Genomic DNA, 285,736 nt, shown 5'->3' with positions numbered 1-285,736 from the left:
CCAGTGGATCTAGCACCTTCTTCTGTCTACTACTGGTATTGCACACATAGTGCACATAAACTCACACAGGCTCACACCATACACATAAATGTTAAGAAAAAAATTTTAAAAAACACTCAAGATTATACTTTGTTTGGCTATGGAATCTAAAATAGGTTTTCCCCCATTGAGAGTGGAAGTGCATGCCTTTAATCCCAGGATTCAGGAGACAGGTGCCGGTAGATCTCTGTGTGTTTGAGGCCAGCCTGGTCCACATAGTAAGTTCCAGACCAGACCAAAGCTTACACAGTGAGAATTTGTCAAAAAACAAAATAACAACAAAAACAGAAACAAAAACAAAACAAAAAACCTTTTTTTTGCCAAGTTAACTAGAATAAATTGATACTTGACACATCTCAACTTGTATTTGTTTTGTTTTGTTTTTTCTTGGAGAGTAGTAAGAGGATGAAACTTGGTAAGGTGCTGTTGATACACAGGTGAAGTAAAATGACTTTGGAAGACCTGTATCCTAGTGTGGAGGATACAAGGTATCAAAGCAAAGCTAAAGTAATTCATCAGTGAAACAAACTGAATCATAGAGATATACTCTTTCTGGTTTATCACCACCAAGGGACACTGCAGAGTAGTGGAGGAAAGACAGTCATTTCCAAGAGCTCTGATGGGTCAGCTCTCAAAATTCTCTTGGCTTGACTTTACAATGTACCCTACAATCTATCTGCATTAGCTTCTCATACTGCAACACCCGAGAACCAACTTATAAAGTATTTGTTTATTTTACAAATGTTTTGATTAGCATACAAAACAATAGGTGAAGTGAGAATTTCTAGTTTTGTTGGAGACTAAATTGTGTCATGTGATGTTTCCTGGAAAGTGATGTTTCCCTGGAAACTAGAGGATGTTTTGCTGAGAACTGACACGTGGTGTTCTTCTGGAAGTTGCCTCGTGAAAGGACATGAGATGCTTTGCTAGAGTGGATGCTTCAGAGGTCCATGATGTTTGGAAAGAGTGTAAGTATAACTCAACAGACAGTGGGCGACACTCTGCCATTTGTTCACCTTGCCACTCTTTGGTGGCCATTGTTGGGCTTCGCTGATGACAATGTGGCATTGGTTCGCCTTGCTTTCTTCATCGATCTTTGCTTGTAGTTACTTCACTGAGAGAAAAACACCGAAGAACTTCTGGTGGTGCTCTGGCTGGGCTTCCGCAGACTCGTGCTGATCAGTGGTTTCTTTTGGATCAAACCACTGCTACTGATTTGTGTTTGATGTTTGCCAAGTGGACTGGACTGCTCACAACAAAGATTTGAATCTCTCCAAAACAAACAAACAAACAAACAAACAAACAAACACTATTTCTAAACAGGTCCACGACCCCCATTCCCTATTAACCTTTGTTTTTCACTACCCCTGGTGGATGTTAGGATAGAAAGGAGGTTAAAAACAAACCCATAAAGTTTTGAAAAATCTAAGCTTACAAATGGGTCTCATGATAATTTTTATATGCATTATCTATTATTGTATCTTGTATATATTCAGACTTTAACTACCCTTTCTCATCCCTCCTACACACCTCTCTCTGGTCCCTGTTCTTTCCTCAAGTAGATCTCTCTCTATTTTATGTTAGAAATACATACATACATACATACATACATAAATACATACATACATTGTCATAGGTAGATACATATATGTAGATACAGATTCTCCATATAAAAGAAAAGGTGATATTTGTTCTTCTGAATCTGGCTTATTTCCTTTAATATAATAATCTCCATTTCCATCCATTTTCTTGCAAGTGACATAATTTTATTCTTTTTAACAACTGAATTAAATTCCACTTTAGACCACACATCCTTCATCTATTCATTGCAAATTGGCGTCTGGGCAGCTTTTATATTTTGGTTTATAATAGAACAGCAATAAACATGGATGTGCCCGTACTTCTGTGGCGTGTTGACAGAGTCCTTTGGTGTCCAGCATTGAGATACCTGGATCATAGAGTAGTTCTATTTTTGGCTCTCAGAGGAATCTGTAGAGATCTCCACAGTGTCTTCATCTGTTCACAGTCACATCAGCAGTGAGCAGCATCTCTTGCTCTGCCTTGCATCTTTTGTCAGCCATTGTCTTGGTGATGGCCACCCTGACCGGGGTGAGATGGGATCTCGAGGCAGCTTTAATTTACGTTTTCCTGGTGGCTGTGGATGTTTAACATTTTTCCCTTTCAAAATTTACGACCATTTGTATTTACTCTCCTGAGAAGCATTTGCTCAACCCATTGGCTCATCTGTCAGTGAGATTGTTTGGGGTTTTCGTGTTTGATTTTTGTCTCATTCTTTGTCTGATATAGAGTTAGCAAAGATTTTTTTCTCCCATTCTATAGGTTGACTATTATATCCTTTTCTGTGCAGAAACTTTTTAAAGCCCATGCAACCCCACTGGCCAACTCTCGGCATCACTTTCTGGGCAATCGGGGTTCTGGTAAGAAGTCCTTGTCTTTGCCTGTTCCTTGAAGTGTTTTTTTCCTATTAAGTTTAGAGTTGTGAGTCTTTGATCTGTTTTTGGATTGATTTTTTTGTGTAGGGTGAAAAATGCATGTTTTTATTCTTCTATTATGGGTGCATTACTTTTCTGGTGCTGTGATTTCAACAACAACAACAACAACAACAACAACAAACTCCACCGAAAGCAACTTAAGGAAGAGAGAATTTATTTTGACCTATGTGTCAGAGGGATAAGAGTCAGTCATGGCAGAGAAGCCTGGCAGCAAGCAGAGGGCATGGATGCCAAACAGGAATCTGAGCTCATAGCTCAACCACAAGCACAGAGCACAGAGCAAACTGGAAGCAGCTTGAGGATTCAATCTCAAAGTCCACCCCAGTGGTGTACTTGCCCCAGCAAGGCCACAATGCTTAACCCTGAGCCCACAGCATCATCGACCAGGTGAATGTATGTATGTATGTATGTATGTATGTATGTATGTATGTATGTATAAGTCTGTTCTTGATCTATAGGAGAATTGCTAATGTTTGCATATTTATTTTGTATTGTGCTACTTTGTGGAAAATGTTTATCAGGTCTTGGAGTTTTCTGGTGGAGTTTTGGGGTCTTTTAAGTATAGGGTTATACCATCTGGATGGGATAGTCTCACTTTTAAGAATAGGGTCATACATTCTGGGATATACCCATGGAAGAGTCCCACTTGGAAGGATAGGGTCATGCCATCTGGATGGGATAGTCTCACTTGTAAGGATAGGGTCATACATTCTGGGATATACCCATGGGATGGTCTAACTTGTAAGGATAGGGTCAGACCGACTGGATGGGATAGTCCCTCTTTGTCCTGCTATATTAACAGATCTCTCATCTCTTCTCCTTGGCTTATTACTCTGGCAGAGACTTAAAGCACTGTGCTTATCCTGTTCATGACTTTCAACTTGTCCCAATTTAGTATAAAGTCATCTATAGGTTTATTATATGCAGTATTTAATATGTTGAGGTATGTCTCTTCTATTCCTATTTTCTTCAGGACTTTTATCATGAGGAGATGTTGAACTTCATCAAAGGTCTTTTCTGCAAGAAAGAAACATCTATTTAGCAGTTAGTTTTGGAGGTTCTGGTTCATAATGAATTGACCCATGGCCTTTGGGCCTATACTTAGGCAGCATGTCTTATTGAAGACTATAGGGTGAAGCCAAGCTATTATCATTTGGTGACTGGGAAGGAGGGAAACAAAGGACTTAAATCAAAAATAAAATGTCTTTTTAAACTGTCTGGGGGCCTAGAGAGACAGCTCAGCAGTTAAGAGTGCTGGCTACTCTTGAAAAAGACTCAGGTTAGATTCCCAGCATCCATACGAGGGTCTCACAACCTTCCGCAACTCCAGTTCCAGGGGGCTCTGTCGCCCTCTCTGGCCTTCACAGGTACTGTATGCACGTAGTCCACAGACATACACGCAGGCAAAACTCCTAAACACATAAAATGAAAATTTAAAAACCCTGATTCTGTCAGCTTTAGCTAAGTGTTGTAGAGCAGGTAAGTGTTAAACCACCATTTGTTCCAAAGGACTGTTGCAAGCAACCTTGTGTGTGTTCAGTAACTACGCATTACGAGAGGAAAGCCAGTGGAGGCAGGGTGGCTAAAAAGACAGTCGATATTTTGTCCCCTGACTCAGATCAGCTTGGTCCCAGGGAATCGAAGGATGACAGGGTGCCTCTGGGAGACTTAAACTTCGGGTAAGTCTCCTGTCCTATGGATTTAAAAGGCCAGGGACATTCACAACTGGATGGTGTGGATCATATATGCACCTCCAACTACTTTCTCCAAGGAGGAGAGCCAATGTCCTCACTGCTTCCAAAGGAAGTCACATGACAAGACAGACGGATCCACCTCACCAGATAGCCCAACCAGAAGAAAAGAACTAAAGGGGTAAAGGGGTGCTTCAAGGAAGTCCCCAGTAATAACCCTATGGTGGTTAAGGTTGTCAGCTAATCGGGAGCTAGAATTGATAAGGAGACAGGCCTCGGGGCACGAATGTGAAGAAGTTTCTAGATAGGGTTAACTGAGATGAGGAGACTCAACATAAGCTTGTAGTTGGAGCTGGTCCATGGCTGAAGTGCTGGACAGAGTAAAAGGTATCTCCCCATTCACTTTTGTCTCCTTCTCAAGTGTGGGTGTGACCAGCCGCCTCCCACTCCCGCTGCCTCTACTTCTGGTCCAGGAAGGTCTGAAACTCAACCTGGGAGCCAGAATAAACCCTTACTCCCTCAAATTGGTTTTGGTGAGTGCTTTATCATAACAGAGAAGCAAAGTAGGACACTGATCTATTCATGCAAATGTATCACATACTTGAACTCTGGTATGCCCACTCAAGCATACAAACCCCTCTTACACACATACACTCTCACACAAATCTCACCCAGTCACTGGCACACTTGGGTACACACTTGCCAGGCTTTACCCAGCATCCTCATTCTACCAGGCGCTTTTGCACACACTTCTTCCACATTTCACCTTTGCCCCACTAGCTATTCAAACTCGAACACATTCTGACACTGAAATTTAGAAAAACAATTGCGCAGATACCGGAGACATTCCCCCTCGGCGGTGGGAGTGGACCTTCTGGTCTGAGCACAACACACTGTGTGGTCCAATTCCACATCTGTTGGTGCTTCTAAAACAATCAGAGGATGCCACTCCCAGACCTTTGGAGTGGTCAAATGCCCCAAGGCACCAACTTCCTCCTGTGACTGGGACTAACTTCGTTTGGGTTTTATTACTGTGAAGAGACACCATGACCAAAGCAACTCTCATAAAGGACACATTTAATTGGGGCTGGCTTACAGATTCAGAGAGTCAGTCCATTATCATCATGGCAGAAAGCATGGCAGCATCCAGGCAGGCATGGTGCTGGAGAGGGAGCCGAGAGGTCTGTATCTGCATCCGAAGGCACCAGGAGGAGACTGTCTTCAGCAGGCGATCAAAAGGAGGCTCTCTCTTCTGCACTGGGAGGAACTTGAGCACAAGGAGACCTCAAAGCCCACCTACACAGTGGCACACTTCCTCTGACAAGGCCACATCTATTCTAGCAAGTTCACACCTCCTAATAGTGCCACTTCCCATGGGCTAAGCATATTCAAACCAGCAGAAGGACCCAGAACCCAGTCCCCATGCCCAGAGCTCTGACGACTAACCCTTCACCATACATCCTTTCAGCTCATACACCTCACACCCTCCCCTTGACGTGGACAGCAGCAGCTTTGTTCCTGTTGCTCTTGAGGGGCACACTTAGTCCCCTCCCCCATCCCAAGCCATCCTGGCCCAATGCTCCCAGAAGACCCCTTCCCCAGCACACACACACACACACACACACACAGAGTGAGGTTTGACAGCAGACCATTTACATCTCCAAAGGAAAAGATTTTGAAAATAAAAGAAGGCACTATTAACAATCAACAATTAATCTAGGGCACAGGTATGAGGTAGGGTACCAACATAAGCTAGGTATGTGGTCATGCTATCATCATCATCCTCATCTGGTGATACAGGGTCTCACTATGTAGCCCTGACTTGCCTGGAACTCTATGTAGACCAGGCAGACATCAGACTCACAGAGATCTGCCTGTTTCTGCTGCTCAAGTGCTGGTACTAAAGACCACACCCAGCCTGGTCACTCTTTTTTTTCCAGCTGCCATCTGCTCTCACTCAGCTAGTGATTCAGGGGACTGGCTTCTCCGGAGGCCTTCTGAAGTCCTCAGAGTGAATGATGCCCAAACTGTGCCCACGTTGCCCCGTCCTTGATATTCAAAGGTTGCCCTTACTCTTGGATGTGTAGCAGGTTCCCAAAGAAATATTTGACCCAGGAATCCTCTCCACCCTTGCACTGCCTGTCTTGTAACCAGATGAGTCCTTAGCATCTGGAGTCCTTGTTCCGTGTGAGGGAGCATGTGGTCTCTCTGAGCATTCCAGGTGCCAATCAGTGAACCTGTTCCTTGCTCCCAGGCTCTGGAGGTCCAGGGATTCCTGGTCGGAGGAAGGAAATGGGGGTGGGGGTTGACCTCACCTCGAATCTTCCGCTCTGTGCAGCCCACAGTGGGGTCACTGTGAGTCACAGGGATCAGTAGGGAACACCGGTAAAATGGATTTGGGGTTTCTGTTCTGAAATCTGTAGCTCTTTTCTCTCTAAGTGATCCTGGCTTGGATTAAACCAGACCACGTTCCTGGGCTGGGAGTCGGGGTGGGGTCCTCTCTCTAGGGACCTAAAAGGTCTTGTCTTTCATTCAAAGACAACTTCCATCCCAAATGCAGACACTAGAGGGCAGCCTGACTCTCACACTTCACGGCTTGACCTTCCAGCTTCTGAGAGTTTAAGGGATATGGATTTGGTAGGGGATTCAGGAGGGCAGGCTGAGCTCCGTAGCGCCATGCCCCAGCCTCTCCCAAGACCCCCAGAGGCAGTGAAAGCCATTCTGCAGCTCCCCAGACACCTTCATGCTGAAGCCCCAGTGGGGTTTGCCTCCTGGCCTGGAAGGTACAGAGGAGGGGCCGTGGGTGATGGCCTGGGTTAGGAAACTCATAGTGAAACCTGAGTAATCTGGTATGAGATTCATTCCGTGCAGCGCACCTGCCCTAAGGCAGGCCTGGGAGGGACTAGGAAGCCATATGGTAGTGCTGGCTGCGGGGGCTGCCCCAGTCTTATCTGATGGGTCTGGGCCTTTCTCACAGCTTAGTGGAACAGCCCCACCAGATCCACCATGGAGGTCTGACAGGGGCTCTGCAGGCCCCCGGGTTCAGATCCCCACCTACCAGAAGCATGGGAAAGGCGCGGGTGGCCCAATTGGGCCTCTGTGGCAGAGCGATGGGCGCCATAGGGCTGGGAGCCAAGCAGGCTTCTCTGACACTCAAAGAAAGGTCAAACTCGGCTGCAGAATGTTTCTAGTGCAAAAAGCGAAAGGCAGAGGCTGTGCTAGATGTAAGACTATCCTGGTTGGAGTCTGGCACCACAGTCGGTGCCAATAAAGCCAGGTGGAGAGATGGGGAAATCTAAGGCTAGCCTGTGCTACCAATCAAGACTCAATCTCAAAAACCAAAACACAGACAGACAGAACATGTGGGTTTATAGGGTCCCAAGGCAGGCAGACTCTTCTAGACATAACCTGAGGTTGTCCTGGGAGTTGGGGGTGCCCTTAGTTTTGTTGGGGGGCTTAAGGACTGTGATTGAACGGTCCGTGGGTTCTACACAGAAAGTCTGATCATAAGGCTCTCGGAGGTATCTTTCTGCCTACATCTATAATCTGCCTCTAGTGGGGAGAGAGGAGAATCTGTCTTCTCCAGGATGACGTGTGTGAAAGCAGAAGCCCATTGTGAACACCTCCAAGTCCCAGGTGGGTTCTGGGTGTTCTGGGTGCTGTCAGATCTCAGGTCTGACAAGTAAACCCCACCCTGGTCTCTCCGCTCTGAGCAAAGGCACCCCAGAGGACTGGTTTGAGATCTCTGCTGGGAAAAAGTCCGAGTCTGGCCGCTCTCTGAGAGTCACAGCGAGCTTGCGGCTCCATGGCCAAGTGTGCCTGGGAGCAACATCTGCCTAAAGCTTCCCCCACGATGACACCGGTCTAAAGCCATTTCACCCAGGAGGAATGTGAAAGGTGGGGCCCAGGCCAACTGGCCAAGCCTGAATCCTGCCAGGAAGGAGGGCAAGGCTTAGCCCTATCAGGGTGTTCTGTGAGGGATGGGACATTGGACCTCTTATCTTCTCATTTCAGAGGGGAAAAGGAAGAGATGGGGAGGGGAGATAAGGAGGCCAAGGTCAAATGGCTGCTGAGTGGTGAGTTGGAACACCAGACAGTAAACCCATAGTCCCTGGAAGGCACTGTCACTCGGCCCTGGGGTCCTTCGCCTTATCCTCCCTGAGTCCAGACACTCACCATGGCCCTGCAGGTTTGTTGGGCAGGCCTGCCTGTGGCTGGGTGTGGAGCCTAGTGGCTTCTTGGCAGGGTGGCACTTAGTCTCAGGGAGAAGCCTCCACATGGGTCAGAGGGCATCCGGGCCCTACAATGTTCCCACCACCCCAGAAGCACTTGATCCATTAGGGAGCAATGCCCAGTCCTTGCAGCCCAAGACACCCTGGGCCTGACCCTGCTCTCAGTAAGGACACCCAAAGCATGCTCTTGTCCTCCACCTACCTCTGCATGGCCTTCCGGGGCTCTCTGCCTTTTGCTCAGGGTTCACTCCAGTCTAGCTCTACTTCAGACCCTTTCAGATCTCAGTTGCTTGGGCCCAGCTATGTTCAAACCAATGGCCTGGTGGGCAGTGGTCAATCATGGTTGCTTTCATATTTAGCCCCCCCCCCTTCCTTATGTAGGCAGGGAACACCTCTATCTACTGCCCATAGTTTCACAGGCAAGAACCCAAGAAGAGGGTGGTGTGGCTCATTGGTGCCACACTTGATGCTTGCCAAATGTGCACAAGGCCCTGAGTTCCGCGCCCAGTGCTGCAAAGGAAAACAAGCAAGCAAAGCCCTCAGGACCAATATTATCTCTGCGGAACACTGTCCCCACAAGCACCATCAGACGCACCACTCCCTCTCTCTCTTTCTCTCTCTCTCTCCCTCCCTCCCTCCCTCCCTCTCTCTCTCTTAAAAAAAGGAAAATGTGACTGTGTGTGTGTGCGCACGGTCACATGCACGAGATAGTCCAAGCATGTGGAGATTGGGGACAACCTCGGGCATTGTCCTCTCCTTCCTCCTTGTTTGAAACAGGGTCTCTTGTTTGCCAATAGCTGGCCTGCTGAGGTTCTCGCCTCTGCCCCAGTCTCAAAGGAAGAGCACAGGGGTTGGGTGCGTGTTGCTGCGACCACTTGTCATGATCTCTGGGGTTGCAAACTCAGGTCCTCACACTCGTGTGGCAAGCATTTTGCCAACTAGGCCATCTCCCAAGCCCTGGTTTTCTTTATTAGTTTTTTATGCAGGGTCTTACTGTGTATCCCAAGTGTATCCCAAGTTCCTGAAATAACGACTCTGAGGCTGAATTATTTATGAATAAATGTCCAGGCGAAAAGCTTTGGCTTGTTCTCGCCAGCTCGTAACTCAGTTATTCCGCTTACTCTATGAAGTCCGGCCTTGTGTCCAGTTACCTCTCCTCAGGTTCATGCGATCAGTTCCATCAATGAGGCAAGTCTCTTCCTGCACCTGACTATCCCAGAATCCTCTCTCCCTGCCAGAACTCCCACCTCCTATTTCTTGCCTACGTTAATGGCCAATGACTCTTTTATTGACAAGTAATTCTTTTTATACAGTAGAAGGGATTCTCTTTACCCCCAGGCTAGCCTTAAACACCTGATCTGCTTACTGGGGCCTCCAGAGTGCTGGGATTTCAGATGTGTATCAATACTACACTTGGTGATGAACAGGCTATGGCTGGAATGGCTTGGTTATAAGAATGTGGTCTCTCTGACTCCATATGTGGCCTTCTGCCACACTATGATGTAGTAGGACACTTCGCCAGCCCTCCAGCCTTGGGTACTTTTCTATACAATGGGAAAGAAAAAAAGCAGAGTCCAAGACTACAATCAGCATGCTCTTTGTCAGGTTTCCAAGGCACTCAGTGGGAGAAGCACCCCGTGGTTTAGAGTCCCTGGATTCATTTGTTTTCCTAATTTGCGGATTAAGGGGGGCAGCAAAGCCACCATTATACCACCACCACCCCTCATCCAAGCAGGGACTCCTTCTGTTCCATTTGTGTCCCCTTCCTAAACCACACCCCACACTTCCAGCCACCTTTGGCTTTGGGTGGCATGTCCACACTAAGACCCTTTTGGACTGATGCCCTTCCCTGGGGAGCCCTCCTGAGCTGCCCTTTCCCCAGCTCTGGCTTCCCCCTGCTCCTTAGCATCTCCCATCACACACTTCTCCTCCATGCCCCAGCTAGGGCCTCCCTCTCCTCTCCGCAGCCTGGTCCTGGCTCAGTCTGGCTTCTGAAAGGGATTGTAAGTGTTAGTAGCAAAGTTGAGACCATGACTCGTTTCGATTCTATCTTCTTTCTTGGGGGTTTCTCATGCTCTCAACTTCCCCAGAGCTGGGTGCAGACCTGGAGAGGCAGTGGGGTGGCAGCAGACAAGGGTAGGTCTCAGGGATCCTTTCAAGGAGCCACTTGGAATCTTGCATCCCTGCCCAAAGCTTCGGTCTCCTCTACAAGATTTGGGGGGAAGCCTACCAGGTGCCTCAGCTGGTGGGGTTCTGAGCGCCTTTGCCTATCCAGGCCTCCCCCGTAGTTCTTCAGGTAGATTATGGTTGTGGGATCTCTCTATCTGAAAATACCCAACAGGAAACAGCAGCCTTAATCCAAATATGTGGAGGGGTAAGAAAAGGCTGTGACTGCCCTCCACATTGGCAGGCCTGGCTGTGCAGTGCTGAGGGTTGCCTGGGTCCATGGAAGGTACAGGAAGTAGAATTTCCCCTCACAAGCTGAGATGCAGGACCCACTCCCTCACCTCGGCTGCAGCATGCGGCTGCAGGCTCCGGCTTTGATGCTTCCATCTGAGAGAGGGACCACGTGACAGGCACCTTCTTCTTTGGGTGTCATGTCTACATGAGACCCTTTAGGTCAGCTGGACTTGAAGCTTTGGGCCCCTGGCATGGCCCCATGCAACTTGGCCATGCATGCCCCATACTTCAGTTGGCAGGGCTCTGGGCACTGTTGCCTACCCGGGCCTTTCCCCCAGTTCCTCCGCTCCTCTCAGTGACGCAGACAACCTGGCTGGGGCTCAGAAGGAGGCTGAGTCTTGGCTAATGTGGACCTGTGGCTTCTGAGCCTGATCTGAGTTAGGAAAGGGGCTGTCAGCTCTGCAGCCTGCTCTGGGGCTGAGTCCTTCTAAGCTTCTGGTCAGCTGGCAGCCTCTTCCCTACCTGGCCTTGAGTATCTTCTTGGCCTTGTCTTGTCCCTACTGTGGGTTTGGTTTTACCAGCAGGAGAGCCCCGGTTGGGAGGATATGGGACCAGAGTCCAAGATAGCCATGGGTCCTTTCTAGGCCAACCTCTCTAGATGCACTAGAGAGTTACAAAGAGTGCCCCTGGGCAGGCACACCTGACTGGGAGTGGAGGGGGTCTGCTAGCTCGGTTGGGTGCCGGGAAAGACCTTCTGCCCAGAGGGCCTGTGGACACCCTGCTGTGGGCCCCATGAGCTGTCAGTGAGTGTGTGTGTGTGTGGGGGGGGGGGGATGGGGATGAACCATGAGCGGGTGTGAGAGTGAGCACGTGGAAGCAGATGCCCCAGAGACCGAGTGCGGGAGGAGGGGGGCCGTGAGAACAAGTCTGTGGGTGGAGACCTTGGGCAGGAGCGAAAAGCAAGTTTGGGAAACGGCGGTAGACGATTCTGAAAATACTAGCCACTAGGTGTCACCAGGAGCCCACGGGAGTACAAAAGTTCCGCCCGCCCCCCCACCCCCTTCCGCCAAATATCGAGAGCCACTTATCCCTCAGTCATTCCCACTCTCACAGGTAGAGGGCACTTCTGAGTCTGTCCCAGTGTCTAGGACACTGTTAAGATGGGCTGTTGGCGTCTTATCCACAAGGACACAATATAGAAGCTACCCTGCTCCTGCCCACACAAACCCTGGCTGAGGCTCCTGGGGTCCTGCCTCAGACGTGGGGCAGAAGGGCTTCTGCAGCACCTCTGGATGAGCACCCCATCCTGTGCACCCCCACCTGCCGACCTCAATGAAGGGGGAAGATTATGTACTTACACCCCACCCTTGTCCCCACACAGGTCTACATTGACAATCAGATTCCCAGACCCCACCCAGGCTCCAGCGGGACTTGGTAGCTGCGTTCGGTGGCTAGGAAGACAGAGCTTTGAGCCACATTGCTTTCTTCTCACTAGGTCCCCCTCGGGAGGCAGCCCCTCTACAAAAAAGCTGGAACATTCTGGCTGGTGTGCCGGTCGTGCCTAGAACTGGGAGAGACTGCAAAGCGAGGATGCCACGGCCCGAGGGTCACACGGGACCCAGCCCTAATACCTCTGCAGGCTGAGAAGTGACTGAAACCCTAGACAGATACCTCGGTTATATGGCGGGGTCTCCCCTAGGCAGGACAGGGGTGGCCTGTCTCAGCTCTCAAACCTCTGCTGCGTGCAATTTAATAAGCCCAGAGACTCAACTATATCAGTGACCCAGAAACCTCACTGTCACCCCTTCACCCACTTGGCACCAGCCACACCACTCCTTAAGTCGCTCCATCCTGTCTCAGGATCTCTATCCTTGCTGTTCTCTTGGTCTTCTCTCATAAATTCCCAGAGCCCATCCTCTCCCTCTCTTAAGAATGAGACTTGCTCCGACCTTTCCTTTGAACAGCGCACCCCCATCTCAGCTCTTTCTCCTCAGCCTGTCTTGCATCTCCCTTTGATTGGCATTGGAAACTCTAGATATTTTGCTTAATTATATTTTATTTTATTCTTTTAGCACTGAAGTATTGAACTGGAGACCTACATCCGTGCTAGGCAAGTGCTCTACCACCAGGCTACATTGTACCAGGCTACATTACAGCTCTTTGCTATTGGATCCTGAGAAAGCACTCTACCGGTGAGCCACAACCCAACCCCTTTTGTACTTTTTGTTTCGTGACACAAGGTCTCACCAGACTGTCGAGGGTGGCCTTGAACTCACTCTATAGTCTACACTATCCTAAAGCTCGTGACCCTCCCGTTTCAGCCTCTCAAGTAGATGGGATTACAGGCTTGTGCCACCAGGCCTGATTCTTACCTATTTGTATTGCTCATCTCTCCCATTGCCCACACCATCCCATGAGCTGAACACCCTGCTTTCTTCACTGAGGCAGAGCCTAGCTCGTACAATCTAGTTCAGTGTTAGTGCATAGTAACAGATGAATGAATGAGGGAACGAGCTAACGAATGAATGAATGAATTGAGTAGGGTATTTTGTACAAGGCTGACTCTCTCCTTCCTGAGCTCATCTGGCCATGGCAGGACAAAGGTTTGGGCCTTAGCTTAGCTTTCACCCATTCCCTGTAGAAAATTTCATGGGCAAACTTCTTATGGCCTGTCTGGGCTAGAATTTGGAGACAGCCTGAGGCCCGAGCTGCAAAGCCACAGACCACTGCAAAGCTGCCTCGCTTTATGGCCCCGTTACTTGTGGTTTACCTTCAGCAAGTTGTATTTAGTGATTTCAGGCACACACCGCAACTTGGCAGGCACTGGTCAGTATCCCTTAGCTCCACTACCTATGACTCTGGGGACATGCAGGAGTCAGAAAACTTCATGATAAAGAAAAGGAGATGCCTCACTCAAGGAGCACCAGATCTTCAAGGTGCTGTCCCATCTAGGAGAGGAGCTAGTTGGCAGTTGGGATATCTTGCTATTAGGACCCCATCCCCACCCCTTGCTAGGCAACACTGCTACTGGGAGATTCCCAAGTTTGGGCCGTGGAAATCATTCAGCTTAGGGGTGATCTGGACTCTCCTAGGCTCTTTTGATCTCCACGAGATATTTATATCAGCTCTCCCCTGCATTGGGCATATGTGACATCCTTTAAGTGACTTCATAAACATTTTAAGGGACAGCAGACTTGTAAACGCATTAAACTCCATCTCATCATTCAGACGGAGAGGTTTTATGGAGACGTGCACAGCTAAAGCTAGCCAAGAGATTTTAAGACACTTTTAGAGAAATGTCTTTGAAAAGCATTAAACCAATGCCCCGCTTTAAAGGAGAGAGGTTAAGGAGCCGTACGCCTCTAGTGTGTGTTTGGGTGGGGGTGGGGGGCTCCAAAAGGACCTGAAGGAACCCCAGAGGCTTCTGGGAGCACCACCAGACAAACTTCAACTCTTGTACACTGAAGGGTGGGACCGTGTTCCCGTAAAGGGAGTTCAGTCCGCAGTACCTGACATGCCCGGTAGGTGTCACTGCCAGGAGGAAATCCTAGCCAGGCACTGGTTATATTGAAGCTGCAGACCCAAGAGGACTCACGTGTGCTTTTGCCTTAGTGTTGGTGACCTCCAGCCTGGGTCTGCTTTGAGCCAGGGGCTACCACATGTCTTCCCAAGGGACAGAGCTGCCCTCTGACCATGTTGCCAGCTGGCAAACACTGGTCAGTAGCCCTTAGCTCTAGAAGCGCTGGCCAAGGCCAGGACTACAGGGACTGGTAAGTTCCTAAGTTGGGGCCAAGCCATTGCAAGGAACAACTACAGTGTTTCTTCTAGTCAGAGCCTCGAAGGGGGCCATTCCAAACTTGGAAAGGACCCAAACACATGCCAGTACAAGTAAATGCACCCGTATGCATATGCGCACACAAATACATATGTGAGCATACAAATATATATGCACACACATGCATTGATGCACACTAACACACACACATGCATAAATAACACACACACACACTCACATACACACACAAAGAACACATGCACACATTCACTCATATACATTCACATTCTCTCTTCCTAGGCTCTTGTAGGTAGGTGGAGAAAGACCCTCCAGGTGAATTTATCTGGGGAGGGAGGCTCTTCCTACCTGTCTCTTCTGCCCCCTCTGGACTGGCGGGAGGACTGAGGGGCAGCTACAGTGTCCAGCCGTGACTGGGCCTGTCAGAGCAGGGTGTATTCTCCAGGTTTGCCTTCTGCAGCTGTCTGGGGTTGAGGAGCAGAAATTCCTCCTGCAGTCTAGAGAAGTGAACTGGACTGAGAACCGAGGTGGATGCTACGGTCACTGTGAGGGTTGGGAGAGCCACGGAGGCAGCCTGAAGCTGAGCAACTCAACCCTCAGCTTGCTGCTGCCTTAAAGACACCTTGGTCCCTGCTGGAGTCCTCCTCCTCCTCCTCCTCCTCCTCCTCCTCCTCCTCCTCCTCCTCCTCCTCCTCCTCCTTTTCCTTTTTTTTTTTTTTGGACAGGGTCTCTCCATGTAACCCTTAGCTGGTCTGGAACTCACTACGTAGAACATGCTGGCTTCGAACTCATAAACATCGACTTGCCTCTTCCTCTCAGGTGCTCAGATTAAAGGCATGTGCCAACAGGCCCAGCAAGGCAGGGCTTCTCAGTTCCTTCGATTCTTCAGTTGTCTCAAACCTGTGAGAGCTTGAGAAGCTAGAGCACATGACCTCTGGTCCCTGCTGTCCCCTGGCCCGCATGCTGGTACATCAGTTCAAGGGTGACAATGAAATCATTTGTATCACCGTCTTTTGTGCCTGCTGTTGAGAGACATGGGGCCATGGGAGGCTGCGTGGAATCCAGCTTGCTGACCACCAGCCTTGCCCACAGTCCTTGGCAGGGGTCAGAGGTCTGTCACCTCCCCCCTGTAGATCAATATCTTCCAGTCTACTGTCAGCAGATCTTTGACCTGTGACCTGGCCACACATGGTGACCCCTGAACCTATTGGTCTTTCCACCAATCCTTGCCCTGGTCTCTGGGGTGGGTGAGGGACTGTTCCCTGGCTCTGGACCAGGCTTTGAGAAGAAGGGAGGGTGGGAGGCTATCTGTCCCTGTACTCCCAGTCTCTTTCCTTTCCTCCAAACTAGGGGCTGACACATACAGTGGAGGCTCTGCATGCAGGCCCCTTGGAGCTCCAGGGCCCAGGGATGCTATGCATGAAAGATTTAAAAGGCCTTTCAAGAGGCTGAGACTGGGGCTTTGGGGGCTCCAGCCTCAGGGTGCTTTCTGCTTTGTCTCCAATGTCCCCAAAGCCACCTAGTAGTGCCAAACTTTTGTGCTTGGACTCTGGGGCTCACAGCCTCATTCTCAGCATGGTCTGGTTGAAATAGGGTGTAGTGGGAGATGTCATACAGCCAACATTAGGGCCAGGCCTCAAGCCCCCAGGATGGGGAGGCACTTTCTCATCCAGAGGCTCCTTCCTGCTGCAAGTCCTCCCCACAACCACCAACCTGAGACCCAGCAGCTTGGACTGGGAATGAGAGAGGGGGGACTTAGAGGTCTCCAGTGTGCTCCCTGGATTGTACCCCCTGTGACTCAGCTAGGGGGCCACAGATGTGTCCACTCCTGCCCTGCACACTCGTCCTGTTCTACTTGGGGGACTCCTGCACACTGTCTGCTGGTAGATCTACTGGGGATACCAGGAACCCATTCTTCTGACCCACTCAGGTGGCAACTTAAGAACTCTAGAGACCTGAGACTGTGGGACAACACACGCCATGTGACCCTTACCTGACTCCTGAGAGGAGATGCCCTCTGCTCCCTGGAAAATTCTGAAGCTCCTAGCTGGGCTCAGCCACTTTTTGTCTCAAGTCCATGGTCATCTACTACAGGGAGGGACAACGGCTCAGGCTCCAGCAAAGAGAAACTTCCCCTTCCAGGAGAGGAAGAAGAGAGGCAGAGGAGGAAGAGCCAGGGAGAGGAACAGGGGAGAGGTGTGAGGGACTGTCTGCTAATATGGAAGATGTGGGTGAGCATTTGGTGAGGAACACACGGCAAGTGGGGACACAGGTTTAGAGAGGGGCATAAACAGGAAAGACGAGAGCGGGTGTTCACATGGGCCTGACTCCAGAGCCCTGTGACGATGCTCTCTCTCATAATCCCGATAGCTTTGAGCTTCATCCCTAGGCATATTGGTCCTGGGCAAAGTTCTGACCCATTGCAGAGACCCCTTTGCCCTGTCTAGATTTTGCCTTCCCTCCCCAAGGGAAACTATCAGGGGCAAAGAGACAGCAAGTCAGACTGAGTGAAAGATTACACAGACAACTGTGTGAACAGCAGGCCCGGAGGTCAATGGGTAGTGCAGAAGGTCCGACTGCAGCAACTCGTGGTTTTTTTGTTTCTTTGTTTTGTTTTACTGTCCTGGGATTGAACTTAATGTATCATATATGCTAAGCAAGTATTCTACCTCTGAGGGATTCTAGGCTGGTACTCTACCACTGAGCCACATCCCAGCCCCTCACTGGGGGATTCTAGGCTGGTACTCTACCACTGAACCACAGCCCAGCCCCTCACTAAAGGATCCTAGGCAGGGGCTCTACCACTGAGTGATGCCCCCAGCCCCTCACTGGGGGATTCTAGGCTGGGCTCTATCACTGAGCCACACCCCCTAGCTCCCCTTTTACTTTTTTGAGTAAGATTGAGGCAAGATTTCACTAAACTGCCCAAACAGGCCCTGGGTATGTAATCTTCCTCAGTTCCAGATTAGCTGGGATCACAGGCATATACCACCATGTCTGGCTATTAATTCTGAAGCCAGCATCCCACACCCTGGCCTTGGCCATGGCTTTGGCCATCCCTCTTGCAGTCTTCTGGCTTCTTTAAGAATGTGGGTTGCTTCTGTAGCCAGGACTGGGGTCAGCCAGGTAGGAATAACCTAAGCCACATTGCCATGGGGCTCTGGCTTAGAGTGCCGTGTGCATAGCATGCCACTGGACCCACTCTGGCATCCGGGACACAGTCTACCTCGTGGGAAACCAGGATAGAGAAGGGAGTTGACTCCTGTGGCTCAGGGGCTGGGGATGGACGTGGAGCCTGGGTGGACTCCTTGGGCTCTGAGTTAACATCTGGTTTAAGTCATCCTCCAGGGCAAGTTGAGAAGTGTGGGCTCGGCCATGGTGGGTCTGCAGTCAGCCTCTCCATCCCTCCCTGTGTGCACCCAGATTCCCAGCTGGCCACAAGAAAAGGGATCATATCCCTACTTTTCTCTGCCCTGAGTCTATTACACATCTGCAGGGAAGGAGAATGTGGGGATCAGGGTCCTGAGATGGCCCCTCACAAGGCCTTGGAGACTAGTCATCCACGAAAGGGAACCCAGGTTCTCTCTGTTTCTCATAGTTACGGAGGCCTGAAGCTCCTTGTGCAGCCCAGACTCAGCACAGCTCAGTACTCACGGGGCCTCTGATGAGACAGCTGCTCCTACAAGGTCACGGACATGCCTTGCACACAAAACCCCTCAAGTGTACTGCAGCTACATCATATAGTCACGGTCCAGAGACATCACACAGCATAGAGTAACGCATGCCACAAGTGCCATACAACACATCACATGCACAAAATACACATACCACACAGATACGACCCATGTGTCACACCACACACTGATACATGCTACGCACACATGGAGCACACAACCACACAGACATAGCTCAGATAATTACAATACTCACCCAAACATGTGTTCCCACCCGCCAGAGCATATGTACCACACAGACATAGCCCATGGATGTCACACAGACACTTAACCGTATCCCCGCACAGAACTTATATATGTCATACTGACATAGGCCACAGGTGTCACACACACCATACATGCACAGAACATATACACACCACCCCCATACACCCCACAGACATCAAATAATGCACAGACAGATGTCACTCTGACCTCACCTACAGACACGCAGTGTGCCCTGGCTCACCCTGCCCCCATCCTGTTGCACACAGACCGCAGAGTCAGTAGAGCAGACTGACAGAAGCCCTGGAGCCACATGGCCCCTTCTAATTCCCAGACCTTCTCAAACTTCCACTTGGCCACACTGGCGCTTCAGAGGGCCAGGACTGAGGAAGAAATGGAAGGGGTGGTGGAGAACTTGCGAGACCAGAGCCAGCAGGCAGGGGTCAGGGTGCAGCTCCCGGTAGAGAGCTGGAAGCTTTGGGCTAGGGGACAGCCTCAAGTGCCTCGGGAGAGCCAGGTGTCCCTCCCTATACCCTGGAGTCTGAGTATACATAGAACCCCACTTAGTTCTTCTTGGTTGTCTGATAGGACTCCCTCCCTGCTATCCCTTGGCTTGGCACACAGAACTTCAGATGGGAGTCGGGGTCCCTATACCTGTGCCTATAACAAATGGCCTTTCCTACAGGAGACAACTATGGTCTGAGCAAAGAAACACCTTCTGCCTCAGGCCACAGGAAGGCCTGCCCCAGACTTTGGATTTTTGAACAGTGAGCTGACAGGGGCAAAAGGGCCATCTTAGAGATCAAGGCCTTCGGGGCTTCTGACTCAATGTTTGGCATTCCACCCTGGAGCTAGACCCTGCTAATCCAAAGAGCCCCAGGCTCCACTAAAATGTGAACCAAACCAACTGGTGGCCATTTGGGAATTAGTTGGAAAGGGTGGGTCAGGGAAAGCAGGTGAGGTTTTTATGTGGGCTCCTGAGAACAGCTGGCTTTTCATTGGCCTGAGGGCTTTCCCAAGAGGTCAGAGGCACTGGGCAGTGGGATTCCGAGCAGCCCACGCCTTGCTCAGGGCGGGCCAGCTCTGCAGCAGCAGGATGCAAAGGGTGAGGCGCAGCCAGGTGTGGTGGTGATGCACGGCTAGGGGAGTGCTGGGAGGGAGCTTTCAAATTAGAAGCTAGCTTGGGCTATAGAGTGGGGCTCTGGCCACTGCTCACTAGGCTTCCCTGCCTGAAAAACATCAGTGGTAGCCGAGGTAGAAGCCACTGGAGTCATAACCTAGAGATCCATTAGAAAGGACAGCATAACAGATACCTTCTCTCTGGAGACTTCCATGCAATGTCTGTCTTAGACATCCTGCCTAAATTGGCTCTGCCGGGACCCTGCAAATTCTAACCTCCATCTCCAGCTCTGACCCCTCAGAGGCTGGTGAGCCAGCCGACTTGGGCAGGAGTCATGCTCCCAGCAAGGACAAGATGAAACTAGGAAGTGGCCCCAGTGCTATTCAAGTGTCCGCCTGCCATTCTTTCCGGGTGTGGGGGCGGCTGCTCCTAAATAGGGCCTTAGTCACCCTCTGTCAGGAACCCTAGACTGAATCTCTGGGAAATGCCACAGGCCGTCACAGCTGGAGTCCTTGGGGCTGACCCAAAGGCCCACACTCAAGCTGCATGCTGGGGACCGGCCAGGCTCCCAGCCTGTGATAGCTCTGCTGCCCGTTGGTCCATGGACAGCCAGCCTGTGAACTAGACCACTCTGTCTCTCTGCCAGCCCCTTGCTTTCTCATGCAGAGGTGAGACAGAAAGATTCACCCTGAGTTTCTTTTCTCAGGGACTTTCTGGGTTCCCAGTCCATTCAGGAAAAGCTGACATCTGGAACCTTTGAGGACTTCTATATACTGACAACCTCTGAATGTACCTTCTGCTGGATCCCAACCCAGCAGGACATCTTCCCTCTGTCCCATATCAAGACCTTCACAGAGCCAGGTGCTAGCTCTTTTTCCCCTCCATACAGCAGGCTTTGAGCCTGGGTCCTGTGGATGCCCTGGGGTGCTTCCATCACTGGAATGGCTAGTTTGATGTCAATTAGACACAAGCTGGAGTCATCAAAGGGGAGGGAACCTCAATTGAGAAAATGCCTGCAGAAGACCTAGCTGTGGGCAAGCCTGCTGGGCACATTCTTAATTAGTGACTGATAGGGGAGGGCCCAGCCCATTGTAGGTGGTGCCATCTCTGGGCTGGTGGTCCTGGGGGTCTAGAAAGAAAGCAGGCTGAGCAACCTATTGTTGAGTAAGCCAGTAAGCAGCACCCCTCCATGGCTTCTGCATCAGCTCCTGCCTCCAGGTCCCTTCCCTTTTTGCATTCTTGTCTTGCCTTCCTTTGGTGATGAACAGTGGTGTGGAAGTATGGGCCAAATAAACCCCTTCCTCCCCAAGCTGCTTTGGTCATGGTGCTTCAGCACAGCAACAGTAACCCTGAGTAAAGCTATCACAGACTGGTGAGGGTGCAGCTTTCCCATTGCCAGCAGGGTTGGAAGCCTCTCCTGGGAGTTTCTATGCAAAGTGGGCCAGAAGGACCCCGGTTAACCTCAGGAGCTCAGCAAGTATATGCAGTCCCAAATTGACAACTTGATGCACTTTTGTTGTTGTTTTTCTTTATGGTGTTGAGAAAGGGAAATGCATTCAATAGAAGTCAAACTTCACATTTTCGATGTGGCTCTTGTCTCAGGCATGTGGCATTTGTGATGATGGGCAGTGGACAGCTGCAGCAAATCAGAGCTCCTGGGCAGCCCCGGGATCACAAAGAGAGAATTGATGTTCTCCACCGTTCTGGGTTCTCATGCTCTGATGCCTGGCACTGCAGATGTACTCGGGGAATTCTTCACTCTGTCTAGTTTGTACCACTATGTCAAAAAAAGACCCGAGATTGGGTCCTTTAGAACTTAAAGACTTTACAGAGTTTAAGCTGGGTGCAGTACTATACTCCTGCGATTTCAGCTGTGTGAGGGGCTGAAGCAAGAGGCCAGCCTGGGGAGCCCAGGGGGACCCTATCATCAAAGCTACCAAGCAAACATTTTAGTTTGGCATCCAGTTTTGGAGTCTTGGGAATACAGAGTACAGGGTCAACCTCTGATTAGCATGTGATGAGGGCTTTCTTGGTCCACCATAACATGGCGGAGGATATCACACGCTAGGACAAAGCAAGTCTGCCGCCTCTGGTCTTTCTTCCTATCGTGGGGAATTGTTCTCATGTAACCCCAATAACATTCCAAAGTCTCAACCTCAAATACCATTCACACAGGTATTAGGTTTCTGACACAGAAATGTTTGGAAGACCCAGGGCAGATATTTTTCAACTTATAACAGGTTCACCAGGCTGGGCATAGAGGTCACACCTCTAAACCTCACACTCAGGAGGCAGAGGCAAATGGATCTGTGAGCTTGAGGCCAGCCTGGTCTACATAGTGAGCTACAGGATGCAATGCCATCGTAAGTCAAGATGCAACTACATTGGATTGGATCTTATTATCACTGTTATCTAGCCCGGTACCCATTGCTAATCTTCCCTGCCTATATCTATGGCTAGAAGAGCTACCAATGCATACCAGCTTCCACATGTGGAAACAGACATCAAATGCTAATATGGTTCAAATAAATGTCTATTGAGGCTTATGTGTTTGAACACTAAGTCCCCAAGTGACCAAGGCAAGTGGCACTGTTTGGGATACGGTATGCCCTTGGAGGTGAGGCCCAGCTGGCAGAAGGAGGTCCCTGGAGGTAAGCCTTGAAGGTGGTATCTGACTCTGGCTCTGAACTGAACTCTGCCTCTTGATCCCACAAGAGCAAGCCACACTGCAAGCTCCTGCCACCAGAGTCAGTCACTATAACTGCCATGCTGCCTTTGCCTTGAGGGGCTAAAATCCCATAAACTGTGAGCCAAGGGAACTCCCTCTTGCCTTCAGTGGCTCCTGTTGTGTATTTATTTGGTCACAGCAACAAGGAACATCACTAATCCAGGTGCCCTCAGTAAGGGCATTTCCACCCGAGGATTCTGACTGCTGTCCTGGGCAGGCTCAGGCCCTGTTCCCTCTCCCAGGTGCCCTCGCTGTGGCACAGATCTAGGGAATAACAGAGTCCGAGGTACTTCATAGGGGAGACAATTGCATTAGGTGAAGGGCCAGGGAAGGCTCATGAATAAGGCAATATCTGAATAGAATGCAAAGAAAGATCATATGAGATGCCGGCAAGGGTTGACCGCACTCAGGAGACAGAGGGTTATCCTTGGACCATGCCTGACCTTTGACCTTACCTGCAGGACAGGATTCTCTAGCTATTTTATCCCTCAGGCACTTGTCTCAGGGTTGTTTTGCTTTGTTTGTCTCCCCCCAACCCCTCCCACCCCACCCCAGTCAGGGTTTTTCTATGTAGCCCCACCTGTCCTGGGAACTCTATTGTAGACTAAGCTGGCCTTGAACTCATAGAGACCTACCTGCCTCTGCCTCTGCCTCTGCCTCTGCCTCTGCCTCTGCCTCTGCCTCTGCCTCTGCCTCTGCCTCTGCCTCTGCCTCTGCCTCTGCCTCTGCCTCTGCCTCTGCCTCTGCCTCTGCCTCTGCCTCTGCCTCTGCCTCTGCCTCTGCCTCTGCCTCTGCCTCTGCCTCTGCCTCTGCCTCTGCCTCTGCCTCTGCCTCTGCCTCTGCCTCTGCCTCTGCCTCTGCCTCTGCCTCTGCCTCTGCCTCTGCCTCTGCCTCTGCCTCTGCCTCTGCCTCTGCCTCTGCCTCTGCCTCTGCCTCTGCCTCTGCCTCTGCCTCTGCCTCTGCCTCTGCCTCTGCCTCTGCCTCTGCCTCTGCCTCTGCCTCTGCCTCTGCCTCTGCCTCTGCCTCTGCCTCTGCCTCTGCCTCTGCCTCTGCCTCTGCCTCTGCCTCTGCCTCTGCCTCTGCCTCTGCCTCTGCCTCTGCCTCTGCCTCTGCCTCTGCCTCTGCCTCTGCCTCTGCCTCTGCCTCTGCCTCTGCCTCTGCCTCTGCCTCTGCCTCTGCCTCTGCCTCTGCCTCTGCCTCTGCCTCTGCCTCTGCCTCTGCCTCTGCCTCTGCCTCTGCCTCTGCCTCTGCCTCTGCCTCTGCCTCTGCCTCTGCCTCTGCCTCTGCCTCTGCCTCTGCCTCTGCCTCTGCCTCTGCCTCTGCCTCTGCCTCTGCCTCTGCCTCTGCCTCTGCCTCTGCCTCTGCCTCTGCCTCTGCCTCTGCCTCTGCCTCTGCCTCTGCCTCTGCCTCTGCCTCTGCCTCTGCCTCTGCCTCTGCCTCTGCCTCTGCCTCTGCCTCTGCCTCTGCCTCTGCCTCTGCCTCTGCCTCTGCCTCTGCCTCTGCCTCTGCCTCTGCCTCTGCCTCTGCCTCTGCCTCTGCCTCTGCCTCTGCCTCTGCCTCTGCCTCTGCCTCTGCCTCTGCCTCTGCCTCTGCCTCTGCCTCTGCCTCTGCCTCTGCCTCTGCCTCTGCCTCTGCCTCTGCCTCTGCCTCTGCCTCTGCCTCTGCCTCTGCCTCTGCCTCTGCCTCTGCCTCTGCCTCTGCCTCTGCCTCTGCCTCTGCCTCTGCCTCTGCCTCTGCCTCTGCCTGTCTCCCAAGTGCTGGGATTAAAGGTGTGTGTCACTACAGCCCGGCTGGCTTTCATCACTTTTAAGCAGAAAGCACCCATCCTCCAACAGGCCAACCTGGATCTCTGCCCGCAGACCCCCACCAGTCTTGACTTACTCACTTTCTCATCAAGGTCCTGCCTGAAGTGCCGCATTGTGCATCCTGATTGCGTGTCTATACTTTGGTTCACTGGGTGTAAGATTGCTTTCCCCAGCTCTCCACCAACATGCCATCCTCTAAACTTCTGAGAGCCATTGACAAAGAAAAAGCCCTTTAGCCCCATTGTTTTTCCTTTGTGGTCTTCATTTCTCCATGTTATTTTTTTAAAATATTTTTGTCTTTAATGTTCTTAGCTTTAGTGTTATATGAAGTGTTTTGTTTTGTTTTGTTTTGTTTTATTTTTTCGAGACAGGGTTTCTCTGTGTAGCCCTGGCTGTCCTGGAACTCACCTTGTAGACCAGGCTGGCCTTGAACTCAGAAATCCACCTGCCTCTGCCTCCCAAGTGCTGGGATTAAAGGAGTGCACCACCACCGCCCAGCGAAGTGTTTTTTTAAAACAAATTTTTTAGTTATTTTATTTTTGAGACAGGATCTCACCATATAGGCTAGTCTTGATCCTGTGGCCTCAGGCTCCTGAGTGCTAGAATTATAGGCACATGGCAGCATGCATTGATCCTTCTTAGTGCAAATCTTCAATGTGAAGATTTTCCCGACTTCTGAACATTTCTTAGTGATTATGTCTTGGATATTTTTCTACCCCAGTTTCTACCTCACAGAGTCCATGTTATATGCACGTTGGCCCTTCTTATTCTAAAACAAGCCTTACCTTCTCATGTCTTCCTACCTCTGTGCTGTATCTCATGAAATTTCCCCTGATGTGTTTTCCAGTTTCCTAACTCTACTTTGAACCCCTATTCATTTTCTATATAACCCAACCCAGTGAGCTTTTCTTTAGTATTGTGGTGTGGGTGTTTTTGAAGGATTATGTACTAGATAGATTTTAATCATTGTGACAAACACATGCCCAGAAAACAAGTTGAGGGAAGGAGAATTTCTTTTAACTCCTAGTTTCAGAGGTTTCTACCCACTAAGGCTGGGGCAGGGGCAATGCAGGGCCTGAGGAATAGGGGTGAGGAACAGAACTGCTCACAAATGTCCTGAGGGAGCACTTCCTTTGTTTCTCCTAACTCCACCCAAATCTCCATCCTCCTGAGTAATGACAACCACATCCAGGGTAGGTCTTCTGCCTTATTTAGATCTCTCTAGAAATACCTTCAGATTATACCAAGAGATGTTTTACAAACCTTCGAGGTGCCTCTCAATCCAGTCAAGTTGACAGTCATGGTTCAACCCATACAAACTGATTTCTTTTGGAATTTACCTGCTGTTTTATTTATCTGTTTGTTTTTTGAGACAGGCTCTTACTATATCTCTAACTCTTAGGTGGTACATGCCTACAATCCCAGAACCAGGAGGTGGAGGCAGGAAGATCAGAAGTTCAAGGTTATGCTTGGCTACAAAGCAAGTTTGAGGTCAGGTAAGACTTACACAAGACTCTATCTCAAAAAATAACAGGCAAAAGGGAGGAGGAAGAGGAGGAGAGGAGTGGGGGGAGGGGAGGGGAGGAGAAGATGAAGATGAAGAAAAAGGAGACAGATAAAGAGAAGAAGAGGAGGAGGGAGGAGGAGGAGCAGAAGAGGAAGATGAGGAAGAGGAAGAGGAGGAGGAAGAGGAGGGAAGAGAAGATGAAGAAAAGGAGGAGGAGGAAGAGGAGGGAATAGGAGGAGAAGGGGAAGAAGAGGCGAGGAGAAGGAGGAGGAAACTGTAGGGTTAGAACTGATGGGCTGTATAACCCTGAACTCCACACCTGCTCATGGCGAAGTTACAGTTGTAGAAAAGCACTCCCCCCACACACACACCATCCCAGGTCAGCTTTATAGGTCTCCTTGTACTGCAGCCCTCCAGTCCAGCTTGAGGGAGAAGTCAGTTCCAGCACCCACCCTCGGGGAGTCCAGGACACACCCTGTCCCTCTGTTCTGGCTCAAGTTCCTGCTCCTTGTGGCTCAAGACCCTGCATGCCATGTGTCCCCAGTGTGACCCCATTTTTACTCCACAGTACATCTCCCCAATCTTCCCTCAAATGAAACCTCCCCCATTTCACAACAGCCCTTTCTGGTTCCGGGCTCCATGCCACAGTTACATCTAGAACCCCAGAGGGGTCCCTACAGACAGAGTCTTCAGACAAAAACAAAACAAAACAAAACAAAAAAACCCAAAAAACCAAAAAACCAAAAAACCAAAACCAGACTGGCTAGGTAGTCACTTCCATCCAGGACTTTAAAACACAAAACTGTAAAAGAAAATAAAATATAAAAACAAGGTCTCTTGGTGCTCCTGGGTTAATGGCTCTTGACTTGGGACAATATTGCATTTCCAGGGGACATTTGGCAATGTCTAAAGACAGCTGGGATTATCATGATTGACGGCTAGTGGTGGAAAAGTATTACTGGCACTGAGTAAGTCCTGGCTAGGAATGTACATGATGTCCCGGAGAACAGAGCCGTTTAGCTCATTTGTTGAGGGTGCTCCTGTTGAGGATACTGATGGCTGATCCTCCCATTCCTCACTGAGTCCCCTGGAATAGAGCCACATATCCATTCTGAGCACATGTCCCAACCCCAAGGGATTCCCTGTCAGGAGAGGGTCTACGTGGAAGGTGCTTTCCATGGGACCCAAAGGTTACCAGATGTCTCAACAGCCCCCAGCCACACAGAGAGCCTCGCTCAAGCCCATTGGTCCCAGGTCCCACCATACCTGCCCACCAGACCTCCTGCTCTGCCCACCCCCACAATGCAGCCCCGCTGGCACGTGCCAGCCACACCCCTCTATGTGATGTGGTGAGCAGGCCCCGTGTGATGTGGGGAACAGGAGTGTGGTCGTTGGAGCAGGTCAGGCCCTCCTGGGCGGGGTGAGGACATATCTCTGGTGCCATCTTTCCTGTTCTGATAAATAACTGATGTGTGGTTGTGGCAAGAAGGTCACCTCTACCCAGGAACAAACCACTTGTGACCGGTGGGAAGAGCCCAGGGTGGAGGCAGCGGGAAGTCTGCCTTCCCTGGCCACCAGGCTGCTGGGGGCAGATTTCAGAAACGGGAAGTACTGAGCTAGGGCAGCACTTCCTGTGGTCGCCGGTAGTCAGGGCATGGGGCGGGCATGAATGGCAAATCAGGGGGTGGGCATGGCAAAATCAGAGGGGTGGCATCCCTGAGCCAGGAGGGAAAGAGGAGAGCTTTCTCTGGTCCCTGGCCCAAGGCATAAGTCCCCTTTGCCAGACACAGGCAGCTGCTATCCTTTGTGGCCAGAGAAGACAGAGAGGACTTACTAAAGTGCCACACTTCACCCTCTTGGGGCTGAAATTGCCCTGAGCCTTATGATTCTTTGACTGGTACTTTTTTTTTTTTTGGCGTCTGCTCATCCCATTTCCTCTAAAAACTGCCCACTCCTCTTGCCCAGACTTGAGCACGGAAGGTGTGCAAACTCAGAAGTCCTTGGCATCTTTCCCTTTGGGGAGCCTGGAACTCCTAACCTGGCTGTCTTGGGACCCTCCCCTTTTATCTCATCAGGAGCCCTGGGGTGTCCTCTTAGCTCTTGGTGTCCCTCAGACCAGCAACTGTTTGCCTTCCCTTCTACATTAGGAAGGGGGGCTGGTATTAAGAGTCCTGAGGCTAGGATGGTGGCTAGGAGGCTCCCTTCTCCTCACTCCTAAGTGCTAAGCATCACTAAGAACCATCAGGCCTCTGTGGACAGAGGGAAGGGCCAGGGAGGAAAAGAGCAGGAAGCTGGCTACCCTCCCTTCCCTGCTTTCAGCAGAGCCTGGAATGGAGTTCCTACCTCTCCTGGTAGCCTGGTCCTTCCACTGTACATTGAAGCCTACACTACTTTGTTGGCTTCAGGACAGACCTCATGGCTGGATGGTTCAGCCCCACCAGACTTTGCTAAGATTCCCAAACAGACTATTAGGTACCCTTTCCCCTAGCCAAACCCTGCTTCTGGTAGGCCCAGTGGACAGACAGCCTTGGTCAGCTTCCTCCAGCCTCAAACAACCTCCAGCTCCATCCTGGGCTATGTGAGGTGGTAAGGGTCTGGCTTCCTGAGTCAGGGAGAGGTCTGCAGGGGAGGGTTACAGGAGTATGTCCCTGACTCCTTGGCCCCAGCCACTGTCTGTGACTGCAGAGGTGAGGTGAATAAGGCTACTCCTCTGTTGTGTCCCAGCTGCACAGACTGTCACCTCATTTTGGTCTCTATGCATGCCTCTGCCTCTCTCATTGTTAGCAGATTTCATTTACAACAGGGTGACATTTCATACAGTCTCCACCTCCCTGGACCTTCCCTGCTTCACCTGTCTCCTCCATAAGTCCCCAGACCCAACCACCCTGAGACATTTTGCTCTTATACATCAGTCACCTTGTCTCTTTCTCTTGCCCATCACCTGACCCTTATTTCTTTGTCTCTGCCTCCTGTCTGCCCTGTTTCTCGTTTGTTTCTCTCTGTCTCTCTGTCTTTCTGTCTCTCTCTCTCTCTCTCTCTCTCTCTCTCTCTCTCTCTCTCTCTCTCTCATCTCTCCCTATTCCCCACTATTCTTTTCTATTTTGTCTCTCTATATTTGGTCTCTGCCTCCCTTTTCTTCTCTCTCCTGGTTCTCCCTTCCTCTCCCTCTTCACCTCTCTCCACCTCTCTCCACCTCCCTTTTGTCTCTCTGACTCCCCCCTCTCCGTCTATTTGCCTCTCCTACCTTGCTCATCTCTTTCCTCTCCCTTCCTCCACCCTTGCATTTTTCTCCTTCCCCTCCTCCCTCTTGTGGCCTCATCCCTCTCTCTAGTCTCTTCTCTCAACTTACCCAGCAGCCCGCCCTCCTCCCTCGAATCCTTTTTCTGTCCCTCCCTCTCCATTCAGTTCAGCCTTCCTGGTCTCTGGTGGCCAGTACCCTGCAGGCAGCTGGCTTCAGCCTGGTGGGGACCTGTTTGGGTATTTTATGTCTTAGTCACCTTGGCCCTCATCCTGTTATCAGTTGGAAATGAATCAGAGATTAGGAAGTGGGGGGAGGGGCGAGGTGGGGGCGTTATCGCCCAGTGCACCCGGAGCTCTTGCTAATCTTTGGCGGACCTGGATTCGAGAGGAAACACAGTTGCGACACGGGGGTCTGTCTTACCGTCACTGTCATGTCCGTGGTGAGGCTGTGGGATTCGGGGCCCAAGGTTGGTGAGGGATGAGAGAAGGCTGAGGGCCAAGCTGGATGGAGTGCGTAGCCATACCTGCTTATGAACACATGTGGCAACCACGTGCATACATGTAGGCATAGACACGGGGAAGGCCTGCATGTCACCTGTCACTAAGCTCCATTGCCTGTGCATTCCTGCACCTCTCAAGTCCCCAGCCAGTGTCACTGCGCACTGTATGGCTGTGCTGGTGTTATCCAGGATTCCTACAGCCCAGCTCCTCTGAGCATCTATCTATCCAATAGCCACAAGATTGGACGGCTGTCAGCACATGACCTTCCTGTGGTCCTCAGTGTTATTCCACCCTCTTCCTTCTGGCCTCTAGGCTCTAGGCCTATGGTCCAGCTTGCCCCCTGCCTCTACCCACACTTCTATACCCATAGTTCCCTTAACTCCTGCCACCTGGCCCCCTTCTGCTCTTGTATCTCACTCTACACATGGTTTTAACAGCCAGCTACCTGATCATCCCCCACATCTCCTAGGTCACTCAGCCATCCAGAATCTTCCTCAGAACGACCAAGGCCCCAAAGGCCATGCTACATAGGTCCCCTGTGCTCTGCTTTCAAAGCATAGGTGTGCTGTTGGAGAATGCTTTCTTGTCTCCCCGTGACTGTGGGTGAGGTGATATGCTTTCTGTCTGTCTGGTGTCTGGCCTAGGGCCTGCTTGCATTAGGCAGGGCCTGAACACACAGGAAAATAAACTCATTGAGACACAGACGAGTCTAGGCCCTTGAAAAGCCATACACGGTTCACCCAGTTTATCCACAGACACTACTATGCAGATTGGCCGATGTGGGCGTACAAACCCAAGTCCCCTGGGAGGTGCGCAGAGCTGAGACTCACACAGTACACCCTTTTCCTCTGCTGTTTCCCAGGACCATTGCACCTCTTTAGCTGGTGGGTTCCTCAACCTGTCCTCAGGGGGCCTCCCTCATTTTTGTGGGCTTCCCGGACTCTGTGGGAAGTAGGACTTATCCACTAACCTTCTCTTCAGGGGATAAGTCCTAGGCAGGATCCTCTGAGCCTCAGCAATGCTGCTGCTCTGTTCTACTTGCAGCAAGTGGCTTTTGTGCCCACCACAGTGTTTCTCAGCACTGCGGTTAACACGAAGAACGGTTATTAATCCCCTCAGACATGACAGGATAAAACTCGGTCTAGTACTTGGAGAGATGTTGCACAGTCAAAAGCTTAATAAGGTTTTGTTTGTAGACTCATCCCTGAAATTAATACAAGTCAGAGCATCTGTCTGTCCCTGCCAAAGGAGACTGCAGCTAGAAAGAGGATCTGGACGGACGGCCATTGGTGAGAGCAGGGCTTTTGGGATGTGGTGGTTGAGGCAGGATGCAGGGTGCAGAAACAGCATAGGAGTCTAATCAGCTTTATCTGGGGGTCAGGGGCTGGATGGGACATCTTCTAGAAGGAAGCAGAAGTGAGTGACTGTAGAGACAGATCTCCAAGGAGAGCCTTGCCTGCTCTGTCAAATGGCGTATCTTCCGGGGACAGAGGCTGGTGACTGCAGAGACAGGTCCTTAAGGAGGGCCTCCTTGCCTGCTCTGTTGATGGAGCGGAGCTTTGATGATTCCCCACTTTTTGTTACCCAGGAGACCCAGAAGCAGCGTCTGTCTTCTGGAGATGGTGTTAGCTCTCACTCACAATGGTTCCAGAAAAGCCAGGAGCCAATTGGAGAGTTTGCTCTGAAGGAGCCCTAATGGCTTCAAGATCTTTCTGTTCGGATCTCCAGATTTCTCCAGAAGTGCCCAGCAGGCCTTGCCCTTTCTCCGGGCCCCACGTCGGTAAAGAGGCTGGTGGGAACAGCTTGCCAGTGTGGAAGGGGCTTCCACAGAACCATGGCTCTGCACCTTTGGAATTTTCTTGTTCCCCCCAGGGCAGGTGGCTGGCCTGGCTTATTTTTTCGGATGGAAATAATAAAGACTCCTTGGCTGATCTGAGAAATGTGAACAGAGCTGGGAAAATCGGCCGTTTTTGTGGTTTGGGGGTTTGAAGCAAGTTTCACAACTGATCTCCCGAGCACAGGGTCCGGTCAAATGAGCTACCTCAGGCCAAGCCGTTTCCCAGCTGACTTTGGGGGTGACCGCCCTAGGCAGAGGTGGGGGCTTTTCTCACCTGCCCACTCCATTCCCTCTGTTCCTCCTCTAGGAAACAGTTGTGGGGGGTTGGGATGGTGAAGCCCTTTAGGGTGGATGTGCTATGGCTTCTGCCTTATCCTTCAGTCTGGGGAGGGGATGTGGTCTTCCTGGGTCATCTATCCAGACCACCTCACTCTCATACTGAAAATCTTTCCCAGGTGCCCCTGGAGCGTCGCAACTCTTAAAGGCTTCATTCTGGGAGCTCAGAGGGCCAAAAAAGTATCTTATTGCCATAATCTTGGGTTGACTAACAGGAAGTCCTGGAAGGTTGCTCTAAGGGCTCAAGAAGAGAAGAGGCAAGCAGGTACCCTATGGAGGCAGCCCAGAACTTTTCACACCTCCCCTGTTGACAATTAGGGTACAGAGGGGGACTCAAGAGTGTGTTCTGCCTCCAGGTGGCCTGGCCCCCCAGCCTGTCCTTCCACCCTGGGAAGTCCCAAACTGCTTCAGGCCAGCCGGGGCAGAACTGAAATTGGTGACATATGTCTCTGTCCTCCAGGCTCCGGCCCCCGCCCACCCGCCTCAAGAGTCTTCCCGCAGGAACCTCCAAACCCAAGGAGGAGGAGCAGCCAATGGCTTCCCCGAATGAGAGCTGTCCTTCTGCCTCCACACAGCCCAGCCAGAAAAAAGGGCCTGGCCGAGGATGGGCCTGGCCCAGGATAGTGTGAGACAGTGGTGCCCATGGGGCAGATTCCCAGTTCTGGCCTGCAGCGACTGCACCACAACAATCCTGAGTATAGTTGCCCAGTAAGGGTAAAGACTAGGTTCCTGCCACATTGTACAGGGCAGCTGAGAGGAGCTATTCAGTAGTCCATGGAAGATTCCAAAAGGAATGGCCAGGACGAGGGAGTTGGCATTTCTCAGGAGATGGGCTGAGTGGTGACATAAACACAGTGGGCTGAGGACAACTCTGTGTGGGATCCCACGGGGCAACAGCAAGGAGCCCGCAGCCTGACGGTCAGATGATACACAGACATGTGGGTGGACAGCAGAGGTCCATTCATCTCTCCGTGGGACAGATCAGCCTGGGTAATTGAACACAGCCCAATAGCCAGGCATCCAGCTTTAGAGGGACCCTTAGCCCTACCCTCACATGGCACGTCCAGATGCACAGAGGACCATAGATAGCATCGGGATTTGGTGTAGATGCTAACTCCTGCCTGCTAATGTGGGGCCAGGGGAGGCTGGGGTGTTCTGGCTGCATCTGCTGGGTGTGTGCCCCCTTCCCGTTCCCTATCCATATCCCCCTCCCAGGTTCCTGTTTCTGTTTTGGGGCCACAGGACTTCCTCTTCTCATCACGGATCAAAATGGCTTCCTGGTCTGAAGTGGAGGCATGGTGTGTGTGTGTGTGTGTGTGTGTGTGTGTGTGTGTGTGTGTATGCTGGGACAAGTGACCCAACCAAGGGACAGCTACAGAAGGAAGCAGGATCTGCACCTCTGTTGGGTCATCACTGAGAGCTGAGCCACGGTCCTTATTAATGAGGTCCCTGAAGCTCCTGCAATGGGGCCTTCAGTGAAAACACTTGCCTAATGTCATAGGGTGTCCTGCCCAAGTGACCTTAGATGGTCACCTCCTCTCTCACTTTTCCTCCCCATCCCCGGAGATGCAGACTACTCCTAAGCAGCACTTCACTGGCTAGTGTGTGTGTGTGTGTGTGTGTGTGTGTGTGTGTGTGTGCGCACACACACCTGTGAGCATTCTCCTAGAGGCAGTGGAAGGACTGACCTGACAAACTTGCAGTATATATGCATGATGTATGTGTGTGAAACTAGGTATAGCATGCATCTGTGTCGGACTGGGATGGGGCCACCATTTCCTCCCATTCCTAACTCTGAACCGAGCTTCTTCCCAAATGAAACTTAGCTGTGTCATGCTGGGTACCAGGCCTGGGGCAGCATAGGGATAAACTGATTTTTTTTGTACTGGAGACTTTATATGGGTAGCTACTTAGGGTGTAAGGGACTCAGAACTGGTTATGAACCAAACCAGAAAACACTGGGCATCTCTCAACCTGCCTCCTCATTGGAACCTTGATCCACTGGGGTCATTTCCCCTCCCCCAGGAAGGTACAGCGCAGAGGCCTGGGTGGCCCTTGACCATCACATGGCTTAGTGGTAGCTGTGGGTAAACACGGTAGGGCTATTGACTGGCCAAAGCCTTGTCCTCTTCCCTGTCATCCAGCTGGCCAGAAAAGCTATGGGAACAGATGCTTCCTCCTAGACGGCTGAGGCCCCTGTGGAGGTCAGGCCAGCCTGGGAAACTCCCTATCCCCTCCATGTCGCTAGGCAGCATTTACGGAGCCCTTGTCTGGTGCCTTCGTGAGAGATGATTACGGCCATCACAGATAAGCTTCTTGTGACTAAATGGTCAGGAGATTGTCATGGCAGGACCCAGACCCCTGGCCAGCACCACAGAAACACACTGCCCCTGGTTTCCTCCTTTCCTAGGAAAGGCTGGGGTCACCGGGTCCTCTGCCCTGGCACCTGGGCTGCGTTCCCTATTCACACGGAACAGGGAGGGGAAAGCAAACACTCCACAGATGTTTACATCATGGTCTCGGGGCCATAATTAAGTCTCTTCAAATCGTACCCTTATCAGCCGCGTATCTCAAGCAGCCTGGAAGGGGAAACATCTTGGAGCATCTAATGAAGGAAAGTTGGACAGGCTCGGAGACACTTTAAACCCTGAAGAATAGGCCTTTGTTGCCAGTTTTCCCCCACCTCACCTGTGGCAGCCTGCCTCCACTCTGGACTCCATCAACTGCCCGGGGCCAGGGGCAGGACCAGGCGGCCCGAGTTCTGGCAGCAGCCCCCATTAAGTTCCTCCCACCAGCAGCCAGTTCCTCCAACTCCAATAGCACTGCCAGCTGGGTGCAGAGGCCCAGGAAGGGGGACGTGAGGGTGTCTCTCCCCTGAATCCAATACTCTATGCCTTCTCCCACCAGATTCTGGCATCTGTGCTCCGCAGGTATTTCAGCCGACCTAGAACGAAACCTAGGTGAGAGGGCAGCCATGCTACTACCCCCATCAGACCTAGGTCTGCTTGCTCTCTCAGCCTCTGTTTTCTTGCTCATTAAAATGGCTATTTCCCACCACCAAGCACACTAATGGCCTGGTATTTCACCTAGCAAACTATTATGCATATTTCATTTCTATTTTTAAACATTTGTATGTGTGTGTACCTACTTACTATGTGTACTGCGTGTGTGCAGTGCCAGAAGAGAGGTCAGAAAAGAGCTTGACTCCCTTAGACCTGGAGTTACAGGTGGCTCTGAGTTGCCCTGTGAGGAGCGCTGGGAACCAAGTGCAGGCCCTCTGCAGGAGGATCACTGCCCTTCACTCCGGAGACATCTCTCTAGCCCCACTATGCCTATTTCAAAACTAAGCTTGTGTATCATTACTTTGGGGGAACTAGTGAAAGTCCCAGGTCAGGTTCCCTGACCCTAGTCAGTGTCCTTCTAATTAAATGTTCCCCATGTCCTTGGATGTGTAACTCTTAAAATCAAGCCTTGGGTATGAGGCCAACTTCTGCCTGGCATGGACTAAGTGCTTCTTATGTACTGGTGTGAAGGAAGGGTAGAACACTGCCTGCCACTCAGCAACACCCCACCTATACACTCCTTGTCATACTCTCAAAGGACATGCTGTTTGTCTCCACCAAGGACACTAAGCTGGGCCTGGCTGCTCAGGATCAGGCCAAAGATCACCAACAACTAGTCCAACCCCTGGCTGGACTACAGAGCCTGGGCAACTTAGGGAGTGCCTGTCTCAAAATAAGAAATACAAAGAGGACTGGGGATGTCGTTAAGAAATGCCAGGCTCCCTGGCACCCATCAACCAGCAGTATCGTGCAATGTAGACAGTGAGGTGTGAGCTTCTACCGTTTTCATGTATCGGTAAAAATATCCTTCTGATTTTTTTTCTTTAAAAACGATTCTATTTTATTTCGTGCGTGTGATTGTTCTACTCCATGCGTGTCTGCATCGCATGCATGTATGGCACGGCCAGAAGCATGAGGAGGGCACCAGATGCCCTGGACCTGGACTTACTGATGCTTGTGAGCTGCCATGTGGACGCTGGAGAGCAAACCTGGATCATCCTAACCAGGGATCTTAACCACTAAGCCATCTAGTCAGCCCCTTGATTATTGTTTTCCAAGTAAAGTGGCAGAGTTTGACTGAAGCTTTGACTAGATGATCCCTGGTCCAGGATGAGAACCAAGTAAAATTTCCCCCAGCTTTGTTGGAGACCAGGCTTGCCCATTATCCTGTAAGGACCCAGAGGATGCTGCACAGAGAGGGACCCAGACACAGCACACATGCCACAAGTGAAAGACATTGACATGCTAATGAACCAGCCAACTCACTATTGAATGACCAACCAGCGATGAGGCCCTTAGCTCCTGGGTTTGAAGTTAACAGTCTGCATCTTTGAGCTTCCTTAGGCCTGACTGATCTCTTTTCTTCCTATCTACTTCACAGATCTGTAGGCAGGGGCCTCCCCACCTCCTTCTGACACCTGCCTAAGGCTGTAGGGACCATGAGAGAAGCCCAGGAAGTAAATGGAAGCTGTACCCCACCTCCTTAACCTCCCCCACCCCAGTTCCCGATGGGCTCCTCAGTACAGCCCTGCCTTCAGCCTGGGCAAGCTGACAGGAGGTAGATGCAGCTTCCGGCTGGGTATGGTAGGGAGGGGCTTTGGAGCAAAGAGAAGGAGGGCTCTGACTATGCACCCTGGTAGGGAAGGACTGGCCAGGTAAACAGAGGAGACATTTTAGATGGGGAAACTTATATCCAAGACATAGGTGTGGAGGCAGGAGCTGGCAGAAGGCAAGGTCTCTATGAGTTCAGGAGAGCGACTACAAGAAAGTTTTCACTAGGTAGGACAAGGAGCAGCCAGAGAGACACATAACCCTGGTAGGAGAGAAGGATAGGGGTCCTATCCTCATTTTAGCCAGGACCCACTCATCAGAGCCTGCCCGGATGTCAAGAGTTGGGTCTCCATCAACCTCCATGGAGGTCTGCACACCCTGGCATGGCCGCCTCTTCTATTTTATACTTAGGCTAAGCTTTGTCCCCTCTTGGTCAACCGGTCTTTCACACATTCATTTATTCATTCATTCATTTATTCAACAAATGTCATAGAGAGCTGAGGATATGGCTATGTGCTACATACGGTGCTAACCTCTCATGGTCAAGGCCCTGGGTTTGAGTGAGGTCTCCAGCACTGAAATACAAGACAACAGAAAAGTAAAAACAAAAGCCTTGACAGGATGTCAACACTCTGTCAGAGATTCCCTTTTCAGATCAAGCCTTGGGACAGACGTGACCCTTGACCTCATGGGACTGACAACCCTGTGTGGAAGAGAGGTGAACAGCCAGCCATGTGCATGAGGCTGACAACCCAGCCATTTCAGAAATCAAGAGGGATGGGTAACTCAATGTGACCTGGTGGTGCCCATGAGACATTTGGGGAGGGCTTTTTCCATGTGGTGACATATAAACCAAAGCCTGAAGACAAGCTGAGCCTGCTGTTGAAAGTCTGTTATTTCCAGCCACCTGAGGCCTGAGACAAATTTTAAGTCCTATTAGCCTGGACAACTTAGCAAGCTGGAAGAAGTCTGGAGATACCAGTGGCAGAATTCTTGCCCAGAATCCTTCAGCAAGGGCCTGGGTAGCCAGGCCTACAGGATGTGAAGAGCTTAGCACCCAGCTAAGGCTCTGGAGAGCCTCTGTGGGCTGGGCCTGGAATGTGATCTGATTGACCTTTGCAAAGGTCCCAAGACTACCTGTGAGTGGCAGCCTCCGGAGGACTGGCAGGGTGAGAGGCCTGTCCTTCCCAGTGGCTGGTATGTGGCCAAGAGTCTGGATCCTGCCAGGTTTTCCCCTCAGACAGAGGAGCAGGCGTGTTAGGTTGGGCAGGACGTGGGTGGTGGGCAGGCCCTGAGACTGCGACTCTTGGCCTGCTTCTGGCGTGGGCTTGGCGTGAGGCCGCGGGGGAGCTGTGTGTGGGCACGTCCTGGGGCTGCCTGCCTGCCACCCCCAGACACAGGAGCTCCGGGCAGACTGGCTCACCTGGGTCCTGCTCTCACAGGGTGGACATATGCCAGAAGACAAGGAAGGCAGCAGGGGAGAACAGACCTCCTGGGGCCCTGAAGCTAGCCCAAGGGACAGAGCCCGCTTCTGCTAGGACTTTGCTCGTTTATCATACCACTCTGTAATCAGAGGCCTACTGTGTGCCAAGCAAAATTCCCATACACCATCACACTGGCCAGAAGACTAACAGGGTACAAGCAACTGTGTCTGGTCCTAGAACAAACCTTGAAATAAGGGCCCCTCCCACAGCAAAGCCAGCATCCCCTGCAGCCCCCTCTCCGAGGCATGTCAGATGCTGCACCTCTCTCTGTGGGCCCCACTTTTTTCGTGGCACCTGGGCATTCCAGATAGCTCTTGACCACAAAGGCAGAGAGCAAGATGACGAGCTTTAAGAGACAGACTCCCTTAGTGGGCAGAGAACTAGGTTCTTGAGTACCGGGTGGTTGGTATCTGCATAGAAGGCCAGTGAATGTTGTGACGGTCCCTGGGGCGAGCAAGCTGAGCTGTGTGAGAGCTTCTGTGCGGGTGAGCATGGCCCGTGCCAGGCGGGGTTTTATGATGGCTGCTGGAAGAAGCCATCATGTATGCATGAATGCTTTTCTGTATGCTTGTGCCTGTTTCTGTATGCATGTGCCTCTTTATGTTGTATGCATGTGCCTGTGCAGTATGAGTCCCTGGGTGTTGCTACACAAGCATACAGACATGCTCACACACCAGTGTGCTTGTGTGCGTGTGTATAAGGGACTCTGCATGTACCCAGCATGTCCGGCAAGGGTCTGTGCACACGCATATGGATGTCTGGATGTAAGGAGGTCTTACTGGCCTCGCAGCACCTTTGGGTCTGGTGTGGCTGGACTGGGTCCGTCCTATAGGCTGCGTGTCTGTCCCCCTCCTTCTTCCTGACAAGTGTTGACTCAGGGCTGGGCAGCCTCGCTTCAGGATTTCCTGGTCAGGCAGAAGTGGTGCATGAAAACGGAACAATTATGTCCTAAGTGGACCCTGAGGGTCTGGACTGGGCAGTGCTCTTTGGGGCCCAAGCCAACAAGCCTTGTACACATTCTGAACCTGGACTGGGTCATCACAGGCAGCCAGAAGAGGCCCTTGTCCCCAAACAAGGACCACGGGACACGTCCTTTTCTTACGGTTCTCTGGCTGCACAGGGTTGCAAACATAGTACCTGCCCTTAATACCGTGAAGGCAGGGGTAGCTTCATAGAAGCAAAGAGGAGTTATGCACACCCCCAGACCCCTTACCCACTAGGCAGCTATACCCGTCACTGGTCCCATTCCCGGAAGCTTTAGTTAACAAACACAAAACTCTGAGGAGGGTGATCTTACATGCATCCAGAGGGGAATTAAAGGTTCTCAAAGAACTCTACCATACTGGGGAGTGTGGATCATTTGGAAGTTCTGCCTCACCCCATGAGGGAATTTATGGGAAATGCAGAGTTCCAGGTTGTGGCCCACCTGCTTAGTCAGCATTAGAGTCATAACCAGACTCCCTCCAGGTACCACTGCTGTCCAGTGAGGGATGCTGGGTGGACATGGGCTCCCAGAAAGCAACCACCCACTGTGCTAAGGCTGAGCATCCCTGTACCATCCTGCTCCTTCTGGTGTGGCCCCAGGTCAGATTAGAAGGAGGCTATGTTCACTCGAGCTGGGAGCCTGGGACAGGGACAGAATCCAACTCTTTGTCACTTCCTCTTGGCTGTTTCTTTCCGGGCCAGGCACAAGAGCAAGGTTTTGTCCTGACCCAGCTGCTGATGCCTGTTGCTCCTCTGCCAGCCCCTGCTCCCTGGAGAGAGCAGGTCCTTCTCCCTGATAGGCTCTGCACAAGCAAGAACCTCATGGCCAGCCCAGACCCTGGTGAGGTAGGCCTAGGGTACTGATACTCCACAGGCTTCCCTCTGACCCCTGGTCTTGGTATAACCCTCTCCTGACCAAGGTCTAAGGGGGTGAAGCTCCAGAGAATGATCGGTGGAGAACAAATGACATTTGCTTCTGTGTCCCAGAACCTTGCTACAGGCCTCTCAGAAGCTTAGGGTGTTTCAGAAAGTCAGTGTCTCCAAAGCACACCAGTACTGCCCCTGCCCGCCCCCACCCCCATACACACAGCGTGGCAGTGGGGCAGTACCTGTGTACTGGGGCCTGGTCCAGACCACACTAGGCAGCCACGAGCAGGGTGAGCCATTAATGATTAACTCCAGGCCTGGGCCTTGACCTCCCAGGCCTCTCAGTAAACAGGCCTTTCTGGCCAAGTGTCCACAGCCTGCTGGAGCCTGCTGACACCCTCTGGCCTTTCTGCCCCTTGACCTCCCTTGTGCTCTCTCATGGCTCAGGCTCCCCCCCCCCCACTGTCTAGCAGAAGCAGGTGCCCCTATGGTATGAACACTGGGGGTCCTCCTCCCTTGTACCCCAGGTCGGCCTACCCCATGTTCCAACTCTAACCCCAGTCATAGTCTGTGGTACCTCTGAACTTGGGTTTTCCAGTTAGGGAAGCCCTGACTGACCCCTGTGATTCCTTACGGCAGGTCCTGCAGACACGCTCACATGTGGGATTTGCAAGTCAGACGATGGGGCTGGCCAGGCAGAGCTGTGACACAGCCATGATTGCATTATCCCCACCTTGGGTGGACAACCGCATTCTAGGCCACTTCTAGCTCTGGCTAAACTGGCTGTGTAAACTCCAACTGGAAATCTGGCTCTCTGGGTCCTCAGTTTACCATCTGTGCCATAAGAAATGGGGTGCCAGGATTCTAGACTCCAACTCTGATTGGGAATAAAACCAAGGACAGGCATCCTGCACGGGGGTTACCAGTATGGACCCCCAAGGTTCTGGCTACCAAGTGTTAATTCCTTCTTCAGGGGCAGCCTTGGCTTTGGAAAGCCAGCTTCCTCCTCCACTCCCCCATTTCAGCCCACGTGGTTTGCCCAAACCCTGGACAACAGATGATGTGTCCTGGCTCTGACCAATGGGTGTTACCTTGAGACATCTGTTGGCCATGCTGAGGCTTTATTTTTATTTTTCTTGGGTGGCAAATCAGAAGGAGACCCTAGAGGCTTTTTTCTTTTTTTTCCTTTTCTTTTTTTTTTTTTTTTTTTTTTTTTTTGGAGACAGGGTTTCTCTGTGTGTAGCCCTGGCTGTCCTAGAACTCACTCTGTAGACCAGGCTGGCCTCGAACTCAGAAATCCACCTGCCTCTGCCTCCCAAGTGCTGGGATCAAAGGCATGTGCCACCACCACCCGGCTCCTAGAGGGGTTCTTGATGGGTGCTAGTCCAGAGGTTAAGGAAGGTGAAGGCAGCCAAGAGAGATGAGTGGGGGTTCTTAAAATTTTGACCTAGAGCTGTGCCTGGGCCAACACCCGTCTGGATTTTTCCACGGCGAGAACACTTTTTATTCGTTATCTGCTCAAACCAATGCAAGTCAGGATTCTTCTCCGACACACCCTCTCACCCAATTCAGACACCCCTACTGAGGCTGATGCACAAATGCAGAGCAGCCCCAGGTGCAAATGACTGAACATCTGCAGAGAAAGTGTGCTCGAAAATAGTGCCCTAGGGGAGACCTGCCTGGCTGAGCTGGGCTGTGTGAAGGGGCTGGGGAAGGGCTGGGTGGAGCCTGGGAGTGACCGGCAGAGAACTCAGGCTGGTCGCCTGTGCAGTTGGGAGCCTTGGAGATTTCTGGATGGGAGGATGCTGAGCACATGGATAAAGTCATGGGCCAGAGCATGAGTGTGAGTGTTGAATGTTATACATGTATGTAACACACACACACACACACACACAGAGAGAGAGAGAGAGAGAGAGAGAGAGAGAGAGAGAGAGACAGATGGACAGATGGACAAACAGACAGACAGACAGAGGGGGCAGGGTTGGAGGCATGAAACATTCTGTGGTTCCAGGAGCACTTTGGACACAGGCTGGATGCTGGTTCTGCAAGGCGTCAGGCCCAGTCGGTTCTCTCTCCACCCAGTGCCATGTGATTCCCAGATGGAATGGCCTTCTCTTCCAGCATGGGCTAGGAGGTTCTCTGGGGCCTGTGTGAGAGCAGAGAATCAGTCTCATAGCAATTCTGGCTTCCGAACAGGGCTGGCCTCGAGAGAATCTTTGTTCTAACGGGTGCCCTGGGCAGTAGGGGGTCCCAGACACACAAGACTTCAGACAGGGAGCACAGACACTTACAATGTAGCAACAACTTTCCTGTGAGACTTGAGGATGGGGAAGGTGGTGGTTTCCATGTAGGCAGAGGTCAAGGGTAATAAACAGGGAAGGTCAAAGGCAGCCCTTGGCCCTCTTAGGAATGAGGAATGTATCACTCCATAGGCCCAGCCTGGCTGCTGCCAGACTCCTGAGACTCTGGCCCAGCTTGGGATTTTTGGAGACTTCTCTGAATCCCTACTGTGTCTGCCCTATCCTCTCCATGAACCGTCCTCCCCCCCGCACCTGGCCTTTTGCCAAGACCACTTGGAGCCATATCCCTCTTCTGACACATTCCTCTCATCTTTGTTGATCCCGTTTTTCTGCCTCTCTGATGGACTCAGGCCTCCCGCTTGATTAGCCATTGAGCCCAACCTCCATCTTCACACTGGCCCCTGCCCTGCTTCCTCTGGCCGGAGCCAACCTGCCCTTTGCTCTGGAGCTGCCAGCAAGCACCCAGGGGGGGCTGCTTGCTGGCTTGGCCTCCTTCCTGGGCTTCAAAAACCCCTTCTGCTCTTCCCTGGAGTCTGGCCACCAAGTTGGGCCTTAGGGGAGAGCATCCAACCAAGACATGTGTCTTAAGTTCTAAGCAGAGTCCTCACTGCGGCCTCTGCCAGCAGAACCCCACTGGCCAGGCGTGAGCTGTCCTCTGAAATGCCCAGAGGCCAAAATGTTCTTTGGAGGTAGGTGGAATGGAGGTGCCGGTCCCAGCAGAATCCAAGGCAAACCAGTAATGAATGGGCCAGGAAGAGGGTCCTGCACCTGGTCACCTCCTCTCCACCTCCTGGGAGGAGGATGCCTTGGAGAAAGGCCTGCCTAAGAACCCGGGGACCTGCTGACAGCTGGCGATCTTGCCTGGTGGCAGTAAATGAGGGTGGGGGAGGAGCACCTTCCCACCCAGGGAACCTCTGCCTGAGGCCAGAGCTTCCCACACCTTGCTCCCACTACCCAGGCCAGAACCTGCTACTCAGCCTCCAGGGTCCCACCTGGGCTGGTCCAGGAAAGGGAGGGGCTGGAAGCAGCCAGCCTTCTGCTCCATCAGGTGTCTGCATCAGGGTTTGTCCTCACCATACTTGTTAGGCTAGAAGTAGAGGCCCTGCCTCTACTCTCTTGGAAGACCCTGCCAGCTACCCAGTCTGCCTGGGGCCCAGCACTACACTAAAGATGGCCCAACTTTATACCTCTGTACATCCCCTAAACCAGGGAAAGCTCAGTTGTTGTTGTTATTTGTTTTTTTAAAGTGGTGGGGGTTGAACTCAGGATCTCAAGCATACTAGGCAAGCCACTCTACTGAGCCCTATCTTCAGCCCTCTTTGTTACTGTTTTATTTTGAGACAGGATCTTATTCAGCTGAACTGCAATGCTGTCTCCACCTCCCTAGCTGCTGGGATTATACAGGCGTGGGCCACCACATCTGGCTTCAATGTTGTCAGCCCTGGGTGGCGTCAGGGATGCCAGGAACAGGAGAACCAGAAGGTAGGGTGGCTGCGATGCTGTTAGGCTACCTGGGTGTGTGTCTGGCTGAATGTTGACTGGTATTTTCCTCTCTTAGAGCCTTAGCTGATAGGTAGGTTCCCAAGGCTGGGCACATGTGCCCAGCCTGCTGCCTGGCACACAGTGAAACTTCAGTGTAGCTATTAGCTCTCATGGCAGGGTTGTGAGGGTGGCATATATAGGTCATTCTGCAGACCTGGACAGAGCTTACCACTGACCAAAGGAATGATCATGGCTGCCTTCCTTCCTGGCCTCCAAGGTGACAAATGCTCACACGGTATGCACCCATGTATTCACATACACACCTGGCTTGACGGCCCTGAGACCCAGCCACCTGCTGGAAAACCAAGAGCTGCCTCTTCAAAATAATGATTAAGAATCAGCATTGACTATTCAAACCGAAACTCTCCAAACCCTCTTTGGAGGACTCTGATCTTCTAGAGCCCGTGGGTGAGAAAGCTCTTACCATAGTGGAAAATGCATTCTGCTGAAACGGAAGTCTTCCTCAATTTAGCTGAATCACTTTCTGGTGGTTAGGGAAGTCCTGGTCGCCTCTTGCCTGTCCCCTGATGCCTGTGGGTTAGCCCAGCTGGAAGACCCCCCAGTCCACATCCCCTCCTGCTGAAGCCATGTCTGTCCTAGATCCAGCCCTTAACTCTGAGACTCCCCACTGCTCAGGCAGCCTTGGACAACTGCTTCCTGCTTCCAAGTGACAATCCAGTGTTCTGCACAGCCAGACCAGGGGCATCTCTAGAGATGAGCCCAGGCAGGAGTCAAGGGGGGTGGAGAGAGACCTGAGCATACCTGACAGTTCCCATGGACCCACAATCTCCTCCTGGGTCCCTTCATCTTCTTGTGAAGCCTCTGGAACATGGCAGGGATCATGACCTCAATCCTGCAGAGCTCAGCAGCTTAGAGGCCTCAGAAGGGGCTCGTTGCTCCGGCGAACTCCCAAACAGTAGGTCTCGAGTTGGTTCCCAGAGGCTCATCTTATGCCACAAGAGCACAAGTCTACGGGCTGAGGCTTGACCAAGATGTCTGCTTAGCTGGCCCCCAGTTGGTTAGAGGATGGGCACTTCTGGGGGGCTCCTGCACCCCCTCATCCTGGGAAACCCTTAGGAACAGAGATGTAGCCAACCGGACACTATGTGGAGGGTCTTGAATGTGGCAAGCTGAAGGTTAGGGGGGCTTTGTGGGGAGTGGGCAACTCACAGGCTCCTAAACCCTAACACCAAACTGATGCGCAGGGATGATGAGCTTGCTTGCTGCATCCTTGGCTTCCCACCTGGGCTCTGCCCCTCAGCAGGAGCTGTGAAGTGGTCCCCTTACCTGAGCAAGATCTCTTTCAGCAGTCTGTGGGACATGTGCCCTGGGGTACTGCTTCCTGATGAGAACTGGGGATGCTGGTACCCATGACCTATGATAGCTGAGAAAATGAAGGCAATGGATGAGTCTCCGGGAACCAGGGGGCACATGAACACAGTGCAGGGGATTGAGATCTAAGAACACCCAAGTTCACTTTGGCGAGCTTAAGGATGGTGAGCCTTTGCTGCTGTCTAGCACCGAGGGCTGGGGGCATGTCCCTGCTCAATGAATGAGACTGCCCTGTGGTACTCTTTGTAGCTTAGGGGTTGCCCAAAAAAGCAACCGGTTTGATGTGGCCTTTGTCCCTCATGTCCCCCAAGGAGAGTGCCAAGCTAGAAGCTAGTGACATCACTGCCTAAGACCCCAAACCGGCAGGCTCAGGGACACCCCCACCCCCACCCTGGAGCTCTGGCCTGTCTCAATGCCCAGCAGGCATCAACTTGCCCTGCCCTGGGGCTATGAGGCCCAGTGCTCCCCAAGTCATCCCACACCCACTTGGACTGGATCCTCCACAGCCGCTGGCAGCCAGCATTTGAGAAATTAGGTGAGGGGGGCCTGGGACGAGGGTGAAGGGAACCATTTATGTCTAAAAGTCATCCTAAAATCTTCAACATACTTTTTTTATTTTTCAAAACAAAAGCTGTAAACGTTTTTTTGGGGGGGTGAACCTAGCTTTGTGGGAAATGAGTCAGACAGCCATAAAATGTGTTTTTCTGAGCCTAGGGGATTATTTTACATCTTGTGGCATGAAGACACCAAGAGGAAGCCGGTCTCTAGATCCCTGGTGGGGCTGCACACTCTGCTGGGCTGGAACTCAGTGTTGCCTCCCTCCTGAGCCAGAGACTCTTGTCCCAGAATAGATGAGTTCCATGGCTTGCTCTCACCTCCTTGTTCCTCTCCTCTCTGCCTCCCCAAACTCACTTCTTATACTTCCAAGCCAAAGTGAGGCTTTGATATTTGTAGTCTGACAACTGGAGTATACTCTGGTGATACTTTGGGGATTTCTTACCTCCCAATGTTCATCTTATGCAGTTTGGGTGGGGTTGGCCCCCACCCCTAATGTAGGAAGGGCAAGAACATGACTCAGTGTTGGCCAATCAACACTTTCCATTCTCCTGGATACAGTATCTGTTTCAGCTAATGGTAAGATCAACTTCCAACATGGCCGACAGCTTGAAGGAAGAGTTTTGATCGTTGTAATGAAGCCTACTGTTGTGTAGCTGATTTTGTGAGAATGATTTAAAAAGGCAATAAGAGGTTTGAGAACGTGTATGTGTGCCATTGGTGCTCAAGAAAGGGATTTCTTTTCCTTCTAGTTTGGTTTTCTGTTGCTGTGATAAAACACTCTAACCAAAAGCAACTCAGAGGGAGAGAGGGTTTATTTGGTTTCTACTTCCAGGTCACAGTCTGTCACTGAAGGAAGTCAGAGCAGGAACTGATACAGAAACCAGAGAGGGACAGCACTCACTGTGGTCTCTCTGGCTTGCTCCCAGCTCCCTTCTTATAAAAGCCAGGACCACTTGCCAAGGAGTGGCACCACCCACAGAGGGCGGGGCCCTCCTCCATCAATTAGCATTCAAGATAGTGTCTGATAAATATTCTCACAGGTCAATGTAGAGGAGGAAATTCTTCACTTGAGGTTGCCTCTCACCAGATGACTCTAGGTTAAATCCAGTTGACAATAAAAACTAACCAGGATACTACCTTCTTTGCTATCGGGGAGTATTCTTAAATGCTGGTTGTAAGGGACCAAGATACAACCTGTTTCCTGGGAAGAGGACAAGGTCTTTCTAATGCTTATCACAGCCCATGTCCTTACCCTGAATTGCCCCCATCGCCCGGTGTCCTCTTAGAGCTACTAATCACTGTCATGTGTCTCCCCTGCATCCCACTCATAACTGAAGCCTCGTGCTGGGTTGTATTACCCATGGGAAGAGACTGAGGCAGGGCTCAGGAAGACAGGAAGTTGTCTAGGACCATAACACAATAGCTGGTTCCAGCAATGCACCGGGGTAGTGGATTGACTTACTTTCTCTTTTGTGTCAATGTTAAGGGAGTCACACCGAGTCAGCTCACTCTCTACTGGCTCCTGTTTTCCTCCAGGAACGTGGGCAGGCGCAGGGGTCACCATTTGTTCTCCTGCCTCAGCAATCTGTTTCTAGATCTTCAACTCTCACCCATTCTGGGTAATTGGAGAGGAGCTGACCTATCCAAACAAAGGGAAGGGATGGGGATAACTTAGGGTTGGCCAATCAGCATCTTCCTTTCTCCCAGATACAGGGGCCCACTCGTTCAGTGATGAATCTAAGGTCCAGTAGAACTCAGTTCCAGGAAGTCTTTCTTTCTTTGAGTCACCACACACAACCCCAGGACTTCAGGTGGAATTGTTCAGAAGTTAATTACTCCAAAGTGTCTGTTTTGAGACCCTGAGTTATTGTAACTCTGAACCAGATGGAGACCGAAGCCAATAGGAAGGCTGGAAAAAAGAAGGAATGAGAGGGAACTCCGGACAACATGGTACCTGAAGACACACCTTACTGTGTATTATATTTCTTCTTGGGCCAGGTCCTTTGTCTGAGTCCTCAGCACAGCTCGGTGAGAGAGGTTTTACTGGGAGTATCAATACCATGTGTCCATTCCTCTCTTCCTTCTTTTCTTTTTTCATTTCTTTTTCTTTTTCTCTTCCCTCCTTGCTTCCTTCCTTTCTTTGCTTTTTCAACACAGGGTTTCTCTGTGTAGCCCTGGTTGTCCTGAAACTCATTCTGCAGACCAGGCTGATCTCGAACTCAGAGATCCCCCTGCCTCTGCCTCCCGAGTACTAGCATTAAAGGCGTGCCCCTCTACAGCCTAGCTTCCATGTGTTCATTTCTGCTTCAGCCACTCAAGCTAGGATTTCAGGAACCTTATTATTTCCTTAGTTGTTATTTTGAGACAGTCTTACTGTGTAGTTGGCTTCTAACTCATGGCTCCCTCTGCCTCCACCTCTTAAGTAGCTGGGATTACAGGTGTGCGTCAGCATTCTGGGCTTCAGTGAGCATTTGTAAGCCAGCTATTGGGCCTGTGGCTGAGAGTGAAGCTCTGGGACAACTCATACTGCCTGTGGTCCCTAGAAAGACCTCCGTTTGAGGTGAATTTGGGCGTGGGCTTTCTGATGTCTTGATTGTTACATTTAAACAAAAGATTCAGTGCAACATTCTTGTCTCTTTATCTTCCCATCTGTCCAAAGAGGCTGTTGACATGCTCAGGGAGAGAGCAAGAACTGGTTAAAGCCTCAGACACCAGCCTGTCTGACCACAGAGCCTAAGATGCGTGAAGACAGAGATTCGATCAAATGTGGCTTCCAGCTGTATCCGCAGGTCTCAAGACTGACACCCTGTGAATACTAGCGAAAGAAACAGATACCTGGATGCCACCACTCTTTGGCTCAGTGACTGTCAGTGTCTCCCGGCTGTAGTCAAGGTATTAAACCTAGGCTTCTTGCTCTGCCCTGGGAGGGAAGTGACTGTCACTCACAGAACAAGCAGGGACACATTATGCAGGTCAAAGGGGATGCTGCAAACCAGTATCTTAGAACAACAAGAACACAACAGACTTTTCTTTTTCAAACAGGGAGGCATAGCTGCCACACTTGTCCGAAGCCCAGGGAACGGTGTCTGTCTTTCTCTCTGGCTTCCTTCTCCGACCCACTCCCTCTCTGAGCCATCTGCAGTTTCGCCCTTCAACCCAGAGAAGTCCTTTGAGTAGCTGGAGCTAGCTCGTTATTGTGGCCCCACATTGAACACTACCTGCCCAAGAGCCCTTCCCTGACCACACATTCCCACTCAAACCACCTCCATCTCAAAGTTGTGACTTGTGCCCCACCCCGCCCCCGCCCCCTTGCTCTCAGCTCTGTGTCTGAGATCCCTTCTTTGGCGCTGGCAGGCAGGATGCATTGAATTCCCCCAGGCACCTGTCAGCTTCTAGGGAGGTGTTTCTGAGGGTAAACTGACTCTATCTGGGGAGGTACAGGGAGCAGGGAAGGAAAGACGACTGACTGTGCCTACGAAGTCACCCCAGAAATCAGAATTACTTTCTCCTCAGTCCCCCAGTTGTTTCATCTGAGAGGACTCTGGGGGCCGAGTCTGAATAAAGATTACAAACCACCTTCCCCACCCATCTCCAGCCTGGAATTCCCAACAGACAGGCAGGGTTCGCACAGACAAAAGGCATCACTACATGCATTTATGATTTGCCTAATTATCTCTGTCCTCCCCGATACTACAGCTCCATAAACTTGTCACAGTTGTGTTTGTCCTTTGGCACTAGGTTGCTATGCGCACACATGTGGATGTTTGTTTACAGAATGTGGCCAGCAGCAGGGCCTTCATGTGGGCTGACAACACCCCGTTTGGCTGCCCCAGGGGACTGGCCCCCCGCCAGGATTCCCAGACAGATTACTGATCTCAATTCTCTATTCCTCCCTGCCCCCCAAGCACTAGGGATGAAGCCCAAGACCCTGAACAAGCTAGACCAGCACTCTACCACTGAGCCACATCCCCAGCCCCTCACTGGGGGATTCTAGGCAGGTGCTCTACCACTAAGCTACATTTCAAGTCATGGGAGTCTTTAAGGCAAACAAACAGATATATAAACAAAACAGAAACCCAACCAACCAATGAAACAACAATCATAACAACAATAACAACAAAACCTCAGAGTACTGGACACTGATCGCTCAGGATCCTGGATAAAAATCAAAGTCACCTCATCTCATCCAGCAAAGAACTGTTAACAATAGGATTCAGTAGTGAGGCATGAGAGGGGTTGAGAAAGCGCTCTCAGAAGCTAGCTATGGCAACCGTCGTGTCTCCCTGTACGACTGAAGCAATCAGGGAAGGAGCCAGTGCTCAGGGGCCCGGTAAGTACAGGGGTTGTGGAGGACAGGGCAGAGACCCTGCTGGACAGACGTTATGATTTTAGGGAGATGTGAGACCCTGAAACAGTAAATAGGCATCCCAGCCCCTTTCCTCTTGATCTCACAGATATCTTGCTGCTGCTTGACACAGGCAAAGCCCAGCAGCAATCTACAGGGCAAGGAGATGTTCAATGCCAGGAACAGGGTGTGTACGGGACCCAGGAGTCACTGAAGAAGAGTGGGTGTGAGTGAGTGAGATTTTGTGGGGTAATTCTATATCTTCTGATCCTATCCCTTAAGTATCTCTTGAACCCACTCACCTCTGAGCCACAGAGACACATCAGTCCTGACCTGACTGACACCCACATCGCCCACCATGACCCATCCTCCACACATCAGTAGATGGAGCTTGTTATGAGGAATTATCTCACTAAGCAGCCCAGGCTAGCCTCAAACTTATAGTCTTCCTGCCTCAGCCTTTCAAGGGCTGGGATTAAAGATGACACAACCATGCCCAGCAGAGCCATCATCTTTATAAGCAACTGTGGCCTCAATATGCTCCATGGCTCTTTTTGTATCTGGGAGGCTGATTGAATCTTAAACTTAAACGTGTGTGAGCATGGTAGTCTACCCAAGCCAGCCGATTGTCTGGCCCGTCTCTTCTCCCCAGCATGGGCTGTACACACACACAGACACACACACACAGACACACACAGAGACACACACAGACACACACAGACACACACACACACACACCCAGAGACACACACACAGACACACAGCCACACAGACACACACACAGACACACAGAGACACACATACACACACACAGACACACAGACATACACACACACAGACACACACACACAGACACACAGACACACACACACACACAGACACACTCTTTTTCAGTCCTTTGCCATGTCTGAATTTTGTATGTGCTCTTCACTCTGCCTGTGTTCTCACATCCCAACTCTGGTGGCTTGCCCGTGCACCCTCTTCTTCAGATCTCAGCTTGAAATCCCATCGCTAAAGATGACTTTCACAAAGCAGGGAGGACTCCCAGTCAGTGAGTGACTCTCACCACCCTTGAGTTTCCTTCCTTCACTATGTGTCATGGCAGCAATTAACTAATCAATTGTGCAACATTGTTTATTTTCTGTCTCTACAGAGAAGACTGTGCACACTCCATAAGAGCTTGCTCTATAGGTCAGGGGTACTATTGGGGCCACAGTATAGTACCTGGAACATAGTAGATGCTCAGAAAATACTTGTTGAATGAATGAATGAATGAATGAATGAATGGGCTTGGAGTTCCTAGTACACCACACTAGCCTACTTGGGTCCAGCAAACTGAAAATGGCTGAAACGGTTGGATAAGAGTTTTATAATATAGTAAAAGAAATGAAGGGGATAGCTGGGCAGAAACTGAGGAGAAAAGAATCCTAGTGGGTAAATTTGAGGAAAGGCTATTGTCATCCTTGGAGCTTTTCTGATCTTGACAAATCTGAATTTTACTTTGTTAACCTTGTGGAATGAGAGACAGTGATCAAACCTTAGGGCTGACACGAGGTGGGGCAAATAATAAATAAATACCCATCCCACATTGCCGTGGGACTCCCAAAGGCTACACCCTCGGTTAAAAGGTGAACCAGAAGTAAAACAGCCCTCACATGAGCTTGCTATCTGTCCTTCCATCTCCTGGATAGATCTCAGGACCTTCAAGTTGGATCAAGGGAGTCCTGAACTGGCAATATTCCAAGAGGTTTGGCTAGAGTCAATGAGCATGCTCCCCCACAGGCAGGTGGGAGGGGAGATGTTGGGGGGCATCTGAGGGAGGTCGGAGGGTGGAGTTGTGGGGTGGATAAGATCAAGGTATAGTATATACATGTATGTAATTGTCAAAGAATAAATTAAAAAATGGTCTAAAAGCTGCTCCCCTAAATCTCAAGGCTTTCTTATGAACAGTGACTAATGACAAGTCAAACATAAGCAGACACATAAGAAAGCAAGGGACTGTGGCCTAACACTGGGAGCAAACACAAAGCAGACAGAGACCTTCAAAGGATTCAAATTGTTGGCTATAACTATGCACATTCTGCTTAAAGTAATAAAGCACACTTAAAAACAACTGTAGGGGCGGGAGTCTGAGAAAAGCAGAAATGTCAGGTATGATACTGTACACCTGGGATCTCAGAACACTGGAGGCTGGAGCAGGAGGATTTCAAATTTGACACTAGTATGGTCAACTTTGGGAGATCTGTCTCAGAAAACAACAACAACAGCCGAAATAGATTTGAAAAGGAATGAAGAAATTTCTTCTCTAAAACCAGGTTAAAAACATTCAATGATCGGTCATGTTGATTAAAAATCTCTCAAGGGGTAGAGAAAAGGCTCAGGAGTCAAGGGCACCGACTTCTCCCCCAGAGGACCCTGACTGTATTTCCAGAACCTATGCGGCAGCTCACAACCATCTGAAATGCTAGTCTGAGGGACTTCTGACACCTCCTTCTGGCCTCTGTGGGTACTGCACACACATGGTACACAGACGCACCAGTAGGCAAACACTCACATACACAAAATAAAAATAAATAAATTAAATTTAAACAATACGCTGAGAAGAAGAGAATCAGCAAAGCAGAGAAGCGGTCAGAAGGAACGTGCCGTGAAAGCGTCAGATACCAACAAAAGGAAAACATGGAAGACACAATGTGAGTTAAGAGGAGAACATATTTTTAACAATATCTGTTAAGGAGATAAGGGAGAAAACACAAGGTCTTTTTATGTTTAAGATTTATCATGTTATGTGTATGAGTGCTTTGCTTGTGTGTCTGTAAGTGCACTGTGTGTGTGTCTGGTGCCCATGGAAGTCAGAAGAGAGCATGGGATCCTCTGGGACCTGAGTTTCAGGTGGCTGTGAGCTTCCACATGGGTGCCGGGAACTGAACCTGGGTCCTCCGCAAGAGCAGCCAGTGCTCTTAACTGCTGAGCCACCTCCCCCGTCAGCTTTTTTTTTTTTTTTAAAGGACTGATAGGAACTTTCTGGAACTGATGAACCTGAAGGGAAGTGCTGGTTAATGATACTTCAGTGAATCTATCTATATCCATGTTTCACGGGACCCAGAACTTAAAAAAAAAAAAAACAACAACCCACAATACTAGTGGGAGATTCTGGGAGATGTCTGCTCTTGGCCGAAAGCCATGGTGTTGTACAACAGCGAGAGAAATAAATGTAGCAAAGGACACATGAAAACAACATCAAAGACTGGAGAACTAACTTGCTTGCCTTCCACCCAGCTATGTGGGCAGCCTGACCTCAGCGTCCTCTCCCGTGGGCCCTGGGGACTACACAGAGACAGCTCTGGGTCTGGGGGTGCTGAAGGTACAGCTCCCACCCCCCACCCCCCACCCCCCGGGCCCTAAGGATCCTCATCTTGGATCCTGCTCCTCTTCTGTTCTCTAGTTTCTCAGTTCTGGGCTGTGGTGGGACGTGTTGTGGGTGAATGGTTAGAAACACCGTGATTGGACTACTGCTGTGGACTGGCTGTAGCTCGAACGAGTATCTGGGGAAGCGATGCTAATGTATGTACTCCCTACAACCCAAGAAGGTATGAGCCATCTGAGGGTTCTGGCCCCCAGCCCCAGTGCTGGCTGAAACGAGTAATGCCATTTATTAATCTAGCACAATAGCATCACCTAGGACCTGGCTGGCAAGAAGCCAGGATCTGGGCTCCAGAAGCAGGCAGGGAATTACTCAACCCGGGTCCTGCAGCCCTCTCACTCCCAACCCTTCACTCTCTTGGAGAGGTGAACAATCTAGCTGGCAGGTGGCTTGTTTGTTTCTGACTCACCGCACCCCCCCCCCAACCTTAGTGGCCAGGTGGCCCGTTCCCTGTTCTCACTGTGACTTGTCCTGGGATCAGCCTCTTGTGGTTGTGTTTTCGAACACACCACTCATCATCTTGCCTCTGGGAATCCCGGCACACCTTTTAGACATGCTCGAACAGAGAGGCTGCCAAACCAGCGTATGGTCACACAGCAGGTGTGTGTGGGGGCCAGGGTATACACGGTCTCACGCTCCCAGTGGGTGGGAAGGCAGGTTCAGGCCTTGTGTAACCAGCACCATGGCCTGGGCACTGTGAGCAACATCTCATGGAGTCTCATGGATGCCCTGTTGCCACTACACACTGGTTCGTAGGGAGGCAGAAAGAGATGGTCAGCTGGCAGCCTGTGGTGACCGAAGACAGAGATGTCACCTGGACCACCCAAACCTGGTGGTCTTAATGGTGACTTAGCTATGCTGTTCCAACCTAAAAATTCTCCAAGATGCTCTAAACAATCTTCTGTTGATTTAATCATTTAAATGCAAAACTAGAGCCAGTGAGATGACGCCGCACCTGCTACGGAGTCTGACACACCTGAGCTTGATCCTTGGGACCCACGACCTGGAAGGAGAGAACCAACACGCATGCACGCGAAGGAAAGAACTAAAGTAAATTAAGTTCAGCCTCAGAGAAGGAGGCTAGCCAGTGGAGGTAATGTGACATGGAGCCAATTTCTCAAGTGTTAAGAAAAAAACCGAATGTCTTCCTTCTCCAGGGTGGATCTGGGGGTGCTGTGGATTAAACCACTTTACTAAGTGGGCAGAAGCCCAGGAGTTACTGCTGATCCTGAACCCAGTCCTAGCCCATTGGTCCTACAAAGACATGATCTGGGTACACTCGGACTCTGTGACTGTGGGCAGCTGGCCGGGCCAGCTGTGGGGATGCTGGGCTGTTAGGTCAGTATAGCCCAGGGAGGCAGAGGACATGCAGCAGACGATTCTCCTTCCTAGCATGGCTCTCACACACCCGAGCAGTGTGCTGCCCCACATAATTACATAAACTTCGCGTCCCTCAAGATGCTCATCTGGCCTCTGACACATTTCTGGCTCGGAGCCATCGTCCCCACCTCCCCACGGCACAGGGGCCTGGCCTGTGACTCACCTGACTCCACCTTCCTCACATGAGATTTCTCCTCGAGCAGAGGGAATCAGCCATTGCTGGGCCTGAGGAATTGCTCATGTGGGGGACCCCCTCACACACACCCTGGGGCTTGGATGCTTCCCCCAAAGCCTCAGATTCAGTCCCCCGTGCAACTGCATGTGGTGTGCTCCTGCCCCCACGCCAGCACCCACACAGTGACACTCTCCCCGGGCTGCTCTGGGACTCGCCCACACCTGGAGCTTGTCCCCTGTCCTTTCTGCTGCCCTGTGCTGACAGCCGGGCTGTCCTGGGTGTGGAGGAGCTAAGGATGTCAGGCCTGCAGTCCCACTCAATACCTGCTGTCATCCCTACACCGGGCAAGTGGAATCCAGTCGCTTCCTGTGCTTGACAGTGAGGCCCAAGAGCTGCCTTCCTGCCTTGTCTGAGGAGTTTGCTCATTAACTGAAACTGCTCTCATGGTGACATTCCTGGCAGTGACAGGGAAAGAGGAGGGTAGATTTCCAAAGTTCTTTCTTGTTAGCTCCCTCCGTTCTAGGGAAGTTTGGTTAAGAACTCCTTTTATCTGCTATGTGCCTATTCTCCAGGACCCCAAGAGCTTCCCTGGTTGTCTGAGGACCAGCCTGACCAACTCTTCCACAGGGTGAGAGACATTCTGCATCACTCTTCCTGGCTCAGGATCATTTAGGGGAGAACAGAGGGAGGGAGACAGTAGGAATGGTCCCCACACCCCTCACACACAGTGTATGGCTCCTGCTCTCCTCCCAGTGATGAAGGGAATTCAAAGCCTCCCAACTCTTTCAGGGAACAGCTTTCTGAATGAAAAGGTATGTATTTACCTTTTCACGAAGCCAGGTATGTATCTAAAGTTAGAGACTGTCCCGAAAGAGGGGGGAAAAAAGCACTAAGAAAGAGAAGTGGGAGCAGAGAAAAGGAGGCAGGAGGAGGGGAAGGAAGAAAGAGTCCAAAGGGAACTCCAAGGGACTGAATGTTCTGTGGAGATTGGGGTGTCACCCCAGCAAGGATACTTGTCCTTATTAATCTGCAGTCACCACTTAGAGACACAGCAGCCCTGCATCCAGAAGCTGGGGGATGCCTTCGAAGGAATTAAGAAGAATCCTTTTTGGGAGGGGGAGATTTTTTTTTCTTTATTTTTTAAAGCAAGGTTAACATGACTGCATGTCCTTGGATATCTGAGGACAAGGTTTTTGCCCTAAATTATTCACAGTTTTTCAGGGACAGAGGTGTGTCGCACTCCTCCCACACAGGGATGGCTCACTTGGGCCAAGTGTCTCACAAGCCTGGCCTGTTTACCTTTCACAACTCCATGATGATGAGGTACTGGTTTTGCATACGATTTGCATAAAAGGAAACTGAACGGCAGAGGCACGGAGAGGCTTGGAGAGTGCCACCCAGCCAGCCAGAGGCAAAGCCAGAATTTAGTTTGAAGCCAGGACTGTATGGTCCAGCTTCACAGCTCATCCCCACAATGGTATGAGAGGAACAGGAAACTTCCACTTATCAGGGGAACAAATTACTTCCGTCCATGTGCACTCCTGAATGAATACACATTAGTGTGTACCGATTCAGGATGTCTGGGCTGGATTTGTGCAGTTCTGTGTGTACCACCAAAGTGCCAGGTCCCTCTCTACCTGAGCAGAGCAACCTTAACACTCATTGTCCTGCCCCCAGGGAATCAGAACTTGTGAGGCTAAATTAGGCTATATTTAAAACATTAAGACATGAGTGCCTTCAAATTGTTCTGGGATAAATGCTCTGTCCTGTGGACTCCTGGGCCAAAGCCAATTACAGTGCCGCCAGGTAGGGCTTATTCCCTATAAATCAGTGGGAATGTGGTCACACGAATTTTAAATATCAGATTAAAATCAAATTAGTGGGAAAATTTGGAACAAATTGCCTTCGCGTACAGTGAGCGAGTCTATTTTTAAAATGTTGCCGCACCAGGCAAAACAGTGAGGCAAACACATTTCTTAACAGCGAGCAGACACTGTGCTGAGAGTGATTTGTCATGCTTAGTCACTGTAATTGCCCCGGCAGAACTCGGGAATCAAATAAAACATGTTTGCAAATTGTAAATCACTCAAGGAGGCCACTTCTGACGGGTCCTAACCTGATGGTGAAGGTCATGGCAGCTCCCCAAAGAGCTGGTACCCAGTCCCTGACACCCCCTTGCCACCTGTTGTCTGGGCTTGGCAACTAAGTCCAGCTGAGGCTTGGTTGCCCAACACGTGCACAGGAAAGCCACTAGAAGTTGACCACAGTTCCTTATCGGCAAGAGGGATCCAGTATTCTTAGGGGGTGGAAGTGGGGGGTGGGCAGCTCTGGGAGGGTGCTCTTGGTGGGCTTCAAGGGCAATAGAGTGGTGTGGGGCTCTATGACTTCTGTAGCTTTGGATCAGGACAGGGGTTCCTCTTATATTTCAAGAGTAGAAATAGCTTCAGGTCAAGGAGGGCTTGGGACAGGCTGTGGTGGCTCTCTGGGTCACCCAGCAATGTGTTTTGAAACTAGACTGTTAACATTTGACCACTGCTAGCCCTGCTCTTGGGCTCTCATTCCTCTAGGAAGACCTTTCCAGGCATCCTAGAGTGGAGATAAGAAAAGAGGCATGGAGGTCTGAAATTATCTTTTAACTCCGAACTGTTGCTTCTAGTGCGTCCGGGCCGTACAGTGAGTGGGCCTTCACCTCAGCAGTTCATGGCATATATCAGATAGCTTGGGCTTCCTCCTCACTCTCTTCTTTAGAGTTCCAGCTCTCCCCCACCCAGTGTCCCTATAAAGCATAGCCTTCTGCAGAGGCCTGGCCACTCTGAGTCTGATGATAAACTATTCCCACATTGCCACTGAATGCTCTCAAGGACTAGGCAGACCACCTCGCTAGAGTCTTGTTCTTTAAAAGTCATTTTCTAGAAGCAAGAACTCATCTATTGAAGGCCATCGGGTGGAAGTCTGTGATCCATCCTTTGGGCTGCTCCTGACAATGACACCCTCAGCCCATACTCGGTGGACCTTAAGCCAACCCTGGAGCCCCTTGGCTGGAAAGAAGAGGGCAAGGGTGTTCCAAAAAGGAGAGAGATAAGCTGGAAAGAGATACTAGCATTCAGACACATGTGCAATGACCTGCCCTGGGCTAGATACTAAATGTCTGCTGGAGCCAAGGTCGGCAAAGACGCCAAGCAAGGACCCAGGGGAGTTCTAAGAACTAGCGGTGACCTTGAGGGAGGGTAGCAGTGGAGGATGGAGACCAAGAGACAGCAAAGACAAAGGTCAGAAAAATAGATCTCTTGGTCTTGGTCTGTAGGAATCAAATGATGCTGTCCTGCTTCTCTCTCTCTCTCTCTCTCTCTCTCTCTCTCTCTCTCTCTCTCTCTCTCTCTCTCTCTCTCTCCTGCACTCCTGCTCTGTATGCGTGTATATTCAGGTCCATGTGTGAGGGATGCAGGGAGGTAGCCAGCAGTACACAACCTCTGGTATTGTTCCTCAGGTGCAGAGATGGAAGGAGGGAAGAAGGGAAGGAGGGAGGGTGGGAGGGAAGGAGGGAGAATGTGTGTCTTCCACTGGCTTGGAGCTCTCAAAACAGTCTGGGTGAGCTGGTCAATCTACCTCTCCCTGCTTCTCCAGCACAACTACTTACCATTATATCCAGCCTGTCCTTCCTTCCTTCCTTCCTTCCTTCCTTCCTTCCTTCCTTCCTTCCTTCCTACCATTCTCTCTGCTTGCTTGCCTTATGCATGTATGTATGTATGTATGTATGTATGTATGTATGTCTGACTTTCCGTTTTTTCTTTTTCTTTTTTCTTTTTGAAAATGTGGGTTCTGACGATCAAATTCAGGTCCTCAAGCCAGGCAAGCACTTGCCTGAGCCAGCCCCCCAAACCCTCCAAAAGGAGACTTGTCAAAAACAAGTAAATTTCTACCCAACCTGATAGCTATAAGAAAACACCACTTTTTCCAGGTAAGGTGCAGCTTGCTTGGCCATCCTGAGCACACAAAAGGCTGAGGCAGAGAGATTACAAGTTTGGGCCCAGCCTGGGCTGCATAGGGAGTCCCTGTTTCAAACTAACTGGATGGACAATGACGAAGGCTGGGTGTAGCTCAGTGTAGAGTACTTGTGTAGTGTGCAGGAGGCTCTAAGTTCAATTCCCAGCACGGGGTGGGGGGGGAGGGAGGGAGGGAGAGAAAGAGAGAGAGAGAGAGAGAGAGAGGGAGAGAGAGAGAGAGAGAGAGAGAGAGAGAGAGAGAGAGAGAGAGAGAGAGAGAGCTTTTTTCAGTGTACTTCAGTGGGCCCCTGCTGACAGTAGTCACTAAAAGAGGAACTACTCAGGAAGAGTTGAGCTTCTTAGCTCTACCTAGAGCAGGCTTGAAAACGACAGAAGTGGGCCCTGTGGTTCACGCCCAGCCCTTTCCAGGCCAGCAAGGCAGCTGAACAACGTGGACCCTGGACTTTTCATTTCTGTGGGGAGCTCCAGGGGCTTGGGCCAGCTTCTGCTATTATCCACACGGGGAGTGGATGTGGGCACAGCAAAGGAAGAGAAAAGGGCTTCCATACGCCCCGGGGAGGCCTGTTCTTAATGGGTGGGGCCAGAAAGCTAGAAAAATAATAAATAAAAACAAAAGTGAAGAGAAGAGCAGAGCTCGGGTGCCAGAATGGGGCTGGCTGTGGCTGTGGCTGGCTGAGTAATGGGTTCCATATTTGTCTGGCTCTGTTTGCAGCCACCAGGATCCAGGGCGTACAGTGGGCCTTGCAAGGGCCAGAGGGGACAGCACAGACTTAGCATACCCTTGGGATGGTCCTGTCCCTTTCTGGGCACCACATGGGCAAGATGGAGCTAGAAGCATACACCCCAGCATCCCCAGCCTTCCTCTGCCCACTTCCACTCCCAAACCCCACCCCTGCTCCAGGCTCCTGGGCTCCTGCCTGGCCTGCACAGATTGTTCGCGTTATTAATGCGTTTTCCCAGAGATTCCATCTGGCTGTTTAATTGTTCTGGGATGGGGCTAGGATGCTTTGATAGTGAATTGGTTTCTTTCCTAGCTTACAGCTTTCGTTAAAGGCTCTGTCCACTGGGGAAGGATGAGAGTGGGGATGGGTGGGGTTGAGAAAGAAGAGGTGGTGTTAGAGAAGCAAGGAAGAGATGGCAGGTTAGGGGAAGGAGGGGAGGGCATGCGAAGGGAGAAAAGAAAGGAAAAAAAAAAAGAAATGAAAGAAAAGAAAAGGGTTTCCTCTATCCATTAGCACAGCTAAGCAACAGCTAGAACATTAACATCATACTTCATGTCTGCAGAAGACCCATGGGTGCTCTGGAAGATGTTACCACTTGGTTAAGGAAGATCAGAATTTCTGCTCCCCTTGACCTTCAAGATGAGGGGTCCCCTCCCCTCTTGTGAAATCAGCAGCTTGTGGAGGCCAGGCAGGTTCCACCTGGGCTGGGAAGGAGGGGGCGGGAAGCCTGGGAGGGGTGGACACTCCTCACCCTTCCCAGTGGCTCATGGCAGGTGTCAGGGCCAAACCCCGTGTTCACAGATTCCCAGGAGATCCGAGAGATAAGGGTGACATCCGTGACAGCGTTAAGCTATCTGGTGGCAAAGAAGTCACCTCCCTCTCTCACTCCCGCCCTTGTTTCTCTCCTGGATGTTGCCAGGGGGCCCGGGGCTCAGGAGCGGTCCTGCAGCCAGGCAGTGTCCTGGGCAGGGTTCATGCCCGGCAGAAGTTTGCAAGCATTTGAGGACAGGGTCTGTGGGGGTGGGGGACTGGCCTCATTAGATGCTGGGCTTACGTAGGCTGCAGTTTCCACATCAGAAAAAGCCCTTAGTGTATCTGTTACCCTTGACTGGTGACATGGCTTGGGGCCACAGGGTTGTCAGCTCCCCAAGACGAGACCTGAGTCTGTTCTCAGTGGTGCCTTAATCCTGGGTACAGGCCCTGGCATAAGAAGGCATTCATTGAATTTTTAGGGGTTCATTCAGTTACTCATGAAGTATGAATTCCCCCAGAAGACCACTCCCAGCTAAGCATAGAGCACACACTGGACAGGGCCACCCCAAACTGCATCCCCCCTCCCAACACAGACCACACTGGAGGCGTCCCTGATTGGGCCCTTTTTGTTCCCATTTCGGCCTACGTGGAAACTTGGGTTGGGTGTGCAGGAAGGGTGCCCTTCCATGAGCCCTTAGAAAGATGACCACCCCCACATCAGGTGGTTAGGAAAGGAGAGCAGGAGGGCCCCCTCCCCCGTTCAGCCTAAGCCCTGTTCTGGGAGCAAAGGGGGAATTCAAGGATCATTCCCTGTAAACAAGAAAAACTGGAATCCACACTGAACTCAGAGAGGGTTTGCTGGGGCCTGCAAGCCACGGCCTGCCCCAGCCTCTAGGCAGGCGATGGGGCTCTGCCTCCCTAGTTCCCAGGCTGACAGGGCAAGCCACCGCCTCCTCACTGGGCTTTGGCCTTTCCTCTGCCAAGGGCAGCCATGGGTGAGGAGGTGGCAAGGCATAAGACAGAGAGGGCAGTGGGGGAAGGGGTTGGTGGGACATCTTAACCACAAAGCCTGGTCACACTGTAGTTTGCAGAATTTAAAAGAGCTTGTCACTTCTCGCCAGTATATGCTGTAAGCTGCTGAGCAGCCACACTCCAGGTGAAGAGCCCAGTGGCCTCTGGGCTCCAGCAGGGATGGTGATGCAGGCTACCCTTTCCTTACCCGCCTGTTACTACAGCCAACTGGATGTCTGCACCTCATGGGCAGTTGTAGCAGTGGATACGTAATCATTAGGAGCTAATCCCCTGTTTGCCAAGATAGAGAAAGTGGGGCAGATGTATCCTCACAGATGATCTATGGGTTGCTGCCCCCCTCCCTAGGTGGGCTAAGGTAAGGCAGGTGCAAAGGGGGCTCAGCATGCAAGCTGCCGTCTTGAGAGACTGGGTAGTGGGCAGAGAGTGGTGACGTCCTGTTTTCCAGGCCTCCACTGAAAGGCTGGGCAAAGGTGGTGTGAGCCTTGTTCTATAGAGCTGGAGCTGAGTGATTTGGGAATGTGGCCAAAGGGTCCCTTAAGCAGAGAGCTTCTAAGTGGGCTTTCCCATTAGGCAGAGGTGTTCTCTTCTGACTCCCTCCTATTCTAGGATGCAAAGAGAGACCATGACCCTAAGACAACACGACCCCTCCACCCCCAAATTCCAAGGGACTCAGTCTTTAAACTCAGGGTGTTCTCAGCTTAGTCCTTACCCCTTCCTTGACTGCCATGGCACATCACCAAGGTAAAGAGAGACTCCAGAGATGCAAATTTAGGACCCCAGACACAGACAATGCTGTTTCAAACGGAACCCAGCCCAGAGCAAACCTTACAAGTGGCTTCTCTCTGGTTTTAAAAAGACACCAAAATTGAGTTTGATATGTTTATATTATAGATATAATACATACGACATCTAGCATGAAACTTTGTGTCCCCCCCCCCCAAAAAAAAGAAGAGAAGGAAGCGGTCCAGCCCTGCTCCCAGCCACAGGGGTGTGTGTATGAACTGGCTGGAGGTGGCCTTCTTTCCAGACCCAGAGCCAGGGCCGTTGGGGATGGGGTTGGGTGGGTGGGGAAGCCTAAGTCTTAGCCGGAGGAAGCTAAGACCCACTACTACATACACCCTTGGACAACTAGGGGAGAGGGGGAAGCCCACTTCATTTCATTGGTCCTCTGGGAGGCAGACGAAAAAACCCAAACATCCCTAAACCAAAAAGAATGAGAGCCTCACTCAGCTCCTTCCCCCAGCCGTTAGTGAAGAGTCTCAGTTTGGCAAGAATCAGAGCAAAACCAAAACAAAACAAAAGACCAAATAAAATGGTGGTTTAGCATAGACGTGCACACTGCCATTGCACAAGGCACCGCTGGGACACAGAGACCAGATACAAGTGTTGATATCGGATGATAAAGCAAAATATTTGGGAAGCTTGTCATAACTCCAGTCCCTCTGGGATGGATCGATTGTGCTTCAAGTTCCTTCAGCAACAGCGGCTGGCGACATACAGTACACACAAGGCTAATGGTCCCCGTGTCCTCCTATCCCCCACCCCACAAAGCCCAGAAACCTAGGTCTCTGTCTCCTACCACATGGCTAACTCACAACTCAGCTTTCTGGTCTGACTGGGGGTGGTGCCCCCATTCTCCATGAACTCACCCAGGAAACCTGGCCTGTTGTAAGCTGAGTGGGGGGGGGGGGATGTAGGTGGAGGTGCAAAAAGCAAGGGATTAGGAGCCCTCCACCTCCCTGTAGCTGGGGGTGAGGACACAGACTCAAATCCCCAACACCTAAGTCCCTCCCCTCTAAAGACAGGGACTGAGGGGCAGCTCAGGGCACTGCCGGGATCTCAGCTTCCTGTATCTTCCTCCTGCCCTGGGCCTGCACCCTTCATTTTTCTCACGGGGCCAGCTGAGGCCCGAGAGGAAGCAGGAATCCTCCAAATAAAATATCAAGGCACATTTTTGCTCCCCCTACTCGGTAGGAAAAGGAGCGAGTTTTGAGTATCCAAGGCACAAGGTTACTTCCTTAATACTAGTACTGCCGGGCCCCCAGCTCAGCTCCGCGGAAAGTCTCTCGGTCTCAAGGAGAAACCACCACGGCCTGACTCCCTCATCTTAGACGCACCGAGTCCGGCTCAGAGGAAGGGAGGGGACACGCGGAGCAGGCCAGGCTTTCAGGCCACACCGGAATCTCCTAGTCCTGGCTTGCGCGGCCCGGGCAGCCTAGAGATCCAGCGACCCGAAACCATCCTCTGGGTCTCCAGCCAGGGGGCCGGCCCAAGGCGGTCCCGCAGCCGCGCGCCTCACGCGCAGTTGCCCATGGCCTTGACCAAGGAGCTCTCAGGCAGCTGGCGGAAGATGCCCCGCAGCGTGTCCAGTTCACGGCTCAGCTGTTCCACCCGCTTGCGCAGGCGGTCATTGTCACTGGTCAACTCCAGCACCTTCTGTTGCGTCTCCACGTTGCGTTGTTTGGCTTTATCTCGGCTCTTGCGCACCGCGATGTTGTTGCGTTCCCGCCGTACCCGGTACTCGTTGCTGTTCTTGTCCACCGACTTCTTGGCTTTGCCCGCACCGGCACCGCTGCCACCGCCGCCGCCTCCCGTGCGGAGGTCGGGGTGCGCACCGGCCAAGCCCTTGAGCGCGCTCCCGGGGCCAGGCAGGCCCGCAGCACCCAAGGCGGGCGCAGCGTGCGGGCTGGGCACGGGCGTGGGCGGCGGTGTGGGGTGGCCAGGCTGCAGGTGCATGGTGGTCTGGCCGCAGTGCGCGATCTGGAACTGCAAGTGGGGGGCGGCCAGGTGCGCGGGAGACGCGTGCGGGTGCGGCGGTGGCGGTGGCGGCGGTGGCTGGTAGGGGAAGAGGCCGGCCAGCGCCAGCTGCTTCGCCTCGTCCTCCTCGCGGGGCTCTTGTTTGATCACCAGCGGCCGTAGCGCGGGCGCCCCGACGCGCTCGTACAGGGGCTCCAGCCTGCCGTCCAGGTAGCCGGCCGCCGCACAGCCGTAGCCGGGAGGGGGCCCGTGCGCCCCCGCGGACATGACCGCGCCGCCGGGGCCCGCCGGGGCTCCCGGGTAGTCAAAGTCACCGCCGCCACCCGCGGGGCCCGCCGCCGCCTTGGCCTTCTCCTGCTGTCGGCTGTGCTGGAAGAGGTCGGCCAGGAACTCGTCGTTGAAGGCGGCCGGGTCGATGTAGGCGCTGATGTCTATAGACGTCTCGTGCTCGCAGATGCCGCCCAGCGGCTCCGGGGCGGCAGGTGGGGCTGGGGGCGGCGCGGGGCCCGCGCCCCGGGGAAAGCCAAAGGCGGCGTTGCTGGGCGCGTGCGGGGGGCTCTGGAGGTGACTGCTCATCGGGGGCCGCGGCTCCACCTCGTAGAAGTCGGCCGACTCCATGGGGGAGTTAGAGTTCTCCCGGCATGGCGAGCCTCGGCGGCCTCCAGCCTGCGCGTGGCGCCGCTGTCGCCGCCGCCCACCCAGTGCCCCAACTGGCTCGCGCCCGCGCAGCTTCGGGTCGCGAATGGCCAGGCCCGCGCGGGGACCGCTTTTATAGAGGGTCGGGCATCGCCCCCTGGTGTCCAAACGGGTCTCGGATCGAAGGCGCCAGTAGGATGGTGCCTGCTGGGTCTTAGAGCCCGCCTTCTCCTGTGACTTTCCAAGGCGGTGAGTGGGGAGCATAGTGCTAGTGGAGAGAGATCGTGGCGCAACGCCCACTGACTCCTGCGCTGCAAGGCGAACCCGGCTTGCAGCGCTCAGCCCCACCCCGGCGGCGCTGTCGCCCCCGCACACACGTGGTCCGTGGTTAGGCGCCCCTCCTTTAAGCCTCTAAGTCACCCACTTCCAGCCAACACTAGGGAGCCCGGGAGCATCTAGAGGCCGAGCGAGGGGAGGTGGAGGTTGGGGAGCGTTTGGAGAGAGAATGTTGGTTTTGAGCTACCGTAGTGCAGACTTGTGTTAAAAGCTGGGACTAGGCCTGTCTCCCACCCGGATTTCTAAAAGGCTGTGGCGGAGAGCCGCGGCGCGGGAGGTTGGAGACTGCTTTGGACCAGCAACCTAGCGCGCACCGCCGAGTGGCGAGGCCGGGAGCGCAGAGATTGTGCGTCTTTTTCTCTGAACTCCACGCGACCCCACGGCTTCCAGGCAGAGCACCTCTCTTTCGCCCAGCTTCTCTAGAACTACAGGGTCCCACGGGCTCTTCAGAGTAGTAGGGCGCTAGGACCCGGCGGGGAGCGGAGGCGGCCGCTAACCCCGGAGCCTGGTGGACCTGGCTCGTCCACTCGCCTAGGCTGGAAAACTTTCTTTTTCATTGCGTCTCCAGGCCAGAGCGATAGGATTGCTAGGCTTACCAGGCAGACGTTGCTACCCAGCGTGGAGCACTCTAGTCAAGTGTTCGGGACACCACCACCCCACGCCCGGGACCAGCCGGTGGGTCCTCTGAGCCTCGCGGAAAAGGACCCTAAGGAGAGCGCACAGGGGCCGCGAGAGGGCAGGGTGTTGGAGAGGAGTGAACTTGAATCGGGGACTGTGATCCCCAGGCGGGGCCCATAGCCAGGGGCCTGAAGACACAGTTTTCTTTCCCTACTGTCATTCATGGGGGCACTAATCTCGGTAGCTCGGGTGTCCAATTCCTAGCTACGAAGCCTTTCGAGCACCCACTTGGGAGCCCTCCGCGCCGCGCCGCCTACAGGCTCGCGGCTGTGGGTAGGAGTTTGCGTGCATCGGCTCCCAGCCACGTGGCGTCTCGTTCACCCTCCACCTGGATCGCGGCCGCGGAGGTCCGGGGGCAGAAGGGGCCTGGTGAGCACCCACGTCTCTCGTTTTTGCACCCCGAAGACCGCGGCTTCTTGAGCTGAGGCCTTTCGTCCTCTCGAACTCCATTTGTCCGTGTTCCGTGACCTGCTGCGCTCTAGGGTCGCAGGTCAAGACCCCCAGTGCAATGGCCTTTTTAGGCCAGGAAAGGCCCTGCGATCCGCCCAGGAGGCTCCAAGAGGAGCGGCTAAAAACTGTTAGGGAGGTCTGCTGTGCTTCCACTGCGGTTACAGTAAAGAACCGACTTCGTCTGAAGGACGCATCCTGTACTTTAATCAAATTCTCATTCAACATATTCTCAGTGATTAATGGCTCAACTGCTTCATTTTCGGTGCAGAGCGCATAAAAAAGATATTTTTAGCTTGATGCTTTTGAACAGAGTGAATAAAAAGCAGATACACTAAATAAACAACCTGGTGTGAGCAGAGGATCGCTCTCTGGGCCAGATGCACGCGACTCTACCTGTGGAGTGTCCCCTGGGGAAAAATCCTTAAAAGCCGAGAGGAATCTTCAGTCTTTCTGCTGAGTTAAATATAATGTTTATTTGTTTGCTTGTTTGGTTCCCCCTGAGGGGAAAGGGAACACTGTAAGAAAGTTCCTAGCTAAGAGAGACATTAGCAGGAGGCTGACATCCTCGCTTATGCAAGCAGAGGGACTTGGGGTTGAAGGAAGCTGGAACACACTACAGTCATCAACAAAGAAAGTGGGATAAGTGCTTGAGGTGAGGGGCGGGGACTGGGAGTCCCGCCCCAAAGCCTGCAGGTCTCCAGTCGCTGACAGAATCCTTTTTACTGCTCTAAACACCCAGGGGTTCGTGAGAAATGTCCCTGCATGTGACACAAGTAGTGGGACAGATATGTCATATGCAGTCAGCTGGTTAAGAAAAGTGTCATCATAGAGGGGGACACCAAAGGAGCAGGGGTAAACCATCACCCATGAAATGGTCTCATGGGTTAGAGGTGGAACCGGTCATTATGGCTGTATTCACACCCAGCCCCAGGAACACTGGGCTCTGGAGAAGGCAGCCACTGATTTCCGGATTTCACTGGCTCTGATTTCCAGCCTCCCGTGTGATGGTCAAACATGTATCTTTACACAACTCAGTTAGTGGAATCCCACTGCGGCTGACTGAAACGGGCCTTGGGAGAGGTCTTCATGTGAGCCTCTGAGATATTTCCTGAAGTAGGCAGGAAGTCTCTGGAAGGATAAGGAAGAAAAGCCTTTCCCCACCCCCACCCCTTTGGAGGAGGGAACAGCAGGTGCAAAGGTGGAGAGGCTGCTGGGAGCATGGCCTGTTCTGGTAACAAAGGACAAGGGTGTTTGACAGGTTGGAGTGTGGGGAGAGCTAGGGAGGGGCCTAGATAAGGCTGGATCTACAGACAGGGTTGGGTTGATGGCCAAGGCCATCCCAGGTAAACAAACCTGCTTTATCTCACGGAGCATTTATCCTCTGGTGGCTGGTCTGGGAGGGTTTAAAAAAATTTTTTTTTTAATTTTGTCCCATTTGGGTTTAAGCCTACTCCAGCTAGAATGGAGAGGAGCTTTTGGCTAGATGAGAAACATGAGGTCCCCAAAAAGGTATGGTGGTACATACCTGTATCTTCAACAGTCTAGAGGCTGAGGCAGGAGGATTACAGGTTCACCAGCAGTCTAGGCCACACCAAAAGGACTTGTTTCAACCCCACTTCCTCTTCCAGGAGCGGCTACAGAGGCGACCTAGGACCTTTAAATACAAGATGCCAGGCTCCCGGCTGGAGCTGACATCTTTCAGCATGTATGTCTTCCTCCAAGCCCCTGGAGCAGGGAGCACAGGGGACTCAGTTGCCAGACACCGCTGGCCTGATTGGTAAAGTGTTTCTTATCCATAGTTTATTAATTATTGGAGAAGCTCCTGGAATCACCCAGTAGATTACACATCTTATCAGGAGGCCCTGAGTAGGTGAGGGGCTCCAAAGACCCATGAAAATGCCTACCTCATCATTTACAAGCCGGATGACCTCGAACAAGTTACTGAATTTCTCAGTAATTCATTGTAGGGCATCGGGAGGATTAGGAAGCACATATGCTGAGCTCAGTTCCGGGGAAGCTGTTGATACTGATAAATAAGACCATCCTGAGCTGTTCTCACACTATCTGTTTCTAGTAGCATACACTGTTGGGGTTCTGGTTTTCTCTAGACATTTGTCACACTAAGGAACTCATTCCAGTGTGATCAGAGGATGCCTGGTGTGGTACTATACTAGGGTTCACAGCCTGGTATTAGGTAAAGTTGTGTGATATAGTTTCCTACCAAACCCTCCAGAAGTGATTTACCTGATGGAAAATGTAGCTGTGGATGCCGTGTGTGTGTGTGTGTGTGTGTGTGTGTGTGTGTGTGTGTATGTATTATGAAGATATATATATATATGTGTATATATATATATATCCTGAGTTCCTAAGAATCAGCTCTTCCCAGTTTTTCCCTATTCACCAACTGTGGCACATGTGTGATTTCTTTTGTTGTTTGTATTATGTTTTCCATTTGCCAGAAGCTATTAGCTGATAAGCAAAAGCAGAGATACTAGAAGAAAAATCAAATCAAACTTCAGAATATTAAAAAAATTCATGTTAGTCTTATTTAGCAAATTGGGGAAAGTTCTTTATGGCATTTTGGTGTCGACTCCTTCATGAACCCCAGGACTGCCACCCAGCAAAGAGGCACCAAGTAAAGCAAATGCTGAACATGAGCATGCCTTCTCCATGTGCCTGCGGGGCCAAGAGCAGTGCTACAAATGGCAGCCCCCATTTCATGTTTTATTAAATATACCAAATTACCATGGAGCCAGCAATTTGGTATTAAATAAATGCATGACCGCAATCTAAGCACTGGAAGGTTTAAGGCAGGAGAATCACAGGTTCTCTAATGTCACTGAGAGTTCAAGACCAACTGAGGCTACGTAGTGAGTTTCAGGCCAGCTAGAAAGAAAGAGAGAAAGAAAGAAAGAAAGAAAGAAAGAAAGAAAGAAAGAAAGGAAGGAAGGAAGGAAGGAAGGAAGGAAGAAAGGAAGAAAGAAAGTGAAGAAAAGAGCCAAACCCAAACACCATCCTTCAAAAATTTGCAAAACCAAGAAACTGTTAGATAAAATATATTCTAGATTTCCTGTCTTAAATAACATTACTTCAAAGCTGGGGATATAGTTTAAGTGATAGTGTTCAACCAGAATCTCCCAGTGAGGAGCGGGGGGTGTGGCTCAGTGGAAGAGCACCTGCCTTGACTTTATTAGTAAGAGGTTGAAGGCACAGCTCTCTAGGAGAGCCTTGTACAGAATTTCCATTCCCAGGACAGCAAAACAAGCAAAAACAAACAAAAAACAAAACAAAACAAAACAAAACAAAACAAAAACAGATTTCAGGGTGTGCTAGAGGACCAGATTTTGACTTAGAACTTAGCTTTAGAAAAACAGTAATAGGGGAGAGGGTGGCACACATATTTAGTCCATTTGATAGAAGAGGCAGGTGGATTTCTGTGAGTTTGAGCCAGTCTGGTTTATAAAGAGAATTTCACGCCAGTCAGGGCCACACAGTGAGTCTCTCTCTCTCTCTCTCACTCTCTCTCTCTCCATACACACACACATACACATATATGTATGTATATATATATATGTACACACACACACATATATGTATGTCAAAGACGCCAATTATGTGATTATGTCCCTTCTCTTCCCTGTCCTAGAGCCTCCCAGGTGGGTCTTTAGGTCCTACCTAGGGCAGGCCATTGTTTTGTAGCCCAGGGCTGAAATGCTGCCTATGTTTTGTTCTGCCTGGGCCTGGGGATATACACACAGGCTAACACCTGGTAGAGAAGCCCATGGGAGTCTAGGTAACTGGCTCTGAGCGTTTGGACAGGAAACTCCCAAGTCCAAGAAAGGGACAAGGGGGTCCCCACCGGAGGGCATGAGGGGTCAGCTACTGTGGAAACCCTGATTGCTTGAGGCTGCATGTGGGGCCAGACATATGCCAGGCAGAGTCGCTGTGTCCTGGGTTAGCCAGCAGCTTGTCAGCGCAAGCAAAGGAGCAGTGACCCTATCTATGTGGATGTCCTTGCCCCAGTTTAGAGACACAGCAGTTGGCAGGAACCCCACATCTGAGGGCCTGGAATTCCAGCTACTTCGGTGGATGTAAATTCAAAGTCAGCCTGGGTAGCTTAGTAAGACCCTGGTCTCAAAATAAGAAGTCAAATCAGAGCCGAGGGTGTAGCTCAGTGGCAGCACACATGGGAAACCCTAGGTTCACCCCTAGCAACATAGACACATGCATAGTCCCAAACCTGCAACCCCTAACTCGTCCCTCCTTACAGGTTTGCAGCCCACCCTGCCCCACACTGAGCCTCCATTCTGCCACTGACAGTTTTTCCTCTTGGCTTGTTTGCCTCCGCCTCTCTCCAGCAAGAGAGCCCCCAGTGCCTTCAAAACAACACACTTCAGCTCCGTGAACCCTCCTTAACACCTTGTGTATGAGGAAGAAAGGTTCTGGAAGAGCATAGAGCACAAATCCACTGTTGCCTACCCTCATACAAGCTTGCCTGCACTTTGTTCTTGTTCCCTGAAGTGCTCTTCCTAAGTTGGCACAGCCCCCTCCTTCCGGTCACTTGAGTGCCACCTTCTCAGAAAGGTGTGAGCCGTACCCTCCCCCACAGGCTCTTGGGCCACCACACCATTTTATTTTCCTTGTAGCTCACTCAGAGAATGGTCTTGTTTACTTATTTTGCCCGTCCCAGCTCCACAAGAGGCAGCGACCTTGTCTGTCCTGTTCTGCATACCCCTCCTCCCCTGGACTGGGACAGGCCTTGGCTGAGAAGAGAGCCTCAAATACTTGTTAAATGAACACAGAATGAACTATGTGGCAGAAAGCAGCTACCCAGAGGTCCTCCTAGAACTCAGCCGGAGAGGACGCCACTCCCGGTTCCCCAAAGCAGACCCAATCCAGAACCCCTTGAAGCGGTTCCCGAAATACCAGACTGAATGCAGCGGTGCCTAGGGCTGACTGGAAAGAGGCCCCCCCTCAGGCAGATGTGGTCCCCAGGGGCTTGGCTGAACAAAAAAGTGCCTTGGAAGGAGGAGAAAGAGCCTATTTTCTTGGGAAAAATCCGGGCAGGACAAAATGTCTTTGCCAGTGAAGGTCCCCAGAGCTGGGCCCAAAAGCTACCCTGGCTCTGCTGTGTGTCTAGTCTGTAAGGGCACTGGTACAAAGAGGGTCCCAGCTGGGCCAGGCATAGAACCTGGACATGGCTGGTCCTTAGCTCCTGGGGGCACAGGTCTGCCTCCCTGCAGGTTCATGTGATAGGAAGGAACTGCTGCAGACTTCAGACTGGCCAGGCCAGCCTGCTGAGCATGGTCCTGCTCCTCTGACCTCACTATCCGGACCTTATCCTGACTTCCTGCAGATTCCAACAATCTGTGCCCTTGGTTCATTTAACAAATCTGAACGAGCTAAGAGCCCAAACTTGGTACAAAATCAAGAGATGAAAGGTGGCAGCCCCAGTGTAAGCATTTGGTCTTATTTTTTGGTTTTTCGAGACAGGGTTGCTCTGTATAGCCCTGGCTGTCCTGGAACTCACTTTGTAGACCAGGCTGGCCTTGAACTCAGAAATCCGCCTGCCTCTGCCTCCCGAGTGCTGGGATTAAAGGCGTGCTCCACCACACCCGGCACATTTGATCTTATGAGTAGACCATCTCCTTGAAGACTAAGCCCTGCAACATTGAGTAAATGTCCTCCACGTGTGACATTCAGGCTGCGAGGCAAATGAGATGCACACCATGGGCTACTTGATTTCAGCCTCAGACTCCCCTAGAGGAAGCCAGAGTCAGTGTTCTAGGGCCTGTAGCAATGTACGGTCGGTTTACAGATGCGAAGGGGCAGTCTTTAAAGGTCTCCATGCTTTGAATCCTTCAGCTTATTGTGGGACTGTGTGCTGCTTCCACTTAGCTAGGAAAAGATTAATGGGGTGCATAGTTTTCAGCCAAGCCTAGTGACATAGACTTGTCTGTCATCCCAGCTACTGGAGAGGTTAAAAGGCAGTAGGATTACAAACCTAAGGCCTGCTGGCACAACTGAGTGAAACTTTGCCTCAGAAGAAAAGGTAAAGAGAGGGCTGTGAATGGAGCAGAGCAGTAGAGCTGAGATGGGGCTCAGTGAGAGAACACCTGCCTAGAATCCCCCAGTGAGGAGCTGGGGGCGTGGCTCAGTGGTAGCGCTCCTGCCTAGAATCCCCCAATGACGGGATGGGGGTGTGGCTTAGTGGAGAGCCCCTGCCTGGATCAATGGGAGAGCACCTGCCTAAAATCACAAGTGAAGGTTTGGGGGTTTGGCTCAGCGGTAAAGCATTTGTCTAGTATGTATGCAGAAGGCCAAAATTCAATCATTCATGTACCAGCGAGGCAAAAACTCAAGCTGGGCGTGGTGCCACACAGCTTTAATCCCAGTGCTTGGGAAACAAAAGCAGGGGTTCTCTACGAGCTCAAGAGATCCCTGCCTACATCGGGAGTCCCAGGACAGCCAGGACTATGCAGAGAAGCTGAGTGCCAACATACCACCACCACCAAAATCCTGTAGGAAAAAACAAAAAACAAAAAACAAAAAACCCTTGAAAACATATGTGTAAAGGAAGAAATGAGGACCACACACCTGTTAGAGTTTCTGACGATGTGGAAAAGCGCTGAGCTTGAAGTCTGAAGCCTGTAATTTAAGTACTCCGCTCCACTGGCCATTTTGGACAAGTATGTATTTATTATCCTTATGGTTTTATAAACTATAAAACACCTTAAGTCACTTTAATAGTTTTATTAATTTTATAGTTTTACGTACTATAAAATATTTTAAGTTGTCTTAATTTACTCTACAGATATAAAAGGCCGCAGTGAAGACTGCCTGGCTTTGCAGGGCATGCTGAATGCGTCCCAAGGACCATGTTTCCAACAAGAAGAGCTAAGCGGTGCTTTGAGAATGTTATTCTTCCCCTCTGCTTGGTGAACTTTCCCAGATGAGGCGCTTATGTGGTTGTGGATAAGCAATCATGTTCATTTCCGCTGGTGACATGACATTCTTCCTGCTTTTTGAGAGACAGGGTTTCTCTGTGTAGCCCTGGCAGTTCTGAGACTAGTTGTGTAGACCAGACTAACTTTAAACTCACGGAGATCTGGCTGGCTTTGCCTCCTATGCACTGGAATTGAAGATCTAATCTACCTCCACTGGGCTGGACTGATGGGCTATTCTTATCCTAAAGAGCAAAGGCTCATTTATGTATGTATAAAATCCTCCAAATCAGAATGAAGGGGAATCAAATCTAAAGAAAAATGAGAACACAGAGACTTTATTTTTAAAACAGCTAATGTTGGCCCAGTGGTGGTGGCGCACACCTTTAATTCCAGTTTTTGGGAGGCAGAGGCAGGCAGATTTCTAGGAGTTCGAGGCCAGCCTATTTTATAAAGTCAGTTCCAGGACAACCAGAGCTACACAGAGAAACCATGCTTCCAAAATAAATAAATAAATAAATAAATAAACAAATAAATAAATACAGAACAAAAAACAAAAACCTAGAAACAATGACTAGTTGAACAACTGTTGGAATAGCTGGTTAATAATAACCTATACCTCTATTTAAACAGAGGTATAAGAGGTTGGTGAGATGGCTCAGTGGGTAAAGGCTTTTGTTTTGCAAGCCTTGAAGCCTGAGTTCAATTCCAGCAAACTCATGCTGAGGCCACAAAAGCTTTGTCTGATCTACTCATGCCGCTCTCGCTCTCGCTCTCGCTCTCGCTCTCTCTCTCTCTCTCTCTCTCTCTCTCTCTCTTACACACACACACACACACACACACACACACACATACACACACACCTTTAAAAAGGAGGGACTGGAAAGATGGATCAATGGTTAAGAGCACTGGCTGTGCTTCCAGAGGTCCTGAGTTCAATTCCCAGCACCCACATGGTGGCTCACAATCAATCATCTGTAATGGGATCTGATGTTCTCTTCTGGAATGCAGGTATATATGCAGATAGAGTACTCAGATACGTACAATAAATAAACAATTTTTTAAAAAATGTTAGAGGAATATGGAAAGATTTCTGACCTACTTCTTCATATATATTTATTAAACCTAAATGTGTATGGACGGGGGTGGGGGGGGTGGGGTGGGGGATAGGAAACATGTTCTTTCTTTTCTTTTTTTTTTTTTTTTTTGGTATTTCAAGACAGGGTTTCTCTGTGTAGCCCCGACTGTCCTGGAACTCACTCTGTGGACCAGGCTGGCCTCGAACTCAGAAATCCACCTGCCTCTGCCTCCTAAATCCTGAGATTAAAGGCATGCTCCCAGCCCAGGAAACATGTTCTAATAGCAGACTGTTTATTGATGGAGCTAGCCTGGGGGAATGTTTCAATCTCAGAAGAAAATGTTACACAACAATTTGTCATCCCTGCACTATACTTAAGAGGCAATGGAGGGAGGAGAGGGATTATAGATTTGAGGCCAAACTGCTACATAGCAAATTCCAGATTATTTGGACTACAAAGAAAAACCTTGCAAGAAAGGAATGAACCTCCACAGATCACTACAAAGGAATTACCATTTTAAAGGAAATAGAATACATAGGTACACAATGTGTGTGTGTGCATGTGTGTGTGTACATATATGGATTAAAGTACTACAGAAAACACTTGTTATATATTCCATGTATACAAAGAGGAAGGGAAGGCTGACCCATGTGTACATTTACGTCTGGGACCTTTTACCTACAAGGACTGGGGCTTGCAAGTGGATGAACATTTCTTCACTGTATGTTAAAGACATATGGAAGAATTAAACAATACATAGGCAATAACTAACTGCCCCTCAGTTCCAAATCGTTTCTCTATCTACTTGAAACACACCGTCCTTTGGGCATGAGAAAGATTTGCTTCCATTTTGCCAGAGCTGAAGAGCCAAATGGGCGAAATATAAATGGACCTCCACAGGACTTTTATCTTCATCAGCAGCCCCAGGAAAATCCATAGAGCTGTCAGCTTCAATAGAGCACTTTTACGGAATGAATACAAACCTGTTCCCCAGCGTGGAGCTGGGTTTTCCCATCTGTACTGATTAGCAGTTTATGCAGCATGGGCAGGGCACACTGGCCTAGCCCACTTCTCCCGCTGGTCTCCATTTGAGCGCTTTCAGTCAAAAACCCAAAGGTCAACTGAAAAGCACATAACCCACTCTCGTGACACTTCCTGTTGCCTGTTGGCCAGATAACTTCCAAGGCCTAAATCCCTGTGCACCATCATGGGCACCAAGCAAACACCAAGTTAGAACTCCCATCTGACACTGTCAACAGGTAGGGGTGACATTGGAAAAACTGAATTTCAACAAGCATGTTTTAGCATCCAGGTAAAAATATATCTGATTAGAAAATCCACCTTGCATTCGTTCCAAATGCAATCTTTTCTTTTCTTTCTTTTTCTTTTTCTTTCTTTTTTTTTTAAATAGTTTTTAATCTCACCCAGATTAACACATATGCACACACACACATTGTGTACCAGTAACAGTTAAGGAAAACCAGAGTGTGTCAGATTCCCCATAAAACAGTGTGCTTCTGGAATTCAGTGTTTCTTGGAGTGAGAGACTCTTGAGGGTGATCCTCATAGGATGAGGTTGTTCCAGCTTTCTTGGTCTTCTGGGAGGAATTACTAGAAGGTTAATAGGTCACTGGAATCTGCCTAGTGGCTTAGTGACAGGGACCTTGCCCTGAGTGGATGCCGACTGCATTCTTGAGCTGCCTGACAACACTAGCTTCTGTACTTCCAATGTCTGGGAATGTTTTCATCCTGAGAGCCTCACCTCCCAACATGGAAAGTGTCCCTCAAAGGAGTCACGGGAGTGTAAGATTGACAACCCTCACCTAGTGAGAACCACTCAAGGGGAAGAACAAAAGACTCAGCCAGTCTCCCACGCTGTGGCTGTTGTAACTGGACACAGGGACCAGATCCTCTGTCCTCCTTCCTAAAGCTGTGGTCAATACTTGGCATCCTGTAGTATTTGTCTCTGCTTTGATATGGATGCTGTTGTTTCTGTTTTGGGCTGAATATTCCCCTCCCCTTTTTTCCCTTCCCCACCCCCAGCCTCTGCCAGCCAGAACTCTGTTCGCACTCAGGGATAAGCCTCTGGTTTGGATGACTAATGAGGTCCTGGCCAAGTTCAAAGTCACAGATGACTCCTGCACTTCCTGCCCTGAGCTACCACCTTGATCCCGACACCTGGCCCTTTTTATGAGCCACTTCTCAGAACCAGGTTTAGGAAGAAGAGAGAGCTGTGTAGACTGTGGCTGGCCGGTTTAAATGCCACTTGTGCACAGTGATCTTGGCAGGCCGTCTGTCTGCCTCTCTTGCTTCATTTCCTCATCTTTCAAATGGGGATAACGCACCTCCTTCTGCAGAGAGCTGCAAGGATTAAATAAATAAGCCGTTCATAGCTCTTACATAAATACTGAAGATTAGCTTTGTCAGCAAGGAAAATGAAACGGCTAGTGTGGGAAGTTTTTAAGTTCTTTCTTACCTGGTGTGATGGTATATGCCTGGAATCCCAGCTCTTAGAACATAAGAAGAGTCACAGTGATGGTGAGTTCAAGGTTAGCTTGAGCTACATCATAACACTTGTGTGTCTTGACAGCTAGATGAGTGAATGAGATTGATTGTTAAGTGGAATCAGAATCAAAATCCTCTGACGAGCTAGAGCAGAAAATTTTAATTGTCACGTATATGCACACACATGCACATCTATACATGTGCATACACATGTACACACAATGAAACACACATACATACAGACATGCACACATACACACACTGAAACACATACACACATGCACACCCTCCCCTCACACACACTCAGACATAGACACACATGCAACACATCCTTGGGCACAGACTCTTTCAGAACCAGTTATTCAAAAATCCACAGATATCCTAGGCTCTAGACTCTGGACAAATAACTACAAATCAACTACACAAAGACAGTGGAGAGTTTATAAAAGCAGGCAGCTGCAGACGGGGAGTTGACATCTGGAAGAAGGAGACATGGCAATGTGAGTTTCCTTCTTTTTAAATCGTGTTTTGCCTAAAGATGAGCCCCGCCTGCACCGGATGAGGAAGCTAAAATTGTGATAGAAGAATGTACTGTGCTATGTGCTCGATGAAAAAGGTTAGTTTACAGTGACCTCAGTCACCAAAAATAGAGAGGAGGGAGATCCTGAAAATGGATGCAAATGGACCAAGAAGTCAGCTCTGTGGAGGAATGAACTAGCCACGCCTCTGCTGGACTTGGGAAGTCCATAGGCCTAAGACAGATACCTTGTAGCCAGCGAAGTCTGAAGGAATTGTCTGAATTGCTATCTGCAACACTTTGAATTTAGTCAAATTAACTGAACTCTACAAAGGAAATGCCCTTCTTCAGGAGAACATAGTAGCATCTATGGTGTCTCACTCATAAGATCTGGGATGTGACATCACCATCCTAAAAAACCATGGAATACTAGCCATTCTTAGGGAAGGCAAACGAGCAGAGACTAACTCCAATGTGACGGACACAGCTGGGGTTGACAGTGTGATGGAATGGTTGACTTAAATAAAAGAACAGAAAATATTCAGTGAAAAAGAACTTTTAAAAAGACCAATTCTACAGATAAAATGCCAAAATAAGAAAAAAATTAAAATCACTAGAGGGCCTTAAAAACAGAAGAAAAGGCTCAAGGCTCAGTGGTAGAACCCCTTCTTAGAAATCCCTAGTGAGGGGCTAGGGGCATCACTCAGTGGTAGAGCCCCTCTGCCTAGAAACCCCCAGTGAGGGGCTGGGGGCATGGCTCAGTGGTAGAGCCCCTCTGCCTAGAAACCCCCAGTGAGGGGCTGGGGGCATGGCTCAGTGGTAGAGCCCCTCTGCCTAGAAACCCCCAGTGAGGGGCTGGGGGTGTGGCTCAGTGGTAGAGCCCCTGCCTAGAATCCCCCAGTGAGGGGCTGGGGGTGTGGCTCAGTGGTTGAGCCCCTGCCTAGAATCCCCCAGTGAGGGACTGAGGGCGTGGCTCAGTGGTAGAGCCCCTGCCTAGCATGCATAAACTCTGTGTTCAATCTCCAGCATGCAACAGACAAACAAACAAATTTCCCCAAAACTAAAATAAATATGAACAATAAAGCTCGTCTTATTTTGAGTCATTCTTTATTTTGTGTGTTGGGGATTGCTCCCAGGGCCTCAGGCATGCTTGTGGTCTACCAGAGCAACAAGCCCAGCCTTTTTAATTTTTAAAGTTTATAGCTTACATGTGTATTTTGTTTTAAATACATTCAAAGTAAAGCCTGAAGAGATATTTCGACAGTTAAGAAGATATAGTACGGCAGAGGACCTCAGGTTCAGTTCACAGTGCCCACACGACTCACAGCTGCACTGGAACTCCAACTGTAGAGAATCCAGCATCCTCTTCTGGCCTCTAAGGACCCCTGCAAGCGCAAGGCACACACAAGCATGCAAACTAATAGATAAACAACTAACTAAATACATATTTTTGAAGAAAGACATTCAAAGTGTACTAGCATATAGAAGACAAATTATTATATAAATATTATAAAATATTATATCTATTTATTTCTTTATCCCAAACTTCCATCCTACTGGAGTACTAAGAGACAGCCACTGTCATAAGTGTAGCGTGAACCTTTCATGTGTGCATGTGTGTGTGTCTGTAAACAAGATGTGGACATATGGTGTAACTTTCTATCTTTTAAAAAAAAAATCCAAAGGAGGTCCTGCCATATGTATTGGTCTCTGCTTGCATTTTTTCAGTGCTATTTTATGTTTTGATCATCCTTCATATCATTATGTAGAGACTGTCTTGGTTATTCGTTTACTTATTTATTAAGCTTGTATGCAAAGTAAAGGGTTTCATTGTCACATTTCAACACATGTCTCCTTCTACTTTGTTTTAATTCATCCCCCCGTGCCACCTCTGCCCTCCCCTGTGTCTCTATCCCTTACTCTGACTAATTTATTTAAAAAAAAAATGTACTGCATAGAAACCAGGCAAGGTACTATGTGCCTGTAGTCCCAGCACTTGGAAGGTAAATGCAAGAAGATTGGACTTTCAAGATTATCCTCAGCTACATAGTGAGTTCAAGGACAGCCTGGGCCTCAAGGAAGCAGACAAACACTGCACTGAAGATGGGAAGTGTAGCTCAGGAGTGCTACATTTTCCCAGCATGTGCAATTCTGGGTTCCAGTTCTAAGTCTGCAAAAACAAAACAAATCAAAACAAAACAGCAGCAGCAGCAACAGCAACACCAGCAGCAGCAACAACACCACCACCAACAACAGCAACAGCAGCAGCAACACCACCAGCAGTAGCAGTAGCAGCAACAGCAACACCAACAGTAACAGTAGCAGCATCAGGAGAAGCAACAGCAACAACAGCAGCAGCAACAGCAACACCAGCAGCAGCAACAACACCACCACCAACAACAGCAACAGCAGCAGCAACACCACCAGCAGTAGCAGTAGCAGCAACAGCAACACCAACAGTAACAGTAGCAGCATCAGGAGAAGCAACAGCAACAACAGCAGCAGCAACAGCAACACCAGCAGCAGCAACAACACCACCACCAACAACAGCAACAGCAGCAGCAACACCACCAGCAGTAGCAGTAGCAGCAACAGCAACACCAACAGTAACAGTAGCAGCATCAGGAGAAGCAACAGCAACAACAGCAGCAGCAGCAGCAGCAGCAGCAGCAGCAGCAGCAGCAACAACACCACCACCAACAACAGCAACAGCAGCAGCAACACCACCAGCAGTAGCAGTAGCAGCAACAGCAACACCAACAGTAACAGTAGCAGCATCAGGAGAAGCAACAGCAACAACAGCAGCAGCAGCAGCAGCAGCAGCAGCAGCAGCAGCAGCAGCAGCAGCAGCAGCAGCAGCAGCAACCAGGAAAATAAAGAAAAGAAAGAGAATCCACTTTCTTCCAGACCCCAGACAGTATTGAATAGCAGAGAGTCATGACTTGACTAGTTACTAGTGAAGTTGTTGGGTCAAAGGGTAAGGGGTTAAAATTTAATGGAGACCGCAGTTATCCTCCATAAGGCAATATAATGCCACACACCTGCCAAATGATATGGTATGCACGCGCCACCTATGGTGAAGACCTATACTTTCCTGTCTCCCGTGCAAACAACAATACAGTCAGGGTCCTTCAAGTATTTATTTGTTTTGTTATTGCCTTAGAACTCCTTTTTCCTGGTTACCTATAAGATTAATAAATATGAGATTACCTAATGTTTTCACCCTGCATTATCTTTCTCACAGTGTCTGGTATATTTTTGTATCCTTTTATTTCAAAGATCTTATTTGTATTTTGTCCTGCAAGTATGAGTGTTTTACCTGGATTTATGTGCAGGGTGATGCAGGGCTTGAGGAGGCCAGAAGGGGGCATCCAGTCTCCTGAACTGGAGTGAGAGCCGTGTGCTGCCATGTGGGTGCTGGGAATCAAAGCAGGGTCCTCTAGAAGAGTAGACAGAGCTCTTAACCACCCAGGCATCTCTCCAGCCCCCTGCTTCTTTGAAAGAGCAAGTAGTTGACCTTCTTGGCTATCTGCCTGTCTTTCTTCCTTCCATTCTTTCTTTCTTTTTAAAGATTTACTTATTTATTGTATGTATATGAGTACACTGTAGCTGTACAGATGGTTATGAGCCATCATGTTGTTGCTGGGAATTGAACTCAGGACCTCTGCTCTCTCCAGGCTGGCTCACTCTGGTCCAAAGATTTGTTTATTGTTTTATGTAAGCACACTGTAGCTGTCTTCAGACACCAAAAGAGGACATCATATCTCTTCACGGATGGTTGTGAGCCACCATGTGGCTGCTGGGATTTGAACTCAGGACCTTCGGAAGAGCAGTCAGTGTTCTTAACCAATGAGCCATCTCTCCAGCACCTTGGTTGTGTTTCTAATAGAGCTGGAATGGAAGAAAGTTGTGAGACTTATTAAAGGATTTTTAATGACGAATAATGCTTGGTGATGCTTTCAAGCCAGTTGGCTTGGTGCAGGTGCCACATGCTTAGATCTTAGCTCTTGAGGGAAGCAGAGGTAGCAATGCTCTGTCTGGGGGGAATAAAAACCACCAAGAGCTGGAAGAGAATATAGGCTTAGCATTGCAAGATCCTAGGCTTAGTCTCCACAGAATGAAAAAACAAAAACCCTATTGTTTTATATGGTGGTTTGAAAGAAAATGGCCTTGCCAGGCAGTGGTGGCACACGCCTTTAATCCCAGCACTTGGGAGGCAGAGGCAGGTGGATTTCTGAGTTCGAGGTCAGTCTGGTCTACAGAGTGAGTTCCAGGACAGCCAGGGCTACACAGAGAAACCCTGTCACGAAAAAATTAAAATTAAAATTAAAAAAAAAGAAAGAGAGAGAGAGGGAGGGAGGGAGGGAGGGAGGAAGGAAGGAAGGAAGGAAGGAATAAAGGAAGGAAGGAAGGAAGAAAGAAGGGAGGGAGGGAGGGAGGGGGAGAGAGAGAGAGAGAGAAAGAAAGAAAGAAAGAAAGAAAGAAAGAAAGAAAGAAAGAAAGAAAGAAAGAAAGAAAGAGAAAAATGGCCTCCATAGGCTGAGGCAATGGCAGATTAGGAGTTGTGGTCTTTGTTGGAATTGGTATGGTGTTGGAGGAAATGTGGTACTTCACGTCCTGCTGCCTGCTGATCCAGATGAACTCACCTTCTCCAGCACCATGTCTGCCTGCAGGCTGCCACATCTCCCACCATAGCAATAACGGGACTAAACCTCCGAACCTGTAAGCCAGCCCCAGTGAAATGTGTTCTTTTATAAGAGTTGCCTTGGTCATGGAGTCTGCACAGCAATAAAACCCAAACTATGACTCTGTTTGTCATCACTGTTTAGCATACCACTTAATTAATCTATTTATGTTTGAGGCTATGTGACTGATGGCTCTTTTTCTTCTGGAATGTGTGCCCTAGGAACTCAGCTGCCATGTTGTGAGGAAGCCCAGGAGATATCCAGAGAGCCAGCATCAGTCTTCCTTGGTATGAATGAGACTCCCATCCAAGCATTAACCAGTCCTGACCCTGCTTAGCTTTGAGATCAGACAAGATTGGGTGCAATCAGGGTAATATGGGCTGGAAAGAAGGTTTAGAGGCTAAGAGCACTCACTGGCTGCTCTTGCAGAGGACCCAAATTCACTCACATTATGAGACTCACAGCTGCCTATAACTCTAGCATCAAGTGATCAGCCACCCTCTTCCAGCCTCTCGGGGCACCAGGTACATACATGATGTATATAAATTCATTCAGGACTCCGCACATGTATAAAATAAAAACAAATCTTTAGCAATAACAACAAAAATACCTTCCAGTTAATAGGCAGAAAAAAAAAAAAACACTACCTGGCCAAATCATTTAATTTACTACCAACTCACACTTCTTTCTATTCTTCTCAGTGAGATATGCTTGAGTTTCTTTATGCTATCTTATACTGTTTCTATTTTTATTTCTAGCTCACACTCTTTTTACTTAACTCATGGTTTTGTTTGTGACAGGATCCCATCCCTAGAACTCACTGTGACAGGCAGGCTGGCTTCCAGCTCTCCACAGTGCTCCCGTGTCAGCCTCCCAAGGACTAGCGTTGCAGGTGTGAGCCCCTCACCTTCCTTGCTATTCCCTCACAACTAGGATCGTGACAGAAACCTAACATCTTGTTCACTCACTACGGATATTTGCATCTTAGTCCAACAGCAGCTCTTGGTGAGAGGATCGTGGTGTTTACAGATCCGCTAGCTTCCTCCCAGGCTCCACCTCCTTTTCCTCCAGGCAACATTGAGGCTCTTCATTATGGACCCTCTTTCTTCACTCTTTCTTCTCTTTCCTTCAACCCATTGCTTCTCAGCCCCGTTATCAGACCCTCCTCTCTTAAATTCTAATCCTGGTTAGCTTCTCTATTTCATATCTGTTTTCCATTCCTGTGACAAAATACCTGAGGCTGGATACTTTATAAAGTAAAGAGGTTTTTTTTTCTTTCTTTCTTCCTTTCTTCCTTCCTTCCTTCCTTCCTTCCTTTCTTTCTTTCTTTCTTTCTTTCTTTCTTCCTTTCTTTCTTTCTCTCTTTCTCACACACACAGTTTTGTAGACTGGAAGTTCAAATCTTGACAACCCCATATATTTGGCCTGTAATGAGGACTTCGTGTGGAATAATATAACAGTGGTGATGGTAATAATGGTGATGGTGGTGGTGGTTGTTTCTTGGTGGTAGTAATGGTAGTGGGGGTTATTTGTTGGTAGTGGTGATGGTGGTGATGATGGTGGTGGTGATGGTGGTGGCGATGGTGGTTTGTTGTTGTGTATATATTTGTTTCTTCCCACAGTGAAGAAACATTCAGAATTTTGTTTTTTTAAACAACTTAAGCTTTGGGAGAACTGATATTCTTTGAAATGTCATTAATCTCTACCAGGGCTGACACCCTCTTAAAAATGAGTTGACCACCTTCCACTAGGTACCATCTCCCAATATCTCCATACAAGAAGCAAGCTCCTGGGCATGAGCTTTTGGGGACACACTCAAACAGTATCCAGACCACAGCATCTTTCATATGGCTTTCGTGTCTGTCTCTGTCTCTGTCTCTCTCCAATTCACTAGGCAGACCAGGCTGGACCTTGAACTCATAGAGATCTGCTTGTCCCTGCCTCTTGAGTCCTGGGAATAAGGGTATATGTGCCCACTCTCTCCCCCAGGGTTTTACATGGTAATCCCTTTGCTGATGAATCCTACACTTGTTTCTTGTGCCCCGGTGCCCCAGTGCCTCACGGAACGCCATTTTTCAGCAGGCAACCTCACCAGCTGTTCGTTCCCCAGGCGGTACCTCACAGTGACACCTATAAGCCTGGAGCGTGTCTGCATTCCAATCTGCTCCTTTCCAATTAGCTAATAAAACCAGCCTCTACATCTGCTCCCACTCGGTGGCCCATGTCTTACTTCTCAGTTCGCCGCAACTGGCAGACTTTAGGCAGGTTCCATAACCTCCTAACAAGGGCATTAAATTATGAATGGATCCACTGCTTAATTCAGTCAGTCAGTCAGTCAGTCAGTCAGTCAGTCAGTCAGTCAGTCAGAGTCCTTGCATGGGCCAGTCAGTGGCCAACCAAGCCCTCGGTGCCCATGGAGGACACTTCACATTTAAACCATCTTAGAAAGGGGAAGGAGGTGGGCTTGTTTCCAGGCACACTGAGCTTCAGTCACTGAAATAAATGGGGAACTAGAAAATATGTGGCCTACCTGAAATATATGTGTATGTATATATATATTCATTCAGTACTGGGGATGAGTCAGACCCTTGTTGTTCATGCAAAGCAAACATTTGCACGTTGAGCTGAGTGGTGCTTAGCCCTATAGTTTTTCTTTTCGTTTTGACACAGGGTCTCGCTAAGTTCCTTAAGAACTTACACTGTTGCTCAGGTAGACCTCAAACTTGTGATTCTCCTGCCTTACCTACCAAGAAGCTGAAACAACAGGCCCACACCGTTACATCTAACACCCTACACACACACACACACACACACACACACACACACACACACACACACACACGAAGACAGAGTCTGAGTTTCTTGCTGCTACTCAATGGATCTGTAGAGAGAATGACCTTTCCTCCAATAAGGCAAACTACTTTCAGTGCAGAGGGGTCCAAAAATAGCACTTCCTGGGCTTCAGGTCTAGCTGGTCCTCATCGTATATTGTCTGGTATTGATGGTTGGGTCTAGTATTGAACCCAGACTTCTCTTCCAAGGAGATTTTGCTGGGTGCCTAGTCTATTTTGTTCAAGACACCATCACATTCCCTTGTGGGCTTGGCCCATGATGCATCAGTATAGAGAGGGAAACAGATGACCCTAGCCATCCCTAGGAGCTTGACTCCGAGCTAATTCCTCCGTTCTTTTAATAGCGCTGGTTCCTCTTTGTGCTCTGCCAGCCTTTTCTCTACATTCCTGTGGTAGAAAGCAGCAGCAAAGCACAGTTGGCTTTTTTTTTTTTTTTTTCGGGTGTGTCCTACCATACTTCCCTCATCTTGGTAGCTGTAGCTTGCTGCTGGCTCCTTTGGGTTAGTGGCTGCTAACTGGCATGTGACCTTCTCCTGCAAAGGCCTTTGCAATGTCTCTGTGTGGTTGTGATTCCACCAAATATGGCACCTTCAGCACCCTCTGCACTGACATTTCCCCTCTGAGACAGGGTCTCATTATGTATTCCAGACTAGCTCAGAACTCACTGTTCAACCACACTGGGCTTGAACTTGTGTTCCTACCATCTGTGCCTTCTGAATGCTTCGAGTTTTTAGGCATGTGCCACCAAATTTGGCTTACACTGCATACTATGAATTTACACTTTGCAAATCACCAGCAAGCCTTGAACCGTCCTGGTCCACATAACCAGGATAGCCATAGGATGGTTTCTTTTTTTAGAGAAGGAAGTGTTGGCCAGAGCGTAGAGAGTTGGGGGCATTCATGCAGTATTGGTGAGAATGTAAAACAATGCCCCCAGCCTGGGAAAAGCTACAATAGTTCCTCAAAAGTTAAAAATAGAATTCCCAGGGGCTGAGGAGATGGCTTAGTGGGTAAGAGCATGCACTCATACACACACACACACACACACACACACACACACACACACATACCCTTCCAAGGACCCAGGTCTGGTTCCAGGCAGGTATGTTGGATGGCTTACAACTGATTCGGTTGGAACTGTAACCCCAAGAGATCAAACATCTCCTTCTGCTCTCCACAGGCATGCACATACATGCATTCACACACACACACACACACACACACACACACACACACACACAAATGAAATATTTTAAAAAATTTTTATTGATTCTTTGTCAGTTTCACATCATACACCCCAGTCCCACTCATCTCCCCATCCCTTCATATCTGCCCTTGCAACCCCCAACACACAAATAAAAAACACACAAACAGATAAAACAAACATAGAAAACATCTCATGGAAGGTGTAGTGTGTCACAGTGTGTCCCACACTATACCCCTCTGTCCACACAACTTCATTTGCAAATGCCCATTGCGATGAGTCATTGGTCTAGTTTGATGTCACTGGCTTCTGTGACATCATCAATATTAGGTCCTCATCTTTATATAATCTAGCAACTGTGATTCAGGGTATATATCCAAGAGAATTGGAAGCAAAGTCTCAAAAATTCTTTTGTACACGCTTGTTCAAAGCAACATTATTTACAGAAGTCAGATATTGTAAGCAACTCAAGTGTTCACTGACAACGGATAAACTAAAAAATGGAGGAGTTACTATATCATGCTAATAAGCTTCAAAAAGGGATGCTTTTATTTGTTTGTCTGTGATTTGGTTTCACCCAACCTTCCAACCTTCAATCCTCCTGCCTCAGCCTCCTGAGTGTTGGAATTATAGGCATGTACTACCACCCAGCAGAAAGAAAAGTCTGGTGTTGCTGTCGTGGAGGAAATCTGAGGATACTGTGCTAGTGAAATGAGCGAGCCCCAACAAGGCCATGCTTCCATCTGGGAGGGCCCTAAAGGGGTCACGTTCATAGAAACAGTGAGTAGAGGGATGCATACTGGGGTGGGAGGGAGGGGAGAGCTGTGTTCACTAGGTCCGGTTTCCGTTTTAAAACAGGGGGGAAAAAAGCTACAAAATCATCCTGTACATTGAATGTCGTGAATGTGCTTAACAGTGTTGAACAGTATGTTTAAAGTGGTTTCCATGGTATCTATTTTATCATAAAAAATTTATCTTCCTTTTAAGTTTTGTTGTAAAGACTTATTATTTAATTAGGTATACCTACCTGTGTGTGCGCATGTGCATGTCCCAGGAAGTCACAAGAGGGTGCCAAATCTCCCGGCGGTGGAGTTCCACACAGTTGTGAACTATTTGACATGGGTACTGGGAACCAAACTCAGAGCCTCTGCAGATCCTCTTAAGAGCTGAGCCATTTCTCCAGCCTCCCATTTTTTATTTTAAAGAGTAGAGCATGGATCCAAGTCCTGTCCTTCCTCCTCTCTTCCCCCTCCTCCTTATCCTTCCTCCTCGGCTCTTTCTCCTCCTCCTCCCTTTTTCTTTGCTATGGTTTTGAAACAACGTGACACCTCATAGCCCAGAATATCCTTGAACTCATGATCCTCCTGCCAGATACTCGGATTACAAGTGTGTGTCACCATGCCTGGGTCATTCATTCAATTTCTTTCTTTCTTTTTTTCTTTCTTTCTTTCTTTCTTTCTTTCTTTCTTTCTTTCTTTCTTTCTTTCTTTCTTTAAAATTATTTTTATTTTATTGTATGTGTATGGTTGTTTAGCCCCACATGTGTCTATGGTGGTTAGTTTTATGTGAACTATGTGAAGAAGCTATAGTCATTAGAGAGGAGGGAACATCATTTGAGAAACTGCCTTCATGAGCTCAGGCTATAGGGAAGCCTGTAGGGCATTTTCTTAATTAGTGAATAATGGGGGAGGACTCAGCCCATTGCGGGTGGTGCTATCACTGGGCTGGTGGTCCTGGGTTCTATAAGAAAACAGACTGAGCAAGCCATGAGGAGCAAGCCAGTAAGCAGCACTCCTCCATGGTTTCTACATCAGCTCCTGTCTCCAGGTTCCTGCCCTACTTGAGTTCCTGTCCTGAGTTCCTTCAGTGATGAACAGGGACATGGAAGTATAAGGCAAAGAATCATTTCCTCCCTAAGTTGCTTTTGGCCATTTCAGCAACAGTAGCTCTAACCAAGACAAAGTCTAGGACCACATGAGTGCCTGGTGCTTAACCTCTAGAGCTTGAGTTACAGTCACGAACTGCTGTGTAGGTGCTGGGAATTCAAACTCAGTCTCTGAAATAGCAGCCAGTGCTCTTAGTCACTAAACCATCACTCCAGGCCTCCCATTCAATGTCATCATAGGTGACATTGTAGCGGATTCCATTTGTACAAGGCCTGCCCAGATGGCCTTCCTGAGGTCCCTCCATCTCATCCTGCCAAGGAACAACTTAGCTGGGCCCTAGTGCATATTGGTATCTTACTTGCTGGCCTTACTGACTTACAAGAAACAGAAACTGTGTAGTTAAAGTAAATCTGAAGAAAGCTGTAGATTCCACGGAAGTACAGAGCAGCCTTTTAGAGGGCAGTAAATAGCTCCCTTTGCTATGTGGGTTTTTGATCTCATGTCACTGTCGATTCTGGCTGTTATTTCCTGGGCCACTCAAGTCCTATGCAGAAAGCCTATGCCTGTGTGTCTTGAAGTACGCCCTCTGGGATGGCCTTTGAAATCGTTGTGTTTAACACTCCTGCCTTTGATTCATCCTGAGTTGGGTTTTCTGCTGAGCAAGAGTCAAGGATCCGACTTTTCCAGCACCGTGTGAGCAGAAGCTGTCCTTTCTCCAATGCATGCTCTGGGCATCTTCGCTGAGCTTCAGATGCACACAGCTATGTGGCTTTATCTCTGCCTGGCCCATTGGTCCACCCGGCTGTGCACGTGCCAGCATCCGGCTGTTTGTGTCACTGTGGCTCTGTAGAACGACGTGAAATCAGATATTGTGACTTATGCTTAAGACTGCTTTGGCTATTTTGTATTTCCAAGATAATTTTAGGATTTTTTTTTCTATGTCTGGCCTCACATATTTTTAGAGAAAGAAGATAGAGAGAGCTGAATTAAAGAGTAACTTGTAAAATACTGCCCTTTCTTACAGCATTACTATACTTGATCTTACTTTTTCAAGTTTTATAACAGTCTTACAGTCAATCATTTACAGACTGTATTAACTATACACTAGCTATTATGATATATATGCATTTTCCATAGGCAATTAAAAGTAGGTTAGTCCCAGCAACTCCAGGTTGTTGGGAGAATCTGTTCTCCCTCCTTCTGTCTTCTCCCTTCCTCTCTCTGTACCCTCTCTCCCCTCTCCTCCTCTCCTCTCCTCTCCTCTCCTCTCCTCTCCTCTCCTCTCCTCTCCTCTCCTCCCCTCCCCTCTTCCCCCTCTCCCCTCCCCTCTCCTCCCTCTCCCCCCTCCCCTCTCCTTTTTCCTCTTTCTGTAAATCCCTCTCCCTTCCCTGCCGCTCTCTCTGCCCTCCTCTCTTCTACCTTTCCCTCTCTGTACCCCTCTTCCTCTCTAGCACCTTTATCCCGTGCTCACAGATAACTTTTAAAGTGAGGTGAGCTCTTTACCATCCTCCTAATAGTGAGCTTAACAGATGTTGACAACCTCAGGATGAATTCAGGTGTCATGCCTGAAGCCATAAGAATGTTTCCAACCACATGTGGATTCCTCAGCCATAGACACGGAGACAATAATAAATATTTTCATGTAAGCTGTGAAGTTTGGATGAATTTATTACGTAGAAATAGAAAACGAATATGTCACACACAATTCTGTTTGACCAACAAATACAAATAGAAGCAAAACTGTGTGCAGTGTCCGAAGCCAGGGCATAGCATGTTTACTGAGGCGCAGTTTAGACACTCAGCAACACGGAAGCAGAGAAACTCTGAGAAACAAAGCCAAGTATGCATGCGAGACAGTTTTATTCAGCTACAAAGAATGAAAGTACTGGGGATAGAGAGCCTGCTTACCAGTTAAGGGTGCTTGTCACTCTTCCAGAGGACCCAAGTTCAGTTCCCAGCACCCATGTGGGGTGGCTTACAACATCCTATAACTCCAGCTGCAGGAAATGGCGTCCTCTTCTGTCCTTGGCAGGCACTGCATTTATGGGCACCTACAGACATAGCACACACACAATTTAAACATAAAGATAAAATTTAAACTGTGTTAAATAATGAAGTTATGTGGGCTGGAGAGATGGCTCGGTGGTTAAAAGCACTGACTACTCTTCCGAAGGTCCTGAGTTCAGTTCCCAGCAACCACATGGTGGCTCACAACCATCCATAAAGAGATCTGACACCCTTTTCTGGTGTGTGTGAAGACAGCTACAGTATACTTAGATATAATAATAAATAAATCTTTTTTTAAATGAAGTTATGCAAATGACAGGGAAGTGGTTATGTCTAAGGTAGGCACTGGCCTCCTGCCTTTAGACAGGAACCCAAACTAAAACTTATACCATGAACCCTTCTAAATCTGGGCCTCTTAGGCACCATTGTCACGTGAGCTGCTTCCTTATAATTAATCTATTTATACACACATGTGTGCACACACATTATACTAGGTTCTATATTTTTTAGAACTCTGGTGCAGTATAATATAACAAACATTTTAATTTTTTTGTTTTGTTGGAGACCGGGTCTCGATACGCAGCCCAGACTGGCCTAGAACTCACTAAGTAAACCAGGCTGGCCTTGAACTCACAGAGAACCACCTGCCTCTGCCTCCCGACTGCTGGGATTAAAGGCGTGTACCACCACACCTGGTTTAATAAACAACTGTTAAATTGATTGACTTCAAAAAATAGCTGAAAGGATAATTTCACCAGTAAACAGGGAGAAATCTCAGAAGGATTAGGAGGAAAAGCAAACTGTCTTCAAAAGCGGTAATAAGATTGACAGCTGAGTCTATCCCCGGAGTAAACAGAAACATGAAGAAAGAATACAGGATGCTGTGTAAGAACAGATGTCAGAACCCTCCTGGTACCTGAGGCAGCCCCTCCCTTCTTACACACTGACAGGCGCCTTGCTAAGACACTGAGTCTGTAGTTAACAGACTCCCGGATGTTGGCATCTGTCTCCTGGGAAGTGAGCTCACCTCAGAGTATGGCTGGCCAGTCAGTGGTCCTGCTCCCTATCCCTTCCCAGGCATCTGCCAGGGTATCAGAGAGCCCAGCTGCAGGCATGCACTGTGAAACAAACCTCAGAGTTCTGTAAGGACTGTGCCCTGTGAGCCTGATTCCTCTCTTCCAACCTTTCTCTGTATTGCTGGGGTCTGAACTCCCCTTAGGGGCCCCACCATGCTATCTAGATCTGATGGGGGGGGGTCTGAACTCTGTTGAGAATTCCTGCCATGCTCTTTGTCATCTGTCTGTCCGTCTGTCCATCCATCTGTCTGCCTGCCCATCTGTCTGTGACCTTAATAACTCCTCTAATAAACTTCTTATCCCCAGTATCCCCTTGAAGTTCATATCCAAGGCCTTCCTATATCTTCTTTGCCCTGGGGCAGGGACAGGGTTTCACTATGTAAACCAGGGGAGCCTTGAAATGGTGTGTGTCACCACCTCTGGAAGATAACATCCTCAAATGAGCTAAAAGCAACTGGTTGCCAACCTACAGCTCCTCATCCAGTGAAAGGAAGCTGCAGAGATGGGGGTGGAGAAAGATGGGCGTGGTAGCACACACTTGTGATCCCAGCACTCGGGAGGCAGGGATGGAGAGATGGAGAGCTTGAGGCCAGCCTGGACTACAAAAGAGGAAGAGGAGGAGCAGGAGGAAGAGGAGGAGGGAGGGGGAGGAAGAGGATGAAGAGGAGGGGTGGGAAGAGGAGGAGGGGGAAGGGGAGGGGGGGGAAGAAGAGGAGGCGGGGGAGTGGAATATTTAGATAACATTGAGACAGCCAGTTACTGGGGGAGTTACTCATGCACTGCTCATAGAAGGCAGAAGCAATGTTTAAAGCAGTTATTCAAGTAGGAGAAAAATGATACCAGAGTTAAGGAATAAACTACTGGGCATGGTGGTGCACACCTTTAGTCCCAGCACTCAGGAGGCTGAGGCAAATGGATCTCTGTGAGCTTGAAGTCAGCCTGGTCTCTAGAGTCTCTAAGCAAATGCTGACGGTATAAAACTAAGATATATTCTCACAAAGTGGGTTAGAGAACTTGGCAGAGAAGCAAACCCGGAGCTGAAGCTGTGAGCTCTTGAAGCTAACTCTGACAGATCATTCTGAGGTTGAAGCTAACTCTGATGGTTCATTCTGAAGGAGCGAGGTGAGGAAGGGAATAAATAGGTCAGTGTTGGGTCCGCAAAAACAAACAAAAACGTTTTACTGTGAGTCCACAGAGCTTCTCCCTGCCCAGAAACTCAGGGAGCCAGCATAGAGCATCCTGCTCAGAGTTAATCCCCCAGGAAGAGAACAGAAACTGTGATATGTGCCCGGCAACTATGGTCACCAATAGATGGGCCACAACTCTGGGAAGTTTTTAATTCCCCAGCTCTTCCAGTCTGCTAAGTGCTCCTGGCTCAGCGTCCAAAGAAGCCTCCAGGAGTAGTTGAGTCACAGACAGAGGGAGCTGTAAATTGAGCCAACTTAGAAGGGAGCTGGCAAGCGCCTAGGGGCCTCAGCGGAGTGTGGAATGGGGATAAAATACTCAAATCTATTTAAATCTATTTTTAATCATCTTGGGAGAGCTCACTCAATTAATTATAAATGAATCATAGTATGACCTTAAAATTCTAAGACACATCTTTAGGTTGGTTTGTTTGTGTATTCGTTTGTTCATTTGTATGTATGTGGGTGTGAGGGTGTGTGCGTGAGAGAGAGGGGGAGAGAGAGCATTTTGTTTATGTGCACCACAGGAGCTCCTAGAAGGCAGAAGAGGGTTTTGGATTCCCCCAGGAACTGGAGTTACTGGTAATTGTGATCTAACAATGTGGGTGCTAAGAACTGAATCTGGGTGTTCAGAAAGAGCGATCTTAATGGGTGAGCAATTACATTAGTGGATGAAAATGTTTGAGCCAGGAGGGAAGCTCGGGCCTTTAATCTCAGTACTTGAAAGGCAGAGGCACATGGACCTCAGTGAACTCTAGGCCAGCCTGGTCTACATAGTGAGCTCCAAACCAGCCAGGACTAGTAAGGTCCTATCTGAAAAATAGAAAACTACATACATACACACACACATTCTCACACACACTCTCTCTCTCTCTCTTACACATACTCACACTCACACACACGCTGACACACTCACACGTACGCTCATTCACATGCACACATTCACACACATAGTCATACACACACATACACACAGAGACATACGTGAGAAGGGAGATGTCATAAACACGGAGTCTTGAATATTTTTATGCTTATAAATTGGAGGATTAGATTACAATCTAGTAAAAAAAAAAAAACAAAAAGCAAAAAAAAACAAACCCTACAATCTATTAAAAGCAAGCAAAGCCTGAATAATGTCACATCTAGTGAATACATTCAGTGTATGATTGCATCTCTTCCTAGAAACGATACACCCAGTCCCAGTGATAGTTACCACTTAACAGTCAAGGACAGTAAATATTTGTTTTTCCAGGAACTGCTAACAGGGGAAACACTTCCAGACTGGTATAGGAAGACGGAATGACCTTTATCCCCTAAAAGGGTTACCTCGGTTTCATAGTCTTTTTTTGTTTGTTTTATTTTGAGACAGGGTCATATGATGTGTCCTAGGCTGGCCTTGAACTTTCAGCCGTCTTCCTGCCTACGGCTTCTCAAGTATTGAGATTCAAGGCATGTGCCACCATTCATTGGTATTTTAAACAAATGATCAGTCCCCAGAATAACATAATACAGGGGAAATCATGTGGTTAATCAATAGATGCAGCTGAGGTGTGTAAAATAAAAACTACAGCAATCATTTCTATCATTGGCTTCAGCCATCAGTTTGACAGACCTGGGAAGAGGGGACTTCATTTGAGGAAATGGTTCCCTTAGAATGGACTGTAAGCACATCCGGGGCGATTTTCTTGATTGCTAATTAGCATAGGAGGGTCCAGCCCACTATGAGCGGTGCCATTCCCAGGCAGGTGAGCCTGGCCTATATAACATAGATGAGCCGTGGACAGCAAGTCAGTAAGCAGTGTTCCTCCATGGCTTCTACTTCAGTCTCTGCCTCCAGGTTCCTGCCGTGAGTTCTTGCCTTGGTGTCCCCTGATGATGAACTGGGACCTGGAAGCCAAATAAACTTCAAGTTCATTTTGGTCAGTGTTTTCTCAGTGCCAGTGAGAAGCAAACGGGAAAATTTTTCTCCCAAAGTAAAAACGAATGTAAGCTTGTAGGATACCTAAAATACCTACAAATAAGAGGAGAAGGAGGAGGAGGAGGAGGAGGAGGAGGAGGAGGAGGAGGAGGAGGAGGAGGAGGAGGAAAGAGGAAATTTGCATTGGCAACCTGGAAAAAAATGTATAAGAAAAGTATGAGGCTACAACTCCTTTGATTCACTGTTGCACCAATGTATCTTTAGGCAATGATGAGGAAAGAAAAGGGTAGTGCATGCCTGTGGTTCTGGCAGGGAGGAAGCGGAGGCAGGAGGATTACTGCAAGCCAAAGGCCAACCTGAGCTACCTGGCAAGACCTTGTCTCTAAAAGGCAGGGGGTCATAGGTGACAGTTCAGTTGGTAAATACTTTTGGGCAAGCATTAGGACTTCATTTCAATCTCCAGAACTGGTATTTAAAATAAACAAAAACATGTGGTTGCTCGTGCTTGTAACCACGGGGCTGTGGAGGTGGCTGCAGGTGGGCTCCTGAAGCTCTCTGGTAAGTTCCAGGCCAATGAGAAACTCTCTCAGAAAACAAACAAACAAACAAACAAACAAACAAAAACCTGGGTGGATTGCACCTGAGGAATACCACTCATAATCAACCTTTGCCCTCCGCATGTACACACACACACACACCTGCATACATATGAACACACAAACACACACACATATGCATGCATGTGTACAAGGTATAAGGAAGGACTGAAAATGAAATAAAACTGCTATTGATTATAAATGATGTGACAAAGGCAATTGTTCCATCCCTGGGACTGACATGGCAGAAGGAGAGATGGACTCCTGCATGTTGCCCTCCGACTCCCACCTGTGTGCTATGACAGGGGTGTCCCCACCCCCGATAAATAAATAAATGTAAAACGTATTTTAAACCCCATCTTCAAACCAGTCCCATTGACTTTGCTGATTGCTCTGCTCTGTCTTGTCTGAGGGATTGGACTAGGGGTGTCACAAATGCTATAACCATCCAGCTATCATCACAGTTCTCTTCTCCCTTTTGATTTCCAGACTGTCTCACTGAGTCGGTCAGCAGGACCTCGAACTCTCTCTGCAGCTCAGGCAGGCCTTGAACTTTCCACCTCCTGCCGCAGCCTCTTGAGTTGCTGCAATTACAGTCCTGGTTACATAGTCACATTCCTTGGTACCTGGGGCTAGACCTTCAAGACTGAAGATGCTGAAGAAGTGCATGACTTTATGTAGAACATGATCAACTACCATCTCACAGATCTGCACGGACTCGATGGAGCCACTCTGGGAAATGGCTGGGCAATGCTGTACACTGAATAGACATGCACATCCTTTGGTCCAGACATTCCCATTCCTAAGTATAAAATGCCACAGAGAGGTGCACATCCAAAGACATGTACAGGGATGTACACCGAGGTAGCCATAGTAACCCAAAATGAAGAACAACCAAATGCTCACAGCAGGGGAATGAGGAGATGAATTTGGGCATATTGATACAGAGTGGACTTCCACAGAATAATGAAAATGAGTTCTTTTGCCACATACACACCCCTGCCCCATCCCCACAGAGGCAGAATTTATGAACACAGTGTTGAGGGAGGCATGGTGGTGAACACCTGTAATCCCAGCACCCCGGGGGAAGGAGGCAGGAGGGCTGAGAGTGACCATTTGGTTCAGCGGGTAAACTTTCCACGCATGTCTGCAGACCTGAACTCAATCCTGGAGGTGTGAGGAAAGAACCCAGTCTGCTGATGTGAATGCTGACCACTGACCACGCCCCCTCATGCATATGATAATTAATTGTGGTAAAAATTTTTATAATAGAAGAGCAGGGCTATAGTGGCACAAACCTTTAATCCCAGCATTCAAGAGGCAGAGGCAGGCAGGTCTCTGAGAGTTTGAAGCCAGCCTGGGTTCCTGGACAGTCCTCAGAGAGACCCTTCTCAAAAGAAGAGGAAAAAGATGTTCCTTGATCCCATACTTAGCATGTGACTTTTTTGAGTGGCACAGTTTTCCTCTCCAAATGAGTTAATTTAAAAAAATAATTAATTAAAAATAAATAAATAAATAAATAAATAGTTTCAAATCGGCCTGTTGAGGACCTACATCCGATTAAAAAGCAAATAAAGACCTTTATCAGGACAATCCAAATGTCCCTGTTGTCAGGAACACAAATCATGAGTAGAGTATTAGATCCATCCAAGCTCCTGACAGCATTTCCGATTAACACTACCATTCGCAGCTTGCAAAAATCCCTCCTCCAAGACCACACTTTGGGGGCTGGAGATGCAGATTAATTGGTAGAGTGCTTACCTAGAACCCATGAAACCCCAGTTCGATGCCTAGCACAACATAAAGCTCGCGTGGAATCAAAGTGCTGGGCAGACTGAGACAGGAGGATTGGAAGTTTAAGGTCATCCACAGCTAGACAGAGAGTTCAAAGCCAGCCTGGGCTCCTGAGACTCCATCTCAACAACAATGACAGTAAAGCCAGTTTTATGGATAAAGAAACATCAACAGCACTATTCTTAGCTAAGGGATTACCTGGGGGTTCTAGGCACCAGCCCCACCCCCACCCCCGTGCAGTAAAAAAATTTGCATGTCATTCCCCCACAGCAACAGGCTAGGGCATTATTAACGCAGCACAGCATGTACTATGTACTACAGTTAATTTATGCAATTATGATTTAATGCTGCATCTGTACATTTGTTTGCATTTCTCTAGGTTGCAAATGGCAGTGTGCAGTCACGCATAGCATCTGCAAGAGTCCATTTTGATCAACTGCAGCTTATTATAGTCTCTACATATATTTTACGGTAGTAAATAATAAAGCATCACATCGACTGCAAATATTTTATGTATCTATAGCGTATCTTTTTTTTTTTTCTTAATGTTTTCAAGTTGATGAAAATCTCCAATAACTACTACCTCTGTCCACACTTAGTAGGTCCACACCATTCAAACCTGGGCTTTTTCGAGCGTCAGCTGTATTTTTTATTACGGAATTGAGAAGAAAGGTTTCAGAAGAAGTCGAAGAAAAGCAACCTGGGAAAAAAAACAAGACAAGAATAGACCCAACGCAGCTACCCAGATGTAGTTCTTATCCCCAAGGAATCCAAAACTAATTTTCACCATGGATCCCCCTTAAGGACGGTGCTTCCTTATCCCCACGGATTATTTAGGCGAAACTCTGGCTTCGAGTGTCCCAAAGCTAGCTGAGTCTGCGGTTGCTATGCTCAAACCCCCTCTGTTGCGAGTCCTGGTTACCATAGAAACCTGTAATCAAAAACAACCCTTACCCTCTTCTTCCTTATCCCAGGGGGCAGAGCTGAGCTCTCCAAGCTGCGGCTTTGGCTACAGCCGACGCGGGGGTGGGTGGGAGTGGGCGTGGGGGTGGGTGGAACTGAGCGAGCTGCAGATTTACCCTAGACCCTTAACAGAATTTGGCATCTGCGGACCTCATGTGATTCTAGCAGAATTCTCTGTCAAAACCAGCTTCAGTTTCTTCTTTTTTTCTCACAACAATCCTGGATTAATGAATACCCCAGTAATCACAGGTGGGGATTTCCTACCCAGCTGGCGCTTCCTTGGCTCAAGGCCCGGTCCTTCCATCCTCCACCTAAGGAGGAGGGCATCCTGGCAGGTCTCACGGGAGTTTTTGGAAGTAGGCGTAGCAGCTACTAAACCCGTCCGTGAGCAAGAGAACACGCTCAATTCCCGCGTGCTTCCTGAGAGCTCTTGTTTGGACAAGTTTTAGATCGATGAGCCCTTTAAAAAGTAATGAAATAATACAGGCTGGAGCGATGGCTCAGTGGTTAAAGAACTTGCTACTCTGGCACGGGATGAGAGTCGGGTGGGATCCCAGCACTCATGTCAGGTGCTCTAAGTAATAGAAATGAGTTGCTAAGTAGGTAGCTTGGGTGGATTTTATTTAAAATTCTAATGGTAAGTGAAATTCACCTAGGCGCCCCTCCTTCCCTTTCTCCTTCCCCATTCCTCGCTTCCCCTTCCCCTCCCCTTGTCCTCCCCTCCCCCCTACTGGTATACAGAGAGGCTCATCTGGGAGGTGGAGGCAGGAGGATCAGAATTTCAAAATGATCATTAGCTACATGAGATCCTGTAAACAAACAAATAAACAAAAAGCATAGAAAGGACCAGACGAGATGGCATAGGGGTGAAGGAGCTTGCTGCCAAGCACGACTGCCAGAGTTTGAACCCAAAGATGCGAACGACAGGAGAGAGCTGACTTAAAAATTGTTCTGTGACCTCTACTCTTATTATGTGCCAAACAAACCCTGCTGCCACTACTAAATAAATACATTTATGTAATTAAAATTTCTAATCTTAAAAACAAAAACAAACAAACAAAAAACTTTATAAAGCCATCGGGATGGCTCAGCTAACGACAACCTGCTACACCCAACCTGACCCCACCTGAATTTGATCCATGGGACACACGTGGTGGAGAGGGAGAACCAACTTCCAGAGTCTGTCCTCTGGTCACATGAAATGTGGCAGTTGTGCCCAACGACAAAATCCACATGGAACTATAAAAAAATTAAACATCTCCCAAAAGAAGCCCACCGGAACACGAATTATTTTTCGTTGAAGTGTGTGTACGTATGTATGTGTGTTCATGAGTGTGACATACATGTGGAAAACCAGAGGTCAATATCAGGTGTGCTCTCCACATGACTTTTTTAGACAGGGTCTCTCCTTGAGCCCAGACCTTACCAGTTTGGCTAGACTGGCTGACCAGTAAGCTCCATGGAGCCTCCTCTCCCCTAGTGCCACGGCTTCCCACAAGTTGTACCATGCCTGGCCGTCCACACCAGCCCTGGGGATCCTAACTCAGTTCCCCATGTTTGCACAGTGCGTTCTTTACCTACTGAGTCATCTCCCCAGCTCAGGAACAAACATCTCTAGACCGAGGACCTTAATTTTTCTAAGGAGGAGCTGCCTGCCTCTCTGAGTACATATCCTATATGCAGTCCTCAGAGAGCAGGAAGAAGGGCAAGAAGGGGACTGTTCCCAAAAGAACTAGCCATTAAGTCAACAGTAGCAGCGACCAAGAAGAAAAAGCACGATGATTGTTAGGTGACATGTCACCTGTGAAAACCATTTGGGGCATTATGAAGCTGTGTGTGTGTGTGTGTGTGTGTGTGTGTGTGTGTGTGTGTACCTTGGGGCTTTTATTATAACTGTGTGTTTGCATTTGCTCCCATCTCTTTCACAGAGGCCCGCCTGACTATTAAATTACACTACTGGAGCTAAAACCACAACTTCAAACACCACGTGGGTGAATTCGCTGCCACTGGGCTGTAGCCCCAGTCGGAGCATACTACTGAAAAGGCGGGGTATCTCACACTGGTTCCTTCTCGACCTCCTGTGGTTTCCCCACCATGGGACTTTGATACAATGTTCACTTTGTATCTTATTCTGAGACTTTGATACAATATTCACTTTGCCTCTTATTCTATCTATTGTTTGTATCTGTCTCCCTCCCCTAAAATAAACCCAGAGAATGTCGGTTGGACCTACTTGCTTTATTCCCTGTTATATATGGAATGCTAACACTATTCCTCACATACAAAATACAGACAATTGAAAACCCAGTACTAAAGCCAGGCGTGGTGGCCCACGCCTTTAATCCCAGCACTCGGGAGGCAGAAGCAGGCAGATTTCTGAGTTCAAGGCCAGCCCTGGTCTACAAAGTGAATTCCAGGACAAGCAGGGCTATACAGAGAAACCCTGTCTTGAAAAACCAAAAAGAAAAGAAAAAAAAAAAAAAAGAAAAGAAAGAAAGAAAGAAAACCCAGTACTAATAAAATACCAAGTCTTTTTTAATTGAATTACATTTTTTTTTCTTTTGCCTCCACTCAAACTGGAACATTTGATCAGAACATCTTTGCAGTGGGCAGGGGAGACGGCCCACTAGGTTAGAGGCACTTGCTGCCAAGCCTGTCTACCTAAGTTTGATCCCAGGAAGGCTTACAATGAAAGAAGAGAACTGAGTCCCACAGGTTGTCCTCTGACCGTCACATCCAAAGTGGCATGTTCATGTCTACATTGATTGATTGATTGATTGATTGATTAAAAACTTTAAGAAAGCCTTTACAAAGAGCTTGGGCCTCAGCCCAGGGGTAGAACATTTGCCTAGCATGCACAAGGCTCTGGGTTCCTCCCCATCTCTGCAAAATAGGGACAAAAAGTCTTTTGCACTATCCCAAAGTACATCGTGATAGATTTAAAAGATACCAGACCAGGTTGTGCTGTTTCTGGTTCTCGTTCCATTTTAAAATGAATCACTAGGCTGGAGTAATGGCCAGAAGTTAGAAGCTCATAGTAACCGCTCGTCCAGAGGACCTGACTTTGATTCCCACCACCCATGTCAGGCGACTCACAGGGACCTGTAACTCTAGCTCCAGGGGATCTGAGTCCACTGACCCTTGCAGGCACCTGCATTCATGTCTACCAACCGGTACACACAGACACATACCCCCATGTACTCACATATACACGCACATGCACACACACACACAAACACATACACATGCACACACTTTAAAATGCCAAAAGTAAATCTTAAAAAAAAAATTACCAGTAAATATCAATCTCCTAAGAGCAAGATATAAAATCCTAGAAAAATTTTATTCTACAATATAAAGTGATTTGGGGGTTAACTGAAGAGTCCCTGAAGAACAATTTAAAGACAACACATACATTTGTCTTTAATCATGGCGTGAAGCGGCCGAGGCGTCATGTGAAAACGGCTTACAGGCGATTAGAAGGACCAAGTAGGGAACTGGATGCCAAACTCCTGCCAGACATTTTGTCTGCCTCTGCCTTTCCCTGAGAGAGACATATATTAGCATGCAAGTCTGCAGAGGGAGAAACAGAGACCCGGAGAGAAGAGATAACCAGCCCAAGGTCACACAGACCCCAGCTGAGTGGGAGCCTTGGTCTGTTCCTCCCTAGCCGCTCTTCTCACTTTCCAGAACACAGCACAGCATGACGCTGCGTACATGCTTTCAGATTCCCAGTCAACACATATGTTTTTAGTAATTGTTGTGTTCCTAGCACGGTGCAGGCTTCCTTGGAGATCACTGTAGGAAGCACAATGCCTCACTGGGAGGTACGTGTTAACCCTGGGTTCCTGATAGGATGTGACAACTGATTGGGGTCCATTGTAGATGCCTAGGGGAAGAGGGAGAAGAAGAGGAGGAGGAGGAGGAGGAGGAATAGAAAGTGAGGAGGGGGAGAAGAGAAAGAGGAAGAGAAGAGGGGGAGGAGGAAAAGAGAAAAAGGAGGAAGAGGAGAGAAGGAAGAGAAGAAGAGGAAGGAAGAAGAAGAGGAGGAGGAGTTTGGTTGTTTACTTTGTTTCCCTTCATGGTGAAACCTCAATCCTCATTAGCACTGGCCAATCGCCTGCTGTGTTACCTCTGCATGGGGGTACCTCTGGGCCATGGTCTTTTATGTCATCTTTCCCTTCTCTTATCTGGAACTACAGAGGCAAACCCTCATTCTCTTGGATGCTGGGGGTAGAAGGAAGCATGAGATCCAAATTCAGACAGTTGCAGGTTTAGTCCATTTACTGTTGCTAAAACAAAACTCCTGAGGCTGGGTAATTTATACAGGCAAGAGGTTTATTTCAGCTTGTGGCTCTAGAGGCTGAGAGGTTTAAAACTGGGCAGCTACATCTTTTATTTGTTTTGTGATGAGGCTGGCCTTGTAGCCCAGGCTAGCCCATATTCTCCTGCTTCAGCTGTCTGAATGAGTGTTGGTGTTATAGGCATGTGCTATTACACCCAAAATAGTTAATTATTCTACAGCGTTGATGTTGAAATCCAGGGCTTTGGATGGACTAAGCAAGCATTCTACCACTGAACTATACCACCCCACAGCCCCTCACTGGGAGATTCTAAGCAGGGGCTCTACCACTGGGCCACACTCCCAGCCCCTCACTGGGGAATTCTAGGCAGGTGCGCTCTGCTGAGCCATATCCTCAACCCGGTAGCCAAGTCTTTCCAGGTCCTCAAGCTGTTTTGCAGCACAGCTCAGCTCAGCTCAGCTCAGCTCAGCTCAGCACAGCACAGCACAGCTCAGCTCAGCTCAGCTCAGCTCACACAGCATCACATGTGATGCCTGGAGATTGGTGGACACATGTGAGAGAGTGAGTGGAGACACCAGGCTCTATTCATAACAACCTGCTCTAGAGATAACTACTCCCGGCTCCGAGGATTAAGTACATTAATCTCTTCACGAAGGTGGAGCCCCCGTGACATAATAATCTCCTAAAGGTCCCACCAGCCCTCAGTACCATCATCCTGAGAACCAGTTTTTCAACCCATGAATTGGAGCACAAATCACTCAAACCGTCTCACAGGCCCCCTGTTAGGACCTTGGACCTGAAACACAATGACACAGACTATGAGCCATCACCAGGGAGCAGTGACTACAGCAGGCAGAGGCCAAACCTGAGAACATGCCTGTTCTTAGGTGCCAAGGGCCAAGCTGGTTGAAAGAAGATTTGCCTCTCGGCTTCCATTAAACCTGTGAGCTCATGGAAGCTTCCAGAAACCCGTGTGTTTGGTTTGATCTTCAGTCTGTTAGCTTGTTTTCATTGGGCAAGAATATCTTTTCTTTCGCTCTGTCTTCAACATGGATGCTTACAGTTCAGGAAGCCTGTTTACCAATCATTTGGGAGACAGAAAGTGAAACTCGCTGCTCTTTGGAAAACTGTGGTTTGGGCTGGTGAGGGAGGGGAGGAAGTTGGTGGGAGAGCGTGAGCGGACCTGTGTATGAGGCTTTAGATTCCACGAGAAAAACAAAACAAACAAAAAGGAAACTGGTTACTAGTTCCGACCCTTCCTCCACGGGTCAAAGGCTGCCTGAGTCTTTCTCAACCAAGCTGGGAAATGGCAGTTTCTTTCCTGTAGTTCCTGGGATCTGCTTGAAGCTTGCTAATTGCACAGGAAGCCACGGGACCAGAGCTGAAAGTCCCTCTTTTGCCACGGGAGACAGTAAGCCAGACTGGATTTGAGCTCTGGCCCAGGCAGCTAGGAGGGCTGTGTCAGTTCCTGCATCCTGCCGGGTTGGTTCTGAGTGACTGAGGCAGGGAGAGGCTTTCCTGCAGTTTGGCTCAACAACTGAGATATTATCTGTAAAGTTGTGCTGCGCCTGGTCCTGAAATCATCAAAGAATTAGCTCAGGCTGACGCAGTTATGGGGTAAATACTGACCGTAACCCTGGTTCCCTTCCACAGTACCCGGGGTTCATCCCCCACTTTATTCTCAAGGCACATCTGTGCCTTTAAGTTCTCCGTACCCACAGTTACAGTGCGGGATAGTGCCTTGAATTCATCAAAGCCAATTACTGCAGTTCATTTTTTTTCAGCTTGGAGTTTTTCATTTTAAGTTGTCATGGGAAAATAACTCTTAATAAATCCCTTTAAGCACAAGGAACTAGGGCAATTATGGACATTTTAAGAATTATTGAAACATTTTAAAGTTTTTTTGATGAATGTTCTAAAGGACACAAGTCATTTTTTTTTCTTTTTTCTTTTCTTTTCTTTTTTTTTTTTTTGTTTTTTGTTTTTTGTTTTGGAAGGGCTTCAATTACTCTCAAGGACAGACACCGGGCACACAGATTGTTCAAATCTAACTAATTATCTGCCTCCTCCCACAACAGTCACACCTTCAAAACATTGAGGTTGGCCCTAATTATCTGAGATTCTCCCACACTAGAATAATTGCACACGCTCTTCGGGGCCATGACAGATATATGTTCGGGATGAATTATAGTAACCAGAGAGGGAAATCAAGTTCTGTTTGTTTAGGTGTGAGTAAAACCTACGGTCATGCATGAAACAGTCACAAGTTGATAGAAAGCTGCTGAAAATGCAAAGGGAGGCACCTAAGACCAAAACCACGTAGGTCAAGCTGACCAATGACGTTGACATTTTAAAATTAACTTTTATTATTTTTATACTATTATTATTATTATTAGTGTGTGTGTGAATGGTATTTGTGTATCTGTGTGTACAGAGGCCAGAGGAGGACAGCAGGTGTACTAGCCTATCACACTCTAGTCCCCCAGGGACAGGGTCTCTTATTGAATCTAAAGCTCACCATTTTGGCTAAGCCTGGCTGGTCCTTGAGCTCCTGAGATCCACCTACATCTACCCCTGTTCTCTCACCAAGTCTGAAGTTACAGGCACACATATCTATGCCAAACCTTTCCATGGGCTTTGGAATTTGAACTCAGCTCTTCATAATTGCATAGCAAGCATTGTTTTTCTTTTTAAAAAATTACTTACTTATTATATTTTATGTATGTGAGTGTGTTCCCGGTGCCCAAAAAGATCAGAAGAGGTGGTTGGATCCTCTGAAATTGGAGTTACAAGGGTGTTGTGAGCTACCATATGGGTACTGGGAACTGAACCCAATCTTCTGCAAGAGCAATGAGTGCTCTTAACTGCATTTCTCTAGCCCTCAATGGCAAGTATTCTTACCTGCTGAGCCATCTCCCAGGCTGCTGTTAATATTTTTGACCGTAAAGTAGATTAGAAATCCTACATCTTACAATAACAGTGGTAGAAAGATCCCAGGAATAGTAGAGGTCAGAAAACCCCATCAATGCTCAGGCCCAGAGATGGTGAATAGTGGGAAAGATGATGGCCGGAAGGCATCAAGAAATGGAGAGTGCTTCTTGTGTCGAGAGACTCTCACATGGGCTAGGTTCAGCTCATTGGTATGTGCATTAAAAAAAAAGGCACATAGGAGCAGAAAAGGTGGCTCAGAGGGTAAAGTCTTGCTGTGCACACCTGTAATCCCAGCCCTGGGGAAGCAGAGACGTGAGGATCCCAGGGGCTTCCTGATCAACCACCCTAACCAGTCAGTGGGCATCGCATTCAGGGAGAGACCCTGTCTAAAAAAAACGAGGTGGAGAGAAGATACCAGACATTAACCTCTGGCCTCCACATGCTTGTGCACACACATGTGGACAGACACACAGACGTGTGCACATGAACACTTACACAGGTACAAAGTGAACACAGAAAGCCGGTGGTGGTGGTACATGTCTGTAATCTCAACATTCAGAAGGCTACGGTGGGAAGACTGAGAGTTCAAGGCCAGGGGCTGGAGATGCGATGGATCAGAGCTTTTCCAGAGCATACAAGTTCAGCTCCAGGGAATATGATGCCCTCTTCGGGTCTCTGGGGGCACCTACACTCATAAGCTCATGCATGTACATGTGAGTGTGCACACACAGACATACATACTGTCTTAGTCAGGGTTACCTTTTTCTTTTCTTTTTTTCTTTTTTTCTTTTCTTTTCTTTTCTTTTTTTTTTTTTTTTTTTTTTTTTTTTTTGAGACAGGGTCTCTCTGTATAGCCCTGAATGTCCTGGAGCTCACTTTGTAGACCAGGCTGGCCTCGAACTCAGAAATCTGCCTGTCTCTGCCTCCCGAGTGCTGGGATTAAAGGTGTGCGCCACCACGCCCGGCTTAGTCAGGGTTTCTATTCCTGGACAAACATCATGACTGAGAACCAAGTTGGGGAGTAAAAGGTTTATTCAGCTTACACTTCCACATTATTGTTCATCACCAAAGAAAGTCAGGACTGGAACTCAAGCAGGTCAGAAAGCAGGAGCTGGTGCAGAGGCCATGGGGGGGGGGGGGATGTGACTTACTGGTTTGCTTGCTTCCCCTGCATTGCTCAGCTTGCTTTCATATAGAACCTAGGACTACCAGCCTAGGGATATACCACCCAAAATGGGCCCTCCCCTCTTGATCATCAACCGAGAAAATGTCCCACAGCTGGATCTCATGGAGGCATTTCCCCAACTGAAGCTCCTTTCTCTGTGATAACTCCAGCCTGTGTCAAGCTGACACATAAAGCCAGCCAGTATTCATACATATGCTCACTTCATTTTTAAAGAGTCCAAGGTCAGTTGAGCTATAAAGTGAAACCTTGTCTAAAACATGGAATAGAATAGATAAACAAGAATAGCAAACATAATGTCTGACTTAAACATGAGACTAACTAAACAGAATTTACTTTCTAAGCCAGGTGTGGTAATCCCAGCATATGATAAACTGAAGCATGGGGATTAGGAGTTCAAGGCCAGCCTGGGATACATGATATTCACTCTCTGTGTGCACGTGTGTGTGTTTATAAAATACAAGCAAAATACCCATAAACATAAAACAAAAATATTTTTCTATATAGGGGGAATATATGCAGAATATAGAGAAAGACTATATGTAGTCTCTGTATATATGTATATATACACACACATATATATATATATATATAGTCTATATATGTACATGTAATCCATATATATACATATAGTCTATATATTCATTGTCTATAGTGTGTGTGTATATATATATATATGTATATATGTGTGTGTGTGTATTCTGTATACATGTATGCATGAACACGAGTGTGCATACACACATTTTCTGACCATATATGGGTAAGCTTGAAAATTAGGAAAAGAGAAAAGTCCTTGTTCTCCCATTCTTTGTCAGTAAAGATACTTAGATTGCTTGCAAGAAGGCAAAAGGGACTGTAGCAATGATACCTCCATCACTATTGACATCCTACTCCTCCCTATTTGCTGTCCATAACACACTGTAACCAGTTTTAGAAAATGTCCTATGTAAATCTTAGCACTCAGGAGACAGAGGCAGTGGACCTCTGTGAGTCTGAGGCCAGTCTGGTCTCCAAAGAGAATTCGAGGTCAGCCAGGGCTACATGGTGAGACCCTGTCTCAAACCAAACCAAACCAAACCAAACCAAGCCAAAGCCAACCAAACATTTTTTCCCCCGAGACAGGGTTTCTCTGTGTAGGTCTGGCTGTCCTAGAACTCACTTTGTAAGACAGGCTGGCCTTGAACTCAGAAATCCGCCTGCCTTTGCCTCCCAAGTGCTGGGATTAAAAGCGTGTGTCACCATTGCCTGGCCCAAACATTTTTTGAAATGAGAAAAGAAAGGAAGAAAGAAAATATGACATGCCTTATCAGAGCTTCACTGAGAAGTGGTATGTAGGTCTGGAACACAAAAACAAAAATAAGCTTTTGAGCGGGCCTGGGCATGCTGTGTGTTCATCAAACAGGTCTTTTCTTTGGCACTGGAGTTGGAATGCTCAGCTCCAAGGAAACAAATGCCTGTCAATCCCGACCTGGGACACAGATACTGGCAGCCAGCTCAGAGGCATTCATCATGTGACTCACACGCTTCCTAAAAGGCAGGAGAGCCGGCCCTGGGAGGCAGGGCTACTGTCACCCGTGATCCACCTTCCAGTCCCCTTTCCCACAGAACTGAAAGTCTCTCTGACTCTCAGAAGAGAGAACTGCAGCTAAAAGAGGGATTTGGACAGAAAAGCTGGCCAGAACAGGCCAGGTTGATTTCCACAGGCTGGGTGTGATGGCGCTTGCCAGTAACTCTAGAGGCTCAGGCAGAGGAATTATATGTTTCGGCCTGGGCTACAGAGCTGGCCTTGTCTAAAAACATTAAAACAAAGAAACAAACAAAACCCAATCAAGCCAAAAGCAAACCAAAGCAATAAACCAAATAAGTTATTGATTTCCACTTAATTATTCCTATAGTTTGCCCCCTTAAAACTTAAATGTAAACTGGGCTGTGGTGACGCACACCTTTAATCCCAGCACTTGGGAGGTAGAGGCAGGTGGATCTCCGAGCTCAAGGCCAGGCTGATCTATAAATCAAGTTCTAGGACAGCCAGGGCTACACAGAGAAACCTTGTCTTTAACACAGAACAAAACAAAACAAAATAAAACAAGCAAAAAGCCCCCCAAACGTCCAGCCAAATAAAATAACCCCATCCAACCAACAACGGCAACAACAACAAAACACAACAAAAAAACAAAACCAAGGGGCCTAGCAAACACAGAAGTGGATGCTCACAGTCAGCTAGTGGATGGATCACAGGGCTCCCAATGGAGGAGCTAGAGAAAGTACCCAAGGAGCTAAAGGGATCTGCAACCCTATAGGTGGAACAACATTATGAACTAACCAGTACCCCGGAGCTCTTGACTCTAGCTGCATATGTATCAAAAGATGGCCTAGTCGGCCATCACTGGAAAGGGAGGCCCATTGGACACGCAAACTTTATATGCCCCAGTACAGGGGAACGCCAGGGCCAAAAAAAAAAAAAAAAAAAAAAAAGGGGAATGGGTGGGTAGGGAAATGGGGGGGTATGGGGGACTTTTGGGATAGCATTGGAAATGTAATTGAGGAAAATATGTAATAAAAAATATTAAAAAAGCAAAAAAACAAAAACAAAACCAAAAAATGCTACATCTAGAGCCAGTGACATGGCTCAGTGGGGAGAGGCGCTTGCTATCTAGTCTGAGGCCCTGAGTCCTCAATCTAATCAGAGTTCAATCCTTGGGTCTTATAGTAGAAGAGAAAACCAACTCCCACAAATTGCACACACACACACACACATACACACACACACACAATGTTGTGAACTCCAGCGAACTTTGCATTGAAATTTGGTCCTCATTTCCCCCCAAGTTCTCCCTTAGAGGGACTGGAAGAGCTATTGAGGTCTTAGGGATTCTGCACTTACGAAGTGAGTAATGCCGTTCTTGCCAGGGCAAGTGTGTTCTTGACTGGACAGGTTGCTAACTGAACAGGGTGTTAGAAAGCAAGTCAGCTCACCTCCTCCTTGCCCACCTCACCTCCCTTTCTTTCACCGTGCTATGAACCACCAAGGGGGCCCTCACCAGCAACTGGACAGATACCATCTCTGCATGCTTGGCCTTCCCAGAACCATGAGCTATATAAACTCTTGTTTCCAAACTACCTGGCCTGTGTTATGTTAGTATGGTATAGACTGACATGGTTTTCCTTGGTGACTCAGGAGAGACCGGTGTTTAGACCTGAGGTGTGAGCACAGGTGCAGCAGGAAGTCCTGTGACCTTGGTAGCCTGCCCTTCCGTTTTTCAGAGGCATCATGGCTCCTCCTCTGAGGGCCACCTGGTCCTTCTGATGGACCCTTACTGGAGGAATCAGCACTAAGTCCAGTTATGCGTCAGACCACCAGTTCCAAAAGGCCTCCATCTCCTTAGCTTCATATCTTTGCCATCAGAAAAGGAAAGTCACATTAAGGAACTAGCTGCCATAGTTTTTGATGGTGTGCACCTGGAATCCCAGCATTTGGGAGGCAGAGGCAGGAAGATTAGGAGTTTGAGGCCAGCCTGGGCTACAAAGTGATTTGTTCCAGGCTGCCCAGGGCCATATAGTAAGGCCTTGTCTCAATTAAAAAAAAAAAAAAGAGTTATCATGGAAAGACTAAGTGGCAGATAACTCTTTATTTCAGGATAAAGAATGTCACCAATATGATCTGAGTCGTCCTTCTTACTGGCTTGCTCCCCATGGCTTGCTCAGCTTGCTTTCTTATAGAGTCCAGGGCCACCTGCCCAGGACTGGCACTACCCACAGAGTGCTGATCTCTCAGACATCAGTCATTCATCAGAAAAATGCTTGACAGACTTGCCTACAGGCCAAACTTACTGGAGGCATTGTCACAACTGAGAATCCCTCTTCCCAGATGACTCTAGCCAGCACGGAGGGCTTGCTCCACTAGCACATGAGCCTTCACTCAGAGTCCCGGCCTGTGTAAAATGCTGGGTGTGAACAAGGGCTACACAGAGAGACCCCGTTTTGTTTTTGTTTTTTTTTTTTCCAAAACAAAACAGCAAAGCAAAACAGCAACGAGAAACCAAAATTTCATAACAAGAAAAGATACAATCAGAGCTCTACCTAGAGGGCTTAGAAGAGTCTAATAGACAGTTTGATCTCACACTTTACGAAACAGGTGACAGTTACTTGACAGTTAAGCTGTGATGCCATCACAGCTTTGTCCATCAGCCTTCTCAGCATCCCCAGATCCTTTGCTGCCAGGACCCTGTATCCATTGATTTCCTGTCTACAGCTGTAGCTTGTGTGAAGGTTGCCTCATTTACCTAAGCCAGTGACTGTGCTTGTGACACGAGCAGTCAGTATGATGGTCACACACTGTGACATCCAAGCCTTGTAGCTTTGAGTGTAGAAGATCTACCCTGTGTGTCATGTAGCTCAGCCCATGGCCTGGAGAGAGTGACCCTTTAAAATGACTGAATGATAAAGGAAGTGGTTTCTCTGTGGGTCAGCAGTCAACTAAGCGTTGGCTCTGGGCCCCCAATTTGTTAATTTTTCTTTTTAAAGGACAGTTTTCATTGTATTGTCCTGGCTAGCCTGGAACTCTCTATGTAGACCAGGCTGGCCTCAGACTTAGAGAGAGCAGCCTGCTCCGCCTCTGATCCTGATCAAAGGCTGGGATTAAAGGCGTGTGCTGTCATGCCTGCCCCAAGGCTCCGAAAGCTAATTCATTTTCTTTTCATTATTATTTTCTAATTATAACTAAACTTGCCTTAAAAAAATCCATAACACATATGCACCAGAGATTTTAAAATACTTTTTCCTTTAATGGCACCACACTAAAAACAATTACTTTTCTTTTCTTGAATTTCTTTTTTTTAAAAAAAGATTTATTTATTTATTATTTATATGAGTACGCTGCAGTTGTTACATGTTAGAAGAGGGCATCAGATCCCATTACAGATGGTTGTGAGCCACCATGTGGTGGCTGGGATTTGAACTTAGGACCTCCGGAAGAGCAGTCAATGCCCTTAACCACTGAGCCATCTTTCCAACCCACAATTATTTTTCCTTTGGTTGACGATTGTTTTCTTGACACTTTGTCTTTTACATCTGTTTTTATTGCAGATAATTGGAATTTGAAGTCTTTTTTGGAATAGATTTACATTTCTCTTGCTGTCCAATGTGAAATCAGTTTAACTAAATGCTTCATGAGTGATGGAAAAGAATGTATATTCCTTGGCCAACAGAACATTGATGTATTTACTATCTAAACATAACTCATTTGTCTTAATTGGGATTTCTATTGCTGTGAAGAGACACCGTGGCCACAGCAACTCCTTTATAAAGGAAAGAATTTCACTGGGGCTGGCTTACAGTTTCAGAGGTTTAGTCCATTACCATCATGGTAGGAAGCATGGCAGTATGCAGGTAGACATGGTGCTGGAGAAGGAGCTGAGAGTTCTATGTCCAGATTGGCAGGCAGCAGGAAGAAAGAGTGAGCACTGGCCCTGACTTGAGCTTCTGAGACCTTAAGGGCCCCTCCCCAGCCTGTGACACATTTCATCCAACAAGGCCACACCGCTCAATAGTGCCAGTCCCTGTGAACCTATGGGGGCCAGTTTCATTCAAACCATGAAAGTTTTTAAGTATTTATTATGCTGATAGACATTTCTTAACCTGTGTGTACGGTCACGTGTGTGCAAGTACACATGTGTGTGTGTGTGTGTACATGTGTGTGTAACTCAGAGGACAATCTTGGGTCTCATTCGCCATTCATCATTCCTGCATACTCATTTTTGTCTTCTAAATTTGTATATACTTTATTTTAAAATTAAAATATTATTTTATTCACTTTTTAAAAGTTTTACTTAGTTGGACTTAGTTTAGTTTATGCATGTGTGCCTCGGTGCATGTATGTGCATGTATGTGCATGTATGTGCCCGTGGATGCCAGGAGGGGACTTTGGATTCCCTGGATCTACAGTTATAGGTGGTTGTGAGTCACCCAATGGAACTGAACCAGGGTCCTGTATAGGAGCAGCATGTATGTTAACCAATGAATCATCTCTCCAGCCCCAACTTAGTATTTGAGACAGGAGCTTGGAGCTCACCAAGAAGGTTAGGCCCCACTAAGCCACTGTCTCCATCTCCCCAGCACTGGGTTGAAGGAGTAAACCACCCTCGCTTGGGCTTTTTTTTTTTTTAAATAATTTATTTATTTTTATTTTATCAGCACTGATTGGTGTTTTGCCTGCATGTATGTCGGGGTGAGGGTGTTGGATCCCCTGGAGCTGAAATTAGACAGTTGTGAGCTGCCATGTGGGTACTGGGAAATTGAACCTGGGTCCTCTGGAAGAGCAGCTAGTGTTCTCTTAACTGCTGAGCCATCTCTCCAGCCCCTCCGCTAGGCTTTTTAGCATGGATCCTGGAATCTATGTGATGGCTACATGCTTGTGCACCAAGCCCTTTACCAACTGAGCCGTCTCACCAGCCCTCCACCTTGACGTAATTTCTTTTCCTAGGATTTATTTATTTTTAATTATTTTATATGTGTAAGTATTTACCTGCATACATGTCTATGCAGCACATATGCCTGGCGAAGTCAGAAAAGGTGTCTGATCCCCTGGGACTTGAGTTACAGATGGTGTGATTCAGTTAGTGCTGGGAACTGAACCTGGGTCCTGTAGAAGAGCAGCCAGTGCTCTTAAACATGAGTCCATCTCTCTGTCTGTCTCCGTCTCTGTCTCTCTGTCTTTGCCTATCTGTCTACCTCCTTCCCTATATCTCTGTATGTATGTATGTATGTACATACGTACGCATGTGCGCGTGCGCATACACACACACACACACACACACACACACACACAGTCTTTTTTGTGTAGACAATCAGGATGGCCTGGATGGCTTTTGAAATCTTCTGTGTCTGCTTCCAGAGTGCTAGGATTTTAAGTGTTAGCCCTGTGGCCAGCTTGAATCGGAGAAATTTCAAACGTTGTGATTCTCTTTAAAGATCCTTTAAAAAAAAATACTTGTAATGTTCCTTTCTGTCCCCTCTTGCTAGGTTCTTAATGATGTCTTTTAAAACTGCTTTGTATTTCTGGTTACATAATTGTTACATTCTTGTCAACTGGATGGGATTTAGAACCGCCTTAGAAACAAGCCTTTGGGCATGTCTGGGAGAGTTTCTGGTTTGGGTTGAGGTGGGAAGACTCACTCTGAGTAAGGGCGGTGTCCCTCCAAAGGCTGGAGTTTGGACCAGAGGAGGAGGAGGAAGCATGGGGAACTGTCACTAGCCTCTGTCTTCTTCCTGGCTGTGGAGCAGTGTGGTCATTTGTCTCATTCTCCTGCTACAGGCCTTCCCCATAGCAATGGAGCACACCTAGTGCCCTGGACCAGGACCTGAAGGAACCCTTCCTTAACTTGCCTTAGTAGGTATTTTGGGTTGGTTTGGTTTGATGTTTTGAGACAGGGTTTCAAACACCCTGACCATCCTAGAACTTACTCTGTAGACCAGGCTGGCCTTGAACCCAGATAAATCTGAGTCTGCCTTTGCTTCTCGAGTGCTGGGATTAAAAGCCTGTACCACCACCACCCGGCAGCAGGTATTTTTATCACAGCAAGAAAAAGAAAATTGATGATCTATATTGATCTGTGTTCAATTTCACTTACCATGCTTGTGTAATTGTGAAATCTTCAGCTTAGGTTTTTCGACTGAAATTTCAATTTGGATTATTCCTCTTCCCTCCTCCACCCTCTTTTAAAAATGAGATTCTACATACAGAGTCTCAGTATGTAGTACTAGTTGGCCCTGAACGTACTATATAGTTCTCAGTCTGGTCTCGAACTCACAGAGTCCATTTGCCTCTGCTTCCTGAGTGCTAGGATTAAAGGTGTGTGCTAGCTACCACATCTGGTCTATTTCATTCTCAGCTTCAGAATTTCTTTGTGTTTCTAATTAAGTAATTTCATCTTGTGGATAGTCTCTATCTGAAGTAGTGGTGTTGTCTCCTTTTTGAACTCTTTCAACCACTTATTGCGGGTGTGTGTTTGTGTGTGTGTGTGTGTGTGTGTGTGTGTGTGTGAGTGTGTGTGTTTCTACACACAGATGCACCTGCCACCATGCACGTGTGGAGGTTAGATAACAGTTTTGGTTTTTCTCTTTCCTCTGTGTGGGGCTCAGGGATTAAATTTAGCATTAGGCTTGGTGGGAAGTATCTTGACATGCTGAGCCATCTTGTCCCTCTTTGAACTCTTTAGGCAGTTTTCTTTAGACCTTTGTGCATGCTTGTAAGAGCTTGGAACTTTCTGGTGGTCTCTCAACCATCTAGGCCCCTTCAGCTCCATGCCCTTCACAAACATTTCACTCCCGTGGAAGAATGAGAAGCACGTTAAAAATCCTGAAAATAAAGTGGCTTTTGTATACATTTTCCTTGGGTTTGTAACATACTGTTTATTTGCAGTTTACTTATGTTTTTTCAAACAAGATCTTTCACTTTATTTTTTAGGGTTCCCTGAGATGAGGTCTTACTATGTAAGAATGAGGTCTCAGTGTGTAGACTTGGCTGACCTGTAACTCTGCAGACCAGAGATCTACAGAGTGAACTCAGAGATCTGCCTGCCTCTGCCTCCTGACTACTGGGATTAAAGGCTTGCTCTATTACGTCTGGACAGACAGGAACTTATGTAAACCTTGTGGGCCTCAAACACACTCTATCATTGAGGCTAACCTTAAACTCCCGATCCTCCTGCCTCTGCTTCCCCAGTGCTGGGATGGCAAGCAAGTGCCACCACACCCAGCCTTGTGTTTATACTTTCTGGCTTTGTAAGTTTTGGTGCCATTACAAAGTAATAATAGCGCATCAAAACTCTGAGTATGCACTCATCATGTTTGAGGAAGCACTATGGTCTAATTTTCTCACTTTGAGAAGATGAATTTGGAAGGCTTAAATGAGATTTATTTATTTTGTTATATTTATTTGCTGGGTATGTGTCTGTGTGAGTGTGTGAGTGAGTGTGTGAGTGTGTGTGTGTGTGTGTGTGTGTGAGTGTGTGTGTGTGTGTGTGTGTGTGTGTGTGTGTGTGTGTGTGTGTGAATTCTCCCATTTCATCACGCAGACCTGGAGAATCAAACTCAAATTGCTAGGTTGGGTAGCAAATGCCTTTACCTGATGAGTCATCTTTTCAGCCCTCAATGTAGTTTTGATACATGTTTTCCTTGTGGCTAAGGACCCGTGTTTCTCTTGCCTACACAATGCCCTTCTCAACACTGATGGTTATGCAATAGCCAAGACCCAAGAAGGACACAGTAAGGAAACAAGGACATCTTCCAGGCTTTCTGGTGTGTTTCATCCAACTCAGTAAACAACTTAGACTAGAAAGCTGGCCAGGGAGAAGGGACCCTCAACCTTATAGCTGGGCAGATGATGGCAGGGGCCAGCTGTTGCATTCAGGACTGCAGTCCCCCTCTCCCCTCGGCTTTCTTCCCCCATGTTTCCCTAGGGGGGAAATGTAATGATGCCTAGTGATTGACAGCTAGATTGGGTTGAGAGAGATGCTCATGATAGTAAAGCGCCCTTCCAAGGGTTGTGACTGAGGGCATTTTCAAAGAGGGTCATTAATGAATGTGCTTGGCACCATCCAATGAGGAGGAGGGATGTAAGCATGGACCAGCATGGTAGCACACAACTTTTTTTTTTCTTTTAAATTTATTTATTATATGTAAGTACACTGTAGTGGGCATCAGATCTCAGTACAGATGGTTGTGAGCCACCATGTGGTTGCTGGGATTTGAACTCAGGACCTCTGGAAGAGTTCAATGCTGTTGAGCCATCTCTCCAGCCGGCACACACCTTTAATCCCAGCACTCCGGACATAGAGACAGGTGGATCTCTGTGGATTATGAGCCAACCTGGTCCACATAACGAGTTCCAGGCCAGCTAGGGTGACATAGGTGACATAGAGAGACTCTCAAACAAACAAACACCAAAAAGAAAAATTGTACATATGCTCTCTGTTTCCTGGCTGCCCCACCTCCCGTGTCATGATGGACTGGCACCTTTAGCACTGTGAGCTAAAATAAAAATGTCCCTCCAAAAATCATTTTTGTCTGGTGTTTTGTCACAGTGACATGAAGTCTTGACTAATTAACACAGGAGGCCATCTTGAATCCCAGTGAAGCTGTCCATAGAGGGACTAACTTTCCAAACAGGGCAAGGCAAAGCCAGGCTGCTGAAGATGTCATAGTAGATCCTCCAGGCCCCCATTCAGGGTGGGGACATTCAATCATTCCCTGGGACATATTGTCTTGTTTGTTAGTTTGTTGTTACTTTATCAACTTGACACAAGCTGGAGTTATCTGAGAAAGGGGAACCACAGTTGAGAAATATCTCCCTGGAACTGGCCGCCTGTGAGCCTGTCTGCATTTTCTTAATTAGTGATTGATACAGGAGGGCCAAGCCCATTGTGATGATGCCACCAGTGGTCCTGGGTCCTATAAGAAAGCAGGCTGAGCAAGCCAGCAAGCAGAATTCCTCCATGGCCTCTGACTTAGTTCCTGCCTCCAGATTCCTGCCTGAGTTCCTGCCCCAACTTCTATGGATGATGGACGGTGATGTAGAGGTGTAAGTAAAATAGACCCTTTCCTCCTCAAGCTGCTCTTGGCCATGGTGTTTCATCACAGCCATAGAAACCCTAGCTGGCACCTATGTGCTCTACGGCCTACATGGACACAGTGCAGAGGTGCGTCTTCCTCTTAGATGGGGGCAGTACACAATGCAGCATGGTGGTTGCCTTGTGAGAGAGACCCTGTCTCTAACAAAAGAAAGAACGAAAAACCAAGCATGGTGGGTGAAACCATATATACATTGATGTTGAATCCAGTGGCACTCTGAGGAAAAACTCAGGCCAGCAAGAGCTTCAATAGTTAGTAGATGCCAGGAGCTCAGCCTTGGGTCGAGGACCAAGGAATAGGAAAGAGTCTGTACACGTGGGAACTGGGGAGGAATGGCCCACCAGCCTGTCCACTGAAATCCAATGGATATTTCTATTTTTGTTACAGTTTATTGATTTTTTATTGAACATTTATGAGTGTTTTCTGCATGCATGCACATGTTCTACATGTGTGGTTGGTAGCCATGGAGGCTAGGAGAGGGCCATCAGATCTCATGGAACTGTAGCTATATATGGTTGTGAGCTGCCCCGTGGGTGTTTGGAAGAGCAGCAAGTACTCTTAACAACAGAGCCATCTCTCCAGCCTGTTGGTGGACAGTTACAGCTTGCCCGCCCCCACCCCCACCCCGGCTGATCCCATTTCCTTCTGACCATTCACAGTCCCATCTCAAAAGCCATTCTGGCTACAGTCACGGTTGCTTTCATCCATTGTGAAGCCAAGAAATTAACTTCCATTCTGGCCCTTGTGTTGCTATAGCAAACATCTCAAAGAAACAACCTAAAGGAGGGGAGTTTTGTTTGGGCCCACAGTTTCAGTTCATGGTCAGCTGGCCCCATTGCTATGGGCCCGGTTGCTATGGGACCGTTGTTATGGGCCTGTGAGGAAGCAGGGCATCATAGAGACAGGATGATGTCACAGAGCCAAGTTGCTCACCTCACAGTATCGAGGAAGTAGAGAGGAAGGCAGGAAGGGGGCATAGAAAAGATACCTTCCAAGGCATATTCCTGCCAGTGGCATCTTTCTCTTTGCTAAGATCGCCTTTCTTCTTTCAGTATAGGTGTGTACTGAGGTTCAGAAGGACCTAGAGTTGGAAAGGGCTAGGGTGTTTCCTTTGGTGGAGCTGGTATCGAGTTTACAGGTTGTAGCTCTGGTCCTCCTTTGAGAGTACACTTTGGTCTTCAGGAACAGACATCACTCTTGGCTCAGCACAGCCTTGCTGGCCCTCTCCCCTACTTCCCAGTGTGAGTCTATGGGCTGCTTGAAAAGCTGCTCAGCTATAGAGCAGCTATAGATTATAGCCATCTATAGAGTCTGCTTCTCTACCTTGTGTGAGCTCAGGAGGTGAGGGACAGGAGGGGAGGGAGCCTGCGGGATCAGGTGGGACATTGCCTCCCTGGGATGAGATGTCAAGTTCTTAAAGGAGCTGGCAATTTACATGGTGGGAAGGAGGAGACCTGTGTTTGGGGATGGGAGATCCCAGAGGAGCCAGACAATCTGGTGGCACTGGGAAGTGAAAGCCTAGAGGAGGAAGTGAGAAGGGAATACCTCCATAGTGGCTCACAGACTGAGATCACCAGGAGACGGACTGCCTGTGCAGCGGGGGAGGGCAGAACTTAGCTGATGGATGGGGTGAGGAGGGAGGTCCCAGAAGAGGTGTGTGTTTAGCTGGAGGGGGCTTGTAATTGGGGGGGGGTGGGTAGGGGGAGCTAAAGACATGCCTTTATAACCTACTTTCTCCATGTCCCACTTCCAATGTCTACCACCTCCCAAGCTAGCACTGACAGCTAGGAACCACGTGAGTCTGTGGGAAACCTTTCATATTCAAACCATAACTGTGGACCTGACTCTTCATCACCGGGGACAGCTGGGTCTACAGGTCACAGGACAATGCTCCAGCCTCCCAATATCTCTGAGCGTATCCTTGAGTGGTGCTTTATCTTAGTCTATCTCTGGGTACTGACAAGGTACCATTAACATCTTTGAGGACAGCTCCCATCTACTCTCTACTTAACTTCACAGGGCTGATGCTAAGGGTGTGACTTTTTGGGTTTTACTAACACCGGGTCCTAAAGACATTGAAGGAACTTTGCTTTCATCCTTTTTCCCACTGGGCAGCAAGGAGTCTGTCCCAGAGATGAGGGAAATGTCACTCCCTATAACGATTACACGCAGCCCTCATCACCATCCCACCCCACAATTCCAGCCCAACCCCCATTTCTCACCAAAACACTTTTTTGAGAAAAAGAAAACATCAGTCCTCCCATCCCCACCTCCCCCACTGTTTTAGCCTCCATCCCAACCAACACTTACCCAGTAAATACTCATGGCCCCACTCTCCAAGCTCCAAGCCCATCCAACCCTCAGTTCAGACTCACGTAGGAACCCATGGTTACTGGAGAATCTCAAAAGGAAAAAAAACGAAAAACAAGAAACAAAACAAAATCAAAAAAAATAAAAAATAAAAAACAAAAAACAAAAACAAAACAAAACAAAAAACCCAAACCGAAAGAGGAAGAGACAATGACAAAAGCATAGAAGGGAACACAAAGTCCTAGCTGGCTCCACGCCCAGGAATTCTGCCCCACAAGCCCATTCAATTTGGCAGCTTCCTCGGCCTTATGTACATGCATTGAGTAACAGCCCCCTCCCAACTTCACAGTCCTGACCTTGTTCCTTATACGATTCTCAGCACTCGGGACAGTGTGTGGCGGGGTGGAAATTCAACAAACATCTATGGATTGAGACAGATTTAAATGATGGGGGGGGGGCAGCGGTGTGGAATGAGTAACTGGACAGCTTACACCCATCTTCCTCTGTCAAGGAAGTAGGACCCTTTTCATCAGACTGTCTCTCACCATTATAGCCCAGGCTGGCCTCCAACTCAGTCCTGTTTCAGCCTCGAAGCTTCCTGTGAGGACTTCCTGTGAGGTTTCCCCAGCATACACAAAGATGGCTGCCTGGGCTCCCGCGCATCTTGCAGCTCCACTATGGTCTCATCCTACAGCTTCTTCAGCTTCTTCCTCCTCTCCACTTTCTTTTCCTTATCAACACAGTCACTACTAGTGGCTCAGGATAGGGCATGGGCTCAGGCTCATTGGCTGAGTTCAGCTTTACTGGGGAAATTCTGGGCTTCAGTCAAATCCATTTACGTTCGCACCGGATCTCCTAGAGCTGGAGTTACAGGCTATTGTGAATCACACGATGTGGGTGCTGAGAACAGAACTCTAGTTGTTTGGAGGAGCAGGAAGCACTCTTAACCACTGAGTCATTTCTCCAGTCCTGAGACTCATTAATGCTTTACAAAGTGGTTCAGTTAATGCTAAAACTGCAGTAGGGTTGGGCATGGCTGTGTGTGTGTGTGTGTGTGTGTGTGTGTGTGTGTGTGTAGGTGAAGTGGGGTGCAAGGGGGGGTGGGGAGTGGGGTTGTACGTGGCTGTCATCCAGCACTGGGGAGGGGCATTGTCTGTTTTGGCTTTTTTGAGATAGGATCTCACTCACTTGCTCTAGCTGGCCTGGCAATTGCAATGTAGACCAGACTAACCCTCAGACTGAGCTCACAGGGTGTAAGTTCCTGCTGCCAAGACTAAGGACCTGACTGATCACCTGGGCCCACACTGTGACAGGAAAGAGTGGACTCTCACAAGTTGTCGTCAGAGCCCCATATATTTTACCTGCACACGCGTGCGAGCGCATGCATGTTCACAGGCATGCTCCCACATATGCAGGCACAGCAAAGTTAGCCTGGCTCCTGAGGACCCAGAGTTAGTGGGTTATAAGGAATTTCACATAGCAGATTTAGCCCCTTTTTTGCTATTTATGAAATCATTTGCTAATCGTATAGATTTATGGCTATTGGTTTTATACTCCAGTCTACAACCCCGTACTACCTTCTTTATTTTGCCTCTCAAGCCAGACCAGGTTTGGGCGCAGAGAGCTCTTTAATCACTGGGTCCTGTGACCCTTTGACATACTGTGGGAATGCTGGACCCTACCTGCATAAATGCTGACAGCCTAACCTGCAATGTGCTGATAACTAAGGAGGACCTGACAGGGCCATGAGGGTCTACCTTCTTGATAGGTTAGTGCCCCTATAAGAAGAAATATGGAAGAACTTGTCCTCCGATGTAACCTCTCCCCAACCTCTGTACAGAGGTCATGTGGGCTCACAAGGAGTTGGTAGCCACTGAGAAATGAAGAGAAAGTGTCTCGAAATGATGTCTACCACAGTGATATCATATCCAACCCCAGAACTTTGAGGCTGAGGCAGCAGGATCTTTGCTTTGGCTATGGGGAAAGATAGTCTCAAAAACAAAAACAAAACAAAACAAAAACATAAACAAACCAGGGGCTGGAGAGTTGGTTCTTGCAGAGAACCCAGGTTTGGATCCTGGGTTCTACATCGTGGCTCAGAACCACCCCTATGGCCAGTTCCAGGGCATCTGACACCTACTGGTCTCTATGAGAATTAGGCATGTGCGTGGCACACATCCATACATGCACGTAAAACGCTCATAAATATTAAAAATCTGACTGGAGAGATGGCTCAGGTAGTAGAAGTGCTTGCCTCCAAACCTGATGACCTGAGTTTAAATCCCCAGGAGCCAAACGGTCCAGGGAGGAGACTGGTTCCTGAAAGTTCTCTGACCTCCACACCCATGTCAGGCTCATGGACGGCACAAGTGCATTCACACACACTCGTACACACAACAAACCTAAAAATAAAAAAAAAAAAAAACAAACCCCCCCAGCAACCTACAACATAATAAAGCCAAGTGGCGAAAGGTCAGTCTCAGGGGCCCCTCAGCAACCAGACATGGAGAAATTACCTTGTCTTAAGCCAGCATCAGGAACTTCTCCTAGGCACATAGTTCCTTTTATTGGAGAATGGTAATTGGGAATTGTCTTAATTAGGATTTTACTGCTGTGAACAGACACCATGACCAAGGCAAGTCTTATAAGGACAACATTTAATTGGGGCTGGCTTACAGGTTCAGAGGTTCAGTCCATTATTATCAAAGTGGCGGGCATGGCAGCATCTAGGCAGGCATGGCGCAGGAGGAGCTGAGAGTTCCACATCTTCATCTGACGGCTGCTAGAGGAGGATTGGCTTCCAGACAGTTAGGATGAGGGTCTTAAAGCCCACATTCACGGTGACACACCTACTCCAACAAGGCCACACCTCCAACTTGTGCCACTCCCTGGGTCAAGCATACACAAACCATCACAGGAACTGACTCTTAAGAGCAACCAGTTTTAGATAGGTAGCTACTCTGGGCCTTCTGTGGGTGGGCACTAGCTCCTTTTCATGTGTGTTGTCCTAACCCTCAGGATGACTGTCCACTCTACAGATAGGAAGAGAAGTTCGCCTAAGTTAAATGCTAGCCAGCACCACCCAGTTCTGTCTCCAAACCCACCCTACCTCTATGGTGGACACTGGTGTCTCATGCACCACAGACAAACAAAATTCTGTTTATCTTCAGTTTTATGCTAATACACATCACAGATACTGCAGTAATTTACCCCATAACCATTATGGGGCAGAGCATTGTGCTTATTCTTTAAGGGGCAGACATGAAATGAGAGCCTCCCAGATCCATAAGACATACATATTGAGGGCTTCTAGAGTTTGAACTAAATGCATTTTCCTTTATGTACGACCATGAGGTTCCGGGGTCTATGGAATGGATAATGGTGCTTTTGCCTTGCTGCCTACTATGATGATAATGGACTTAACCTCTGAAACTGTAAGCCAGTCTCCAATTAAACGTTTTTCTTTATAAGAGTTGCCTTGGCCACAGTGTCTATTCACAGCAATAAAATTCTAATTTAAACATATGGGGACCATGTGTCAGGAGAAAGAACATACCTACCAGTTAGTCAGACTGACTACAGCATCCAACAGAAAGACCAACTATTTCAAGTGGTATTTATGGGTTTGTTGGCTTAGCACCCCTTCATTTCCACTGAGAACAGTTTCTCCATCTCCTCCAGAGCTGCCATGGTAGTGCACTGCACCCTGTTCCTGGCCATTTGATTATTCATGGAGAAGCAATCAACCCACCTGGGCCCATCTTGGCGATCTCTCCTAGAACTCTTAGACCAAGAACTTTAAAATGTTTATTACTGAGGCTGTCAACATCGGAGCTGCCAGTAGCCAGCATAAGTGCAAGCAGAAAAATAAAAGGGGGAGGGAGAGGGGAAGAGGGGGGGAAGAGAGGAAAGAGATTTGTTTTGGTTCTGACATGATTTAGGTATTTAATGAAGAACATCCCACAAATGTTAGGATTATAGATAAAGAGGAGCATCAAGCCCCACTTCATGCTTTTTTTTTTTTTTTTTTTTTTTAGATAAAGTTTCTCTGTGTAGCCCTGGCTGTTCTGGAACTCACTCTGTAAACCACCTCCTCTGCTTCTGAAGTGCTGGGACTAACAGCATGAGCCACCACTGCCAGAATTTTTTTTTTTTAAGAGACCAGGTTTTGGGCATGGCAATACAAGTCTATAATCCTAGTACTACATAGGTAAATGCAGGAAGATTGCAGCTTGGATGCCACACACCTCTAATAGAAAGACTGTATAAAAACAAAGCAAAAATTTCAGGGCATAGGTGGCAAAGGCAGGTGGATCTCTGAGTCTAAGGCCAGCCTGGTCTCCATAGTAAGCTCCAGGCCCAGGTTGTATAGTTAGACTATAGTTTTAACAAAGCAAAACAAAACTTAAAACCCAAACAAAAAGCAAAATCCTCAAACAGAAAGCAAATAAAAATAAAACCCTAATTAACCAATATTTCTAATCAAAGGAGTCCTAATCAATACCAAATTAGTATCTCAAACTATGGTAATCAAGCACAGATAAGATCTGCCAAGACTTGAACCTGTGGTGGATGGCCCCCCAGTTCTCAGAGTATGACAGACACAGTCCAGATCAACAGCTGAGGTGGTTTGTTGTAGTAACTTCTAAGGAACTTTGGCCTACTATTTCCTCACTATGATATTTTGGAATGGTGATACATATTCAGTGATGTTGGAGATATGCGATCTGCCTTTTGCTTTTTTTATAGGTATTACAGTTGAGATTGCATGGATCTCAGAAGAGACTTTGAACTTTGGACTTTTAACTGTTATAGACTATGGGACTTTTGACGTTGGATTAAGCTAGGTGTGGCCTCTATAGACTCATGTGTTTGAACAAGCCTATGGGGGCCAGGGAGTGGAATGTGGTGGTTTGAATATGCTTGGCCCAGAGAGTAGCACTATTAGGAGATGGGGCCTTGTTGGAGGAAGTATGTCACTGTGCAGATGGGCTTTAAGACCCTCATCCTAGCTGCCTGGAAGCTAGTCTTCTGTTTGCCTTCAGAACAATGTGTAGAACTCTCAGCTCCTCCAGCGCCATGCCTGCCTGGACACTGCCATGCTTCCCACCAAGATGATAATGGACTGAACCTCAGAACCTGTAAGCCAGCCCCCAATGAAATGCTGTCCTTTGTAAGAGTTTGCTTTGGTCATTGTGTCTCTTCACAGCAATGGAAACACAAACTAAGACTGAAGTTTGAACCTGAAGTACGGTATCCAAGGCAACTTCAGCTTTCCAGCTTCTTGTTCCAGTGTCTGGGATCCACACATGATCTTCTGGGCTTCTCCAAAGGGCTTGGGTCATATATCCAGCTCTGCCCTCTGTAGCACCCTAGGCTCTGGTTGACTCCACTCCATTGCTGAAGCTGTCCATCATCTGGATTTCAGATAAGAGGTTTTAAGCAGGGTGTGGGGGTGCATGCTTATAAAGCCAGTGCTCAGGAATGAAAGATGATTCTCATGAGTTCAAGGCCAGCTTGGATAGTTCTAGATCAGCCTGAGCTATAATGTGAGGCCATATCTACAAAAAACAAAAAAATGGGCTGGAGAGATGTTTCAGTGCCTGAGAGAACTCACTGCTCTGTCAGACGACCAGTTTTCAGTTCTTAGCACCCACACAGCAGATCACAACTGTTATTCCAGTTCCAAGAGATCTGACGCCCTCTTCTGGCCTCTGTAGGCACTGCACACACATGGTACACCTATATGCAGGCAAAACACTCATATACACGATAAATAAATTGATAGATAAAAGTACAATGTAAAAACAAGCAAACAGTGGCTGGTGAGAGGGCTCAGTGCTTAAGAGTGCTTACTGCGTTTGTAGAGGTCTGGGAGTTCGGCTCCTGACATCCAGGTTGTGTGGATCACAGTTACTTGTAACTTCAGCTCCAGGTGAATCTAACGCTCTCTTCTGAACTCTCCAGTCATTGCACTCAGACATACACAAAGACACACAGACATAAACATATATCTAACTGAAAAATATATCTAAAAGAAAAATATTATAAAGTTCGCCCATTCTTATTTTATGGAAATTAATGAAGATATGATAATTAAACTTACTGATAAAAAAATCTGATGGGAAGCCGGGCGTGGTGGCGCACGCTTTTAATCCCAGCACTCGGGAGGCAGAGGCAGGTGGAATTCTGAGTTCGAGGCCAACCTGGTCTACAAAGTGAGCTCCAGGACAGCCAGGGCTATACAGAGAAAAAAACCAAAAAAAAAAAAAAAAAAAAAAATCTGATGGGGCACATTAGTATCAACATCTCCAATATTATATGTCTTTGAGTGATTGAGTCATTAGAGCAATGTAAACGTGTCTGGCTTAACTTTGAACTGTTACAGTCCTCTCTGCTTCTACTAATACGAATGTCCATTCACAGATCTGCATCATGCTAATGCTATCCAATACTTCATATGAATAGCTCTCACCATGAATAAGGCAGGGGCCCAACGTATTCTTTCAGTCCTCAGTCACACTGTGGTCCTCCCCACTCCAGATGACACAGAGGTTAAGGGATTTGCATAAGGTCACACGTCTGTGGAGGACAGTGGTTCTCAATCTGGGGTTCCCCACCCCTTTTGGGGGGTTGAAGGACCCTTTCACCCGAGTGACCTAAGACCACTGGAAAACACAGATATTAACACTATGATTTATAACAGTAGCAAAATTACAGGTATGAAGTAGTAACAAAGTAGTTTTATTGTCAGGGGTTGCCACACCAGGAGGAACTGTTAAAGGGTCACAGCAAGGTTGAGAACCACTGCTGTAAGGATTGGAAGCTGGGAACATTCTGACCCTGGACCATAGCACTTTGGCAATACATGTGGTTAGTCACAGTAGTTAAGTGGCTAGATTATTCAGCTAACAGGATCTCCTACTTCTCAAGTCCTTTGAAGGAGATTTTAATATACTGCTGGTTTACAACTTCTTTGGGTTTCTAGAATATATTTGGACATTAGCAGGGCACAGATATACACAGGACATTTCCCTTTACTGAGATGGCATAAGTCTTTGTGACTTAACAAAAAACAAACAAACTAGATTTCTTCAACCTGGAGGCAGAGTGTTCCCAGGGTTCTTATGTCCTTATGTTGAGTGTTTCCTATTGCTGACAGTGAGAAAAGGTTCTCCTGGGCTGAGTTTTGGCTTAGTGGTAGAGGAGTGTTACCCTGTATGTGTGCACACCCTGGGTTCAATGCCCTACCCTCCATCAAAATCACTGTTGGTCTCTCTTGGTCAGCCCTACTTTACCTTGCCTCAGCCTTATGTTCCGGCCATCACAGGGCCTCTAAGCAAAGCCAAACCCGCCTCATCTTTTAAGCCTTCTCTGACACATTAGATCAGGTCTGGTCCCCTTCTTACAATATCTCCTAGCATCTTGGACTTCTTTCCTTAAGTGTCTATGAAAATGGGGCTTGAATCATGTCTCTGTAGTTCTCAGAGTAAGCTCCCTGTGGGCAGGGACAGTGTGTTTGTCTTCTTCCATTGCTGACTCTTAGTCCACACTTTAGCACATACCGTTCTTGTAATCAGGAAAAGAATTACAGGATATCAGCTAAAGAGGAAATCTCAAGACTCCTGGGCATTGACTGCTGGCTGTGGAAGGCTTGCCTAGACACAACACAGAATGCAGCTGGCAGAGCGGCTGGCAAAAAAGAGGCTAACTCAATATACATATGACATGCAAGGATGTTTTTATTTTCGATAGTTTTTATATGACTAGAAAACATTAGGGGTAAAATCGTGGTCTTTGTGAGAAACAAAGCACGGTTCACCTTTCATAGTGCTAAGTCTTGGGAAAAAAATGGCTCTTAACACAGCGATCCAAACCTAAAGAAACATACTGACTGGTTTTGAGACATTAGCTCCCCAAGTGTGCATGGGGTTATCAGGGGTCATTCTCTGTGGTTGACTTTTTTTTTTTCAGGTATTTTCATCTCTCAGGGATTCCTCGAAGTCTTATGTGGAGAGCTGCTCTCCTGGCCTTGGCGATGAAGAAACATTTCCCTTCTGAAAGCCAGAGAGTTTTGAATGATAAGCATTGCTAAAGAGGAAGCAATCAAACCTTTCGGGCAGGCTCTGCCTTCCACCCAGCGCTGCTTCCTGTTTTTCAAAACACAAAAACAAAAAGCAACACAAAACAAAACAAAACAACAAAAAAACCCGCTTTTTGATTCTCTTGTGAACTGTTCCCGGGAGACCCAGGCTGGACCACTTGTCACTTTTAAGAGAGCACCTCATATCCATCATCTGCTCTCCGGAGGTGAGCACACTTTGGAAATCGTGATTTGTTCGGCAGCCACAGTCTGCTGTTGTCAAGCGTCTGACAAGTGCTAACCCTAGCACTGGACAGTTTTTCCTTAACGTGCTTTTATCAAAATAAATGTGCAGATGCCTCAGGGCCGTGAGGCCTAAACAAACAAAAAACCCACCCTAACTCAAAAATCCACCTGAGGAAATGTCTTTTCCCTAAGGCAGGTGAGGCCCTCGTAACTCTGATAGAACTTTGCTTGCCATGGGTCACTCCCAAGGCTCAGGGCCACCGCCTGCCACCACCGACAGCCTAAGGGGGAAACCACCGAGCGCGCCTCCAGCCAGCGCCGGTGCTGCCACGCCCACCACGCCCGTTCCGCCGCGCGCCCGCCTCTCGCCGGCACACGGCCTGTGATTGGCTGGTGGAGCTGCCCATCTCTAGAGGCGAGCGCGTCGTTCTCCAAGCAGCGCTTCTATTGGTCACGGCGGCGGCGGCAGCGCGCGGACCCGAAGAGGCGGGGAAAACCGGTGGCCGCGGTGGCGGAACGGGCGGAGGTTGCCGGTTTCGTAACCGTCGCTCCTCCTCGCCGACTCGCGGGCTGCGAGGCCTGGGTCGGGTCGGGTCGGGCCGCGCCGCGCGGGGCCGCTCGGAGTGGAGGCCGTCTGGGGGCGGGCGGGCCGGCCGGAGGCGCAGGTAAGGAGGCCGCGGGTTGTAGCTCGGAGGGGTTGGGGGAGGAGGCCGCGGCCGAGCCCGCCGCTCGCGTAGGCGCCGACCCGGCCGGAGGAGACCCGGCCCTGCCCGATTCGGCAGGTTGGCCCGGAAGGCTCCTGGCGGCTTGGCGGCGCGGGCGGGGGCCCGGAGCGGCGTCTGATGCAACCTGCGGGCAACACCCGGCGGGGCTGAGCTCATCCCTGGCCACGGCCCAGCGCCGCCGCGCTTGGCGCCGACCCCCGCGCTCCCCCGGGCGCCCCCTCACCACAGTCGGGGAAGGGATGGAGTACCAGGTGGTCCCTCCAGAACCTGCCCCTCGGCGACGTGCAGCGTGACAAGCCTGGCGCGCATTGGCCCCTAGGGATGGAGGGTGTTCCTAGAATAGAAGGTGGACCGAATCTTACTTTGGAGCCACCTAGGACTCTCTTCCTGTCGGCTTCCCAAACGGCTCGGTCTGGGGGGGATGGCCCGGGTCCTATTTGGAGTTAATAACCTAGTGGTCATCTAGGGAAGGCACTCGAGTTTTTACACACGTAACGTTGCAAGAGGGAGATTTCGTTTGTTTTTTTGGACGCGGTCGTGTGTCCTGCAGTTCACTGGGAGGGGGAGGACATCCTAGATGATCGCGCACCAGACGCAGAAGGTCAAGCCATGAAGCCTTTCCTTAGCTCGCCTGGAGGGAGCTCGGGAAAAGAGCCAGCGGAGGTATCCAGGTGGGGAAGTTGGGCATGCGGGTGTGAGAATTGTTTCTCTTTCCAAGTGGGCTTGTGTATTTCTGGTCTTAAGAAGGTTGGCATGCTTTGTTTTGCTCTGCTCCTTCTTGCTTTTTTGTTTGTTTCTTTGTAAACTGCATCATAAGATGTATCAAATTTAGAAAGGTTTTAACCTTTGTGGGTTGCACAACAGCTGGGTGTTGTGTCTCTTGAGTTTCCACCCACTTGAATCCTTATTTGAATATATTATCATTGAGTGCAGACCTGTCTCACAGAGGGAATTTGAAACAAAGCACCATAAGGTCTTTCTCTATTGAGAAATTGTACATAGAAGAATTCAGAGTATGGTAGGCAAGCCCCTCTACCTCTGAGCCACATTTCTAGCCTTCAAAGCGCTCTAAGGTCTGTTCATCTATGGCCACTTGAGTAGTAGTAATGATAAGCTAGCTATCCCTGTGGTCATTTCCCTGTTCCTGAAAAACTGTAAATAATGACAGGATGCTACTGAGCTGAAAAAAAGCTTGAGCCTGTTTCCTGAGTCTGATGGACATGCTTGACTGACTCAGTTATTTTTATGACCTATCAGAAACAAATAGGTGGGAACAGACCTCCTCCCTCCCCTCTCCCCAATATCCTTTAAATTCTCACAACCTGTCATGATTGTCGTCCCAGCACTGTGATCTTGGAGAGGTGCTTTCATCCCTAGTGAATTAAATACACCCTGGGAAAGTCCCTGGGAACAGTCCCTCTAGAGATCGTGGGAGACACAGGACCTGGTCAAAAGTTGCCTCAGTCACAGTAATGAGTCCTGGAGCGATTTTAGGTTTTCCTCAGAGGGGTGGGTACATAGGTTCTTACACTAGCAAGTTTGTTGGTCCTTTCCCTATTCCGTTGCCCTGCCCTGCCATTAAAGAGGGGGAAAAAACCTGAACAGGAACTCCTAATAAATATATATTTATAAACAATTTGTTTTGAATGTGCTAACTAGTACTATAAATAGGTTTAAAGGATAACATTCAAACAAGCATATGAGTATTTAAAAGATAACATCCAAGTAAGTGTATGTTTTCTTCACAACTCCAGTGGACAACTTACACTGAACTCCTTGAAGGAGTCGCCTCTCTCTTGTGGACTCTGCCTCCAACAGTCTCCAGGGATCTGGAGTTGCCAAAGAAACTCAGGGAGCAGATTGGATAAGAAAAGCACAAAGAAAAGAGAAAACAGAGACCATTTAGAATGTATTAAGTAGTGGCCTTGAGTTGAGCATAAGGGAGCAGAACTTGTAGAGAGGGTTAGGACCTTGGGTTTGATCCTGTAGTCTGGAGTCACAGACATTTAGTTTTAGTAGGATGATGTGACATAGTTAGGTTTGAATGGTAGACTGCTCGACCTGCAGGTAGCAACCTCTTGGGGGGGGGGGTGTCGGTCTAATGACTGACCCTTTACAGGGGTCATCTAAGGACATCTGAAAACACAGATATTTATATTATGGTTCATAACCATAGCAAAAGTCTCAAGTAGCAATGAAAATAACTGGCTGGGGGTCACCACAGCATGAGGAACCTGTGTTAAAGTGTGGCAGCATCAAGAAGGTTAAGAACTATTGTTCTAGATAGTCTAGATAGTGAGTGGTTGGAGGGAGCTCAGGCTGCTACACCTGAGACTAGGGCCCCTGGGAGATGATGTCAGCCTGAGGTAATTTCTGTGGCATTAGGAAGGACTATAGATTTTTGTTTATAAATCTGAAGACTGAACCTTCATTAAGGAAATTGAGTGAAGATTTTATTTTGAGAAGCCAGTGGAGAGATACGTGGTTTTATCTAGTTTTATGAAAAAAGCGACAAGCTAGGGAAGTTCTATACCAGTTTATTGTTCTAAGCAAGCATTTAGAAACATTCTATTTTATTTTACTATTCTAATATTCCAGAGTTTCATTGTTTTATTCTTTTGAATGAACATTATTACTTTAGTTAAGAAATTTGCATTTGAAAAAGTCTTGTCACTCATTTCATTTACTCTCACATTAGTAAAATCCATTGTTTATATGCAGCCATGGTTCTCCATTGTGTCCTCGAAATCATTTTGGGGACTCCCCTAAAACAAGACTGAAAGCTCACCTCCAAAACTTGTTCCCCAGACTGGCAGCCGAGAGTTGGGACTTGTAGAAAATTGCTGGTGTTGGTCCAGGGACCACTTTGAGGACCGCTGCCCCTCAGCTTCCCTCTTGCTTCTTGGGTATTTGACAAGCAGACGGAAAGAGGCACCACCCTGGCTCCTGTAGACTGAACTTTGGAGTAGATTAGTCCATCCAGGAACCAGACTTTGATTTAGAGTTAAATATTCAGCTATTAAATGTCAGATTGCTTTGTTGTAGAACTCAGCAAATGTTTGTGGAAAGGAACAAAAGCATAAATGACAAGTGTCTTTGTTCAGTGCAAAACCAAAATTGTTCTGTTTGAAGCCTGTTAACTCCTTGATCTTCCCTGTCCTCTGTCTCTCGATCTTTCTTTTTTAGACAGTCTCTTTACATAGCCCTGGTTATCCTGGATCTTGATATGTAGACCAGGCTAGCCTTAAGTTCACAGAGATCTACCTGAGTCTTACCTCCCAAGGCTGGCTTTAAAGGCATGCACCACTATATCCAGCCTACTTAAAAAATAAAATCATAAATTATTTTTTACTCTTTTTTTTTCTTGCAAGTTTGTAGGCGCAGTAAACAATACTCTTGTTTTTCTAGCCAAAAGGTTCACCCAAAACCTATCCTTTGTTCTAACTTAGCAAAGTTAGACCCTTACCCCAATTCTGTGTCTTTGGGTTCAAAAACAGGCAGAACATCCTGAATGTGGAGCCTGTCAACAGTTGTTAGTGACTAGAGTTCACGTAGTTTGTTAGTTGGGCATCATATCCTTTCCACATCCCTCTTGGACTGAGAGTTGGACCTCACAGGAGGGAAGAGATATGTCTAGGTTTTGTAAAACTGAGGGAGCCAGTGCCAAGGAAAAATTTGATCTTGCTTCTAGTCTGTACTTCTTTGGATCATTGCTATCTTTGAGCTTTGCTAAATTGACTGTAGAGATTAGTTTTGAAGAATAAGAATATACGAAAATGCTGAGCGGTGGCAGCACATACCTTTAATCCCAGTACTTGGGAGGCAGAGGCAGGAGGATTTCTGAGTTCCAGGACAGCCAGGGCTATACAGAGAAACCCTGTCTCGAAAAAACAAACAAAAACCCCCAACCAACCAAACAAACAAAAACAAAACAAAGCAAAAAACAAAACGGACAAAAAAGAAAAAAGAATATAAGAAAATAGGCAACTAAGATGAACATGATTTTTGAGGCAGTTCCAGGAGGGGTATTGAGTTCTACAAGTCCCTAAAATTGGGTTACACACAGTATACCAACTTGATAAGCTCCAGTGTTAAATGGTAGTCCTGATGGCTTAAATTAATATTGAATAGCTAACCCTTATTTTTTAATTAATTTGTTTACTTTCTTTATTTTGAACAGCCACCTTTTAAGTGGGAGAAAAATTAGGCCACATAATCATTTTCAAGGGAAGTTGTGAAATATCCATTGTGAGTGTAACTCGGAGTCCATATCCATCATGGCTTGGGAGGAAGCTTTCTGTCTTCCTTTAGTGCTGGAGCAAGAACAGATGACCCACTAGCTCAGGGCTGGCTGAGTGGCTTTTAAAACAATTCAAAGTAATGATATATGGATATTTAAAAGCAAAGATTAATAGTAATAAATAATAAAAAAGCCAATTTAATAAGCATGCTTGAAGAAAGGCTTGGCCAAAGCTGTTGATGTTTACTGACTGAACTTCTCAGTAACCATGGGTGTGCTCCTCGGGGGCATTCTCTAACTCTAGCTAACTTCCCTAACTTTGTCCACCAAGGTCATTTTAGCAGTTCTGGGAAAAGAGAACAGGATAGTTTCATGGTTCGTAATAATAATTTTTACTTTTCTAAGGGTTCTGCGTCTCCAAACAGTTGATTCAGCTGTTTCGTTTGTAGTATGGTACTAAAATGTGAAAATGCAAATCAGTCAACTCAAAGTAATCCACAAGCCAGGTGGTGGTGGCCTGTGCCTTTACTACCAGCGTTCAAGAGGCAGAGGCAGAGGTGGGGGGGGGGGGATCTTCATGAGTTGGAGGCTAGCTTGCTCTACAGAGCCCTACAGAACAGGCAGAGCTAAATAGAGAAAACTTGTCTTTAAAAAACAAAAACAAACCATAATAGGTGAAAGCATTGTTAATTCATCCTGGGAATACTGAAAGGGAACTTGTCAGGAGCTTAGGCGCATCTAGACCCTCATGGGTTCTGCAGACAGATGTTCTGATCCAGCGTTCTAACCTGACTTAATTCATCCCCCATGCTGCAGATGCAGGCGTCTAGTCTACAATAATTGAACTTGTTTTCCATGCTTACCCTGGCAGATTGTCCAGCGATATTAGCTCACATATTCTACCTAGTATTCCTGCTATGCTTTCATTTTTTTGTCCCTTTTTTGATAGTTACAGGTGGACTGGTCTTTAGCTTAAGATGCTTCTGAGCCAACTTACCTTTTGAAGTTTGGAAACTTCTGTACGGTTTGCAGTTGCTGTCAGCAAAACTAATAGGTTGCCTACTGTGTTATAAGTCCATGCAAGTTTGATCTGACTTGATCCTGTCATTTCAGATATTTTAATGCGACTTATTTTCTAACTAGGTACATGTGAAGATTTTTTGGCAGTTGAGTGTGGCCTCCTCGGATCACATTGCTCTGATTTCTACCTATTCTGTGTTGGCAAAGGAACGTGCCCAAATGAGCAAGCTGTCGCAGCCAGCCACTACTCCAGGAGTGAATGGAATAAGTGTCATTCATACTCAGGCACATGCCAGCGGCTTACAGCAGGTTCCTCAGCTGGTGCCCGCTGGGCCTGGGGGAGGGGGCAAGGCTGTGCCTCCAAGCAAGCAAAGCAAAAAGAGCTCACCCATGGATCGGAATAGTGACGAATACCGCCAGCGCAGAGAGCGGAACAATATGGCGGTGAAAAAAAGCCGGTTAAAAAGCAAGCAGAAAGCTCAAGATACACTGCAAAGAGTAAACCAGCTCAAGGAAGAGAATGAACGGTTGGAAGCCAAAATTAAGTTGCTGACAAAGGAATTAAGTGTACTGAAAGATTTGTTTCTTGAGCATGCGCACAGCCTCGCAGACAACGTGCAGCCCATCAGCACGGAAACTACAGCGACAAATTCTGATAACCCAGGGCAGTAGATCTCCTTCCAGGCCCAGGGCTTGTGACTTGAACATGAGAGGTGTGACCACCCTGCACCCCTTGCTTCAGTGGCTGAACTCGGTCTCCTTCCATTGGAGGTTGTTTTCTAGGCTCAACACTGAACAGCTGATTAGCCATGTAATTTATCTGGTCTTAAATGATAATGGATTTTTGAAGCACTAAAAGGATTTAGGGTTTATCGTTAAAACAAAATTCCTGGACTTTAATATTCTTAATAAATCCTCACTTCCCCAGAAATGGCTCTTTTGTAGGAATGGGACAATGGAAGGTCATGTAGAAGGTACTGGGTTCTAATGAGAGAATACCTTGGATTAAGAAAAGCTGAATTCTAGCCGGGCGGTGGTGGCACACGCCTTTAATCCCAGCACTTAGGAGACAGAGGCAGGCGGATTTCTGAGTTCGTTGCCAGCCTGGTCTACAAAGTGAGTCCTAGGTCAGCCAGGGCTATACAGAAAAACCCTGTCTCGAAAAACAAAAACAAATAAACAAAAAAAACAAAACAAACAAACAAAAAGAAAAGCTGAATTCCATCTGGGTTCCTCAGTTTGTGATTTTATTCTAAATTGTGTATGGTAAATTCTGGGGCTACAAAAACCAGTCCTAATAATTTGGCCCTATTTTATAGATGTATAAACCTGTGTTAGCATTGTCAGCATTGTTTTTTCCAACATACATATTTTTAAAAATGACTTTAGGTGAAGTAAAGAAACCCCATCTGTCATGTTGAGGAGGTGGTTAAAATACAAAGTGTGTTTAGGAAGGAAGAAGTGGTCTTGGGCTTTTTTTTTTTTTCCCTTTTGTTTGTTTTAAAGGGCATAGAGTGCGATTGAACTTTGAGGGGCCTTCTGCTTATTAGATAAGCATGGTCTCTGTCCTAAAAAACAGCATCTACTGTGTACTGACATTTTAGTTTCTGTGGACGCAAGTAAATGCAGCATTTGGTTTGGGGGAGAAACCATTTTTTGTCAGCCAAGTTAGTAAATAAAATGCCTTGGCTTGATGATACAGACCATGATTTACAATACTACTAATTCATTTGGTTTCTCCTGTGTTTGTTCAAAATAACTGCCAATGGGGCCATGATTTTTAAAGGTAAAGTGTTCGTGTGTGTGTGCTTGTGTGAAGAGGCACCTTTTGTTGTTTGATCTCAACTGAACAATTATTAGAAAAATGAATCAACTTTATGCCATCTCTCAAAAGACTAGTCAAAGAAAACTTGAAAGTATGAGGTTTGAATCTTTAATTTATTTCCTAAATTTTTAAATTTTTATTTCTTTGAGGAATCTTTTTCTAGTTTAGTGGGCTGTTCTTCCAGACCTCATGTGTTATTGCTTCCATTAGTATGCTTTTGTGTTCTGTATAACTTATTTTAGAGAGAAAATGCTGATAAAACTCAGGATATTGACTCTTGTTGTGAAACTGAAAAGCTGGGTGTCTGTAGGGTCTGCTCTTATCAGTGTTGTATTTAGATCGTCTTCTTGGTAACTCATAGTTTGTGCACAGCTCCAGTGTCAGTTTGTTAGTTCCTGAGACGGTAGCTAAACATGGGTCTTGTGTGATCAAAGTTTGGGTTCTGGGAATCTTGTTTGAATGTGGTCATTTCTGGCCCTGTGTTCTACTAGGACTTGGTAACCCCAGTGTCGCTCAGGTTGCTCCCTAGTATGGCAGGAAGTTGCTGACTGTTCGGGACAGAAGCTTTCAGGGCCCTGGAGCTCAGCAGAGCTGAAGACAGGAGCCGACACTGTTCTTTGGGAGCCAAGAAATGAGTGGGGTTTTAAAAATTAGGGCTCAGTACCATTTTACCTGGGTTGGAATACCATCTACTCCTAAAGATTGAGAGATGGTTTGGATAACTAACAAGGACTCACCCATATAATCCTAATCTTCATCAGTGGATTGATAATTACGTAATGAATTTAATTGGTGACACAGTTAGGTCCCACTTGAACATGTATGAGGCTAGGCAGACTTCCGGAAACTCTTACTTCTAAACACCAGCTTTCACAAATGGATGTTCTTGTGGAATTTGTGGTTACCAGTGCTAGGACTTTAAAAAGCTGTAGGGAGGTCAGTGCTCAAGGTATCAAATCAGAACATACAAATGAGGTCCATCTTTGCTCTTACCTTTGTAAAAGAGATTGTTAGCACAAGCAAGTAGTTCCATACTGAACACAAATGTTTGGACTCAAATGTTCTTACTCAAGTGGGAATGATGTTTAATTTGATAGATTTCTCTGTAAAGTTGGGGGAAACTAGGTTTGGGGAATGGGTAAACTTAAGGCTTTGGAAACTGTAGAGTGACTTTTGAAAGTCTTGTTACCGGGGGACCTTTAGAGTTTGATCTGCCTTGTGGACAGGTTGGTGGCTTAGGAATCAAACTGTAGTGTGAATTAGCCTTGTCTCTGTCTCCTGGGATGGCTGCCCTTTGACGAGTTCTGGGCATAGAGGGGGAATCAGAGCCACCCTCTCTGTCTAGCCCTTTGGGTCACAGGTGACTTTGGGATCTCAGTAAGGATTTAACTAAAATATGACTGGGTGTTTGAAATTGGGTCATGAGGCCATTCAGTTTTTACGGTTCTCAATTTATGAAACTAGAAACATGTACAGTTTGATAAGAAAGGATGCAGCTGCTTTTGTTTCTTAACCCTCTCACCCCTTTCCAGGGAAGCTTCGTGCCTGGACAACCCATGGAGCTTGTAGAGTGCTCCTGATGCCTTAGAAATAGGAAAAGACGCCTGTTTGTGTGACAGGCTGGGGAAGATTCCATTCCACAGCTAATCAGATCTGCCTCAGGAAAAATACTAACTTGTTCTATCTGTTCCTGGCCTTCAGTTTGTGAGATTACTCTATTTTTTTAAAATATAATTTTATTTCTTTCAACGAATTTAAAAATAAAAAACACCTTTTGGAACAACGACTTTTTCTTCGTGGGTTTCTTTATCTTGGACATGAGCAAGAAGTTCATTTGTAATTGGCCCCAAAGAGCCTGCAAGGTGCCTCTTGCTGTTGTCCTGGGCTGGAGTGCATGGACAGCGGGGTACTTTGTGCAAGTTTGGATTTCCCTGAGTTGACAGGGAAGGAGTTGTCTCTAAACTTGGAATGCAGCTTCAGTTGATTGTAGTTGTTTGGTCTAACTTAAAACTGCATCCCAGTGTAGGGGGCAGGATGAAAGGGCTGCCTGTGTCCTGGTGGGTCCTAGCCTATGGTTTCCATTTGAGGTGTATCCCCAACACTACATTTTAGAGTATGAATACCATCTTGACTTACACAGGGTATATGCCTGGATATGGAAGTGTACTGGCTGATTTCAGAAATAAAACAAGACTCTAAGAAACAGAATTGTGTGTTGGGGGTGGGGGGTGGGGCAGGAAGAGGCCATTTAGACGCTTTACTTTGGTCCTTTTAGTCTTTTCGTGTTTGGGGAAATAAGTTTCTAATTGTTGTGTGGTTGTGAAAATTGTGTGGCTGATTATGGTGGTATACACCTGTAACCCCAGTATTACAGAGATGAAGGTTGAGTTTAAGGCCAATTTGAGTTTGAGTACCATTGAGACCCTGTCTTAAAAATGAAAAAAAAGAAAATAATTTCTATGGGTGGTGCAGAACAGAATTCCTTTGACTTCGTTGTAATTTTTTGTTTGTTTTTCAGTTTTAGTGAGATGGTCTTGTAGCCAGTGCTGGCCTTCAACTTGATATTCAGCCAAGTATGACCTTGAACTTCTGGCCTTCCTGCCTCCACCTCTCAAGTGCTAGGATTACAGGTATGTACCACTACTTGTATATGACACTGGGTCTTGAACCTGGGGCTTTGTGTGTGCTAGGTGAGCTCTAGCAACAGAGCTGGAGCTCCTGCTCTAGTTCGTTTATTCCTAGTAACTTGTGTTAGAAGTTTATACTTTGTGACAAAATCAGGTCTTAATAAAAAATACTTTTAGAATGACCAGTTCTTATCACGTGTCTGAAGCGTTTGTAACTGTATTTTGTACATTAAAAAAGCCCCACCCCTAGGCTGTCTTTTGCCCCAGTCAGTCCTTCATAGCCCCTCCCTTTGAAACAGCTGTCAGTGCTTATCTACAGCACCAAGCTCACATTTTACCTCAGTGTACCTGCTTGCTTCAGACCCTGCCACCCAGTCCTGCCTCCCTCAGAGCCACCCTCCTCTCCTGCATGGACTTGATGCCTTGTAGTTCTTCCTGTGTGTCAGTGTATCATATGCTCTCTAGAACCTCCTGCTCCCCCGTGCTCCCCAGTGCTCCCCGGTGATGGTATGTAGCACCTCTATCTCCTCCATTCTCCCTGCTACCTTTTGCAGCTCTTTCTGTTTTAGAGTGCAGTATCTCTTGCTTTTCACTTTAGACCTCTTGGTTTAGTCTCGGTCTAAACGAGTCTAGTACAAGGCCATTCCTGTCAGATTATGTGCATATCTCATGGTATAGATGCTCAATTAATACTGGGCCCTTCTAGAGTGTGGGGAAGGCTTTAGCACCGTAGAACTTTCTGGAAGAGTCTGTAATCCATTTTTGAAGCTATACAAATTTCTGCAGAGGTTGGAGGACAGGGCACAGCTTTAGGAACATGGGTAGAGTGAGCCTGTGTTTACTCAGACTGCTGTGTCTCTGGTGGCCGAGGGGATGGACCCATCTGTACCAACCAGAACCCTAAGAATGGGTGTTGTAAACCTAAGAAGTAAATGAGATAAGTGGTGCTTTGGGACTTAGATTGGCATTTGGTTTTTGGTGGCTTTTTATTTTAATGTGGCCACATCATAAGTACTTTTTTGTCATTGCCATAGCATAGGAAGAAGCCAATTTGTAGTAAATAAACCCTTCAGTGGTTGCTTGAAGTCTCTAGCTTGGACCAGGTTTTTGTTTTTTCCATTAGTTTTGTCTTATTTCTAAATCTATCCATCCATCCGTCCGTCTGTCCGTTTGTTTATTGAGTCAACAATCTTTCTATGTAGTCCTAGCTGACCTGGAACTTGCTGTGTAGTCTAGACTGCTTTTGTTTTAAGATAGGGTCTCATGATCTTGGGTTCCTGATCCTCGGTCTCCAGCCTCCCGAGTCCTGGGATAACAGGCATGTCAGTGCTAGAGAGGGACCCTACTGAGCCACATGCTGCAAAGAAAAACCTGCAACCATCAGAATTTTAGAAGCCAGCTGTGGGGCTAGGCAGGGCTCTAGGAGCATCAGACACACTGTCAAGCAGAGAGGAGGACAGGTGGTCCACATGGGCATAGCTAATAGAATTGGGGCGGTAGACTTGTGGTGGTAGGCCCTCCTTTGCCATGCTGCTGCCTTAGGCAGTGCTGCTGACCTGTGCTAGCTGTCTTTGCTAGTAGAAAAATGAAATCAAGGTCCCAGAACCTCTTACCAAATGCTCCAGCGGTTCTGGTGCCTGTCTGCATAGGAATCTTGACAGCAGGTGACAGTATTGCACTAACTTTGGCAGAATTCCTGGAGCTCAATGAAAGCTTGTGTAGAGGACTCCCCTGGTTCTCCCAGGCCAGTCTAAGGCAGAAGCAGAAGGCACAGGGCCTGTGCTAACAGTGTTCCTGGGAACAGACTCAAGGCTGACACTTGGTGAGCCATCATCCTGGGCCACAGTTCCATGCTGTCTTCTATGAAGGAGTGAAGAGGAAGATGGGCAGAAAGAGCCAGTTTTAGAAAAGCCTTTATTGCAAATTCCATTCTGCATGTTGATTTTTTTTTGAAGACATCAGTGCATCTTCCCTGAGCACAAAAATCGAGTTAGACCTAAGAATAGGATCTTTCTTCAATCAGCACTCTTAAGTCCCTATCATTTAAGCAAAATCAAAGCTAGGGATGTGATCTTGCAGGTGAATAAAATGCTTTCTTTTCTCAGAAACAGCAGCAGTGGTTTTGGTAGGATCAAATGTGATCTCCAGGATCTTGCTTTTGGGGTGCCATGGGCAGGCTGACATCACAGAGCTTACAAGGCCAGGGCCCAGTCTCACTGAGTGTCTCAGCTGGCTCTACTTTTGGCCAGAGAAGGGCACAGATGCCTTGTCGCAGCCTGCCATGCACGCTTCGATTTCCTCCACAGTCCGGGGTACACATGTCAGCAGCTCCATGCCGCTGTCAGTCACGACAACATCTTCCTCGATCCGCACCTGGGCCAGACAGATAGGATGCCACTGTAACCATGCCAAACTGCTCCAACCTGACCATGCCACCTGGGAGAAGCTTTTTGAGGGATTGGAAAGCTTTGTGACAAGACAGACTGGTCTCAAAGCCTCTGGGAAAGACAAGGCCTGTTGCTTGTGTAGTACACGCTTACATGGAGCCTCTGGACCTGGTGGGCTTTTAGGAGAATCTCTGTCTATTGACAGATGAGCACCTGTTTGGTGACAGCCCACATACAGGGGCTGGCTGTCGTTCCACCTTTTCCTGTGGCACAAGTGACAAGCATGGGGTAGTGGACATTCTGGGGATAAGAACGTGGGGCTCCCAGCTACTCACCCCACCGAAGTTGCGGAAGCGCTGCAGGACCTCTTGGTTAAAGAAGCAGGCTTGGGCCGGGTCTGCCAGGGCCTGGTCCAAGAGGTGGTCAATGAAGTAGATGCCTGGCTCCACAGTCAGCACCATGCCCGGCTCCAGGTGCCTTGCCGTACGCAGGCTTCGCAGGCCAGGTTCATCGATGCGCTCTACACCCTGTGGAGAGAGGAAAGGTGGGGGGACCCAACTGATAGGCCCAGGGCTGGCTACCAGGGTCACTGGCTCATTGAGAGGTGACCAGACAGGATTGGCTCCAGCGCAGTCTAACCCTGTTAGTCTGGGCCACCCAAACCTGCCCTCTGTACATACCTCTGTATTGGGCATTTTGACTCTGGCTACCCTCAGATCTGCCTAAGGACATTGATAATGCACACATGCAGGGCAAGCTGCCAGGTGGGCCTAAGACTGGCTGGGTATCTGGCTGCTCCGGCCCTTCCGCAGGTCAGAAGCCAAACACAGAAGCCAGAAGAGCTCTTAGGAGGTTGCATGGCCTGCAGGGCCTTCCTTGTCTTTTCTTCCAAGCAACTCAAGTGGAAATGGCTGGTCCTGGCTAAATCAACCTTTTCGTTAGAGGAAGGGACAGGTGCTTGACATCAGACAGGCCTGTTACCACCAGTACTGGCCTGTAAGTATCTGCTTGTGTCTAGCCTATACCTGGGCCTTGGGAAACAGCCCAGCCTTATGGCCATTGAAGGAACTAGTGATCATTGCTTTCTGCTGAGGCTCTGGCTCCTCCCCCAGCTCCCTGGGGCACCCATTGGCCTCTGGACAGGGCCTCTGAGCAAGTGGGCAGCAAGTAAGCTTTCTGGTTAGGATCTGAGTTTGCCCTGCCCTACTTGTGGCTCCTCCAAGGACGCCCAGCTGCTGGAGACGGAGCTGTCATTTCTGACTGTTTGAGGGCCAAGAACATCAGACTTCAATTAGTGGTTCACGTAAGGTAACTAGAAACAGGCTGGCTCAGCCTCCAAGGCTGGGCACAGTGCGGAGGGCTGGGGCTGGGATTTCATGAGGCAGGGACGGCCTCTATGCCCTGGTGTGAGCAGGCCAGGACAGAGGTGGTGGTAAAAGCACCATGCTTCTTGTGGGTCATGCTCTGGGAAGAAAGAGCCCTGGCTGGTGCCACCATCAGCCTTACAACACTTGCCTCTGGACCAGCAAGCTTGAAGGCTCTGGGGGAGAATGCTCCTCAGAAGGCCCCAGGCCTCTACTCCAGTGTGCTCAGATGAGAGAGGTGCTCTTGTCAAGGGCAGGAGCCTGCTTCCTGCCTGTGTGCTGTACTAGGCTTTTGCTCCAGAATTTTCCAGCTGCCCCTGAGAGTTTGTACTTTCTGTAGCATCTCATTCCTGTCCCTTTCCTTCATGCTACATCCTAAGTGTTTGTCCCTTCTCTGTAAGCAATGGCTGTGCAAGTCTGTTAAAGGTCAAGGCCTGACCCAGGTCATGGTTGGTTGGGGTTTTAGTTGTTTTGGTGCTGGAACTCAGGTTTTGGGCATGCTATGCAAGTGTTTTGTCACCCAGTGGGCCCATTCCATTCTGCTCTATGGGTGTGTAGGGCACAGCTTCCTGCCACCTAGGAAAGTTTAGGACCATTACTCCAGCTGGGATCAGGGCATACTATAAAGACTTTGCAGTGAGGGCTACAAGATACCTGTCTGAACAAATACTCCCTTAGAGCTGTTGCTCCTGGGGTCTACTGGGTTGGGGATTACAGGCTAGCCTCCAACAGAGAGCAGAAGAGGATGGTGAGCCAGTTCAAGTGACTACATGCCCAGGATGGGGACAGGATGGGTTCCCTCCTCTTGGTCAGGGATGCCAGCTATGCTAGGGGTGACCATGCCTGCATCTCTGCTTAGGCAAAGGGCTCATTAAGGCCTTAACTTATACTGACTGGACTCTGAGAAGAGACCCAGATGTGTCTGTCTGTAGGCCTGAAATAAAACAAATGACTTTTATAGGAAAAGCCATATTTTTCCACAGTGTTTATCTGTCAGAAGAATAGACCAAGCACAAAGGGCTGCTTACTGGAAAAGATGAAAACAGTTTGCTGCCAATTTTCTTTGGTGGAAAAAAAGGAGTTTGGCGACTAATGAATAAGGAACCTCAACTAACAATGTCTGGAAGGGCCTGCTCTTGGCTCCCTGCACACAATAGGATGGACAGAAATTAGGAAATTAAAACTGATTTTGTTTCTCCAAATTTAACTGTTTACACTTGAGAAAAAATAATTGAATAATAATGCTTCTCTTGAGCAATCCCCCCTCCCCCCAGATCATTCTTAGTGCTTTCAAAATACCCCACAGCCAAGAGGCTGGGGCTAGTCTTGGCTAACTGACTGGTGGGCCCCAGGGTGTGCACCAATTGCACAATCAGCCCCCTGCACCGTAGGCACCAGGCCAGGCTGGGCAGCAAGGACAGGCCCTAAGGGGCTATAGCCACCTGCCCAGTAGGGCTTCTCAGGAGCCCTCAGGCACCCACTGGGTGGTCCTTTGAGAGCTGGTGGTAAGAGGGAGAGGAAGCCCCATTTGAAGATGCCCTTTAAGCTTTCCTCTCCTTCCAGTGGCCTGGGAGGGAGAGGATGAGGCAGCTAGGGAGGAGGAGAGGGATCTGCTGCCGAGGTTCTGAGGCTGAGGGAAGCTTAAGTGAAGAACATGTGGGGTTTGCTATAACTGCCCATGAGACCTGGCTTCAGTTCCATATCTTTTGGGGACTCTGCACAGATACTACCACAAAGCATATGTCTTGGGGCCTTGTAGGGAGAGGCACCCATCTCCAAGCCTGAGGCCTATACAGCTACTGGAATAGTCAGTCATTGACCCACCACCCTGCGGTGTCCAGAACCCCAATTCTGTGTATCATGGGGCGGCCCATCCTTCCTGTTCCATTATATCCCCAGCAACCCCCTGCCTCCCGCCCCCAAACAAAACAAAACAAAACAAAACCCACATTACTTTAGTAAGGGCCAGGCTTAGTGAGGCCACCATGCACACTTACCTCAGGGTAGCCTCCCACGTCGTGCACATCTAGGCCCAGAAAGTGGCCAAGTCCATGTGGCATGAATACTGCTCCCAGGTGGACCTGGAGCATGGCATCCACACTGCCACTCAGGAGGCCAATGCGTGCCAGTTCCTCCAGGTGGATACGGTCAGCCAGCCGATGCATATCAGGCCACCAGACCCCTGTGGTTTAAGGAGGCTATGGTAAGCCAGGGTGGGTGAGATAGCCCAGGCTGCCTTTGAAGCTCAGGGCCCTGAGACTGCATCATCACACTGTGGGATCAAGCTTCTGTCCCTCAAAGCCAGGGGTCTGGTTCTGTCCACCCAAGAGCAGACATGAGTGGCTCAGGCTCAAAGGAGGCTTTGCTGCTGGAGGTGGGGCAGGAAAGGGCTGAGCCTGGGAGAAAGCATCCCTGCACACCCGAGAATGGCTGACTCAAGTCTGGAAGCTGCTGTGGGCACAAAGGTTTCTGTGTGAAGGTACAGCTGGCATGGCTTCACCTTCTGGTGGGCCTGGATGTCTAAGCCCAGGCTACTAATCAAATTCAAACCTACCCCATGTATCTGGGGCAAAGGTTACTGTGGAGAGCCTCCAGTGCTGGCTAGTTTTATGCCACAGGCTACAATTACCCCAATCAAGAAAAAGCCTCCATAAGATCAGGCTGTAGGCCGGGCGGCGGTGGCGCACACCTTTAATTCTAGCACTTGGGAGACAGAGGCAGGCGGATTTCTGAGTTCGAGGCCAGCCTGGTCTACAAAGTGAGTTCCAGGACAGCCAGGGCTATACAGAGAATCCCTGTCTCAAAAAACCAAAACCAAACCAAACCAAACCAAAACAAAAGATCAGGCTGTAGGGCATGCCTATAGGACATTTTCTTAGTGATTGATGGGGGAAGGCCCAGACCACTGTGGTTCTGGGTTCCATAAGAAACAAGCCACAGGGCTGGCGAGATGGCTCAGCGGTAAGAGCACTGTCTGCTCTTCTAAAGGTCCAGAGTTCAAATCCCAGCAACCACATGGTGGCTCACAACCATCTGTAATGAGATCTGACACCCTCTTCTGGTGCGTCTTAAGTCAGTGTACTTATGTATAATAATAAATCTTTGGACTGGAGTGAGCAGGGACTAAGCAGAGCAAGCAGGGTTGACTGGAGCAAGCAGAGGTTCTAAAATTCAATTTCCCAACAACCACATGAAGGCTCACAACTATTAGCTACAGTGTACACACATACATACATACATAAATCTTTAAGAAAAGAAACAAGCCAGTAAGCAGCACTCCTTCATGGGTTCTGTGCCTCTGGGTTCCTGCCTTGGCTTCCCTCAACAAACTGTTAAATATAAACCAAATAAATCCTTTCTCCCCAAGTTGGTCATGGTGCTCCATCACAGCTACAGACACCTTCTAGGCACATAGCTTCCAGGGCCAGATGGGCTCTGTGGCTAAGATGAATAGGGAGGCCCCTGTAGGGCCTCAGGCAGTGTCAGGGCTTCCCTGCCTGCTGTGGAGATCCCCTTCAGCTACTCTCTTCTAGAGAGACCACTAGCCAAAGACCCCAAAGGCTGAGCTTAGGTCAAAGCAGTACACTGTCCAGAGGGTAGACAGCATAGCTCTTACAGCACCTCCCAGTCAAGTTCAACCTTGTATCTGGAACTTCAACTCCCAAAGGCCCTGCCATGCCCTGATCTGGCTGAGAACCAGATGTGCCCACACCATGATGATCAATGCTGTAAGAGAGGAAGGCTGGGAACCCTATGTAGTTGAAGACTATAGCAGGGATTGCCTGAGACAACCCTGCATATCAGATATTTACAATTCATGATAGTAAAATTAGTTATGAAGTAGCAACAAAAATAATTTTATGGCTGGGGTCACCACAACATGAGGAACTGTATTAAAGGATTGCAACATTAGGAAGGTTGAGAACCACTGCTCTATTGGATCCTGAACTGGAAAGGACCAGGCCTGGAAACTTAAGACTGCTAAGCCTCCAATGCTGATAGAAGCCTGGTAAGGGGGCCCTTCCTTGCCAGAGAGATGGTCCCTGCAAGGCTGGCAGTATGGGGTCTTGAGGGTACAGGACTAGTTCATCAGGCGCCATGTAACACATGGCCCAAGCTGTACATGTTGAGAGGTGGGAGATGTTCGTCTGTCTCTGAGGCTGGACCAGCCTTCCTAGGGTCTAGAATCTGCTTCCAGTCAGCCCTGGGGTGTTTCTGGTTACTGCTGCCTCACATTTGGGGGCCTCCTGGATATAACTCCTTGGCTGACCCAGTCTGTACCCTTGTGGATGAAGCCTTTCTCCAGTGGTTGGCAACTCAGAGATGGAAGTTAGGTAACTGGAATCCCAGCTGTTACCTAGGCAAGCTTTCCTGATTCCCCGAACCACAGGTGCTGCCTCTGTCCAAGAGCCACAAAGCTGGCTCTAGCTTTGTGTCGCCAGGGCACTCGCCATCAACGATCTGTCACCAGCCAGAGCCTGGTTTCAACACTCTGGCCATCATGCTCTAGAAATGTGAGTCACATCTGTGCCACCTCTGGTTGCTGCTCTTTCCTAGGATCCAAGTGGCCAGACCTAGATCGTTCTGCCCTCCACACTGGCCCCACCCCTGGAGGACTCTTCAGAGACCAGGTTGCCTTTCTGCTCTAGAAGCACATGTTACAATGGGATCTTGGCCTTGGTTAAGCTATCCTTGTGGGGTGGTGGTGTCCCAGTATCCAGGTTGCCTCTCTGAAGGCATCCCTCATCCCCAGTGCTGCTGTACACTACCTGACAACATCTGCTTAGCTCCTTCTCATGTATCCTCACCAGGATGGTGGTGTCCCTGTGATATCCTAAGACTTGGCTTGGTAGAGCATGTGCTCCTCAGGTCCATATGCTCTGAGTTCAGGTTCTGTAAGTGTCTAAAGAGCTGTGCTCACTCAGCCCCAAGTCAGCCCAGAACAGGGAGCCTAGAAAACATATTCCCTGAGTGGGGTCCTTCCTTAGTCACCAAAGGAGAAGAAATAGTCTGCCTCCCAGCCTGGCTTATGCCTGACTGAGCCCCAACTGAGAAAGGGCATCAAGTAGACCCCATGCTTCATGGTGGTTCCTGGGGGGGGGGTGTTGGCACTTGCCAGACATAGGTCTGGCCCTTGGGCCTCCATCTTCCTTGCTTGCACAGCTCTCTTGGCTGTAAGTGGGGGCCTTGTGCCTGTGTGTGGTTAGGTTGTGACAGTGATTAAACCTCCAGCGACTTGGCCTCAGCATTTGGCACGGGTGGTAGTTATGACACCCGTGGCTGGGGCGGGGCCCCTGAAGTGTGTGAAGGTTGCCTTCCTCGGGCAAGACTGCGGCTAGGCACAAACCACTCCTGGGCTCCTTCCACCTTTGCAGCTTACAGGCACCTTGAAGGCCCAGGTCCAGAGCTGGGAGGCATCCCTGGATTCTAACAGACCCACTGTAGACATTATAGTACTCTTTATGGATGGGGAATGCTGCCTAGCTCTCCTACCTCATCGCATTAGTGCTGCTAAATCTCACCCTGGCTTTCTAGAAACAGCAGATTCCCTGGGTATTGCTCAGAGGCATGGGGAAAGTGGTGGGCCATGCTACTCCTTGGTCTCACCTATCTTTGTGTGTGCTTCCCACCTGCAGGCCCAGTGGCTAAGATGTCTTTTCAAGCTCCTATTCCTCATCTTGGGCCTCTGGTAGAGAGACTTTCTCCAGGAAGTCCCTTCTGATCGGCCCTTCCTGGACTTCCAAAGCCAATCCTTGATAGCCCAGCAGGGCAGCAAAGCCTGGTCCTGAGTGGGTGGGGTTCTAGCCTTGCTCTGTGCCTGGCACTTGCTAAGTATGAAGAGTAAGCAAAGCACTAGCCTTCCCCATGGCTTGTCATCAACTGGAAATACATACTCCTGGATTTATAAGTAACCTGCATCCCACTCTTAAGATCAGAGTATCAGGATGGGAAGAGTATCCTAGTGGTTAGCACCACACCACCTAATAATGACGAGAGCCCAGAGAAGTGATGGTTTCTGTGCCCAGGCTCCAGGATGGGTTTCTGCTGGCCCCCTGCTCCACCTGGCTTCCCTTACTAGCACTCCAATGGGCCTGGAGCCTGCTGCTGGAGCCAGGGAAGCCTCTAAGAGTTTCAGCAGCATCCATCAAAGCCCCAGGCTTCCTGCCCAGAGTGTGACAGCCCTGGGGGGGATCCTAAGCCAAGCCAGGAAGGCAGCAGATCCCCTTCGCCTGCCCCCAGGCTACTTGGTCAGACAAAGAGCTCACTTCATATGTGGACAATGGCCCTCACGGGATAGTTGATGTGGGAGCCAGGCCTGTGGGGTGTGGGAGCAAAGGCATAAAGCCCAGGTCTCAGGGCAGGCCTTGGGAGCTACAGTGAGCTAGCCGCATGGCAGGCCAAGCTGGCATCAGGCCCAGGGCCTCTAGCCCAGCCCACCCTGCAGTGTCTACTTCAGGACCTTGGGGACTCATTCACCCTTTAGAGGGGCAGGAAGCAGCATGTGTCCAGGCTGCAGGCGCCTTGATGCTGCTGATGAAGCAGAGGCGGGGCTGGGAGCTGTTGTATGCATACTTCCTGAAGCTCTTGCCTCTACAGTCTGAGAGCACACATGCAAGTATTTGGAGCTAGGCAAAGAGAGCAGGGAGCAGGCCTTCCATCCTGTAACCAGTATGAGTGGTGGACAGTGGACCTCAGGTGGCCCTTCTGGGTCTGGCTCCTGCAAAGGGCACCATAGAGTAACATGAGGTCTCTGTACCACTAATGACACAACCTCCATATTCTTCATCATCTCTAAGGACAAGGGACAACAGGAGATGTAACCACTTGCCCTACTTGCCTGTCCAGGTAGGAGGGAGCCAGCCCCTCTCTCCATACACTGGTCAACAGAAGACATGGAGTCAGCTGTTGTGGACACTACCCTGTGTCTCTCTCTACTTCACCTGCATATCACCTACATTCCTCTCAGCCTCATGCTATCCTACACACACACACACACACACACACACACACACACACACACACACGACCACAGCAGCTTTCAGCAACAGCAGCTCAATCGGGGTGTTGTGTGGGGCAGATTGTGGCTACACAAGATAAGGAGAAACGGTGGATCCTGGGACGTGCCTGCCCCAATGCTTGATAGAAGGACTGAAACTTCAAGACCTAGCTGGGTATAGTGGCTCATGCCAGTCTGCACTGCAGCAGCATGGGCTGCTGGCCCTGAAGACACCAGAATCACTTAGAACTTGGACTCTACCCAGCCAGGATGAATAGTGTTCTCCCAGGTGCTGGAGTGGCCTGCCCACCCTGCCAACACTCCTGCAGACTCTCCAGTGACATCCTGGTGAAGCTCACCCCACCCTTACTCTCTAAGTGACAGAGCCTGCTCCTCCTCCTGGCTCAGGACAAGGAGCCAAGGCCTGCATTCTTCAACCCCCAGGGGCTGCAGCTGCTGGCCCATGTGTGATCTGATCATTCTCGTTCCTGCCTTTCCCCTGGGCGTCGTTGTGTGATTTCCTGCCTGTCTTTATTTATTCATCCTTGGAAGGTCTCAGGAAGCAGCCGGGCAGTCTCAGCAGGGCGTTTGTCTTGGCTCAGGAGCTGAACCCACAAACCAGGGGCAATTCCACTGAGATGGGCAGGGGGCTGACTTAGCCACTGCCAATTCATCACTATGGTGAGGCGATCTGTCCCCATCTGCTGAGCAGCTTTCTGTGAACACAGGACATTGAGCCCTGCAGGCCAGGCCTATACTGTGTGTCCAGACAAAAGTCTAGCTTAGCCCTTGTAGACCCTCAGTGTGTCATAATCTGTGGGAACAGCTGGGGACTCTGTTCTACCTTCCCACAAGGAATCTTCAGGCCACCAGCATGAACTCCCCTAGGCCAGGTCTGTGTCTACAATAGCCCAGCATTGACAAGAGTGGGTCTTTAGGGTGGCTCTGCCTCATGTGGTCCATAGGAGCTGAGTCTGGATGATGTAGACTAGTGACTGCCCCAAGTAGTCTGCATAGCGAGAAAATGTGACCAAGTGGGTGTAGGTATCCAGCCAAAGGCTTCTCTGAGTGCAAGTGGGGCCTGTCTTTGTGAGCCAGGCCACTTTCTGTACAACTGGAGTAGGTTGAGCTGGCCAAGCTACTAACTGGTGGTGATGGCCAGTGCTAGTAGGCTTTGCAGTAACCAAGACTCAGTAGCTTAGAGGGATGGAAGCATGGTGTTCCTGGATTAACAGATGGAGACACATTGCTGAGTGGACAAGCAGGATTCCTCTCTCCAATTTGCCCCCCTTGTGTCCATACTCCGGAGGCCTAGCTCCTCCTCCAGCCTCCACTGTGGCACATGGCAGACAATTCTGTGCCTTTCCTTCCTGTGTGGAGGTGGGGTCTGAAGCTCCATGCTCCCATGGTGACCACTGCTTTATCACCATGACATGAGGGTGGCTGGGCTCAGGTTTGCCTTGGGACTGTTCAACAGCAGGCTCTGCTCTGACTAGTGGGAACAGCCTTTTCTGGCCCAACTCTGGCATTTCCCTGCTGCCTGCAGGGGTTTGAAGATAGTACCTGATGTGACAGAGCAACTGCCAGCTCAACCCATGTAATGACATAGTCATCTGCAGAGAGTAGCTTGAGGTTGGTCTCACAGACACTGGATGGCAGAGACCGCAGCACTCACTCCAGGGACTGTGGCCAGTGAGGATCCTCAGTGGGGAGATGGCCCAGCCCGTGGTGGAGTGTCAAGTTCCACATCATGGAAGATAACATTCCACCCCACCTTCCCAGCCCAAACTATACCTCTGAAATACTGATCACTTAAACAGTGAACAAAACGAGCAAAAATGCTTACCTGTGATATAAAGATAGGAGGCTCTGGGCCCCTTAGGTAGCTGTCACTTGACTTCAGTTTTAAAAGGGACATAGTTTGAAAAAGCCTCTCCAGCTCCCAGTTCCTCCAGGGCTCGCTCATAGGTCTTACTACAAATGAGAACCCAGGTTCTTGGACTGTTCTGAGTCAAGGGGCTGTGAGGGCCACAGCATTGCCCTATCTGATTTGCAGAGACAAGGTTGCTTTTTGAGTTGCCGTGTCCTGCAGCACCCCAGGTGAGCCAGGCAATGCTGCTGCCCCTCGCAAGGCTCTGCTTCCAGATTTTCCTTGCCTTCCTTTTAGGGCGTACTGACTTTTTGTCCTGGACTCATCCATCTGTCAGGCTCTGGTTCTGCATGCTGAGTGAGGGTGCATAGCTGTAGGGTTGGCTCCTGGCTCCAGTGTTGTCCTGCCACCACAAATCCCTGCAGTTCCTAGCCTCTGATGGGAGCTCTGAAGACTAGTCCACACTGAAGGGCTGTTCTCAACATGGCTCCTCTGAAAATGACTGCTATTGAGGTCCCTCCACTGCTGAACAGGGCTCTGAGATCACAATATAAATCATTCCAACAATGGGAAATGGGGTCACAGGGGACTATTTAGCCAAATGCTGAACCACCAAGTTCTGGGCTACAACATGCCACATCCTGGGGCTTTTACAGTCCTGGGGAGCAAGATCATCTTCTTTGCTTTCCTTTCTTTTTTAAAATCAGGGCACCACAGGATATGCAGGTCTGGCCACCAGAGTCTTTAGAGATACTATGAAAGTCCAGCTCTCAGGCCTCCCATGGCCACCACCTCCAAATCACAGAAGAGCTGGATGGCTGCAGCCAGCTCCCTGGCCCTTCAGAAGAGTGTGGATGCTTGGGACCAGAGCTGGCAAAACCTGCTCCAGAGTGGACTCTGTAGTAGGATGGGGAGCTGCCCTGCTGGTTGGGGGACAAGGAAACCAGAGGGCTAAAGCCCAGCTTGCAACCAGCATGCTGCTGGGCTGGGTCTGGGTCTTGTATTCTGGGTGCCTTGGGCCTCAATGTGTTGGAGAGATGTCTGGGTTCCCCAGGTCTGGGCTGTCATAAGGCAAGCTGCTTCTCTGAGATGAGGTACGGGCAGGGAGGCAGGCTTTGAGTAGCACGATACCTTGAGCTAGCACCGCAAGTTTTCACTTTCAGCCCTCATAGGGGCCTCATGTGGAAGAAAAGTGGGGTCTGGATGGCCAGGTGGGCCATTCTACCTCTTTGGTCCTGTGACCACCCAATGACCTAACCCTGCTGCTTACTGGTAAAGATGGCAGAGGCCAATTCTTCAGTGGGACATCTCTGCCTGGTGTGGTGTGAGTCACCAGGTACAAGACAGATGGGGCAAGCTGCCCCATGGCCAGATGGAGCCTGGCTGCAGCAAACAAACTTTTAGGTAGTGTCTAGTAGCCATGTGTCCCTGTCTCTAGAGGGCCTGGTCTGGGGGTGACTGGCACCTGAAAGCTGTATTTAGGATGTACACAGGGTGGGTTCAAAGTGAGAATCCAGCAGAGCCATACATAGCCCTAAATGCTCTCCTTCAGTCTGAGGTACAAGGCAGACTCCCTGATGCTACTAGGTGAGGCAGGCTGAAACAGCCAATGCCATGCCAGAGTTGTAGCTCAGTGCTGTGGGTACTTGCTCCCACATCTCAATACTATGGGCTGGGGAGGAAGGCAGACTCATCGGATAGCATGACCAGTTGTTGAACTAGGATCAGGAGATCCCAGAAGGAAGGCTATAAAATTGGTGTCACTTTCCCCTACAGAGGATGGTCATGCAGTGAGATGCCATGGGGTAAAGTTTCTGGGGGTTCTGTAGGTTGTATGAAGGCGCATGGGAAAGGCATACAGTGGCGGCCATACAATGAAGTGAGGGGAAGCTGGCTGGATGAAGAGAGGACACCAGGCCGAATACCACTACTGGCACAGGGACAGTGACCGTTAACAGATGGCTAACTCGTGCTTGGTGGTCTCGGGTACGCCCTACCATTCAGCTTACATCTTAAGGAGTGCTGTCTCCCCACATACAGGTAAAAACCAGTCTCAAGGAGTTGCTTCATGACTCAAGGTTATGTCCTCTGAGTGAGGTTAGAGCTTCCTCTGGAGTTCAACTAGATGCCAGGTTCCAAAGCTGGCCTGGACTTTCCTCAAGTGAACTCTGTTTTGGGATAAAAGCAAGGGACATGTTGATGTTCCAATGACCAGTGTGGGTGGAGGGATGTGTATGGAGATGTGACTGGATCAGACATGGGGTCACAAGGGGTTGAACTTCCAGATTCAGTTCTCATCCTTGGCTGGTGGTCAACTCTGTGCCCTTAGGGTGTTTTGGGGATGTCACATCACCTGGAATCTAACTGGCCAAGCATGTGGAATAGATGCAAACAGACTTCAGGATCTGCTTCCTGCGGTGTCTGTCAGTCAAGATGTATGTTCAGTCCCCCCCATCTACCAGCCAGGTCCTCAGCTGGTTCGCCTGGCCCTCACCTGGCTTCATAGTGCTCATGACAGTTCTGCAGCTCCTGAGCACTGCTTCGTAGATGGCCTTCTGGTCCTCTGTGAACTTGCCGTTGGCTGGGAAGGAGCAGGTGATGTCAGAAGCAAAGCAGTAGTACTCGCCACCCATGTCGAACAGGCTGTGGGGACAGGGCACTGTGAGGCAGGTGGGCAGATGTTCAGAGGTGCCAACCCACACACCCCCTTCACTCTTCCTGCTGGGGCCTGGCTGGAGCAGGGAGCTGAGGTCACCTCATCAGATGTGACTGATGGTGGCACATCACTTTAATCCCAGCATCCAGGAGGCAAAGCAGGGGAGGATCCCTGAGTTCACGGCCAGCCTAGTCTGCAGAGCAAGTTCTAGGCACGGGGTGGGGGAAACAACTTTAAGCTCTGCCTGGGCTACAGAGTAAGTTTGAAGCTAGCCTGGAAATTTTGTGAGACCCTCCCCCACAATCTCAGAAAAAAGTAGAAAAAGCACGGGAGATATTGCTTAGTAGTCTGTGCTAGCCAGCCTAGCAGACATGAGATCCTAGGTTCAGCCTCCAGATCCACAGAAGGAAAGAAAGATGGGAAGAGGAGAGTGAGGGAAAGCGCGAGGGAGGGCTGGCTCAGCCCAGGGAAAGCTAAGGAAGAAGCCTGGCCTTGGCAGCCGTCGTCGTGGGGACTCACAGAAGGATGCCTAGGTCTCCAGATTCCCACATGCCAGCTGCCTCCCATATGAACCATCTAGAGCCTCTCTCAAGCTGGGACCTTGCCTGTGCCCAGGATACATTTGCCATATTTGTCAGTGGGTTGAGCTGCACTAGCTTGGGAGGAACCAGCAAGTGGTTGGTGCCTCTGCTCTGCTCTACTGCCTGGTATCATCCTCCCCCTGCTCAGATAGGACACGTGTCTCACCAGTGCCCAGGAGAGGGCCACAGAGGAAGCATCAGAGTAGCCCCTAGTTAGCAATGCTTTCCTGGGGCCTGGATGGAGGGTGCTGGCACATGATCCTCAGGTGGGTGGCTGTGCAGGCTGAGATGGCAAAGAGGTCTTGCAGGAGAGGAAGCAGAGGCCCAGAGGCCCAGAGCCAGTGGAGGTTGGATAATGGTGGGAAACAGCCAGGACTGCTGGGTCAGGAGAATGGAGGTATCACTCTGGACACTGTGTGATGGCTCCTGGTACAGCAGAGCCCATCTAACAGGTCATGGGGCTCAACATTGTGGATAGAGAATCCTACCCTGTGCAGTATCTAGGATAGAGCAAAAGGAGGCATGTAGGTCCAGGCCTGGCTTTCAATACATGGGCCAGTCTCACATGGCAAGGGTCACCTCAGAATGCCAGAGTGACTAAGGCAAAAGGATGTATACACAAGGTGCCCCTTCCCAACCCATCCCCCTTTAGCACTCACAGGCAGGTCATGACATTAATCCCAATGAAGCTGGCTGAGGGTCCATGGCCCAGTCTTCCTGCATCAGTGGAGGCCAGCTCTGCTCAGTGTGCCTGTGCTGGTGGGGTAGTGGTGGGCATATTCAGCTGCAGCCACACACATGCTGGCCAGTCTGAGCCCAGGGCATATCTGGCTTCCTTTATGAGAGCCTCTCACCCAAATCCCACTCTAATGGTAACCACAAACATTCCAGAAGCTGCCTGTGCGCTAGTATTGAGAGACAGAGCAAGGGAGTGGGGTGGGTCCTTTGTCCTGCATGTAGAGCCTGGATTCCAGCCACACGGCTTGCCGGACAGCACTGGCTATTGCATGGCAGCTGATTTTAAAGAAAAAACCCTAATGCCCAATATGCTTGGATGCCATACTAGAATCCAAAGTCCTCAATGAAGCACTTCTTAATCTCCTGACTCTTCTGGTTGCAAAACACCATAAACGGGGTCAACAGTACGGAAGGCAAAGCATAGATAATATCTCGGGTGATTCCTGGGGAGCCACCCTCCACCACTCCCCAGCATACTGGGAACTTTGACTGGGTCAAAGTCTGGGGGGGGGGGGGCGACCCTGTGTAGTGTAGATTCAAGGCACCTGGGCCTCACTTCAGGAGGACCCACCCAACTTAGTTACAAGAGGGCCAGGAAACATGAGGCACTGGAGACACACCCAGGCATCTCCTCCCTGGGGTGTACTGTGACCCTCAGGGCCAGAAGCTGCCTGCAGGTTTACTCCTGTGCAGGTGTGCTCAGTCTCAGACCTAGCAAAGCCCTCAGCTGAGGAAGGTGAACATCTTGGTTACCTTGTGTTGACTCGGCCAGCCAACCTTTGGGACCTTATTTCCCCATCTTTGGCATGGGACTGTGTCTCTTGCAAGCTGCAGGTACGTTAGGGCTCTTGGGCAGAGCAGGCTGCAGTGAGATGCATGGGGTCCCAGTCTTGTGTTGCTGGAGGAAACAACACTTGTATGTGGGCTTTTTGGAAGACAATGCTTCATGGTTTGATGGATTCAGAGCATCTGAAAATAAACTGCCTGGACAGACAAGACAGGACAGGCACGTGGGGACACTCATTCCTGGGAGGTGCCACATAAAGGGTGACCTGCAATTGCCCCTGGGAAGAAGAGTCTACTGGTGCTGGTCTAAAGGGAAAACAGAAATGAGCTATTTTTAAAAACCAGGAAGCTCACAAGATGACACGAAATGCTAGAGTCATCTAGAATGTGACAGACAAGATTCTCTGGGGCACGGCAGACTTAACTGAGCTCTCTAAACCGTCCCTAGAACAGAGGTAAGATGGCGACGGGCGCCTGATGTTTTCAGCCGCCGGCCGGGCTTTCGGGAGAAGGAAGTGCACACCCAGCCAGCCAGCTCCGTCCTGCCCGGCGACGCTCGGGCACGGGCTTGAGTCTATTTTTGTGTTCTCAGTTCCCCATATTTTCTGCCTTTTTTTTCCTGTTGTTGTTTATTGTTTTTAAATCCCCCCTCAGTGCTTTTCCATGCATAAGTGATTCCAATTCAAGCCATTTGGAATCCAGGGAAGAAAGCCATCACTTTTATAAATCACCTCCCTCCAGTGTTCTGTCTGTTGCGCCTACCCTTTCCATGCAGTACTATGATAGAGAATTCGGTCACTCTTGGCTCAATCGAGAATGCAAGATCTCCCCTTCCTGACTGTGTAGGGACACCCACCAGGGACACCTCCATCACTAGCCGAGTGGGTCTGTGTGATAATCTGAGACATCTGGGAGATGACATGTCTTCAAGCAATGTGCTGGCGTCTCTTCCCCACATGTGTTCCTATGGCTATGGTTCTGGCCGGGATGAACGTTCTGTCTTATGCTGGCTCTTCATGGGGCAGCTCCAGGCCTGGGCTACCTGCCACCACTGGCCCACCCAGACCCTATCCAGGTCCTGCTTAACTCCCTTAGGCCCTGTGCAGGGACCAGCCAGCTCACAGGCAGCAGGGCTCCAAGGGAAACTCGGCAATGTTTATACAAGGGCCACTTTGTACTCGGCTTGTAGCTTCATTTTAATCTTAGTATGCAGCACGCACTCAGCTGCTTCTCACCCAAGACTGACATCTTACATGCACGTGTGTTAAGCATGCTTGCTTTGTGCAGACTTCTCAGTCTGCATCCCAGGCTGGAGGGAGAGAGGTGGGGTTCTAAACAGCAGAAAATACTCATCTACCCAGTCCTCAGCAGGAGATAGAAAGGAAGGCAGCCAGTCACTTTGTCTCTGCAGCAGTGTATGTGCCCCAGGCTGGCCACAGTGGGCACAGGTCTTTCTGGTTCACAGGTCGGCTGCCCACCTCAAGCTCCCCTCCAGGCCTCTGTGCATGCCAGCCCTCAGGGATGGCTGCTGGTGGTGGTGGGTGGCAGCAATGGCAGCAGCAGCAGAGCCATCCCTCAAATGCTCCCCTTGGTTACAGATAGACCCATGGGGGGAACCTCTTCCTATAGAGCCCCTGCGCCAGGTGCTCCTCAGAGACCAGGTAGGCAGGGATGATCCCCCATGCCAGCAGCATGTCCCTATCCCCAAACCCCCAGTGTAGACTCTGATGAGAACAGTCCAATGCTGGGGTCCCCCTATGTTTGCAGAGAACTAGCACTGCCCTCTAAGAGCTGTCACAGAGATGCAGAGCACTGGTGCCAGGCCAAGACCCACGGAGAGCACCATACTGTGGCCTGGATCAAAGGCAGGCACTCAGCTGCTGCCTGCCTCAGCCCTGTGGGCCTAGGGTTGGGCACCAGGGCAGTAGCTGTAGTGGGTGGGGGAGGGGAAGGAGGAGGCTAGCAGTCATTATCACGCAGACAGCACATGCTTCATTTCACTTTTTGGGTGACCAGTGTCTTGTGATGTCTGTGAGCACTGTCTAGACTAGCACTTTTTAACCATGGGTTGTGACGTCAATGGAGTGGGTGAGGCCACAAAACAGTGACAAACTAAACAGAAGGGACAGAAAGCAGGTGGGAAGGGCTTCTGCTTATGGTAAGGAGGCATATCTACAATATGAGCTCTAGTTTGAAGGCTAACGGTTTTCTGGGATGGGATACTAAAGGCCTTGGCCAACTCATCCAGACAGACAGGGCCTTGTGTTTGCAGAACTCTCTCACCCAAAGGCTGGCTTATTTTCCCCCTAGGAAAAGCTTTGGGAGGGGCCCCCTAGTGGTCACCAAGCATCCCTTTGGAAATAACAAGGCTGGGAAGGGGATAGGAGTTAAGGCTGGCAGCAGGCAGCTAGCCCTGGATGACATTCTCTAAAGTCTACTGGAATACTAGGCACAGAGAAGATGAACCTTGGATTCTCCTCCTCTACCACCACCACCACCACCACCACCACCACCACCACCACCACCACCACCACCACCACCACCACCACCACCACCACCACCACCACCACCACCACCACCACCCCTTTGCTCCCAGCCCTCTGCAGCAGGGGAAGAACCCGGGCACAGATTCACTCTGCCCAGGACCACAATTGGCAGTCTAACCCACAACTAGAACAGGCACAATCATTTTATCCAATGCAGGGCTCAAGAGATGCAGGGTCTTGCTAAAGCCCTTGGTATCTGCAGCCCAGGGCTGAGAATTGGCTCACCTGTGATGGCAATAGCAAGTCAGCCAGGACGACACCCTGGCTCCAGCTGTGACCCAGATGGAGTGACAGCGGTACAGTTCTGGGGGCCCTTAAGTACTGACTATCCTGGGATGAAACTACCCTCATTTCTCTGGGTTTTGATGACCTCTAGACATGGCCGTTACCACAACAGGGAGACTGAGGAGGCCGGAGGCCACAGCAGGGATGGGTAGGGAGGAGGCACTGGCAAACTGCTCAGTGCAGAGCTAGGATAGGCCTGTTCCTAGGTGGACTGCAGGCCCACCCCACACACCCCAGGTTAGCACAACAAAGCACAACCCAGAAAACCTGGCTGTGTCCTGAAGCTACACTGCCCTCTTCTGGCCAGTGCTGGAACGCCCTGTACACCTCAGCCAGGCCTGGAGCACATGTACTCTAATGGGTTTGGAGACAGGGCATAGCACCTCTTATAGGGTGGCAAGCTGCTGAGGAGACATGCCCCACCTGCTTCTCAAATCAGAGCCCCCACTGAGGAGATATCGTCTGCTGTTTGGGGTGAGCTTGCATAGGAGTCAGGAGAAGCAGGTGGGAGAGCCTTGCACAGGAGTGACTCAACCTGGGATGCCCTGCTTCCTGGTGGGTTTAGGCACAGTTGGTATTTTTCCTGCTGGCCAAGGTGAGGCCTTTGTCTGTGGGCTTAAATGCCTACAGTCTGAGGTGGCTGTGGGAGGGCTCAGAGGGGATCTGGGGACGACTCCTTACCCAGAGCCAGTGGGCCATGGCTCCTTCCCTGCTTCTCTAAGCCAGATGTGTTCACACCCACTTGCCTGGAGCTAGATGCAATGTGGAGCATCTTCTGTGGCCTCCCACTCAGGAAGGGCCTCCTGTGATCTTGTCAACACCATCATTATATGAACAAGCTGGAAGCACCAACCAACAAGACTGCCACACTTGGCAAGCTGGGTCATCAAAGCCCTGCCTGCTTGCCTTGAAAAAGAAAACAAAATGCAGTCGATGCTTCATGCAGGGGGTGACCTGACCAGTGGGTTCAGGGGGAACTCCAGGGACACAGCTGGAAGGTGCTCTGGGAGCCAACAGGAAAACTCTGAGAGGTTTAACAGCAGCCACAGGCCATGTACAGGACCCCTGGCTCTGACTGAGCTGACGAGAGGCTCAGACTCTGAAGCCACACACATTCCCATGCCTTCCCTAGATCTACATAGCAGCTGGGCATGGGATCTGGCCCAGAGAAACAGGAAGAGACCTGGGAGCTACTGGCTGGGATGTGGGATGGCCTGAAGCTCTTGGCTGACAAACTTGATCTGCAGCACAGACCAGCCTGAGCAACAGCTAGACCTCACGCGTGATGACTGTGGCCCACAGCTAAGTGGCCTTATCTGACTCTTAGTTCCACCTAAGGTTTACATGAGCACAGTGGTGCATGCCTGTAATCCGAGCACTTGGGAGGCCATGGCGGGGCAGAGGGGGTCCTGGTATAAATTAAGGCCAGCCTGGGCTACAGTGTGAGACTCTAGTTAAACTGTTAAAAAAAAAAAATTGTCCAAATAAGGTAGGCCTGATTTGTGTTGTGCCCTGGCCCAGGGCTGGAAAATGTACTTCAGAGACACGGAGAGCAGGAAGACGTCCAGCCTTCTTGGCTTTGCAGTTCTGCCTCAGCTTTCATGACTCTGAGCCCTTGGAGCCAGGTGATCTAGGAGCCCCCCCCCCCCCCAGACAGATAGAGAACCTGAGGTGGGAGGGAGGAGCCTCTTGGCTCCTGGTGCACTTCTGTGGGTATATCCTGAGAAGCGTGGGTGCACTCACTCCTGGACTGAAAGAGATTGAAGGGGCTGCCACTTAGCACCTCCCCCTCACAGCTCTGAACCAGTTCTGACTTCCCAAAGAGCTCCACTACTGTTAACATAGCTTGCCTGTCAAAAGCTAGGTAGAACCCAGAGTCCATCCCTGTGCTTGGTGCCTAGAACACATGCTCTGTCCCAGGGGGCACTCAACTTTGGGACAGCCTCCAGTTTATACATATATTCTGGTCCCCTACCTTATGATGAAGTATCGTGGCTTTATGTTAGGATAACAGTGTGATTTATTATTTACCAAACGCGCTAGGTGCTTGGCAGATCAATTTCAATAAAACAATGGATTATAAATGCCGCCAGCAATCTGGCAGTAGCAGTAATCAACAAAACATGTTCTAAATGCTGCATAATAAATTGACTATAATAAACTCATAATGATTCCACTGGCTACATTTCAAAGTTAGCACTAGAAAAACAAAATCACCAATTTGAGTTTGGCATGAACGTCCCTGGGTTTCCTCAGATCACTCCTGTCCACAGCTGTATCAGGAGGCGCAGGTGCCACATGCTGCCCTTGAGGGCTGAGGTCACAGCAGCTGGGCCATGTAGAGGCCCACAGTATGTAGGCCCTGGCTGGCCCCTGCCCATCTCTGGGATTCCCAGAGGAATTCCCAGAAATGCAGATAGGGCTGGCCTTCTTACAGGGCAAGAATCCCCTTTTGGACACATAAAGTAGAAAGTGGAGTAGCTGCTTCCTCTGGGGTGTGCTGAACTCAGGAAGAGTCAAATTCATGGCCAAGGTGGGCTCCAACTAGAGCTCCCGGGGTGGGGGGGGGGGGGAGGCAGGGACCTCAGCCTCTGCCCAGGACTGGGTTCTAGCATCTTGTCCTCTGGTCCTAGCCACACAGGCCAGAGCCAGAGAGCATCAGAAAAACTCTTGGAAAAGCAGTGAGAATTTGTGGTACAGGCCAAAATGTCAGCTCCTTAGAGACAGAGGCAGGAGGATTGAAACTTCAAGTCCTGCCTAGAAGACTTATTAAGACTGTCCCAAAATAACAAGTGAGAAGAGGGCTGGCAGTAGGTATGGCTCAACACTAGAGTATTTGCCAAACGTGCTTAAGGCCCCAGGCACCAGGGGGTGCCATGAGGCCTGGGTGAGGTGGAGGAGGTCAGAGAGGGGAAGCTTGGGGCAATCACAGAGCCTGAAAAGACCGGGTGGCCTTGTCAATGCTGAGTCAAATCTGAGGCAGCCAACCCTGTCCCCAATCCCTATGACCACACATGCGCCCAGCACCCTGCTGTGTCTCAGCCACCCCAGCCCCAGCCAGCACCCAGTTGAGCCTGCCACCTGGAGGCAGCTCACACAGCTCTCAGGCCTAAACACAGGCCTACTCCTAGGCTCCGTGCAGACATCTGCTTTTGTGGACTTGTGCTGCTAGGCAAGCCAGGGAGACATACACTGAGGTCCTGTTGTAGTCATGGAGAGGATGGGGTGGCAACGACTGGCAGTCCTCAAAGCTGGTGTCTAGGGTTCTTCAGGTCTCTCTTCCTGGCTCCCATTTGGCTTATTGGCTTGGGACCCAGGAAGAGGTCTTTATCAGTCTGCTTCTCATATACCCTTTCTGCCACTATCATGGGAAGTCCTGACGTTTGTATGTTATCTCCACTCATAGATACGTCAACTAAGGCAAAGAGAGACGAAGTTTTCCTTACAGGAAACTGGGCTTGAACGAGAATATCTTGCTTGTGGGCAGACTGGCCAGTCATGTGCCAGCATGGACCCTGGGATTGAGTACTTATCTCTCTCCTATTTGGTAGTCACTACTCAAAGCATGGATTCTATCTCTGCAGCTTATTAGCTGTCTGTCCGTGCACTGTGCTCTCCCCCTAGGTAGACATGGGCTCCCATGACCTGCAGCAGGGCCAAAGCCACGCAGTGAACAGCTATCACAGGAAGCCAAGGCTGGGAGATGAGTGTAGCAAGTGGCTGAGAAGGAAACTGATGGTTCAGCATCCCCAGCCAACCCAAGAGTAGGCTGTGCCACTGCTAAGGAGCCCAAACTACATCTAAGAACCAGCTAGGCAGGGTGGTTTATGCCTGTAATCCCAGGACCTGGAGGTAGAGGCAGGAGGATTGCTACTTTCTTAGCCAGCTCTAGCTAGACCTTCTATCAATAAAATAAAACAAAACATAAACAGACGTTTAAGAACCAGGCAGGACAGGAGCCCTTCTGGTCAGCTGATGTTCACAGCACATCTGATGGCTAAGGCAAGAGGTTGTATGGCTTGTGAGCAAGCTCCAGACTTCAAGGGCCTTAGCAGCCCGGCGTGGCTTAGCAGCCCGGCATGGCTGGACCCAGTTCTAGTCACTGTCTGGTGGGGATTATGGAGTGACCATTAGGAACAGCTCTATCAGTGAGTAGGGATCCCTCCAAACCCAAGGATGGCAGTCCAGTATGCTCTGCCCACATCTGCCCTGTGTGGCCTTGTGCGGAAGTGAGAGTATGGCAGAGCCGAAGCAATGGCTGCATGTGGTGAGGAGCGTGGTGGTCAAGGATAACAGGTTTTAGGGTGGGGAACTTACTGGTTGGAAAGCATAGCTTGGAAGAAGCCAGGGGACAGTAAAAAAGAGCCCCTCCACCCCCTTCACAACTCCACAGGAAACTACTGCAAATCTTGTTGACACTCTGCCTCATGTTTGTTTATAGGGTGCAGGTCTTAGGCCTGGAGAAGTTGGCATTCAGGCTGACAGCTATAGCAGAGAAGTCTGGGCCCAAGGCTTTGCTGTAACTAACCCTCTTGGCCTCTGGCTGACCCAAATGTGGAGCATCTACCTTTGTCCTGGCTATTCACGTGCACAGTGGGGTGACGGCAGCTCAGCCTCACTTACCAAATATCTCCATCCTTGATCGTCCGGTCATTGGGGGCTCCAGCATGGCCATAGTGCAGCACGGCCGCGTTCTCACCGCTGTAAAGAGCCACAGAGGGTAGTTAAGAGCTCACTGGTACCCAGCAGGCCCTGGAGGCTGGAGCAGGCCCACAGCCAGGAGGAAAGGAACACGGTGTTCCTGCCTGACAGAAAGCTGGGAGCAGCTCCTTGGGTCTAATAGCTGCCTTCTGGGCTGAGGGTGTAGGCAGCGCATTGCAAAGATCAGAGGCTCACAGGCCTGGCGAAGGGTTGAAGGCAGGGAGGTCTCACAGGAAGGGTGCTGGCGGTCTCTGGAACATCTTGGTCCTATCCAGGGCCAGTGGCTTCTTGTTCCCTGTTCCATGCAGCTACCCTAATGAGCTACTCTTTAGGAAGAACTTACAAGCCCCTCTCTCTCTCTCTCTCTCTCTCTCTCTCCCTCTCTCTCTCTGTGGTGGGAGGGGGCACCTGGGTGTAATATTTATGGCTCCATTCGGGAGTCTCAAGAATCATAAAAGTAGAAATAATGATTTTTCTCTCTATCCACCAGAGAAGCACATTTCCAAGGACTGAGATGCTCGGATGTATTATTCATGCGCAAGAATGCTCACTCGCATCAGCAAGAGTGCCAGCTTCTGTCCAGGCAACACAGGGGCCAGGCTGGAAGGACAGAGCTCCCTACTGCATGTCCTCCCATGAGCCCTGGGCCCAAGACTTACCTACAGCAGATACAGGTGTAAGAGGTGTGGCGCATGCCGCCCCTAGAGTAACAATAATGCTGGAACAGGCTGTGGAGAGAGACACACACACATGAGTCAATACAGCCTTGCTCTTTGAATGCTGATCCCCTACCTGGACCTGCTTCTCCTGCACCCTGAGCTGGCTGGAGTTCCCCAGTGAGTGTGAGCAGAGGCTGGCTCTGGGACACAGAACCTTGCTGGGGAACTCGACAGCGACACTGTCAGGACTCTTGGGCAAGCAGAACACTGGAGCTTGACCCTTGGGAGACAAGCTGGGATGAGGAACACACTTCTGTCACGCAGCCGGGGTCTCACTGTGAATCTGTGACTAGAGCATGGCTGAGGAGCAGCATGACCCAGTGTGTTATCCTGGGCTGCCAACAGATGGGGTGGCAGAGCTGGTGTGAGTGGGCAAGGCAGGGTAATCTCCAGGGAGGTGAGGAGGTTCCTGCGTGAGAAAGCAATAAGCCAGCTGGGCTTTGGGAAATACTTATACCTTACACATGTATGCCCAACAGTGCAGGCTGAAAGGATGGATGCCCCTGACCCCAGTGCCAAGGCCTGCCTTTGAGAGAGTGGGCTATCATTATAGTGTGCATAGTGACAATGAGGGCAGGAAGTGGTCCAGCCTTGTACAAAGCTCAGCAATGAGAACACATGTGTTGGGGGAGGCGCAGTGAGCTGCTTCCTCACACCGGGACCCCCTGGGCAGCCTCAGGAGGCAGTCCAGATGAGGATGGACCAGACCTGTCACATCAGAAGGCTGAACTCCCAGTGGCATACACCTGTAATCTCAGTCCCTGGGACACTGAGGCAGGAGGACTGCTATGAGTTCAAAATAAGCTTGGGATAAATGTCAAAATCCTGTCTTCAAAAATCCAAAACCAACCAACCAAGAACAAACACAAGAAAGCTAAGGCCAGAGGGAGGACTCAGCCTGAACAGCAAGCTCTGTTTTCACAGTGTAATTCCAGCATCCACAACAGAAGGCTCAAAACTGTCTGAAATGTCAGCTTCAGAAGAAGACAGACACCTTCATCCGACCTCCATGGGCACCAGGCATGCCTATGGTACACATACATACATGCAGCGGGCAAAAAGCTCATACACATACATATAAATAAAAATCACCCTCCCCTACCCCCTTGACAATTCCCCACTCCGAAGTCTTGGCTAGTCTGGAACTCTAGACCAGGCTGGCCTTGAACTCACAGAGATCTTCCCATCTCTACCTCCTGAGTGCTGAGACTAAAGGCACGCTCCACCAGCCTGACATTTTTTTCTTCTTTAAATAAAGAAAGCTGAATCCTAGTGAGGCTGCACTGCCCAGAGCTTTGGAATGCCCCACCCTCAGGCCCTACCCCTCCCATATGCCTTGGACCTCAGCATTAGGCCACAGGCCCAGCCTCTGCAGAACTAGCTGCTAAGGGGATGACTGTGGAGAGCTGCCTTTACTCCATCCCAGAGGATCCAGTATATTCTCCCTACTGGTCCCTGATTCAACCCTGTCCCACCAAGCAAACCAAGGTGGCCTTATCCCGCCTACTGTCACCTGCAGAGTGCTAAAGGCAACCCATGGGCACACTGAGAGGCAGCCCTGCCTGCCCTGCACGTTCTAGGCTGTTTTGGAAAGTGTCTGCGTGGAGGAGTTTAATCTTCTAGGCACCGTAAACACAAATTATGTATAATTGTTATGATTGGGTATTAAGTAGTTGTTATGCAGAAACGGTTCTATTGGATTCGATCGGCTTTCAGACTTGCCTTGAAAAACCTCCCAGGATAATTGGGTGTCTTACAAGTGAAATGTTTCCTCAACACAAAGGATTTGAGGAGCTGTGGGAAGGTGGGGAGACACTCACTCCTTCCCTTAGCTGGTCCCATAGTCACAATGGGAGCATCTAGGCCATGAGCAGTTAGACCTTAGCCAGAGAGCTCATCCCAAGGCTCTACCTGCCCGGGCAGTCGGCCTCCCGCTACGAGCAGCCTCAGAAATAGCTCCCTCTCTGTCCGGCATGCCTCTGAGGCACCCATGGCGCTTCAGTGCGCCTCAGCTTTCAGGGACTTGGTCCTTTCGCATACATCAGGGGGCCACATGGCCATGTTCACAGGGGTGGAGACAGATGGCCTATACCTAACCACAGGTGCTACTGGGATTGTCTGGCTTCAGAAAGGATAGGCAGAGGGATAGCCATGCCCCTGGCATACATTTGTAGGCAGCAAATGTATTTCACCAGACGGAGCCTGGGGCCTAATCACAGCAGAGACAACCAGCCTTCCTTGTATCCTTGGCTTCTACGGAAGAGAAAGAGCAATGCCCAATGCAAGATATGGTTTATAGTAGTGTCTAACAGAAAGGTAAGGAAGACCCAGTTTTCAACGGTAAGCTTCAACCCAACAGTGGCCATCTTCCAGCCACATGTATGACTCCACATTCCCACAAGATGGAGTTCCATGAGTCTGCTGTTCTTCACACTGGACACATGGTGGCTAGATGCTGCTGGTATTTTGGGAGGTTGTGGAACCTTGGGAACATGGGGCCTGCTGGTGGACACAGGCTAACTGGGAGTGGGCCTGAGGTAACCTACCCCATCCTGAGTCCAGGTCTCCACCTGCTGATCCCTCAAGATGAGAGGGATGCCATCCAACCCTCCCGAGGCCACAGCAGGAGCTGTTTCCATTGCAAGCCCTTTCTGCCACAATCGGCTGATGGTCCCTGCACTGTGAGCCAAAACCAAGCCTTCCTCCCTTAGATTGCTCCAGTCAGCTCTTCTGTCATGGTCATAGGAAAGCAGCCAAGGCAAGATCCAGCCCTACACATGTGAGTCCAGTGCTCCACTACTTGGTGTTTGGATTTTTAATTTTTTTCGGACAGAAGTACAAGGACATATGGATGCTTTAGAGGTGATAATAAATAGACTAAGAGGCCACCACATTTTCTGCAGGCTTCTAGCCTGGGCCGCGGTGTGTAAAGGTGCCCCAGTTCTAAGGAAAGTGAGGGTGAGGCAGGGCCTGTGAGGTGATGATGTGCTTCTGATCTGTAAGGGAGAAGTACAGAGGGGCAAGTGCTTTGAACTGAGCCTCAGTTGCCACGTGGAGCAATGCAAGGCTCCGTGCAGCTTGGTCTGAGCTCAGCAGGCAGAGCTGGGATGAGCAAGCACGGGCCAGGGAGTGGAGCAGTCTGACCCTCCACATCATATACCAGAACACTTCAAAAAGGTCTCTCTGCAGCTTCATGGAAAATAGGTCAACTGGACGGCAGAGAAGGAAGGGTCTGGCTAACAGCAATGGGAAGGCAACTGCTGAGGGGCCCAAGTCTGTGGTCACAATTTGCCATAGGGTGTCAGCTGCCCCTACGTTAGTGCAGTATGTGAATTGATGGAGAGTTGCTGCCAGAAACTTTCCAGCTTCCCACACAGAGGTACAGCATGAAACAGCACGCAGGGCAAAAAAGCAAGACACACAGGCCAGTCAGCCTGGGGACCGGGAAGCCACAGCTGAAGTGCCACTTGGGCACACAAGAGGCAGAGGCTTAGATCTGAGAGGTTGTCCACACATCGAGCTGGGCCTGCCTGGTGATGCACACACAAAGGCAGGGCGTGAAGCAACCAAGTAACAGAGTTCACAGCTGGAATACCTGCTGGACTTTGCAGGGCACACGCATCTCAGGATTCAAATGCAGGCTCATTTGCCCCTGCTTCCCTGTTAAAATGGGAATGATCTTTGGGGTTTAGAAACCCCCAAGCAGGATATAAACAAAATGCTCAAGCCTTTGATGGTGATACTGGAGATGTTAGCAGGAGGGCACACGAATCCAAACTGCATAGCCTCAAGAGTGGCAGCCAAGGACTACAGATACAGCCATAGCATAGGCCCTATATACAAATCTGTTACCCTCAGGCCCCCAGCACATCACACACATCACACTCACACACCACATACACATGTACAGCATGGGCTTTTAAACTCGTCATATACATGCCACAAACAGAATTCACACATACCACATATACCATAGACAAACCAGAGTTCAGTTCTCACATATGCACATCACACACACATATCACATGTATAGTCACTTACTCACGATACACAAATACCCACCACACATGCTATACACATCATACTCTAGATACCACAAGAGTCCGTGGCACAGGCCATATACACACTTGTGATGCTCTCACACAATAAATACATATTAAACCCCACCACTATGAGCTCACAGATCTATCATGCCCTACCATTATACACTCAGCACACACACATATCATGCCCCCCCCCCCACTATAGACTCACACTCCCATCATACACCCTTACAACCACCGTGGAATAACACACCCACCACACCCCACACCCACTATGAACTCACACACCCAAAATGACCAATGCATACAAAATTTTCATATACAACAAACAGCAGGTTGAGACCTTCCCCAACCCAAGGATTTCTAAAAACAATGCCTGAGACCTTAAACACACAGGGTATAAGTAATACCTAAAAGGACAGCATGGAGCCGGGCAGTGGTGGCTTTAATTCCAACACTTGGGAGGCAGAGCTAAGTGGATCTCTGTGAGTTTGAGGTCAGACTGGTCTACCAAGCAAACTCTAGGACAGCCAGTACTGTTACACAGAGAAACTCTGGAAAAAAAAACCCAAATGGACAGAATGGAAAGAACTGGAAATGACCAGTTCCCCCCATTAGAGGATGACAGACAGCACGGCAGATCTGGGAAAACCTGTTTTTCTTCTGTAAATCTGTGATTTGCACACAGTACAGGGATGGTGCTAGATCCCACTGCTCTTCTGGAAGCACTGAGAATGGAATACCATGGGGGTTTAATGGGAATGCCCCCCACAGGCTCATAGAATGCTTCATCATCAGGGCGTGGCACTGTTTGAGAAGGACTGGGAGATGTGGCTTTGTTGGAGGAAGTGTGTCACTGGTGGTGGTGGTGGTGGTGGTGGGGGGTGCTTTGAGGATCCAAAAGCCCAAGCCAGGCCCAGACTCTCACTCCGCCTACAGATCAGGATGTAGCTCTCAGCTACTGCTCCAGTGCCTGCCTGCACACTGCCATGCTTCCCATGATAATGGACCCTGTGAATCTCTGAAATAGTAAGCAAGCCCCAATTCAATGCTTTCTCTTAGGAGAGCTACCTTTGCTGTCGTGTCTCTTCACAGTAGTAGGACAGTGAATAAGACAGACACACTGACTAGGGTGCTGACCAGGGGACTTTCTGAAGTCAAAGGGGCTTTCAATGTGCCAGCTACCCACCTGTCCACACACCCCGACTGCCTGGGCTCCTGAGGCTCTTGTCTGCTTCGCCATTCCTCCAATACCCTTGCCATAATTTTTCCCAAGCCAGCCTCAGGTAAGAGTTGCATTGTATCCAGGCATAAATGAGAGCCTAAGGTAACCTGGGAGAATCTGCGCAGTGAATAACAAGGTGGATGGAGTCACTACAGTGACAGAATGGACTCAGGGCAATTTGTCAGTGTCTGGAGATGACTAATGGGGCAAAACCCAGCAAATGCCCAGGCCCATGTCTGTACAGACTGTGTCCCCAGGGAGAGCATTCTGGGCCTGCCTCTCTGGGCACGTGGCCCTGCTCTAGTTCTTGAATAGGATAAGCAGTCCTAAAAAATGCACCAACTGATTAAGAGAACAGCAACAAAAGTCAGCTGAGGTTTTTTGTTTTGTTTTGCTTTTTAACCAAGACTGGTAGCTCTTCAGGTTGGGTCCTTGGAGGTCAGCAGAGACAACTTAAGGAGGTATCTCCGGTTACATCATCCCCCAGGCTGGTCTTTGATGGACATGACAACACAGAAAATGGCACGAGCAGGCTCCTGAGAGGGAAGATAGCCGGGGAGATGCAGGCCACAAGGCCACGCAGAAGGGCTAGGAGAGTGAGTACTCTGGGCATTGGCTGTGAAGCTGAGTGGAGGAAAACTGTGTGGCCTGGGGAGTCACCCAACCCCATCCCAAGTCGCTTGTCCTCAGGTTTTGATGAACAACATGCACACACTGCCTCCTGGAACTCTGCTAAGTCCTGACTCAGACACTAAGCCCCGGATCTGCCACTTGTCACCTATGTGTGCTTGATGGGCCCCAGTCTCATTTGTGAAAAATGGGATAGTGGTATCCTACTTCCTCTGAGTTTTTGGCTTAATCATCAGGATACGTGGACTGGTGATTGACACACAGTGAGCACCATGTACACAACATGCTTGCCTACCTGTTCTGAGGGTAGAACCCTCTCCTGTAAGAAATGGAAAGTCTGTGGGCATCTAGTACTGGGCTCTAAGAAACAGACCTGGGCACATGCACACACAGAATGACACTGGGGCACCTGACCTGGTGTAATTTCCTGGGCCTCCTCTGCTCCCAGACCCCAGGTAAGGACAGACCTAGAGAAGGCTAGGGACAGATATGCCACCGCCAAGGCTCTTTGTGTGTCTTAAATGACCAAAAGGGTTTCATAGCATGTTGCCGAGAAGGGTCTGGCATAAAGCCTTAGGTTAAAGCCAGTAATGCATTACTAGTGAAACCAGCATTAGCAGAGGGTCTGACAGCATCACAGCACAGCCTGCACCAATGTGGCATCATTAGCCACAAGGAGAGCTGCAACAATGGTGGTGGCATCTTTGCTTTAGCAGTCTCTCCTGCATTCTGGTGATCCCCAAAACTCCATAATCCTTCCTCCCACCAACCCTGCCCTAGTACTAGTCGAGAGGACTTGACTGGGGAGATGTCTTCCTAGCTTAACTTCATAAAGGTCCTGCCAATCTTACCACAAGATGTGGGTAGGGCGTCTTGGGCCTGTATAGACCACCCTCAGCCATTTGTCCTAACTTCTCTGCTCCTGATGGGTAGGGTAGTTCTGTGCATTGGCTACCTCTCTTGCTACTGTGACCAAACAGCCGATAAGAAGCAGCAATAGGAAGGAAGAGCTTATTTGGCCTCAGATGTGAGGGGTAGTTCATCATGGTGGCAGCAGAGGTGTGAGCTAGCTCATTCACAAACGGGCCAGTCTTAGCACTGACCTGGCTTTTTTCTTTTTTTTCCATCTAGAACTCCAACCCATGGGACAGTGCTATCCACAGTCAGGATGGGTCTTCTCTGGAGAAACCCTCACGGGCACACACCTGAGGTGATCATAACTCCAGTCAGGATGTTAACCTGGCACTTGCAATCTAAGGTCCTATCATGGAAGGATGGAGGCCAGTGGGTTCGGGCTTGGTGTCTGCAGAGTTTCAGATTTGAATGCTTCCAAAGCCTCAGGCCGGTCAGATGTGTGGGTTGGGATGGCACCTTTTGCAGATCCGTCCTGGGAAGACTGATTGAGATCATGCAGGGAAGGGCTTTGTGTTGCAAGTCCTGGTGGCAAAGGGTGCTATGATAACACCCTCTGCATCTATGCACAGGGTCTGCAAGGACTTTCGGCTCCACCCAGCCTGGGGGGAGGAGGCACCAGGTGGCTGGTGCAAAGCAGCAGCTGGTGCTCGGAGAAAGGATGCTGGGATACGGGAACCCCAGAGGACCAGACTCACTAACCAGAGGCAAGGGCAGCAGCGGAGTCTGCAGTGGTCATGGCGGCAGGCAGGAAGGTGAGCAGCGACTGTGCAGCAGCTCCCCTCATGGAAAGGCCTTATCAAGGTACGGGATAATTAGCATTTTAATTGGATAATTGGGAATTCTAAATTGCCTATCTTCTATTAAGCATAACCGAGGACATAACATGACATTCAATTAACAAATCGTCCCCTTTATTCTTGACATGCTTGATTAAGCTGAGTTTCTGACTTTGTCCGTATCAGTTATTGGAAGAAGAAAAAAATATGCCAAACTGAGCTCAATGTGTTGCTTTAATTTGTCAAAGCCCTGGCTGCAGTAGACTACTAAAATCCTCAATTCATTCATATTTTCTCTCTCTCTCTCTCTCTCTCTCTCTCACACACACACACACACACAACACACACACACACACACACACACACACTCTTAGAAATTAAGACATTCTTAACTTTTAGACAAACTATGCACAGTGGGGGTTGAAGAGATGGCTCGCCGGCTAGGCGCACTTGCTCTTCCAGAGAATGTGGGTTCAGTCCCCAGCACCCATGTGTTGGTTCACATCTGTAGCTCCCATCCCAGAGGTAACTGAATCCTTCTTCTGGCCTCCAGCATCTGGTCTCCTTGCAATACGCGCAGTGAAAACACCCATACACATAAACTAAAAATAAATCTCGTTAAAACTTGGACACATTGTTCGCCATGGCGGAACACCTTTACTCCCAGCACTCAGGAGACTGAGACAGACAGAGCTCTGTGAGTTCCAGGCCAGCCTGGCTACACAGAGAGCTCAGACTGACAAAAACTTCACAGTGAGACTCTGTCAACACCCCCCCCCCCCATCAGCCAGTGATAACCTCTATTAAATATTTGGAACATCCTTCTAGACATGTTTAAAATGCATAAACACAGGTTTAAAATATAATTAGCTGTCAAGGGTTTTATTGAAATATGACATTGATGCAGGCAGGATTCAGATCCTAAGGAGGCAGCATAAAGAACTGGCACCATGTAAGTGCCCCTCCCCCTCGTCAGCCCCTCCTGCCCACTCGTGGCCTGACTCCTGACACTGCAGATTGGGCTTGCCGGTTTTTGAGCTTGCCGTAAGTAGGCGCAGGCGGCATGTTCTCCTTAGTGTCTGGCGACTCTTACCACCCAGAGTCCCGAGTGTGGGATGTGTGGGTGGCGAGTGCTCCTGTCTGTCTGTCCATCATGCCTGCATTTTACTACTGCTTTGGAATCACTGGAACTTAACCACGTGACCGACACACTGTAAGTGCTGAAGGAGTTATTTTGGTTGCTTAGTCCCATGACTGGGGCAGAACATCATGGTGGAGGTTGGCAGGTAGGATTCAGGAGTGTTTTCATTGTGGACAGGAAAGAGAAAGAGCACAGAGGAAGAGGCCAGGGCAAGATGCTGCCCAATGAGTCTCTCCAAGTCGGCCCCCATCCCATCTCTCACTACCTCCCTCCAAAGCAACACATTATGACAGCATCAAGAGACTGGAGCACTGGTTGGTATGGCGCCCTGGTGACCTGACTGTTTCTAGTCACAGACAGACTTAGAGATGGGCTTCACAGATCTGCAGCTTTGTTAATTCAACCCAGCTGACAGTCAAGATTAACCACCAGAGGGCTAGAGACACAACTCAGCAGGTGAAATTCCTTGCCATCCATACTCCGAAGACCTGAGTTAGTATCCCAGAACCCACATAAAAGCCAGATATGTGCATAATCCCTGCACTCCTACAGGGAGACAGGATGTGGAGAAAGAACCTACCTCAGGAAACCCGAGGGCCAGAGAGCCTAGTGTGTACATCAGAAACAACAGGGACACTGTACCAACACAGCTAGGACTGATATCCTGTACACCTGAGGCATTGCACGTGTATAGTCGCATTTACACGTAGGCATGCATGCTATTACCCATTACATGAACACACACATACATACACACTTAAAAGTAATCACTGGGGCCAGAGAGAGAGATGACTCAGTGGTTAAGAGCACTGCCTACTCTTACATTAATTCTGGTTTTAGTTTTAGCACTTACTTGGTAACTCACAACCATCCATAATTCCAGTTCCAAGGGATCTTCCGGCCTCCATGGTCACTAGGCACACATGTGGCACACATACATACATGCAGGCAAAACCCTCAAACACATAAGATAAAAATAAACATGCCTTTAAAAACAACTGTCATGGTTAGGTCTCACTGGCTGAGTAGAGCCTAGCGTATTTTTTCACTCTAGCAGTGGGCCTTGAGGCTGCTCCCACAGCACAGCCATTATGAATGCTGCTACTGTAGAAGCCATCTGGTCTTTTGGGACCCTTGTACATGCTTCTCTGTTAAGCTGACATCTGGGAGTAGAGGTATGACGTCACAAGCTCCCGTGTGGGTTCAGCTCTAATAGAGAGGGAGTAAGAGGTTTTCCAGGTGGCCACATGGATGGAGCCTCTGATTTTTCTCCCACTTCCCACCTGTGCAGGGAGCTGATCTGATCCAGGCAGGTCTACAGACAAATAGCCTGCCTGGTCCAGCTGAGAACCCAAGGATTTCAAAACTCTGCTCCTTGTCAGGAATCCCATGTCTATGCCATTTCCATTCTGGATGCTGCGTGCCTAGGACTGACCCTTTCTCCACATTGCCCCTGCTTCTCCCCTGCAGGCACCTTCCCCTCTTGCCTGGTCACTGGTGACCTTCTTGCTCGGCTCCTTGAGGATATCACAGGACTTACCTGCTTAAACCCAACATTTACAGCCCACCTCAATGTCCTAGTTGCTTTCATTTTCGTAGTTTTCCTCCTTGTTCCTGATATTGCCAGGCAACCTCCTGCCTCTGCACCACTGGGTATACCCACTGTCTCTGCAGAGAGCCCACTCACTTAGAAATCCACGGTGTGGATTCTTGCCTTCTCTAGGAATGATCTCTCTCTCTCTCTCTCCCTCTCTCTCTCTCTTTCTTCTCTCTTTTCTCTCTTTCTTTCTCTTTAAAGAATATTTATTTTTATTTATATGAGTACACTGTCACTGTCTTCAGACACACACCAGAAGAGTGCATCGGATCCTGTTACAGATAGTTGTGAGCGACCATGTGGTTGCTGGGGAATTGAACTCAGGCCCTCTTGAGTAGTTAGTGCTCTTAACTGCTGAGCCATCTCTCCAGCCCTCTAGGATTGATTTCTAATGACTTGTTCTCAGGGAGGCCAGTCCTGAGTCTGGGTAAAGAGTATCTTGTTTCTGCTTTAATCTTCACATACATACATCTACTTACCATTTGTCTGCCCATCCATCCATCCATCCACCCACCTACCTACCCACCTACCAACCCATCCACCCATCCATCCTCCCTCATCTGCTATGGGCTGGGGTTTATGTTTTGTTCACTACAGTCTGACCCCATATAGTGCTTGGCACACATGATGTTTGGGCTACATTTCTGCAGAGTGACTGAATAACTAACTGTGAATAAGCCGAGCTGGCAGTATGCAGCTTACGATTTACACACCAGCCACACGCTGCCAGATATTTAGCTTACTTCCACCTGGGCTATGATGGACGCTCCTGGCCATGTGCCTTTTCTTTTCTTTTTTTATTGGACATTTTCTTTATTTACATTTCAAATGTTATCCCCTTTCCCAGAAGCCCCCTATCCCATCCTCCCTCTCCCTGCTTCTATGATGGTGTTCCTCCATCCATCCACCCACTCCAACCTCCCGCCCTTGATTCCCCTACACTGGGGCATCTATGGAGCCTTCATAGGACCAAGGACCTCTCTTCCCATTGATGCCTGACAAGGCCATCCTCTGCTACATATGCAGCTGGAGCCAGGGGTACGCCTTTGCTGATGGCTTAGTCCCTGGGAACTTTGGGGGGTCTGGTTGGTTGATATTGTTGTTCTTCCTATGGGGTTGCAACACCCACCCCCCCACCCCCCCCACCAAGTGCCTTTTCACAGGCATGGTCTCCATGTCTAGCCATGGAGTTACTGGATACATGCATGGTGTTTAGCCTCAGAGAGTGTTCTGTGAATAGTTCCCTGGATACTCAGAAAAGACTCTCAAGGTCCTCAGCAGCACCACACCTTGAGGCCTGTCTGCCCACAGGATTGGGCATCTGGCAGGCAAAACACCAGGTACTTTACTAATAAACCGATGAATCTGAAATGCTTAGTCCTCGTATTTCTTCCCTTCTGGTTTGTTCCCTTTTGAAAAATGCGGATGTTCATCTTCTTATTGATCCTTACGGGATTTATATATGGAAGGTTCTAGGCAGCGGTGTACCCTCTCATCCATGTAACATTCTCTCCTCTGCTCTTTAATCTTCTTTATGGCATTTCTGGACAGATTATTTACATTTTTATTGGTCTGGTGTTGACTTTTTTCTTTACGACCTTTTCCTTTGGCATCATATTTAAGATTTCTCTTTCTTATCCCTGTGATTATATAAACTATAAACTACCCCTTTGTGCGTGTGTGTGTGTGTGTATGTGTGTGTGTGTGTGTGTGTGTGTGAGAGAGAGAGAGAGAGAGAGAGAGGAAGGGGTCAGGCTTCTGTTTTCCTACTAACTTTCTCAGCCAGCCCTTAGTTTACTGGACTAAGGCTCTGTGGGTGGGCCCAGCTAGTCATCTTAGTGTTGCTGTGTCCACACACCTGACAAACAGCTTAGGGAAGTAGGCTCCTCTGGACCATGTCCTGAGAGCTTTGGCCTATCATAGAGGGAAGGGAGGGGGTGTGGTGTGGTGGCAGGGGTTGAAGCTGAGGCTTAGTCACATAGCTGTGGACCAGGAAGCAGACCAAGCAGGCAGGAGCCAGTGGCAAATAGACTCTTCCAAGGATGCCCCAACTGACCTACTGACACCAGCTAGACCTACCTCCTGAAGGTTCTACAGCCTTCCAATGTATCCGCCTTGGCAGCACATCTAAAACCTGAAGTTTCAGATTCAAACCATAACTGCTCATGTTTGCTTTCTCTCACAAGTTGGCCTCACACAGTGACCCAGATCATCATCTGGTTAAAAGTCGAATTCTTTACACACACACGTGTGTGTGTGTGTGTGTGTGTGTGCGTGCACGCTCAGCCCCTCCATCACTCGTCTGTGCTTAAGTGCGTGACTGTCTCCTGCCCTCACTGGGACTTGCAGGAGAAGTACCCTCTCTCCATGCAGCTGGCACAGCACACACTGACTTTCTTCAGTATTTTTTTTTTTTGATGGTTTTCAGAGTGACACATGTGACAGTGGTCAGGTGACACACAGGAGGCAGAAGCTCCAAGCCCATAGTATATGGGTCAGGTGGGAAATTCCAGCTCTGAGCATCCATCTGGGGACAGGCTCCCTGCGCAGGAGAGCCCCAGCTTTGGATGGCCCCACAGGAAGATGGAAGTGCAGCTTGCTGATGGTTCTCTACCTGATTGTGGCTGGAGTCAATGTCCGCTCACAACTGAACAGACCCCACTAGTCATCTCTAAAAGTGCCTCCCTTCCCCTATCCAACCCCACCCCTGCCCCACAACAGGAATCACTCAGAGAAACTAGACTACATGATGCCTGGGAAACAGAAAGCCTGCACTGTGTAGGGAGATGATGTGATCTGACCCAATCCAGAGGCCATTTTCTTCCCAATTTACTCTGGGAATTTACTCTTTTAAGCTGATACTTGCCAAATTGGAAAATTATACTTAAGATAGAGATAAAAGGTTTTCTTTTAGATTGGCAGTGGTAGTGCACACCTCTAACCTCATAACTAAGGAGACAGAGGCACGCAAATCTCTGAGTTCGAGGCCAGCCTGGTCTACAGAACGAGTTCCAGGACAGCTAGAGGTATACAGAGAAGCTCTGTCATGAAAAACAAACAAACAAACAAACACAAAAATAAAATTTAAAATAAGAGTTTTAAAATCTTTATGAGGAGCTGGAGAGAGGTGTGTCTCAGTGGTTAAGAGCACTCCCTGTTCTCGCAGAGGCCCGAGTTCAGTTCCTACCGTTCATATGGAGAGGCTCACAGCTGCCTGTAAGTCTAGGTCCAGGATCTGCTGCCCTCTTCTGGCTTCCAGGAGCAGCTATACACATGTGGTGCACAAAACCGTGCTGACACACATATATGTACATACAAAACTAGATCTTTAAAGAACATACTTACAGGGAAAAAAATCAATTTAAATAAAACCAAAAAGTAGCAAATAGTAGATGTGGGATGTGAAACTGGCTGAAAGGGAGGAAATGTCAAGCGACTGGCCAGGGCTGGGCTGCTCTGCTCTGAGGTGTCTTGGAGGAAAAGCCTGGCTTGGCTTCCACAGGAGAGGGTTTTGGGTCTGGACCCTTTTCCAGTGCTCTCCAGTTTCCAACAGACTCCAAGTTCACCTGAGTGTCTGAGCCTGCATCTTTGCCTGGCTCAGGCCAGAGAGGACCCTGTGGACAAAGGCCAAACAGGCCTCTTGATCTCTGGGCCGGGGATGCTGAGGGATGTCAGGGATTGAACTCATTTCCAAGCAAATCTGGAGGCCGAGAGCATTGTCTAAGCAGGTGCCAAATCCTTCTGAGGATGGCCTGCTCTGCTAACGAGGCTTGGCGTAGGTGCCTCCCTCAGCCCAGAGTGCTGGCAGGAGTCACGCCTGGCACGCTGCATCTGCTTTATCCAACACTGTGAGCTCGGGTCACTAGACTCAGCCTGGGCAGAGCATCAGTCATCAGGTTTATCAGGTTGTGGGTCCAAGGCTATAAAGTACCACTAATGTCCAGTGGCTGTTTACTCCACTGGGGGAATCCTTCAAGGCTCCCCAACTCCGTGTTCTCCCTTCAGGAATGAAACCTGAGCTCCTCTGGCAGACAGTCAGATGTTTCCTAAATACTGGAACGCCAGGTTCCAGCTGGGGCGGGTGGGACAACAAACCCAAATCACCCGTTAGAGAAGAAAATCTCTGCCTTGTGAACCCCTCCAGTGTGTCCGTTTCACTCTAAAAGACTCCACTGACGCTTTATTTCTAGATATTCAATTCCTTTTGCAGCCGTATTACCTAGAATATTTTATAAGTGTGAAAACCTGTGAATTATTTCTCTGAGGAAATGTTGTTTTGGACAAATGCCTTCCCAAGGCACGGGCTTGCACACGTCACCCCAAGCTCTCCGTCTTGGGTAGCCCTCCCTTTGCAGCCCCCTCGCACTCTCATCTACTTCTTGGGTTCTATGCCCATACATCTCTGCAGATAGTACTGAAGGGGTCACAGGGGGAAGCAGCCACAGTTACCTGCAGGCAGGCAGAGACACAGGCACCAGAGACACTATTAGGTAAAGGACTGAAAATAAGAATCTAGCTGGGGGGGCTGGTGAGATGGCTCAGTGGTTAAGAGCGCTGACTGTTCTTCCGAAGGTCCCGAGTTCAAATCCCAGCAACCACATGGTGGCTCACAACCATCCGTAACGAAATCTGATGCCCTCTTCTGGAGTATCTGAGGACAGCTACAGTGTACTTACATATAATAAATAAATGAATCAAAAAAAAAAAAAAAGAATCTAGCTGGGTAGTGGTGCTGCATGTTTTTGTTTTTAATCCCAGCACTTGGGAGGCTGAGGCAGGCAGATTTCTGATAGGTTCGAGGCCAGCCTGGTCTACAGAGAAAGTTCCAGGACAGCCAGGGCTACACAGAGAAACCCTGCCTTGAAAAAAACCACACGCACACACACACACAAACCCAAAAAACAAACAAACGAAGAAGAAGAAGAAGAAGAAGAAGAAGAAGAAGAAGAAGAAGAAGAAGAAGAAGAAGAAGAAGAAGAAGAAGAAGAAGAAGAAAAGAAAAAAGAAAGAAAATAAGAATCTAGTTACCAGGAGCTAGAAGGAGCCCAGTGGTCAGTGGGGTATCAGGAGGCCATGCCAGCTTGGAGGGACCTGCCACCTTCAGGGATAAGAGCTGGGAACAAGAAGGCCAGCTTCCAGACATCTATGAAAGTATCTGTTTCCTCCTTGAGAAATTTCTTAAAGTACTCAGGAACTACAAAGCCCAAGACAGACCCAGAATCTCAGAGAAGGGAGGCTGAGGTGGAAGGCCAGACCCTGCTGAGTCCTGGGGAGGGGCCTCTTTCTACCCTGCTGGGGCTGTGAGGTAGTGAAGCTGGCATTGGCAAGCTGAGTGGGGACAGGCAAGAGCTGTTCTGAGCCTTCCGGTGTTACCCCTGCTCATGCCTCTGGGTGACTTCCGAGCATTAATTTAGCCACAGCAGGCCAAGGGAGCAACACAAATAGTATTTGTCATTCTGTAAGTCTTTATCCACTTAGGATGATGGATGGGGGCTGCGTTCACCCTGCCCTGACAGAGATCAGCCCTGCAAAAGAGGATGCTACTGCCATGGTTCACTGGGGCTCAGAGTTGCAGGGCTAGTGTTTTCTAGCACACTCTGCACCTGTCAGAGGGGCCTCAAGCAAGGTTCAAGTGGGGTCGGGGGATACATCTACTGGGCAGATGCTACCTACAAGAACTTTGGCACCAACTCATGGTGACCAGAGGCAGAAGGCAGGGATGGTGGGATTGCCACATGGCATCTTTCCCTGTCTAGGGATGTCCACTGGGGTCATAAAGGTTAGGAAAGGAGAGTTAGAACCATGTGACCCAGACCTTTCTCCCACTGACATTCAAAAGACACAGAGTAGATCTGAAGAAAATTCATCCAAGAGAGGGGTGTCAGAGACAACCCCCAAGAATTTAAATTTCTGGTAACTTAGGCCTGCATATCAATAGCTAATTAATAAGGCCTACATCCTTTGATGACAGGATGATTAAACTGTTTTTGAAATAATCCATTTTTAATTAAAATGCTACCTTCTCTTGTTTCTGGATGCATTCAAAAGAAAGTGTTTGCAGATGTTTTGTTTTTAAATACACATTATACAAAGCCAATAATTAGAAAATTTCATGCTTTTAATTACATTTTAATTGTTCTTTGCCTATTGATGCAAAGTTAAACATTCTTTCTTTATGTTAATAACACTGCTCACTGAAGCCAGTAGACACTAGAAGGAGTTCTTCCATGCATAAAATCCCATCCCAGTGTCCTATAGTGTGGTAGAGGTGCCCAAGGGGTACCCCTTCCTTGCAGACAGGGGCTGAAGTCAGCTCTCTAAGGCGGGGGCAGCAATGATGTCCCTTCCTAAAGTCACAAAGCAGGATATCCCTGGAATTTGCTTGGCCTGTAAGCCCTCACTAGAACAAGCCACACAAGACATCAAAACTGAGAAGGTTTGTAAAGCATAAAGGAGGGCTTGGGGGTGCAGAGGTCACATTGTGGACGGCCCATTTCCCATCTGCTGTGCTCAGGCAGGGTGGGAAGCACGCACATCCACATATCTGTCCAGTAAACAACCCAAATCCACCTGCTGCCATCACCCCATCGTGGTAATCTCCCAAGCTGAACTATCCCCGTCTGGCCCACTGCACAGGAGGCGGAGGGCGGAGGGTCTCAGTGGCTTCTCAGCACCAGCTGCTTATCCCGAGGTCTTTGGGAGCAGAGCACCTTCACCTCTTATTCCTCACCAAGATCACCCTGCGTCCCTCCATACAGACCTGACTACCCTCCTCTCAGATACCCTTTCCCTCCTGTCACATCGAAAGCCCTGCATGGCGGAGCTCAGCCCCACTTCTACTCCATGGGGCTCTCACCCCAGCATGAAGCTGACCACAGCGCTGACACCGTATCGGTTCTTAAATGCAGGGCCATACCTGGACCCAGCCAGGGATGAGCACACTGATGAGCAAACAGAAGGTCCTCAAAAAGCATGTGATGACAGGGCCACAGAGAGTAGTAAGAGCTGGCCTTACCAAGCACAGTGACCAGCACAGAAGATTTGCATACACTCGTGTGCACTCACCCCTGTAGACGTTAAGCTCCACCTGTCCAGTGATGGGCATCTAACCCCCCTTTCCCTTTCTGGGCTCACTTCTGAGCCTCTCTGCTGTTAAGTGGAGATCATGTGACTGTTTCTTTCCAACAGGAATATGAAGAGGAATTCCAGCACATGTATGTACACCATGCTCTCCCTCCCGCTGCTCAGAGCAGGCGCAGGTAGAAAATGGAAGCAGCTTGGAATCACTGCTGGCAACAGCCACATGCCAGCTGCAGGCTGCAAGAGGAGCAAGACGGAAGCCTTGACTGTGCTAAGCCGTATGAAATCTGGCTTTCGTTGTTACTTCAGCAAAAGCTGCTCTCTACTAATGGATGCACATTTACAATAGGTAAAGTAGTAAACCAACTGGGCAGAGACATTCTCAAAAGACAGTGGGCCAGCTGGTCATTTTCTTAAGGCAAGAAAGCCAAATCCTTATTTACATGTTATTTGTGTGTACGTGCGTGTGCATGTGAAAGCCAGCAGCCAACCTCAAGTGTAATTCCTCAGAAGCTGTCCTCATGTTTGTGTCTGTGGGTGTGCATGCCACAGTATGACATGTGGCAGGGAACCCCCGTAGCTGCAGTCACAGGTGGTTGTGAGCTGTCTGACGTGGGGTGCTGGGAACCAAATTCTGAAGCTCTGGGACAGAAGCACCTGGTTTTAACCACTGAGCCATTTCTCTAGCACCCACCCTCTTGTCTTGAGACAGGGTCACTCACTGTCTGGTGCTCATCAAGTGGGCCAGGCTGGCTGCTCAGTGAACCCAGGACACACACACACACACACACACACACACACACATTCTCATTCTCCCCCACCCCCCCCCACCCCCCAGTGTTGGGATTGCAACAGTGAGCATATATCCAGTATGTGGGCTGTGAGGACCAAACTCCTGTTCTCATGCTTGCACAGAGAATGATGCATTGCGTGGTGAGCCGTCCCCCCAGCCCTGTAATTAAGTGAGGTTTTAGATGAAGAGCTCAATATCAAAATGTAAAACGGCTGGGTATAGTAGTGCACATCTGGAATCCCAGCGCTTGGGATGCTGAGGAAGGATGATCAACAGCCCCAGGCTTCAGGCTGGAGGGACGGACAGAGATTAAAAGTGCATGCTGCTCTTACAGAGGTTCAGTTCCCAGCACCTACATGGCAGCTTATAACCATCCACAACTCTAGTTCCAGAGTGCTAAACCTCTCCTCTAACCTCCACGAGTACCAGGTACACATGAGGTACACATACACACACACAAGCAAAATACTCCAAAACACTAGGACACATCAAATAAATACATCTACGAACTTAAAATTAAAAAAAGACCAGCCTAGGCTATACAGCAAGACCTTGTCTTAAACAACAAAAGTGAATCCATGTGCTATAGTGTGTGAGGTTGTATTTGAATACAGTTTCATATATAAATAACAAATAAATTTAAATCTTTAAATAAAACTGTCAGGACTGGAAAACACACACACATGTTGTATTTCGGTAGTGCAAACAGTAACAGTGCAAATGTGATTAAGCAGAGGTGTGAATTACACAGGAGAGAATCTGTCTAAAAGCTGACACGTAAAATTTCTCGACATCACACTGTGAAACATATTTTCAAAATATAGGCAAAACATGAGGCACCCACCCTGCTACAGAGTGTTCTTACAGATCAGTATGTCTACTCCACAGTCCCCTAAGCAAACAGGGCAAAGAGCAGACAAGATGGGGAGAAAACCGCTACGGGGCGAAGATGAACTTCCTCAGCAGTTCAGGGAACATCCACTAAGATGGCAGGAGACACCTCTCATTAGTCGGGGGGAGAAGAATCAGCAGAGAGAGCATCCTAAGTCCTGAGGTCCCGTGGGCACATGGCCACACCTAGAATGGCCAGCACCGTGGTGGGCACGCACGGTGTCCTCTGCAGAAGGCTCACTTGGCTCCTCCTGATTTTGTGTCTTACTAGGCAGAGTAGGGGCTGCTCACCCCTCACTGGATTAGCTAAAAATCCCAGGAAGTGCCCAGCAGCTGCCCACCAAACACTGCCACCAGCTGCCACTGTGAGTTGGGCAGCTTTCCTAAAAGGCAGTTGGTTCTTTGTGCTTTGAAATAGTCCCAGAAATTTCACTGTAGGAATCCACTCCAAAACAACAATCAGTTAGACTCCCTCATGAAATAGTGGAAGCTGAAGACGTTAGCAAGTACCCAGCTGTCAGTGAAGGACTGGGCAGGTGGGTTACACGGGTTCCTGTAGAGCGCCCAGGTCTGTAAAGAAGGAAGGACATGTCCGCCCACTGTGATCCTCGGCACATCTGTCTGTTCATCTGGGACCCAGAGAGACCCTGGGTGGGTAAGCTTTTCCCGAAATCTAGTTTGCAGTGTTCTGTGCTGAAAGGCAGGCAGAGGTTCTACCTTCCTATCAGAGCAAAGCTATTTTCACTGCTGAACACTTTCTGAGAATGATGGACACTGGCCAGCAGTGAGTGCCTTTCCAAAGCGACAACTCACACACTTCTCAAGTGTGACCCTGAACCAGGATGACTTTTCGAGGCTGCCACAAGGGGTCGCTCATGCACACCATCAGCCTATACCTGTAGGCTGATATGAGGACCATCTGCTTTCTAGACTACCTTTACGGACAAATTAAAAATTATGCAACTCAGGCCTACATCTGGCCTGACTCGAAATCAAGAAACCTGGGGATGCTGAAGGCCCCTGGAGGCTAGGACTGGGGTCCCAGCTCATCAATCATCACAGGAGTCACACAGGGACTTTCTCCAGAGGGGACTCTTCAGAATGCATATCCTCAATGCCTCTTTCATGGTTTCTATTTTGACCATGTTTTGTCTCCTGGGCAGGGAACTTTCCCAAGAGGGACAGCATCTTCAAAGACTCTCCTAGCCTCTTATCATACTTGGTAGCAGTTCTGCCCAAAGACAGGCACCCTGTCTCTAGGGATGGCACTGCTCTTCGTTCGGCTTTCTGGTGGGTACATTTGAAGTGGCCACCAGCCAGGGAGTCACAGAAGCCTGTTGAAGGCAGAGGCCAAGAAGAAACCTTACCAGGGCAGCGTGTGCTCTTAGAATACAGCGCACCCAATCTCCTAAACACTGTGTTAAAAAGTACAGAAACAAACTATAGGCAAGGTTCTGGTGTGTGATTCAGGGAACTCACCATATGAACATCTATCTGCTCAGTTCTGCTCCAAAAGCCTTTCTCTAAAATTGGGTCTCTCAAAAACCTTCTGCGCAGAGAAGTGGTATCCACGCTCTCCATCCGCACAATGAGCAGGAAGATAGAAACAACCTCATTGGCTTCCTCTGGCCCCTCCATCCTGGGCACAGTGCATTCTGTCTGTCGGGGGCTGGGGAGGGGCACCCATGTAAGCCAACACAACCTCCCACCCACAAAGAGCCTGAGGCAGGGCACCAGGCTAACCTGCAGCTTTAAAACAGCCAAGGGGCCTCTGATGCTGTCACTGGGCAAATCCCAGCTATCCATCTGCTTGGCCCAGGAGCGATAGGAAGCTTTTCCACCCAGGAGGACCAGGCCACTCTGTGGACTCCAGCTTGCTACCAAGACGGATTCAACCGGCCTAGGCAAATCACCTCAATTGTACAGAGTATCGCATGGTCAAATCCTCTGGGACAGAAAACTGAGATTCAGCAAACAACCTGAATCTGGAAGGATTTCCAGTCACAGCCTCTAAATCCCCCAATTAAATGCATGGTTGCATGGCAAAGGTTGCAAAGTCCAGGATCCTGGGCTCTCAGGCACTGGCCAGGATATGACTGACCTAAGTCTTGCCTATAGACTCTTTTTGTCTTGTCTTGTCTGGTTTTTTTGAGACAGCCTCAATTGTTTCAGCTATAGCAGCTTGTAGGTGTGCTGGCTTAAAATTACAGGCTTTCCTTCCCATACTACCTGTGACTTGGGGCATCCTTTCAGGAAATTATTTCTACCCTACCAGATCTGAGATAAGTCAGTGGGTCCCCAAGACCCTAAGAGTTATTGGTAAATATACTCTGGCCATGTCCAACCTTTGCCTCCAGCATAGAATCTGCTGGGTGACTTCCCTAGAAACCTCAATAACCAAGGAAGAACTCCTGTTATGAAGTGCCTACATCCTGGCTGCTGGTTCCATAGTGGGAGCAAATATTTCAACCTTAGACCTCAGTGCCCAGCCTGCCCCACCCTGCACAGGAGGAAGTACCACTCTGCAAACACACATAGCGAAGCCCTTGAGATGGTCCTAGAATAATGATGGCTACTTTGTCCCTCTAGGGGGCTTAACTAATTTATAAGGCAATTTTAATAATAACTATATATTAATTTTACATCCCCCCTTTTACCTATTCCAGTGGCTATGAGCTGTAAGGAGTTATGTAATATATTACATTGGGCTTCTGGGGACTTTTTATTAACTAATGCCCCGTATTTAAAAAAGCTCCATGTCAAATGAGAAACATTAAGAAATGCTGTCCCTTTCATAATTGCTTCTAATAGACTCAGTGTCCAGGCCCTGGCCTTAGCAGACAGCAGGGGCGGCGCTTCCCTGGGCTGCATTTAACTTTATATCTTCTGTGTCGGTCAGTGGTCATTTCGCTGTGTCAGCCCATAATTCCAGAGGACACCTGTGAGTTTGGAAGTTATGAGGACCACTCAGGGCTACGGATGCTGCAGCCTTTCAGCCTGTGAGTGGGGGGTAGCCCTGCTTTGTAGTTCAGTTGTTCAATGCGCAGGCATCTCAGGTGTCCAGACACAAAGTTCTACAAGCAAATCTGAGGCTGAAACCCAGGGCAGGTATTTCTGGTCTCCCAGGGGGCCCTGCTGTTCACCACGCTTGGGCACTGCTCACTTCCACAAGACTCCTACTGCTCTCTTCCTCACATCAGGCACAAATGGGATGGCGGAGCAGTCGTCTTTTTCTTGGCAGAGGTTTTTCTACAAGTAGAAGCTTCATAGAAAAGGAAACTTGGGGGAGGGGAGCACACATGTCCACTAGGACCATTTGCAAGAGACCCCTAAGGTCAGGCCTGTTGACCATTAGAGAAGGAAGGGGTGGTTGGGTCACTGGCCTCTCATCTGAAATTCCAGCTCTGAAATGACTCAGTCATTTGTATGCAGTCCTGCCTTGACTGTGGGATTGTCTAACTGGCCTTGCAGACCTGTGAGGCACTAGAGTACAGAAGCTGGGGAAGGCTAAGGGAAAACTCCATCATTCACCCTGGGGAAAGACTTTGCACTGAAGCCCTTCTGGAGATTCCTCACTCTCCAGTATGTGGTCCCTCCCATCACCCAAGCTCTGTGCTGTGCTAAGCCCAATAAGCTCACTGGCTCCCCAGGGTGAACTTCAATGGGACCTATCTTTGTATTGTCTTGGGGCCTTGCAAAGAGGCAGTAGATGTTTATGTTTCTCTGGGGTTGAACAGATTCTCATAAGTTCAGTAGGAAGCCAGAGCTGTTAGCAGCAGGTAAGGTGAGTGGTCCGTGCACCTTGAGATCAGGATTAGAAACAAGCCAGAAGCAGCTGCAGGAAGCCCAGCAAATCATATGTGAGGCCTGCCCACCCAGGCTGGAGCCCCTCTGGTCTGAGAGCAAAAAGCTATAGAGCATCGGAGGGCATCCATGGGGTGGGACAGTTACAGACATCTGAGGACACCTGGAGAGAAGGACATCAAGTGGACACTGGCTTCCAGAGAGAGCTCTAGAGACTGGGGCCAGGCCCAAAGCCTCAGAAGATCAAAGTCACAAAGGCTGAGGGTGCAGTGCAGGGCTAGGGAGAGCTTGCCAAGCATGCCAAGGCCCCAGGTTCCTTCGCTGCCCCACAACTTATAAAAAACAAAATTCAGGAAAAAAGATTCGAAAGATGATCAAAGGCACAACTGGAGTAGGAAGAGACTGGGTGAGAGTGGGTGGGGTGGCTCTCCTCACCCAGCCAGCATTTCCAGCCACCCTCCACAGTGGCTGCAGAAGCCGCTAAGAGGGGCCGTCCTTTGTTTTCATTTCCAAACTCCAAGGCCCCCTTGGCTATACAAATGTCTGATCCTGACCCAAAACCATGAGGGACCCTTGGCAAGCCGACACAGAGGAGCCTGTGCTGTGACAGCCTGGGGCCTTGGGAAACTGGGGCCCCAGAAGCCAGTTTCAGCCGTTTATGAATAAATGTAATTAGTATAATGAAAAACAGAATTTTGGAGCCAAGCAGAAGCCCCAGGACAAGGGAGCTGGTGGGTGAGCTCCTGTTCCTCCCACCACGTTGGCCCCTCACAGTGGATGGGGTCAGCAGGAGACAAGCCCCTCTCTAAGCTACAAACAAGAGCAAGAGTCTTGGGGGATCTGGTTTGTCTGGGGGTCTTGGAATTACTTCCCAATTGCCCTGGAACCCACGCCCTTACTTGGTTTTGGATATGGCTGCCCTGGTGGTGGGGCCCTAGATCTTCAAGCATGGCCTAGTGACTTCAGCGACAAGCTGCCTTGTAAGAACACCAGTGCTCTTGGGTCGTCATTACAGGCTGTGTGCCTACAGGCTGTTCACTTGCATAGCCCTGAAGTCTCACAGGATCCTGGGTGGGAACTGCTGAAGGCTGCAAGCACACTGTGCCCCAGGCTCTCACACCACCACACAGCCAGCCCCGTTCCTGCAGTGTCCCAGAGCTGGGTCATGGGCTAGCACTAAGTCCATGGGATGCTCATGATGGCCTCAGGCTGGTTGGCAAGTGCATGCTCCCTCTAGGCCCTCAGCAGCTCTTCTGTAGTAGGTAGAGTGGGCAGAAGAGGAGCGGCTAAAAGGAAGAGAGGGAGGTGCAGGCTGGGAAAGGCTCAGCTAAAAAGTCAGCCCTGGACTCCCTCAGACCTCTCTGTCTCACTTCAGTCTGTTTTCTGTTGCTATAACAAACAACCAAGACTGGGAAATTTATAAAGCAAAGGGACTTATTTATTTACTGTATTGTTTGGAAGCCAAAGACGACCCTGGCTGCTTTTGGTGAGGGCCTCACTGTGCATTTCAAAATAGCAGATGACATCACATGGCAGGAACATGTATAAGAGTGGCCAGTAAGAGTGAGCCTGAGAGGGCGAGGGGAGATACCAGGCACATTTCATAACAGCCCCTCCTATACGAACCAATCCTGCCTCCACAGGAGTCAGAGCTCACTCTCTAGAGAATAAGCCACACTCTGATAAAGGTCACACATGCGCTTACACTGCAACCCTGGGCCCAAGCTTCCGCACAAACCCTACCTTGTACCACTTCTGAGATGAGAAGTGTGAAGGGTGATGGGGGAAGGGGGGAGGGAGGAGGGTGGAGGGAAAGGGGACAGAGAGGAAGGGATGGAGAGGAAAGAAGAGAAGAGAAGGAGAAAAAGAATAAAGACAGAGCTTAGGCCCTGAGCACCTCACATCAGCTTCTCCCAGCGACCCAGGCCAGGATGCTCCTGCCTGGCCAAGACTGTTACAGACATGCTAGGCTGAAGAGACACCTGCCCCACTGTGTGTGGTCCTGGGCCACAGGCCCAGACTCCATGGGCAATTCGGGCAACTCTCACCCAATATATCCTTTGTTTTCCAGCCAACCAGAGCTCATCAGGGAGTATGGCTGGGGTAATACCAGGAGGGCTCTTATACTGCCAGCTACACCTATGTGGTAAAACTGGTGTAAGTGTCATGCCATCTTCCTACACTTGCTTGCCCACAGCAATCACTATGGAGGACAGCCGGAACCTGGCCAGCATTCCTAGAGTTGGGCAGGGGTAGGGACATTTCAGCAGATCCCAAGGGGGAAGCTGTGGCTGACAGCTATCATGCCATACTCTGCTGGCCCTTGAGACTCTGTGGCTCATTTGTCAAGTGTGTAGTCAAGCCTACTGTATACCTACAATGTGCCAGCCACACGTACAATGACAACATGGAAAATCCATGCCCTGAGGCTGTGGAAGAGAATCCTTCCACATGAATATTGAACATAAGAAGACAGGAGCCATGGGGTGGGTCTTGAGGGAAGTCCCTGGCCTTGGTGGCACTTTCAGAAGGATTAGCAAATGGGAATCCAGAGGTGTATCAGAGAAGCAGTGATCATACCAAAGGTCCTCAAAAAATGCAGCCTGGGCCAGGCCTGGTGGCACACACCTTTAATCCTAGCACTTAGTAGGCAGAGGTAGGCAGATATCTAAGTTTGAGACCAGTCTGGTATAGAATGGCAAGCTCCCGGCCAGCTGGGCAATACAGTGAGACCCTATCTCAACCCCCCCCCCCCCAGCCTGGAAAACAGGCCTCCAGGCTGACACAGAAGAGCATCATCACCTGGGCCTGGCTCAGAACCGTGAACAATCTTGTCTCACAACTGTCAACTTTTTCCTTTCAAGATTCTTTTAAATGATGGCTTGTTTAACTGCCAACATCAATTGGCTGGCAATTTCATGAACAAATGGTTTTCTGCTTGTCTCTGAGTCCGGCCACTTTTATTTGTCCCTGAGTATTTGGCAGGAACTGGTGACATCAATAAGGAGATGTCAATTTTTAACAGCCACGTGACATGTAAAACCTCAGATGGATTTTCCGTCGGCAAACAGGGCGCCTGGAGGAGCAGTTATTAACAGCCCTGGGAGACACATGGGCAAGCCCAGGAGACAACACTCCGGATGTAGACTGGATTAAGGAGACACTGTAGGCACCAGACCTCCAAGCATCATAAATAAAGCTGAAATTTTAGACTGTGCTTGAACCCTCTGCTGTCATAATCGTTTAGGTCACGGCGGGTTTGATGTTTTATAGCAAAATGACAAATATCTTTCTTAACTGCTGAGTGAGGAGCCCGCTGGCGTAACCAGCCGAGCTGCCCACTGCAGGTGAGTGGGAGGCTTCTCGGGTGGGAGGAGTCATCACGCGGCACATGTGCTCTGTCTGGGGTCTGTTTTCTCACTGTCCCCACTTCCCATCATGTGGCCTTCCTTCCACACCTCTGGTGGCGCATGAGGTCTGGATCCCACCCTGTTCCCAGAAATGGCCAAGGCCCAACAGAGCCAAGGAGAGGGCAGAAAAAGGAATGGCAGTAGAACAGTGCGGTGAAGTAGCAAGGGTGGACGAGGAAGGAGGCCTGGAAGCAGTGGGTGACTCCTTGACAGCTGGAGGTCACTCCCAAATCCCTGCTGCTGACCCAATGCCCAGACACAAGCCTAAAGGATGTCACCAATGTACACGGACAAGTCTTAGGGAGTGTCAAGAGCTAGGAAACCAGTTCTGTCCTTGTCGGAATACCTTTACCTCGTGGGTCTTGTGATTAAGTCAGGTCGCAACCTTGAAGGTGCTGCTGTCAGCCTCTCATAAGCCCCCTGGTTTGAAGGGCAAACATTAGTTCCAAGAAATGCCTTTTTAAAAGAATTATAAGTTTACTTATTTTGAGTGTGTGTGTATGTGTGTGTGTGTACCCACTATAACACATGTGTGGAGGTCAGAGGACACCTTGTGGGGGTCAGTTCTCCACCATGCTACCACATGGGGACTGAACTGATCAGGCTTGGTGGCAGGTACCTTTATCTGCTCAGCCACTCACTAGCCCCCCCCCCCCCAATGTTCTGAAATACAAATTCCCCATTGTCTTCCCCTGAAGCCTAGCACTGGGTCATGCAGTCCTTCTCAGTGAACTCCCACATGGTGTGTCATGGGTGGTGCCATAGGCTGGAAATAAACCTTTCCACCATATGCTCTCTAGGTCTCTCCTCTGCTGCCTCAACAGGAGGTCCCTCCTTTCTCCATTCAGCATCCTGTCCGTCAACACTTGCAGTTGTTCCCCACCCCAACTTTCTCCTCGCCACCCCACAGCTGTTACGAGGTGCTTGGAGCCAAACTGCTGACATCTTCATGAGATCCGCTGTGCCTATTTGGGAAAGGCCCCCAAGACTGAGCCTGCTGAACTACAGCACTCCTTCCGAGAAGCAGGGTGTGGGGAGGGTCCGTGGAGTACTGACTATCTAGCAATCCCTCCCAACCGCTTGTATACAATTTTGCATACCTGCACGTGCCTTGGGTCTCTGGGAAGTACTAGAGAGTATAATATTGGGGATGACTAGAGGAAGGGGGTGGTCTCTATAAGGCTAAGAGGAAGTGGTCGTCATTGCTGGGTGAGCTCCACACTTGTGTCTGATAAGGGTGAAATCCTATTTTGGTGTGTCTTTGAGACCTTGGGAGAAAGGGGTTGGGTTGTTTGCCCATCCTCTCAGCCCCTGAACCATCCTCATCTCCACTATCTTGGTTCTAGGCCTCTCCACAAATTCCCTGCTTTCCCCCCTTTTTCCCCTTGCAGCCTGCTGCAGCCATCAGCCCTGTTTACCAAGTCTTTTCTCTGCTTGGCAACCTGTGTCCCCAACCCCACCTCCTATCCTTAATCCCCCTTTCTGCTCTGATAGCCTGGATTCTTACACACTTCAGGTTTCACTGGACTGACACCCGTTAAGGTCTACAAGGTAAAGGCTTGGTCCCTTTGGTGATGGAATCTTTTAAAGATAGGCCTTGCTGGAGGTCTTCAAGTCACTGGGCACATGGCCTTAATGGGGACACCTGTCCCTCTTCTCTGTTGCTTTCTAGCCACAGGGTGAACACATTTGTTCTGTCACATACTGCTACCATGATGTTGCCTTGTCACAGGCCCAAAGCAATGTAACCGCTAGACTGTGGACTAGAACAGTACATCTGTGAACCAAAATAACCTCCCTCTTTATAGGCTGGTCATCTCAGGAGTGTTCCAGGGACAGAATGCTAAGGCAACCGCCCTCTTAAAACTAATGGCAAATGACTTCCAGTATTTCCCTCATTACCTTCCCCGACTTCAGCTTTTGACACTGAATTTGTCACCAAATACATGCCATATTTGACTTTACTTGATTTATCTCCAGACAGATTTCCCTTGCTTTTGCCTCCCCAACTCCCAGAAGAGGGCCTGACACCTGTCATTACGCAGTATTTGTGATGTAACAAACCCGTACAGGCAGTCTGTGGATATGCCATGCCAGGTAGTAGGAACCAGACAGGCTGCCCGGCAAGGATGGACGATGTGTATGTAGTGGACACCTGTCAGCTTGCTTGGCTCTAAGTCAAAAGCTTTCTGAAACAGACATAATTCTGGCCAATTTGGGTTACCTAGGGTCGGTGGAAACAATCCTGGGAACTCCTGGTCTGGACAGGCATGGCAGTCATTTGTAAACCCAGGATTCAGGACTCATAGGCAGGAAGCTTGGGAGTCAGAGGTTAGCTTGGACTGTGTGACTACATGGCATGATCCTGTCTCAGACAAACAGACAGACAGACAGACCACCACCTCCCCACTCTTGAAGGAAAAATGAACTCTGTGGTTTCTGTTGCTTCTGGGAAGCCCAGAGACATTAATGCCTGAAGACTTTCTGAGATGGTCTCTGCGGAAGCACATGCAGGCATTTAACATCTTTCTGGGGAGGCTGCGGCCTCTGCCTAACCCTGAGGGACCAACTGGCACACATACCTCATTACAACACCAAAAAGACGCCCTTTATCTGCCATCCCAGCACTGTGGACCTGATTCCTCGATAACCGCTGGGCTGTGACAACCACATCCCCAGGAAGCATGGCTGCTGGAGGGCACACAGACCCAGGTGACCATGACCCAGATCTGATGCTGCCCTCCCTGAGCAGCAACCCTGTCCCTGTCCCCAGTGCCTGGTGAGGAGCTGTAGGCCTTATTCCCCATGCAGCCCCACTCCTCCTCTTCATAGGAGTGCTTACAGGATACCCACTGGGTGGCAGGCCTCACCAGAGGCCCTGCGGTAGGCCCTGGGGCTGACAAGCCAATCTCCAAATCCTGGTTCCCCAGTTTGCCCCTGGCATGAACATGGACAAATTACTCAACTTCTTTGTTCCTCACCCATTAAAGGAGCTTAATAATGGTCACTGTTCTCTCAGAGCTGCTTTGAGGATTTGATGGATCACACCCTCATTTAATTATAGACACATATGGGTTCCAGACCAGAGCCGGCCTGTAAACAGGTCTTCAGCCATGTCCATTGGAAGCCCCAAGAACTGTTGCTATGGAGTCTGCAACGTCCCCCACTAGGCTCAAGTATTTGAACACCGGGTCCCCAGCCAGTGACACTGTTTGGGGGAAGTTTTGGGACCTTTGGAACAAGGTATCTAGCTCACTGACGCAGACCTCTGGGGGTGGTCCTTGAAAGTTATATCTATCTCTGCTTCCTGCCCAAGCTCTTTGCTTCCTGATTTATCAGAATACAGAGCAGCTGCATATCTCTGCCATATCTAAACTGTGTGCCAAAATAAACCTTTCCTCCCTTAAGTGGCTTCTGCCTGTCATACAGATAGAAAAAGCAACCAGTGCAACTGTACTCTATCGAGCAAGGCCCTTTCTCCATGACCACATCCCTGGACTTTGGAACAGTATCTAATACATAGGAGGTGATCAATAAATGCTTGCAAGGCTAATAGATGGGCTGGAAGCAGCATGGTTTGACTTGAGAGTATGTTTCATGGGCATTGTCATAAATATGTACCCCCCCCATTCTGTGTGTGTGTATGTGTGTATGTATGCCTGTGTATGTCCACATTCATGAGGCTCATAGAGGTGTAGTGGGAAGGCAGAGCCTCTGATTTTCACAGGAGGCAGGCAGGAGGTAGGCAAGGTGCCCAGAACTTCCTGGGTCAGCTTTCCTGGTGGGGGACAGGCTATGCTCACCAACCAAGGCCACCACCTGGCAGCTGGACTGCCACCACCTGGCAGCTGGACTGCCACCACCTGGCAGCTGGACTGCCACCACCTGGCAGTGGGACTCACTACCATTCATCCTTTTTTCTCATCCCAGCGCCCAAGCTATATCTGAGGGAATGCTAAGCTTATGCAGACACACTCTCCAGCCTCCTCACCACCCTCCCTCCATCTACCTGCCACCCAGAGCCCCAGCCCCAGCTGATGGGAGTATGGTCCAGCTCACTTTGCTGTGAGCAGAACTGAGAACTGGCTCTGCTGCCCTCGCCTCCCCTCCCACAAGGCTTCCCTTGCTCCTTTTGCTGCTCATCTTCCCATCCTGTGGCACTACAGAGCCAGCTCCTCAATTCCTCAGACAAAGATGTCTGAGGAATTTACTATGCGCATTTGCTTTCTGTGATAGTTTGAAAGAGAATGGACCCCATAGGCTCAAATATTTGAATGCTCAGCCATCAGGGAGTAGCACAGTTTGAGAAGGATCAAGAGGTGTGGCCTTGTTGAAGGAAGTGCATCACTGGAGAGGTGGAGGTGGGGGGCTCTGAGGTTCCAAAAGCCACACCAGGCAAAGGGTGCTCCTCTCCCCACGACCCTTGCTGCCCCCTTCCCCTACAGATCAAGACGTAGCTCTCAGCTACTGCTCCAGAGCCATGCTCCCTGCCATGATGATAATGAACTAACCCCCTGAAACTGTAAGCCAGCCCCTATTTAAATGCATTCTTTTAGAAGAGTTGTCTTGGTTGTGGTGTCTCTTCACAGGAACAGAACAGTGACTAAGATGCTCTCCCTATGTCATCCTTCTGGATGTCATCTATGTGCCCAGCCCCAGAGGCCAGCCCTGAAGAAAGTAGATGGTACCTAGGGCTGGAGAGACGGTTCAGTGGTTAAGAATGCTTACTGTTCTAGCCGGGGATCTGAGTTTAGCTTCCAGCAGCCCTATCTACCTGTAAATTCACATGCATACATGCATACACATAATTTTTTAAAATGTAAATCTCTTAGAAGGTAGCTGGTGCTGAGCCAGCAGTGTGGAGCAGTGACCAAGGTCCCATGCAGGTTTCTGCAGGTGGCAGAGCACATAGAGATCTTCCTTGATTCACATATGGGGGTCCCAGATCACACAATATGACTGTATTTGAAGACAGGGCTTTACGGATGTATAGACATGGGGCTGGAGAGAGAGATCAGTGGTAAGAGTGCTTGCTTCTGTAAACATGAGGCACTGAGTTCAGATTTCAGGATCACATAAAAAACTGGGCATGGCCTGATACCTTGATTCTTGACTGCCAGCTTGCAGAGTTATGAGGAATAAATTTCTGTTGTTAAACCTCTCAGTCTGTGATTTTTTTTTTTTTATTGAACTTTGAGCTGACTGATGCCTGTACCTCTAAGCCAGGGGGGTGACAGAAGGGTCCCCCGAAACATCAGGTAGGCTTTGGCCACAAACACTTGAATTCTAAACTGGAAATCTTACCTACTTAGCAGGAGTCAGAAAAAAGACAGAGGAGCCCTCTCCTCCAGGCCAGTCCCTGACACGGTATGGAGGACAGACCTGGATGTCAGGAGAGAGGAGAGGACCTGTTTGACCCCAGCAGGGGTTCTGACCACTCCATCCTGCATGGACTACTGGTCCCAACCAGACTGTGAGCCTGTTGGATTCGCTCCTTTCCTCTTCAAAGCATTCAAGATTGATTGCCGAGCCTCGCCATGAATCAAGAGAGAGTCACTCCTCATTATCTACTTAGAATTCCCCAGGTTCTTCCTACAAAACCATCCCTCAGCTGTTTGATCTCCCAGCCACCAGCACTATCTCCAGGCACGCCACCCATCACGGCAGCCACCAGACACTTTTTTCTCCTAGGCGCTTTTCTCGGGACCCAGATGAATTTCCACCTTTCTCTGGCTTTAAGACGAGCTGCCGAGATAAATGATTCAAAGACTCTGGCTGTTGCTAGAAATATATAGACTGTGAAAGCTGCTTCTGCATAAGCCAGCATAAGGGGGGCCAGCGCTGGCTAGCATGCTGCTGCTGCTGCTCTGGCCATAGCCACATGCTCTCTGCAGTGTTTTCATGTGTAGACTGATGAGGCTTGTGCAGCCTGCGTGGCCAAGCCAGGCCAAGCCCCTGCTGCCTCCTGCATAATGCCACTGACAATCTCAGGGCATATGCCAACTGACTGTGGTTAGCAGGAAGGAGGCATCCTGTTTGCATACTGTATCCAAAAGGAATCTTGTCTCCAGTCCTGCTGCTAGCACCTGCTTGCCTAGAAAGCAAGCCCTTGGCCCACCACAGGGCATGCTCAGCTGCTCGTCCCATCCCATCCAGGGGTGAGGCTCTGCAGGCAGACTTCCCCCTCCTCCTTTCACAGTGCCAGTCAGGCTTTCTCCACCTATGGGAAGCCATACAACTTTCAGGTGAATCTTTCTCCTCTGCCATCAGTTGCCTAGGAAGGAACTGAGCCTGCTTCTCTTGCTTGGATGAACTGGTAGAAAATAACACTACACAAATGAAGCTTAGCCGGGTTCAGTCACCCAGGCACCTGTCATGCCAGGGGCAGGGCAAACATGAAGGGCCTTCTACCAAGCAGTTCCAGGAACTCCATACTGAGAGTGCCACACACTCCTGTTCCTAGATAGGATGGCCCAGAGAAGGCCCTGAGCAGCCACAGAGCTGCTGTTGAAGGCTGAGTGACATGGGAACTGCTCTAACCCTGGTGCAGATACAGAAGGCCAGGGCTTGCCCCTCATAAATTGGAAGGACTCAGTCAGAGTGCTATTAGAGACCCTGTGTCTGTATAATGAGTGCTAAGAGGCACGTGTGAGTGTAAGTGTGTTTGAGTGTGTGAGATAGTGTGTGTGAGAGTAGTGAGTGTATAAGTGTATATGAGTGTGTGGGAGTGTGTATAAGTATGTGAGTGTTTATAAGTGTATGTGTTTGTAAGTCAGTGTGCAAATGTGAGTGAATATGTATATGAGTTGTGTGAGTGTATGAGTGAGGGGTGTGTGTGTGTGTGTGTGTGTGTGTGTATGCAGGATCAGGTAGGGATGCAGAGTTGAGGTCATGACTCTTTCTCACAGAACCAGGTTGTCAAAGACTGTAGAATTCATGTGAAGGCAGCTGGCTAGGTCTGCAAGCAGCAGGCAATCGCTACAGGCCCTTTCCTATACCCAAACCCCTAGCAGGCTCCTAAAGTTGCTATAACCCAGGACACCTGACAAATATATTCATTATCCTGCAGGCAGGACAGGATCCTGATAGTACAGTCCCCCGGCTGGAGGCCTCTGAACAATACTGGGTACCATCCACCACCATCAACAGCTGGTTCCCTCGGGTGTCAGAGCCTCTTCACACTTTCCAGGGAGAGGGGAGTCTCGCACTCTGTGTGGCAGCTGCAGGCAAGCAGCTGTGTCTAAAAAGGGGGAGGTGGTCAGCAAGCTGACTGACTGCCCCAGACGTTCTTCATCTACTTGCTCTAGGACAGCCATGAGAGTCTGGATCCCACCCTATGGCGTGCTCTTGGACAGATGCTGTAAGAACCCAGAGGGCTCACAAGATTCCCCGTCTATGCCCCTTGACTGAGTGAAGCCAAACACAGCCTGAGCTGTGGGCAGGACAGAGGCTAGCATGGCCTGGGAGGCTCCACTGCCCCAGGAACTGGGGTCTCTCCAGGAGGAATCCTCTCCCCACCCTGCCCAGTGTGCTACAAAAACCAATTCCAGGTTTCAGGAGCAGATGTGTCTACCGGCAGATATGGAAACGCCTTTCAAAGTTCCAGGGTTAAACCCATCATGACATCCACAGAATTCAGAGCTGGGAGGGGAAAAACTCCCAGCCCAGAATAATTGCTCCCAGAGGGAGCGTCGTTTTGCACTGGCATGTACAAGGTCTGGATGAGAATTCTCTAAAATCGGCAAGGAAGCTGGCGGCTAATCATAACTGTCTGCCTGTGCCAGGAGCCAAACTGACATCACCACCCCTCTGGGACAATCTTCCTTAGACCCCACACGGTCCCACAATGGCTCCTGACACCAAGGAGGGAGAACCAAGCCACTCTGAGACAGGCTTGGGATCTACCAGGGGACTCCTTTGGAAGTGTGTTAGGAAGAGTGGGGGCTCCTGGGGTGGGAGCAGGGCTTACTCAGAGGCCCAGAGGGCCCTGGCAGGAGCAGAGCCCACCAGGCATTTAGGCACAAAACACAAAGCCTTTTATTTTCCACCCATAGCACTTCCCTTTTCTTTTTTAAAAATGTGTGAACCTTTAGACTCCCCCTTCCCCACCCTCGTCTTGATAGAGACATTGGTATGAGAAATCTTTTTTACCTAGGAGAGAATCAGCATTCTAGGTGACAGAAAGTCAGCCTGGGGGAGAGGGGGAGGAAAGGGGAAAAAGGAGCTTGGGGAGGGCTAGGGGAAAGGTTTGGGGGGGGGTGTCAGAGGGAACAGTTCGGGGAGGCTATGTCCTGTACCTGTCACCACTACTGAGTGCTGGGATTAAAGGTGTTTGCCACCACAACCGGTTGCCACCACAAATGACATAATTACAATTTCAAAAAAAATTAAAAATTATTATAACAACAACAACAACAACAACAAAAAACCCAAAACACTGTAGGGACCAAACTGAGGATGTCTACTAAGCAGAACCCAGAAGCTACCAGAATATAAACTCTGGCCTTCACCATGATAAAAAATTTCCTCCTGGAGTTGTCGTGGTGGTAAAGATCTATTACTCCAGTTACTGAGGAGGCAGAGGCAGGAGGGTAGCACATTCAAGGCCTGCCTGAGCTAAGGAATAAGATCAAGAATGGTCTGGACAGCTTAGTGAGACCCTAGGAGGCAGAGGCCTGGGCTTACAGAGCCAGCTCTAGGACAGCCAGGGCTACATAGAGAAACCTTGTCCTGGAAAACAAACATAAACATAAACAGAGGAGCAGGGGTGTGGTTTAGCAGGAGGAGCAGGGGTGTGGCTTAGCAGGAGGGTGCAAACACAGTGTGAGAGCCTCTAGATAACCACACTTCCTCAGAGGTTGGCCTACAGTGGCCAAAGTCTACCATTACAGCTGCCCTAAAGAAAAGTCAGGCAAAGCTAACCCCAGCTGGTGAAGATGTCTGAGGAAAGGAGGTGCACAGGCAGCTCACACCCACTCCTTAGCTCTTTGGGAGTTCACCTCCCACAGTCTATCTACAACTTAAATATCCACTCCCTTTCTTCTGTACCTGAGCACTTCCAGAAGGCATCCTGGGCCCACCTGACAGCTCTCAGTCAGCTGAGCGGATGGGGCCAGAGCCACAATATCTGTTGTGGTAAAATAAGAAATATCTCCCCCAAAGCTCCAGTGTTGTGGGCTCTGCCCCCGGCAGGCCTTGCTGAGACTAAGACATTAACGTCACTGGTGAGTTCGTAGCTCGGCTGTGAAGAGGAGGTAGGGGCTGGCTGGAGGAAGGAAGTCTATGCAGATAGCCTAGCTTGGTTTCCAGTAGACTCTGCTCCTGGCTTCCACAGGTGGCCAACAGTGCTCCTCCACAAACTTCCTCCATCGCCTACAAGCAAGACCTGGTGGGTCGTGGACTGAAACCTCCCACACTTAAGCCCAGATCAATCGTTCCTCCTGTAGACGTCCTCAGGGTTTTAGTTGCAGTGATAAAAACCTCATACATCCTCTGTGAGGAATGGGAGGAAGTTTAGAGACAGCCTCTAACATGTGAGAAAAAAAAATTGTTTTTTTCTATCAATGATGGCTAGGCTGCTGAGGACAAATATTCCCGTGGCCTCCTCCATCCTGTAAGACTGCAGTGACCCCGAACACTCCTGAGACCTGCTTTGCTATCATTCCCTGCCCCTCGTGCCTGTTACTCATCAGCCAGCTGTGTCAGACTCTGAGGTCCAGCTCCCAGCAGTGGGGTTGAGAGTCACAGCTGTGCTGGAGGAGAAGGACGTGAACGCCACACCTCCTGCTCTTGCTTCAGAGGTTAGGATCCTAGTACACCTCTTTTGTGAAAGGAAATTGCCTGACCGGGTTATCTGACCTCTGTTCTCCTGTTTCCCTGTGACAGTGGGTATATTCTTTTCCTGGGTTGGTGAGTGTGAAGTGGGCGGTTAGGATGTGGGAGCACAGTCATGGTGGGGTTCAAGCTGGGAGAGGTTACATCACAAACTGCCAGCAATTCACGGGCGAGCGGCAGACCAGGCGGAAGAAGGTTATAGGAAGTAGACCTGGAAATCCCACACAAACTGAAAGTCTCTGCATCTGTGTTAAAGATCTGGCAGCCTGCTTGATTTTGACAAAGCAAAGCACAATGACTGTGGAGCAAGCCTAGAGCCCAAAGCACTCTGGGTTATTGCTAACAGTCAGTTGCCTTGACTTCTGTATCTGACCCCACATTCTCCTGACTCCCAGGGAAGCTTTTCAGAATGCAGAGCTATGCCTCACTGACCTCTAGCTCCGCCACTCCAGGACCTAAGGACATTGGAACACTGTAACCACTAAGGTAACTGGTAATGTGTTGATACACAACTTTCTTTTGTTTGGTGACTATAAAAGTTCAGGTAACCTCTTCTGCAATGAAACAGCATTCAGGACAACCTCAATCCATGTTTCTGGGTCATGGTCACTATTATTTGGCTCAGAGTAAGGCAGAGTCAGGATTTTATATAAACAAGAGAAAGGGCAGTCGTCTTAGTCTGTGAGAGCAGGGATTTCAAAGATGCACAGAGACAAAGAAAGCATCATAGGAGCTCTCGGAGACAGCCCCAGGCCTGAGTGCATGGCTTCTGCCCACACCATGTTACTTTTAATAACACCATATTACTTTAACATGGAAGGAAGCCACAGAGAGATGGGGGTTGGAGGACTTGTCTAGAGTGGCAGGATAAACCATTCATTCCATCACAGGTCTCAGATCACATGACCCCCTGAGGGGTTAAAGGCTTACTGCTGAGGAGTGGCCAGAGGGATAAGGATAGTAATGATGTACCATGTGATACTGCCAGTTGGGTAGGGATACCAGCCCAGGATACTGCGGGCAGAACAGCCTCTCAGGCAACAGCCTTGACTCCATAAGCCTGTTACACACATTAGTCAGGGGGGTGCCCCTCCTCCCCTCATCTGTCCTGTGTTACATGAGGTGGCTCCTCTGGCCAGTGTTGATGGGCCGAAGTCAGAACCCACAACTCTAAATCTTGCTAGCTACGATGTGAGGTGCCACCCACTGAAAAGCTTTACCAGAGCCCTGCTCAGGCATAGGCTCAAACAGCCTCCCGAAACTTTGTCTCCCAGTGTCTGGCAGGTGGACAGATTTACCCTAGACTCTCCAAGTAACCGCTTTCTGAACAGTACCACGACAGAGCCTTGGGGAAAACATCTCTCTCAAGAATCTTGGGAGCATCTGTCTAGGCACGAAGACTAAAAGTTCTCAGGAAAAGAGCAAGAGGGGCTGGTGAGATGGCTCAGTGGGTAAGAGCACCTGACTGCTCTTCCGAAGGTCTGGAGTTCAAATCCCAGCAACCACATGGTGGCTCACAACCATCTGTAACAAGATCTGATGCCCTCTTCTGGAGTGTCTGAAGACAGCTAAGGTGTACTTACATATAATAAATAAATCTTAAAAAAAAAAAAAGAGCAAGAGTGTAACTTGTCAAAGACCTCAGTTTTGGGGGGGAAACAGAGACTCAAAACCCATTTATGCCATCAGCAAGCAGAAAAGCCTCCCCCACATATGAGATACTCCAAACACAGAGCCAAGACTTAGCAAACATGAGGCTTGAAAGTAAAGGGCACGCATGCCTTTTCTAAGATAGCCTCAGGTTGTTGTACAGCTGTCATCTAAGCCAGAGTTCAGCTGTGCCCACATGCAAACAATATTCCAGTGGGGCTTCTGGAGGGGATATTCCCTTATAGTTCTGAGGTGAGCTGGAGAGGGTCCTGAGACCCTCTCCAGAATGTCCAACCACTCCTGCCGATCAGCACACTGACCAGCACGTCTAATTCTGCCCTAACCACACATGGCCTTGGGGAGGGCTCAGAAGTATATAGACTAGGAAGAGTTGGAGAAGGGTTCTCCATGCATGCAGCCATGAGGAAGACAATATGCTAGGTACCGACCTTCTGGTGTTACCCACACTTCTGCCTGTAATCCCCACCCACTGCTTGTAAGCCTAATGAAGTGGAAATGCCAAAGAACTGCTCATGAAGTTCCTGAGGCAGCTTGCTGAGATTCCACAGCCTTGCCTTAGGCTGGTTGGTGAGCCTGTGGTTTCCTCAGGATTGAACTACAGCTGTTGGTTTGTGTGTGGTGTCTGCCTGCCTAGAGGACTGGTCTGCAGCTGCTGAGCTGTATTTGGTGTTTGCTTTGGGACTGGACTGTTGACAAAGAAGATTGAGCTCGCCCCCAAAGAACTATTGCTGAACAGGCCCACTTCCCCCACATCCTAATAACTTTTCTCTTCCACTACCTCTGCTGGGTAGTGGGTAAAAGGAGAGGTTGAACACTTATTAAAGTAGGTTGCAAAAATTGTATGCCTACAGGTGGCGCACAACATGGGGTCTAATCCATTCACAAACACTTCCTAGATATACCAGCAGTGGCACAACCTAACAGGAACAGCCAGGCCTCAGCTGAATCAGCACAAGTCAGGGGGAGGTATTCGGACCGCAGGAACGCCAGGAGATATTCTCTGCTATGCCTCTCTCAACAAAGCGTAGGTCAGTGAAGATGCAAGACCAAGAACCATTGCACAGCTAGCTCCACAAGCAAGCCCCTCTCACAATCCGTTGAGTCCTATCTATAGTCCCTCCACACATCACATCTCCTCCATGGGTCTTGCCTCAGCACATGGATCTGACTCAGCAAAACTCCACCTGAGTCTGTATCAGCTGACATCCTTCTGCCAATCGGCCCATGTCCGAGGAACTGGCAAGCTGCCGCAGTTACCTCATAAACAGTTCTTTGGCGAGTTTCTCTCAATGGTGACGTTACCACTTCAACCTAATAAATTCCTTGGTTCTCCAGAGTGAACTCTGATGGACTAGTACCTCACTTTGAAACCAGGACCTTAGGAGGAGGGGTAGACTTTGTTTCTCCTAGGGAAAGAATTTTAGCAACACAAGTTTAAATCTCTATAAAAATAAAGTACAAGTGGGAAGCAATTCAAGGAAATATAAGTTGTATAAAACCCATCACAAAACCACACAACTAGGAGGTAAAAGGAAAAGAGGTTGAAAGGAGACTATATGCTTGGTTTCCAATTCTTTAACTGAGACAGAGATGTGAACTCCATTTTAACTCAGACAGACTGCAGAGAAATGCAAGTCATCTGTTTCTTAATTTACAGGTGACTCCACAGCGAAAGAGGGACGCATATGAAAGAACACAAAGGACACTTCAACCGCTCAAAGCAGCAGGAAAAAAAATATCAAAGCTATAAAGTTAAAACAGAAACCAGAAAGCATCCAGGAACTGTAGGGAAGAGAACAGGCATGCTGCCTCCCCAGGAAATGTGCCAGGTAAGAAATTTTCTGCTTTTTTTCCCCCAGTGCTAAGGTTCCAAACCCAAGGCCTTGCACATGCTTGGCCAGTGTTCTGCCACAGACCTACACCCCAGCCCACCACAGTAATGTGAATGGCTCTGCTAACACAGTGAGGACCTTCTATTTGGAATAAACTCCAATTTAGAAGCAACAGAAGACATCACAATAAAGGAAGAGGGACCAGGGATATAGCTCAGCCAGCCATGTGCTTGCCTTACAAGCATGAGGACCTGATTTAATTCTCAGGACCCATCTATATGAAACAAACAAAACCACCTAGGAATGGCAACTCTGTGTCTATAAACCTAGAGCTGGGGAGGAGAAGCAAGATCTTGTCTCAGAAAGACAAAAAGAAGAAAGCACGCCTTTAATCCCAGCACTCGGGAGGCAGAGGCAGGCAGATTTCTGAGTTTGAGGCCAGCCTGGTCTACAGAGTGAGTTCCAGGTCAGCCAGGGCTACACAGAGAAACCCTGTCTCGAAAAAACAAACAAACAAAACAAACAAACAAAAAAGCCACAAAGAAAAATCTCAAAGTGATTTTTTTTTTAAACAAAAGACCACATCTTATTACAAATGGTGACAAACCCAGTGACTAATAACAAAAAGTTAACCAAGAAAAACCCAAACATATCAATCAATCTGGAACAAATTAGTTCATTTCTCGGGTCAAAAACCAAATCAATCAAAACTTACTAAAATAGGACCAAGGGTGCTCAATAGCAAATTAGCCCAAATCAATGGATTATATGAGCAGAGAGTTAAGATTCACTCACACAGGCTTAACATGGATATTCAAAAGCAGCACCTGGAAGAGACGAGAAAGGACGTAAGGCTGGAATTGGAAATCCATGGGTCAAACAAACAACAGATCCAGAAAAGATATTTAGGAACAGATTGACTGTACGAAGAGATCAATCAAGCAGACCCAACTGTTACAAACTGATCAATAGAGGAAGAGCATGGATTCATAGCAGGAAAGTGAAAGGAAATATACCTGTGGATATGAAGGAGAGAGTTTAAAAATGGGGGAGCATAAAATGAGTAATTTACAGTCCTTGGTGAAAGTAAAACCTTTCCAAGAAGCGATCCTACCGCACCTATGCTCCGGGCGGGAGCCTGCAGTGACCAGCTCTGAAGGAACCCCAACTGCAAGACTGGGGGGGGGGTCACAGCGTCACAGGATGTCAGCCTTTTGTGCTTTCTATATTGTTCCCCCAAAAAGAAAAATGGGGGTGGAGGTGAGCTTGCCCTAACTATACCTTGACCTTAAATGTGTCTAGGAGGGAAAAAAGGTGCTTGGAGCTAAATCTGAGACTATATAAAGTGTGAATGGGGCTAATAAGCCAACCCCATTATGGCGGATAGAAAATCACTGTAATGATAGCTACACTCACTGAATCCACTCAACCAGGCTATGAAGGGTTATTAGCAAAGATCTCAGATGAGGAATCATATGTATATGTAAGTATATGTATACCACAGGTGTGCAGGTGCCCACAGACACCAGAAGACAGTAATGAATCCCCCAAAACTGGAATTATGGCTGTGAGCCACCATGTGGGTGCTGGGAACCAAATCCAGGTCCTCTGTAATAGTAGCTGATCCATCTCTCCAGCCCCCAATCCTGGTTTCTGACATGATTCTCCAGTAACAGCAACTAGCATGCCTTAGAGAAATGTCTCCCCTCAAGGGCTTGAACAAAGAATATACAAGATGAGCCTGGAGCATCTTGCAATCAGAGAGAAAGCCAAGGGAGTGCTCGTAAAGCAAAATGACAGGTGTTTATCAAAGAGACACAAGAGCCAAATGAAAGAGCCTTCGGCTCTCAGAGTTAGAACGACTGGAGCATTGAGATGAATGGCCCAAGTCCAGATTGCAATCCAAAATCTAAACTAAGCATCCAAGAGTCTAAATAGAAATGAGTATAAAACACTGAATAAATAACCAGGAGAGAAGAGAGCACTGTGTACCTAGGCTTCATAATAAATAAGGCATTCGGGTCCCCCTCAAGGAGGTGGAGCTCACCCCCCCCGCCCCGTGCCTATGTGCAGCCTGTGCATAGTGCCCTCTCACAAAGTAAGCTAGTGGAAAGGGAAGGGTGGGAGTCACCTCACAGGAGAAACCAAACAAGCCAAACCAAACCTCGGCAGGTGACCAGGTCCCTACCAACACACATGCACCAAGGGACAGCTATTCCTCGCTACTTTCGGATGACGGTGGCACTGTACTTCCTCCATGTATCACACAACCCCAATGTAAGCCTGAGGAGCTGAAATGGGGAGACAGACGCCATTCCCATCACCTAAGCCTGGCTCCTTATAACTGTCAAGGTTGTCACAAACAAGGGCAGACCGAGGGAGCTGCAGGACACAGAACAACTAGATTCCGTATGGTTTCCTCGGCCAACTCGGCCAAGACACTAGGTGAAAGCTGAGAAACCAGAACAGATTAGCTAACAGCAACCAGCTATCAGCGCTGTTCCCGAGGGGCCAAACCTTCCATGGCAATTCCAGCAAAGGTGAAGACGAGGCAGCGTGCCCACAACTTTCTACTACGCTCCCAACTCTCTCATCTACAACTTTATTTAAAAGTAGTACTTCCTGCTCTTGCAGAAGACCTAAGTTTGGTTCCCAGTCCCTGATTCAGGTGGTTCACAACCATCCCTAGCTGCAGCTCCAGGGGACTGATGCTCTCCTCTGGCTCCCCAGGGACACCCCACAGATGTGGCATGCACTCACACACAGACACCCATAAATAGATAAGATAAACATGTTAAAGACCTCTCTCTCTCTCTCTCTCTCCCCCCCCACCCTCATCTCTCTCCCCTCACCCAAGATGCTTAAAAGGCAGCTGATAACATTCCACATCCTTTCCTGATACAATCTCCAAGCAAGCCAGGAAGACAGTTTCCTTAAACTGATGATAAACACTATCTGAAATAAACAGAATCCCCTTAGTGTTGAAACAGTGCAGATCCACAAAAGCACCCACTGGGTCCCAGAGGAGGATTCTGACTCCTCTGGCATTGGAAAGAATGACTGCTTTAGATGATGTTGTCTCCACAGCCTGGACTAGTTCATCACTTGACTATATATTTACAGAGAGTACATGCTTGCACACACTCATGAGTGCACTCGGGGTGATAGTGGGGAGGGGGTGTTGCTGACCTCTGTCATGGTGGGCTACCAAGCAATTGCTGGCAAGAAACCAACATAAGGCCAGCAAAGCCATAAAGGGTTTTCTGAATCCAGCTGTGGGCTCTGGGTGGCCTATCATCCCTTTTGAATGAGCTGTACTACACACAGCTCTCACCCTTCGACTCCGGCTGAATGCAGTTGTGTCTGATATGGAAAGGACAGGTACCACCTATGGGCAATATAACTAGGCTCACAGAGAAGGGCCATTAATCATCTCTTACCTGGTACCCAGGACAGTCTGCACTCCGGATTTGTCCCCAATGTCCCCTTCTCTTCAAAACCCAAGTATCCTTTACAAGGGGGCAGACAATAAACTAGGGACAGCCTCACTGATGTCCAGATCAGATCAGAATGTACTTAGCTGGAAACTGGGCATCTCCAGAATCTTCCAAGAAGGAAACAGACCTCTGAGCGACACCCATCACCACCACCACCAATCTTGTTGAGTGACTCATGAGGAGTCCCAACACTGGATATGGACTTACAAGGCTGGGTCTGACCTCATGCCCAGTAAACAAGGCATCTGGGCAAGCCACAGAACAAGAGGAGGGCAGTGTGGGCACAGAGGTCACTCTTTAGAGATGGCAGTGTGCCTAGAGGGATGGTGAACAAGGAAGCGAGGATTTCATCTTGTCTAAAACCAGCACTCGGGAGGCAACCATAGGAGGCTCTTGAATTGAAAATGGCTACGTAGTGAGACTTTGACAAAACTGAGGGCTGGGGTTATGGCTCAGTGGTAGTGTTTTGCCTATGTGCTCAGTCCTGTGTTTTATCTCCATGAGCAAGGAAAAGAAAGAAGGTGAGGGAGTAAGGAGGAGGAGGAGGGAGAGGAGAAAGGGGAAAGAGGAGGAGGAAAAAAGAGACGAGAGAGGAAGATGAAGAGGAAGAAGAGGAGAAGGGAGAGGGGAAGGAGGAAGATGAGGAGGGGAAGGGAATCAACTCCAGCAGACTGCTAGAGCAGCCAGTGCTTGCCTACCCAGAGTGAGGGGTGCAGACAGGGGCCCACAGAGCCCATGTGCTGCAGGCTGCCTGCTGCCCTGCAGCTCTGACCTCCAGAACTTCCTCTGTCCTTACTGGAGCTAAAGTTTCTAATCCTTTAAAGACAAAAGGAACTGGTTCCGGTTAAAGTAAATGCGGCCAGGGTTTCACAACTTGAGACCTTGGTACACGGGAAACTTCACCACTGATCCAGCACCTGGAGACTTGGATGGAATATCCAAGTTGGGGTTACTAGAGGTTTATGTGTATCTATGAGATGTGTGGTGTGAGTGTGCTAGTGTGTGTGGAGTGTGATGTGTGTACAGTGTGTAGCATGTAAAGCACCCAGAAGATGTGTTTGTGCAGTGTATACAGGAGCATGGGGGTGTAGGGATGTGTGTGGCAGGCATCAGTGTGTAGTGTCAATATGTGTGACATGCATGTGATAACGAGATGAAGTCCCTCAGGCTTGTCCCTAACCCACCTCCCCAAATCTGGACATAACAGGCACCCTGAAGACAGCAGACACATTTGCCCAAAGTGCAGGAAAAAGCAATAAGACCTTTCATTTTAAAAATGCACAGCTGGGCAAGTTCTTCATTAACACTGGCCTAAAAGAAAACAGGAGCCTACCACGGTGAGTTACTGCCTATGACAGGGACCCAGAAAAACCCAGTTCTAGTGGAGGGGTTCCAGGCAGGGCTGAAGATTGTCGAGAGGGATTTCTTCACTGGGGAGAATGGCGTGGGGGGCAATGGGACACAGTCATACCCACAGAACCTGTCTTCCTCACAGTACCCACCTCCACAAGCTGCCATGACAGGGCCCCAAATCGCCCCTTCGCAGATGGGAGTGGGGGACACAGCAATCCCAATTAAGGTCCCAGGCTGTCAACGGCATCAAGTTATTAATCTCCTTGTAGTAAATGTGAACTGGGACCTGCTTACACAGCCAATTGAGCATGCTCTAAATTAGTGTTTGCAGGTAATTGATTCAGCTGCCAGCCCCATGCCAGCCAGCTACAAGCCAGTTACGCCACTAACATTAAATAATATGAGATGGTAAAATGGACCGCCTGATTGGGCCCGGAGTCAGATGCTGGGCGAGCCCGATTCGTCCAAACATTAACGTCTTATTGGTTTAACACAATTTACTACACCTCGATTTTGGAAAATGATTTTCATTTCCTGGCTGGCAGGCGTAGCACAGAGGAGAAGGCTGTGTCTTCATAAACGACATCAGCTAGCTTACGCTTTTTTAACATGCCCTCAAGATTGTATAATAAATCTCTGATAATTAAAAAAGGGGGGGAGAGGAACAGAGCTTAGACTGAAGTCTCTAGCTGGCATCCCTGAGTGGGTAAAGCTGTTTGTCTGGTGCTGCTCGACTTCCACCCCAGCTTCCAGTCCTGGCTGCCCACCCCTGCCCCGCTCTGTGGCCTGCAGGTTTGAAGGATGCCCACGGTGAGTGCAGAGCACCATCGGCACACATGGAAAGGAAGCTCTCTTCCTTTTGCCCCACGAGTCCACAGCCCACATCACACTTGGGCTGCCCTGATCTATCTGCCCAGAGGTCCAGTCTGTGCTAAAAGAGCCACATCCCCTGGATAGCCAACAACACCTGCTTTAGAAGACTCTGATTTCAACTTGAGAATAATCCTCAAGTCTCTAGTGGCATGCAGGGTGTTAGAAAAATAGCTCAGATCCCTTTTCTCTCTCTTCCATCCATCTGTCCATCCATCCATCCATCCATCCATCCATCCATCCATCCATACAACCTAGATATGTTTCCTGATACCAGCTACTGAATAGGGAAATGACACACAAGTCCTGAGACATCTCCAGATTCTCATTGACATAGACTGCAATGGTGCCAGAAAGTGGCCCAGGCAGTGACAGTGCCTGTGGAAAGAGGACTTGGGACTAAGAGTCAACCCAGTTCATGGCCGCAGATGTCTAAGGGGCAGGGGAGTTGTGCTCTTGAAACCTAGGCAGCGACACCTTCAGATGTGACGACAACCACGGACAACTGTCTTTCCACTACGTCCAGGAGCAGACTTTGCACCTCATTGCTGTTACCACCTCTTCCACTCTTCCCTGCATGCCCATGCTCACCAGCCCCTTTATGCTGAGTTCTCAGTGACCCCATGATCAGGTGCTCCTATTGGCTGAGGCCCACAGACAGACACTATTTCCCTCTATAGTAGTGGTTCTTAATCTTCTTAATGCTGTGACCTTTTAATACAGTTCCTCATGTTGTGGTTATAAAACTATTCCACTGCCACTTCATAACTAACTGTGCTGCTGTTATGAACTGTAATGTAAATATATGATATGCAGGATATCTGATATGCAACCGCAAAGGGATTGAGATCCACAGGCTGAGAATCACTGCTCTAGAATCTAGCCGTCCACATCTAGCCGTCCACATGGGCCACAGGTGGATGTGGCATGCACGATACACATGAGAAAACCAGCTGGTCTTCATGCCAAATCTTCGCACTTGACACCCTCTGTATACCTATACCTGTCCACCTGGCAGCGTGCTGGCAAAGCTTCAGACTGCTCTGTCCGTAACTCAGAGATCCAGGCACCAAGCTCCCCCCAGGATACCTAGCAGCCCAGTGTAATGCACAGCCAAGGAATCCAAAAAGAAAAGAGAGTTTTACATCAGTGTAGACCAAAGCAAAGGATAATACTAAGAAATTATAGTCAGGGTACTGGAGGGAGGGCTCAGGGGTCAAAAGCACTTAGTGATCTTTCAGATTTGGTTCCAGGGCCACATCATGTAGAGTTACTACTTGTAACTCCTGTTCCAGGGATCCACTGTCCTCCTCAGGCACCTGTATGCACATGGTACACATAAACTAACACACACACACACACACACACACACACACACACACACACATACACACACGCACACATGCATAAGAGAGGAATGACAAGATGGCTCAGCAGGGAAAAGCACTTGTCTCCAAGCCTGACAACCTGAGTTTTGATCCTTGGGGACTCAAGAGTCAGAAGAGATAATCTTCTGACCTCCACAGGCATGCTCAGGCATGCTCAGGCATGCGTGCTCCCCCCCCCCCCCCCACACACACACACACTAAACCAACTGACTAAATATGAGAGGTCAGTCAGTCTTTGGCAGAAGAAGGGGACTGACTCTAAGGATCCTGTGGACACCAAGCAGCATCCCCAGACACCCCAGCCGCTTGCACCCACACCTCCTCCCCTAACATTTCAAACCAACTGGAGGTTACCTATAAGACCCAAACAATGTCCACAGTGATTACATTGTGTAGCCTGCAGGAAGACAAAGAAAGGCCTGTGCATGTTCGGTTACTGACTCAAATTAAGTAAAAGTTTGTGCCACAGTTGGCAGGTGGCTGAATCTGTGATGCAGGATGCTCAGGTACAGAAAGCTGCTTGTATTATTTATTTGTATGGTTAGACGGGATAATGGCAGGGTAGTTATAGAAAGGGAAACATCTCACTGACTGAGAGACGTCTCCTGAAATATTTACATGGGGAATGACATGATGTCTGGGCTGTTCATATACGCCAGCAAACCAAAACATAAACACAGAACTAAACAACAGTGGATGAGCACCCCGGGGTTCATTACGCCATAGGACTCCCTTACATTTCTGAGAAATGAAACCCCTCCATTACACTCAGGCACTCCTTGCTACAGACCCAAAGCCCATGTAGCCCTGCCTAGGGGCGGCAGCAGGGTCAGGGACAAGGTCAGGGCTGAGGAAAGAGTGTCTCAGGGTCACTTCCAGAGCCAACCCCCTACAGCACAGGGTACAGCTGACTGACAGGCAGAGGTGGTGGGGGCCCCATGCTGAGATATGCTATTCCTGCTCTGATTTCTTGGTTATTTTTATTTGAGGCATCTGTTATGGGTCACTATGAGTCAACTCAATTGGGAACAGGTTTCTGGGCCAGTGCCAGTCTGAGGGGCTCATAGTTCCGCCTTCCACCCTGGGCTAGCCGATGCTTCTCATCTCAGATCCTTGAGTGGGAGGGGGAATGCTGTGCAAACTGCAATCAAAGAGGCTGTGCACGCCCTTCCCCAGTGTCCTTGGCAAGACAGAGGCTCCCTCAGCTTTGATAGACAGTTGTTACATGCCCCCTCCTGGGACACCATAGCAGCTGAGGAAAGCCATCTTAACAATTCCGTGTCCTTCAGGGTAAGAAGAGGACTCCAGGCACTCAGCTCACCTTTCAGGGTTAAACTCTGAAAAAAGGCCTCCATTTCCAAGTCCACAGTAAACACTAGTGTCCCACTGGCCACTGCTGACCCCACCTGTGTGCTCTTCACACTGATGTGGCAGGCAAGGCCATGAGGGTTGGGACAGCATAATAGTCCTTTCTCTGCTGCTATAATAAAATACCCAAGGTTGGCTATTTTATAAAAGAAAAGAGGTTTGCATAGTTTATAATTTTGGAAGCTAAAAGTTCAAGATGAGGCTCACTGGTTTGGTCACTTAAGAAGCTAGTGATCCAGGTGTGGCCAGGTTGGCTCTTTTTACAATCCTTTCTTAAGAACTACCTTTGAGTACAGGACTCCCAGTGACACAGGGGCCTCTCAATAGGCCCCACCTCAAAGGTCCAACTCTGGTCACATCACCACACTGTAGTCCCAGCTTCCCTGGGTCCTTCCAAGGACAGGAGCCCTTGGAAGACACAGCAGAAAAGAATCAGTTTTCCCTCACACAGGGCAGGCCTGATGGCCACCAGAGGGGTCTGGGGCTGTCAGCATGGGAAAGGGGATAACAGTTGTCAAGCACATACAAACCCAGGTAGGAGAGGGAACCTGGGATGGGAAAGGTGACAAGTCCATCTCGGGGCCACGGGGTAGTCACCGATGGGAGACCCAGGACAGGGTGAGGGATCTGATCTGGGTCATAGAGCAGAGCAGGGCTTCCCCAGGCAGCGCCCAGGCATGCCGACCAGCGAGTGGCAAGCCTAATTGGAGCTGGAGTCAGACGGGGCTCTCCAGGGAGCTTTATGAGCCACTTAACCATCTCTCGACCCAGTCGCCCGAGCACAGCAGCCATAATGGTGCTGTTTACACATAAAAATGGCAAGCTGTTTTACTAGTGGCTTTTGGAGGTACGATAGCGGCTATTGGGTAAAGTTCCCCCCACAAATTGCAGAAACAAAGTCCAGGAGTGGAATGATGGGACACTAAACCAGCCTGGAAAGTGATCAAGGCCCATTACCATCAAACACTGCCAGGAGCCAGGGAGGTGGCCGCCACCAGAGGGACCATAATCTCTGCCTAGGATCCCAAGGCTGCATATAGTCCCCACTTGATCGCGTGTGCTCTGCTCCAGCCCCTCATCTGTTACTTGCTTGGGGAACATAAATTGCTGGTTTTTTACATTTTAATCTTTACTCGGAGACACACAGCTTACCTTTCCATCTCGTATTCCTTCATCCCCACTTTTACAGCCTTCATTACCTAGAGGACGGGCATTAAGCAAAGACATTTGTATTAAGCAGATAAGTAACACGGCTTTATAAATAATGTATAACACTTTTTCAAAAGCTCCTCTTTAAAGGAAAAAGGAGGGGTGATCTGTGCACAGTGGTGCAGAAAAGTGACAAATTGGACCTTTGCAATGGCTCCAAGACCCACAGAGTTTACGTGGACCACTGTGGAGCACCTTGGTTTGGAAGCCGATAAACACCATGCTATAGCTTGCAGGTGGCCAGAAACCTAAAGACGGAAGATTTGATCAAGATGTTTGGCGAATCCTGAATATTAAGGCAGGGTCTTATTTATTTACTTACTTTTACCTGATTTTCATGAACAGAGAAATTAGCCAGAGCAAGAGATAACACGGCCTTTTGACGATGGGGCCATCTGTTAACACTTAGCTGTGAGGGTCCCTGAGCAGGCAGGCTAGCCCAGGCACCTTAGGGAGCTGTCTATGGAAAATGGGTGATGGGCAGACTTGGTAAAGCACACCTGCAATACTGCAACTTGGGAGGTGGAGGCGGTAGGATCGTAGCTTTGAGATAGCCTGGGCTACACAGTGAGCTCAAGGTCATCCTGAGATATATAGCAAGATGCTGTCTTTAAAAACAAAAAGAGAGAAAAGAAGAAATGGCTCAGTGATTAAAGAATGCTTGCTGCTCACTCATGAGGACTGGAGTTTGGGTCCCAGCACTCACACTGGGCTCGAAACCATCTGCAACTCCGGCTCCAAAGGATCCGGTGCCCTCTTCTGGCCTCCAAGGCCACCACACTCAGATGTGCACAGACTTACACAGGTACAAGTATACACACAATAGTTTAGATTAAAAGAAAAAGAAAAAAAAGATGGTGTGGTTTGAAGCAGAATGGCCCCATAGGATCATAGATCTGAATGTTTGGTCCCCAGGGAGCAGCAATTTGAAAGGATTAGGAGGTGTGGCCTTGTTGGAGGAAGTGTACCACTGAGGGTAGGCTCTGAGGTTACAGAAGCCGGTGCCAAGCCCAGAGTCTCTTTCTTCCTGCTGCCTACTGATCTGGATGCAGGACTCTCAGCTTCTCCAGCGCCATGGTAATGGCATGTCTGCCTCCATGCTCCCTGCCATGATGACAATGGACTAAACCTCTGGGACTGTAAGCCAGTCCCAACTAAATGCTTTATTTTATAAGAGTTGCCATGGGCATGATGTCTCTTCACAGCCACAGAACACTAAGACAGGCAGCAGTGGGAGCTGGAATTACAGTTACAGATGGAAGATGCTTTAACACATGCTGGGAAGTCCAGGATGTCAGGAAACCCCTGCTCTCTTGGAAGTGGGGCCATTTGGTTAGCCAGACTGTGAGGACTGGGATCATGGCCCTCGGGAAGGTGGGGACCTTAAGATGAAAAGAGGGAGCAAAGAGTCTATCTATGCCCTGCATCCACCAAGAGAAAGAGATTTCTCCCACCTTCCTTTTTTTTTTTTAAAGATTTATTTATTATTATATCTAAGTACACTGTAGCTGTCCTCAGATGCACCAGAAGATGGCGTCAGATCTCATTACGGATGGTTGTAAGCCACCATGTGGTTGCTGGGATCTGAACTCAGGACCTTAGGAAGAGCAGTCCATGCTCTTACCCACTGAGCCATCTCTCCAGCCCCCCCACCTTCCTTTTCCACGTCATTTTTCTTCCTTACAGTTCCTGATCCCTGCCCAAAGCCATGTCCCCACAGATACTGTGTTTGAACTCTTGGCCTCCAGTGTGTGGTGCTGCTTCTGGGAGGCTGTGGAACCTTTAGGAGGTGAGGCCCGGCTGGAGGAAGCCGGGTGCCAGGGAGCTGGCCCTGAGGGCTGTAGCCCAGCCAGCCACACTTCCACCCGAGTCTCTCTGCTTCTTGGTGGGCTGAGGTATGAGTAATCTCTGCATGTTCCTGCCTCCAAGGAGCCACCCATCACTCCACCATGACAGATTGTAAGCCAGGACAAATCCCTCTTCCCTAAGGTCACTTCCTGTCAGGCGTTTGATCACAGCAATTAGCAAAGTCATTAATGTACTACAGAAGCCGGTGCCCAACTCACCTCACGGTGGGCCTCGCTGGAGATCCGATTTGTGTAGCGCAAAACCTCTAGTTCCATGTCTGTCTTGAACACTCGGCTGCAGAGAGAAGAGAAAGACAGGGCCAACTCAGTGATCTGGCAGGGCCAAGAAGACTTCCCCACAGAGACTGACCACCATTCTTGAGAACTAGGCCAGAGAAGCCCAACACCCATGGCAACGTGCAATCCTGAGCTATCTAGAAGCCCTGTGGTCAGGGGAATGGAGCAGTTGCCCCTTGTCCTAGCACCAGCTGCAGGAAGGCAGATAGCCTACAGCAATGATAGACAGCTGGCAGCTGCTAGGGGCCCCCACCTTGGTGGCCAGACACACCCTGCCTGCTTGAGCCCCAGTTTCCTGAGTCACAGAGCAGAATTGGATCTACATGGCAGATGGGTTGGGCCTTAAGGTGTACTGCTGGCATCCAGGAATCTGCCCCATTGGCTGATGTTACCTGTAGTGGTTTGAATGAAAATGGCCCCCATAGGTCTATAAGGAGTGGCACTTCTAGGATTGTGGCCTTGTTGGAATAGGTGTGGTCTTGTTAGAGGAAGTGCATAACTAGGAGGTGGGCTTTTAGCTCTCAGAAGCTCAAGCCCAGGCCTAGTGGCTCACTGTCTCTGCCTGCTGCCTTCAGATTAAGAGACTGCAGCACACTGCCATGCTCCCTGCCACAACGGACTTAACCTCTGACAATGTAAGCCAGCCCAATTAAATGTAGTCCTTTATAAGGGCTGTCCTGCTTATGGTGTCACTTCACAGCAATAGAAACCCTAAGGACAGTACTTCTTGTATCCTCCCGAGTTCTAGCCCTTGGAACAGCCCAAGTGTACCACTTGACTCAGGCCTTTGGCCTTGACTCTCTACAATGTGTGTGCCCAGCAAAGTCCTGGCACTTTAAAGGGAGCAGTGCCAGGCACCTGGGAGAGCTGTGTCTGGCCCATGAGGAGAGAGTAAAGCTTGGAGCTGTTAGCTGACCTACACTGCTTGCCTTGAAGCCTTAGATGAGCAGCCTTAATCTGCATCGAAATAGAACTCCCAACCCTCAGTAGCACAAGTGATTGATTGCTTCTGGGACCCCCCCCATCCCCCACTACACCCAAATCCACAAACTGCACACACACTCCTGTACTTAGAATCCTTTCTAGATGACTTACCATACCCAACACAAAGGGAATGCGGTGTGAGGATTACTGTGTTGTTCAAGAAGAAATGACAAGAAAATGGGGCTCTGCATGTATACTACATTGTGGTTTAATTCTGCGGAAGTCCTTGGGGGCTCATGTTTTGATTACTTGCTCCCCAGATGGGGGTACGGTTTGGGGAGATTCTGGAATTTTAAGTAGGGACTAAATGGAAGTCACTGGGATGGAACCTTAAAATATGCCTCCACTTCCTGTCAGCTCTCTCTGCTTCCTGATTAGCCAGGGAGTGAACAGCTCTCTTCTGACACATGTTCCTGCAGCTACGATACTCTGACCAGGAGTATCATAGGGCCAAACACCTATGGATGTAATTGTGAACCAGAACAAACCCTCCTCCTGACCGCCTCAGTGGCTTTGAGAGGTACAGATGCAAAGTGACTGGCACAGCCACCACAGGACCCGCTATAGAGCACACAGACTATATGTGGAGTGGATGATATACAGAAACCAGCACTGAGGCAGGACTGAGGGCCCGAGGGATAGCAGAGGCTAGACAACAGAGTTCCTGTCCACTTCCTTCAGGTAGATTTAGCATGGTGCTCAGTGCTTGGTGGATTCAAGCATTGATTTTTAGAAAGTTCTGGAATGTCTTCCCTATTGTGGCTGACTAAACCCATGGAAATGGGGGATGACTGCATTGTCAAACACTGGAATGTTTGCATTCCACCAGTCCCACTCATAAAGCTGAACACACCTCAGAAAATAAACATAGCCTCCTTTCTTCTTCAATTACCATTTGCCACGGTCTCTCTGCTGTAGGTTCCAGGAATGGCAACAGCTATTGGCTGCTTTGCCCTAACTCACCCACTCAGGCACCAAGGCACTCATTTCTCAAGAGATGAAAGAAGTGGGAGCCAACCAGTCCTCTCCAGGAGTCTCGCTGATCCTCGCATCACTTGGGATGTTGCTGGTGGGACCAGCTGAGGTATGGATGTGTCTGCAGCCCAGTCAGGCCTGCTTCTTCACCACAGGCCTTTTTCAGTACACTTCCTGATCATTTATCTCAGAGATAGTTTCCCTAGGAACAGAGCCTGAAAAGGCACTTCATTCCCATTTTGTAGTCAGGCAAACTGAGACTTAGCCAAAACAGTATCGAACACTGCATGACCCATTGTGCTTCAAGAACTCCGTTCTCCTTACACTTCACACAAAACCAGAACTCTACACCCAAATTAATGATCAAATCCAACAGCAGAGGGTCATGGTTAACCATTCAAAAGCTCAGGAATGAGAGAAATAGTTCCAGGCATAGGCCAGCAGAAAAGATAATGAATGGATATGAGGTGCCTTTAAGATTAATTTTTATTATATTAAATTATGAGAACATCTGTGTGTGGGTTTGTGCATGTAGGTGTCACTGCAGATGGAGACCAGAAGCGGATGTTAGATCCACCTGGCTGGAGTCACAGGTGGTTGTGAACCACCATGTGGGTGCTGGAAACTCAGCTCCTCTGCAATAGTATGCATCCTTGACCACTGAGCCATCTCTCCAGCCCCTGGGATATTTTTAGAGCGTGGCATTGGTCTGAAAGTATAATTAAAAGCAGCAGAAGGTAAGGCGGTCAGCAAGTCAAGGAAATAAACTGTAAAAAAAAAAAAATCAGTGTTCAAAGTATGTGGCTTTGAGAACATCCACGAGAATTGGATGGGTTCATTTCCACACAGACACGCAAGACACTTAAGAATGCTCAATGATGTGGTAAATGAGGCGTGAAGTCCTATCCATAAGAGAAGAAAAAGGCAAATGAAACTCTGGATTAAACAGAGGCACAGAAACTGCAGTGACTTCCCAAGTACCCAACGGCACACATTTCCTTCCTGTGTAAGGGGGAGCTGGAGTCTCATGATGGATTTAGCGTCATGGGCAGGGTAGGTCAAATCAGAACTATTTGCATCCTAATAATGGCACATGTCCTACACAGTGCTGGTGGGTCTGAGTTCTAGTCAACAGGAGACATGGATGTGAAGGGGCACACGAAATGCTCCAACACAATCCAGAAGCTAGATCGCTTTACAGCACAGCAGTTACCCTTCTCAGAGGGCAGGGCTGTCATCTGGACCTGAACTGTCCTCGTAGAGGGACCATCCCTCCTCTACTCTGGATGTCTCAGGGATTTTGTCATGGCGGCAGAAAGCTGACAACTATCATTTGTAAGTAAATGTCTCTACATCCAGGGAAAACATGGGAACCACACTGGATGTGTCAAGGACAACTGGGGAAACTCCTGTTTATAATTGTTTTCTAACTTAAAAAAAAAAAACTTTCTCATTAACATGCTATACAGATTTATTTATGTGTGTGTATATATGTGCCTGAGCATATGTACGTGCATCATGTGTTTGCAGGTGCCTGTGGAAGTGTGATGATGGTGATGGACCCTCTGGATCTGAAGTTACAGGCGCTAGGAACTTCTCTGCATGAACAAAGTCTTGGGGTTCCTATTGCTGAGATAGAACACTGGGACTAGAAGCAACCTGGGGAGGAAAGGGTTTATTTCATCTTACTGCTTGAACTCCAGCATTCAGAGAATTCAGGCTAGGAACCTGGAGGCAGGAGCTGCTGCACAGGCCATGAAGGAGTGCTGCTTAGCAACTTGCTCCTCTTGGCTTGCTCGACCTGCTTTCTTATAGCATCCAGGACCACCAGCCCAGGGATGGCTCCACCCACAGTGAGCTGGGCCCTCCCACATGAATCACCAGTTTTAAAAAAATGCACCACAGGCTTGACCACAGGACCAGAGATGGGGGAAACACTTTCTTTGTTTCTTCTTTCTTTTCTTTTCTTTTTTTTTTTTTTTTTTTGATTTTCCGAGACAGGGTTTCTCTGTGTGTAGCCCTGGCTGTCCTGGAACTCACTCTGTAGACCAGGCTGGCCTCGAACTCAGGAAGAACTTTCTCAATTGAGTTTACCTCTTCAAAAATGAAATGAATGTGGCTAGTGTCAAGTTGACATCAAATTAGGCAACACGAGCAGCAGCAAGTGCTCGTCACTGCCGAGTCATCTCTCCAGCCCCTCCTCATTACTATAAATATGTCATTTACACTGACGTAGATTTTATGGGTATAGTAAAATACGCAGGCAGGCACGCACGCATGCACGTGCATGCACGTATCTCCAGAGACAGGGTTTCTCTGTCAGCCCTGGCTGTCCTGGAACTCAGTCTGTAGATCAGGCTGGCCTCTGTCTCTGCCTCTGCCTCTGCCTCCCAAGTGCTGGGATTGATAGCCTGCGCCACCACCGCCCAGTGTATTTCCATATTTTTAATGATCCTAGCAGTATTATCACCTCAGGCATACTTTTTTTCCTTTTTTTTCGTTTATTTTGAGACAGAGTCTTACTATGTAGACTAGGCTGGCCTTCGATTCTTTATGTAGCCCAGGCTAGCTTTGAACTTTCAATCTCCTTGACTCTGGTCCTAAAGTGCTAGAGTCATAGGTATGTACCATCATAGGTAGCTATATATAATTTCTTTATATTAAAACCATTCAAAGCTCCTCCCCAGTAGCTAATTCCAAATATTCAATTAATTGATAGCAGTCACATCTATTCAACTGCACCCTTGTGCCTATTAACCATTCTCTCTCATTCTCATTCTCTGTCTCTCTGTCTGTCTGTCTGTCTGTCTGTCTCTGTCGCTCTGTTTCTCTGTCTCTCTGTCTCTCTCTCCACACATTCCTTCTAGACTCTGGTTATATTTTTTAACTTTTAAAAGTATACAAATGCTGCTTTTACCCTAACAAAAGGGTTGTTCTTTTCCAGAAAGATACACCAAAGGGTAATAAAATATGGAGTAATTCTCTGCAGTCCTGGGAATGGGACCAAGGGCCTCCTGTGGATTAGGCATCCACTGCAGAGCTACATGCAAGCTGGAGGTCTGCAGCTGGTGGTTATGTAAGGGAAAAAAATCTCTTTCTTTGCTACCAGAAGCCTGCTCTTGCGGATGGCTGGCTGGATGGTGATGTTAGGACACGAGGGGGCTGCCTCCAGGGAGCATTCCCAAGGAGGGTGTGGACCACAGCCACAGCGATGGTGATGCAAACCCAATATTATAGTTTTTTCATTTTTATTTTTGTTGTTATTTTTACCGTTTACAGTTATCTTCTCTCTCCCCAAACGTGGAGGATTTACTGCTCAATAAAGAGCAGATGAAATGGTAAGAATTCTGGCCAAAAAAACACCATGATGGGAGTCGGAGGTGAGGACAGCAAGTGCTGTGCGGAGTGCGGTGTGGGAGGTGATGTGGGGTCCTGCAGCCTCAGCTTGTGAGGGGAAGATGGTACACGAAGTTCCCAGAGCAGGCCACAAACAGGGCCCTTGTGTGGCAAGCTGGCAAAAGGAAGCCAGGGGAGAGCCAAAAGAACCACAGCACTAAAAGCATCCTGTGAGGGATGGGAGGTGGGATGGTGGGCGGGATGGCGGGCAGGATTTTGATCTACAGTCCCTATACTATTTCCTCATTATGGGAGTCTCTCATTCTTTTAATACAATTTATTAGCATATATTAATTATACAAAATAATGGGTCTCATTTTGACATTTTTGTATTATTTTTTTTATAGTAGTGCAGGCCAGCCTTGAACTCATGAATCTCTGGTTGAGTTAGCCTCCTAGGTGACGGGATTAAAGGCATGACTGTCATGCCTAGTTTCATTTATACATGTGTGTAACATGCTCATGCTGAACCACCTCGTCTTCCTAAATAGTCACACACACACACACACACACTGACACACCCTGCCCCTAACCCCCCCACACACACACACATGCTCTCCCATACCACCACCGCGCCACACATATAAACGCATACATACACATGAGACACACCACAGTTTGAATTAAAATCAACACGCCAGAGGAATGTGTCGGTGAGATAGCTCCCTTTCTAGGCCTTCCGAACTACACTTAGCATGATGGTCTCTGCTTCTGCCCATTTTCCCGCAAAAGACATTTCATTCTTTGCAGTGACCCAAACTCCTTAGTGTACATACATCAGGTTTTCTTTTCTCAGCTGTTGGTGGACTAATTCCATACCACGCTGTTGTGAAAGGCACAGCAGTAAATATGGGTGCACAAGTGTGTCTGTAATATTCTGGCTGATTCCCTTTGGTACCAGGAGTGGCACACTGGGTTTTTTCGGTTTTTGGTTTGTTTTTTGTTTTTGAGTTCTACTTTGAGTTTTTGAGGAACCTACACACTGATTCCCATAGTGGCTTTACAAGTTTACATTCCCACCGATGGAGATGGCCCAAAGAGTGGCAGAGAAAACACCTGGCAGGGCATTACCATCCAGAATATTTTCTTTAAAAAATAAAATCATCACTGAAAGGACAAACGGCCCAATCAATAAATGGGCAAATGCATGGAGCAGGTGGTTCTGAAAGGAGGGAATAAATACAGAATGGTCATAAGCACGTGAAAAAACCGTTCAGTAGCCTGCGCCATCAGGGAGATGCAGTAAGACCCCACCTCACCCTGTGAATGCCTATCTATTGAGAAAACCAGCGGAGTTTTCTAACAGGGTACACATACTGCTTGGGCAACACTTTTAAACCTTTAATGGGGGGCACCCACAGTAGATGTGCATTCACCTTGCTAGCAAGGATGTGCCAATCTGACATTCCCAGTTGGGAAGTTAAAAATGTCCCTCTCTCAAAACCTGGAGACTCGGGAGAGAGAAAAAGCAATTATAACATAGGAAAGGAAGGCTGCCATGGGAAGGTCTGGATTCTGCAGATGGGAAGGATCTAGACTCCTCCCCAGTAGAGATCTCCCAAAGCAGCCTGGGCAGAGGAGAGTGGGGAACAGGCCAAGGGTCCTCTGCACGTTGCTTTAATGGCCAGTTCAGCTCCTTTGCATAAGGCTAAGCACCTCACCTTTCCCTCTAAAAAAAGCAGCAATCAGGCACCTTCAAGGTCACCACCCTCCAGTCAGTGCCTGTGTCTCTGCCCAGGGGGACCTATGATCCACCCACCTGTCCTCTGCTGCCCACAAGAGAGAGCCAGAGGGAGGAAGAGGATGGGCTCTGACTGATGTGAACTCAGTCACTTCTCAGACTCCATCAGAAGCAGCCAGCCCTCGGGACAGCACAGCAGCAGCTGTGCCTCCACAAGGCCATACATCTGGGGTAGTCAGCCACTGGTTACAGTGAAATGTGGAAGGCCCTGCAGCATGCTACTGCCTTCCACAGGCTTTAGAGCCTGCCTTCATGGTGAGGTAGGCAGAGCAATCCCAGCCAGTGAGACTGCCCCCAAGCAGACACCCTCTCTTTCCTGAAGCCGGAAAGAGGGACTTCTGATTCCAGAGCTGGGGACCAGAACGCTTACTGGTATCCCCCACCCCCACCCCCACGCCCACCCCCACCCCCGAGGGGCAGGTCTGGAGACAAAGTGGGACTCAGAGAAGAAGCTCCAGGTTAACAGTAGAGGTCCACAACTTCACGCAGGGTAACCTTGTGACTGCTGCATCTCACTCCTTACTGTCACCCTCCACAGGCTGCAGGCATCTCTTGCATGCAGTAATGGTCGAGTGATACCACAACTAAATCAGATATAGGTGTCTTTGGCCCGTGGCCCTTCTCCTGGGATGAGACTGTCACCATTGCTCCTGCCTGTGCGTCACACTCCTTCAGCCTGTGTCCACCCATCCACAGGGCCCCACCTTGTTTGCTGCAGAGTACAGGGAGAGCACAGGACCGGGAGGGGAGGTTGGCAGGGAAGCTGCCAGCCACCTGGCTCACCTGATCACCGTATGGTCCCCATCTCGGGGGAGCATTCAGGAGGTAGACTCCCAATTTCTTCCTCCTGCTCTAACCTCCTACAGAGGCCCCTTTCAGCAGACTGACAACTGACCACCAAGCTCCGGGATAAGCCACTCTGCCTCTCCTTCCACAGTTCCCAAGTTTTGTGCTTCTGAACACATACTCTCTTTCTCCTGCGGATGGCTCTCTGCTCTACCTGCCAAGTCCTTTACCCTCTTCAGTTTTTTTTTTTTTTAACTTATCATTTCTTTTTTTTTAAGATTTATTTTTATTATTATATGTAAGTACACTGTAGCTGTCTTCAGACAATTCAGAAGAGGGCATCAGATCTCATTACAGATGGTTGTGAGCCATCATGTGGTTGCTGGGATTTGAACTCAGGACCTTTGGAAGAGCAGTCAGTGCTTTTAACCACTGAGCCATCTCTCCAGCCCTTCGTTTTTGTTTTTTTGAGGCAGGATCATACTCTATAGTTCAAGGTAACCTCAAATTTACCATGTAGCCCAGGCTATCTTTGAACTCTAGACCTTCCTGGCTTAACAGGAGTTTGGGGCTTATGTGCCTATGCAGCATAGCAGCTGCCCACATGTCCCCTCACTGCAGCTCTGGGCCACTGGAACTGGACTCTTTTGCAGCAATCTCCCCTGCACTCACTCCACTAGCTTGCAGCCAAGCTCCTCAAAAGCAGCTTCTTCATTACAAACCTCCTGTCCTGCCCTCAGCCTCCTGGTTATCCTGTACCCTCAACCTTCTGCCAACCTTCCTCTCACCTGCTCCTGGAGCCCAGTGGATGCAGGAATGGCCCATCCTTTTTTGCCCTCCTGACACCCCCACCCCCCCACACACACACATACCCACTTTGCCTTCTATACCTGCTCCCAGTCTCTGGCGTCAGCCTCTGTCTGGACTTGATCTGCTGTAGAAGGACCCCAGTATCTGGGGCCTAGAATGCAAAAATCCCCACTGTGTTCTGGTCTCTAAAACCCTCCCACTGCTGAAGGCAGACAGCTGGCACCTCTCCCTCTGGTCCACTGATAGCCTACACTCAACCCATGGCTCCAGGCTGTGCCCATGGGCAGAACTTTGCCAGACTCTCCCTTTCTCTCTCTCCAGCCCTTCCTGCTTCACATAGCTCCTGGGGTCATGGTGAGGCAGGGCAAGACTCTGACTTCTGGTTTCCAGTAACCTTAGATATCCTCAGATGAGGGAAACGACCACAAGATTCTGCTTCCCACCCACAACCTGCATGCAGCCTCTCCCGCAGCCTCCTCCCTCCGCTTCCTGCCCTTTTACCTGGCTCAGTGGCCACCAGGAAACGGCTTTTTCAGGGTTGGAGAGGGCTCCCCCATCCAACCTTTGGTTCCAGATAGTAGAGGGACCCTCCCAGAATGAATGCACTGAAAATCTCTAAGCGTCTTTCAAAAGGCTGAGTGGATCTGAAGAGCAGGGAGCCACAGGGATAGACCTCTGTGGCCCAGAGCAGAGCCAAGGAATGGGCTGCTCACAACTACTGCCTGAAGAAGACAGTCAGGCAGCACACGGGCTGGACGGCTCACTCTCAGTTAGAAAAAGGGAGGCAGGCATGGCAACCTGCGCTGCACTCCCAGGATCTAAGAGGCTGGGGCAGGAGGAGCATGAATTTGAAGCTAGCCTGGGCAGGGCAGGACAGGGCAAGGCAGGGTGGGGCTGTAGGCAGCTCTAGTATACCCAGGGGTCACTCCAACAGATAGGCAGGCGCAAACCAGGGCTGACAGCACATACCCGGAACCTGAGCACTCAGGAGGTAGAGACAGGAGGATCATGAGTTTGAAGCCAACCTGGGCATAGCAAAAACCCAGTCGCTGGATATGAAGCTCAGTAGTAGAGTAGCTACACACACACACACACACACACACACACTCACACACACACACACACACACACACACACACACACACACACACACACACGTCCCTTCCCCCCATATTCAGAGGCACTAATGTGTGTGAGAAGATGAGGATCACAGACTTTACCCTGGAACCAGAAACTAAAGTCTCCTCCACAGGCCTGAAATGACAAAAACTGTACTAGGCAGAGATTTATTTGTGCAATCTTTTTTTTTCCCCTTAAATATTCACAGGTCACAAAACTGCCTCTAGGTATTAAACCCAGGATTAAGACATCAATTAACTGAGGTCTGAATGCAGCACTGATTAAAATAGTAGCAAGACAGGATGAAGTATTTCCCAGATCAGTCTCTAAGCATCAAGGTGCCAGCTTGTTGAATAAAATCCATTGAAAGGGCCAGGAACTCCATCTCTCCCAAAGCCCCCCCAGAGCACAGGTGGCCAGGGCTTCCATACCAAAGGACTCCCTAGGCCCTGCCCCCAACATCCTCTCCACACTGGAGACGGAGTGTGAGAAGAAAAACCACACAGTAGCAGGGGGGACAAGGATTGGGCTGGATAGAAGTCACATATCCTTGGGAGGCTTTACCAGCAAGTCCATAAATAAACCAGCTTAGTCCCTAGAGGGGTTGTGGGGACAGGCAGGTGTAGGGGCAGAAGTCCACTCTACATTCAAAACAGGGCCTGACTGTGCATGCCATGGTACAGACAGAGCTAGTACTCCAAGGTTTAGCTATAAAGTACAGACTCCTCACTCGGGCATCTCCACAAACTTGGAGCAGGAGGAAGTATGGTGTCTCTTCTCTTGTTCTAGGTCAGACTCCTATTCAAGGTCACACACTGTTAATGACTGCAGGAATGTCTGTCTAAAATCTGATTGTCTAGAATGAAACTTGGCCTATTTCATTCACTCCTCAAGGCTGAAGGCATAAAGAGTAACTAAGATAGTTAGACTCTAGGGAGCAGGAGGCTCGAGTTTCCAATGTGGGCTAGAGAGTGACACTCAACCTCAAAACCAAAACCAAAGATAACTAAGGTATGGTACTGTGAGCTTTACAACATCCTATTCTGACCCCCTGTGCTGGTTGTTTTCTGTCACTTTGACACAAACCTATACAAACCTAGGTAAAGGAAATTGTAATTGAGAACATGTCTCTATAAAATTGGTTTGTAAACAAGTCTTGAGGTATTGTTTTCATTGATGATTGCTGTGGAAGGGCCCGGCCCACTGTGGGTGATGCAGTCCCTAAGCAGGTGGTCCTGGGGTACATAAGAAAGCAAACTGAACAAACCATGGGGAACAAGCCAGTAAGCAGCATTCTTCCATGGTCTCTGCTTCAGCTCCTGCCTCGAGTTTCTGCCCTGGCTTTCTTCAGTGGTGGACCATGATATACAACTATAGACAAATAAACCCCTTCCTCCACAAGTTACTTTTGGTCATGGGCTTTATCACAACAATAGAAACCTAACTAAGACACCCTTAGGTTAGGGTTAGGGTTAGGGTTAGGGTTAGGGTTAGGGTTAGGGTTAGGGTTAGGGTGAGGGTTAGACACTTTAGTGTCTCCGATTACTGTTCTGAACCTATAGTCACTCCGTATTCCAGAAACAGCAGACTCTCTCAGACAGATCACCCATGAATGAGGGGAAGTGCCTCAAAGACTGACAAAACTTAGCAAGGAAGTGTCTCCTCTCCCCAAAACAGGAACACCATCTCATGAGAAGCAGATAGTAAGACTTTCTGGGGTCACCTTCCAGAACCACGGCTGAGACAGGGCCAGCCAGGCCATAAGCTGACCCAGACTATTTAACTACACAGATTTCTTTGTCCTGCCCTGCCCTCCCTAAAACTCATGCCAACGTCCACCAATGGCTGAGTTTCTTGTTCTCCATCTTCCCAATACAGCCACTGTGACTACACCCCTTTCCTCTTGATTTCTGAGGTTAGTGACCAGACCTGATTTGTTGGGTCAGACGCCTGGCACAGGACCCTGGGAACAGTGACACTCCCCCCCATCCCATCTCCCACCTCCTGGTGCGTAGGAACCAAATTCTCTCTCTGCTTTGGGAATCTCCAGTCATTTCATGAAGGGTGCCAGAACTACTCAGCGCGAGACAGGCGGTGGTCCTACTGCAGTACTTCCCATATGCCAAGAATCTAGGTCATCATGTTTTTAAATTCTGGATGCATTTTTAAAATTTGGGACATGTTACCCAAAATGTTGGGTCCAGTGCACCTCTGTCCTGAAGCCCTCTGCAGTAATTTACCTCCTGTGCAGGCTGCAGGCAGGGGAGCAGAAGTAGCTACATTACCCATAGCCTGCATTTTAATGCATGCAGGACACTTTCACTCCGCTTAATTAACAGTTCTAAAACTGGCCGATGACTCAAATGAACGCAGTCTCACTTAAAACCCAAGGAGAAGCACAGCAGCCATGGATACACTCACTCTTGCGTGATGCTGCGGCCCGGCACGGAGCTATGAGGCGGGATGAAGGCATCTTCTTTTATTTCCCACCCTACCTCCAGATCAATTTCATCCTCTACAAAACAGCAGAGCCAAGGCCCAGGCTGAATTATGACAGTGACAGGCCTGCTCTTAGTCAGTTTCAACTTCTGACCTATTCGTTCCAAGCTGCAATACTGAAGCACAAGCACAGAAATGTGCAGTTATGATCTCGTGTTTGTGGGGAAGTGCAATTATGGAGGAATTTACAGGAAATCAGAAAAGGCGCTGCCTGAGAGGGTGCAAAACAATAAAACAGTCACACAAAGAAAATGAATGCTACCCAAAACCAAACCCCAAGAAAAAAATCTTAGAGCACCAGCTCCCCATGCTGGGAGAGGCTGCTCGCCGCCTCCCAATCAGACTGGTCCTGGAAAAGCCACGCATGCTCCAAAATGCTAATCTGGGCCTGGGGTGTTCTGTGGGTGCCAGGGACACTTCTTGCATAGCCCCTGCTCTCAGCGCTGCAGTACTTGACCCCAGACCCAATCCAAGGACAGCAGTTAGCTGGCCTTGTAGAGGGACCAGGAGTGAGCTGAGGCGGCGGTACTGGGGCAAGCCCCGGACTCCAGAAAGCCCTGCTGAGCTACAAGAGGCTGGGTAAAACTGTAGAGCCAACAGCGTGGACTCCTGGCTTTCCCTAGGGTGAGTCACTAACTCTCTGTGCCTCGGCTTCCTTATCTGTAGCATGGGGATAACTAGAGAAGCTGCCTTATTCACAACAACAGCAACCTCTTCAAATAGAGTGGCTTGCGAGTGTTTATTAGCACAGGCCTTACATGGAGAGTCTTGGTAGGGGCCAGTGTTATTAAGACATGACAGCAATTGACTCCTGTCTCACCCAATCACTGTATCAGCCACCTGCTTTGCAGATGAAGAAACAGGGGGTGGCAAATCCTTTCATTCTCACCAAACGTTGGGTCTGACCACAGCTGTCTCATGGCTGAAGCAAAAGAGACTGAGAAGTTCAGAGGTCTTTAAAGAGACAGAGACTGGGGTTGGTCTATCCCCTGCACAGATAACCTCCATAGGGCAGAGAGGGGAAGAACAGGCAGCCAGGGCATTCAAGACCTGGGGGAGTTGAGAGTGGTGGGATGGACCTATAATCCCGGCATTTGGGATGAAAAAGCGGGAGCAGCTCAAGTTTGAGGCCAACTGCCACCACCACCACTGCCACCACCACACCACACTACCACCAAACAAGTAAGCAAAATCCAGGAACTCTCAAAATTGTAACACCAAATGGTGATTTAATATCATAGAAAGTCCACCTGCTTTGGGAGATGAGGACTGGCCGCTATCGCACCCAGAGCCCCTCCTTGGGTTCTAGCGAGGAGGGCAATAATTGTGGCTATGATGGATCTGCCAAGATCAACTGTATCACTGCAGAGACTGGGCCCTGTGCTATTAAAACACACCCCTGAGGCAGCAAGGACAATGTGACATTTCTGAAATTGTTCTACTACCATCAAATGCCAAATAAGTCCTTTTTGCTGCTCGCTTTAATAAAGCTGAGAGGTATTCTTATAAACGCAGACTCCACCTTGGAACCTTGCAAATGTCACTGGAATTAAAGTGAGCTTGCTCTAAAGTGACGAACTAATGGCTCATCCCTTGGGGAGATGCTGGAGCTCACAAGACAGCTGTGGTCTCCCCACTGTAATGACCCCAGGGGAAAGTCCCAGTGCAGGGAATGGTGGACACAGGCCAATTCCCAGTAGCTGGCATTTGTCCTGCTGAGTGAGCTGCAGAGACAGATGTTGGTTCCTTGACACAAACAAGAAGAGGTGCCATGAGCCTGAAAGACACAGTCTCCATCCCCAGAGTGTGTGGCTGTGACTGGCACCAGGCCATGGTCACTACCGATATCTGCCAGCAGCTCTTGGATCTCTACCTGATCCCATGGGCACCTGCCTCTGACAATTTGTGGATAAATCTCAGATCTGTTGCTCTCAGCTCTGTCAGTCTCCATGGCCCCCTGGCTGTCACCCTGCCGTCTCCATGGTCACCAGGCCCTTAGAGCAGCACTGGTTCCCACTCCTGCCTTCGGCGGAGTCTCCAGTTAGAGGTTAAAATGGCTTCTGGAAATTCAAATGTGATCTTCACTCTCCTAAGTCCTTCAAAAGTTTCCTGGGCCTTCTTTTTCTCTCAGGAGAAAGCTGAAAAACCTGACAAGCAACAATGTCCCTCAGGCTACTCAGGATCTATTTCCCTGGCTTCGAAGAGCCACCCAAGGCCACCACCCTTTTCCCTGCTGTCCTTGAACAGGGATTCCCTGGCCCCACCTCACACCACCCTTACCTCCACTGTGTTTAGGACACAGTAATCCCAGACAGGAAAGTGTAAGCACACAGACTCAGGCTCAGAAGTAACGAGAAGCCTTCTGCCTGCCTCCCCATGGAGTACAGAGCCTGGAGAGGCTCTGTTGAGGCTCTCGCCTACCTTCACGGTAAGTGCAGCCACTCAAAGAAAAACCAGCTGTGCTGCATGTAAGAGCTGCCTAGGAAAGAGTTACAGGCACACAGAGCACGCACGGATTGTGAAAGGAACTGTCTCCATTCTCCAAGAGCCGAGCACAATTAGCGGAGGTCATCACAAGCCATGCACTTACCATTCCACGATCTCTGGGTGAAGAATCGTGTTGTTGACATTGAACCTGTAAAGAGAAGACACGTCAATGGTGTTAGTTGCATGACCTAGCATATGCCAGCTAGAAGTATCTCATTCAACCCAAACATGCCATGACCAAGAGAGTCCCCCACCTTGGAAGTTCCTGGCTCCCTGGCCCAGAGAAAGCTGCTGCTACCTCATTCAGGCCCGGAGGCCTGGTCTGCTACCACCTCTAAGCCTGGTCAGTTGGAGGGAAAGCACTCTGACTATAAAACATTCCTTCTCCACAAGGTTGACTTTTTATCAAGTTCATTAACTCACAATGGGAGTACCAGAAATGGGGGAGAAAGAAAAATATCTGGAAGAAGAGAGTGATTTTTTTTAGTAATTTGATGAACACAACTATACACATTCTTTTTAAAGAATAAATTCATTTTATGTGCATGGGTATTTTGCCTGCATGTATATCTTTGCCCCACATGCATGTCTAGTGGTCTGTAGAGGCCAGAAGACAGTGGGACTGAAGTTACAGACAGCTGTGAGCTACCTACCATGTGGATGCTGGGAATTGCACCTAGGTCCTCTGGAAAAGCAGCCAGTGATCTTAACCACAGAGCTCTCTCTCCAGCCCCTTAAACCTCAATAGTCTCTAAGTAGCACAACTCTAAAGACATGACACAGCCAAACTACCAAACAGTGCTTGCATCAGTGGTCCTGAACTCACAATGAGTGGATTTAGGTCTTTTCAGTTTTCTAACTGGGGTGTAATGAGGGGATCTACACCTGAGTGGTTCAACTTCCATGTTCTAACCTTATAAAAGCCTGACTGAGATACAGTGCATCTATCAATGATGGAGCTTCTACATCTTGCAAGCATCGTGAGAAACTCAATTCAGCCCCCATACGGGGTATGTTCTCATCAGCAGCCAATTCTGCATCAGAAGAAACTATGCCAACCAGAGGGCAATGGGATAATGTACAAAGGAATGAAAGAAGAAAAAAATGAGAACCCAAAGTTCCAGCAAAGCTATGCTTCAAAAAGGAAGGAAGAAGGTCTCACTGTAACCTTTGATCCCGACGATATGAGAGGCAACACCAGGGTTCTTCAGGTGTAATTGCCTCTCAGTTCGTGTGTCTGGATGGGTAAGGACTGTTGTGAGCCTGACTGTCACACAAGGATTTAGCCTGATGGAAACTGGTGCCGAGTTACAGGCAGTCTCTGTGGATCTGGAGCCCACAGTAACTGGTGAGATCTGAAATGAGCCATATTGCCAGCTTATGCTACCCAACCAAAGGATGCCACCAACAACTATGTCGGTGGTCATTCCATCACTACCAAGGAGACCGCCTAGCCAGGCTGGACTCAGGGCTTCCTGGGTTTCTACAGCTTTGGAGAGGACTCTGGCTCACATCATTGCTGATGGAGCAGCTCTCTATTGACTGTGGCAAGATGTCTGATCTGGAGTTCTCATCCTATATAGTGCCCCAAGTGTTCCCAGCTGTGGATCACCCACACCACCCTGAGCACTTGGACTGTGCCTTCATAGAAGACTACGATGTCATAGATGACCTCAAACACCCAACCTAAACCAGTCTCTGCCACCTCATCTCTCAAACTGGCTCCTCTAACACAGCTATTCTGTTCTTCAAAAGGGCCTCATGTATAAATCTGACAGAGTTTCAGACCAACTTTTTGGCCTACCCTTGTGTCTCCTTCCCCTTGGCCACCTATGCTCCAGTCATCTCTGCAGAGAAGGCCTGCCACGAGAACTGTTAGTGGTAGAGACTACCCTGAGCTGCTTTGAGCCTCCCAACCAGATGGTAAAGTGTAATCCCCAGCATAGCCAAGTGTATGTCCTTCGGCCTCCTGTCCCATGGAGATGTGCTACACAAGGATGTGAGTGGTACCATCACTGCCATCAAGACCAAGAACAGCCAGTTTGTGGACTGGTATCTATCCCATGGGCCTCAAGGTTGGTATCAACTACTTGTCTCCAGTGTGGTGTCCAGGAGTCTGGCCAAGGTACAGCATGGTATGTGCCATGAGTATTCTGAGCAGCATGCCTGCTGCTGTTGAGGCCTGGGCCTGCATGGACCACAAGTTTGACTTGACGTGCGCTAAGGGGACTTCTGTATATCAGTATCAGGGTAAGGACATGGAAGAGGTGAGTTCTCTGAGGTCAGAAGGATATAGTTCTCCTAGAGAAAAATCACAAGGAAGGAGGCATCAATTCCCACAAAGATGGGGATACAGAAAAAGAACAGGCAGCTGCCTGGAGTGTGTTCACTATGGTTATGGCAAAATCCTTCCAAAACAGACAGTCTCCTTGCATTGCTGAGAACATGAAGGAAAATTAAAACACCACAGACAAACAAGTTATGAGGGAATCATCGCTGCCAAGCTTACCCCACAAGGATTCCTTCAGACTGAACAGGCTCTACAGTGATGTGAGCCTACAGGAAGAAACAGGCACTGGTGGGCCAGCCAGCGAGATAGCTCAGGGCTAAAGGCACAAGCTTGATCCCTGGGGCCCACATGGTGGAAGAGAACCAACTCTTGCAAGTTGTCCTCAGACAGACCTCAACGGGTACATCATGAATGAGACACACACCCCTACCCCCACAAATGATTAAATGTAAAAAAGTGAGGGGTTTTTGTTTGTTTGTTTTTTTAAAGGCAGTGCTTGGTGAGTCTCAGAGGCGGAAAACACTGTAGGGCTAGATTAGATTGTAGAGTCTAGAAGCTTCCAGGACTAGGCCTAGCTCAGCAGACGGAGGCAGTAAGCCTTGAAGAAAAAAAATTAAACCAGGTAAATAAAAGATACTTTTATGAAAAGGTACCAGCTTTCTTAGTGGCTTCATCTCTGAAGCTTTGGAGATTCTGAAGTACACAAACAAAGCTTCTTGGTTCTAAATCGACTTAAATACTTTAGAATCAAAGTGGGGCTGGAGGGATGGCTCAGTGGTTAAGTCACTTGCTGCTCTTATGGAGGGCCTGGGTTCAGTTCCCAGCACCTATAACACACAATCATTTGCCCTTGGGATCCAGGGCTCTCTTCTGGCCTCTGAAGGCATCGCTTGCATATGGTACACAGACATACATGCAAACAAACATCCATAGACATAAAATAAAAATAAACAAATCTAAGAACAAAAGAATGAAAGTCCTGCCTAGGGTGTATCAAAGAGATTACAGACAGCCAATGTGGCTCAGAACAAAGACCAGAGCAGCAGTTCACATAAAGCAAGACTCTCCCATCTTGCCAACTGTCACTATGTCCTTGGAGAAAGCACTGGCCTAGCTACTCAACAGCTGGCTGCATCTCATTTCACACAGCACACACACACACACACACACACACATGCATACAGTCACACACACGTGTATACAGTCACACACATGTACATGCAGAAGCAGCAAGGTGAAACAGGCATATAGACACAGCTGCAGAAACACACACAAAGGTAACTGTAAGCATAGAAGAGCAGACTAGACAGAAAATATACAGACATGCACATAGGAGACACCAGAGACACACACAAATGGACAGATGTCACCCATGTCCTAGGAAGAACACATTCCTGGACCTCCCCCCAACCCCCAGTGGGTGCCTATGAACATAGATAGTACTGAACACTGGGTATACCATGGTTCTCTCCCCAAGCATGAATAGCTATGGTAAAATTTAAAATAAATTAGGCAGAGTAGGAAGCTAGTAATAAGTAATAATAAAATAGAACAATTACAACATGCTAAAATAAAATCGCATCACTAGACTTGTGCTTTGAAAAAAATTAATTATTAAGTAAAATAAAGGCTATCTGAACACAAGTACTGGAATACCACGTGGCTGATTTGATAAGAGAGACAGCTACTGAGAAATTAATGGGTGAGTGTCATATGTACCGTGGATAATCCGTGACTTAGTAAATGATACAAGATGGGATCCTGCTTTGCAGAACAGCATGAAGTCAGGAACTGGTCAATCATGGTAATGCATGCAACCTCAGCCATGCAGGGGGCTGCGGTAAGAGGACAAGCCTGGACTACAAAGTGAGAGCCTATCTCAGAACTGCAGGGTGTGAGTGAGGGCTGAGACAGAGCTCGTGGTGGGACTGTGCTCCGGAGTGCCTGGCCTGGGTCTCACACTCCCATCCCCTCCCATGTCTGTCCCCCGGAGCCTCCTTTGCCTGGGCCGTGATCACCTCTCACTCTGTCACCTAGCTGTATAGTTTCCAGGGCCTCCTCTGCTGGGACAGGAGACTTCAAAGGGCGTTCTACCTTGAATGCTGTAAGTACCAACTTGGATTCCTTATAAATTAATTATTTCTAGAATTTTTCCATGCAACGCTTTTAGATTGTGGTTGACTGTGGGTGAGATGGTAAAAATTAAAACTACAAAGGAGGAATTATTCTACTTGCCCAGACGCCAAAAGACATTTACAGCACATGTGCTTACGAGGCACACACACATACATATAGAAAGACCCACAACCACATAAACATGGACACACAGACATAAATGACACACATAGACTAAGGCATACACACAGAGACACATAGAATTCCAGACAGAAACACACTCAGACACACAGAAGAGTCCAAAGGACTATGTGGATGAGTTTAACTCTAAGTGATGACATTCAGGTATTCTACACTGTGGCCTAGGTGCTAATAGCACGTTCACTGACGAGAATATGTTCACTATGCAAAAACAACAAAACCCTATCATGTCTGTGGGGGTAAGAGGATACCCTAGGAGTGGACGGTGGAGAATGGAAGGGTGAACAGATAGGGCCTAGCATCTGAGCCAGGTCTCTCTCACCCCACACCCCGGGCATGGAATTTCTAATCCACTAAAGGAGCCCCCTACCCTCCCACACACATACATTTCCTAAAAGGGCGTTGGGGACAGTTCTCCCTTCATGGAGATTTCCATGGGCCATAATTTGAAGCTCAACCCTAAATATTAACTTGATATGCAAGTTAACCGTTACCCAAAAGTCATGGTCCCCAAACCACAAATTGGCATTTTGCTGTAAATTGTCACGTTTTAATAATGTCCCTCTAACTTCCTAGGTTTTAAAATTCACATCGTTGAATATTAATATCCTTGCATTAGCAAGTCCCAAATTCAGCATTTCATATTTAACTGCTTATTTAAATGGAATTAATTTGTAACCAATTGTCTTCAAATATGCAAGGCAATTTAACTAAATGCCAAAAGATAAGAAATATGCTTGTTCTCAATAGCCAGCTGATGTGAAATAAGGACCATATTTCTCTCTCAGATGACGGCGTGAAACGGCAAACTCTGTAATTGGCTGTCTCCACCCAGAATTCATGCACATAGGTTCTGCATGTCTGGAAGGGCGATGGCCTGGTACCAAGGAAGTGTCCCCACTACCTCTCTCGACTCTGAGGGATGGGTGGCTCTCAGCTTAGGCCACATGCTCATTCCATAGAGCCTTCACGGTCAGCATCCCTATTTCAGGAAACTCTGCCCTAACATTGACTTCCTCAGGCACTGACAAAGATGCACGGCATCTGGCTTGGTCATGGGCTGCTGGAGCCAAGTTTTTGAGGGGCCCTGGGTGCCTGGAGTCCAGAAGACATGTCTCAAGTCCTCTTCACTGCAGGTCTGTCCTCCCTATCTCTGCCTCTCTAGCTCCCTCCAGCCTATGGAGCAGCCCTTGTCCCTACAGCAGAGCCCGGCAATGAGAGCCTAAGCCCTGCTCCCATCCACTATATGCCTACCAGAGTCTATGGAGAGACCCTCTTCTAAATGTCCCCTGGAACTTGTGTCAGATACAACAGGGCCTAACACAGCTCCCTGGGCTGGGCCAGATCCCTCATTCATCACAAATATCACAAAGTAATCAGAGGCCATAGCCTCTTGGAAGCCCAGTGGCCTGTGGCTCCAGCAAGATCTCTCTGACCTCTGACATGTCTACCACCTCCCTCACCTCTGCTCCTCTACTGTCCCCACCACTCTCTGACCTGGTACACACTCTCCTCCTCAGGAGGCCTGGCTCTGGTCTGAGGCTAAGGCTCCACACCTATGGGACAATACACCAGATAGGTAATGCCATGAAGCCATATTCTGAAGTGAAAGTCACAAACCGACTACCTGGCTGGACCACAGCTCAGAGGGTCTGGAATGGGTAGACTACTGAGGCCACTGCCAGCCCCTCCTCCAGGCAGGCCAAGAAAAGGCAGCCTGGGAGGCCCCCAGGACAGACAGAGGGCTAAATCTACCTATCAGTCTAGGTAGAACAGAGACCCAATATGGAGGCATTTCAGAGGGGTCAAAAGCAAAATCCCAGGAATGTGGAGCTTCATCTGGGCAGCGAGAGGAGACTGAGGACAGATTGGTTACACACTGGAAACTAGGACAACAGGAAAGATTCATCTTGCTTAGGAAAAGTCTATTATTATCCAGCAGTCAGCTGGAGACTCTCGGCAGGCAGGTAAGTGCAGTCCTGTGTCACAGTGGCCCTTTGAGGACAAGGTTTCTCCCCAGCTTGTCACCGAGTCCTGAGGTGCTTGCAGCCCAGAGCCCAAGAACACAGGCATGACTTGTAACAGGGAGGAACTAGGGGCACTTGAACCAATGACCAGGACCCAAGTGGGTGTTCGTGGAACGTAGGGTAGGACACCTGACGAAGGCTCCTGTCCTAGCATAGGAACACCGGAAAAATTACACAAAGGTTTACAGAGTGAGAGGTGAGGCCCAGAGAAGAGGAGAATAAGGGACAAACCAACCTTGGACCAGAGAGGGGAGGGAATATGGGTCCCACATACAGGTCTGACTATCACATGGGTGCAGAAGCAAAGCCGGCCCACACCCAGAATGGAGAGCTGGCCCCAGCCCAGCTCAGCTGCCATGGGCTTGGGGAGCACCACAGCAGTCCCCCACCATATATATGCATTCCATGAGTGAGACAAACTATGGAATAGACAATCCCTGGGCCTCAGGAAAAGGGCTCCACGAGGGACATGTTGGTGCACACCTGCAATGGGAGACTTGTGAGTTCCAGTCCTGTTCTAGGCTACAGAGTAAGATCTTGTCTCAAAAACAAAACCAGAAAGACAAGTCCCACGATGTCAACTGGGTGGAGAACTGCAGGGTACAAGCTCACTGGGGTCTTGAGAAAGACTGAAAAGACTCAGGGGAGGATCCAGGGGCAGAGGCTGGGATCTGCTCAGAGGAGAGCAAGGCTGGAGTTCACAGCACCGAGTCCTCTCAATGAGGCAGGACGAGGTCTCCACTCTGGTTCCCAGTGACCATGATGGCCTTTCTCGGTAAACCTTCCCAGTGCAGCAGAGATCGGCCTCAGCAGCTTCACTCCAGGACCTCAGCAGTCGTATCATCTGCCGGATCTCATTCTAGGAGAAACTCGGCATCCTCTGCGGCTGAGACCAGATGCTGCAGCTTATAGCCATGCACGGATCTGGCCACTGACTGGGTCCACTTGGCTATAGCACAGATGGGGAGACCAAGGCTCATGGGGTAACATATTTATCTGAGCAGGATCTGTAGCAGTAGCAGTTATTGTACAGGCTCTGGCTACAGACAGTCTCCCAAGCAGTGCTGCACTGCTTGTGTTTACCAAAGTCACAAAGCTGGTCAGCGAGGTACCCACCAAGGCACCCGCTTCCACACGGCTGAAGCCCACGCAGAGGCTGCAGATGGTATGGGTGGAGAAAGGTGAAGAGGGTGTTGCTGGCAGTGCTGGGGAGCTAGGAGAGGAACACAGACTTAGCAGGCTCAGCAAGCTGAGCTGGCCACCAGCAGGCTGCTTAGGGCGAAATCCCAAGAGGATGCAGCAGTGAAAGAACCAAACTAGATACCCCGGCTCCCTGCCCCACAGCTCTTACCACTGGAGAAATGATACATATGCATGAGCTCATAATCCTTTCTAATCACCCTTCCATCGCACATACACGGATTCCCTCCCTCCTGGGGCTCAGACTCATACATAATTATAAGGAGCCTCTTCCGGTACCACCTTGGTCTACGAAAAGACAACAGAGGACAAAGTGCCTACAGAGAACCTGTGGTTGGGAGGTCACTGTGGCTCAGGTGCAGCAGCATGGTTGAGGGCTGTTTGCTGGCTTGGACCCATCTGTAACAGCCTAATCATCACTCCAGCCCAGACCTCCCAGGACAACAGCCTAGCCTGGACACAGCTAGCAAGCACTGCTCTCTGGGGGGCATGTGTGACAAGGAGACAGACCTATTACCCTCCTGTCCAGAGAGGGGACCTGTTTCCTGAGTAGGGATTGGGGGTTCAACTCAGACCTTAACTAGGTAGTGAGTAAGAGACTAGGCTAATGGAGATGCAGGGAGGTCCTGAGAACTGGCCTGGGCCAGGACTTGGTGGGGGGGGGGGGGGAGTCATAGTTGAGGGGGGAGGGGTGTCAGAGTTGGGGGGGAGGGGTGTTGGGGTTGATTTTTAAAAAAAGACTGATGTCAGAGAAGCCAGCCAATGTGAAGGTCATCCCTAGGACAGCCTGGTCTAAATAGAAAATGAAAAACAAGGCTGGTTACATGAACAATGTAAACTGGCTATGCCACCAAGCCTACCAGCATCAGTTCTACTCCCAGGATCTACACAGTGGAAGGAGAGAACAGAACCAGCCCCCAAAGGTTGTCTCTGACCTCCACATATACACACAGTCAATCAGCCAATGTTAAAAACAAAGAAAATGGCTCTTCTTGCTGCACAGCGGCCAGGGCCCCTGGGTTCTTCTGAGAGGGAGCCCAACACCGAAGGGTATCTTCCTTAAAGTAAAAAAGGAAGTGGTTTTTCACAGATTATTTCACTACATCGTTCCTTCAAACACTTGATCCAACCTATCCTCAGCACCTTCCCATAATTCATGTCTTGTGTGGCCAGCCTGGGAAAGATCAGCTGGTGAAGGTAGGTGTTGGTGGAGGGCAGACTCACTTGCTAATGCCCTCGAAGGAGGCCTCCCTGCAGACACTGCCACTGTCTGTGTTGACACCGCGCTGTGGAGAGAAGAGAAGGTGTTAGAACAGGTGTGTCACACAAGGGCCACAAGCATCCCCAGGGCCTGCCTAGGAGGGTCTGCCTCTTCCAGACAGACTCAGATGGAACCACAGCCCAGCATGCCCTTCCCCTAGGTAGCTCTAAGCTAGGCCCCAGAACAAAGACAGGCTTTTTTTGTTTGTTTGTTTTTTTCCTAGTGCAATGTGAAAAGCAGAGAGATTCAAGCTCATGCTTATAATTCTAGCACTGGGGAGACTGAGAAAAGGGAAATCACCAGTTCAAAACTAGCCTGGATGGGTCAGAGCATCCCAGGCACACAGCAGGGATGGGTCTGGGTGGGTCGGAGTGCTCTGCTGGCACTGCACACTCAGGTCCAGGCAGGGGCTGGGCAAGAAAATCAAGAACCTGAGATACCTTCCCCACCAACACACACACAGACACACTCTCTCCCCACCTCATCTGTGCTCTCCAGGCTCCTTATATTTTATCATACATATACACTGTCACTAGTGTGAGGTCCAAAGGAATGTAGCCTGCCCTGCATACTATAGTTCACTCACAGAACAAAAATATTTGAAAAAAGAAAACAACAAAATCCCCCAAACCAAGAAACAATTACAGCTGCAAATTTTTTCCTTTTCATCATCTCCTGAACAAGACAGTGTATCATACCCAGGGAAGCAGTATCAGGCTAACTTGACACACGTTAGAGTCATCTGAGAGGAGGGGACCATGGTTGAGAAAATGCTCCCACCAGACTAATCTGTAGAAAAACCTGTAGGGCATTTTCTTGATTATGACTGATGTGGAAAGGTCCAGCCCATTGTGAGTGGGGCCATCCCCGGGCAGGTGTTTCTATATGGCATAAGAAAGCAGGCTGAGCAAGCAGTGAGGAGCAAGCTAGTAAGCAGCACCCCTTCACAGCCTCTGCATCAGCTCCAGGTCCTGTCTTCCTTGAGTTCCTGCTCTGACTTCCCTGGATGATGGACCACAAGGTATAAGATGAAATAAACCCTTTCCTCCACAAGTAGCTTTAGGTCATGGTACTTATCACAGCAACAGAAACCCTACGGACAGGCACTTAGCATTGTAGTGTTACAGGTAACCTGCAGGTGATTTGCTGGATATGGGAGGGTGTGCATGGGTTGATATAATAAAAGAGACTCCAGGGACTCCTGAATCTGTAGTGTTGGGATCCCCAGGGGTCTGGAAACCAACCCTCCAGGGACAACTACAGCCTCTATCCGTCTCCATTCGTCTCCAACGGGAACTCAGTCAGATACTGAGATTAAACAAGTGGTTCAGAGAAAAGAGAGCCACCTTCGGACAGGGAAGACACTCTCAGCAGCCATAGCTTTCTTAAGAATCTCAGGCTGGGCGCCGGGGCGTGGTGGCACACGCCTTTAATCCCAGCACTTGGGAGGCAGAGGCAGGTGGGATTTCTGAGTTCGAGGCCAGCCTGGTCTACAGAGTGAGTTCCAGGACAGCCAGGGCTACACAGAGAACCCCTGTCTCGAAAAACAAACAAACAAACAAACAAACAAGAATCTCAGGCTGATCCCTGTCCAACTTTGATCCTAGATAAAACATACTGGGCCATTCTGTCCCTAGAGGCACTACAGGTGTGGCTGCTGTGTCACATGTGTGTCAGTAGGTGGCAGAGAGGAGAGAGGCTACACCTTCATTCTGTGTTCTGACTCACGAAATCTCAATGGTTAAAGCCTGAAAAAAGTGAGCCTGAGGTGACCACCAGTCCAGTGCAGCACAAGCCTGAGATAACCCTGGCCCTGAGCCATACTACACCGGTAGTAGGTATAGCATTCCTGAAACAACCCCAGACACTCAGAGGCCCCAGGTGCCACTTAGAGGAACAAGGAAGTGGTGGAGAGATGAAAGAGAATGAGAAACAGTGGGGTGTGGGCACGGTGAAGAGAGGCAGAACTGGAGACCCAAGGGTAGTGAGGATCAGCCTGATGTGAGTAGCTGGTGATGCCTCTGAGACCATGGTGGGGCCCTGGCCTGTGCTGCCACTGAGGCCACATCTAGGTCTGTGGCTCTTTAGCAGCAGGGGTCTGTTACCACCAAAGGTGGACATCCCTGATCTGGGCTGTACCCCAAGGGTGAAGGGTGGGCATGAGAAGGGGGGAGATGAATGCGATTAGGGTACATGATGTGAAAAAAAAAGAAGCCAGGCCATCTCTGACTGCACCCACCACAGCTACCGTGTCTGCTTAGCCACAGAAGCAGCACAGCAAGAAAACATGTGGGAGGAGGGCAAGTCAGTAACAAAGGAGAGAAGGGCCATTCTGGAAGGATGAAGGGATGTGTGTGTGTGTGTGTGTGTGTGTGTGTGTGTGTGTGTGTGTGTGACAGAAACAGAGACAGAGAGAAAGACAGAGAGCGCCAGCCCTGGGGGCAAGGCAGAAGAATGTACATCAGCCCAGGTCTGCCTCACCCCAGGCTGACCCCCTTAAGGTGTCAAGAGTCTGATTGCCAAATTGTACTATCATAGGGCATTCAGATGAGAATAGAGAGTAATAATCTATACCTGAAATGCTAAGAGCGTAAGATGGACACAGTTCTATGTCCAAGTCTGGTTTTAAGCCCAAGGATGACTGGTGGTACCTTTCGCACTGTGGCTACAAGACCAGACACAGCATATTCCACGGTCAGCCATTAGCACAAAACAGGTGTCCTTACTCACCACAGGTGACCAGTTCTCAGCTTCTCTTTTGTGTTCACTTAGGTAGCTCAGGCTGGCCTCTAACTCCCATCCTCCTGCCTCAGCATCCCAAGCCTGCATATTTCTGTACTTAGCTTCTTTTCAGTCTCTTAATCCTCATACCCCCACCGCGGAGCAGTGCCAAGAACTGCATGGCTCCTGAGAGCAGCCACTTACCAAAGTGAGGAGGACAGAGGGGTTCCGTGAGGTCAGGACACTGGCAATCTGAAAATCAAAAGGGAAACCCACTTTAGAGCAGTGTTCCAGTTTGAATCTGAAATGTCTCACACAGACTGGTGTGTGAAGTGGCCAGGTTGTGGACTATTTTGAAGGCTGCAAATCCTTTAGGAGGTAGGGTCTGGCAGCCCCTGATGGCTGCCGTGCTCGCTCTCAGTCTGCTGTGACGGGAGCTCTTGTGCTCCACCACAAGCTCCTGCCGTCACCAGCTGCACCCAGTGTGGACTGAAGCTTTTCCTTTCGCAAGTTCTGTCAGGTGTCAGCCACGGCATCCAGTGACTAGTCCGATGGAGAAGTGGAACGGAGATGATACGCAATCATGACCTGAAGATTACAGTGCTCATCTCGGGAGCAGGTCCTCAAGACAGGAGAAGCCACTGCCACGCTGCCCTTAAGATGAAGAAATCGAGGCTCATAGAGGTGGAAAGACTCCAGAAAGCCCTACAGCCATCAAGACAGTACAGAGGGTATAAACCCAGCACCTACCTCACCATGTAGCCTGCCTCCAGGTACCACAAAGACCCCTGGCTCCTAAGAGCCAGACCTGCCCACTCCCCAAGGCTAGCACCTGCATGATGGTTTCCTGCTCTTCCTGAAAGATCTGGGCCTATCAGACACAAACCCCATTAGCTGCCCATCCTCAGAGTAGATGACTCCCCCGTCCCTCCCCACTGATCTTCTAGGCTAAACTGAAGGAAGTTAGCTCTCCTCAACTCCACTCACTGGCTTCCGCCCTGGCCTCCTTGGTCCCCTGCCCTTACAAGCGGAATGCTTCATCTCCAGTACCTTCTCTGAGCAGACATAGGCTCACCTGCCCACACCTCTGCTCACTCTCACCTATGGCTGGATCATTTCCACCATCTTGACTAGTCCATCACATCCTACTTGGGTCTGAACCCCAGCCCAGCCCTGCAAGCAGATTCAGTCACTCCCTTCTCTACCCGGCCCCAGCCAGCCGTCATCCATGCTCTAACAAAGCACCAGTCATATACCAGTTGGGAAACCTGCAGTTTTATCCAGAGCACTGACCACCTTCCTGGAGGCAAACTGGTCCTCCGATGACTGTCTGTCATAGTCCTCACCCCCACCCTAAGCTCTCTGATACCCTCAACACAGAAGAGGAGGATGGGCTGTTCCAACAGGCTAGCTGAGCTATTGCTGAGACACTCCACACCGTACACATTTAAGGTAGATATTTTGATAGGTTTTGACATAGCATATACACACTTTTCAATACTAAAAGGTTTCTGGAGAAAAGCTGGGACATACTGAAAGCCATGAAAGAGAAAATGCACCTGCCATCCCATCCCCAGAGACAGTTCAGCTCTGTGCACAGAAACAGAGAACTGTAATGACATTTGGATCATATGAAATTACATGCTTCGCTTATTTCCTGTCATTAAATATTCTTCAAACACGTAATTTTTAGCAGTCACAACTGCTGGGGATGGTAAACGTTCAATAAGTCTTTGATTACGGCCCATGTCAGTCATCTTACACACATCACCTTCCTTCAACCACCCATAAAGGCTCTGCTACGAACGTCCAGGACTCACAGATGAAACGGCTTGTGTGAGGGCTACAGAACCTGCCTAAATGCACAGTTAAGGAACAGCAAAGCCAGGACAGAAGGGGCGGCACAAGGACACACACACACACACACATGCACACACACACACACACACATGCACACACACTTTTAAAAAGAAATAACAAAGCCCAGTTCTAATGTGTGGTTATAGAAAAGTCTTAATGGAATATGCATAATTTACTTGATCCTTCCCACTGCTAGACATGTAAATTATTTCTAATGATTAATTATTATAAATGATGCTGTGTGAGCATTCTGGTATAGTTTTTATATATTTACATATTAGGGGTTTATTTCCTGATACAGTGTGGTGCCTCACATCTATAATTCCAGCATTTGGGAAGCTGAGGCAGGAGAATTGTGAGTTTAAGGTCAGTTTGGAATACACAGTGAGACCCTATTTCCTAAGGGGGAAAAAGGTTTACTTTATAAAAGAAAATGAAATGAGCAGGCACAGTGTGCGCCTATTTTCCTAGAACCTGGAAGGTAGAGGTGGGAGGACCATAAGCTCAGGGCCAGCACAGAGTCCCCAGGACCCTTCCTTAAAAGGAAGGTAAGAACAAAGGGAAAGATGGGTAATAATAAAATGGAAAAAATTAAAACTTAAGTGACCTAGTTGAATACAGGGTCAAAGGCCAGTATTCTAGGCCAGCCATGGTCTAGCCAACTGGGCTGAAGCGCTCCCCGGGAGCTGCCTCTCTCCTCCCCTCACTCAGTACCTGGAGAATGACTGAGCCCCTCTGTGTTTCACAAATGAAGGCATGCAGAGTCCCTTCCTCCCGCCTGCCCCTCCTGGAGGGGAGAGAGGCTCATTAAAACCAACAGAGCAGAGTGTGTCAGGCCCTGGGTGTGTTGTTTCGTTGACATGAAGGGTCTACATTCATCAGCACACACCGATGCCGTCAATTACAGCGGCAGAATCAGAGAGCGAGGAGGCACTTGGGGATTGTATCTGCTATTGTCCTTAGGAGAGAGGAGCTGGATAACAAATGTGTGGGCTGATGGGTTTTCTCTCCACAGTGACTCTCTGGACATGCTGGTTAGGAATAATGGAGGAGAAGGGCCCCTTGCTGCAAGCTTGACGCTCAAATGCATTGAGGCCAGAGAGAGCCGGCCAGGCGTCGGTGAGTCCTGGCAGAGTAGCATCTTTTATTGATCACAGCTGCTTGAGTGGGCCCCGGTTACCTCTATGGCTGCAGAACCTCTCCCAGCCCAGCAGCTCCATCTGCCTTCCCCGCGGAGACCCATTAGTGCTACACTCATCAGCACACCGACTGGAGGCTGTGCCTCAAAAATTAAGGGAACAAGACTCGGTTTTGTGTTGTTGGCTCTGAATGTAGCCCTAGGACTAGACAGCACAGCTCTAACAACCCCAGGCCTTTCCAGGAGCGCGTGCCACGGGGGACCCATCTGCTCTCCCTAGTGGGGCTGTTAAATGTTCCTGTCTGGCTGCAGGTCATAGCCAGCATCCATCTCCCAGGCAGCCTTGACTAGGTGGACAGGCACCAAAAGAATTATCAGAGCCCTGTGAGCCCAGATCCTGCCCTGGGGACAATCCGGAAGCTGCCCAAGGGAACTTTACACGGGCTCCTAAGCAGGACTCTGACCAAGCCAGTGAGTCACTCTTAACAAAGGAATTAGGCACGCTTCAACTGTGTTGCTGAGAAAAGCCCATGTGGCCCCAGTGTGCAGAGATCTGCCCTACCAGCACTGAAACTCTTGAAAACAAGCCATTCATTACTCATGGCAGCTTCCCAAAACACCAGCACACACCAGTGGCCTGAAATGCCCTTAAATTTTTGAATCTGCTTTTAAAATCAAAGTAGCACCAACAAAATGGCTGTCTGGCACTTCTTGAGCAGTCAGAGTATACATACAGCCCCTTCAGAGCAAGGCAGCAACCTCGCTCTGTCCCATCACAGACCCCTCTTCCTGAAGCCCCCCCCCCCGCCACCCCCCGCCACCCCACCCCAGGCTAAGAAGCAGGCAGCATCTATCCCTGGGCAGCTGTGGCTGTTTCTCTTACATTCTGCCTGCCTAACTGACCCTGCAACCTTCAAACATCTGCCATAAAGCAAGTACAAAACTCATCCTCCACCCTGCCAGCTCCCAGTTAGTTAGACACTAGCTTCTACACCAAGTGTGCACTGCAGTGTTGTGGAGCCCCCTCCCAGGGGTCCCCTGAATGACCCCTTCCCAGTAATTAAGCTCTGGCTCTTCTGTGAGGAGGAGGGGAACCAGGTCTGTCATCTCAAACAGCTGCATTGTTTGAGACAAGGTCTCACGTAGCCCAGGCCTTTGAATGCATTAAACAGCCGAAGATGATCTTCATCTTCTGAGCCTCCTGCCTCCACCTCCCACAGGCTAGGATTACAGGCGTGCACCGCTATGCTTCCTTAACTTGGTTCTGGGCATTGAAGTCAGGCTTCCTGCATGCCATCCTCTGATATGTGCGTTTTATATAAACATACATACATGCATCTTACATACATATGCATATAAGACATCAAGGGATCAGCTATGCCCTGGGCCACTCCCACCGTCCCTCAGAGCAAGCACACACCTGCTGCTAGCTGTCCCGTTTAAAAAGATGGGCAGGGATGGCCAAGGCTAGACCGGGCTGGGCACTATAGGCCTGGCTGGGGAATTCCTGCCTAAAGAGCTTCCTGTCACTTTCCATGATGGACTAAGCCTGGGCCTGGGTGCTGCCCACATCAGAAAAGTGCTTCCAGCCCACGGGACTCAAAGCAGCAGTTTGCTCCTTTTGGTGGGATTCATTCCCAGCTTCAGGAAATCACAGGGACTCGGCAGCCTGGGTCACCTCTGCACAAGCAAGCCTCCTGTAAATCAGACTTTCACCTCTGTCAGGCAAGTGTAGAGCTGGAGGCAGCCTCTGCGACCTGGAAGTCTTCGAGTCAGCACAATACTGCCATACCCCAGCTGCAGGGCATGGATGAGGCCTTCTGCCTCTCAGTCTTGACCTCCTTGTCTATAGATAGCATTGGCTCTGTGGGTCACTGTAGGACAGGGTGGGAGAGACAAGCAGCCAGCCCCAAAGTGAAGCACCTGCCCTACCTGGGTGTGGTTCAGTGGCACCGCCTGGCACATCCAAGGCCCTTGGTTCTCAAAGAAATAAAAACATTGACCAGCAGTCATGCTGATCAGCAGATCTGATCAATGATGGTAATGATTATATTGCTCCTACAGAGTACTCCTGAACCCTATAAAGGCTCTGCCCTTTGACCTCTATTGATGCCTTCATTTAACATTCTGCCTTCAAGGATTAAGAGCAAGCTGGCCTGTCTACACCTTCACTAGGGACTTCCTGCCTGGATACTTCATCTTCCTCTAATGTCCTGCATCTGGAGGGCTCCTTCCTTTCCTAAGAAATCACAGTGTAAATGGGAGCTGAATTCTCCCCTCCCTCCTGTTACGACAATTCTTGAGGCTGCAGCCCAGAGAGGGATCTTACTCAGCAGTAGTGAAGCCCAGCCAAGTGCAGGAATCTCACAACCCTGAAACAGAGCCTATTCTAGTTCTCTCTCCAGGTTTGATGATGGGAAGGCCCAAACGAGCAATGACATTGAGATGCACTTTATAGGGTGTGAGGGTAGTGAAGATATACCTGCCAGAGAACAGAAACAGGACCAAAGTCAGGGTGAAGAATAAACAGATCTCCCTAATGCTTGGAGATACAATGTAGCACATGGTTTCATTAGGAGCATGTAAACAAACATTTAGTTTCTCTTAAAAACTGGAAGGCACATGGCATAAGGATCCATCAAAAGCTGCTTCTCAACGTATGGGAAAAGGAACCCTATACACTACAAGTAGGACTTTAAATGAGTGCATCCAACATGGAAACCAGTCTGAAGGTCTTCACAAAATTATGTATGAGCCACTACACCAGTCTTAGGTATATAGCCAAGAGAAGCAAAATCAGCTTACTGCAGGGATCATTGTATATTTACTGCAGTGCAATTCACACCAGTGATACACAATCGGCCTAGTGCCCATCAATAGACAAACGGAGATGAAGGTGTGGTGCATATACACAATGGGGTATTAATTGGCCACATAAGAAATGAGAGTGTGTCATCTCCAGCAGAGATCATCTGGCTAAGCCAGATTCAGAAAGACAAACATGGTGTTTCCTCTCATTTACAGAATCTACAGTTGAAAGAAAACAAGAGAAGAAAGTAGAAGGGGAACTACGTGAGGAGACGAGGGTCAGTGTTGGGCAGGACAAACATGGACTTCCGATCACAGTGCACACACAGTGCACATATGTAAACGTAACAAGCAGCTCATTCTGCTCTACAGTCTACATACACTATGGGGCTGGAGAGATGGTTCCATGGTTAAGTACACTTGCTGCTCTTTCACAGGACCAAAATTCAGTTCCTAGTACCCACACTGGGCAGCTCACAACTCCCTGTAATTCATAACGCCAGGAAATCTGATGCCCTCTTCTGGTCTCCATAGGTACTGCATGCACATGGACATATACACACAGACATAGACACAAACTTATAAATTATCTTTTAAACACACACTAATAATTATTTTAAACCTTTAGAAAAAAAATAATACACTGCCTATCTCCCCATGGTCCAACAGGGCAGCAGGTACAGAAGACATGGACTCAGGTACAGGTGTGTGAGTGTTTGCTGTCTCTGAGGTTTTCCTGGGAACCTGACAGGGTTCTACTTTGCTTCCCTGACTTCATCCATGAATTCTGGCTGGCCCACACCCTGTGCTGCTAGGTGGATCCCAGGATCTAAACACTTATAATACCCTGTACATCTCTGGGACCAGGATGGAGAATGCAGGAGAGACATGGCAAGGCAAACAATCAGGTTCTCAAGGTGGAGATGGGACAACAACAGGTGCAGAGCGGAAGCCAGTCGATGTTCACAAACTATCCCAAGACCACCAGTGTGGGCCAGTGCAAGGCCTTGATGGATGGGGATGATAAAGAGTGGTGGGGGGGGGGGGGTGTAGCACTCCAGGGCTGCAGAACTCAAGGCAGGACCATGCTGCGGCTGTACAGAATGAGGCAGAAGCTGGTCTGCCCAAGGTCAGGGAGAGTTGTCTATCCCAGAGCCAATAGGCCAGGCACAAAACACTAAGAAGAGACAGGCAGGCTCCTCACAGTGCAATGCATTTGGTCAGGGTCCCTCAAACCTGCTTCTTCACCTGGTGCTGTTACCCCAACATAGCTGTGTCCTGCCCAGAAGGACAGGATTTTGCTTGATCTCCACTGGACAGATCTTATGACCACCTCTACCCTGCAACCCCAGTCCTGGGCTTCAAAGTTCTTCTCTCCTGCCACTGCCTCTTCTTCTTCATCAGGGTCTCTCCAAAGAAATTATTAATGTACACTCACAGCACAAGACTGTGCTTCAATATCAGGTATTCACATGTGACCTCACAGGCCTCTGATCTTATTCTCTGTTCTCCTTTCTTGCCTCCCTCCTCCCCACCGTCCTCCCCTCCCACTCCCCAATCAGTGCCTCTGCTTTCACCCGGCACACATGCAGACAGGCAGATGGGCAGGTTTATCTAGACTACATATGAGGGCAAACTCGGGGCATTTGGCTGCTTTCCAGTCACATGAAGATCCCCAGTGCCATCCATCCTCCTGAAAATGACTTCATGAATGACTAACAGTGCGCTGTGGACATACAGCACATCTCTTTTCTACATTCACCCACTGACAGGCATCTAAGCTGCTTCCAAAGCTTGGCAGCCCCAGCTCTTAGCATGTGTGCACTTTCAAGCTCTGTCTAGGGCAATGCAGCCATGGTGCCCTGTCCAGATGAACCAACCAGGGCCAGGTTGGACGGCCAGTGGCAGATGCTGACTTCTATCCAGCTCTGACTTGGAGAGCTTTATCAAAAGAATGGGGTGGGATTAGAACATGGAGCTGTGACAGCATCCGGGGTGGAACAGAGTGGCCGCCTGTGTGCTAGCCACTGTCAGCAGTGGAAGTTGAAAGAGCTCCTTTTATCTGCCTGCACTGGTCAGGACATCACAGCCTCGGGGCCACACTGACGCAGTTACTCACACGACCCAACACTGGCTGGGTGACCGAGTTGGAAGGTAGATTTAAGTCAAGGTACTCCCCAGTTCCTGTATACTCACTGGCCATTCACAACCTGGGGCTCTTCTTACAAATAGACTCCTCAACACACGAAGGCCCAGGCCGAGCCCACTGGCAGTTTTGATTAGAGTGGTGTCGAGTTTGCAGGCAGGTTTTATAGGAACCTCAGGAGTCAGCTACGTACCTCATCCGTGTACTGGACATCATCCACAGCGTACTTCTCCTTGAAATACTCCTTGGAATGGATCCTGAAAAGAAAGCACAACGAAACCACAGTCAGGGCCTGGCAATGCCCAAGCCTGGTCACCTCCCGTCTACCAAATCCAGGCCATGAAGCTCTGGTTCATCCCTGCCACAGTGTGAGGACCCAGCACCAAGCAGGTATACCCAGCAGTTGATGGTAAAGGGTGTCCTGCCGCTGAACCGTCTCTGCCGCCCTGGGACCTCTGATTCAGTCCACCGTGTCCCTGGCTGCCTGCAGAAGTCCCAGCTTCCACTCTTCCCCTCCACATCGCCTTCGGGGCCATGGAATATGTGACTTCCCAGCTGCACCTCTTTAAAGGAAGGTTAATACGCGGATGCTTTAAAGAAGTCAAGAAGAATTTAAGCTGAGTCCTCAAACTTTAAAACAATTAGCCAAGGAGAAAGCAGGAGTAGATGAGGTGAGACAGCCCTCACCCAACTCTATGCTTTCCCTGGATTCAGCAGGCTGCAGTGCCACCCAGATGAATCAATGCTGTTGGGGGCAGTGGGCTCCCACATGGAAGAACAGTCACTACATGGAGGGGGGTGATGTCACCAGCCAAGTGCCACATCCAGTGAAGTGCATATATGCCACCTGCACTACTGCAAACCTGGTTGCATACCCACCCCTTCCCGTCCTACTGTTGTCTCACAGCATGTGCCCCATCCAACAGGTCTCAGTACAGCACAACAGATGGTCTCTACATTTACCAGGGACGTAAGGGATGTGTGGATGGCAGGCAGTATTCCTGGGAGTTCATCTGGGGATGAAACCAGGAGGCCCTCAGAGCTCCACGACCTATGTGCCACAGCACAGCACTGCTTGGGAACTAGGAGTCCATATATCAATCTCTTTCCACCTAAACAAGTAAAACTTGTTATCAGAGGTTCAGACTATAAGGACCAGGGGATGGGGAGGGTAGTGGACCCAGCAATGTGTGTGTGTGTGTGTGTGTGTGTGTGTGTGTGTGTGTGTGTGTGTGTCACAGCCCAGGTAGAAAGCCCACTTCAGGCTGAGAAGCTCTGATCTCACTGTGGTCTCATAGAATGCCCTCTTCTTTTCTTTCCTTTTTCCTCTCCTTCGACCTCTGAAAAACTCACTGGGCATCAAGCTCTTGCCGTTAATTAAATTTGCACAATTCAGTCACATTAGCTTCTGCCATGAGACAGGGCTCAAAAGTTAACTGGCCACGATCTGACACCTCTTAGCAAAAGGCCTCAAGAGCTGAGGCAGGAGGTGTCACTTCAACTGGGTTGTGGGAGTCCCAGGTGCAGACTGGGAAAGCAAGGGGTAGGGCCACCAGCAAGACAGCTGCTAGATTATCTTCATCACTCCCTCTCCAGCTGTGCCAGCTGTGCCAGTACAGCCCCGCCCTACCTCTGGCCCCAGTCACTTTGTCAACACCAGGACTGACAGGCATGAAAAGCAAACTCCTACCGATTGGGAAGCACAAAGATCTGACTCAGCCTCCAGGGCTCTGCACAGGAGGTCAGGCCAGCCACTGAAGTGGGGGCCCTAACCTTTTCATATCCACCACTATAGAGCACCAGGAGCCTCTTAAGAAGGAAGGCATAGCAAATATCTCCCTGTCCTTCTCTTCTGGAGTCTCACAAGTTAAGAGTCCATCAGAGATTTGCCAGACCGGAAGCCTGGTGAGGTCTCGAAGCGGTAAGCCCCAGGTTGAGAGCTTGATCCCATGGAGCCAGGGGAAGTGGCAGCAAAGGAGGTGATGGCAGTAAGCTGTGAACACTGGGTGTCCCTCCTGCGTGCTCACCTCAAACTCCCACATGGTGCTTACACAACGTACTTGGACATCACTGAGCAATGCCTTGAAATGCCTTGCTGAGCAATCTAAGAAAGGAGCTATTTATTTCTTGGGCTCTTGGTTCCAGAGGCTCAGTGTGGGGCTGCTTGGCTCCACTACTCCTCAGTGAATGCGGAGGCAGGGCAGTACGGTGGAGGGCATGCACAGCAAAGGCTGTTCCATTTGCAGTGGATGGACAGCTGCCAGCAGAGACGGAGGGCCCTGAGACAAGATGGCACTCCGAGGACACATCCCAGTGACCTATCTCCTCCAAAATCTTCTTTCCTAAAGCACCATCTGGTAGGAAAACCAAGCATTTAATATATGACCTTATGGGGGACAACTGTCATTCAAACTGTCTATGGATGGCAAGGTGGAGCAAAGAGAGGCTGGACCCCAGAAGAAGCCCAACAGGAAGAAGTGAGCACAAGTACTGCCCCCCCCCAGTACCCCTTGTACTTGCTCTCCTTACAGAGGCAGATGCCACAGTCTAGGCTGAGTGCAAACTGGGTCTTAATTTACCTCCCATGCATTGTCTTGCCAGGAATAACCACCAACATATAAAATACGAAGAGCTATGGTCATTTTGTCTGGTACTCTGCACATTACATTCTTAGGACAGAGATAATTATGTTTGAGCAGTACTTGCTTTTTCATGTTTGTGAGTTAACTACAGTAAAAATCATTTAGATATTACCTGGAGGGACATATGTGCCAGGCTGCATGATCAAACCAGCCATGGAACACTTGGCAGCCACAACTTGGTGGAGCTGATGGGAAAGGGGGTGACATGTCTACTGGTGGGAAGGGTCACTGGGAATCTCTGAATGCACTGAGGGGGTGTGGACAGGGCACAAAGTGGCTTCTTAGAGGATCTACACCTAGCTGACATGTGGTGAGGAGCAGGCACAGCTCATGCCTGGCCCCGTCCCACGGGACATCCCAATGAAAAGAACCAGACTTAAGGGACAAATCAGGAGAGGAGCTGAGCTCACTCGGATACGCATCCCAGTACACAGTGCACTTCTGGCAGCAGGGAGAAGTTGCCTCCCTTAACAGGATACCCATCCTCTATAGGGGATTTGTGCTCTGCCAGCAGCTGGCCCCAAGCACAAGCCCAGAGTCACAGCAGGTGATGCTTGGTCACAGCACCATGGGCCCCAAAGCCCCATTGAGTCCTCAGGTGAGAAGGAGCCATTAAATTAATGCCACATGATGCAGACATGATGGAACCCTCCAGAAAATGGAATTTTAAAGGGCAGGTCTTAGTGGCTAGCTGACCACCTGCGTGTGGTTAATGAATAAGTAAAAAGGCCAAATGACAGCAACCATCATCCGTTTCCAGCGCCGGGCGCCTGCCTTCAGCTCCAAACAATGCCGCTGCCTTTTATTCCACTATTGGCACAACACGGTGCGTGCAGAGCAGAAGTCAGCAACCATGTCAAGATGTCATTAAGTTGTCAAAGAGGGAAGTAGCCCTCTGCAAATCAGAGCAGTGTCTGAGCCTGGAGATTGCTCCTGTGTGTGAGCTGGGGCAGTCACAGCGCAGCCTCTGAGATTATCCCGACAGAGAGAAGCTGGCAGAGGAAGGCCACACTGCAAGGATCAGTGATTGAGACAAACCTGCCCATGTACCCATGAAAGCTAGGGGCTCTGGCTAGTCCCTAGGTGCTAGGAGTCGGGTGCAGGTGCTCAGGAGGAGTCAAAAAGAACCCATTAGCCCTCCTGAAGACTGCTTCCCTCAAAGAGCCCATCCTTCCTCCTGATTCCAGCCGGAGCCAGAGTACTGCCCCAGAGGGGTCAGGAAGCCCTCCCTCCTTGTGACTCAAGGGGGGACGGGGCAGTGCCATAAAAGAGACCGAGTCCCACACACCATATCTCACGTCACAAACAGCCCACATAAAACCAATGTGATAACACACACCATGACGCCAGTGTTCAGGAAGCTGAGCTAGAAGGATCTTGAATTCAAGGTCATCCCAAGCTACACTGCAAGACCCTGTCTCAAACAACAAAAGCCACCCTATGTGCACTCTTCCACAAGACACATTCCTGGGTAACCTGGGGCCAGACAGGTCCTAGATAGGCCAGTCACCACCTCCCTGCAAACCTAGGCAAAGCACACTACCTGTGCCTTCAGTTTGGTCAGGGACAGGAAGGAATGTAGAGGACCCCCTATCCATACTCTAAGCTGCTCACTTCCCATGTCTGTGAAGCTAGTTGGCGTGGTGTGTCACAGAGGAAACTTCCAGATGTCCAGGCCAGAGCCACCGTCAGCTAATCTTCTTTTGGATAGACTCCAAGCACATCAGGGGCTCCCACCCTCCTGCTTCAGTACGGGTGAGGCACAGGCCAGCCCTGGGCTTCCAGTCTCCTCCCCCAGCATCTACAACCCCAACGGCAAGGCTGTGCCCACAGAAGCTGTGGATCCTACAACGGACCTCGAGTTTCCTGAGTGACTTTGGATTGTAGAACCTGCCAGATGCATTTTCAAAAGCCATCAGATAGAGACTCCAAAGGAAGCTGAGGAGCTTAAGGTCAAATGTTCAGTCTGGTGGGTTTTGATTGCAAAGGCCAGGTAATCCCATCAGCCTTGCTCCCGGTGCCCTATTGATCACCGCAGCGTCTGGAAGCAGCCGTGTACATCAGATCTGGCTGCTTCCCAGCTCGAGCCCAGACAACTGGCCCCTTTGTCCCCTGCCTGTTACAACCAGGCCTTCCCTCCCAAGCACTCAGTACAGACAGACAGTGAGTCAGCCCAGAGCACAGAAAGGAAAGGTCTGCTGGGGAAACTGTCTCAGCCATGGTGTCAGTCTCCCTTGGGACCACAGCTGCTGGGCCTGGCCTGCATAGCACACACAGCCTCATACACCGGGGAAGCAACCCTGCAGGCATGAATCTACCCTCAAGGTTACTCGAGGCTCTGTTCAGCACCAGACAATGAGCTGCCTCAGCAAAGCAGGGCCAGACTAAAAGAGCGCTTTAATAGTCTCAGACTCAGCTATGGAGTTCCTGTATTCTTGAAGACTGTATGTGCATGAGGAAAGCAGACTGCAAAGAGCTGATACCTGACCAATCAAGGTCCTGGGCTTTAAGCCCTTCAGTCAAGGGCAATTAATTCCCAGGCTGTAACTGTAGGATACATGGGGGAGTTTACAAGGGTTCAGCAACTGGGGTAGAATCCTCCAATGTACCAGCTACAGATGCCTGCCGTCAACTCCCAGGCAACATCCGTCCTTTCTTGCTGGAGCCAAGTCTTCATAAGGAAATATCTAGGTGAACTGCTCAGTGGTAGAGTGTTTGCCTAGGTTATGCAGCCATACACACACACACACACACACACACACACACACACACACACGCACGCACGCACGCACGTGTGCTCGCACATATGCACACATGTACACACACGTAATTACCCACATAATTCTTTTGGTGGGGCATGGTAATTATCACCTGCAATCCCAGCACTTGGGGAGGAGACAGGTGGATATGAGTCTGAGGCCAGCCTAGGCTACATAGTGTCATTTTATCTCAAGATAAAGAGAGAGAGAGGGGGGTGCACACCAGGTGGGGCCAGCTGACCTGGGCCTGGACCTCCATTGTCCATCCCTACAGCTCACAGTTTAGAGTATCTGCCAGCTTCTGAGCTGTCTCTCATCTCAGCAGGCTCAGTTTGAGTGAGGAGGTAGGGCCAAGGGGATGTTGAAAGAACAGTGTCTTAAGTAGGGTTTCTATTGCTGTGAAGAGACACCATGAGCACAGCAATTCTTAATAAAGGAAAGCATTTCACTGGGCTGGCTTACAGTTTCAGAGGTTTTGTCCATTATCATCAGGGCAGGAAGCATGGCAGCACGCAGGCAGACATGGTGCTGGATTGGCAGGCAGCAGGAAGAGAGTGGGGCAGTGGTTCTAGCTTGAACATCTGAGACCTCAAAGCCCATCCCCAGTGTCACTCTTCCTCCAACACAGCCACACCTCCTAACAGTGCCACTCCCTATGTGGCCTATGGAAGCCATTTTTATTCAAACCACCACATTCCGCTCCCTGATCCCCATAGGCCATATCATAACATAGCCATATCATAATGCAAAATGCATTCAGTCCAACTTCAAAAGTCTGCATCCATAGTCTATCACGGGCTCCACACAGAATAAAGTCTAAACTTCAAAGACTATTCTGAGACTCATGGCAATCTCCTAATTGTAACCCCCTGTAAAATGAAATGAAAAAGAAGATCACATACTCCCAACATGCAGAGGCACAGGATATGCATTACCATCCCAAAAGGGAGGGAAGGGGGCTTTGTGGGGAAACACTGGACCACAGCTAGGCAAACTCCAAACTCTGCATCTCCATGTCTGACATCAAAACACCAACTCCAACTCCTTTCAGTTTTGTTGACTGAAACACACTTCTCTCTTAGGCTGGTTCCACACCCATGTGCAGCTCTCCTTGGCAGGTATCCCATGACTCTGGTAACTCTTAATATCTTGGGGTCTCCAAAGCAATTTTGGCTTCAACTTCACAGCTTCATGCAATGGCCTCTCTGGGCCTCCATTCAGGGACACCCCTGCCACAGGCCTGACCTCAGAGACCTTCCTTTAGTCACAGAGGGAGATTCCATAACCCCTTTCTTCTGTTCTTGACTCTAAAGCCAGAACTATGTGGCCGAAGCTGCCAAGTTCTTCAGCTCGCTAGGTCTGAAACGCAGCCCCCTCATTCAATTACACTTTCATCAGCTTTCTGTTTTCCTTGGTTTCCTTGACTGCCTAAGGGTGGCTGTCCTGCAACTCACTCTGTAGACCAGGCTGGCCTCAAACTCAGAGATCCACCTGCCTCTGCCTCCAGGAGGCTGGGATTAAAGGCATTTACTACCAAGCTTTTCTTTAATTCCTTTTCACAGGCTGGAAGCTCAGCTGGGTGGGGTCTCACTCTGAGGTCACTGCTCCCTTTATTCCCCTTGGCACCAACCTCTCCTTTAATCTGCTTATACCTCGTGGTGTCCCCTTTTCTCCACCAACTATACATTTTGAATTTCTCCTTGCTCAGTCTGTTCCTTTTCATTATAGAGCTCCATGAGACTGGGCACTCATAACCACACAGCCCAGTCAACGCTGTTTTGAAATGTCCTCTGCCAATCAGTCAGAAGTTTTTGGACAAGGGCAGAAAGCAGCCACATTCTTCACCAAAATATCACAAGAATGATCTCCAGGTCACGTATTAATAATATTCTCCTCTGAAACTCCTTGAGCCAGACCCCACGGTTCAAATCACCCTCAGCACCACTGTCTTCCACGCTCCTGCTAGGATGGTGCATTGAGCCCTGTTTAAATTATCCAATCCCTTTTCTAGTCCAAAGTCCCAAAGTGTTCTATATTCCTCCAGGAAAAAGCATGGTCCGGCCTATCACAATACCCCAGTCTCCGGTACCAACTTATGTCTTAGTTAGGGTTTCCATTGCTGTGAAGAGACGCCATTACCACAACAACTCTTATAAAGAAAAACATTTAATTCAGAGGTTTAGCCCATTATCATCATGACAGGAAGCCTGGTGGCATGCAGGCAGATGACAAGAAGAGAGTGAGACACTGGGCCTGGCTTGAGCATCTGAGACTTCAAACACCCCCCCCCCCCCGCCCCCAGTTACACACTTCCTCCAATAAGGTCACGCCTACAAGGCCACAGTTCTACTTCCTAGAGCCTATGAGGCCCATTTTCATTCAGACCACCACAGACAGCCACAGTTCTGTTCACAAGGACAGCCTGGGGTGCAGGAGGTGTTCTGCAAGCATCTTATGGAGATGGGACATACATTTCCTCAAGGCTGTTTCAGTTTTAGGTCTTATGGTTTTAATAAGAAGGGTCCCACAAAGACTTGTATGTTGAAGGCTTGCTCCCCTCTGAGGCAATGCTCAGGAGAGGCTTATTATGGTATTAACTTTATCAACCAAGTAACTACTGACAGACAATAGCTCAGTGGGCTTTTAGGAGGTCAGGCCTAACGAAAGTAAGGCACTGGGAGGTATATCCTTAAAATAGTATTTTAGAGCCCTTGTCCATCCATCTCTCTGACTGTCTGTCTGTCTTCCCCTACCCCTTCTTTGCTCCCACTACTATGTCAGATCCACAGTGACGAAGCCTGCGAACCATGGAGTGAAACGTCTGAACTCATGAGCCAAAACAAACCATTCCTCTTTTGAACTTGTTTCTCTCAGGTACTTTGTCATAGCAGTGAAAACCTGACTTATACACTACAGTTGAGTAATACCCAACCCTAAAACTGAGTGGAACAAAAAGCTAAACACTATTTATCCTCACTGTGGTTTGAATCTGAGCTGTCCCCCAGAGGTTCATGTGACTGGACATCCAGTCTCCAGCTAGGTGCTATGCTGGAAGGTTGCAGAACTTTTATTAACTGGGAACTGGGGACAAGCTGTGAGCGTTACAGCCTCACCACCTGTTTGGTCCCATTCTTTGCTTCCTGACTGTTGCCATGACGTGATGTCACACTCCCGCTGACAGGCTCTGTTGTCAAGCCTTCCCTGCCATGATGAGACACTAAACCAAGATACATCCTTCCCCCGCTTAGGGTGCTCCTGTCAGGAATTTTGTTGAAATGAGAAAGGTCATTAGTGTATAGACTCTCAGGGTCAGCAAGCGAGACAGAGCCTAGGCAGCACTGCTGACCTCCATGACAACATGACCTCGGCAGAAGCCTTGAGTCATCTGAAGGCTCATCTACACTTAGGGCTGGTGCTGCACCCGTGGAGGCTCTCCACACGGGAGAGTGTGGCTTCCTCACGGTAGGGCAGCTGCCTTCCAGGGTAGAGCGTTCCACTAGAGAGAACCACAGCAACATACTATATTGTGGTCCTAACCAGGGTCAAGCAGGAGTGAAAGAGATGCCACCTGTCCAGCCAGACAGAAGATTACAAGCTCACTGCCAACCTGGGACAGCACAGTGACTTCCAGGTCAGCCATTCAGGGACAATCTTACTGCACTCTTAGCAACATCATCACCTCACGCTGGCCTCTCAGATGTAACCAACACACCAACACACCACTGTAATGCTACTGTGGATCCTAGGAAGGAATCAGAGCTAGGCTCACTCACCAGTGCCCCATGCCATCACGTAGAGGCCACGACAGACCACAGGCAAGCCTTACTTGTAATCACAGCTCCCACAAGAACAGGCCTCCCCAGCACACTGAACCTGTTTCCTCTTTAAAGCAGAGAAGTGGTAAGGATCTGGCTGCAGATGGAATATAAGCTAGGGAGGGATCCAGCATGGCTTCTCCCCGGCAGCCCTGTGTACCCCAAAGGCAGCTAAGCAAGAAATGTCTTCTCCCCACTCCGTCATGGTCCCTCCCAAGAGTCAAGCTAAGAAAACTTCACAGGAAAACCAGAGCTTGCGTCTCTCCTGCTGCCAACTCTGTCTCAGCTGCATCTCCACAGCAAAGCTGATGGCCCAGAGCCAGCCTGGGATGCTGCCAAGTGACCTAGAAGCAGAACTGATGCCGACTTGTGGAGTTGACCCCCAGGCCCCCAAGACAGCAGAGAGTGAGATGCCAGGACCAGCAATGGATGCTGTGCAGTCTGCTTGGAGAAGGAGGGACAGCACATGAAGCAGACGGTATGGAGGACAGCTCTTTAGGGGCTCTGGCCCTCTGCAAAGAGCTCAGAGTCCCTGTGGCAGCCAGGTGCCATGTCACTCAAAACAGCCACAGGCTCAGCAGCTCACCTGGTAATGAGCACGATGGGGCACCAGATAGCAAAAGCTGCAATTTACACATTAGCCTGGAATAATCACTCTCCAGGCAGAAATGACAGACTGGAAGACAAGATTCTCTGATCCCTGGTTCAAACATCCCTGGTTCCACAGTGTCTGCCTCAGTGCTGTGAGCAGGCAGGAGCGTTGCCAGGTATCTTGGAGAACAGAAGTGGGCTGGTCTCTCCCAGGGAGCTTACAGCCCGGCCTCTGGTCCCAAACCCCTCACATGGACAGCCCTAACCCTCCACCATCTCTCACAGAGAAGCCAGGGAAGGAAAGGTCATCTGTGGCTAGAGATGGGCATTAGTAACACCTCTAAATGCGACAAGCCTCAGAAAGGGGGTTCAGGCGACACACAACTCCAGCAAGCCCATGCAGAGACTACTGCCTGGTCCAAAAGCCACAGGTATCTTTATGATTCAGGGAATCCGGGCTTTCCAGTAAACCATGCCTCCAACCTATAGGTTTGATCTGACCCCTCCTCCCAGCTGAGGTTCAAGGCCGTGATTCAGAGCTTGTCAGCACAGGCCCTTCCTCCTGTCCCCAGCCCATCCTCATCCCCAGCAGGCTTGGTGCCAAGGCAGGGACCACTCCTTACTTTCCCATCCAGGTGGCGTAGCTATCAGGAAGCCTGGGCACAAACAGGGTTGATTTTCCAGTGTCCACATCGATGACACCATAGCAGCCTGACTCGACGACACCGAAGGCCCAGTGAAAGAAGGACTCCTGTGGAGGGAGCAAGGGGCCTCATTACCCAATGACCAGAGCGGAAGCATGAGGTACCGGAGGCAGGTGGGCAGAGACTGAGACCTCCCTTCTAGACTCCCTGCACAGCCTGATTCCCAGTCTAGCCGCCAGCTGAACACCCTGCCAGGCTGCTGTCTGTCAAGAGCAGACGGGGCCCCTCTGCCCCTGCCTCCCACCCTTTCTTAATTACATTTATCTATTTACTGTCTATGTTCATGTGTGTGCGCCACAGCACTCATATGGGTGAATAAGAGGATAACCTGTAAGAACTGGTTGCTTCCTTCTAACTTATGGGTCCTGCAGATAGAACTCAGGTTGTCAGGCTTCGCAGCAAGCACTTTTATCCATTGAGCCATTTCCCCAGCCAAACTCTTGTCTTTTATTTTTAACCATTCAGGTCTCCTGCGCGTCCCTACCTCATCCGCCTACAGGTCACCTCCCAGACCCATGGCAGCCAGAGGCCAACAGCACCAAGCACAAGCTCAATTCAGAAACCCACAGAAAATATCTTTACCCAAATGGAGATTCTCGGCCCCTCCCCTGCACCAGTCCCCGCTAGGTTCAGCAGTAAGCACTGAGCTGGTGGCACCAAGGTATGAAGTGGGGGAGGAGCTCCTCTCAGATGAACCCACAATGACATCAATCAGGGAGCCCACAGCTGAATTTAGAAAAGTGATGTTTTTTTTTTTTAAGCTACAGATATATAAAGCTCTAGAAGCTTCAAGATTAGGCACAAAAAGCCTGAGACCTCCATGATACTCGGCAGCTGGGGACTGCAAGCCTGTGGCTATGAGGACAATGGGGCCATGAGGATCATAGCCCATTTGTGTCCTGCTGCAATAGATAGGCTCCAGCCTGAGGCCAGACCTTGCCTCTTCCTTTCCATACAACCTGCCCCTTCACATTCCTCTGTGCCCCTACCTCCCATTCTAAGTAAAGTTCTGGTCACCATTCTAGGTCTAGAAGCTGAGAGAGAAAATAATCACAGCAGCGGAGTTGGACTTTGTGCATGCATGCATGCATGCGTGCAGTGATGGTTGTAGTGGACATTGAAGCTAGAGCCTACTATGTGCTTGGCATGTGCTCTACCACTAAGCCACACCCCCCAGCCCCTCACTGAGGGATTCTAGGCAGGGGCTCTACCACTGAGCCACACCCCCAGCCCCTCACTGGAGGATTCTAGGCAGGGGCGCTACCACTGAGCCACGCCCCCAGCTCCTCACTGGGGGATTCTAGGCAGGGGCTCTACCACTAAGCCACACTCCCAGCCCCTCACTGGGGGATTCTAGGCAGGGGCTCTACCACTGAGCCACACCCCCAGCCCCTCACTGGGGGATTCTAGGCAGGGGCTCTACCACTGAGCCACACTCCCAGCCCCTCACTGGGGGATTCTAGGCAGGGGCTCTACCACTGAGCCACACTCCCAGCCCCTCACTGGGGGATTCTAGGCAGGGGCTCTACCACTGAGCCACACTCCCAGCCCCTCACTGGGGGATTCTAGGCAGGGGCTCTACCACTGAGCCACACCCCCAGCCCCTCACTGGGGGATTCTAGGCAGGGGCTCTACCACTGAGCCACACCCCCAGCCCTCACTGGGGGATTCTAGGCAGGGGCTCTACCACTGAGCCACACTCCCAGCCCCTCACTGGGGGATTCTAGGCAGGGGCTCTACCACTGAGCCACACCCCCAGCCCCTCACTGGGGGATTCTAGGCAGGGGCTCTACCACTGAGCCACACCCCCAACCCCTCACTGGGGGATTCTAGGCAGGGGCTCTACCACTGAGCCACGCCCCCAGCCCCTCACTGGGGTATTCTAGACAGGGGCTCTACCACTGAGCCATGCCCCCAGCCCCTCACTGGGGGATTCTAGGCAGAGGCTCTACCACTGAGACACATCCCCCACTGCTCACTGCTAGATTCTAGGCAGGGTCTCCAACACTAAACAACATTCTCAGTTTTTTTTTGGTTTTGGGGTGTTTTGCTTTGTTTTGTTTTGAGGTAGGGTGTCCCTAAGTTTCCCAGGCTGGCTTTGAACTAGTGATATAACTAATTAGCCCTCTCAAGTACTAGGATTATAGGCCTTCACCAGGCCCAGCTAGAAGATAGGGTTCTAACTCCAGGTCTATCTCTTAGCAAGGTGGTTCCCCTAGACCTCAGTTTCCTCCTCTGTAAAGTGGGTATGATGACTCAATGAGTATAGGCCCAACTCTGGGTCACCCTGGCTTCCTAGGCAAGTGTTGATACTCCTGAGGACTTTGTGTTGCAGTGATCCTCAGGTAAGTACATGATGTCTCAGCTGCATACCATAGTTCCAGAACCTCAGTGAGTGAGCTTCTAATTCCCATACAGGGCTGTGGGGAGGGGACATAAGCAAGGCCGAGTCAGAGTGCCAAGTGTGAGTACTGGCCGAACCAGATGAAGGCTGAGGTCTCTGAACAGGCAGGTCACAGAACCCTCAGAGTTCTCCCTGCCAGCATCTGGTCTCAGGAACTCAACCCCTCCTCGGTAGCTTCTGCTGTCCCCCTAAACTGTAGCCAGTGGCCCAGACCACCCTCTGTTTTACCCATTCCTCTGCACACTGTCCTCTTGCTTGTCCAAATTCACCCTGGCTCACTCCAAACACCATCTCCTCCACGAAGCCTAGCCTGCCTGTTCCCACAAGGATATCTTTTTATACCCTGACATCTCTGCCCAACAGGTGAGGCTGGTGGTGCTGACCCCAGATGTGGAGGGTCAGCATGCATGCACTCCTGCTCCCATGCTGCCTCTAGGGGCCCCTGGAACCAACCTCTGTCCAGCCCTGAGCCCCATGCCTGGCAAGCCTGTGACGGCGAGGTGCGGCTCACCTGGCGGAAGATGATGGAGGTATCGGTGCAGTACCGTTGCATCTCTTCCCCGCCCTGCAACACGACAGCTGAGGCGGCCTGTACAGCTCCATTCTTCCTCAGCCTCTCACACAGGCGCTGCCTGTTCAGGGCGAATAGTGCCAGTGGCACCTTCAGGGTCTCATTCCCCAGGGAGAAGGAAGGGCTGCAGAGACAGGAGCACAGGCCAGTTAGCGCCTCCCCACGGGTGGCCATTACCTGGGGTCTGTGCCTGCAGAGGACTCTGGGCAACTTGTGCTAAGTCGGCCTACCCTTAACCTGTTGGGACCCAGAAACAGTCCTTCACTGAGCCAACCACTGAGCCAACCAAGGCTTGTCCATCTTACTTCTCTACCCTCCTGCTCCTGAGTGCCTGGCTTAGCTGGGGATGAGGGGTGGCTGGACCTGCTCAGCTGGTAGGTGGGCAAGGCTTATGTGGGAAAGCCTCTGCAGGGGAGACAGCAGTTATGTGCCACCCTCCAGGGCCTGCCATCTGCTTTGGATTTTTCAAGAACAGGTGGGAAAGCTGAGCTCTGATCCAGTCAGTACTGGCCAACACCATACATGCACTCACCATTCCACCCCCTGTCACATCCGTTCCCAGCCTTACAGCCTGCACTGGTAGTTCCAGCCTGCACTGGTAGCTCGTCAGTGCCCAACCCCTCAGTATGCACAAACAGTGCTGCCCCACAGCACCATGCTCCTGTGAGCAGCAACTGCAGAGTGTGGGCTTCAAGGAGAGCAAGGCTGCTGTTCTCGAGAGTCTACTGGAGCTGGGAAGGGCCAGGTCTGCCTTCACTGGGAGATGCGCCTCTCTAGGTTTCTAAGATAGCTCATGCCCAGGTCTCATGCCACACCCACAGATTGTGCACAGCCCCACCCCCACACCCCCATACCCATTCACAGGTTGCTTCTGCAACAAGTTTCTCCCCAACTGGGACACCTTCAACATTCAGACATAAAATAATCTGATCCTAAAAAAAGGAAAACTACTTCCTCAGCCCTCTCAGCAGTCCATTTCTTCCTCCACTTTGCTGTTAATACTCTAAAGAAAACCTAAGCCTCTGGCACTCCTGACAACATATGCTCCCTCCCCAGTTTATCCCAAGACCTACACATCGCTCCCCTAAGCAAACACAGTCCATCTGACCACAATGAGCCTATGCTGCTAAATCCACACTGGGTCCTGATCTGATCCTCACCAGGCCTTTCTGTAGCCTTGACACTGGTACACAATACTGCTGAACTCTAATTGATATGGTTCCTCCATCCTCTGTTTTCCCCATCATTTCCAAGCCAACCTGTATTGGAACCCTAGGACTAGGTCCATATTCTTCCTTCCACTGGGTATAGCTGCGTGGATTCAATGCTTCAGCTTTAAGTACCATCTGTTGTCATCACAGGCCAATCATGTCCCCCTACATGCAGAGGCCCTGGCCCTCTGACATAACAGCTAGCCTTGCCTCGTCCTGCCACTAGAGGGAGCTGCGCTCTGATGGTGCTCAAGCCATCCCTGCCTTCTCATCCCACCTCTGGTCCATCACCCTCACACACGTATCAGGGGACTAGCCCAAGCGGTCTAGATCCACCTCCATCTCAACAACTTAAAAAAAATTCTGCACTGCTTTCTTGGTCTGAGCTTCCCACCCTTCAGCAGCCTCCTCCTCTATGCAAAGCACAGACTTAATTTGTGGCTGTCCAGGTAACATGTGGCATGGTGAGACAAAGAACTGGTATCAATGTCTGGTAATGATACCCAGGAAGGAAGGTGTGCAGATCAAGCAAAGCAGCCAGAAGTCAGACAAGTGTGGGTATGCAACAGGGAGCCCCTGAAGTGTCCAGTCAGGGGCAGTGGCACAGTTGAAGAAGAGCAGGCTTAAGCCAGAGCTACTGCAGACGAGTAGGCTCTGAACAAGGACCATCCATGATGAGCCTCCCATCACACTGCAGGGGAGCCATGATCTTAGAGGCCTCATGACCCTCACACCTTACACATTCCTCCCACATACCCTGGCCCCAACACCACCTTGTAAGCATTCCTAGACTCATTTCTGCCCGACCACCACCACCACCACTCACCCCACATAGCACTAGGCAGGACTCCCCACTTGCCGTCCAGATCCCGCCCATCCACAGTGCCTTGGACCTATAGACTGTGAGTCTATAGCCTCTTCCCAGCCTCTGGATTCCAGGTAGGCTGAGCCTATGAGAGGTGGGGGTGGGGAAGGAGAAAAACTCGAGCACAGAGCTCCCTCAACTCCCTCCTTCCATGGAAGGCCATAAAACTAAATGGCCTGTGCCAGTCTCTCAGAGCAGAGCCACAACTTCCCCTCCTTCAGGTTCTTTTTACATTCCTGCAGATCTGTAAAAACCACCGTTGCAGCAAACTCCTGGCACCAACCAGGACCCTAACTGAAACAGGCCCTCCAGGAGATAGACCTAGATCTGTCTGAGTCACTGTGTCCTGTGCCTAGCACAATGCCTGACACACAGCAAGTGCTTGTGGGGGTGCGGGGGGCACACATCAACTGTGACATTGCAAAGTGCCATGACAGCTCCATTCATCAGTTGGGAGGCAGGAAGGGTGGAGGAGTGGGGAGCACCTCCACATGCTGGTGGTCTAGATACTCACTCCTACCCCCAGCACCTGCCCTTCCTGCCTCCCAGGCAAGTAAGTAGGCAGTTTGATGAGCACAAGTGGCCAGGACCTCCACAAAGCTGGGGTTGATATTTGCTGTTCTCAGCCACGAGGGTGACAGGGCAGGAGTATCCTAGTAACAGCTTGTAAGCATGGCTCCCAGCTGGCCTGGCTGACAGGAACTGAAAGTGCACCTACCAGCACCCACACTCAGGGAACTCCCACCCGCTTCCTATCTACTGGGTTACACCCATGGAAGGGGGTCAGCACAGCACAGGAGGGGAACTCATGAGCAAATCCATAAGGACTCCAGCCACAGACAGGACGGGCTCAGAGCAAATCGCCCCACCTCCAGTACCACTTCTGAAATGCTAGGCTGGGCTTCGTCGCCTCCCACAGCTCTCCTCTACATGACCCACCTCCAAGTGACGCCTGTCCCCGGCATGTGATCATCCCATCTAGAAGGTTGGACACCCAGACTTGGGGTCTACTGCCTGCTTCATATAAGGGATCACCTGAGCACGTTAGTATTCGAGGGGGCTCCTTGGAACAAGCCCTGGGATACTCACTTACGCCTCCACAGGGCTCAGTCACACCACCACCCACCTTTATCTGGGTTAAAGAAAGCCAGTTCAGCCTGAGCCACCAGGCAAGGCCATGTGCTCCAGTCACTAAGTACTCCAGGACAGCCTCAGGATCAAAGATTGCAGAGATATCAAACCCTCAAAGGGATAGTCAGGGCCAGAGCAAAGAGTGACTTCTCTCTGTAAATTCATCTAATATAGTACCAATAAAACATCCTCAGCGCATTCCCTTTGTGATGCTGGGAACTGAACCCAGCATCTGACACATCCTAGGCAAACACCCGGCCCTGAGCTATATCCCCAGGCGTCCCCCCCTTTTTTTTTTTTAACATTTTATTTTGAGACAGACTGGCCTTGAACTTGCTCTGTCAGCCATGAAGTTCTCGAACTTGCAATTCTCCTGCCCAGACTCCCGACGCCTCCTCTAGGCCTGGCTGTCCAACTGGTTTCTGATGAAGGGTCGGGTTTGTTCGTTAGTTGGTTGGTTGGTTGTTAATTGACCCTTGGAATTTCAAATCCACAAGCATGTCATTCCAGAGTCCCAGAACAAACAAAGTACATTCCACTGCATGCAGCCAGGGCATAGATATGTCTGAGAGGAACAGAGTGGCTGTGGTGGACCAGCTCAGGGCTAAAGACATCCACAGGACAGACCCTCCCAGGCCAACCACCGTCACCCAGGAGGCAGCCCAGGGCCAATAACAGACTGACTAATAACAGAGCCGGACCCAGGCCACAGCTCCTGCAGCCCACCCTTGTCTCAAACTCCCTATGCCGCTGTCTCAAGGTTTCTATTACTGTGATAAAGACCATGACCAAAAAGCAAGTTGGGGAGGAAAGGGTTTATTTGGCTTTCACTTCCACACCACTGCTCATCACCTAGGAAGTCAGAACAGGCAGGAACCTGGAAGCAGGAGCTGATGCAGAGGCCATGGAGGTGTACTGCTTACTGGTTTGTTTTCCATGGCTTGCTCAGCCTGCTTTCTGATAGCACCAGGACCACCAGCCAAGGGTGGAACCATCCAGAGTGAGCTGGGCCCTCCCTCGTCAATCATCAATCAAGAAAATGCACCACAGGCTTGTCTACAGACAAATCTGGTGAGGTCATTTTCTCTAATGAGGTTCCCTCTTCCAAAACGACTCTAGCTTGTGTCAAGTTGACCTAAAACTAGCCAGCACAGCCACCCTCTCCTTTGCCTTCAATGGCCACCTGTAGGTTTCTGATGGAAGGCCCGTGGGCAAAGAGCTGTGGGTGGAATATTAACACCTTATCTTCTTGATGAAGAATGATTTCTTTGTTTTCTCTAACTTATAATTCGAACTTACATTTGATTCACTATTAGTGCAAGCAGCTAGCCTGAGTATCGGCCACGCCAGGACTCTGCCTCCCACAGAGCTCACCAGAGCTTTCACAGCACAGCATTGCTGGAACACTTTCTCAACTGTCAAGACTTCAAAATCAAGGTGCCTGTTAGACCTGCTCCAGGCTCCTGTTATCTAATTAATGTGTCAATAAAAGCGCACATGACCACATCACAGATTCCCTTAACATCTTGACAGCTGCATTTCCATGTAATTTGTTTTCCCTTATAAATAAATTTGTGATCCCTTATTTAATGGAATTTAAAACATTACGCCCAGCTGAGTGTGGCGGCATCCTAGCACTTGGGAGGCTGAGGCAGGAGGATCGAAACTGAGAGGCCAGCCTGGGCTACACAATTGCAATCCTTTGGATATACCGAGCTAATAAATAAATGGCATTAAAGGAGGTTGTTGCCTTGTCTGTCATCAAGGTTCATGAAGAGGCTTGGTCTCCACTTAACATTGGTCGTGGACCTTTAAAAGGTCAGGGGCTTTCTGGGAGATGATTAGGAATTAATGCCGTCTCAAGGGAACAAGTTAGGTCCCACGGACTGTTACAGTTACTGAGGCAGTGAGTTGTCACAAGGTGGCCGTCTTGCCATGGCACCTCTCTTTTATGCAAAGCTACACATCCCTTTCATACGCATTCCTTCAATGCAATGTTATCCTCCAAGTTCTAACATCAAAATGAGGTTCTCATCAGATGCTGTCGGCTGACATAGCTTCCAGAACTGTGAGTCAAAATCATTTTCTTTGTAAGGCACCTGTCTTGGGTATTTAGTTATAGCATCAGAAAATAGACTAAGACAAGCATATAGGCCTCACCAATACTCAAAAGCTCCATGGCACAGACTATAACAAGATCCCTGTGCTACCATGTAAAGCCACACGGATAAGCTCCCAGAGGAAGAGGCCAGACAAGAATGACCAGGCATTGAGATGTTCGGTAGCCACTGGCTACATAACTACAGGAAGATATCCCGGACTGGAGGGGCTTTGGGCAGGGGACAAGTGCCACATAGCTGCTTCCCTCTCTCCTGAGAAGGACCGGAGAACAAGCACACACACCTAGGAACAAAGACAGGACTGAGTACAGAGAAGACCAAGCCTAGGGATGAACCAAAGAGGCCAAAGGGCATCTGGGCCAGCCTGGCTTCCACAGACTCACCCGTTTTTTCTGGAGCAAGCATGGGGACTTTGCTCAGAAGCACAAGGCTCACATAAGGGTGTGACAGCTTTTGACCCTGACAACATTTTTGTGTTCAGCATGCTTATCCCAGCACGGCAGGTAGCTCATCACACACGCACCCAGGGCAGCTCCTGTGATGGTCCCTGGGGGGGGGGGGGGGGGGGTGCAGCAGCTACTGGATTGCCGCTCAGATGAATGAGAATCCGCTCATCATCCTACCCTTTGGAATTCTGTGCTCCTTCCTATCCACAGCTCCCCTCCTTTGGCCATTGCCATCTCCCAAGAGTGCAGAGCAGGATGCTGCAGTAATTCATATGGTAAACATCTCTTTCGGTTGAATGGCACCATTTCACATCAGGTTGGTGGCCCCAGGGATACAAACCAAATAGCTCCATAGGCTCTAGAGAGTACAGGAAAGGAATGACAGAAACCAAGCCCTCAGCTATTCAAGATGGGGAGATGTGTGCTACTAACATAAATTGAGGTTCTCTGGGGGTTTGAGCAGAAACCCTTCAATGGGAGGCCTATCTATCTGGGCTGGACCTGCAAGACTGTGAACATTCTTTTAATCATGTTAGAAGACAAGAGCATCCCAGGGCCATCAGCTGAGCAAGCTCCAGGACAAGGAGAACAAAGGGCAACAAATGCAGACAGGTCCAGCTATAGCCTAGAGCGTTCAGCCTCTGTACATAGACAACTCAATGCATGGCTCCCACCAGTGCATAGAATTGGGAGAGTATCTCATTGTGAGTTTGTGATGCTACCTAGGGCTTCTACTGCTCCCCAATTCATATGGGGGTACACTTGAGATTCTCACGAGCCTCCTGCTCCCAGGAATTACTAGGACTCTGTAGGAAACCAACTCAGATTCCTTGGAAGTCCTTGGCTATGAGCTGAGGCTTATTATACCAGACATTCTTAGTCAGACATGATGGTATAAGCCTGTAATCCCATTACCCTGGGGGCTTATGCAGAAGGATCATAAGTTCAAGACCTATATAGTCCCTGTCTGGGGGAAAAAAAAAAGCTGGGAATATAGTTTAGTGGTAGAATACTTGGCTTGGCACGGCAAGTCCTGAGTTACAACCCTGGCACTTCTCAAACAGGGGAGACAACTGACATGCCGATATGTCACATGAATGTAGCAGCAGGGAGCCAAGCTTTCTACAGAACATCCTTCAATCTTGTCCCCTTAAGGCCTTACAGGACCTAACTCAGGCTCAACACTTCTGAGAAGTCTCTTCCCAAGGAGGCCCTGGCCAACTGTGGAAACTCCCATGTCTGTCAGCTTTCTTAATAAGTATGCCTCCTCGAGATCTGTGGCACTTTTCAATTATAAAAGGATCAGTTTGGCTTCAAGAGGCTTCCTTTGAGGATCTGACTAGTTCCTATCCCAGACGGAGAATCTTCCGGAAAGAAGCAAGCCTTGAGCCAGCCTGGAGTCTCAAACCCAAACACAGCTGCTGGACCTGCCTGTGACCACCTGGCCCGCCCAGAAGGACAGATGATACCTCACAGACAGATGCCTGCCCACACTTACTGCTCACTGTGCTTCTTAACGGAGGGGCAAAGGCTGGGTTCACAGTTCTGGTCCTGGCCTCCTGGAGACCTATCAGGACGCTCCAACTTAAGTGTGTCTCAGTGTTCCAAGTTCACCCAAAGATCACCGAGTGCAAAGATCATCCCATGATCCTAAAACGCATGCCTCGTATTGGCACAGACCAAGATCAGAGTTAGATGACAGAGTTAGATGGCACAGAGTTCGATGACAGATCCCACCTGTCCATTAGCTTTCATGGCCCAGTGTTGTTCCTAGAAAACCGCTGGTAGTCACTACATGATTGCTATGTCCCAAGCTCTTCCAACCTTGGAAGCTAACTAAGATGGCACTGTTTCCACTGCCCTCGTTGTATATGGAGAGATGCATTTGCTCCACTAGTTTTTACCATACTCGCCTCAGTTCTGAACTCAGTCTGTGGAGAACTGCACTCTTCTACCCCTACCCTTCCTAACATCCCCTACCACCAGGTCCACACCCTCTTCCGCTGAAACCACAGCTCATGCTATCGGGGGTGGGGGTTGGGGGGGGGGAACTCTTTAAGAAGCCAAGTGGTAAATGAGGAAAATACCTAAAAAAAAAAAAAAAAGCCAAGTAGTAGTGACACACCCCTTTAATCCCAGCACTTGGGAGGCAGAGGCAGGTGGATCTCCAAATTCGAGGCCAGCCTGATCTACAGAGTGACTTCCAGGACAGCCAGGGCTACACAGAGGAACCCTGTCTTCAAACAAAGCAAAGCAAAACATAACAGATCTCAAGCAGGGTGTAGTGCCATCGTGCCTGGATTGTCAGCACTCTGAAGGGCAAAGCAGGAAGAATCTGAGTCCCAAGGCCAGCATGCGCTACATAGTGAGACCCTGTCTAAAATTCTTAAAAAGCAGATTCCAGATGACAATCCTTCTTGCTCCCCCAGGACAAAGTCTGGAGAAGTCACTAGCACCAAACCTACTAGTTCAGGGATGTACCCTACTCTCTCAGTCTTTATCTCTTAACCTTTGATCAGCTGTCCTTCCGTGACACTGAATAGAGCCCATCTGTCCAAACTTCCTCCCAGCCGAACCACTGACCCTTTAATCATACAGAATTATGGCAAGTCTAAGCGGAGCAATACACTGGGCTACTGAGGCCTGCATGGAGCCTGCATCGGAGCTAGTGAGGAGACAACTGACATACAGAAAGTCAGGCAGTATAGAATTGATCAGATAATTAAGGGAAGGTGTCTCAGAGGAGCTGACGTTTGGGCCAGGAAAGAATCAGGAAAGTGCTGGCCTGATTAACGGATATTCCACGGCCACTCCAAATACTACTCACACTTTCCCTCACTTTTGAGGAAGCGCCTGGGAACCTGGCGCCCAGACCAGGCTGGCCACCTCATCGGAGGGGCGTGGCAGTGAACAGATTTGTGAAGCTCCCACTTCGGCCACTTACGGTGAGGCTGCCACACTCGGGACTCCAGGGAAGCCACCCTCCCCCGCCCCACGAGGGCCAGTGGGCAGCCGCAAGCATGCAGGGGCTCTGCAGGTACCACTCGCCCAGCCCGGCTCTCGGTTCCGGTGCCCCAGAGAAGAAGCGCGCAGCCCGCAGCCCGCGGCCACAGAGCAACTCCAGTCAGAGCTCGGAGGCTGTCACCCACTGTTCAGCTAGGAATACCGAGGCAGGCCACCTCTACGCGGGCCGCAGGCAGGGCAAGGGACAAGCTCAGCACTCACCGCACAGTGGACGCCATGTTCACTCGGCGCTAGCGTCACGTGGAGTGCAGCGTCAGCTGAACCAGCTAGGGTTCCTCTGAGGAGGACGGGGCGGGGCCAGGGCGGGATTTTTAATGGGCGTGGTGGCTTCAGTCCCTCCCACTCCAGCTCCGGACTTCACACCCTTAAGTGGAGGAGTCCTGCAGCTGATTAAGCATCTCAGATTCCCACAAGAAACTAGAAGGAACTTGAGCAGCAACCCAGAAGGCTTTCCCTCTTGGGAAGAAGTGTCCTGAGACAGGAGATCAATTGATTCTAGGTTAGCCCCTGACCTTGTGTGTATGTTGCCGCCCACCCGCGAGAAGAACATACAAGAATAAAGAAACCATGGGGATCCACTTCTGTATCATTGGGAATAGAGGCCCCTTGGTCTTGCAAACTTTATATGCCCCAGTACAGGAGAACGCCAGGGCCAAGAAGTGGGAGTGGGTTGGTAGGGGAGCGGGGGGGGGGGGCGCATAGAGGACTCTTGGGATAGCATTTGAAATGTAAATGAAGAAAATATCTAATAAAAATTTTTTAATTTTAAAAAATAAATAAATAAATATTTATTCATATGGTAAAGAAAAAAGAAAAAAGAAACCATGGGGAGGAGGGCCAAAGATGATGGAGAGCTGGGACAACTGGAGTAATAGAAGCCTCCAGCATTCAGGAAAGGGAGTCTGGGGAGAAAGTCTCTGGCTGAGAGATAAGCAAGGCCTTCAGGGTCTTGTATATAAGTTGGAGAGTTAAATCTAATAGGCTCTAGTCCAAACCTCCTCAAGTGCAAGATGGAGGAGCTGAAGAAAGAGAAGCAGGGGCAGGGGCAGAGCAGGGGAGGGGAGGATGAGGTGGGGAATAGCAGAGCTGAGCCCTGGTGATAGAGGAGAGTCCTACAGAGAAATGAGCATCAGAAGGCAGGCACTGCCCTCCTTACTCTCAGCACTTAAAGACACTGGTTCAAGTGCTTTGCAGATGTTAGCACCACTGCTCACAGTGGTCTCACAAAAGCCCCATGAGGAAGGCAGGTGCTGTCTTAGCACCATCTTACAGAGGAGGAGACTAAGGTCCAGAAGGGTAAGCAACATGCCTGACCTCACACAGACTCTTGAGAACTTGGACACACACACACACACAGAGTGCATTAGCTCCATCTTCAGCTAAAGAGTCTCGACTCCCTAATAAGGGACGCCTTTTTAAAAATAGCAGAGGAGGAGCAGGTTTGTAGTAGGAAAGCCTGCCCCCAGCTAATCACAGCCCCACTTCTTTTGACATAAAATATGTCAAAATTAAACCAACTGCCAGCTTAATGCTTATTAATGTGTAAAAGAAGTAATTATCCTAAATATTTACAGAAGAGAGGCAGAGAACACCCAGCCATTGAACGGAGCACTCTTTCTGTAGTGTTAACCGGGAAGCACTACCCACGGCTCCTGCCCACCCAGGCCCATCTGCACAGTGGGCCTCGAGGCAGGGTCTGCTCTGACAGTCGGTTTTTTTCTGTGTCAGACACCTGCTGCCTCTCCCCGCCCCTCCCCATCAGAGGCTCCAGCAGGACCGGCCCCTCCCCCACTCTTGCTCAAGACCCTCTCCAGCAAGCCTGACCACATCCCTCGCTGCTCTCTATCAGACTCCATCATGGCCCTGCCACGTATCACAACTCCGCATCAAAGGCTGAGGCAGAGGATCCTCCTCCCCTGTTCCTGCCCATCAGAGGCGCTGGCAGGGACTCCAGGAGAAGCTGCTCAGGGTGTGGGAGAACCCTTTTTTTTTTTTTTTTTTTTTTTTTTTTTTTTTTTGAGTTACTCATGCAGGGCAGACCCAGACGCTGCTGAGAGCCAGGAGGCAATTGGGGAAAGATTGATTTTAGAGAGTCGGCGTGGGAGTGTGTAAATCAGCTGAGGAAGTGAGCCGGGCAGTGCGCTCATGCCTCACACTGTGCCTCACCTCCAAGGTCACGGGTCCCCTCTGAGACAAGCTCTGGCCTCGTGATGGCCTACAGGTGGCCGAGAGGTACCTGCTTCATTAGCCCAGGTTCCAATGCAATATTACTCTCCAGAAGTCCGCTGTCCTTGCTACCCCTGAAGGAATGCCATCCTAGCCAAGGTCCTCCCTTCTCCCTGTGGCACTGTGTTAGATCACCTTACCCTGTCCTACCCACCCCCACTGCCTAAGTCACCACTCCCCTACAGCTCAGTGGACGTCGCTGACCACTAGGTCTTTGACTCACATTGACTCATGTCAAAATGGGGCATGTGCGGCCACGTAGGGGACAGGAGGATGTATTCCATACTCATTTCTCCCAGGTGGGACAGGAAGGCATGCAACAGACAGGACATGATATATTAGTTACTTTACCTGTCGCTGTGGCCCCAAACCTGACAGGAGTAATTTAAAAGAGGAACAGTTAATTGGGGCCCATGTTCCTAGAGGCTGTGATGGTTCTCTTGAGTTGTCAACTTGACACACCCAGAATTGCTTGGAGAGTCTCAAGGAGGTACTTTAAGTTGAGTTATGCCTCACAGTAAGGGATTATCTGAATTAAGTTTATTGATGTGGGAGCAACCAGTCCACTGTAGGTGGCTCCATCCCCTAGGCAGGTGGTCCTGACCTATATGAGACAGAGAACTGAGCACAGGCAGACGAGCATGTGAGCATGCGTGCATTCATGCCTCTCTGCCCTTGACTGTGAATATGATGTCACTAGCTGTGTGACGTTCTTGCCTTGACTTCCCCAAAGCTGTGGATTGCAACCTAGAAAATCATTAACAGAAATAGGCCCCTTTCTCCACTAAGTTGCTTTCCGCCAGAGTACCCATCAGAGCATCAGAAACAAAACTAGAGCAAGGGGCCATAGTCCATCACAGCAGGAATTGCATGATTCCCAGGATGGCTCCATCTACAGCAGCAGGAGCACAGGGCTGCAGCTCCTAACATATTAGTGGATCAGGAAGCAGAAAGCTCAGGCCAGAGCTTCACCTTCAAACATTTCCCCCTCCCATCCCCCCAAGAGACCTGCTTCTGTGAACTAGGCCACACTCCAAAGGTTCAGCCATCTCCCAAAACAGCACCTTTACCAAGTGGCCAGGCATGTGTCTATAGAGAGCATTTCTCCTTCAAACCACTGCACATACTGAGGTGGCTGTCCTGTCATGGTACTAGAGGGCCATTGTGATAATGGCTGGGCTAACCTTAGCTTCCCTGTTTCTAGGGTCAACGTGGCCTGCAATGTTCTCCAGGGCCACACTATCAGCCCCAGGAAGGCCCTCCATCACATCCCGAACCCTCTTGCCCTCCTTTCCTAGCCCAGTTCATCTGGGCATCCATCTTCCTGCAGAAAAGAGGCAGGGAGCAGCTGAGGGGGCCTTCCCTGGGAAGCCCCCGTCACTGTGTCAGATGAAGTGGTCCCTGCTGGGTGCTTTGCCAGGGTCTACGAGGCAATTCCAGATGAGAAATGGAACGAGAGCTTCAGAAAAGCAAATCATTCCGGCAGCCCCTTCAACACCTCGGAGAAACAAGCTCTTTGTGTGTGTGTGAAAATGGGGAATATATTGTTTTTCGGTGTTTGGAAGACTGTTTTCTTGTCTTGAAATCACAAGCTGCTTTCTTCCAGCGAGACTTATAAATACATCCAATTATCGACATTCAATATAGGAAATAAAGTTCTGAAATTGTTTTCCTCTCCATGTACAGAGCCGGCCGGCCGGGTGGCACAGGTGATAATTACTTTTATTTCTTAAAATGAGCTGAATCAGTGTGGAGGGACTGGAGGTCCACTTTTTATTTCTTCCCTCTTTATTGCATTGCCCATGTTGTGCTGGGCTATTCGTTGGTGTAACTCCATTATCCTATTTTAAGATCTCGATAAAAACTAACGTAATTCCTAATTTCAAAAGTTAAGACTGCTAAGTTCTGGGGTAGGAAGGTTCTGTAGAGGGGATGCTGGAGAGAAACTCCTGAAGGATGGGCTATCTCTCTGACCAGACCCAAGTTAGGGATGTCTTTGTTGGATAGTAAGTGGGTCTCTGATGGTATTCAGAAGGTGGCCCGTTTGAGGACTCCCATTAAGGTAGCCCTGCGGAAAAGCTCCTATATACTGTGTACTCAGCAGTCATCTACCCCTTCGTCTGTGCCAATATCAAGACTGGGTCATCTATGACACAGGTATGGTGAGGCACACCTGGAATCCCAGCATTAAGAAGCTGAGGCAGGAGGATCACAAATTCAAGGTCAATCTGGCCTACTGTCTTAGTCAGTGTTCTGTTGCTGTGAAGAGACACCATGACCAAGGCAACTCTTATAAAAGAAAGCATTCAGTGAGGGCTTGCTGAACAGAGGCTTGGTCTATTATCATCGAGGCAGGGAGTGTGGAGGCCCACAGGCAGACATGGTGCTGGAGAAGTAGCTGAAAGTTGTATATGCTGTAGGCAGCAGGAAGAGAAAGAAACTTTTTGAAACCCCAAAGCCCACACCCAGTGATACACTTCCTCCAACAAGGCTACACCTCCTAATCCTTCTAATCCTTTCCAAGAATCCCACTCTCTGATGACTAAACATTCAAATATGTGAGCCTTTGGGACCACTCTTACTCAAACCACCACAGCTACAAAGTCAGACTCTGTATAAACAATGGTGATGATGAAGATGGAGAGGTGATACCCGTGTCTCCTCCCTCTCTTGCTGGAGTTGCTGCTCACTAACACCATCTACTCTTCCTCCTCAGGCTTGTCTCTCCTTCCTGTAACCTCTGTCTTTAAGGACCTATTCTACTCCATAAAGTCTCTCTTCCATGATCTCTTTCTACCATGGCATCTCCCTTCTGTGACTTCTGCCTTCCATGACCTTTCCCTCCTGTGTTCTCTCCGTTCTGTGACCTCCCACTTCCGTAACCTCTGCCTTCCTTGACTTCTCCCTTCTGTGACCTTTTCCTTCCCATGACCTCTCTTTTCAGTGACCTTTTCCTTTCATGACCTCTTCTTTCCATTACCTCTGCCTTCTATCATCTTTCCCTTCCATGACCCCTCAATTCAATGGCCCATCTCTTCTGTGGCTTCCCTGTATGACCACCAAGTCCCCTTGGCTGCCTGCCCATGTAGCTGTATCTCTGCTTACCTCAAGGCCTCATATTCATCAGAGTTTTCAGCAGCAAACAGACCTTCAATTTGCTCCCCCATTCAGGAGAGGAATGCACCAATCAGTAGGGGTGGGGGCATGTCACATAGCACAGAAGAAAGGCAGGCATAAGAAACAGATGGGGAGGGGTTGGAGAGATAACTCAGTTGGTAATACTTGCTGTATAAGAACTAGGAACTACATTCAGATCCCTAGTACTCAGGTAAGAGCTGGGCATGGAGTGTATATCTGTAACTCCAGTGCTGAGTGGAAAGGTGGAGGTTGGTAGAGTCTGATAGTTCATTGCCTGGCCTGCATAGGGGAATTGATGAGCTCAGGGTTCAGAGATACCATGTCTCCAAAGATAAGTAGAGAGTGATAGGGGAGGCTGCCCAAAATGACCTCTGGCCTCTGTACACATCACACACAACACACACACACACACACACACACACGAAGGAAAGGAAGAAAGGAAAAGCAAGCAACCAGACAGGACCCAGGAAGGGTAATAACCAAATGTGTCCTTAGGCCATACTCTTGGGACCACAGCAGTTGTTACTGCTGCCAAGACAGTTGCCACCACCTCTGCCCCTAGGTATGCCATTGCACTAACTCTGCCTCCTGGCTTCACTCTCTTCATGGCCAGAGTTCTCAGAGAAGCTTGCAAATGCCTTGTCTGTCTTCTCCCATTTAGCCTTTGGTGAGGATGGAGGTGAGGGGAGTCCATGGCATCTGTTTGTTAACTTTCTCACTGCTGTGACCAAACATACAGAAAAAAAATTGGAGGAGCAAACAAAATGTCTCACAGTTTTAAAGGATTCAGTCCCTAATCGTTTGACTTCATGTGCTTGGGCAGAACATATTAGCCACAGAATGTGGCAGGAACCTTCTTCAGCTCGTGGTGGATGTGAAACACAGAGAAAAAAGAGGAAGAGGCCACTGGTGGTGGCTTATGCCTTTAATGCCAGCATTTGGGAGGCAGAGGCAGTCAGATTTCTGAGTTTGAGACCAGCGTGGTCTACAGAGTGAGTTCCAGGACAGCTAGAGCTACACAGAGAAACCCTGTCTCAAACAAACAAACAAAGGAGGAGGAGGAGGAGGAAGAGGCTGGAGACACAATACCCTAACAGCCTATGTTCCCAGGCAGGCCCTCAAATCCTTGGGTCTAGATGCCCTCCCCATACAGCGCCCCAGCTGGAGACTCTCAGCATATAAAAGCCTGTTGGGGACATTTCAAATTTGAACTATTACAGCACTTTACTGTGTTCTAGTCTCCAAATAAGAAGATGCTGACAGATATACACAAAGTTCAACTGCACAGTGATGGGTCAGTTTGGGGTACAAACATCCCTCTGTATAAAATATTGAAGAGCTTTTCCCCATAATTTTACACTAAATGCTACAGTTACAAAGTCCCAAACTCAGCCATTTTCATTTTGGCTAAGTACGAGATTCTTGATTCACAGTTTGGTATGATGTTTAATTTCAGTTTATGTGTGGTGATACATGCATTGCTTGGCTCTGAAGTTCTTCTGTGGCTCTGCCTCCATGTGACCTCTAAACAAAGATTCCCCAGCCATGAATGCCGACTTGAAACCATGGTGAGAGAGAAGTATGTGGACTACAAAGTCAACAGGTTCGTCTTGAGTCCAGGCAGGAAACATCTGGTCTTCTTAGTCCCATTTTGAAGCCAAGTGGTCTTCAGTCCCAGGGTAAGACAAAGTTTTGAACGTCTGGGCTCTTGGGGGATAGTTTAAAATGATACAGGTAAGGCATTTTCCTTTGTGTGATATTAAATATTATGAAAGAATATGGATAGTAAAGAGGAATACTGTATTAGGGTTTCTAGAGAAACAGAACTGATAGAATGAAAAAATATATATATATATGTGTGTGTGTGTGTGTGTGTGTATATACACACATACATATATGTATGACATTTATTGGGTATATATATATAGTGTATATGTACATTTATGTCTAATAAATTATTCATATACAAATATATTTCTATAAATATATTAATTTATTTAGGATGATATTTATAAATATATAATAAATATATCTTTATTGGGTATATACCCCATATATTAAATATATATTTATTGACATATATTCATATATAATATATAAATATATTTGTTAAGTATATGTTATATGTATTTTAATTATGTTATATTTTATATAATATATAAATATATATTAAGTATATATGGGATATACAGAGAATTATTATTTTATTAGATTTATTATAGACTTTGTCCCAGCTAGTCCAACAATGGCTTATAAAATTCAAGAATCCAGCAGTTGTTCAATCTGCAAGGCTGGATGTCTCAGCTGGTCTTCAGTGTTTGTCAGGGTCCCCAAGAAGTAGGCTCCAATGCCAGTGAATCAAGAGTAAGGACAAACAAGCAAAGAGCAAATGCTTGCTTCTTCCTTTACATAGGCTGTCACCAGGAAGAGGTGTGACCCAGATTTAAGATGGATCTTCCCACCTCAAAAGGCCTAGAGTTCAGGTAGGTTTTCCTACTTCAAATAATTAAACCAAGAAAAACAATTCCTCACAGTTGTACCCAGTCACATGGGTTTTAGTTCATTCTAGATGCAGTTAACACTAAAAATAGCTATCACAAACATGAATATAAAACCCCTCAGGCACCCCAGGCTGTGCTGTTCACTCTCTGTGTAACATTAGGGAAAGTAGCCAACCTCTCTGAATCTCTGTTTTCTCATAGGCAAAATAAAAATGGTAGGATCCAGCTTAGCAGAACAATGAGATTATATTGGCTGGTCCCAGAAGATCGTCCAGTTCAATCCCTGATCTATGGTGAGGTCATCATTATGCAAATGGTCATTTGAGAAGTGGAGGGACAGCAAGAAGGAGCTAGCACCATATCTTCAAGGTGCGAGGGCGGATGTTCTACTTTCATTTCTGTTGTGTGACGTAATACCCTGATGAGAGCAACTTCAAAGAAAAAGGGATTTATTTTAGCTCACGATTTCAGGTTACAGTCTAGCATTGTGTATATGTCAAGGGGACAATGTAGTGTTATTATTTTAATAAATCCCATGACAGGGTTGTTACTACCTCAATGGTTTATGTTCCCAAATGAAAGACAAACACACAGCCTTTATATTTTAATATGCCTTCAACAGCACAATAGCTGGGCAACTGCCTAACCTTCATGCTGTTAGAATCTACCTCCCACGGATAACTCCAAGTTATTACTTACTAGTCTCTATGTTCAATCTTGGCTGCTCTTGACCCAATTAAACAGCCTTCTGGGCTGTGTTCTCTTGGCTCCTTTACATGGTAGCTCTGGTTCTCCCTTCTGCGTGTTCTTACCCTTCCATGCAGCTATCATCTCTCCTCTCCTGCACACACTCCTAAGACATGGCGGCAACCTCCTCCCTTGTGGTCTCGAGCCCTGGAAAACCTAACTTCACCCCCCCAACCCACCCCCACCTATGTCTCTCCTCCCCAGCTATTGGCTGCTGGCATCTTTATTTACCAATCAAATTTAACTAGGGTGCAGGTTCCCAAAAGCTATGTGCAGACCCTCTCTTGCAAACAGTTTTGGGGATCCAATTAGCAGAATACAAACAGCTACAAGACAAGAACTTACAACTTCCAGTCAGGTCACGTCAACAATTAAGAACAAGGAGGAATGAATGCATATAATGGCTTGCTTGTGTTCAGCATGATTTCTCCACTTTTATACACTTTGGGACCCCTGGCCTAGGGAATGATGCTACCCACAGTGGGCTGAGTCTTTCCACAGCAACTGACTTAATGAAAATAATTCCACAAGCTAACCTGATTTAGACAGCCCTTCGCTGATACTCTCTTCTCAGGTAATGGTAGGTTGTATCAAGTCAATAATTAAAACTACCCATCACATGGGCAAGCCACCCTTCCAGTTCTGACCACATTACAAAGCAACTTTGGTTGAAAGGGTCAAGTCTACCACCTTAAACCAAATTGGCCAGTTCCCAGTTCCTTCAAGGGCTAAATGGGCCTGAGAGCTACACAGCCATCCCAAGTCTGCGAGATGTCAGTCTAGCCAGAGATGCTGAAGGAATTCAGGGACAGTGAGGGGATTCCTTCTGCACTTCACCTCTCTATCCTAGCCTGAAGCTTCCATCTACAGGATGCTACTTATATAAGCATGGTTTTGTATTTGAGGAGGGAGTGTCTCCAAGGTGGCTTTATAAGATTTCTAAGAGGGTTAAGGTCATGGAATAGATTCCAAAGTTTGCATCATAGTTTTTTCTTGGCTGTAGCCATGCCCTTGCATTGATTGCCTGGGTTCTCTCATCCTAGTATGGCATCTATTTTTTACCAGTTCCAGATTCTGGAAAGCAGAGAGTAGGAGATTTGCTTTAAATAATGAAATGTTCCCAAAAGCAGGGGCCTTAAGAAGGTGTGTGCTCACACATCAGGTCTAGTCTCTTGCCATTCCTGGAAGCCCTGCTACAATAGTCATGGGAAGATGTCTTAGCTAACCTGACAGAAGGTGATCCATATGGTTATCAGACACAAGAGCAAGGACATCTTAAAGTCCTTATCCCAGTCAACCCCACAGCAGTCTCAGAGCCATCAATAACTCCTGTGAAGACCAGCTAGGTGGGATCCAGATCCATGAGTGAGATCTCGCCCCTCTATGGGGGAGGGGATAATTTCAAAATCATGTATGACCCAAATCAGAAAGAAGAGACCCTAGAATATTGTTCCAGAGAGGTTCCTGGGACAGATGGAGCCAGTCTGGAAGGGGCAGGTCCCTGCTGCACTGGGGACAAAGTATGTTCTTCACCTGACCTCAGCCCAGCATAGTGTGGAAGAGGCTTCATGGTCCCAAATCTATCTGGACACCATAATGATTCGTTGTTCACCTAGCTGGACTGAGAATCACCTAGGTGGGGAGACACATCTCTGGGTGTCCCTGGGAGAGTGTTTCCATAGAGGATCAACTGGGGAGGGAAGATCCACCCTGGATGTGAGTATCACCATCTCATAGGTTAGGGTCCTGGGAGGAATAAAAGGAGGAAGGAGAAAACCACCCAAGCTCTCGTCTACCATTTCCTTTTTCTCTGCTGCCTGGCTGCCATGATGTGAGTTACCCCCAGGTCTACCCCTCCCTGAAGGACTGAGAACTCAGAGACAGTGAGTCAAATTAAGTAACTCCCCCTTTGGAGGTCAAAGAGATCGTAAATGTAGCTAGCATGGGTACGTGAGAGTTGTGCTGTGTTGGAAGATCCAGGGGGCAGCACCCCTACATAGATCTTTGCAGTATTATAAGGGTCAGGCAGTGGCCATTCAGGAAGGGAACATCCCAGATGGTGTTTCCGAGGCGATAGACTTGAAACACATCAGGATTCTGTGAGCTTCTAGAAAAAGCCCTCCAGGGACCACCAGGGATACTTAGAAGGGCTTTACGACTGAGTGAGCTCTGTGTTAGAGAGAGGAGCATAAAAAGCCACAGAGACAAGCGTGGGGACTCCACCTACACAGATGAGGGGGTACAGAGGTGGGTATAAAACAAGACGTGTGGGGTACACAGAGTAAGTACATTAGACACTTTTGTGTGCTGTGACCACAAGTGCCTGGCAGAAAACAACAACAACAAAACTCAAAGGATGAAAGAGCACTTCAGTCCACCGTAGAAGGAAAAGCATGGTGGACCTGCTCACGTCACGATGGCGGGAGCATGTGGCAGAGACTGTCAGGTCATGATAGACAAGGAAGCAGAGAGTGAGACAGGAAATACAGATAACAGACCTTTGGGGACCCCCCCTCCCTACCTTATGACCTTGTTTCCAGACCCTCCCCAAAGAGCACCATCAACTAGTTGTAGGAAGCACAGCTTAGAGTAAGCATTGGAGAAAACAGGATTGTCAATCACTCAGGGCTTATTTTCTTCAAAGTAAGGAATGGATGATGTCTGGTCACCTGGTATGCCAAGGAAAGTAGTCAAATAACCTGGCGATTCTTCTCTATTATCTTAGGAGCCAGCCTCCACCTAAATCCCCCCACCCCCGAGCCCCCAATATCCTGAGCATCATTTTGGCCCTGATCCTGGGATTTGTCTCTGTCCCTATGAAAGAGGTCACATGTACTTCGCATTCTCTATTGATAGACTCTATCCATATGCTTATCATATATCCTTCCATTCTAGGTATTATGAAATATAATGCGTTGGTGGGTGGTGGTAAGGAGGTACCTGGTGATCCCATGCCAGGACACCCCTGAAAAATCACTCTGTGGGACAGACCAGGTATAAGAGAGGTTTACTGGGGGGAAGTGAGGGGAGTGAGGACCTGGAGTAGTGGAAGCAGAGCCATGGGGGCAGAGAAGCAGGGACAGAGGACAGAAAGAAGGACAGGAAGAGGGGAAGAGAGGCTAGCCGGGACACGTGAGAACAAAGAGAAAGAGTGAGAGAGCTAGAATCGCAAGCAATCCTCTTATAAGCTGCCAGACCACCCGCACCTGGCAGTGCTTAGGTAACAAAAAAGAGTTTGTCTTGTATTTCCCCGTTGCATGCTATCACCAAGGGAACTTGAAGCAGGAGCTGAAGCAGAGGCCATGGAGAAATACTGTCTCTCATGGCTTGCTCATCCTGCTTTTTATGCAGCCTACTGCTCAGGAGCGGCACTGTCCATGTTCTTGACCAAGAAATACCTCCACAGATTTGCCCTTAGGCCAATGTGGTGGAGAAACCTCAGTTGACATTCCTTCTTCCCAGGGGCTGGGGTGGGTGGGGCTTCACCCTATTCAGAATATAAGCTATTACATACCAATCATCATTCAGCAAAATTAGCAGATACTTGAGAAGTTACCACTGCCCAGCTCAGTTCAGACAGCAGAACAGTCTCAGAATCAGAAGCCAAGTTCACAGGCTGCAGGGCAAGCTAGCAAAATCCTTACCTCCTCCCTCTTTGTTCTTTCTGGACATTCAGGTCAAACAGCCTGTGGGAAAATCACGATTTTATCCGGATCTCAAAGATCAATATCACACTCTCTATTTAGGGCTTGAGGGAGAATGGATTGAAGCTTGTCTGACAGTGGGAAGGCCAGAGGCGGGTGCCCCAGCACAGGTGGTACTCCAAAGAGGCATCTGATCGTGGTGCCCAGACCACAAATCCACCTGCAGAGCCAGTTGTCTACCTTAGCACCAGAGCTCTCCAAGCTTTCTCGATTGACTAATGGGATTCTCAGAGCCTCCCAGCACAGAGGATGGAGAAGGTGAGCAGCCAAGTCTTTGTTCACAGGGACCTGGGGGAACTGACCTAAAATCTCTACCACATACTACCTATGTTTGAAAGGAGCGGGTAGCCAACGCCAAGGCTGAGAAAAGCTCACTTAGTCTACATGGCTGTTTCTTGAACTCCACACTGCAGAAAACTTTCTGTCTCTTGTGTCCACAGCAAACCTCATCCTTGCTGTGACCACCTGCTGCCGTCTGGGTTTTATTGTTGCCGTGATCAAATGCCTGACAGAAATAACTTAAAATGAGGAAAGTAATATTAGCTCACAGTTTTACAGTTTAATCCATGACTGCTCGACCCAACATGTTTTGGCGGAAGAACGTCATGATGACATCTAGTGTGTGTGTGTGTGTGGGGGGTATGGGTATATGTGTGTGTTTGTGTGTGTGCATGTGTATGCATGTATGTGTGTATGTGGTATGTGCATGTGTATATGTGTGTGCATGAGTATATGTGTGTGAATGTGTGTGGGCATGCATGTGTGTGGTGTGTATGTGTGCACGTATACATGTATGTGTGTGTGTTGGTGTGTGTGCATACATGTGTGTGCACACACATATGCATGTTTGTATGTGTATATATTTGTGTATGTGCATGTATATGTATATACATGAAAATGTGTGTGTGTGTCTGTGTGTGTGTGTGTACTGGAGTCTTCTCTACTCTAATACTACAAAAAGTAGAGACAGAAAAAGGTATAACCTTTAAAGGTACATCTCAAACTAGGACCTGCCTCCTGAAGTTTCAGCACCCTCAGCTGGGGACCAAGTGTTCAACACATGTCACAGTGAAGGACAGTTCACATTCAAACCACAAGACTGCATGAAGAGTAAGGGCCTTTTCTAAAGCTATCCAAAGAGCAGAGCTCCATGCTCCTACTGTGGCTGCTGTTGAGGAACGAGGCCCTGCTGCCCATCCCCTTCCCCTCATCCCCCTCCTCTCACCCCCCCCCCCGCAATCCTGGCACACACTGCTGGGGTCCATCCTGTGTACCCGGATACTGTAGTTTATGACAAGATTCAGGGTATGCTCTCGGCAGCTACCCAAGGAAACTGTCCATACATGGGCTCTGAATCTATGTGGACACGATTATGCTGAGGTTCCTTCTCCAGGGGTGAAGCATGGGCAGTGGACATCAACTCCAAGTTCATTACTCCTTCTAGTTAATTCCTTATCTTCCTCTAGGAAAAAACTCTTTACATCCAACATCCTCCAACACCTTCTCCTATGCCTTCCCAATACCCCAGATAAGAAGGACTAAGGGTGGAAAGATGACTCAGTGGTTAAGAGCACTTCTTATTCTTGCAGAGGACCTGGGTTTGTTTCCCAGCACCTACATGGTGGCTCACAACTGCCTGTACCTCCAGCTCCAGGAGTTACAGCTCTCTGGCCTCCCAGGGCTCACACATGCATGCTGTGCACATACATGCACCCAGGCTCACACATACAAAATAAAATATATTTTAAAAGAGAATAGGTCCTACTTAGGGCTATATGGAATGCATACATCTAGGGCCCAGCTCCTGCTGTCTGGAGAGTTCACTAGACTGTTGCTCCTACCACAAGATGGGCGCCAATTAAACGTTTACTGAGACTGGATAGTGTGTCAGGATGTGGAGAAATCAATTAGAACAGCCACTCTGGATGAAGGGCATTTTGGGAATATCTGTTGAAGCCAAAGTGGGTGAAGGAAAAGAAAGAAAGGGAGGGAGGGAGGTGTGGGGAGGGAGAAGCTAAACCTCTGACCCTGTGATTTCAATTCTCATTATCGCCAGTAAAGAAATGCCTCTTCATGCAAGGAGCCTG

General features: G+C 49.1%; 4 protein-coding genes, 8 long non-coding RNA genes and 1 other non-coding gene across 32 annotated transcripts in view; 8 read left to right on the top strand and 5 right to left on the bottom strand.

Moving 5' to 3' along the window:
* The window catches only part of Gm38988, a 26,666-nt gene extending 969 nt beyond the window's left edge, over positions 1-25,697 (top strand). The window contains exons 1-4 of one of the 3 annotated variants that reach the window (XR_003946743.1): positions 1-2,477; positions 2,580-2,945; positions 12,948-13,067; positions 20,433-20,652. The exon at positions 1-2,477 is cut by the window's left edge and continues 969 nt beyond it. This is a non-coding gene — a long non-coding RNA (predicted gene, 38988). Of the gene's footprint in view, positions 2,478-2,579; positions 2,946-11,330; positions 11,374-12,370; positions 13,068-20,432; positions 20,653-25,661 lie in introns of those variants that run through there. The other 2 variants (XR_003946744.1, XR_881959.2) reach the window with 2 other exon arrangements.
* Positions 25,698-25,724: 27 nt separating this feature from the next.
* Gm35889 lies at positions 25,725-31,442 on the top strand. Of its 2 annotated transcripts, none has more exons than XR_391259.2 (3): positions 25,725-25,755; positions 30,704-30,796; positions 31,096-31,442. It is a non-coding gene; the product is annotated as a predicted gene, 35889 (long non-coding RNA). The 2 variants fall into 2 exon arrangements; XR_391258.2 differs by lacking the exon at positions 25,725-25,755 and adding an exon at positions 27,153-27,186.
* A 10,119-nt stretch (positions 31,443-41,561) lies between these two features.
* On the bottom strand, positions 41,562-55,100 carry Gm35724. 4 transcript variants are annotated; one of them, XR_881957.3, is made up of 5 exons: positions 55,008-55,100; positions 46,823-46,999; positions 44,758-44,854; positions 44,233-44,542; positions 41,562-41,774 (listed from the first exon to the last, which is right to left on the bottom strand). It is a non-coding gene; the product is annotated as a predicted gene, 35724 (long non-coding RNA). The 4 variants fall into 4 exon arrangements; XR_881958.3 differs by having other exon boundaries at positions 44,233-44,292; XR_391253.4 differs by having other exon boundaries at positions 44,233-44,854; positions 54,673-55,100.
* Gm35665 lies at positions 42,475-49,328 on the top strand. Of its 2 annotated transcripts, none has more exons than XR_391252.4 (3): positions 42,475-42,617; positions 43,273-43,410; positions 48,020-49,328. It is a non-coding gene; the product is annotated as a predicted gene, 35665 (long non-coding RNA). The 2 variants fall into 2 exon arrangements; XR_881956.3 differs by lacking the exon at positions 42,475-42,617 and having other exon boundaries at positions 43,305-43,410; positions 48,020-48,252; positions 48,403-49,328.
* Gm51475 lies at positions 53,138-54,301 on the top strand. Its single transcript, XR_003946742.1, has 3 exons — positions 53,138-53,729; positions 54,063-54,179; positions 54,287-54,301. It is a non-coding gene; the product is annotated as a predicted gene, 51475 (long non-coding RNA).
* Positions 55,101-62,060: 6,960 nt separating the features above from the next.
* On the bottom strand, positions 62,061-64,696 carry Cebpa (CCAAT/enhancer binding protein (C/EBP), alpha). Of its 5 annotated transcripts, none has more exons than NM_007678.3 (1): positions 62,061-64,696. In NM_007678.3, the coding sequence occupies exon 1, from the start codon at positions 64,568-64,570 to the stop codon at positions 63,491-63,493; it is 1,080 nt and encodes a 359-aa protein (NP_031704.2). In that variant the 5' UTR covers positions 64,571-64,696; the 3' UTR covers positions 62,061-63,490. All 5 variants share the same exon structure in this region, with proteins under 5 accessions (NP_031704.2, NP_001274443.1, NP_001274444.1 ...).
* Positions 64,697-87,328: 22,632 nt separating this feature from the next.
* Gm35611 lies at positions 87,329-97,798 on the bottom strand. Of its 5 annotated transcripts, XR_881953.3 has the most exons (5): positions 97,527-97,740; positions 96,883-96,999; positions 93,604-93,878; positions 89,633-89,775; positions 87,329-88,568 (listed from the first exon to the last, which is right to left on the bottom strand). It is a non-coding gene; the product is annotated as a predicted gene, 35611 (long non-coding RNA). The 5 variants fall into 5 exon arrangements; XR_881952.2 differs by lacking the exons at positions 87,329-88,568; positions 89,633-89,775 and having other exon boundaries at positions 92,994-93,878; positions 97,527-97,782; XR_391251.2 differs by lacking the exons at positions 87,329-88,568; positions 89,633-89,775; positions 97,527-97,740 and adding an exon at positions 97,254-97,515 and having other exon boundaries at positions 92,994-93,878.
* Positions 97,799-126,343: 28,545 nt separating this feature from the next.
* Gm45095 (predicted gene 45095) lies at positions 126,344-128,506 on the bottom strand. Its single transcript, XM_030243153.1, has 2 exons — positions 127,897-128,506; positions 126,344-127,797 (listed from the first exon to the last, which is right to left on the bottom strand). Exons 1-2 carry the CDS (start codon positions 127,980-127,982, stop codon positions 127,230-127,232), a joined length of 654 nt encoding a protein of 217 aa, XP_030099013.1. The 5' UTR covers positions 127,983-128,506; the 3' UTR covers positions 126,344-127,229.
* Cebpg (CCAAT/enhancer binding protein (C/EBP), gamma) lies at positions 127,423-137,567 on the top strand. Its single transcript, NM_009884.3, has 2 exons — positions 127,423-127,613; positions 133,057-137,567. The coding sequence occupies exon 2, from the start codon at positions 133,153-133,155 to the stop codon at positions 133,603-133,605; it is 453 nt and encodes a 150-aa protein (NP_034014.1). The 5' UTR covers positions 127,423-127,613; positions 133,057-133,152; the 3' UTR covers positions 133,606-137,567.
* A 1,713-nt stretch (positions 137,568-139,280) lies between these two features.
* On the bottom strand, positions 139,281-271,582 carry Pepd (peptidase D). 2 transcript variants are annotated; one of them, NM_008820.2, is made up of 15 exons: positions 271,535-271,582; positions 262,477-262,660; positions 259,481-259,608; positions 249,244-249,307; positions 241,303-241,350; positions 238,341-238,402; positions 229,387-229,431; positions 214,409-214,484; positions 212,286-212,332; positions 162,956-163,024; positions 162,219-162,296; positions 152,498-152,646; positions 143,134-143,318; positions 140,108-140,299; positions 139,281-139,758 (listed from the first exon to the last, which is right to left on the bottom strand). In NM_008820.2, exons 1-15 carry the CDS (start codon positions 271,549-271,551, stop codon positions 139,621-139,623), a joined length of 1,482 nt encoding a protein of 493 aa, NP_032846.2. In that variant the 5' UTR covers positions 271,552-271,582; the 3' UTR covers positions 139,281-139,620. The 2 variants fall into 2 exon arrangements, with proteins under 2 accessions (NP_032846.2, XP_006539685.1); XM_006539622.3 differs by lacking the exons at positions 259,481-259,608; positions 262,477-262,660 and having other exon boundaries at positions 271,535-271,577.
* On the top strand, positions 154,780-162,939 carry Gm35484. Its single transcript, XR_391248.1, has 2 exons — positions 154,780-154,812; positions 162,787-162,939. It is a non-coding gene; the product is annotated as a predicted gene, 35484 (long non-coding RNA).
* Gm35534 lies at positions 193,880-202,575 on the top strand. Of its 4 annotated transcripts, XR_003946740.1 has the most exons (4): positions 193,880-198,544; positions 198,895-199,120; positions 199,550-199,640; positions 200,429-200,643. It is a non-coding gene; the product is annotated as a predicted gene, 35534 (long non-coding RNA). The 4 variants fall into 4 exon arrangements; XR_003946741.1 differs by lacking the exon at positions 200,429-200,643 and adding an exon at positions 202,483-202,575 and having other exon boundaries at positions 193,880-199,120; XR_881951.2 differs by having other exon boundaries at positions 193,880-199,120.
* Gm25922 lies at positions 240,004-240,133 on the top strand. The gene has a single exon (XR_003947175.1). It is a non-coding gene; the product is annotated as a small nucleolar RNA SNORA17 (small nucleolar RNA).
* Positions 271,583-285,736: the final 14,154 nt, after the last annotated feature.

The sequence above is a fragment of the Mus musculus genome, chromosome 7 (genome assembly GCF_000001635.26).
Source record: "Mus musculus strain C57BL/6J chromosome 7, GRCm38.p6 C57BL/6J".
Lineage (NCBI taxonomy): Eukaryota > Metazoa > Chordata > Mammalia > Rodentia > Muridae > Mus > Mus musculus.
The sequence above is the reverse complement of the archived record's forward strand: the minus strand, read 5'-3'. Positions and strand labels throughout refer to the sequence as shown.

What these genes read in the sequence shown, in the direction of transcription:
- Cebpg (NM_009884.3), top strand. Translation starts at nt 133,153, where the DNA reads ATGAGCAAGCTGTCGCAGCCAGCCACTACTCCAGGAGTGAATGGAATA.
- Pepd (NM_008820.2), bottom strand. An exon ending in CCTCCATCATCTTCCGCCAG is followed by an intron (nt 259,609 to 262,476) that starts GTGAGCCGCACC and finishes CTCCCTCCACAG; the next exon opens with GAGTCCTTCTTTCACTGGGC. An exon ending in CCAGCGAGGCCCACCGTGAG is followed by an intron (nt 212,333 to 214,408) that starts GTGAGTTGGGCA and finishes CCCGTCCTCTAG; the next exon opens with GTAATGAAGGCTGTAAAAGT.
- Gm45095 (XM_030243153.1), bottom strand. Translation starts at nt 127,982, where the DNA reads ATGCGCGCCAGGCTTGTCACGCTGCACGTCGCCGAGGGGCAGGTTCTG. An exon ending in CCATCCCTTCCCCGACTGTG is followed by an intron (nt 127,798 to 127,896) that starts GTGAGGGGGCGC and finishes TGTTGCCCGCAG; the next exon opens with GTTGCATCAGACGCCGCTCC.